Below are 288,358 nucleotides of genomic sequence, written 5' to 3' on the forward strand. Positions count from 1 at the left end.
TCCTAACTTCATTTTTATGCATCAGCCCCTGCCTCCCCACACACACACCCACACCATCTAGACACACTGACTTCTTTGGCTATTCCCTTTTTTTTTTCTTTCTAAAGTGTAGCTATTAGAAAATTTTATTAATTAATGAATTTATTTATTTATTTATTTATTTTTGTTTCAGGTTTTAATTTAAATTATTGTTACTTAACATGTAGTGTAATATTGGTTTTAGGAGTAGAATGTAGTGATTCATCACTTACCTATAACACCCAGGGCTCATCACTACAATATCCCTCCTTAATACCCATTGCCGATTTAGCCTATCCCCCCACCCACCTCTTCTCCAGCAACCATCAGTTTGTTCTCTATAGTTAAGTGTCTCTTATGGTTTGACTGTCTCTCTTTTTTCTCTTCCCCTATGTTCATCTATTTTGTTTCTCATATCCCACATATGAGTGAAATCATATGGTATTTGTCTTTCTCTGACTGACTTGTTTCATTTAGTGTAATACTCTTCAGTTCTATCCACATCATTGCAAATGGCAAAATTTCATTCTTTTTGATGGTTGAGTAATATTCCATTATATATCTGTATCAATATTTATATTGATATCAATATCGATATAGATAGATAGATATAGATTCCACATCTTCTTTATCCATTCATCAGCCAATGGACATTTAGGATCTTTCCATAATTTGGCTATAAACATCAGGGTGCATGTGTCCCTTCAATCAGTATTTTTGTATCCTTTGGGTAAATACCTAGTAGTACAATTGCTGGATGGTAGGGTAGTTATATTTTTAACTTTTTGAGGAGCCTCCATACTGTTTTCCAGAGTGGCTGCAGTTTTCATTCCTACCAACAGTGTAAGAGGGTTCCCCTTTCTCCCCATCCTCACCAAAATATGTTGTTTCCTGAGTGGTTAGTTTAACCATTCTGACAGGTGTGAGGTGATATCTCATTGTAGTTTTGATTTGTATTTCACTGATGATGAGTGATGTTGAGCATCTTTTCATGTGTCTGTTAGCCCTCTGGATGTCTTCTTTGGAAAAATGTCTATTCTTATCTTCAAAGCCATCTCTTTGAAAAGCAACCATCAAGAAAGATAGTGCCCCATCTCCCAGTCTCCCTCTCCCAGGGAGGATAAGAGACTAACTTCCATGTTCTACATTGGAACACCACTTCCTGTCCATGAAGATATGAAAAAGCTTGCTTTCCTTTGGGTAAAGCCAATTAATGGACACCGATTGGATATGATCTCAACAACCCAGCTCTTAAAAATCTCCAGTCCTATGTGGAGTTCAATCTCTCTTCCCCTTTACAATAGTCTTAAATAAAATATTCTTTGCCTACTTAACTTTGTAGGGTACAAGTTTTCTTTAATAACACCAAGCACACTAATAACTTAGGCTCTTGGTATTTATTATTCCCTCTGTCTGGCGTATGTTGATGGTTATATGTCTGCACTACTTGTGTGCTCACTTCCTTCAGACCTTTGTTCAAAATGCTGCCCTGTGAGCTCCCCTACCCTACATAAAATGGTAAATTCTACCCTTCAAATATTCTACACACTTTAATTTGTTTTATCTTTCCCCATAGAATTTATTTTTATATTAACTTATAATTTATTCATTGTCTGTCTGTCTCTCCCCAATACTATAAAAGCTCCATGAAGGCAGGAATTTTTTTCTCTTTTTTCTGGTTTGTTTACTGCTGCTGTATCACTGACATTTTGATAAAGGTATTGAGGAAGTGCTCACGTAAATATTTGTTGCACGAAAAAGCAAAAATGAACTGAGGAATCAATGGCTATCAGTGCCTTTTTGTGTCTTTAGAGGCAAAACCTAAGTTCGAACTTAAATAATTCAGTTATCCAAATCTTGATTAATTCCTAACATAAACAGGCTGAGCACCTTCATTGGTATAGTTTGTGAAATAAATATGTGAATGCATTTCAAATGGAATTTCACTTAGGACACAGACGGATATGAAGTAAAATAAGAAAAGGTGATAATTAAAAATCAGATTCCATTAGAAAAAACACACACTTCGTAGGCTTATCACTTCTCCTTTGCTTTCTCTGAATTTCTGTTTCAACAACTATTGAAGAATCTATAAAATGGAATTTTAGAAGACATAGCATTGAATAAAATATAGTTCCTATTCTAAAAACTTATGTGCCTGGGTAGCTCAGTCAGTTAAGCATCTGACTTCAGCTCAGGTCACGATTTCATAGTTGTGAGTTTGAGCCCTGCCTGAGGCTCTGTGCTGACAGCTCAGAGCCTGGAGCCTGCTTTGGACTCTGTGTCTCCCCCTCTCTCTGCCTTTCCCCCACTTATGCTCTGTCTCTCTCTCTCTCTCAAAAATAAACATTAAAAAATGTGAATAAATAAATATGTTCTAATAGGAAATAAAGCAACTTTGCAATGGAAAATACGAAGAAAGTTAAATAATGATAATTGAACACCTAAAGCAAAGTGGGAATATATTTGAAAAAAAAATTTCTGAACTGCCAATTAACTGGAATATTTGATAGAATATATAACAAGAGTAAAGATCTTTACTGTGCCCCAGCCAGCACTGCACTTATCACCCATCCCTAGGTCCTATAAAATAACACTATACTTCAGAGCAGAGAATAGTGGTCAGCAATCTGTCACCTAATTTGTGAAATGAAAGTCATTCTCCCTTAGCTTAGATCTCTCCAGTATTATTCAAAATAACAATAATAAGAGCTAATACACAGCAATTGCATACCATTTACCAGGTACTATTTAAAATACTTTAGGGACACCTGGGCAGCTCTGTCTGTTAAGCATTCAGGCTTAGGTCATGATCTCCCGTTTTGTGAGTTCAAGCCCCACATGGGGCTCTGTGCTAAAAGCTCGGAGCCTGCTTGGGATTCTCCCTCTCTCTCTGCCCTTCCCCCAGTTGTACTCTCTGTCTGTCTGTCTCTCTCTCTCTCTCAAAAATAAACATTAAAAAAATTTTTTAAATACTTTACTTGGGTCATCTTATTGACTCCTCTCAACTCTAAGGTTGTATTATTAATGTCTTCATTTACATGCCAAGAGTCATATACCAGTAAGTGACAGGATCAGGACAATTACAAAAATCAGGTGAAGACAGTGGATAAATTATCATATAAAAATTGTATAGCTACTAGATAAGAGAATAAATAGTAGTTAGTATACAAAATGCATAATTACCCTGTTTTCCACCAAAGGCCCTAAAATACCTATCTAAAGGGAAATGGATCATTAATATCCATTCACAGCTTGCCAGTGGATTCCCAAGACCCTTAAGAAGATTATTTATGACTCTCTCCTTTTGTAACCTATAATGAACTCATTCAAATCCTGTGGCCAATTTGAAACATTTTGTAGAGACCCTATTGCCAATGGTAGAGCATCTTTTATTTTAAAAAAATAATCCTAACTGCTGGTCTGCAGCTGCAGATTGCAAAACATAAAAATTAAAATATGAATGCTCCAAGACCATTTTGAAACAACAAAGAGGGAAAGTTGCATTAACCTGAATAGAAGGTAAGAACATAGCATCTAGAATCAAAAAGTCTTAGGTTTAAAATGGAACCTGACACTTAGTGGATGTTGACTTGAGCAACTTACTGAACTATTTGGAACTGAGGTTTTCTCATAAAGTAAGAAGGTAAAATTGGTGCATATTTGAAAGAATATTATGAGAATTAAATTCAATAAGACATGTAATTCACTGAGCATATGCCTATCATGGAATGAGTACCCTGTAAGTTACTGTTATTCCTGGCATTATTGCTGCTATTTTTTGCACAATCAACATACAGCACTTCAATAAAATATAATTTTTAGGAGAGATATAAATTATTATTATTTTTGTTAATGTTTATTTATCTTAGAGAGTGCAAGAGGGGGAAGGCAGAGAGAGAAGGGGACAAAGAATCTGAAGCAGGCTCCAGGCTCTGAGGTGTCAGCACAGAGCTGCATGGGGGATTTGAACTCACTGACCACGAGATCATGACCTGAGCCGAAGTAAGATGCTTAACTGACTGAGCCACCCAGGCGCCCCTATAAATTATTATTAACTATAGTATTATAGAATTTATTAGAAGTTAATTTTCAACTTTAGAAAAATATTAAAACTTATTATAATATGCTCTTATTTGGTTTTATTCTTTTTTTGTTTCCTTTTCTGATAGAATGTAATCTCATTGAAGACAGAGATTGAGTCTCCTTCATTTGATTCAACAAATCTTTATTTATTGCCTGCTGTTTGTCAGCCATCATTCTAGGCTCAGAGAAATCAATAATTAACTAAAAAGAAAAATTTCTTACCTTCATAAGCTTATTTTAGGGTAAAAACTGACAATAAACAAATAAGCGTACTGTATATAATATATAAAGGGATGTTCCCAATATCTAAATAGGAACTGGTTCATATAGACACTCAATCTGAATTAAATTCAATTTTATTATTTTAAATAATGTCTTCAGAACATGGAAAATATGTAGAGGGATACTGGAGTGAGCTCTTTCCAGCTAGGAGAGCCCATTGTAAACATTTCTTCCGAATTCTGCGTTCAATGACTTAACTTTTGCAGGTTTAAATTAGTCTATTAGGTGTTTTTATGCTACAAATCCCACCAATGCAACAAATTGCAGATAATTTTCCTGAGAACAAGTTGTTAAACATTTATCAGCAGACCACCTGAACAAGGGTGACCAAGTGTGAAATCTGAACTTTATGTACTTCTGAAAATAAGGAACCCTTAGTATATCACATTAATATGTTAATGTATTTCAGATAATAAAATTTACAAATTAGGTAACAATGTTACTCTGAAGATGATTCAAAAAATATATGCTATATATAAATAGAATTATTTTTTCCCAAAAATAGGACCCATGGAAGAAGCAGGTCATGGATAACCCATAAAATCAACAAACTAACAAATGCTTCCTATTTAATTTTAAATATATCTTTCTGATAAATAATTTGTGTTTTGAATAAGAATTTACTTAGTGTGATGTTAAACATTTTATGTACTTAAAAATATAATAACCTGCTATTTATAAAGGGAATAGAGAAGTTCTGGGTGTCAGAAATCAGCATATTTGAAATTATTTTCCTGTGTAAAAATCATTTAGTAAACTTTATGAAGATCTGTGATGTCCTAGCCCAGGGCTAGAAATTTCCCAGGACCACATGCCTGGGGAGCATAAATTATTAAATCATAATTTTAAAAAGAAAAATGAAAGCACTTTAAATTCTTCTACAATCTGTGACTTATTTTTTTTTAAGTTTTTAAACATTTATTTATTTTTGGGAGGTAGAGAGAGACAGCATGAACCAGGGAGGGGCAGAGAGAGGGAGACACAGAATCCGAAGCAGGCTCTAGGCTCCAAGCTGTCACTACAGAGCCCAATGCGGGGCCAGAACTCACAGACCGTGAGATCATTACCTGAGCTGAAGTCAGACACTCAACTGACTGAGCCACCCAGGCACCCCAAATCTGTGATTTATTTTTTAAATTTTAGTGGTATAACTTATAAAATGTATCTTGTTTTTATGTTTTAGATATATATTCCTATTAAATATTTGATATAGATTTGTTTCTGAATCAAACATTTAAAAAAGGAAAACATTTGTGTATCCTTAGCCACCAGGAGATCTCATAGAAGAGGAATAAGTGAGTCTGAGAATTATCAATCTGTTCTCAAAAACAACTTCAAACTGTATTTCTAGCCTATGCCCCAGCTGAAACATCCAGACCTTATTATATTTAGCTCAATAGTAATAAGCAGTTACCATTTATGAAAAAACACCCCTATCCCAGGAAAAACTCTTGGCACTTCATATATTATCTCTAATGTGCATAACAATCTGTCAGGAAACCCTAATATTACAAATGAGGAAATTTGTATGCAGAGATTAAGTATTTTCTCTTAGGTCAAACAACTAGCAAATGATAAACCCAGGAGCCTAAAAAATGCCCTTTTGGCTCCAAACCTTATGTGAGTTTATTGAACTTATTGGTAATTACCTACTTTTCCTGCTTAATCACTCTTAATTTGTTCTATGGCAGTCTTTTCTCCTGGGGGTTGGAGGTGGAGAGAAAATAAACATCAATTTGGCAATGGGGCAATTATCTCCATAAACACTACCATCCAAAACCAACTCAAACAGATTGAATTGGAACCAAAAGTTCTCCCAGCTTTACTGTGGATGATCTGTTTTGATTAGCTTACAAATGGTACAAATTATCCTTTTGAGTTTATGCCAGGAGCAAAGTAGAAGTTGTGGCTTTTTTTATTTTTTATTTTTTATTTATTTTATATTTATTTATTTATTTATTTTTCTGGCCAAGCAGTTTATACTCCAATTTGTGACAAAATAGTTTTAAGTAAAGAGAAACTCTCTAGCTAGGACTTTCACTTCCAGGTCAAATGACAGCCTCTAGTAAGAGCAGCCAAAAATCATTTTCAAAGGAAAGACTGCCTACAGTAAACTTTTCTTAAAGGTAGCATACATATACCCTAAGATTAGAGTTGAAAACAAGTTATTTGGGTCCCTCAAGTCAACCTAAGAAAAAAGAATTTAGGTAAAAATAGTCGTACTGAGATAAGTTATATGCAATCCAGGAATAATGAATTAAAAAGAGAGATACTATGAAACACACAGCCCCATAAATCATAAATATCAGAGGATTAGTGCCTAATTTCTTATAAATCCAAGCGAGTTAACATATAGTGTAATAATGGTTTCAGGGGTAGAATTTAATGATTCATCACTTACATATAACACCCAGTGCTCATCCCAATGTCTGCCCTCCTTAATGCCCATCACCCATTTAGCCCATCCCCCCACCTAATACCCTGCCAGCAACCCTGAGTTTGTTTTTTGTATTTAAGAGCTTATGGTTTGCCTCCCTTTGTGTTTTTATTTCATTTTTCTTCCCTTTCCCCTATGATCATCTGTTGGGCTTCTTAAATTCCATATGAATGAAGTCAATATGATATTTATCTTTCTCTGACTTATTTTGTTTTGCATAATACATTCTAATTCCATTCATGTTGTTGCAAATGGCAAGATAACATTCTTTTAGGTCACCAAGTAATATTTCATTGTATGTGCATATACCACATCTTTATCTATTCATCTGTCAATGGACATTTGGGCTCTTTCAATAATTGGGCTATTGTTAATAGTGCGTGTGCCCCATATAATCAGCATTATTTTATTCTATGAATAAATACCTAGTAGTGCAATTGCAGAGTCGTAGGGAAGCTCTATTTTTATTTTTGGGGGGATTTCCATGCTGTTTTCCAGAGTGGCTTTACCAGTTTGCATTCAAACCAGCAGTGCAAAAGTATTCCCCTTTCTTTGCATCCTCACCAGCATCTGTTATTTTCCTCCATTGTTAATTTTAGCAGTTCTAACAGGTGTAAGTTGATATCTCATTGTGGTTTCAATTTGTAATTCCCTGATGATGAGTGATTTTGAGCATCTTTTCATGTCTATTAGCCATCTGAATGTCTTTTTTTCAAAACTGTCTGTCCATGTCTTTTGCCCATTGCTTCATTGGATTATTTGGATTTTGGGGGTATTGAGTTTGATAAGTTCTTTATAGATTTTGGACACTAACCATTTATCTGACATGTCATTTGAAAATATCTTCTCCCATTTCGTTGGCTGTCTTTTCATTTTGTGGATTTGTTTCCCTCATTGTGCCGAAGATTTTTATCTTGATGAGGTCCCAATAGTTTGTTTTTGCTTTTGTTTCCCATGACTGAGAGACAGTCTGGTAAGAAGTTGCTGCAGCTGAAGTCAAAGAGGTTGTTGCCTGTTTTCTCCTCTAAGATTTTGATGGCTTCCTGTCTCACATTTAGGTATTTCACCCAATTTGAGTTTACTTTTGTGTGTGGTATAAGAAAGTGGTCCAGGGTCATTCTTGTGCATGTCACTGTCCAGTTTTCCCAACAGCATTTGCTGAAGAGGCTGTCTTTTTTCCACTGGGTATTCTTTCCTGCTTTGTTGAAGATTAGTTGGCCATATGTTTGTAGGTATGTTTCTGGGTTCTGTATTCTGTTCCACTGATCTAAGTGTGTGTTTTTGTGCTAGTACCATACTGTCTTATGATTACAGCTTTATAATATAGATTGATGTCCAGAATTGTAATGTCTCCAGGTTTTTCTTTTTCAACATTACTTTGGCTATTCTGGATCTTTTCTGGTTCCATACAAATTTTAGAATTGTTTGTTCTAGCTCTGTGAAGAATGCTGGTGTCATTTAATAGGGATTGCATTGAATGTGTGGATTGCTTTGGGTAGTGTAGACATTTTAACAGTTGTTCTTCCAATTCATGCACATGGAAGGTTTTTTCATTTCTTTGTGACCTCTTCAGTTATTTCCATAAGTTTTCTATAGTTTTCAGCATACAAATCTTTCACTTCTTTGGTTAAGTTTATTTCTAGGTATTTTATGGTATTTGGTACAATTGTAAATGGTATAAATTCTTTTATTTCTCTTTCTCCTGCTTCATTATTGGTGTATAAAAATGTTACTGACTTCTGTATGTTGCTTTGGTATCCTGTGACTTTGCTGAATTCATGTATCAGTTCTAGAAGTTTTTTGGTGGGGTCTTTCAGGTTTTCCATGTACAGTATCATGTTATCTGTGAAGACTGAAAGTTTGACTGTTTCCTTGCCAATTTGGATTGCTTTTATTTCATTTCGTTGTCTGATTGCTGAGGCTAGGACTTCCGACACTATGTTGAACAACAGTGGGGAGAGTGGACATCCTTATCGTGTTCCTGACCTTAGGGGGAAAGCTCTCAGTTTTTCCCCATTGAAGATGGTATTAGCTGAGGATCTTTCATATATGGCCTTTATGATGTTGAGATATGTTCATTCTACCCTACATTCTTAAGGGTTTGATGCTGTATTTTGTCAAATGCTTTTTCTATTGAGAGGATCATGTGATTCTTATCCTTTCTTTTATTAATGTGATGTATCACATTGATTGATTTGTGGATATTGAACCACCCCTACAGCCCAGTAATAAATCCCTCTTGATCATGGTGAATAATTCTTTTAATGTGTTGTTGGATTGGGTTTGCTAGTATCTTGTTGAGAATTTTTGAAACCATGTTCATCAGGGAAATTGGTCTATAGTTCTCCTTTTTGGTGGGGTCTTTGTCCAGTTTTGGAATCCAGGTGATGCTGGCCTCATGGAATGAGTTTGAAAGTTTTCCTTCCATTTCTATTTTTTTGAACAGCTTCAAAAGAATCTTCTTGGTAGATAGACCCCTTAATTATGATATAATGCCCTTCTTAATCTCTTATTACAGTCTTTGTTTTAAAATATAGTTTGTCTGATATAAATATGGCTTCTCTGGCTTTTTTTGACATTCATTAGCATGATAGATGTTTCTCCATGCTCTTACTTTGAATCTTCAGGTGTCTTTAAGTCTAAAATGAGTCTCTTGTAGGTAGCATATAGATGAGTATTATTTTTTTATCCATTCTGATACCCTATGTCTTTTGATTAGAACATTTAGTCCATTTACATTTAGAGTGAAAGATATGAGTTTAGTGCCATTGTGTTGCCTATGGAGTTGGTGTTTCTGGTGATGTTCTTTGGTCCTTTCTAATCTTTGTTGCTCTTGGTCTTTTTTGTTTTGTTTTGTTTTTTTTCTCCATTCAAAGAGTCCCCCTTAAAATTACTTGCAGGGCTGGTTTAGCAGTCATGAACTCGTTACATTTTATTTGTCTGGGAAACTCTTTATCTCTCCTATTTTGAATGACAGCTTTGGTGGATAAATAATTCTTGGCTGCATATTTTTTCTTATTCATCATGTTGAATATATCCTGTCATTCCTTTCTGGCCTGCCAAGTTTCTGTGGTCATATCTACTGCAAATCTGATCTGTCTTCCCTTGTAAAAGTCCTTGTATGTTTCCTTCTTCCCCTGTAAAAGTCCTTGTTAAGGACTTTTTTCTCTTGCTGCTTTCATGATTCTTTCCTTCTCTGTGTATTTTGTGAGTTTGACTATGATATTTCTTGGTGATGGTCGTTTTTTGTTGAATGTAATGGGTGTTCTCTGTGCTTCTTGGATTTTGATGTCTGTTCTTTCCTCAGATTAGGAAATTTTTCATCTATAATTTGCTCACATAAACTGTCTGTCCTTTTTTTCTCTCTCTTCATCTTCTGGGACTCCTATGATTCAAATGCTATTCTTTTTTAATAAGTCACTGAGTTATTAAAGTCTTGTATCATAATCTTTTGCCTTTGTTCCCCTTTTTTTTCTGCTTCATTATTTTCCATAATTTTATCTTCTATATCACTGATTCACTGCTCTGCTTCATCCATCCTTGCCATCATGGCATCCATTGGAGATTGCACCTCAGTTATACCATTTTTACTTTCACCCTGACTAGATTTAATTCTTTTGTCTCCCCCAGAAAGGGATTCTCTGTGGTCATCTGTGCTTTTTTCAACCCCAGCTAGTATTCTCATAGCTATGGTTTTAAATTCTAAGTCATACATCTTACTTATATCTGTGTTGATTAAATCCCTGACCATCATTTTTTCCTGTTCTTTCTTTCCAGGTGTGAGAAAGCTTTTTATTTTGATGTAGTCCCAATACTTTACTTTTGCTTTTGTTTCCCTTGCCCCTGGAGATATGTCTAGAAAAACATCACCACAACTGATGTGTTCTCTTGTAGAATTTTTATGATTTCATGTCTTACATTTAGATCGTTAATCCATTTTGAGTTTATTTTTGTTTATGGTGTAATAAAATGATCTAGTTTCATTCTTTTGCATGAAGATGTTCAATTTTCCCAACACCATTTACTGAAGAGACTTTTCGTCATGTTCTTGCATCATTTGCCAAAGATTCGTTGATTATATAAGCGTGCGTTTATTTCTGGGGTGTCTATTCTGTTCCATTGATCTATGTGTCTGTTTTTGTGCCAGTACCATGCTGTTTTGATTACTATAGCTTTGTAGTATATCATGAAATCTAGGATTGTGATACTTCCAGTTTTGTTCTTCTTTTACAAGATTGCTTTGGCTACTTATGGTCTTTTGTGGTTCCATACAAATTTTATTTTATGTTATTTTATGTTATTTTATGTTATTTATTTTTTAATGTTTATTTCTTTTTGAGAGAGAGAGAGAGAGAGAGAGAGAGAGGGAGAAACAGAGCACAGGCAGAGTAGGGGTAGATAGAGAAGGAGACACAGAATCCAAAGCAGGCTCCAGGCTCCTAGCTGTCAGTATGGAGACAACACGAGGCTAGAACTCACAAACTGCAAGATCTTGACCTGAGCTGAAGTTGATGCTCAACCGACTAAGCCATCCAGGAGCCTCATTCCCTAAAAACTTTTAAATTATTTGTTCTAATTCTGTAAAAAATACTGTTGGCATTTTGATAGGGATTTCATTAGGTTTTTATATTTCTTTGGGTCTTATGGGCATTTTAACAATATTTGTTCTTCCAATCTATGAGCGTGGAATATCTTTTCTATTTCTTTGTGTCATCTTCAATTTCTGTCATCAATATTTTATAGTTTTTCAGAGTACAGGCCTTTAACTTCTTTCGTTAAGTTATTTCTAGGTATTATATTATTTTTGGTGTAATTATAAGTGGGATTGTCTTCTCAATTTCTCTTTCTGCTACATCATTATTATATATAGAAATGCAATGGATTTCTGTATATTGATTTTGTATCCTGTGACTTTACTGAATTCATTAATCAGTTTTAGTAGTTTTTTGGTGGTGTCTTTAGGGTTTTCTATATATAGCATCATGTCATCTGATAATAGTGAAAGTTTCACTTATTCCTTACCAACTTGGATGTCTTTTATTTACTTTTCTAGTCTGATTGCTCTAGCTAAGACTTCTAATACTATGTTGAATAAGAATGGTGAGAATGGACATTCTTGTCTTGCTTCTGATCTTTGGGGGAAATCTCTCAATTTTTCACATTGATATAATGTTAGTTGGAGGTTTTTCACATATTCCCTTTATTATGTTGATGTATGTATCCTCTAAACATACTTTGTTAAGGGTTTTTATCATGAGTGGATATTGTATTTTATCAAATGTTTTTTCTGCATCTATTGAAATGATCATATGGTTTTTCTTTATCTTGTATATGTAATCTATCACATTGATTGATTTGTGAATATTGAACCACAGTTGTATTCCGAGAATAAATCCTATTTGATTGTGGTGAATGATTTTTTTAGTGTATTGTTGGATTCAATCTGTTAATATTTTGTTGAAAATTTTTGCATCTATATTTGTTAGAGATATTGTCCTGTAGTTGTCCTTTTTTTTTTTTTTTTTTTTTTTGTAGTGTCTTTATCAGAGTAATGCTGGCCTTATAGAATGAATTTGGAACTGTCCATTCCTCTTTTATTTTTTTAAAATAGTTTGAGAATAGGTATTAACTCTTCTTTAAATGGTAGAGTTTAACTGTGAAGTCATCTGATCTTGGAGTTTTGTTTCTTGGGAGTTTTTTGATTACCAATTCAGTTTCATTGTTGGTAATTGGTTTGTTTAAAATTTTTATTTGTTTCTGATTCAGTTTGGGGAGGTTATATGTTTCTAGAAATTTACCCATTTCTTCTAGGTTGTCCAATTTGTTGGCATATAATTTTTCATAATATTCTGTTATAATTCTTTGTAATTCTGTAGTGTTAATTATTTCTCCTCTTTCATTTCTAACTTTGTTTATTTGAGTTCTCTCTCTCTCTCTCTCTCTTTCTCTCTCCTTTGGTGGGTCTCACTAAAGACTTTTTTTTCTTTTCAAAGAACCAGCTCCTGGTTTTATTGATCTGTTATTATTATTATTATTATTATTATCATTATTAATAGTTTCTATTTCATTTATTTCAATTCTAATCTTTATTATGTTCTTCCTTGTACTAGCTTGGGGTTTTGTTTGTTCTTTTTTTCTAGTTCCTTTACTATAAGTTTAGGTTGTTTATTTGATATTTTTCTTACTTCTTGAGGTAGGTCTATATTGCTATAAAACTTATTTTTAGAACAGCTTTTGCTGCATCCCAAAGATTTTGGACTGTTGTGTTTTCATTTTCATTTGTCTCCATTAACTTTTTAATTTTATCTTTAAGTTTTCATTATTTTTGTTCTTAGTGTTTATTTATTATTGAGAGACAGAGACAGATTTTGAGCATGGGAGGGGAAGAGAGGGAGACACAGACTCTGAAGCAGGCTCCAGGCTCCAAGCTGCCAGCACAGAGCCTGACACAGGGCTCGAACCCACCGACTGTGAAATCATGACCTGAGCTGAAGTCCGACACCTATCCGACTGAGCCACCTAGGCGGCCTTATTTTCTCTTTGATTTTTTCGGTTGATTCATTCATTGTTTAGTAACATGTTATTTAGTCTCCATGTATTTGTGTTTTTTCCAGATTTCTTCTTATAGTAAATTTCTAGTTTCATAGCTTTGTGGTCAGAAAAGATGCATGGGATGACTTCAATCTTTTTGAATTTGTTGAGAATTGTTTTGTGGCCTAATATGTGATCTATTCTGAAGAATGTTCCATGTGCACTTGAAAAGAAAGTATATTCTGCTGGTTTAGGATGAAATGTTCCGAACTTATGTGAGATCCATCTGCTACAATGTGTCATTCAAAGCTTCTGTTTCCTTGTTGATTTTCTGTTTGGATGATTTATCCATTGAAGTAAGTGGGGTGCTAAAATCCCCTGTGATTATTGCATTCCCATTGGTTACTTCCTTTGTGCTCATTACTAGCTGCTTTGTGTATTTGGGTGCCTCCATGTTGAGTGCATAAATATTTATGAATTTTATATGTTCTTGTCAGATTGTCCCCCTTATTATTAGTGTCCTTCTTTGCCTCTTGTTACATTCTTTGTTTTAAAGTCTATTTGCTTATATAAGTATTGCTACCCTGACTTTCTTTTCACTTCCATTTGCATGAAAAATGCTTCTCCATCCCTTTCCTTTCAAGCTGCATGTGTCTTTAGATCTGACATGAGTCCCTTGTAGGCAGCAGATAGATTGGTCTTGCTATTTTATCCATTCTGTCACCCTGTGTCTTTTGATTGGAGCATTTAGTCCATTTTCATTCAAAGTAATTATTGATAGTTATGTACTTGTCATCATTTTGTTACTTACTTTATTATTGTTTTGTACTCTGTTCCTTCTTTCGCAGTTTGCTGGCTTACTTTGGTGATACACTTTGATTACTTTCTGTTTATTTTTTGCGTATCTATTACTCATTTTTGATTTGTGGTTACCATTTGATTTGTATACAGTATATTATGCATATAGCAATCTATATTAAGTTGATGGTCACTTAAGTTTGAAACCGTTTTTTTAAAAATTATTTTTAATGTTTTATTTATTTTTGAGAGAGCGAGAGCAAGCGAGCGAGTGAGAGAGAGAGAGAGAGAGAGAAAGAGAGAATGGGAGCAGGGAAGGGGCAGAAAGATGAGGAGACACAGAATCTGAAGAAGGCTCCAGGCTCCAAGCTTTCAGTACAGAGCCCAACACAGGGTTCAAACCCATGAATTATGAGATCATGACTTGAGCCAAAGTTGGACACTCAACCGACTGAGCTACCCAGGTGCCCCAGTTTGGACCCATTCTTTACTCCTCCCTGCATCATGTTTTAGGTTTATTATGTCATACTTTACATCCTTTTATTTTGTGAATTTCTTGGCTGATTTTTACAGATATACTTATTTTTTTTACCTTTTGTGCTTTGTACTTTTTCTTTCTGCTACTTATATTCTTTCCTTTCCACTCTAAGAGTCATATTTAATATTTTCTGTAGGAATGGCTTAGTGGTCATGAATTCCTTTAACTTTTGTTTGTCTGGGAAACTCTTTGTCTCTCCTTCTTTTCTGAATGATAATGTTGATGGATAGGGTATTCTTGGCTGCAGGATTTTTTCTTTACCATTTTGGATATATTATGGCATACCTTCTGGCCTGCAAAGTTTCTTCTGAAAAATCTGCTCATAGTTTTATTGTGGTTTCCTTATATGTAACTGTTACCTTTTCTCTTTCTGCTTTTAAAGTTCTCTGTTACTACTTTTTGCCATTTTAGTTACCATATGTCTTGGTATTTACCTCTTTGTCTTGATTTTGTTGGGGTCTCTCTGTGCCTCTTGGATCTGGATGTCTGTTTCCTTGCCCAGATTTGGTAAGTCTTCAGTTGTTATTTCTTCAAGTAAACTCTCTGCCCCCTTTTCTCTCTCTTATCTTCTGGAATCCCTATAATGTGAATGTTATTATGCTTCATGGTGTAACCAAATTCCCTAAGTCTATTTTTATTTTTTTTTCCTCTCTCCTGTTCAGCTTGATTCTGTTCCATTACTCCATCCTCCAGGTCTTTGATCCATTCTTTTGCTTCCTCTAGTCTATTATTTATTCTATTTAGTGTATTTTTAGTTTAATTTATTGAGTTCTTCACCTCTGATTATTTCCTATTTATGTCTTCTGTCCTTTTGTCAGTGGTCTCACTGAGGTTCTCCACTCTTTCAAGTCCAATGAGTATCTTTATGATCATTACTTCAAATTCTCTATCAGTCATATTACTTACCTCTGTTTCATTTAGCTCTCTGGTGATTTTGTCCTGTAATTTCACCTGGGACATATTCCTCTGTTTTCTCATTTAGTCTAACTCTCTGTGTCTGTTTCTGTGTGTTAGGAAATTCAGCTATGTATCCTGCTTTTGAAAGTAGTGACCTTATGAAGAAGAGGTCCTTGTAGTGCCATGCTGCAATGTCCCATGTTCATCAGAAAGTGGCTGAGCCACTTTTGCCTTCAGTCTAATCATCTGCAATGGTTCTCTTTGCCTATTGTAGCCAGGATTTGGTCCCTGTGTTTTTACTGGTCCAGTCTGGGGATGCCTTGGGCTTGAATTGATTCAGACCATCTGTTTGCCAGAAATGTAACAGCACTGAACAGTAGGGCACTTTCCCTGTGTTGTGCCCTGAGAAGCTTTCATTGTTGGTTAGGGCCTGCAGTCAGACCAGATGTCTGCCCTCAGACCACTGCAAGGGCCACAGTGAGACTGGTGTGTGTAATTATCTTTCTCTCACTCCTGGGCAGGAGTCAGTTGAGAGTGGTGGTCTCCCTGTTGGGGATGCTTGCACATTGCCATGCTTCTGGCTCCACTTTGGATGGGCTCTGGCCAAGGGCATATTGGAGGGGGCAGGTCCACAACATAATAAGAGGTAAGGGCACACTGTTAGCAAGGTATATGTGGGTCTGCTGTGGGAGAGGACCTGAAGCCACTTTAGGAAACTCCTGCCTTGAATGGTTGGAGGGGGTGGATCTTCAGTAGAATATAGAAGTGGGGCTCACTTTTAGCAACTTAGGTGGAGAATGTTTGCCCCATGGTGGTTCCACAGGTGTCAGTGTGCCTAGGCTTGGAGTAGGGGAGGGGGAGGGAAATAGCACCAGTTCTTTGTTCCTGAAAAACTCTCCCAAAAGATTCCTGCCCCTCCAGCACTTTCTGAGATTAGTAAATAAATCTTCCCATATACGACTGGCATTTTTCAAACTGCTGCTTCCATGCTGTATCTTCACTGAGCTGTTTGTTGTGCTATTTCTCTGAGGGTGGGGATTCAGTTTCCTGTCATCTTCCTGGTTCTCTCAAAGTTGAGGCTACTGATTTTTAAAGTTCCAGGTGTTAAGCCCTGCTGATTGTAAAAACTCATGAAATTATGCCCCTGTGGTTTTCAAAGCCAAATGTTATGAGAATTTATCTTCTCTCTGTAGGTTCCTCGTGCCTGGGATACCTGGTGTGGTGTCCGTTTCTTTCTGTTCTTCATGCCTGTGGTTTCCCTCACTTCCATGGATAGTCCTGGAGATCTGATTAGCTCTGGACTATGTTTCCACCCTTTCTACCTTCTTCCAATGTGGTCTCTTCTCTACATTTAGCTGTAGAGAGTCTGTTCTGCCAGTCTTCAGGTCATTTTCAGGGTTATTTACATTGATGTGGGTGTTTTCTAGTTGTATCTATGGAATGAGGTCAGCTTAGGATCCTCCTACCCTGTCATCTTACCCTTTGTGTTCTGAAGTTTTAAGTGGATATGTTTGAAATATTATACAGCTGGATAATATTTACAGCTTATAAAAATACTAATCAATTAGAATTCTCTGCATTTACATTGTGATTGCTGATATGTTTGAATTTATTTTTGCTGATTTATTTTGTGCTTTTTGTAGAACTTCTCTCTCACGTGCGTGCTTTTCACTTTAAAAAATTTTTCTTATTCCCTTTAATTCTCTCCACCAATTAGTCAATAATATGGTTTCTCTTTTCTTGCAGTTATTCTACAAATTTTTAGCATGCATAGTGTCTAAGATTATACCATTTCTTACTCTTTTATACAAGTACAGTATATTTGTATTTGGATTATGATTTGCATGGTGCCTCCTTCAACGTATAAAGTATATTCCACACAATCTTATATGTTCAACTCAGTTGAACATATAAGATTATGTTCTTATATATAAGTTATATGTTCTTATATGTTCAACTCAGTTTCCCTTAAATCTGGTTATAATCTATTCTTATAACCCATTCTTATAACCTATGTATACTTATTGTCTAAGATTTTAGTTCTATCATGATTTTTTTGAACTTACAAATTAGAAAACTTTGTTATTGCCTATACAGTCATCGTTTTATTAAATTAAGCCATAAATTAATGTTCTTTGTTAACAATTCTTTTTGGTCGTCAAGATTATTTTGTAAATCACTTTCCTTCATGAAGAATTTCCTTCAGATGTAAATTTAGTAATTTGGCAAAGATTTCAGTTTTGATTTGTCTAAAAGAGTTTTATTTCTTTCATATTCTTGAAAAGTGGCAGCACATTCTTGTCTAGATTATTATCTTTCAATGCATTGATTTTTTCATTATTGTATGGATCTGCTGATATGTAGAATTCTAATATGGACATAATATTTCTTTTTTTGTTGGCAAATTGTCTTTTCTTTCAATTTGATTTAAGATGTTATTTTTGATATACTACAGTCCCAGGCAGAGGGTACAGATATGAGATTCTTTTTGTTCATTCTCTTTTGACCCAGTGGGCTTACTGTATCTAAGGGTGGTGTTTTTTAGCCATTCTGAAAAATCCAACCATTATCTTGTCTTTCTATAATTTTCTGTATTGTCTTCTCTGAACTCCAATTATGCTTTATCTCTTTACCTTTCGTTTTTCTCTGTTTACCTTTCTTTTATATTTTACATTTTTTAGTCTCTCTGTGATCTATTATGAATAACTTACCTCAAATATATCCTTCAGTTTATACTTTTTTCAGCAATTTCTAATCTCTATCCTTTATTTTTTCCACCTTCTTTTCAATATTTCTGGCCAATATTGATAGCTTTTTGTCATTCTTCATATTTTCAATGCATTATTTTATTTTTTAATTATTAAAAACACTTCTCATATTTTTGGCAGGTCTGATTTAATATATTGTTGCTACAGTTGACCAATGGTTGTTTCTATGTGTTTAATTTTTTAATTAAAAATTTGCATTACTTGGGACTTTTTCTTTGGCAATTCCTCAGTATCTGAATTTAGAGACCAGAAACCAGAAATGATTTACTTTTACTTCATCCAAGTGCCTGGGGCACTTACCAATTTGACAACACTTTGTACTATATTTTGCACTTCAAGTGTATTGGGACATTTTGATAATGTTGATTCAAATCCAATATTCACCTGAAAAAAAAGTTAGGTCTTTAGAAATTTTAAGAGAAGAGGTTATGTATTCACACTGTCTCTGTCTACAAGGTAATTGTTCTTTTTCTAGTTTCCTCTCTGAACATTATCATCTTTAATGCGTCCTGGATTTTTGTGAAGTTTTTCATCCTGTCCCCAACTCTGTTCATGCCTTAGACATTGTTTTTCATTCTCCAGTTGTGGACCATTAAAGTTCAAACTCTGTGGCACCAAGATTCTGCAGATACCCCAAGGCAAACACCAGTTCTCATGCTTTCTTATTCTTCTGGACTCCCCTCTTGTCATTCTGGTTTCTGAGGACATTTTTTTCTTTCCTTACTGCAGACATGCACTGAAAGAGATGTTTTTGTTTTACAGTGTGTTATTTCTAAATGTGGCATATTTTGGTATGTTCTTCCAAAAAGGGATGTTATTCTTTGAATAAATATTTTACCATACTGCTAGAAACTGAGTATTCATGTTTCATTGTTTACAATTAATTATGTTTTCATAGAAGTTACAATTTACTGGGTAGTTACTATGTTGCAGGCACTATACTAAGTTCAATTTATTACCTTATTATTACAATTAATAATGTAATACTAGAGCAAAATAGCATGGAAATACTTGAGAAAATATGACCACTTAAGACATTCTAGTACTGTCTTTAATTATGAAGCTATTCTAAATCTTGGGCTTACTTTGCTTTAGATTCTTAATATTAAAGATTAGAAGAAGGACTAAACAAGATCAAATGACTTTCCCTAATCACTCTTTGGTTAATAGCAAAGAACAATGGTATGCATTACTTTTCACAGAATAGTTTACAGAACTTCTGGTTTTGCCTGAGGCTTTCTTAATATCCACAACAGCTCCACACAACAATAAGCCTCTGAATTACCTAGGCAGTGTAGAATCAAGGAATTAGAAACTATTTAGGAATCACATACTTGTCCAATACATTCCCCACCTGAAATATATTTAAAAAATGTAATTAACACTGACCCTTCTGCTCAGCCTAGCTCCTTCACTGTGAGGACAAATCTCTGGAAAAATCTAGATTCCTGTTACAGTTAATACAGACTTTCTTGTTCTGTCCACAGTTTGCATAAAAGAAACAATTAGTGTTCAGATCCCACCTGCTACATAATTAATAGGAAAATATGAAAAATAGAAACTGTTTCTCTTTGGCATGTGGGTGCTAAGACTATCCCTAATATTTGCTGAGCCTAGAGGAAGAGTAGACATGAAGATTCACATACCATATATTTAAATATTTAAAAATTATAAATCAAGCTGACAAATAACCCTGCACAGTAACTAGAAGACTTGGGTTTGTATTTAGAATTCTAGGAAAATTCAGAGTTCTGCACTAGAAACTAGAAGCATGAAGAACCTCAATCTCCTGGAACAAGGTGCACCTTCTTTTCTTCCTATTCCCTACTGTGTTCCATATACACCTTGTATATGTGTATCTGTATGTGTATATATATATATATATATATATATATATATATGTGTGTGTGTGTGTGTGTATATACACACATATACATATGTATATGTATAGACATGACAACCCACACTTTCCACCTCCGTTAACACCTTGAAAATAGGTTTGCTTCTCCAACTCTTTAATAGGTTCATCCTTTGGAGGAATGTCTTAGGGGAGAGACTCATACAGTCCAAGAAATGGGCTCAAGATGATTTGAACAGTGAAATCTGACTTCTGTGATACTAGAGCATACTCTAGAGGGAGGAGCATGTCTCCATATAGATATGTTTCCATGGCCTGTGGAGTCCTTGCCTAGGATAAGTCTCTCAAAACACAAAAATCTTGGCAATGGTGCTACATTCCTTTGTTAAAATTTGTACTGGTTGAGGCAGGAGAAAGGATTCTCAGAGGTAGGCATTAGAGCATTCATCAAATATTAAGTGACTATTATATTCCAGATGGAAGGGATATAAAGAAGGAAAGAGACTGTTCTTTCCTTATAAACGCTCATTACCTAATAGAAGAAATAAGCTAATCACTATACATAATATAACTGCATAACAGAAAGTAGGTGTGTCCAAGAAAAAAAAGTTCTCTGTAAAACCCGTATTCTCACCAACACCTCTCTGGAGAGCACAAAGAATGTCTCTCCAACCTAAAGTAGAAGGTAACTGCTCCTGCAAAGTTAACAGTTCATCTTTTATCCCATAGTGGTGTCAGAATGGGGTGCAGGCCAATACCTCATGCCATGCTATAAATTGGCACTCCTGCTCATAAAAAGGAATGCTAGCAGCAAGGAAATTTTTGAGAGATCCTGTGACCAGTCAATGCCAAGCTAGATTTTCACTTGAAATATCTGTGAAGCATGCCTTTTCCATATTCCCATAGTACCTATTCTATACCTCTACTTTGGCACACATATTATATAAATCACTCTTTGCATGACACATTAGAAACATTTAGAGGGAAAGACTTGGCTTATTTTTGTATCCATAGCATCTAGCAGATGGCTTAACCTTAGAGGGTGTTCTTTCAACATTTATTGAATGAATTGCTGCTATAGACAGAATATTTGTGTCCCCCCACTTCTTATGTTGAGATCCTAACCACCCCCCCCCCATGTAGTGCCTTTGGGAACCAAAAAGGTCATGAGGGTGGAGCCTTCGTAAATGGAATTAGTATCCTTGAAACAGAGACCTCAGAATGTTCCCTCTTCCCTTCCACCATGAGAGGCCATAGCAAGAAGTCATTTATGACTCAGGAAGTGGACCCGCACCAGACACCAAATCTCCAGTACCTAGATCTTGGACTTCCCAGCCTACAAAATTATGATAAATATGTGTTGTTTAATACCACCTAGTCTATGGTATTTTGTTATAGCAGCCCAAATGAACTAATACAGTTACAGTATGCTCGCATAAAATGAATTGCATTCAGAATATAGTACTGTGAAAAAATAATTTGAGGGGGCACTAGTATTGTTTTATGATATAGCTGTGTTTTCTTCTTGACTTGATTGTCAGAAAACTCAAATGTAATACAATATACATGTTCTGATATTTGCTTTTTCCTTATTTTATGAGGAAAAGACATGGCTATGAACAACATATCGACACCACTATTAAGGGAACACAAAAGGGAGGTAATAGGGAAGAAACCTTGACTATGAGTTTTACTGTCATGACTCCAAAGTTTTTATCACTGGCCCAGAGTGTTCCAGTATGGCTTTAGAGTAAATTGGGCCCTGAGGAAAGGAAGTATAATCAGATATGCAACAGGTCTAGTGGAGTGTAGAGAATAGGCTAGAGTCACAGGCACTCATGGTACCATCCTGCTTCTGCCAATTACAAATGAGCTAACTACTCAGTGTCTAATTTTCTCATTAATGGGGGCAATAATAATCCCTAGCTCATAGTTTATTTTTATGGGATGGAGTACTAATGTTTAAATGAGTTATTTCATGTAGTATAGTGCCTGTGATGTAGTAACAACTATTAGTTTTATTGTGCATAAGAAAGGTAGTTGTGGTAGGCAGAAAAGCTCCCCAAAGATGCCCACACCTGGATCCCTAGAACCTGTGAATATGTTAGAGTATATGGCAAAGGGGAATTAAGGTTGTTAATCATCTGACCTTAAAATAGTGGGATCATCTGGGTTATCCTGGTAGATTGATTTTATGTGTCACTTTGGTTAGGCCACATTACCCAGGTATTTAGTCATACATTATTCTAGATGTTTCTCCAAGGATATTTTTAGATGAGATTTACATTTAAATTGGTGGACTTTGAGTATAACAGATTGCTCTCCATAATATGGATGGGCCTCATCCTGAATAGCACAAAAGGCTGAACTTCTCAAGTAAGAAGGAATTCTCTATCAGACTGTCTTTAAACTCCAGTAAGTCTCCAGTCTGCTGGCCTCCCCCATCAGATTTTAGACTTGCAAAGTCTCAAAAATTGTGTAATTCAAGTCTTTAAAATTATTCTCTCTATATAAATTGTAGATTATAAATTATATATAGATCTCCTCTCTTGATTCTGTTTCTCTGGAGAGCCCTAATGCAGATTTTGGTGCTGAGAGTGGCTCTACAGGAACATAATATTAGAGGTGAGTTTTCTGAGTTGGTTCTGGGAATTCTGAAATTGACTCTCTAATATGATTAGATTTAAAGACACTAATGACTCTAATTTTAGTAGTAAAGAGAGCACTGATCATGCACGGTGTGATATGGCAATAGAAATACAGAAAATATCACCATTGTATACTCACAGCCAAACACGTATGAGAAGCAAGGATCTTGAATTCCTAGCTCACACATCACATAAACAATCTGAAAGCTGCCCTGATAGAAAGACCCCTTTCTCTCATAGACACAGGGCTGGGATTTCTGAAAACAAATCTATAATCTTATCCTGTGAGTGACTGAATTGAAATGCAAATTAAACTCCCAAGCTCACAGGTTATTTACTGTTACAGTGAGGGTATTGATTGGGAAAGAGCATTGTCCTGAAAGTTGGAATGGAGACATGTTGGAAGACCCTCATGAAGCTGAGGACACATTAGCCTCTAAACTCTGATGAGTCTTTGCCAGTAGAATTAGCCTCTCCATTCCTAACAGAAGCAGCCACACCACCCACATCTGAGATTAACTGAGGCAGTTGCCATGTAAACTAATGCTGATTCCCCTGAGGACTGACCCTGACCACTACTCTTTGCTAGTAGACCTATAATTAGACTAAAGTCCCACCAGGCCTCACCAACTATGAGGTAAAAAGTGTGACCCATGGAGACGTTTAATACATTCCAAAAAAACTATTTGAGTTTGCTAATTTATACAAAGAAAAATCCTGGGACTATGTGTGGGAATGGATATTAAAGATGTGGAATAATAGTGAAAGTAGCATGAAGTTGAATTCCAATGAATTTGTTGGTATGGCACACTAAACAGTGGTTCTACTTTTAATGTCACAACTTGGGGAATTATAAAGGGTTCCAACAGTTTGGTTGGTTGGTTGGCTTAAGTATGGGCTAAAAAGGGCCCAGAGTGAGTGAGCTAGAAATGCCATATCTGCCTTGGTTTACTTGTAAAGGAAGGAATTCAAAGGCTTAGAGAGATGGAAATGTTAGAGTTGATTTGTCATTTAAGACCTACCTCCCCATGCTGGGAAGATCCAGGAGACATTGTTATGTGCCCCCCCACAAATTAATATGCTGAAGTGCTTACCACCAGTACCTCAGAAGTTGACCTTCTATGGAAATTGGATCCTTACAGAGGTAATCAAGTTAACATGAGGTCATTAGAGTGGTTTCTAATATGATTCATGTCTTTATAAAAGAGAAAATTTGAATAAATACACACACACACACACACACACACACACACACGGGAGAGTGGTATGAAGAGACACAAGGAGAAGATAGAATCTACAATGCCAATGAGATGGGCCAGGAACAGATTCTCCCTTACACCCGTCAGAAGGAATCAATGCTGCCAACACCTTGATTTATAGCCCCAGAACTACGAGACAATAAATTTCTATTGTTTGAGCCACCACCCGGTTTATGGTGCTGTGTTGTGACAGCCCTAGAAAACTAATATACTAAACATTGAATAAATGTTATTTTATTATTTTTATTACTGATGCATTTTGAAAAGAACAGAATCATAGTATATCCATCAAATTCATTGAAAGCTTTTGTATGTGCCAGAAAAGCAACTGCCTTCTGCTGGCTCCATAAACGTAGGCTTAAATGCATTGCTTTTACGTGTAGGAGTCAGCAGGCATAACTTCTCACTGGCTTAGTACATTTCTGGATGGTCCACTTATCTTTGTTATCCTCTATCCTTATTTGGGGGGCTTGCTGTCTTCTTTCTTGGCTAATAGTTTACTGCATTAAAGTCATGCCTTTTCCCTAAATCACAAATATAAAAACAGGGTTGGTTTATGTCACTATCCACTTGGTCCTCTTAGACAAAGTTTATCGTAACAAAAATGTCCACTTGTTTGGGAATAATGCACATACACATTCAAGAGAATGACATTCAAGTCTTCTTTCAGATTTTTCTCTTTCCTCATCCAGTCTTCAGCATTTTGCATGTAATAAAGGTACACACTGAGAATCTGTATGTTGAGAAAGAACACTTGAACTTCCTTCTTAGAATGCTTCCTTCTTTAGCACTAGATGAAGTTTTAGAAGGACATGAGGATCTGTTAAGTGGAATTATGGATGTTTCCTATCAGCCTCCGTCTAGACAGGCTTTCAACTCTGCTCTCTTGCATCCTGTCTCTCTCACCAAGATATTTTGCTGGCACAGTTTTCATTTCTGTCCACACTATTTGTGAAAACAAAATGACTATACCCCCATGTTTTTGAAAGTGGGTAGACAGAACACCATTAGAAGCTAGAAACTAGGACTTATTACTCCACATGCTGGAATTGTATCTTATAGAATGTTTTAAAATATTTCTAAGCTTAAACTCTGATGACCTCCACAATAAATATTGAACAAGAGTCTACTAATATCCACAAGATGCATGAAAATATCAATACAGGGTGTCCCAAAGTCTTAGAGAAGTTCTGAGCTTTAATAAAACTCAGAAGTATAAATGCTACAAACTTACAAAAACACCCTTTGAAAGGTTAATGACGTATATTGCTCTCATCCTGATCTTTAAATTTGAAGAATAAATTCTTAATTTTAAGTTCTGGTTTTAGTTACTTTGCAGATGAATTTTTTAAGTTAATTAATAATTTATTCTTCTAAACAAGTGCAAAAGAAATGGAAATAAGTTTTCAAGTGATGTCTTTCATTTGTAAGCATTTATATTTCCAGAGTTATTTAAAGCCTTAAAATCTCACTAATACTTTTGAGACATCGCTTCATTAATTCACTTTTTTTTCCTTTAACAAGTCCTTTTCTTTAATATGATTGTATGATTTTTGTTTTCTCAGTAGAAAAATGTTTATTTTTCATTTCTGAATCTAGCCCATCTTGGCAGATAGATTTTGTAGTTGCCAATTAAAAGACATTGTTCAGCACTGCCCTGCCTAAAAAAACAATCTTCTTTTTTCCTTTCTACAACACATCAAAGTGCATTTCTATTGGAATTCCTCTAACATACTCATCACCAAACTGTAACCCTGGGACTTCACTGAATTTGTTTACATTTTATCTGTTACTGTCACTGAGGGCCCAGCTTAAAATCTAAGTAAAGAAAGAAAATGTGAGGTTTCTTCTGTAAAGAATATTGCAAAACAGAGATCAAAGGCACAATTTCACTTCTCAATGTGTGCAATCTAACTTAGTTTATTTACAATTAAAGAATGATTTTAATTGTCAAACTTTTAAATTTTATTAAATGTTTGTGGCAATACATAGAATGAATTCCAGACCTATATAAATACACAGGCAGCTGTTTGTAATTTGCATTTTTATCAGTTTTGAAAGAGCACAATGTACTTCCTGCATCTTATTTTCAGAATTTGCATTTTATCATCTTTGGCTACCCAGTATATAGTATGGAGTACTTGAATATCTCATTCTTTGAATTTTCACTTTTGATTGTAAATCAGATGATATCTGGCACTTTTCTCTTCTCATTTTTCTCTTCTCTCAACCTCCAGATTTACTTGCTCCCATTTCTTCTTGGCTCTAATAATAAAACACAGAAAATCCTTCAATTATTTTCTTGTTCAGCATTCTTCAGGGCACCATCATTCTGCATTTCTTTGGCTAATTACTTACCATAAATCTTAAGGCAAAACAAAAACTAAGCTCATTGTCTTAATTCATAAATTTTCAAAACACCATACAAACTAATTCCATTTCTTTCCAAAGCTTTTGCATTTGGATGGAGGGATGAAAAGGAATGGAAACAATACTACATATAAGGTTGTACCTTGGTACACCCAGAATGAACAGAATGGATGTTCTATCCTACAGAGACAGGCACCTCCAGTCACACCAGCTCTATCCTGATCAGAAAGGACATGCAGCCTCAAGGGAGGGCTGACATCTCTAATCGCCTTTTGCTCCTCTCCTTGGTTCCCACACATTTTTCTCTCCTACTGCATTATCCTCATAGCATCAGACAGCATTTTCCCAAAAGGCTCCTCTCGCCCATTTACACTTCTGTAGCCTTGGCTCTGAGATATTCCTTAGTGGAATAGACTAGTGGCAGCTTGTGCTTTCTGCCTTCTCTCTCCAGCAGCCCATCTGTCCACTGGGAAATGCTGAAATCGCTCCTCTGTGCCCTAGCAGGAAGTGCAGGGGAAGAAACACAAGCTAGTCTTTCTCTAGTCTGAGAATCACAACAACAATTGGAAAGGATAGGAGTTTAGGGGTTATAAATTTCCCAATCAAAAGCTCAGGTAAATAAGAAAACTTTATTTTTATAATTCTATTTAATTTCTTGACTCTATGTCCCCATTCTGCCCGATGTAGAAAACTTATCTAGTCCTTTTCACCTAAACTTAGTCAATTTCAGTGATTTCTTAGTTATTTCACATTTACATTTCAACCACATTTGATTTGAAATTCTTTCTCAGGATTTTTTTCCCTCCCTCCCTCACCTTTCTGCTGCTTATCCTCATTTTTAGGGTTGGAACAGGGGAGAATGTTTGCTTCATTATGACAGCTTGGAAGAGAATATTATTTCAGCAATCTTGGGTCTCCACAAGGCCTGGGTCGTGTGCTGGTGAATGGTGGTCCAGACAACATAGCCTATGGTTTCTCAAACTTTAATGTGCCTCTTAATCACCTGGGGAACTTGTTAATATGCAGATTCTAATCCAGGATGTCTGATATGGAGATACTACATTTCTAACGAATTCCCAGGTGGTATCATTGCTGGTTGCCCTCAGACAATATTTCAATCGCAAGTAACAAGTGGATAATTTGGTTTATAATCCACTCCCTGGCAGAACAATCTTTTGAGATTCTCGTAATAATTTGAGATTGGAGTCCACTCCTCTAATAGGGCCCGACCACAAAGTCATCTTTGATGCTATGCTTCCAGTCCCAGCCAGGAGACTTTGTGTAGCCCTCTGGCCCTCTCCTGGGGAACTCACTTTCACTTGAAACTCACAAGAATACATGATGCCCTCCCAAGCAAACTTGGAGCTTGGGAATCTCTAGAGGCTGTCTCCGGGCCCTGTCTCATGTTAGACACTCCCACCACCAGATGGCATTGATAAATTCTCTCCAAAGCTTTTCTCCCTGGGTTGCATCTGGGACGTACAATGCAGATCCTGTTTATGTTCAGATTCTTATAAACTTCAAAGGGAAATCCATCACTGACTTTCTGCCCCTGAGCCCTGGCATAGCTGGAGGTGACAGGAGAAGAGCAGAAGGGGACTAGTATGTAATAAGTGGCCCCCCACTGTACCTGGTTCCTTGCTGCCTCCCCATACCCTCCTCCTTGCTCTACAGATTGAATGGGAAAAAGTTTCATAAGCTTACATCCCCTGCACATCCCTTTTCCTGTGCCATACACGGATGGTACATGTTTCTTGCTCTGATGTGATCCCTCCACCCCCCCAAATCCTTCTGTAATTCATGTTTAACTACCTAGGATGGGAGAGGAGAAGGCTGCCGGGAAACAAGAGCAGTCACTGGGATAGGGACAGGGGATGAGGAGCATGCCCTTTAATACTCCAAATAATATCGCACTCACAAGGAAACCACAGGAGAAAAAGATGTGGCTCAACAATGTGTAGTTTTATCCAGGATTTTTACCAGCTTTTCACGTCCTTTCCCCCAAAAGTAAATGCAATTACATGTGAAAACGCACAGAAATCTAAGAGAAAATATAGCCGATTAAATAGCGCTACAGCAGAGTTCTCTTGGAGTATAATATGATTTGAAAGATCTGGGCCAAAAAAGAAAAACAATTGACTGCACAGTTGAAGTCAAGAGTTTTGAGAGATACTACTTAAGATCCCAGCTTTTTTTTTTTTTTTTGGAACGTGGACAGTTTCTAACCTGGATATGTTCAGTTTTCATTCTGGGAAGCTCTTGTAAAAGAGTTTATGGATTTCAGATGATTCTGAAAGTTCTAGGCTAATGATTTAGGTAGAAACTCTCTATTTTTTTCTGAAAGATTCAAATTTCTGGAAAGTAACTGCAAGTGTTTTATCCTGTGTGGTTTTCCAAATCTGCTGTGCCAGTCCCAGATCAGCTCGGAGAAGCCACTAAGCTTTTTAGAAAAACAATCACCTGAGGTTGGGTCTGCCTCAAACTTCATCCTGGGGAGGTTCCTAGGATCCCCACACTCTTCCAGAGAGCAGAACACAAGGGGGACACCACAGTCACTCAGAGCATCCTGGCCTGGAAACTTCATCTTAGGTGCCCTGTCAGACTGCATCAGCTAATATTTGTGTATGGTGGATAATAGTAGGGCTTTGATATTTTGTGTTAAGATATGATTTTATATATTCACTTTGCAGTTCAACAAAGAATACATTTTAACACATAATTGCCGCAACTGCTAAGCTTGTATCTAAGGAGAGAGGTTTTTCAGAAGATTTCTGATAACACAAAGGAGAACACAAGAAAAAAAGGAAATTAAATTGCTACTACATGATCTCTACTAAACTCCAATATCATGGAAATTTTCTAAATTTTTCTAAAATATGTTTCCTGACCTTAGAAACTTGTCATTCATTTTTTAGAATTGTATGATACATTAAAATCACTAGTAAATATTTACCTGTATATATCTTTTCAGTTTTTGAATATGTTTTTGAAAAAGGAATCCTTTTTCGCCAGGCTGAACCATTATATGATGTTGACATATATTTATCTGAGAAAAAAAGAAGACCAGAATTAAATATTTTCTTACTTTGAAATCATATTCCAAAAGTGTCTCAAAGTTATAAACATCTCAGAGGTGAAGCTATTCTCTGAGTAATTTATTTTAGCATTTCAAAGCTAAGGCATTAGGAACCCAAGTGAGTTTATTAAGACCATATATGTTATCAATGAACATGGTTATGTCCCTATAATTTGGCTGCCCAATTCTTCAAATGAGGCTCTCCCCATGAGGCTAAGCTAAAGGGGACTGTGATATCTGGATGTGATAAAAATATTTCATTGCCTTGCTTTACCATGATTTTATATACAATTCTGCTAATACTTGTAGAAGAAAGAAAAGATCTAGAAGGCACCGCCAATTCCCTTTACCTTCCATAAAGTGACTCCCATGATGGCAGTGATTTTGCTCTACCGTACTACCAACTCACTGTCCCCAGGAAACCAAAGCCTTTATATACTGACTCGGTCTAGAAATACCTCATTTCCTCTGGCAAGTTTATACCTGAATGATTATCTAACAATGTTCTATTTGTGTTTTTAAGTATTACTATGCAGCTATGATTCTAAAAGCATGGTTCATAATAATACCAGGAATTTCTTTGCTTTTTTTCCTGTGTTGACATTTGCACCAGTAGCCCAAAAGCAATAGTGAACATAACTGTGACCACCTTAACACAGATCTAGACAGCCATCCACTCACAGTAAAATAATAAATTTAATAATAAAACAATAGTAATAAATAAAATTAAGACTGTTTCACCTAAGAATATTCTTATTTTACATATAAACCCATATATCATTTATTTCTAAGACAAATAGAAGGAAAACAATTTAATAAAGCTAACTTTATTTTAAATTATAAAAGTAAGGACCTAAGAGAGACACTGAATTTTTACTTATGTTTCAGAAAGTACACAACATCCAGAACGCCACTAACTAGACTGTGAACACAGGAAAATACAAACACAAAATTAGAGGGAATTAAGTGGCCTTTTGTTAAGTTGAGAAAACTGAAACCCATCTTCAAAAGAGCAAAATTCATCTGAGACAGGAAGAAAAGATATGGTTCCTTCCTCCCTTGTGGCCTTGTACTTACTGACATATACTATGACTTTGCCTATTACATGATGAAATGATTTAGAAGCAATCTGTGCATGGTGGGAGAGATGAGAGGTTGTCAAAAATATTGCAGTTAACCCCCAAACTAACCCTTTCAGAAAGCAATCATGAAGGCTTAAAGAAAAGCCAAGGCACTACCTGAAAGTGGTGACTGAACAATGCGGTTAGTGGAACAAGAAAATGTCAACCATTTGAAAACAATCCTCAAGAGTGAAATAAAGCTTATCCAGGGGGAACAAAGTGTGATGGTGTGAGACAAAACACTAGAGAGGTTCAATGTCTAGTCATCTGCACCCAACACATTTTTTAACATATCCTTCTTTTTAATTTTTTTAATGTTTATTTTTGAGAGAGAGAGGGAGAGAGAAACAGAGTGTGAGTGGGGGAGGGGCCGAAAGAGATGGAGACAGAATCTGAAGCAGGCTCCAGACTCCAAGCTCTCAGCAGAGTCTGACATGGGGCTCAAACCCACGAGACATGGGATCATGACCTGAGCTGAAGTCGGAAGCTTAACTGACTGAGACACCCGGGTGCTCCCTAACATATCCTTTAAACCGTGTGCACTCCTGCTTGTGGAAGAAATCTTCCCACTAGTTCTCTAAGACATCATGGTGGTAGTGATGGCCTGGAAACAGAATACCAGTTGGATAGGGATGAAGATTACTTGGACCATCAGGTGATTCCATGGGATTGCAAACCACGTGCATGAGTAAATCATGTAAGGAAAGAGCCTCACCTGGACAAAGGTTGAGTTTGGGTTCCTTGTTAACATCGACTTTATTGTAGGACCTATTTGTGGGCCTGCTGCGGGGAGGTGCACTCAGTGAGACAGTCCTGATAGCATCTCTCTGAACATGGATATAGGATGCATTCTCAGCACTTCTGTTTTTATTATTGCGATGGTAACTCATTTTATTTTTGGGATTTGGGGCCTGTATTGCTGTAAAAGAAAGCAGGAGGGGAGTGAGGGATAAAACAAGCTGGTTTCATACCCATAAATAACATACTGCATGGTAAATGTTTGCACTATGGAAGACAATGTGTGCTAAGAGAATTAAATCTATAGGATGTGGGTTGACATGTAAAATAACGTGTTGCACAACAGTAATTTGTTTTTCAGGTAGAAATTATTATTTTATATTTAATTTTGTTTCAAATTATAATTTAGAAATATCAAATACAAAGATCCTTTACCTCTCTGCATTCCTTGGCCAGGAAAATTCTTTGGTTCATCATAAATCCATTTTCTTTTCTTCACACCTTTAAAGTGAGGCTTCCTCACTGGCTGGACATCATTCACTTGAAGAAGATACAAATTTTTACAGGTTTTTAAGAGATGCTTTCATCTGAAAATTACTATAGGTGATAATTACATATCTGTGCATACACATGTCAAGCAAGAGAAAAAAAAATAAATGCACTACACTAATATTTTACTTTCTAGAACAAAGTGTGACTTATTTTTTAAAGCACCCCACCCTCAAGAGAAAGGCTATCCTGAAAATTGATTGATGAGAAAACTTTTGATACGTAGCATTCCTCAGAGGAAATGTTTCCTCCCAAAAAGAATTTGTGGATTGTTTAAAAGAATACAAAATTATATTCCAAATATAATTATATATCTTATTATAATGTTATTTTTAAGTAGTTTTAGAATTGTTATTTTGAACATAAATCTACTTCTTAAGAAGGTGGATTAATGTAAAATACTTTTAGTGAATATTACTTTATTCTTTTAAGCTTTAAGAATTTGAGTATAAGGTTAGTTTGGTGAAACAAGACTAAGTAGTCAGAATTGTAAGTGCTAATAGTACTAAATTATTCACTTTTTACTGGCATATTTTTACACTGAAAAATTTATATACAAGCTCAATCTTCTAGGAATTTCTAAGGTACATTTCTCCAGAGACTCTTAAAACAATTTAGTATACAGGCCATTCTTTGTTATTTCTCTGTGTGGAGGTCCTAAACATTCACTATTGAACACAGAAAATGAACATCAAGTTCACTATGTAGATTACATTAGCTCTCTGTAGTGGACTACTAAATCTGTCTTTGCCCTAGCTCTCAAATTCAGCTTAAGCATTAAGTTTGAATTCTGATTCACCACCTCCTCTCCAAATATCATGCTCCACCCTTACCCTCAAGCTCCCATTCCTAAGATTTGAAAGCCATATTTTTAACAAATATCACTAAACTGAGCTTCTTAGGAGTAAACCATCATGTTTCTCAAGCTCCCACTCCTAGGATTTGGAAACCATATTTTTAACAAATGTTACTAAGCTTCTTAGGAGTAAAACCATCATGGTTCCCTTCAATGCCTGGCTGGGATCCAAGAACATTATAGTTTCAGTAAATGAAATAAATGAAAGAAGGAAGGAAGGAAGGAAGGAAGGAAGGAAGGAAGGAAACAGAAAGGAAGATTCATGAGTCTTAATTGTATCAAGAGAAGTAGCTCAGAATACAGAATGGCATGGTAAAGCCAAATCATGAAAAATAATCCAACACATAATAAAAATTTGTCAGTGTATCCCACTATGGGTTAAATTTAAAGGGTGTACTAATGAATCTTCCAAGAAGGTAGTATATCATTAATTTTAATACCTAAATTAAACTAGTGGGTATGTATATAATTTACTAGGACCTACATCACAATTCATTGTCCAAGTTAGTAGAAGAATATTGTTTTTAATTCTTAATCCTGAATAATTTTCAAAACATCCTTTTTTCTTTCATTTTAAAAATTCTATTTCAAATAAGCAAAACAAATCCATGATAAGACAAATATATCTAAGGCCAAAAAGTGATAGAGCTAATGTCTCACTTGAAGAGGGGTCCTCTCTGCACTTCATACTGATATTCTCAGTAGCATTTAATACATGCGTTGTAGGTACTAGTCGGGTAGTTAGGGAACGCTTTGGATGAGGGCTGTCCTTGTTATCTTTTAAAGCAAATTAAAAAAATAAAATATCAATATTAGTAAAAGAAGGTTTCAGTTGGTATTTTACTTTTCAAACATTATATGATGGGTATACCTCTTTAAAATATATATATTAATTTTTACAACACTGAAATTCCCTAACCACTACATTGAGTCCCCAAAATTTGTCACTAACAAAACATTAAATATCTGATATACAGACATTATCTTCAATATATAAATAATATATTTGTGGCAATATTTTTAATAATTTCATAAGAAACAATCAGAAGGTTATCAATTTTAAATCAAATGTGCTGATTTAAAAATAGGTTCCAGAAATAATTTAAGTGGAACAACTTTCGTGTGTTGTATGCTTTGGAGCAGGACTGTCTAACAGAGCCTTATACAACGATGGAAATTTTCTCAGTCTGTACTGTACAAAATGATAGCCACTAGTCATATGTAGATACTGAGCACTTGGAATATGGCTAATGCAACTGAAGAGCTGAATTTTTAAAAATTTCATTTTAGTTTAAATTTAAACAGCCACATGTGAAGAGTGGCAACGGTTATTACTGTAGTTAGAATTTTTTTGTTTTTTGTTTTTTTGATCGATTCAGCAAAAGGTTTCCATCTTTGAGTGAGAAGAAAAGATTTACATATCATTTCCCATAAGAATTATTCGATCACAAGTGCCTTAACCTATTCTTGAAAATGTTTATTTAAGGGTGGGCAAAACAGTAGACGAAATTGTTTAACATTTGGATGCAGAATATGTAAAGCCCTCTAATTACAGGACAGCTAAACTTTTAGTCTGTGACTAAGAGAGCTGCCCAGCAGAGAGGTACTAGCTGGCGGCTTCTAACCATGGTAAGGGGAGTACAAAACTATGAAGTACAAACTATGATTTTATTATACCTCTTGATTATTCACAGACTATAGTTGGTAATAATTACAAAATGAGGAAGTCATAGAAGTCATCATGAAATTAATACTCTTCACAGTGTTCACAAACAAAGCTTTTTAAGAAAATTCAATCACACGGAGTATTTGAAGTTGGAAAAAGAAACTAAAAAGGACTTGGTTTTACCATTTAAAAGAACCAATAACTGTAGATCTAGCAAGACTCCTAGAAATTATGTAGTCCAACAGGCCAATATTTCAGATAAGGAGACTGAAGCTAAAAGAGATGAAGTCTCGTGGTCAAACACTTAGGGACAGACCAGGACTGAAACCTTAGGGCTCTTGACTCAGAATCACTGGATTTAGTGTATATTTTAATTTATGACCTTGCCTCTTATATTCGTTTCAAGTGTCAAGCTTTATATTTACATTTCTCAATCCAAATTATGAACGGATTAAAACTATAGGATGGTTCATTACCTTTAGTATTTGAACATTTTGACACGGTAATTTCTTTCTCTTCAGTTACAGCTTCCTTTTCATCTACTCCAAGGAATATGATCCTCTGTGGAACATAACAGTCACCTCCTATGACAATACCTTACTGTCAGTGGCTATGATGGCAGAAAGTTGTAAAACACTATCTTCCAATACAGGATTATCCTCTACAATATACCTTTGCCAGTTTTGTTTAAACACTTCTTAGTGATACCACCCACATCTCTATATATGTCATATATGTTTAAATTAATATGTGTGCATATATATGTATATGAATATACAGTATATACACTTACATACAGATAATTGTAAAAAAATTCATATAGTCAACAAAATTAATTTTCCTTTAACATATGGAAATCTTTATTTCTACCCTGTACCACCCTTTAGAGGTACTCAGAATAAATATAATTTATCTTCAATATAACATCTTCAGATATACGAAAGCAGTTTTTATGTTCCTTAAAGTTCTTTCATTTTCCAAGATAAACATCCATAATTGTTTTATTTTATTTTTTTTTTTTTTTTAATTTTTTTTTTTTTTTTCAACGTTTATTTATTTTTGGGACAGAGAGAGACAGAGCATGAACGGGGGAGGGACAGAGAGAGAGGGAGACACAGAATCGGAAACAGGCTCCAGGCTCTGAGCCATCAGCCCAGAGCCTGACGCGGGGCTCGAACTCACGGACCGTGAGATCGTGACCTGGCTGAAGTCGGACGCTTAACCGACTGCGCCACCCAGGCGCCCCCCATAATTGTTTTAAATGTTATATACTTAATTTCCAGATTCTTCGCCATACAAGTTACACTTTTGTAACATAAAATATTTGTTTCAAGTAGCCTTTTTTAAAAATGACACACAAATGTGGACTACCCTGTACAGAAATCAGTGGAACTGGTATAAATAATAATTGACATTTATGCAGCATTCTTCTATGTATCAGACACTCCACTGGGTACTTTAAATGACTTATCACATTTAATGATCTTCCTATACTACTCCTAATAATTCAATGTGAGTTTACCTGAGCTATTTGGTAGCAATCACCAATTACTGAATAATTTTTAAACCTTGTGGACAACAAAAAACAGTTATTTTTTTCTTCACAATCTGTATCATGTCGAGTCTTTCCCGACTTGAAGAAAATCTACCATTAATGTCTTGAACTTAAATTCAAGACTATGTTTATCACAGCTTGACTTTACCTTGTTTAAACTTGGCTCATTGATCCAGCATATTAACTTCCAGACATCTGTCAATTTTATAAACATGTCTCATTCATCTAGCCATTCAATTGTTTAAACATAAAATCGTTTATTCTACAAATATTCACAGAGTGCACCTCATGTGTCAGACATTCTACTAATAAGGATTCATATATAGCAATTAATTATATACATTTCCAGGCCTCAAGTGTCTTACCCAAAGCCAACAATAGAAATGTCAAAAATATTTTGAAAAAACAAAATTAGTTATGAGAGAGGAAATTTGACTCATTTATTATATGGTGATATATTCAGAATCAACCAGTTATAAATTAACTCACCTCCATTTTCAAAAGCAGCAATGTCAGTCCTTGGTTTCCTATCCAATGATGCTTTTATCTCACCTTGCCTTTCAGATAGGCTAAATTTTGTTGGAACTGTAAGACCATCCCCTAAAAAATTAAGAAAAAATAAGAAAAAAAAAAAGAAAAAAAATAGAAAATCACCCCAGGAGCCATTAGGTACTTACATAAAATTCATGATGATAGTAAAAAGCCTAAAAGTTAGTGCAATTATTGTTTGCATAGTGATATGATGAACAATAAATTTATAAATATATGAATTTTAAGCATATTTTATAATTATCAAGAAAATAGCAAGCAAGTTTGTTTTCCTATATGTATTAAATGGCAATTTAAAAATTTAAACAATCTAACATTACTATGTATGTATAATATATTTAACTTATTTGCTATGTTCTTCATATAATGAATTTTATAATATTTCTTTTGATTATACCTATTCATCATGAACAAATTGAGTAAAAAGCATTAGAGTCTACCACTGACAAATGGTAATTATACTGTGATAATTAAATAATTCTTAGAATTTTTCTTATACATCTCTAGATAATTTTTTACTAAAATAAGCTATTAAAAGCAGAATAAAGAGAGACATGATAATCTAATGCACCTTGTGATTCTGGATTGGATTCTAAACCAGAAAAAAAAAAAAGTTCATTTTACCATAAAGGACATGGATGGCACAGCGGGTGAAATTTGTTTAAAATTCTGTAAATAATATCAGATCAGTGGTAATATCCTGATTTTGATGGTTATACTAAAGTTATGTAAGAGTTATGCAGGAGCATCATATCTGCAACCTACTCTTACACTAACAGTTTAGAAAAAATAACAATGTATATATTTAGAGAAAGGAAGAGTGAAAATCAAATGTGTAAAACGCTGATATTTGGGAAAATCTGGTGAAGGTTATTCATGAATTAACTGAAATTATTTAAATATAAAAGGCTTTTAAAACCATAATTTAAGGCGAAAGTACATGTAATTATCTTTAATCCCTAATGGTAATATACTGTTTTATATTCATTGCTGACTTGTATTATTGGTTTTGCTTTCTTGTCCAGGTAATCCGGGCAATGTGCCCTTCTCTAGATGTGGTTCTCGCCTATCAGTTAAGTCTTTCCTATCATTTTAACATCTAACATCTAATAGTATGTTGCTGCCACCTACTGCCATATGTTTAAATAGTTTACCACATATGTACTTGACTGGCAGGCATTTTACTCTTTATCCTCTACTTGATCCTGGAGATTTTCCCAATTATATTTTTTACTTTTAGTGAGAGGAGAGGATTCAAATCTCCTACTTCAGCAAAACTTGCCTTTCATCTCATCCTCATGGCAGGAAAACCATATAAACTCGTAACACCCATGGATTTTCTCTGAGTTTCTGGTTTTACATCCAGAAAATAATCTTCTTCTTATCTTGCCTTTGAGGGCAAATTGTTTACCAACACTGAAATCAGATTCACCAAAGCATAAGATCCATGAAAGGTCCAGCCTTGGAATAATCCAGCTGCATTGCCTCTGAAATTGCCTGGTACACATAAGGCACTCATTCAATGCACAAATGTATCCTTGTTCTGCCACTAACGTCATCCTGTGATCTCCCTTTTGTCCTTTTAGGGCTAGGTTGTCCTTTCTATTCACAGAGAAAAATAGCCCCTACTTCACAGGGAGAGTGATTTGCAAAGAAAAAAAAGATGGTAAAAGCAAGATATTTATAGAATTACTGCATCGAGGGTGTAATGCCCCCATGTGTTTATGTAGTCTTTTCATTCTGCACCTCCTCTGGGAAAGCATAATTAATAGCAGCTTTTCATATTAAATTTAGGTCATCTGATAAAAGCATTTCCTTCTCTCTCTCAATTCTGATGTATTATTTATCATTAGCTCTAGTGTACATCTTACTAAATAATTCACAGCCTATCACACCAAGTATCTCTTATACATCACCTTGAAATGCTGCCTTTTCATGCCTTACCTTCTTGCAATTCACTGCCATTTTCCAAAGGCTTTTCTAACTCTTTGTCTGCTGTAGAGGCTATGCTTTTTGATGATGAAATATCTGGAGTATGAAATCTGTAGTATTCACCTAATCTCCCATGAGAAAGCTAGTGGTTAGTATATTTGTCACATCAAACATTAGAAAATCCACAAATGTTTGATTTCTTACCGGATTTATAACACATCTCCTTTATTGCTCTTTTTTCTTCAATTTCTTCAGGAGTCTTTGTCCATAAACTAGATGCATCTATAGGATATATGTACATCTTTTTTAATTAAATTGTCCCAAAGCCAAATGGTATGAAAATATACAAATCAGAATTAAGAATCCCAAATATTGTTCTCACAGGTGGGATTTTTTGGAATTTTTAAAATCAGTAATTTGCATACTAGTAAATGTCTCAAACTGCCGTATTTCACATATTAGAAAAATCAGTGTAAGCAACTGTCCCTATTTAAATGAGGTCTATCTCCCAGACATCATACAACAAAAACTCTCCAATCCAAATGATCATATATAGACGTAGAACAAATTAGAACATAATGAATTTAATATACTTAATAAAATTGAAGCTATTTTCTTACCAAATTCTGCCCTATTTATTACATTATAAACCTCTAACAGTTAAAAAATAAATTAAAAAACATGATAGGGTTTTGAATGTTCATTGTAAATCTGAGAAAAGCCTTACTAACCATTTTGTTCATCTCCTTCCTCCTCTTCTTCCTCAAAGTTAGTTTTTAAAACTAAAGGATGATGAATGGGTCGTGATATATTCTCCTGAGGTTTCAGGGGTTCCTGACTCTGGGTCAGGGGTGGAATTCCTTCCTGAGTTTCTTTCTGTGGTGTGATATCTACAGAGAAAATACAAAATTTCTGTCCTTTTAAGATCTATATTATATACATGTCTAATGATCAACAGTTAACTCCTGATTTATTATGCATTTTGTTAAGAGGTATCTCGTCTTATTTCTGGAAAGGTTATCAAACTAAAAAAGATCAACATTTTGCCTGTAAAGTGCAGAAAATATGCCAATTCATAGATTTTAGATAGGAATTATAACCATGATTTGGTATATCACACTTTTGGTATAAATGCATAGTAATCATAAGTATCACTGTATTCTTATACTATATATGTGAATAAGAATAACTTAACTAATTACAACAAATTAATGAAGGCAGATTCAAATATGGCATAGCTTATAATGGCAGAGTATATACAGCAAAACAGGGATAATCCAATTGTTCTAGTTTTCGGTGGCTGCCTGATTACTTGGAACTGAGAAAGCGTGAAACTTTCACATTCCTCTATTGGCTACACATTGGTCAGACTGTCCAAAGTTCTAGGTCATATTTAAATGTTCTATAACCTTCAAAACTAACAAGCAATTACTAGAAAAAGCTAGTGAATATATGAATCTTCTTTCATCACCAATTCAACCCCCTTCGTTTTCTAAATGAGTAGTTATCAAATTTGGCTAATTACCAGAATCAACTAAAGAAATTATTCAAAACATCTTTTAAGTCTCTGCTTTCTGAACTTCTGATTTATCAGGTCTAGATTAAAGCCTGGAAATCTAATTTTATTTTTTAAAAGTCTCAGGTAATTATGAAATCAGCCAAATTTGGAAACCACTGCCCCAAATGAATGATCATCTAACTAGGGTTCTAGATTATAGAAAGTCTTTAAGTGGGTATGCCATATCCCAATTATTTGAAAGCAAGGAATACAATTCCAGATCCTCAACTTCCATATTTATCTTTCCCCTAAAGTTGGTTTGCCTAAGAACAGGCTTAAATTCACAATATCCTTTCCTCCACTATACAAGATAAAGGCCTACCCTTCACTCATGCCAGAATTTACTATAGCACATGCTCAAAAGAGAAATCCTCCGTTAGTGATAAACCAAACTACCATAAACCCATAGGGCTTTCTCCATGACCTTAATTTATATACATTTCTACTAGGAGAAAATCATGATGTGGTAGGCAAAATAACACTCCCCCCCCCCCAAGATGTCCATGTCCTAATCCCTAGACCTTGTGTATGTATTAAGTTATATGAGAAAGAGGTATTGAGGCTGCCGGTAGAATTAAGACATAATCAGGTGACCTTAAAATTGGCAGATTTTTTGCCCTGAATTATCCAGGTGGGCTCAAAGTAATCAAAAGGATCTTTACAAATGGAAGAGAGATGCAGAGAAAGAGAGCCAGGAAAAGAGATGTGACAATGCAAACTATGTCAAGTGATGCAGTGTCAGAAGGACTTGACTTTCATCGAAGATGGAAGAAGGAGGACATGAACCATGGAATACAGGAGGCCTATAGAAACTGGAAAAGGCAAGGAAAGAGGTTCTCTCCCAGAGTCTTTAGAAGAAATGCTTCCCTGGAGACAGCTTAATTTTAATCAGAAAGTCTTCGTGGAATTTCTAGAGTATAGATCTACAAGATATCAAATGGGTTGTTAAAGCCACTTGGTTGATGGTAATTTGTTACAGCAGTAACAGAAAATGAATACACAAAGTATTAGAAAAAGTGCTACTAGTGTCCGTTTTGGAACATTCTAAATTCAAATGCATGGTAGAGTGTGGCAGCAGTTAAGAATTTTTGTTGAAAAATTCTGCCTCTCCCATTTCTGGACTAATGTTATATAATATATAACTCTTGAGGGGAAAGTCTCTTGACATCAATGGAAGGAAAGCACTGGTAAAAACTCTGAAGGAAAAACATGGCTTTAAATAAAGCTTTTTAGCTATTCTCAATATATATTCCCAAGACTTGTCATTAGCTGCAAAGAAAGCTTCACTGAACATTCTAAACAGTAAATTTTAGAGCCACATTTTTAGAAGCTTCATTGAGATGTAATTCATATACCATACAAGTCACCAATATAAATATACAGTTCAATAGTTTTTAGTATATTTACAGAGTTGTGCAACCATTGCCCTAATTTTAGGACATCACTCCAAAGAAACCTATTCCCATTAGCAGTTACTCTTCATGTCTTTCAAACACCCATACCTCTACACAAGCACTGACATACCTTGTTTCTATGAATTTGCCTATTCTACATATTTCATGTGAGTGGAATCATACAATATGTGGTCTTTTGTATATGACGTCTTCCACTTACCATAGTGTTTTCAAGGTTTAGTCATGCTGTCACCTGTAATAATACTGTATTCCCTTTTTATACAAATAATATTCCACTGTAGACATATACCACAATTTATCCATTCATCTGAAGGTGGATACGTGGGTTATTTCCACTGCTTTGGCTGTTATAATGTAGGTATGAACATTTGTGTACAAGTTTTCATGTGGACATATGTTTTCACATCTCTTGGATATATACCTAGAAGTGGAATCACTGGGAAACATGCTGACTCTGTTTAATATTTTGAGGAGCTGCCAGAATGTTTTCCAAAACAATTGTACCATTTTACATGCCTTCCTGCAATGTATGAAGATTCCAAATTCTTCACATCCTTGTTAACACTTACTATATGTTTTTGATTAAACCATCTTGATGGGTATGAAGTGGTAGCTCATTGTGGTTTCAATTTACATTTATCTAATGGTTGATGATACATGATGAACATCTTCATGAATTTATTGGCCATTTGTAAATCTCTGAGAAATGTCTTCAGATTCCTTGCCCATATTTTTCATAGGATTATGTTTATATTATTGGGTTACAAGAATTCTTTATATATTCTTGATACAAGCCCCTTGTCAGATATAGGATTTGCAGATATTTCTCCCATGCTGTGGGTTGTCTGATCATTTTCTTCATGGTATTCTTTGAAACACAAAAGTTTCTAATTTTGATAAAATCTAATCCATTTCTCATTTGGTTTCTTGCCCTTCTGGTGTCTCTCAGAAGGCTTTGCATAACCTAAGGTTCCTTATAAGAGTTTTATAACATTAGGTCTTTAGGTTTTTTATCTATTTTGAGTTAATTTTTTTGTGTAAGGTGTGAGGAAGAAGTACAAAATAACTTTATGTGGCTATCCAGTTGCCCTAACACCCTTTGTTGAAAATACTCTTTCTCCCCATTGAATGATCTATGTATCCTTGTCAAAAACCAATTGACCTTAGGTTGATTGATATAAAGGTTTATTTCTGGTCTCTCAGTTCTATCCCATTGATCTATATCTATATACCTATTTTTATGCCAGTATCAGGTGGTTTTGATTACTATAGCTTTGTAATAATGTCTAGATTTTGAAATTATTAACACTGAGCTCTATAGCTTTGTTCTTCATTTTCAAGATTGTTTTTGCTCTCTTGGTCCTTTGAATTTTCATATACATTTTAGAATCAGCTTGTCAATTCTTCAAAGTCATTTGGGATTTTGACAAGGGTGACATTGAAACTATAGATCAATTTGAGGAGAATTACTATGATAACAATATAGCCAATGTATGAACATGAGCTATTCTTTCTATTTTTTTAAAGTTTCTTTAATTTCTTGCAACAATATTTTATAGTTTTGAGTGTAATATTTGTACTTCTTGTGCTAAATTAATTCCTAAATATTTTATTCTTTTTGATGCTATTATGTGTAATTGCTTTTTTCCTTTAATTTTTTCCTTTAATTTTCCTTTTTCATTTAATTATGTGTTCCTTGCTAATAAATAGAAACCTAACCAATTATCATATATTAGTCTTTTACCCTGTAACCTTGGTGAATTTATTAGTTCTAATAGTTTTTTAATGATTTCTAGAATTTTTAAAATAAAAGATAATGCCATATGTATAGAGATAAGTTCATTTCTTTTTTTCCCAAGCTAATTGCCTTTTATTTGTTATCATTGCCCAATTCCTCTGGCTTGAATACAAGTGACAAGGATGAACATCCTTGGCTTAAATGTAAATGCCAAGAATGAACGTGATTGTTCTTGATCTTAGGGGAAATGCTTTCAGTCTTTCACCATTAAGTATGATGTTAGTTGGAGATTTTTCATATATCCTTTAGCAGGTTGAGTAAGTACCCTTCTATTCCTAGTTTGGCTAGTGTTTTATTTATTTTTTAGTCACAAAAGAGTTTTGGGTTTTGTTAAATGCACTTTCTTCATTATGATCATGTTTTTTCCTCTTTATTCTATCAATGTGGTGTATTACAGTAATTGATTTTTAAAAGTTAAACCAACCTTGAACTTCTGGGATGAATCTCATTTGGTCATGGAATATAATCCTTTTTTAAATGTTGGTGGATTTCATTTTCTATAATTTTATTAAATATTTTTGTGTCTCTATTCACCAGGAATATTGGTCTGTAATTTACCTGTGATGTCTTAGTCTGGTTTTAAAACAAGAGTAAATACCAGCCTCATAAAATGAGTTGGAAAATAGTCCCCCATCTTCTATATTTTTGGAAGAGTGTGAAGAGTTGGTTATTAATTTTTCTTCAAATTTTTGGTATAATTCAATAGTAAAGCCATATGAACCTGAGTTTTTATTTGTAGGAAGATTTTTAAGTGCTTATTCTATCTCCTTATTATAGGTCTGTTCAGATTTTCAATTTTTATTTTCTGGAGTCAGTTTTGGTAGTTTGTATCTTCCTAGAAAGTTGTCCATTTCATTAGTTGTAAAATAATATTTGTTCATAGTATTCCCTTCTAATCTTTATTATTTCTGTAAGATTGGTAGTATGTCCCCTCTTTCATTTCAGTCTTTAGTCATTTCAGTCTTACTTCTTTTTTTCTCAGTTAGTCTAGCTAGAGTTTCAATTTCCTTGATCTTATCACTGCTTTCATTGATGTTCTCTGTCAGTTTTTTACTCTCTATTTCATTATTTCTGCTTTACTCTGTATTATTTTCTTCCTTCTGTTTGCTTTAGGTTTACTTTGCTCCTTTTTCCAGAGTCTTAAAATGTAAAATCAAGTTATTAATTTGAGATCATATTTTCATTTTTTTACTAAAATTTTTATATTTATTTTTGAGAAAGAGAGAGTGCACACACAAGTAGGGGAGTGGCAGAGAGAGAATAGAATGTGAAGCAGGCTCAGGCTCTGCATTATCAGCGCAGGGCCTCGCGCAGGACTCAAACTCACTAACCATGAGATCATGACCTGAACCAAATAATGTTGGACACTCAACCAACTGAGCCACCCAGGCACCCCTGAGATCATATTGTTAAATGTAGGCATTACAACTGTAACATTTCTTCTACGTACTGCTTTAGGTGCATCTCGTGAGTTTTAGTATGCTGTTTCTTCATTTTCATTCATTTCAAAGCATTGGCTAATTTTCCTTGTAATTTTCTTATAATTTTCCATGTAATTTCTTGGTTGTTTGCAGGTGTGTTGTTTAATTTCTACATATTTGTGAATTTACCATTATTTTTTTCTCCTATTAATTTCTAATTCCATTGTTTGGAGAACAGACATTGTATGATTTCTACAATCTCAAATTTATTGAGCTTTGTTTTATGGCCTAATATATACTTTATCCTGGAGATTGTTCCATTTGCACTTGAGAAATATGCGTATTCTGCTATTGTTGCAAAGAATGTTCTACAGATATATTCAGTTGTGTTGTTTTATAGTTGTTCAAGTCTTCTATTTCCTTGTTGTTTATAATTGTTTGCATAGTACATCTTTTTCATCCTCTCACTTTCAACTTGAGTTTTTGAACCTAAAATGTGTCTCCTGTAGATAACATATAGTTGAATATTTATTTTTAATCTGGCAGTGTCTGCTGTTTTTCTGTATTTTTAACCAATCATATTCAATGCTATTAATGATATATTGGATATTTATCTGTCATTTTACTTCCTGTTTGCTTTTTTATTCCTCTCTTCCTCCACTGCTTTCTTTTGCAGTGAGTGAATATTTTTTAGTGCAATATTTTGATTATTTTTATGATTTTTCCCTATTTTTAAAGGTATCTTCTTGGGAGTTGCTCTAGAGCTTACCATATACTTCCTAACTTACCATAATCACCTGTGTATAAATCACAGATTTATACTATTTAATTTCAGCTAAAACTAATAAGGTTATTCCTATATAGCTCTATTCCTTTTTCCCCTTCCCAATTTGTGCTATTGTTGTTATATTACATCTATATGTGTTACAAACCCAAAAATACATTGTTATAATTATTTACTTTGCTTAAATGTGTATCTTTTAAAAGGTTTTTTATTATTTATTTTTGAGGAATACAGAGAGTGCAATCAGGAGAGGGACAGAGGGAGAGGGAGAATCCCAGGCTAACAGCACAGAGCCTGATGTTGGGCTTGAACTCATGAAACTGGTGAGATCATGACCTGAGCCAAAATCAAGAATCAGATGCTCAACTGACTGAGCTACCCAGGGACCCCTAACTCGGTATCTTTTAAAGGAGCTTCAAGGAAAAGGAAGAGAAAATATATATCTATAGGGTTTGTCATATTAACTTTTTTATTTCTCATTTCTTTTTTATATAATTTTTTTAATGTTTATTTTTTTGAGGGAGAGTGTGTGCAAGCAGGGGAGGGGCAGAGAGAGGGGGAGAAATACAGAATCCCAAACAGGCTCCATGCTGTCAGCACACAGCCTGATGCAGGGCTCAAACTCATGAATCATGAGCTTAAGAGTTGAACGTTTAACCAATTCAGCCACCCAGGTGCCCCTTATTTATAATTTCTGATTCTCTTCATTTATTTCTATGTATTTGAGTTACCACCTGGTATCATTTCCATACTATTAAATAGATTTTCTCCCACCTGCCTCTGTTATGCTCTTATTGACAAATATATTACATTTCTAAATGTTATGGGCTCAAAAATACATTATATACATATGCATATATATTTTTTCTTCTTTTAGTACTTTGTGTCCTTCTACTGCCTTATGGACTACAGTGTGTCTGAATCTTACTGAGGTTATTTTATATGTGACAAATTATGTTTACTTTGTTGTTTTCAAAAATTTGTTTTTGTTTTTGACATTTAACATTTTAACTGCAATGTGTCTGGATGCAGATATCTTTGGGCTTATTCTACTTAGAATTTGTTGAGCTTCTTGAATATGTAGATTAATATTTCTCATTAAATTTGAGGAGTTTTCAACCATTATTTCTGTTCTCTCTCTCTTTTTCAGACTGTATAATCTCTTTAAGTTTCCTGATTGTTCTGTCAGCTAAAATATGTTGAGCCCTTCTAATATTTTTTTTTTCATTTCAATTGTTATACTATGCAACTCTAGAATTTCAATTTCATTTCTATTCATAGTTTGCATCTATTTATTGATATTCTCTATTGAGACATTATCATTATACCTACCTTAATATCTTTAAGCACAATATCTATTTTCTGTAGAATTTTGAAAATATTATAACTGCTTAAATTATATCTACTAACTCTAACATCTTAGCCCTCTCAAGGCATTTTGTTGCCTACATTTTTTTCCTATGTGTGAGTTACACTTTCTTGCATCTTTCCATGTCTTATACATTTTTTATAGTTTTCTTAAAACTGGACAGTTTGGACAATATATTGTAGCAACTCTGGATCTTGATTTCTCAACCCTAGCCCAAGGGTTTGTTGTTGTTTGATTTTTAATATTTTAGTGATTTGGTCAAACTATTTTAGCAAAACCTATTTTCTCCCACTCTATATAGCCCCTGATGTCACTCCTCAGAGGATGTAGCCTTGACATATCCACAGTGATCCGGGAATGACAATGGTTTTATCAGGACTCTCTTTGTCTCTTTCCTTGGTTTCTCTGTTAAGCTATCTACCTCTGTTAGTATCTCTGACAGCTGTCAGACTCCATTCCTTGCTGGTTGATTGCTCTATTATTTTCACTAGTGCACTCAGGCATAATCTGCTTCACCATTCGATTCACTTAAGTTCTGATCCCTTTGCAGAGGTAGTTTTTGAGTCCAGTCTTTCAAGTTTGTTCCAATCCCAGGAGAGTTCTTCTTAACTCTTTCCTTGGTTGTCTTTGGTCAAATCTGGTTTACAGTTTAGCTTGTTGCTCTCATAGAGCTACCAGTCTCTTCATCATTTCTTACCCCCAAACTCGCCATTGTTTTCCAGAGTGTCATAATTATAAACTTTCCCATGCTCTGTTCTGTTCCAGATAAATTCAGATCTCTTTTGGAGAGCCTCAGAGCTCTCTGCTCTTACAGCCTACCTCTCCTGCCTAAGCAAAACCTTAGTGCCACTATTGGGAACAGGGACAGGCACTCACTTCTCTTGGAATGACACCCCTGCTTTATAAGCAGGCACTAGGTAGGGGGATAGCCTCTGATATTTTTGGTTTGTCCCTTCTTGCAATTGGGTAATTTGGGGCTTCTTATTCTAAGCCTGCTACCTCTGTAATAGAACTGCCCCATGAGTGGGGCTGGATAGGAGAAGACCCAGAACTCTCAGCCTGAAAAATAGAGCTCTTTCAACATGAAGCTGTGAGGGAGGGAGTATGAGAAATGGTAGCAGCCTGCTCCTCCTAGGAAGATACCATAGTCCTCAGCAGGGAGCTGGAGGCAGAGTACCCCCTGTGTTCTTGGTTGAATCACCTGGTGTAGAACTTCTGCCACAGTGAACTGAGGAATGGAAAGAGGAGTGGGTGGTGATTTGTTCTTACTGATATTTAACAGATTTCTTGAATAAATAAACTCGCTATATGTCCTTAGGACAATTTCCAGACACTTTACTTTTTGTTTAATATAATTTTCATCAACTATTGTTGCCTTACTAGGGAGTAGATCCATGGAACCCTTTACGATGCATTTTTGAAAGTTACTTTAGAATCACAATTTTTTTTAATTCAGGTGTAATTATTTACAGGGTTGCCAAATTACTCATGATATCTTAGATAAAACCAATGGGTAAGAAATATTTTGAAATGACTTTCTTCTAACTGAGTGTTGTTCCATGAGGTAGTTAAGACCCATTTTATCAAATAATATTATGAATTGTTCTTATTAAAATCAGTCCTCACTTTATTTCAGCTTATAAAATATTAACTATCTCCTAACTCTCTTGGTAGAATTAGAATAACATGCTAGTGCTGGATATTGGCTTTTAGCTATATGCCTTTTTATTTCATAAACAGATGAGAATAATTTTGATCATTATCTCATTAATAGATAATTTTCCAATAAAAGTCTATTTTTATGTGCAAGAATAATTTATCAAAGTGTGCAATGTAATTATGCTGTTTACAAATTATGTATTAATAATAATTGTAATAATAACAACCCTAAAGAAATTTATTTTAAAAATGTGTTAATGATTATGAGGATCCATAGTGTAGAAACTTGCTGTCATAGAAAATAAAACAAAAATTTAGATTTCAATTTATATATACATTTTTATTATACTTAAATTTCATAGGTGCTCAATAAAACTCAAGCATAAAAATATTAGATTTGGATAAAAATGTGAAGGAAGAAAATGAAAATAATAGTTTTAGGAGAAGGAAAGATTTTTTTTTTTAATTTTTGAAGAAATTTTTGAAGTATTTATCACCTTTTGAAAACTGTCAAATATAACACATATCCAGAACAGTGCACAAATCATAAAATGTGTAATGTAACAAACATCACAAAGCCAATGCTTAAGTCAAGAAATAACAGCCCCCTCTGTGTCCTCTCCAGTTCATATCACTTTCCTTCTCCATTACCCACACTAGGTATGTTCATCATGATTTATAATAATCACTTTGTGATTTTTCTTATAGTTTCACTACTAAGTATGTATTTCTAAAAATAAAGTTTAATTTTATAAATGTTCCATTTTATCAATGGAATTCAAGAGTATGCACTCTTTTTTCTGTCTTCCACCACTCAACATTATAACTGTGAGATGTATCCTTGCTTGCATATTTCTTTTATTAATTTTCATTACTGTATGGTATCCATTGAATGAATGTACCACAATCTCTTTATATATCCCACTATTATTGAACATTTATGTTATTTCTAGCCTTCAGGCATTACAAAAAATACTGCTGTGAACATTCTTTTACATATATCTGGATGCACATGGGAATTAATATTTTTAGGATATATGCTCCGAAAGTGGAGTTACTTGGACTAAGTTATGTATAACTTTTCCTCGAGATCATTCTAGACTGTTTCCAAAGTGCTCGTTTCAGTTTATACTAACTACAGTGCCCAAGAATTCCCAGTGCTCTTTGTTTTACCAACAGTTGGTAGATTTAAAATTTTTTGCCAGTACAATGAGTGTAACTTGATATCTCAAAGTGATTTCCTTTTTCATTTCCTTGATTACTAATAAATTGATCACATTTTCATTTGTTGGTTGACATTTGGATTTCCTACTTTTTTCAAAATCTTGTTTATGCTTTCTGCTAATTCTTCTACCACAGTGGTTCTCGGCTGGGGATGATTTTATTCCTTCCCCTAAGGAACATTTGGCAATGGCTGAGTGTACTTTTTGTTGGCATCTCATGGGTATGAGCCAAAAATGCTGCTAATCCCATAATGCATAGCATAGTCCCTACCCCCACGCCCCCAACCTCACCTCACCCCCACCACACCAAAGAACCATCTAGGCCAGAATGTCAATAATGCCTACAGAGAAACCTGTTCCATCAGGTTCTCTGTCTTGATTTTTCTTCAAACAATTGAGTTAAAGTCTTTTATTGAAGTCTTGTAACAACATATGCTGCACATATTTTCTCCCATTCTATGGCTTATCTTTTCATTCTTTTATGGTGTTTTTGGTGAATACAGATTTTAATTTTAATGCATCCAAATTTATTCATCATTTCTTTAATAGCTAATACTTTCTGTGTGTTTATTACCTTCTGAAACCTTTAAAGATTGGCCTTTTACATTTTGGTCTATAATTTACCTAGAATTAATTTTTATGTATGGTGTCAGAGTAGTCCACCCTTAACTCATTAACTGAAAAGATCATCCTTTACCCATTGATCAGCCATGCCACCTGTTACAAATCAAGTATCCATCTCTGCAGGGATCTCCAGCTTCTTATTGTATCCCATTTGTCAGTTTGGTTAGCCCTTGGCTAATACAACACTATTCTAATCTGTATCACTTTATAGGCCTTGAAATATGGTTGAACAAGTGCTATCATTTTGTTGTTCTTCAAGCAGTCCTCACTGTTCTTGGTCTCTTTGCAGTTCTACATAAATTTTAGGACTCGTTTGAATTTTGATTGAGATTACTGTTCTTATATTTTTAAAGTATATGATGAGTATCAAATCATACGGCAATTCAAATGTCATCTGATGTATTTACAAGAGTATATCGATTTTCATTTTTAAATGTCAGTGTTGATAAAATGTTGGACCTTTTGCAACTATTTAAATTTATGATGAGTTTAATAAAAATGTTTTAAGGAATAGTTCATCAAAAATAAAGACCAATGTTCATGATAACCTTGCCATTGAGTGTATTAAAATATACATCAGAAGGAGAAAGTTACAATATAGGAAAAACAGCAATTTTGGTGACAAGAAACTACCCAGTTAAATTATGGAATAAAATAATTCAGGTGAATTAGTTGGTAATCAAGTAATGCAAAAACAAAAAAATTCCATTTAGACAGTTAAATTTTCCCTTTATAGTGGTTAAAACAATGGTGTACTAACAGTTTTGATACATATTAGTATATCTTTGTTGTTTTACAGTAACTTTCCCATGGGATTTGCATTTTAAAGAAGTACTGTAATGTACTTTCCATGAATTTACACAAATAGATCATTTTCATCACCTTGATTTTTCTACCTATAGCATGGTTTCATACCACTAAAATCAATTTTGGTGTGATCAGATCGATTTCATCTAACTCTTTGGAAAAAGACATACTTTTTTAATATCATGTAGTAACATCACTGTTTTTGTAGTCACTCCTTCCCTCATTTTAGGCAAAAGACATTAGTTTTCCTTCAGGGAATCACCTTTTCCCCATCTTCAATTCCTTTAATTTGAATGACAATGACATCCTAGACCCAAGGATTAGCTATTCCCTTGGCCTGAACAATTACCAGGGATGAATATGTTTCCCACATCATTAGATGAGGCTCAATGTTAAGGCTTTAACTTGAAAAAGATTTCTTCCTTCAGAGTTTACTTTGGAATGACAATGGTAATGATGACAATAATGAGTGTTTACTCGTTGCCAGAGATTCTTCTGAACTATTAGGTATTAATTCATTAAATATCTAAACCAACCCCATGATATAGGTATTATTACTATCTCTACTATACAGATGAAGAAACTAGGCCACAGAGATATTAAGCTGCCCAAGGTTATGGTGGGAAGTATGTGGCAAAATGAGATTTTAATCCAGTCTGACTCAGGGTTCTCCATCTTTGGGCTTCTGTGGGCAACTCTAGTATGCAGAGAATGGCAACAAGCCCAGAGCCAAGGGTTGGCAAAGGAAGCCCTAGATACATCTGGGTCTAAGTTCAGCTCTGTCCTTAATCTCTTCAGGTACATGAGCCAATAATTTCCAGTTTTCCCTCAAATCTGATGAAGGTGGGTTTGTCTTTTTAAAATCAGTGGTGTACTGGAGTAGACTCAGATCAGCAAATGAGAACTGATTGTTATTTTGCAAGCTGATAGATGTTACACTGGTAACTTGAAATCATCGATGGTAAGAATATTTGCTCTATGGAAATAAGCAAATTCTGCATTTTGTTTTGTTTTTGTTTTTATTTTTGGCAGAGTGGGGACAGGGAGGAGAATAAGTTTTTAAACATTTAACAGGACATCAGTGCTTTTCAACCAAGAGAATCTCGTTTAGTATATATGATAGACCACTGTGTCATGGCCAGACATTTCAAAAATGAACAACTACTTTCTGTGCTTAATCTATTTTCAAAACAAATTCAATTCCTTTCACTCATATGTCATGCAGGCTGTCATCATAATGCAATATTCCCTGCTATAAATTCCTTCCATAACTAGAACAAAGGCAATACAAAGGCAAAACAGGTAGATTATAAGAATCTTTTGCTTGAATGATTCAGTTATTTTTAGACAAATAAGTTGTTTTTATTCATATTCTTTGGGAATTGGGTACTATCCTTCCCTTTGGTTGAAAGAGTTAAAAAGATGATTATTTTTTTGTATAACCCCCAGAGTAGAGGCTTTTCAATTTTTTTCTTTACTTTTCATAATTCTTTAGGAAAAACCTCATGGAATGATTTGATTAGGGCATTAGAAACATCTGTATAGTTTTTAAAATATATTGATTCATCTTTTTTGCAGTATTCTTGCCAAAAATGTTTAATCTAAATCTAAGTAGGATAAAACAAACAAACAAATTCCCATTTAAAATATATTCTGGGGGTGTCTGGGTGTCTCAGTCGGTTAAACGTCCGACTTCGGCTCAGGTCATGATCTCATGGTTGGTTCGTGAGTTCAAGCCCCACATGGGACTCTCTGCTGTCAGCACAGAGTCTGCTTTGGATCCTCTGTCTCCCTCTCTCTCTGCCCCTCCTTTGCTCACACTCTCTCTCTCTCTCTCTCTCTCAAAAAGAAATAAACATTTAAAATTTTTTAAACAAAAATAAATAAATAAATAAAGGATATTCTGCAAAGCAACCAGCCTGAATTCTTTAAAATGTCAAATGAAAGAAAAAAAATCATGTAGATATTAAAAAGACATGACAACTAATTGCAATAAATGGTGCCTAATTGGATCCTGGATTGAAAAAAACAAAAACAACTATAAGGCTACACTATTCAACACATTGTCCTGGGAACCTGACAGCTTGTTAGAAATACTGACCCAGGTCCCAGCCTAGACACACTGAATCAAACTGCAATTTCATTAGATCTCCAAGTAATTGAATAGTTCTTAAAAAGGGGGATAAATAATTATAGGTACACTATATGCATATAGGTAAATATTATACTTACATATATGTAAGTACAATAGAGGGAAAAGAGTAATTTGACAAAATGTTTATTTGTGTATCTGTTGAAGAGTACATGGATGGCTGTTCATTGAACTATTTTTGCAGCTTCTCTGTTGAAAATGTTTGAAGTGAAATGTTGGAGGAAAAACACACAGTGAAGGCTGGACTCAACACTTAGCAGTTTAATTGGTGGTCTAGGTGGTGACTAGGAAATTTTTTGTTGTCATTGTTGGTTATTATTTTTTTAAGCTCCTCCAGTAATTCTAAATTTTTTAAGTGTTTTATTTATTTTTGAGAGAGAGGGAGACACAGAGTGCGAGTGGTGGAGGAGCAGAGAGAGAGGGAGACAGAATCTGAAGCAGACTCCAGGCTCTGAGCTGTCAGCACAGAGCCCAATGCAGGGTTTGAACCCAGGAACTGTGAGATCATGACCTGAGCTGAAGTCGGACACTTAACCAACTGAGCCACCCAGGCGCCCCTAAACTCCCCCAGTAATTCTAATTGGGAGCTAGAGTTGAGGACCTCTGGATTAGGTGAACACCAGATGGGGTACCTTCACTTCTGGGCTTCAGATGATTAAAGGGAAGAAATTTCACTGATGTGTTGCCACAAATAAATGGAAAAAATAAACTTAGAGAAAGAGGAAACCTTATTTAATGGAAATATACGTAACTCAGAAATGCTAGATGTAGTTCACTGTTTACTGTAAATTAAAAGAAAAAAAGGGAGTTTTCTATTAAAGTAAAGGATCTTAATAGCTTTAAAAGGAACGCTATGGGGTAGGGAAGTGTAGAGTAGAATTAGCCTCTCAAAAGGATGAAGCCGGGTTAGGAAGTCTTGTGGGTGAGTCCACTCAAATGACCAAAAGAACTGGAGCATTCTTGAAATGCCATCTCTGGTTTTCTTGTTGTTGTTTTGTTTTTGTAAGACAGTCTTAGAGTCTAACAGAACCAGGTATCCTGCCTAAGATGTTTAGCTTTCCTAGGCCTCAGTTTCCTCATCTATAATGGGGATGTTGATAGTATCTGTTTAGCAGGTTTTTGTGAAGAGGCATGCAAAGTGCCCAACATAGTGCTGCCACAAGAAAATACTTAATTTTAGAAATTATGCGAAAGCACTGAATATGAGATTTTTCTTGTTTCTCGTCACCTGACTTCATTTTTTTTTAAATCATAATTAAAGTTTCAGTTTACATAATCCTAAAGAACAAATCGGTGGAGGTCTCAAATGCAAAGGTAACTAACAAATGTTAGGCCTAGAGAACTCCTATTTGAATACATGCCTTTATTTTGTTGCACTTTTACAAGGCACTATGGACCAAAGATGAGAACATAAACAGTGTCCAGTCAGGATGAAGAGTCCCCCATCCAACCACAAATTGTTCCAGGCATCACCACTGTGTGGGTTAGGGCATTTACACTACCCATCCCCCTCTTCCCAAAAGAGGAAAGAATGGAGTTGAACACGTTTCTTTTCTTCTTATAACTATTAACAACTGTTCCTCTCCCCAACCCACACACAAAATTAGTCTGTTTTGCCAAGTCAAATATTCAAGTCAAAGTGTTTATTAAACTATTTAAGAACCATATAAATTACAATGGTTTGCCAATGCTTAGAATAAAAAGGTCATGTACACATATAGAATAGGCTAGACTTTCTAATTTATTTTTACATTTATTCATTTTTGAGAGACAGAGAGAGAGCACAAGTGGGGGAGAGGCAGAGAGAGAGGGAGACACAGAATCCAAAGCAGGTTCCAGGCTCTGAATTGTCAGCACAGAGCCTGACGCTGGGCTTGAACTCACAAATTGCAAGATCATGACCCAAACCAAAGTCAGATGCTTAACCAACTGAGCCACCAGGTGCCCCTAAGCTAGACTTTCTACAGTGAGCTGATCTAAAGTTCATTTCAACTGGTCAGATAGTCAGCTGTCCAAGGCACCTCTAAGACACTGACTTAGAAAAAATAAGAATCAAATTATTCTATTCAATTATCTATCGTAGAATAATGTGGCAATTAGCCAAGGAGGTGAGCAGGTGCTTCAGTGTTTGAGCCACTGTGTTTTGAGCAAATTATCCCTTAACTAAACTTAGAGATTTTCTTAAGGGGAAGGGTTTGTCTGAATACGCTCACCTCTGATGTATACCATGGAAGAAAGAGCACATACGTACCATGCTTGCAAAGAAAATATAATATGTACTCAGAAATGCCTAGAAAATTCTTATAATTATAGCAAATATCAACTGAATTATGTTTTCTTAGCATTATGATTTAGTTTATTAGCTATTTGCTTTTAAATTTGAGGATGGTAACCAGAGGGATTAGACCTCTTTTTTAAATGTCTGGTTTAGCAACATTTAAATGAAGTCTCTTTCAAAAGAGTCCAAAACCTTTTTTAATTTGCTAGCAGGTTAAATTTTAAATTGCAAAAAGACTAACTGGCAGTTTTATATTCTCAGACAAAATATGTAGAACTTTTGATAATTGCACTTAGTGCTTAAAGATATACAATGGCAAATCACATATTGAAAAATTGCTTTTGGCAAGCAGCTCATTCTGGAAGAGCACAGCTGGTGACTTAGATAGCATGGCTGTGGCTCCAACCCATGATGGGGTCTCAATTTCTCAAGCAGAAGCCCTAGAAAGTTTTACAGGTTGCACATTTAAATATCTAAATTTGGGGGCACCAGGGTGGCTCAGTCGGTTAAGTGCCCAACTCTTGATTTTGGCTCAGGTCATGACCTCACAGTTCCTGAGATCAAGTGCCATGTGTGCTGGGCAAGGAGCCTGCTTAAGATTCTTTCTCTCCCTCCTCTACCTCTGCCCCTCCCCTGCTTGCGCTAGCTTTCTCTCTCTCTCTCTCTCTCGCTCCTAAAAATAAATATCTAAATTTTCCCTTATTTTAACCTAAGAGACAACACTATACATAAACTCCACAGTGCTATGTGTGAGCCGATACTTACATTTTACTATAAAAAGTTGTCATAATCCCACCCTGAATTTATTAATCATATGCCCTTACTGAAACATAAAAAGGTGGATTGTAATAAAGGTATAACCTTGTAAATTTTGTGTAAGGTGAGAAGATTTATGGTCCTAGTTTGGGTTAATGTGAAACTTGGTAGATCAGTGTTCCTGGAAATACTGTAGGAAAGATTAGGTTTACAGAAAATCAAATTATTCTTATTGAGTTGAAATATTTTTTAAATGAACAGATGATATGGTAGTTCAACACATAACTCAAACAAGTATGTTAATTCCTTAAGTTTGTTAATTCGGTTCTGGAAATTAAATCTTCTTTCCTATAGAACAGAAATGTGTCTGGGCAGAGGGAAAATAGTTGCCTGCTTAACACAAATCCATACTGCTCAGGACATCCTAGGGTGGAATTGGCAACTGTGTGAAGGGTAATATTATGTTCCTTCTTTAAGTGCTTGGGATTCATCCGTGAACAAAATAAAGATTCCTGCTGTTATGGAACTTTCACTCTATAGGGCAGAGTCAGACAAGAAACAATAGACGTAGTAAACAAGGAACTTCTACTGTATCTGAAATGTGTGTGTATCTGTGTGTGTGTGTGTATCTCAAAAAGAATGGAGAGCAAGGCCAGGAATATTGGAAATGTGTAAGGAGGAAGTGATAAGGCTGACTACATTCCAAGAAGAGTGTTTAGATTAGACCTCATTAATAGGTCATTTTTGTGGAAAGCCTTGAAGAGGTAAAGGAATTAGCTATAAAGATATTAACAGAAGAGCATTTCATGCAAAGCCCCTAAAGCAGGGAAAAGCAAGGGAACTAGTGTGGTTGGAGAGAGTGAGCAAGTAAAAGAGTTATGTAAGATAAATTCAGAGTCAACAGGGCATCAAATCAAGTAGGGTCATGTAAGCCTCTGTTAAGGACTCTGCTTTTACTCTGAATTAAATGAAAAGCCACTGGAAGTATGACATCTGAGCATATCACTCTGGCAACTGTGCTTAGAACAGACATAGAAGGACAAGAGTTGAAGAGTTAAGAGGCTGTTGCGATAATTCAGGCATCAGATGATGGTAGTGGCATGGCCCAGGGTGGGAGTAGCAGGAATGATGAGAAAAGGCAGACTCTGGATATGTTAAGAAAGTAATCAGGATTTTTGTATGGATTGGATGTGAGATATGAGATTACCAAGGGAGTAGACAGAAAAGAGAACTAAGGACTATCTCCTAGAACATTCCACATGTAAGAAGTTGAGGAAAAATCAACAAGGGAGAGTGAAAATAGAGCACTATGTACACAAGCGTTAGAAAAAAAATTTTTTTAAGTATAGCATCGCATCAAATATTGCTAATGGTTCAAATTATGTAAAGACTGAGAATTGACCACTGGATTTAACAATTTGTGTAACACTGGTGAAAGGGGCTGAAAAGCCTTTTTTTTACACAGGATTAAGAGACAATGGGAGAGGAAGATCCGATAACAGCAGGAATAGACAACCGTTTTGAGGAGAACTGCTACAAAGGGAAAGAAAAATATGGGTTTGTAGCTTGTGAGAGAATGAATCAAGAGAATGGAGTATTTTTTCTAATAATTAGAGAAATAAATATATACTTGTATGCTGATAGGAATGATCCAATAAAAATGAAAAAAAAATGATATAGAAGACAGAGGAAAGACTTGTTGCATCAGTGTTCTTGAGTAGACCAGAGTGGATAAGATGTAGTTAATAAATGGAAAGATAGCCTTTGGCTAGGCGCTCATCTTTGGTAAGAGTAGGGAAAAGGCAAGTACACATTCTAATAGATGAGTATAGATGGAAATTTGTGGAGGCTATCCTCATTACTTAAAGTTTCTCAGTTCAGTCAGATGTAAGGTCATCACCTAAGGTGGGTGGGGGGATAGGAAGTTTAAGGAAGGAGGAAGGTATGAAACGAAGGTGTAGGAGAATATAGAAGAACTGGGGAAGTATTGTGTGGTATGATTGGCAGTCAGCATTAAGGTCTCATTTGAGGTCTGTGGTCATGAATTTAATTCAATAAGCACACCTACATATTTTACCAAAGCTATGTTCAGCTGTGATAGATTCAGGAACTGAGTAGGTGGCAAGTTGTGTTTATGGTTGCTAAGCAAGTACAGTGAAGGCAGAAAGTAGCAAGAGAGTAGAAGTTGTATGCAAGGGACAGATTACTAGATTGAGGTTCGAGAAGATATCCGGGGGGTAAGGGATTATGAAAAGATGGTACAAACAATGAATTGAAGGTCCCAGTGGACTTGAAGCATTGTTTACCTCAAGATTCTGGAAGGACTGAAATAGAAAACAAGCCATAGGGTGAAATGCATGTAATCGAGATCATGGGGTACGTGGTGGTAATTAGCATTTGGTTATGACTAAGAGAGAGTGACTGAGATGGGGAAGAAAAGATCAGTGGAGGAATTGAGTTCGAGGAACTGAGAGGCTAGGGTGATGTGCATATCATATTTTTATATATTGAAATCACCAAGAATTGACACAGGAGTACAATGTGAGGACAATGAGCCAGGAGTTCAGACTTCTGAAAAACAAGGAGAGACCTGGATGGATGTAAACAGAGGCAAAAAAACAACAACAAAAACCAGCAACACTGTTGGCTGTTAATAATCTGTTGGCATGAAATACAAGCTGGATGGCTTTAGGGAGAAGGGACAGAGAGCAGTTTGAAGTTGGCAGTAAGGACCAAGGAAACCTTCTACCTCACCTCCAGGTCAAATGCTACTTGAGAGCTGGGAGAAAAAAAAACAGCCACCATTTGGCAAAGTGCTGCAGGAGAAGTAGGGTCTGGAGAAGAAAATTATGCTTATGTTAGATATGAAGATGAAGGGAAAGTTCAGAGAGGAAGTTGAGGAAGAATCCTGCTGGTAATGGAAAGTTGGGGAGGCATGGATGCAAGGGACCAAATAAGGATAGACATGAGTCAATTGAGAGATGGGCTTTCTGGTATTCACTGATATTAAATAATAGAAAACATATATATTGGTCTCTATCACCAGTTCCTGGAACAGAGCTCCTAAAATCCTTGTAATTTCATAAATAACAACAGTATGGGGGAGCATCTTTTGTTCTAATATTTGGCTTTTGACACTGCTTCCTGACATAGAACTCAAATCTCAGAAATTTCCTGGGTGATAGGAGAGTCCTTTGCTCTAAAGAGATGACTCTGGGTGGGCTCCTAATACCTTCAGGAAGGGGAGTTGTCACCAGAAAGATCAAGCCATAATTAGAGGCTTAGAACTTTCAGCCCTCTCCTCCCCATCCTCTAGGAAGGGGAGAGGGGCTGGATATTGAGTTAATAATCATGTCTGCACAATAAAAGCCTCCACAAAAATTCCAAAAATATGGGATTAGAAGAGCTTCCAAATTGGTGAACACATCTGCATATGGACAGCACACCCCAATTCCACAATAGAAGTTCCTGTGCTCTGGATCCTTCCAGACCTCACTCTATATACTTCTTCATCTGACTGTTCATCTGTATCCTTTATGATTTCCTATAGTATAAAATAAACTGGTCAACACAAGTAATTAGCTCCCTGAGTTCTGTGAACTATTCTAGCAGATGATGGAAGCTGAGGAGGGAGATCATGGAAACCTCCAATTTGTAGCCCAGTTAGGAGTTTGAGTAGCCTGGGGATCTACTACTTTTGATTGACATCTGAAGTAGTTTTTTGGGTGGGAGAGTCTTTTGGGAGCCCTCAACCCATAGGCTCTGTGTTAACTCCTAGTAGAGTTAGAACTGAATTGTAGGACACCAGATGGTGGTGTACAGTGTTGCTTGGAAAAAAATCATTGATGTGGGAGAAATCCACAACATCTAAAGTGTTGTATGGTAGTGGTATGAGAGCAAATAATAAACACACAGGAGTGTTTTTATTGTTCAAAAATAAACTCAGATAAATGGAAATAAAGGGCAGAATGAAATTGGTCCTGGTGAATTCAAAACAGATAAGGGTTGTGTGTTGAGGGTGTGTGGGAGGGTGTTACGGGTGTATGGCACTCTTGTGCCTATAGAGGAAGGAGGTATGAGAAAGCAGGGTATTAGCAGCCTACGAAACTCACTTATCCCTCTTACAATGAAGGTATAATGCCTAGGCTTTGGTCCCAGTGCATGGATCTGGTCTTGATTCTATTGAGAGAGAGGAAAGCTTACTCTAAGAGTCAGACTCAGTCTTGATACCTGTTGAAGAAATTAAGACTTCCAGAAAAGCCAGAAGTTACCTTTAGCCACCAGATTCTATGTCTAAAAATTAGAGTAAAAAACATGTAATCCCTACAGAATTTAGCTCAGGGCATTTCTAACAATGAGGAGCCCAATAATTGTCAATTGTACCCTTCTTTTGTACAGAGATGCAGTCTGTTTTCCTCTAGTCCTGAAAGAACTGGTTTGAAAAATAGTAATTTTATCATAGACCACTAAGAAGCAGAGTATTAACTATGTAGAAGGAATTTAGTACAACATTCCTGGTGAAATAAAATCATACTCTGTGTAAACCAATGAAGCGAAGTTGATCACTTAGTAGGTACAATAACTTTCACTACAGTAGGTACCCAGTAGTTTCTAGTCATTTGTCCATCCCCCATCCACCTATCTGTACATCCAATTTTACTGAATATCTGTGCTCCAGACACTGCAGAGAGCACTGGTGAGGAAACTAGTTATGATCTCCATCCTTATGATGTTTGCAGTCTAGTGAGGAAGAGAATTGTTGATCAAGGTATTGTATATATGATGACTTCCATGAGGTCAGAGTTTTCCAAAAGAAGGTAGAGGACCTAATTTTTACCATTTTCCAAGGATTATCTGAAGCCAATTTTTCAAATCCTAAAGGACTGATAACCTATAAGCTCATTTCTAAAATGATTCCATTGGCCATAGCAGGAGACTGGTGTAGAGCTATAGCACTAGGGAAACTGACTATCCCAACTCCTTAAGCAAGCTTCTTGCCACTAACTGTTTTGGGGTATCATGTCCTCTGTATCCCCTTCCCAGAACTTATGTTGACATTCACCACAAAGCAGTCTCAGGATCATCTATGTAGATTGAGTTGTGCCACAGCTTTTGCAGCAATGGGATTGCGTTTTCTCCACAACTGAAGCTTAAGAAGAACCACATGTACAGCTGTTCTTTTAGAAGCTGAAGTGTGCAGCCCAGAGCATGCCCCCTTATAAGATAGGTTTCTGTACACTCACAGGGAGCAACAGTGAGGCATGATAGCCAAGCTTGGCTCCAGTTGAAAGATGCTTTGCTGAGACACAATTTCCTTCTGCCTAGTGAGGTCAGTAGTCATTTCACTTTCAGGTGAATCCAGTCCACTTTAGCCGTGCACCGAGAAAGTTTAACTTGCTCTTTGTTCACTTCATCTTGGCAGTTACTTGATGGCTCATTCTAAGCCTTATCTCACGATTCTAGAGTCATCCCAAATTATCCATTGGCTATTAAATCACATTCATTTTGGCATACTTAATTTAATCTGTCATTCTGCACTGCTAATCCAAAACCAGATTATAATATGGTATATGTCCATGTTATTAAAAAAATATACTCACTGCTACTTGGTGGCAAAAATAATCCATTGATATTTCGAGGTTTGCTGTGATAAAAGATACAACTGATCTTCACACAACCAAGAGGTTGAGTTTCCCAGAAGCATGAAATGCTGCAGTTTTGCTAGACAAAGGAGGTGGGGGAAATGTAATGATCAGATGCCATACTCAAAATAAATACAACGTGCTACATGTGACAAAACTATCACGATTACTGATTTAGGATCATGTGTGTTTTCTGGCTTTCAGTGTTTCTAAAGTCTGCTATTTAAAAGATGCAATGGATATTTCTAAAATATAGTCCTCCATTTTTATAAGAATTTAAATTGAGCAACATGCAAAGTGCCTAAAATTAAGTAGTGGAAGAAAGAATCATTTTTTCTCTATTGTGTTGTAAGAGTGTACATTTCAATATTATTGAAAGGAGATTCTTTTAATAAACATGATGATGGTGCGTAATTCTACCTGCATTTCCATGTGTCTAAATCTGCAAAGTGGATCTAAACATTTTCCCTCTCTCCATAATGAGCACACAGTGTCACTGCCAAGGGCCTCTTCACAGTGTCGGAATCGGCACTGGGAACCCTAAAAGAAACAAGTAAACAGTATAGCAAACTCAACATACTGGCGTTAGTGTTCAACAACAGTAGGTTGCTAATTAATTAAAGAAAATATGACTAGATCAAATTAGAATCACAAAAAATACTACAAAACAAAGTCATAGGTCTAAATTTTAGCAAATGTGTTTAATTTTAGTGAGAGACTGATAATATAATGATTAAATAGTACAACATGCCACAAGTCACTGATAAATTGCTACTTTTTGTTATCTGTTAGTCCATATGATTCACTAAGAATAGATATATGAGAGCAGTGATAGTTTTAATCACAATCCAATGACAGAACAATTTAATTTCTCTTTCTGGAAAAAGCCAGCTCTTTGTCTTGTTTTTAAGAAACACTAGTCATATTCTAATTGTGAAGATGATCTCCATTAATCAATCCCTTTATTAGATAATGTTTTCTTAGTCTATGGAGATACTGTTAAGTGTGTTTCTACAGGGGAAGTGAATGGAGCTTAAACTTTATATTATTGTGGAATTTTAGGGAATTACCACATTATGCTACAGTAAATCTCTGTGCTTTATGCCCTTGGTCTACAGAGATAAACAATTGTGCCAATACATATATAAACATCTTTATATACCAACAAAAGCAAGTGTGGATCATTTTAATGGGATGCTATTGCTTTTTTTTTTTTTTTTTGTCTGCATCTTTTACACATAGGTCCACAGTTGGAAAAACTGCAGGCCATTATCTTCTTGACAGAGAGGTATGTCACATACAACAAAAATATTCCATTGAATTCTCTTTTGGCACATGTTCCATGTTTTTTTCTTATCTTTTATTACCCTCTTACTCCTGTCTTCACTATTTCCCCTTTTTAAAAGTGGATTTGTGGATCTCGTAGTATAGGATAGTGGACAGGGGCTAGATAAACCAGTATTTGAACTCTTGGTTCCATTACTTGTCCATAGTTACAAAGTTAATACATTACTCACCCTTTCTGTGCCTCAGTTTCCTTATCTGTATGAAAGGAATAAAATGCCCTCTTCACAGATTGTAAAAATTATATGAGGAAGGTATTGTGGTTGCTATTATTATTGTTATTTAATAATTTAATTATTTAGTAAGAATTTACCACCCATAAATTACTGTGCTAAGTACTTGAGGATACAGCAATAAAACAGACAAAACTCTGCACATATGGAATAGAAATTCTATTATTATTTATCATCTCTATGTTTAATTATAAGGGGACAGGCAATTGAAATGGATTTAATTCTTATGGTCAAAGAGGTTGAACCCATTCAGTTTTCCTAGCAGAGATGAAACACTTTAAATCACATTCATTGTGTCTTTCATTTTGGCATGAACATGAAGCTCCAAGTTTCTACATTTATTTGGTTTCAGTGAGATCCATTAATTCTAATCTCTTAAATATTTTTCCCCTTTAGCCTTAAAAACTTGAATTCATATTTAGCTAATTTGTTTATATTACTTCTTTTCCTTTTTCCACGTTATCATATATTTGCTGTTAAATGTCAACAGGGAAAAATTCAGTAATTGGGTTAATAAATTTCAAATAGGAAATTAATTAGATTTATTAAACAAAGTTTGATAGTAAGGTGAATTTAACTTTTTGAATTTATATGATTGGAATCACACTAACCATAACAATATGATGTATCATACAATGTTTCAATATGTTTCAGTATTAAAAATCTGATGTCTCAATGAGTCATTATATAGGCAAAAGTGAGACATGAAGACAAAAAATCCATAGGCATTTAACAATTGTAAACAAATAATAATTTTAATTTCCTTAGAGAAATTCAATATGTCAAAAATACATGATAAGCTTTTACTTCAGATTGAAAATATGTATAATATTTTGCAGGAAAATAATAAATTTTGACTCAGCAATACAAATTATTGCCTTATCTTCCTTCATTCTACTAAAAAGCTTAAGCATGTGAAGTACCATAAATTGTACAATATTTACCTTTATGCATGTTGAATTAAAAAAGAAATAGCAGTCATTCCCAACTTCTGCCATTTTCAACTCTCTTGCTGCTAATCCAATGTTTTTTAATATAAGAATTGCAGGAATGCAAATATGAGAACTATCAGTGTGTAAGGGGGGAAAATTTCTTTTCCACAGTCTTTCAGGCTATCAGTAGTATTCCTTTAAAACTGACCTCCTGTTGACAGTATATTACACCATAGATAATTCTTAAAGAAATTTAAATTAGAAGATACCTTCTCTAGCTTTGCAGAAATGTTGAATGTGGTTGCTAGTAAGCACACAAACTCAAACTTCCAGAATTTTCCTCATTGTTACCTAATCCATTGTTTGCTCATCATAACTGACCTCACACGTAACTGCAGGCCAGCCTATCTTAGTGAATTCTGTATGGTCTTTCTTTCTCAATTCTAGTATATTAACCAAATAGGCTAGTAAAAATAAAATATTTTGTCTTTTAATGTTCTTATTGAATATGGGACTTAAACTAGTTCCTAATTTCATAGTCAAAAATATTAAGTATTTCACAAGTAAATAGCTGTTTTCTAAATTCTCATTTCTATATATGGTTTAGAAAAAAAAACACATTTTTAAAATATGTAAATATACTATCTATACTCCAAGATAATAAATACAATTATTTAAATATATACTTACTGCTATCCAATGAATTGGGAAAAAATCATTCAGATTGTGTTATTTTAATAGGTACCTGGAAATAAGCTGGACTATTTATTCATCTTGTAGCTATATTCACTCATTTTTCATCCATCATAAAAGGAGGAATAACTTCTTCCTATAGCAGAAAGGTTCCAGAGTGTCTGTAAATTTTGAGAATTGTTGAAGACAAGGTGAAGTACTCTGATTCCCAGAATGAGACTTTTCAATCAGCAGTTAGAGGTCTTTCTTCATCTTAGTTTTTTTACTAAAAGAACTAAAATGTAGCAAAATTTAATAAAATTATTCATAGTAGGTGATGTAGAAGATGCCATAGAGATGACAGTTTAGTAGATCAAAATGTATTTTTAAAATGTAAGGTACTTTGAATTGGAAATTAATAAGATAAAGATATATGGATTCCCATTTTCGTTAAGTAAAACAGACTAATTGGTATGAACTCTCTGAATCTATACTTTAAGGTAAAATCTAAGAAATAAAATAAACTAAAATTTAGAAAAGAGTTGTGTGCCTATAACTATAAATAAGAGAAAAAGTAAAAATAAATGGGTAGTATTTAAGTGAAGAAGTAGAGAATAAAGACTTGGCTAAACCCTTGAAAATATTAGCAAAGATATATATTTTAAAAAAAACCTTAATATCTTGCTTTCTGTTTTGCTCTATTTTCTAACTCTAGAACAACAAAGTATTCATTTTAAGCACCTAAATTACTGAGAGCAGCATCTCTAAGAAATATCTTTCAGTGGTCTTTTCCTCCAGATAAATTCTCTCTCTGCCTATGGGCTTTTAGCTGCATGGATTAATTCCAAATACTGTTACCAAACACCATTATTGCATGATTACATGCAACATCATGGTTAACATAGGGGAAAGGATAAAAAAAAAAAAAGGTTTTTACCTTTTAGGGTTTGTTGGGGACAATTACATTTCCATTAGACACAGCAAAAATAGGTCAAACCATGATGGGAATTTTTGTTTTGTTATTGCAAAGAACAGTAAATAGATCTGTATATTTTGGTAGTCTTTAGCATGGAGCTTTAATTTCTTCTTTTTTTTTTTTTTTTAACAAAACTCTCTTTTTTTTTCTTTTTTTTTTTTTTTTTTTACCCCTTATTCACTTCTTTCCTGATGTGAAATTCACTCTAGTCTTTCAGGAAAAGCTGTGACCATACTCAAGAGGATTTTTACTCCCTGTAATGAAGAGTGATGGGAAATTTGTCTCCACCACTGGGAGTAGGCCTGAAAATTCTGTAAGTATTTTGTGTTGGCCAAGGTAGACTCACATTGAGTGTCTTTCATCTTTGGTGCTTGCTAGAACACTAACACATCAGTCAGAGAAGAAAGTCTTTCTTTCAGTTTGTGATCCAATAATACCACTCTAAGTACAGGGGCTGGTAGTAACTCCTTGCTGGCTCTTCAGGTTTATGAGAATCAGGCAAAGCTGTTGGCTGCTACGCATTAGAATAGGAGCCCCATTTGTAACTGTGAATTGGAACTGTGTCTCTCCCCTAACCTGGGCTCCTCTGTCTCAGCCAAAGGCTTTGCTCCAAGCACTGATAAAATCAAAGCAGTGGAAATAGAGTGTTTCCTGAGGAATGGTTAGCCTTGCTGCCACTATTCAAACAGCAAGTAGAATGTTTTAGAAGATGATCCCTCTCAGAAATGACATAATGTTGGATCTAGAAGATTCTGTGGCAGTTTGGGAAATGGCAGTTGATAGTTGTGAGGGTTATTTAATTGTTGTTCCCTTGAGACCCATGAAACAAGCTGCTTGTTAGGATTCCTCTGGAAGAACAGAAAATCACTGGTGCTTAACTAAGTGTCTGGTCCCAATAGCTCACAGCCAGCATCAGGTGTTCTATTCGCCCCTGTCCCTTATATATATTTGGCCATTTTGTGTTTTCCTAGGAGAAAAAGATAGAAGAGGAAGTAAATACTTTGAAATGGCAAATCTCTTTTCTCTTCCTCTGTGAATCCAGTAATAAAAAAATAGCTCTTTTTTTGGGGGGGGGTGTGGATATTTTATTCTTTGGAAACCCTCTTTTATATATAGATATTTTTTTCCAAGGGCTAAGTCAGGAAAATGCTGGACTCTACGGTTCTTGCCGATAACACAATTATAGAAATGAGACGTGGGTCTTGTCCAAGCACATAAAAATGGCAGTAGTCAAAACTTCACTGGTAAAGACTACTAGCCTCAACAAGACAGAAAGGCTACTATTACTAAATATTTAATATTTTATTCAATCATTAATTTATCACTTACCCTCCAATATTCTTTTAAGCACTAAGTCAAATAAAGCTGTTTTTAGCTCTGCAGCTGACTGACTCCCAACAACTCAAGCCATTTGGATTCTTTTGGAGCTCATACTGAAGATAAATGAGATTCCTATGAAAAAAATTGAGAATGAAATCGGGTTTTGGATTAGTCTAATGCTAAACTTTGCATTCAGGAAAGAACATCAGAACCAATTTCAACCATACTATGCTGCACAATGAGGCGTAATCCAAACTGTATTACTATGAGGGGTGGGTTCCCAGGTGTTTTAATTGTAGCGTTTTCTAGCACTCCTCTTGGGAAATCTGTTTCCATCAGGACTTGAAATGTCTCTGGATATTTCTAAACTTCTATAATGCTTCAATGAGGAACTTATTAAAGAAAACAAGCAATTAGCTTTCACCAGAATGGTGTTAAATCGCCATCTGAAATGATTCTTTACTTATAACTTGATATCATTTAATTTTCATAAATATCATCAGTTATATCAGTTATCATCAGTGTGGTTAAGTACACACAACACAGAAAACGGATCTCGTTCATGGTAACACCGGACCAACGCTCGCGGGAGTGCATACGGAGGTACTTTGGGTTCCGCACTACAAGTCCCAGAAGGCGCCGCGGTCAGGTGGCCGCTTCTACGCGTGCGTCTCCGCCCCACGCTTGGTGTTGGGGGACGTGGGGGCGTTGCCGCCGTGCTTGGGCGCGCAGTGTGCGTGGCTTGAGCACGGCGGCTGTTTGCAGGGGACGCTTTCCTGGCCGGGGTGCTGTTGTTGAAACGAGCTCAGCATTCGCACTGTCTTTTGGGCCTACCATGAGGCGCCTAGGTTCGGTGCAGCGGAAAATGCCATGTGTGTTTGTGACGGAGGTGAAAGAGGAGCCCTCCACCAAAAGGGAGCATCAGGTACCGAGGTGTGCGGCCCCGTGGAGCGGCCGCTCAGGGGCTGCCGGGCGCTATAGAGCCGCCCTGCAGGTCGGGAGCTTTTTTGCAATTTTCGCTGGGGAGGTCTGGGATACGGGTCTCTACTCCCCGAGCTCCAAGTTCTCGTACCTTGTTAGTTGCAAAGGAGGGAATCTACGAGAGAAGTTTTATGATGGGGCGATTCAAACTTGCCGTCTCATGGAAATTGAAATCCCACATCTTAAATAGTGTTCCTTTTCTCAGGTTACCACCTTTTTGGGGAAGACCCTTTAAGATTCGCATAATCACCGCAGTCCAAAGTTTCTACTTTCAAGAATGTGGTGACAAAGTGGAGATTGTAGAAGACTTGCTTTGCCAGTTCTAACCTAGGAACGATGGTGGTGTTGACAACTAGCCTAATTAGGTCACTAAAGATCAGATCTCACGTATTGTTACCAGTAATTACCTGCTTGATTCTAACTAGTGTTCCCAACTCTGGGTGTTTCTCTCAGCACTGGGTTTTACACATCGAGGGACCTTAGTAAGTACTGGTGAATGATTAGTAGCCAGTATCAGGGTAATTCTTTAATATGTAGGAAAGTCCTTGATGGCAGAATCCCCAGATATTGAGTACTTTGAACTCATCATACAAAATTCATCATGTGCGTTTGGCATAGGCTCCCACCCCCCTTTACATCGTTTGCACGTGTTCTTGTTTTGAGACTGCCTTGTTTCTAGTCCCAATTTTTAGGACCTGACGTGTAGTAGGCACTGGGTGAATATTTGTTGAATTAAAGAATGAACCTTGGAACCTTTTTGTGCCAATTTTCCATTCACCTTGACACTTTTTGCCTAATAACATCCTTTTTAGTGCCATTGCTGTTATAGTTCTTAATAGTTTATGCACAGTTTATGGCACTGCCTAATCGTTCTTTATTGCCACCCGGAATGATCATTGTTAGGGTCTTCCCTAGTCAAAACCCTGCAGTTAACTACTAAATGTCTGTAGCAGTTGTTGCCAAACTTGTGTTTTTTTAGTCATAACAAACCAAGTAGTGATTCACTCTAGCTGTGATTCTCAACTTTGTACGTTGGGGGTGGAAGCGTGTAGTTTGTAAAAGGACCCTACACCCGGAAAAATAAGCCCCTGTTCATGTCCCTCTGTAGTTAAGATTAGCTTACGCTATTATTTATAGCATAGTATCCAAATCCTTAACTGTAATTCAAGGCTTCCCATTAATCAGGTCCATTCTACTCTTGAAGTGCCTGTTGGACCTACCATGAGGTGCCTGGGCTCAGTGCAGCAGAAAATGCCATGTGTGTTTGTGACAGACTTGCCTCCTTAAAGGGAAGTCTCTATTTGAATAAAGTCTGTTTCATCCTGTGAACACTCCGGGCACAGTCTTGTCTATTTTTGCTCAGGCTGTGCACTTTGCCTGGATTACTTACGGGATTTTTGAATCAGACCTTCTCTGAAATCTTTGATCATCTTAGTTATCCCAGTGAGTTCTTCCACCCAGAAGTTGTAGAGGATCACTCAGTTGACATTTACTATTACTTTTCAAACATACATGCCTTGTTTTTTCCAGTCACAGTTTAAAGACTTCAATGAGATGGGGAACTTTGTGTACCCTTTGGTATCTTATATTGTCTTTTGGACATGGTGCTAGCAAAGAGTGGTTGAAAATTGATTCTTATGGAAGGAATATTTGGGGACTCATCAAGAGCTCCATCAGAGTAATCTCCTCCGTAGGATCCTTGGTAAATTTGAATACACACAAACACTGCTGTTGGGCCAAACCTCCTCTCTTCTGCTACCACAGGTTAAATTGATATCGTCTGCTACTAATTGCAGAAGTTAGTGATAAATCCCCGATCATTGTTTTATCTTGAAAGTACTGAGTCAGGAACAGAGTGGTGCTAATTTCCTAAGTCTACGTGCCTCTGAAATAGTACTTCCACATACTAGTTTTAAACCTGTACACACCAGTATTGTGCAGTATTTTTCACATGAAAGTTGAATGTTAATTTATACTGTAAAATGGTGGCTTAAGTCTTTCTCAGAAATAAAAATAAGCTACAGATAAAAAGTTGGTAGGAATCGCAGAAACTGTCTTTTCCTCCATTCTTGTTGGTGTTGGCGGCTCTTCCTGACAGTAGGAAAACCGTAAGTTTTGCAATTTACTACTGCTAAAGCTGAAAGAGTCCCATTTGTTTTTCTTCTTAGCATCAATTATAAATTATACCTGACATTGTATTACACATTCTGTTACTATTTTCCCACTCATTCAAATGAAAGTTCTACCAAAGGCAGGTATTCTTTTTTTATTAACCTTTATATTTCCTAGTGTGGAGGACAATGCTTACTTGACCCATAGAAGGCATTTAGCAAATAATTGTCAAATTCTCAAGTGGATGATGGAACAGTCTGTGCTAGGGATACAGTGCTGTATAGGACACGGTTCCTGGTGTCAGCTCATTATGGTGGATAAAGAAACATGAATAATTGCAAATCTGTGTGGGAAAACAGGTATTGCTGTGATAGAAAGGAAGGGGTGATTCATGAGAATTTCACGGGACAAATGTTTTTAAATTGTCTTGCAAGGTAAGCAGGAGATTATACTTCAGAAATAGTGAAATTAAGAACATTTCAGGTGGGAGTATGTGTGAAGGTGTAGAGACTGTTGATCTTAAACCAGTTTTCTTTCTCTCTTTTTTAAGCCATTTAAAGTTTTGGCAACTGAAACTATAAGTCACAAGGCATTAGATGCAGATATATACAGTGCAATTCCAACAGAAAAAGTGGATGGAACATGTTGTTATATTACTAACTATAAAGGTAAAATAAAACTACTACAAATATTATTATTACTATTATTAATGTTTGTTTTTGAGAGAGACAGACAGTGCGAGTTGGGGAGGGGCAAAGAGAGAGGGAGACACAGGATCCGAAGCAGGTTCCAGGCTCTAAGCCCGATGAGGGGCTCAAACCCACGAAACGCGAGATTGTGACCTGAGCCAAAGTTGGACGCTTAACTGACCACGCCACCCACGCACCCCTACAAATATCTTTAATCACTTTACAAACTATATATATCTGAAATGGGGCATTTACCCTTCATAAACCCTTCGCACTCTAACTATAATAGCACAATAATAAAGTCACAAATGTTACACTTATCTTTCTCTTGAGGGAGGAAAAGGTAATTAACATTTAATACTCATTAAAGGCAGACAATGTGATAAATGCTTTATACATGTTATCTCTAATTTGCACAGTAGCCTCTCCATTTCACAGATACGGAAACCGATCTTCAGAGAACTTAAATAATTTGTCCAAGACCATATAATTAATGAATGACTGAATAGGTGATGGAACCTATGTTTAATCCTAAAGCTTGTTCTTACGCCACTGATTCTGCTGCCAACTCCTTAGTTTTTATTACTATTGGCAGTATCTAATTTATTTCAATTTAATGCCTTTTGAGAGCTAGAAACTAAAATAGAAATTGTCAGTTAAGGACAAAAAATGCATTGAAAGGAGAAATGATCTTTGTGATTTCCTGCGGATAGTAAAATGACCTCTTAATTCCAGCAAGACAAACAGAGCAGTTAAATGTAAACTAGACACATTCCTGTTATCAGGAAATCTTTTCTGAAATGCATATTTTTCCATTTTTAATTGTGATTAAAATACACAACACAATTTACTATCTTAACCATTTTAAGTGTACAGTTCATCGTTACGCTACTGTCACCACCATCTATCTGCAGAACTCTTCATCTTGCAAAATTGAAACTCAGTACCCATTAAATAATTCACTGTTCCTCCTCATCTAGTCCTTGACAACCACCATTCTACTTTGTCTCTATGGTTTTGACTGTTCTAGATACCTCATACATCTGGAATCATACAGTATTTGTCTTTTTTTGACAAGCTGATTTCAGTGTTCATCCGCGGTGTAATTCCTGTCAGAATTCCCTTCATTGTTAAGGCTGAGTAACATTTCACTGTGTGTATATACTACATTATGTTTGTATGTACCACATAATTTTATGTGTGTGCCACATAGTTTTATGTATATGGCATTCACCCCTCATTGTACACTTGGGCTGCTTTCACATTTTGGCTGTTATAAACAATGCTGCTGTGAACATGGTGGGCAAATATCTCCTTGAGACCTGCTTTCAATTCTTTTGGGTATATATTCAAAGAAGTGGAATTGCTAGCTCATATAGTAATTCTGTTTTTAATTTTTTGAGGAACTGCCGTACTGTTTTCCATAGTAGCTGCACGATTTATGTTCCTACCCACAGTGCACAAGGGTTGCAGTTTCTCCACATCCTCACCAACACAAATGTTTGTTTGGTAGTAGTAGCCATCTTAATGGGTATGAGTGAAATGAGTTTTTTATATTTAGTAGTAAAAAGAACAAAAGGTCCGTTCAACCAGAAATGACAATATAATTTTAATCTGGTTCTTCATCTTATTTACTGGGATAGTTAATAGGTAATACGTAATGTCTGAAACAAACTATAATCAATAATTTCAAAGTATATTTGAAGAAACTAAAAGATTTTTCAGGCTTTCATATTTACATTAAAAAACTTAAATATGCATCATTATGTATGATGTATACTAGTGGCAGTTAAGCATGAATGGATTATTAAAGAAAACTTACAGGGCAGGACCCCAAATGACAGTGATTGCAAATCCTCAGTTTATTGCAGGTAAAGGGTACACAGCATTATCAAGGGCATGAAAAGTAAGGATGTACATCACAGCAAAGGGTTTGGGAAGACCAGGTGAAAGCACCTATTGGTACCCTCCCCACCGACCCCCCTTTCCATTGCTCCCAGCCCCCAAGGTCCTAATGGGACACACTTTCTCAAATCAGGAACCACTGATGTATGAAGAGAACACACTTCGGTAATGGAATCCAAAATGGAGTCTCAGCTGGGGATTTTTATTGTTTTAACTTATTTATTTTGATAGAGAAGGGAGAGAATCCTAAGCAGGCTCCACACTGTCAGTGCAGAGCCTGAAGTGGGGCTTAAACTGAGATCATGACCTGAGCTGAAGTCAAGAGTTGTACGGTTGGTTAACTGACTGAGCCACTCAGGCACCCCTCAGCTGAGGAATTTTATATTCTGCTGGTCACAGAGGCATCTTCCTGCTAAGTAACCAGCCTCAACCGCAGAGCCCTCCAGGAGTCTTACTAAAACCAGGTAGAAGACTCATTCGTCTCACTGCTGTAAGTAAAGAATGCAGGCACACTGCCTGAAACTTCTTAGGTCCATGATTACAAATCACTAATAATCACTGTTTCATGCCTTGAACCAGGGATCAGAGCCATGCAAAACAGCTCAGCCTAATTACAGATTTTTGGGAACTAACCCTTACAGCACACAGTTACGTTTCAGGAAAAGTGTGAATATGATAATCTGGATATGTTTCCATTTAGTATAGAGGTAGCTTTCTCACAAATTCTAGTTGCTAATAAAATATGGCAGTGGAATGTCCTTATGACAGGGTTACATATTTACTTTTATCTCAGGTTTACCATTCTTCAACCAAAGACTTCAGTCTTACTACATCAGGTACTGCTGGTAAGAATACATCACATACGGTGTCTGTTAGAATACATATTTACCTTTGTTTTCTAGGATTGCTGCTTTTAGGGAAGGTCACCCTACTGTTTATTGAAAAACTTTATACTGAAATGTCTTCCAAGATAAGTTTTATTTTTTGCCTCTTATACTTTTCCCTTTTATTATTAATATTTTTTTTAGGTCAGCCATACCTTTGGGCTCGACTAGATAGAAAACCTAACAAATTAGCTGAGAAAAGATTTAAAAATTTTCTACATTCAAAACAAAACTCAAAAGGTTAGTGAGCCTTTTTCTTTTCTTTTTTTTTTTTTTTTTTCATTTTTTTCTGACTTAAATCTATAGTTTTGGCTTATTTCTTGCTGTGGTATTCTACACATTATATCCTTCTTAAAATTTAAGCACCTAAGAAGAAAATTGTAATTGAGTATCTTTATATGTAAAAGATTGTTATTGAAAAATATTTTAAATTGTTTTCCTAACATTTTTATGACTCTTCATTAGAGTATGTTGATATTATTAAAACATACATATATATATATATATATATATATTATAAAGAGTAACACATTTTGGTTTTGTTATCTAAGAGAGAAGTCCATAATTTTATAAATCAGACACAAATCTCAAAGGATTATCAGTATTTTTAATTATTACGTTAAAATGCCTCTAAGTATTTTATAAGTAGATACATACATTAATCATTATATATCCACTCTTTCATGTATATATTTATATATACATACTTATAGTGTATTAAAAATTTATCATAAATCTACACATACTGGAACACTGGCTACTTTAGAGTTTTATGCACTATTTACTTATGGTGGTGGGTTCAAAATTGAAAATTTAAAGTGCTAGTATACTCTAACCCTGAGAAGTGCAGTTGCATGGTGTTGATGATGGAGAATAATTATGATACCTGAATGGGGTTTACTACCTGTTCCCACGTTGAATTTATTCAGTCTTTTTAATTTTTTTTTTAAAGCATCACCACATATAAAATTATTGAACTATTTTAGAATTTTTTTGGAATGTTGAGGAGGACTTCAAACCTGTTCCAGAGTGCTGGATACCAGCGAAGGAAATAGAACAATTAAATGGGAATCCGATGCCTGATGAAAATGGACACATTCCTGGTATCATGAAAACTTTTCTAAAATGTGCTTTTGTTTTTATTCGTAAAAAGAACAAAAGATCCAGAAATTGCAGAATTTAATTTTAATCTGGTTCTTTATAGTATTTATCTGTATAACACAAAATTTCTGAATCTAATTTATATTAATAATCTATAAAGATGTTTTATATTAAAAATGTCCTCACAGGTTTAGAATCTTCTCTGAGTTAGTTTGCTACCTATAGTTTTTGGGGATGTGAAAATTTTTGCAAAAGTGTGCTGAATGGAAAGATACCCCAGATAAAGGTTTAGTTCAGCAGCTATGTCTTGAGTACCTATAATGTGCAGAGTACTCAGGTTCTAGTAATACAGAAATGAAGATCAGAACCTTGATCTTTTAGACACCAGAGGAAATGCAATATTGGTCTGATTTAAGAACTAAGAGGAAAGCATCCACAGGGTATAGTCAGAGAAAACAGGAAGAACTCTAGATGAGCCTGTGGTGTTTAGAGGAGGCTTCTAAGGGGAGAGGACATCTGTACTGAAGATTAGGAACCAGGAAGTTAGCTGGCAGGAAAGAGAGGTCAGCTTAGGCAAACTCCCATGAAGAGCAGAGATTTGGAGTCTTGGAAGTTTTATGTAATGCTTCTCTGTGGCTGGAATGTTTAGGGTGTATGACCCTGGAGGACATTATAAAAGTTGAGGCTGGAGATGTGGAATGGGCTCAGATCTTAAAGGGGTTTATATTTCATTTAAAGGAGTCTGAAGTTCATCCTGACGTTGATTGTTAAGCAGGGGTGCAGCAGAACTAAATTTAAATTTTTAAAGCAGGATTATGATAAAAGTAGGTTGGGTTTCCCTGGAGACAAATGGACCAGTAAAGATTATTATAGTCACCTGAATGACTACTGAAGGCCAAAGATATGACGGTCACAATGGCATATGTAGCCTAGTGATTGTTTGATAAAGAATTGTCCACAATGAAGGATCCTATTCTGGTAACAGGAGTTAGGAATAGCAATAACGTTCAATACATGTGGAATCAATACATTATTCAGTTTATATTGGAACAGTGCAGTGAATTGTGGAACACTTAATACATGGTCTGTTGTCCTTGAAAATGGAGATAAAGTGGAGAGAAAACTTAAAAAAATAAATAAGGTTCAGTTCTTGAAAAGGTAAATTTTCTGGTAAAGGAATGCTGAGTGCTCTGTACTGAATCACCAAACAGGTTAATTCCTCAACAGAATAAAAAAATAACCTTATTTAAAAAATGATTGTGATTGAGTAGTAAAACTGCTAACATTATCACTGATTAAAAAATGATAATCTGTGTGTGATAAACATCCAAAAAACATTGAGAATGTACAACAAAAGTAAAAATTACCTCACGTCTAAATCCAAAGAACAGCAATGTAGTAATAGTGTTTTCTTTGCCTGATAGGTTGGGTACCAGTGGAGAAAAACAACAAACAGTATTGCTGGCATTCCTCTGTAGTTAATTATGAATTTGAAGTTGCCCTGGTACTGAAGCATCATCCTGATGATCCTGGTCTTTTGGAAATTAGTGCGGTGCCGCTATCAGATCTCCTTGAACAAACACTAGAGCTTATCGGAACAAATATTAATGGAAACCCATATGGTGAGTGAAGACTTTTCCTATTCAGTTACAGTAACTGTCACTTATAAAGAGAACTTCCTGGGTTCAACTTAAAACACACTAAAATGACTAATTAGAGTTAAATAGCTTTTAGAATTATAGCCATTTCTATTTATGTCCACGGAGAAATTTATTCATGACTCTAACCATTAATCCAAAAGGTTGAATTAACTTCTCATTCTTTCCTATGATAACATTATAGAGCTATTTATGAAAGGTAATTATTCAAGTGTAACTTTTTTTTTTTTTAAATTTATGTGAACTGTGTTGAATGAAAATTATGTGTTTTTCATGGCTAGGTAATTAGTTTAGTATTAATAGCTAAGAATAAATTAAAGAATTGACACTGAATAGCATAATGAGCATTAGAATCTGTACTATGACGAATGGAGTCTAAGTCCAGAGGGCACTGGGGAGTACATTGTTGATAGGCAGATGAAGCTGGATTCAAGGACATTAAAGCTGGAATAGGAAAATCCTGTATAGAGATCAGAAGCTGACTGATTGGCAGGTATAAAGAAGTTACAATAGTCTGGGGCGCCTGGGTGGCTCAGTCGGTTAAGCGTCCGACTTCAGCTCAGGTCACGATCTCACGGTCCGTGAGTTCGAGCCCCGCGTCGGGCTCTGGGCTGATGGCTCAGAGCCTGGAGCCTGCTTCTGATTCTGTGTCTCCCTCTCTCTCTGCCCCTCCCCCGTTCATGCTCTGTCTCTGTCTCAAAAAAAAAAAACAAAAAAAAACAAAAAAAAAAAACGTTAAAAAAAAAAAGTTACGATAGTAATTATACAAGTTATCAGAGATCCAGTATGGCTGTTTGGCAGACATTGATAAGTGAACTTGGCTAATGGTATAGAGAAGGGTTTGGCAGACGTCTGTAAAAGTACAGATAATAAATACTTAGGTTCTGTAGGCTATACCTCTGAAACAAGGCCATAAATAGTACTTAAAAGAATGGGTATAACTGTGTTCCACTGAAACTATGAAAACAGGTGTTCGGTTGGATTTGGCCCACAGGTCATAGTTTGCTGACCCCTAGTGTAGAGTATATGAAGGTGAAATTTAGATTTAATGAGGTAAGGTGACACTTGTGAATGAGATCACTTGTGGTATATCTCTCTTCCAGGAAACCAACTAAACTTTTTGGTAAATTTATTCCTAAATGCTTTAAAAGGCTTTTTTATTTGGAGAAGTAAATGTTCTCATTTCTTTTTGAAACCTTTATGTGCCTAATGGAAATTTTTACCATTTAGGGTTAGGAAGCAAGAAGCATCCATTACATCTTCTTATACCACATGGGGCATTTCAAATAAGAAATCTACCAACCTTGAAGCACAATGATCTATTATCCTGGTTTGAAGGTTGCAGAGAGGGTAAAATTGAAGGAATAGTATGGCATTGCAATGATGGCTGTTTAATCAAGGTAATGGCAAAAAATAGCTTGTGGGATTATTTTGTCTTATGTTCCTAAAACAAAGTAGAAGTGGCACGAGAATACTCTGTACAAATTGCAGTTAATTCTAATGTGTTGTAAAGAAATTTAATTTCCTCATCTCACATGCCACCATTCTTTATATGATAAAATAATGTTTCCCAATATGGATTCATTTTCTGGGGCTTTGGTTGTCCTACATGGCCTTCAGAATTAAGCTGATGAAAATGTCTGGAAAAACTGCACATTACATATTCCCTTCTTGTGGATGTTGCACATGAATGCTCTCTGAGATAATCAGCATAGTTTAACTCCGCATTTCCCAAACTTGATTATAGAATTTGAGTTAAAAGTGCCAGGGTGACAGTTAATATTTACAGAATCAATTAGTTTATACTTTGTGCCCTTTCTGTCTCTTGGATTTGTCTACTCGATTTCGGACAGGTTCCTGAAATTAGTAATGTTCAAAACTGGACCTTTGTCATACCAACCCCAACTCCCAGCAATTCAAAACATCAGATAGCATTTTTAACCCCTCTCTCCATTATTTCATACATACAATTATTTCTTAAAGATTCTGATCTATTGAATATATACTTCTCCCCAACCAGTTGGCATTTAATTTTAAGTTAAGCCAAAATTCATGCTTGATTTACTATATCACCCTCCTAAATGTTATCTTTCAGTCTTCTCCCTTTTCTGTCCATTCTTCACAGTAAGTGAAAATGTTACTTTGCTACATAAAACTGCTTAGTGGCATAAAGATTATTCATGATAGGACCCTTGCTTCACTTTCTGGAACTGCTGTACACCCCCAGCTGCCAAACATACCCATACTGTATATGTCCTAACCATACTTAAGTAACTGCAATCAGAGCAAAAAGCACCATTCTACCCCATGATATTTAGAATGCCTCTCCACCCATATTTTTCAATTGGCTAGCTTCTGCACTCAGCAACAGACTCCATTACATTTTTATGGAGCCCCTGATTTTGTTCCTGGCATGTTTCCAGGTGTTGGAAATACAGAGTCAACAAAACAATGTCTGTGCTTTCATGAAGCTCACAGTCTAATGGGGAAGATAGACAGTAACACGTAAATATATAATATGTCAGGAGAAGAACAGCTATGAAAAAAAAAAGGGTAAGAAAGTGGAGCCTTAAATAGTGCCTGGCAGATGGTGGGCACTCAAATATTTGTAAGTGAATGAAGGTAATAAAATCTAAATACCCTTTTTTCTCTTTTTAGGTTCTAAATACCCTTTTTTCTCTTTTTAGGTTCATCGCCATCATCTTGGTTTATGCTGGCCAATTCCAGATACTTACATGAATTCAAAACCTGTTATTATCAACATGAACCTGAACAAGTATGACCATGCCTTTGATACTAAGAGTTTGTTTAATCTTCTTTCAAAAATAGATAATCAGAAATTTGGCAGACTCAGAGATATCATACTTGATGTATAAACTAGAAATGCAATTAAAAAACAGCTTTATTATATTTAAACCTTGAATATTCTGCCATGTGGAGAAGGTAAAAAATCTCAAGGTTCAGTGTCTAATATAGCAATACATCTTCTAGCATTTCAGGAAATGAATTTCCCAGTTGCAAATGTCTATTCAAGATTTTATTTAGAAGCAGCAAATGAATTTTAACCACTAAACTTAAAAAAATGTAATAGTAATCTCCCCACCTTGTACAAAGGTTGGATTCTGTCTACCATTACTGGGTAGTAATTTAAAAACATCAGTTAAACAATTCTGGATCATTAATTTTGAGAATTAAAGAATTTAAAAAACAATTTAATCTTACTAGACACTTAACAAAACATATAGCTGTAACCTCATAACATGTTTATATACATGTACATATATATAAAATTAGTCTTATATAAGTATGTAAGTATATGTAAAAGTACAATTTTAAATGTTAAAATTATTAAAGTTCACCCTCATACTCTTTAAAAAACTTAAATATTATGAATGTACAGAAATTCATCATAGCTCATTTGATAGACATAATTTAAAAATCTAAAAAAATATACTTTTCTAATGTTTAAAATTTCATATTTTAAATTACTAAATTTAAAATTCACTAAATTTTAGTAAATTTCCAATTTAATTTTAAATTGGATATCTAGTAAATTTTACTAAACCTTCCAAGGTACAGGATATGGAGATGGAAATCATGTAGGTCAGAGACTTGATTTCCTGATGGAGTTTTAACTTACAAAGTTAATAAATAAATAAAACTACAGTTATAGGTGGTCCTTAATAAATGGGGAAATTAGCAGGACTTTCCTCTTCATCTTCAGACTGTTCAGAAGCAGCAACAGGACTGCTTAATTCAACTCCAAATTGTTCAGAAAGTTTTTTTAACTTCTCTTCTAAGAGAATATTCTTTTTCACTTCTTCTTTATAATTATACTTCAGATCTTCAATTTCTTCAAAAAATGAAGGATCAAAGTTTTCCAGTTCTTTTTTCAGCTTTTTTATTTCCTCCTAATAGAAACATGATAACTTTAAAAGGTATAGGTAGGAATAAAATACATTTAGGTTTGAACTAAAGAGATGTAATTACAAACATAAAATCCAAAGTAACTTGAATAATCAAATAGAAACTATATAGGCATAAGTATTTTCTTAGGATTCTGTTAATAAGGTATCACTGTACAAGGTTTTAAGTAACAAACTTGTTAACTGGCAAATCAAACTGTTCTGTAAATTATGTCCTAGTCTTTGGAATTTATCAGTTCTTAAATTGTGTGTGTAGGGGGTGGATATTTAATCTTTATCCAAAAGCATATCAGATACTCTCACTGAGGTAATCAAAGACTTGGCTATTCACTACACAAGTTATGTTAAGATTCTTTGGTTTAGGCTTCATTTATATTTTTACAAATACCTATTTTTTTTAATAGTCAACTTCATATATATGTGTGTGTGTGTGTGTGTATATATATTTAGGATTAGGGAAACTCTAGAACTTCTACCTGGATAAGAGGCCTCTGGTAAAGGGACCATTTGAACTTTAGTGACCATTTAGAATAGCCAGTGATTACTAGTTAATTCTCCAATTCATGCTCTCTTGTTCTGTTTATAGATTCTTTAAGAGATAAAGCATAGCAAGTATCTTTCTTTAAAGGAGCTATTCTTGAAAAGAATTTCAAAAGGAAATAAAAGGCACTGTTCCCAGTGTGACCCAAAACTTAAGAAAATATATTAAAATAATGAGCTATATTTGTGAAAATTAAAAAATAAATTTACTCTTTAATACTATTTGTTTTGTCTTTTTTTTTTTTTTTTTTTTTGTAGCTCTTCAGTATTTTTAACATCGATAAATATAATGAACTCTGAAATGTTAAGGTCAAAATATTAAGTATATTATGTAACCCCAGGAGTTTTTAGGACGCATACTTAAAACTCATAGATAGTGTTCATAAAATTTGTTTTTAACAGCTATTTTCACAAAACATTTATAATATTATAATTTGATAAAATTAATTACCTTCAAATACTGCTTTTCTATATCTGAGGTTTTGAGCTGTGTCTCTAAATCGTTTACCTTTTCCGTTAGTTGATCAAGATCTGCCAAAAAAAATTATAAAAATTAGACTCCACTTTTCCCCACTCTGACAAAGGATTTATTTTAGAGAATGTAAGTAGAAAACTTATGAAACCAGAACCTGGAAAAATATGGCATTTTATGACTGGAACACTTTTCAGGATGTGAATACTGTAATGCTACCTCTCAGGTAATTCTGTAGCAGACCAAGAGAAAAGGAATATGCTAGGTATTAAATGTGTAGAATCAGCTTAATTTTTATATGGGAGAAATTATTTTCCAGAGAAAAAATATAGAGCCAGGAAAAATTGTTAGGTACTCAAAGTACAGCAAAAGAGTAAGTAGACTGTTTGTTAGGGAAGGGGCTCCAACCCAAGTTGGGTATTGGCCAAGGCTCCCGATACCCAACAGTACTGGCTGTTCTGTATCGGTAAATGTGTGTACACACATTTACTGTGTAATTACTACGTGAAAAACTTGGTAGGCAGTGTGGATAATACACCCTAAATACCGTGGTTGGAAAACGTTAAGTACACAAATAGAGCACAAAGGCTTTAATTTATTAGATTCTTACCACCCCCCTCACCTGGAGTTAATATATCTCTAATTTTATAATGAGAATCAGTGGACATGTAGGATTTATTTAATTGCCCTCTTTGCTAGAACCATTTTCTTTAAACACTACATAGGTTATATTTTGCAGCCATTGAAGGGTAAAATTTTAAAAGTAATGCTCAAGTTTGAAAATATAATGGGCAGTTGACATTTTCATGAATGAGACAGGAAGCATATTTCTATTAAGGATCATTTGGAATGGTCCCCTAATTATAAGTTGAAGACAGGAAATATTTTCCTCATCCTTTCCTTTGGGAATAGAGTTAGCAGAACCCATATTAATTTGGAAAGCAGAGAAAAATATTTTTCAAAATTTCACTCACCTTTGTAGAAAGTGCTAATGATTTTTTATAGAGTTGGTTCTTAATCACTGGGATGCTATATGTTACAAAGATTAGTAATGAAATAGTGCAGCAAAAGTGATTATTATGTATAGCACTTCCTGAAAGTTAGTTTAATGATATTTGATAGCTTGATAGAAATGGTGAATTCTGTTCTAAAGCATTATACCAATTAATAACAATACTTGACTATTTCATACAACTTTTTCAATATTCTCCCATATATTCTTGTTGCTACTTTGTATTTAAATAGTGCTTTAGGATTGCCAAGACAGTTTTGGTTTGATTTTGAACCTTAACAGTCTTTGAAATATAATAGGTATCCTTATCTATCTTCTTTAAAAAGATGAAGAATATAGGGTTCAGAAATTTCCTCTCAGGAAAGTGAGGTTTAGAGAGAACTAGCCTAATGTCAACAGTATTAACAAGTCTTTGGTACTGTGCTAGTCTAGTACACTAAGCTGGCTGCGATAAGAGATCCTGTTGTGGGGCACCTGGGTGGCTTGTCGGGTAAATGTCCAGCTTCGGCTCAGGTCACGATCCTACAGCTTGTGGGTCTGAGCCCCACACTGGGCTCTGTGCTGACCGCTCAGCCTAGAGCCTGCTTCAGATTCTGTGTCTCCTCTCTCAGCCCTTCTTCCTGCTCATGCTCTTTCTCAAAAATAAATAAACATTAAAAAAAAAATTTAAGAGATCCTGGAGACTGACTTGACTATTTTTAAAATTTTTTTTTTTTTAACGTTTTTTTTTTTTTATTTTTATTTTTGAGACAGAGAGAGACACAGCATGAACTGGGGAGGGGCAGAGAGAGAGGGAGACACAGAATCGGAAGCAGGCTCCAGGCTCTGAGCCATCAGCCCAGAGCCCGACGCAGGGCTCGAACTCACGGACCGTGAGATCGTGACCTGAGCCGAAGTCGGAAGCCCAACCGACTGAGCCACCCAGGCGCCCCTGACTTGACTATTTTTAGTTGCTTCTTGGCAGTAATACAGTTTCTGTCATCAATAGCTGAGAACAGTGAGGGGCTTTGGAGTTTCAGATTTAGGTTTCATCCTACTTCTCTCACTTTCTAGCTGTTGTGACCGTGTTAGCCTCTTTAAGGTAAAGATCACAGGTGAAATGAAGACAATGGTACCCACCACACAGGGTTATCAAAGTTATAAAATCCTTGTTAAAGCACTTAGCATAGTGTCTGGTACAACTCCTACATGATAGCTCATACACAGTAGTAACAAGAATATGTGGTGGAATACTGAAAAAGCTGTATGAAATAATCCAAGATTGTTCAGATACAAATTGGTATAATCCTTTGGAACAGAATTTGCCATTTCCATCAGGCTATCAAATATACATAATGAACAAATGACTCTTGTTTACAGTGATGTTCTAAAAAGTCAACATGAACAATGAATTAGTGAATATTAAACCGTTACTCATAGGGAAAACGTACATACATATACATACTCAGATCTCACATAGATTAAAATTTTAAATCCTGGAAACAACTCATTCTGGTCAATTTTTTTTTTTTAATGTTTATTTTTGAGAGAGAGAGACAGAGTGCTAGTGGGGGAGATGCAGAGAGAGAGGGAGACAAAGAATCCAAAGCAGACACCAGGCTCTTAGCTGTCAAGCACAGAGCCTGATGCGGGGCTCAAACTCACGGACCACAAGATCATGACCTGAGCTGAAGTCGGATGCTCAACTGAGCCACCCAGTGGCTGACTGAGCGCCCCTGGTCAATTCTGTTGTGTTTTAAAAAAAATTGTTCAGAAAAAATTCAGAAGTATCAAGTGATTCTTCTGAGGCTGCCCCACTAGTAAGTGTCAGAATTGGGATTTAAACCGTGTCCAACTGGCTCCAGAACCAGTTTATCACCCTATGCTGTACTGTCTCATACTGTCTCCATAACCTCGTACCGTCTCTCATCTATATGAGAGCTGAAATAAGAATGCAAGAATGCAGAGCTTCATTTTGTTGCATCTCATCTGAAAAACACGGGTCAAAAGTTAAATTTTTCAGTGCTGTGTATCTGCAAAAGCACCAGGAGTACTGGTTTTGGGGGTTACAAGTAAATTTTAGTGAGTGGCTGAATTCACAAATACAGAATCTGAAAATAATGAGGATCAACCATTAATTGTGTGTGTATGTATACATAATGCACATATGCATATATGCATATATGCATATGTGCATTATGTATACATATGCACACAGCAGTAGAATGATTGATCACTTCTGAACAGAAGCATGTAGAAGGCTAGACTTTGTTTTACTTTGTAAAAGGAGAAAAAATATAGGCAATGTTTACTGTATGTAGTTAATTTTAAGTTAATAAGATGACAACTTTTAGAAGATAACGTTCAGAGGGTTTAAAAGGGCCTGTACTTAGAAAATGGAATCAAGAGACCTAGTATTCATTGCTTAGCCTTGTATCATGATTAAATGTTAACACCATATGGAACACAAAGAGAAAAACACTTGAGCACCTGCTACTCAATATTATAAACAACTTAAAGGACTCAATAGGAACATTATTGTTGGAAGAAGCAAAGAGCTCTAAAAACCTGTTCCAGCGATTTGACTTTATACGAAGACAGTCATCAAAAATCTGAATAAATAAAAAAGGCAAACCCTAATTAAAACACTTGGGTTAGCTCACATGCTATAAGTATGTTATAAAATACTTTACCAGATATGGCGCTTTCAGCTCCACTTTGGTCTTTGTTAACTTCTAACTGATGGATTAATTCTGCCTTTTCTTTTTCCAGCTGTCTATTAGCTAATCTAGAACACAATGATTATGTATTAAAACAATAACAAAAACCAGACATTGCTTCATAAAATACAAGTATTATAAACTGTGTGATGTGCATTGCTTATAACTTGCTGATAGTTATAAAGGTAAACATTTATTCATTTACTCTCACTACTGTAATGCTACCATTCTCAAACTGAGGTCAAAATGAAAATTCTTTGTTTTGTAAAGTCTGATCTGATACCATTTTTTTTTTTAATTTTTTTTTTTTTAACGTTTATTTATTTTTGAGACAGAGACAGAGCATGAACGGGGGAGGGTCAGAGAGAGGGAGACACAGAATCTGAAACAGGCTCCAGGCTCTGAGCTGTCAGCACAGAGCCCAACGCGGGGCTCGAACTCACAAACCGCGAGATCATGACCTGAGCTGAGGTCGGCCGCCTAACCCACTGAGCCACCCAGGCACCCCTGATCTGATATCATTTTTAAGAGTTTTCCTGTTGGAGGAACCTCATGGCAGTATTCCACACAGAATCCGGAAAGTAAATAATTTTTTTCATTAATTAATATTTGCCTCTGGGCAAATTAGGATCTGGTTGACCCTGTTTTGTTTTTTTCAGCATCTATTATGTAAAAGAGTAATTGGCATTAGAAGGATGAAATAAGACTGATAAGCCTGTTAGGCATCAAGTTTGAAAAATCCTAATCTCTAGATATAGCAAACCTGGTTACATCAAAAGATTTTTTTCTTAAATGGTAGTCATATGAACAGATAATGTACCTTAGAACTTGAAGCGCCTGTTGAAGGCTCTGCTCTGTCTCAGCACCTTCAGGAACATATTTGAGAATCTCAATCTTTGGGCACAATAAAAAGAGAGCAAAGTTTGATATGGAACTAGAGTTTTAGAACGATACATATTTTCAGTAAAGCATCTTGAATGTGGGGTTTTCCAAAAGCACATATGAGCACTTATCTATGGTGTTCTATTCACTAATCATTCGATAATTACTGAGTACTGCTTGCCCAGGCACTGAGGATATAGTAATGTGCCAGAGGAAGGAAGGACTATCAAGAAGAATAACTCAGGGTAAGAGGATGGAGAGCCATGGAAGGTAGATGAAGGGCTAAGGAAGGTCTGAGGAGCCTCTGTTTTATCAGAGATCTAGGGGGCTATGAAAATATTTCGGTACAGAGGCAAACAAGTGCAAGATCCTAAAGCTTGAGTTTGGCCAATTCAAAGGACTCGAAGGTCAGTGTGAATGAGGGAAAGCAAAGATGAGGCTAGAAAGGAAACCAGATGCCGGACCACATAGGTCCTTATAGGCTATGCAGAGTACTTTAGAATTTTATTCTGGGGTAATGGGGAACCACCAGAAGACTCTGAGGACAGGGTGCTAGGATTTTCTTTATACTTAAACGGCTGACTCTTCAGCCATGTGGAGAAGAGATCAGGAATAGGGACAAAGTGAAACAAGGCAAGAGTGGAAGCAGGGAGGCCAGTTAGGAAATTGTAACAGTTCACATGTGAGAGAATAGCTTAGACTGACAGTGTTGGAGGTGTGGAGACGTCAAATTTGAGATCTATTTTGAAAATAAGAGCTGATGTTATTTAATGAAAAAGATGGGGTGTGAAAGAAGGAATTGATAATCTAAGGTTTTTGGCTTAAACAAATGGTTGAATGGTGGTGCCATTCACTTGAGAGGGGCCTTCTAGGGGAGGAATTGAGTTCCATTAAAAAAAATTTTTTTTAAATGCTTATTTTTGAGAGAGCTTGAGCAGGCGAGGGGCAGGGAGAAGGGGGAACAGAGGATCTGAAGCCGGGCTCTGCGCCGACAGCAGAAGCTCCATGCAGGGCTTGAATTCACGAACTGCAAGACCATGACCTGAGGTGAAGTCAGGCACTTAACCAACTGAGCCACCCAGTTGCCCCAAGAGTTCATTTTTATATACATAAGATAATGCCAAGAAGTGGCTTGAGATGAAATGCATTATTTTCTCGGAAAGAAAAATTACTTGCTTGTTGCTCGAGGTCTTCAGTGTATTTCTTAGCTTTTTGTTCCCTCTCTGTTGCTTGTTTTACAAGCTGTTTAAGATCAGTAAGGTTTTGCGTTTTTTTGGCAATGTCAGTTTCCAGTTCTTTCAGCTTGGTTTCATACATTCTAAAAGTAAAGAAAAAATAGTGTAGACATGGAAATAATTCATTGATTTAAAAGCCAGTTCAAGTCATTGCACTAAAAATAATAGAGTATCTTACACTGCTTCTTCTATTCAAATCTTTTACTGCTGCATATTTACTTAGCATTAGGTGACAACAAGGGATAAGTACCCCTAATTAACAAGCCAATTAAAATAGAGGATTTAGGTGTTTCCCAAGGTTATAAACAAGGATGGAGCCTGTTTGATCACTAGCAAAAAGATTACAATTAGTTTTTTTTTTTTCAGTGACAAACCAAAAATTAGTGCAATTCATCATCACATTATCAAATTCGGTATTACAGGGTAGTCTCAGAAATAAAAATCACAAACTAAGCAGTTCATACATACATTATGTATACCTGCATAGAAGCATACAAAAAAAGGTACCCAGGTAGAGCAAAACCAAAAGGACACTATTGGGAGAGGAAAAATATGCAAAAGCATGGGTGAGAAAATGGTATATGACAATCTGAATAGATCTGTAACCTTTAAAGAAATGACCAATAATTTAAAAAAAATCTAGACTCCAAAAGGAAATTTTAAAACATTGAGCCAAAATGATTTTAAAAACATATCATACCACCCTAAAGGGAGACAATGCTTATAATATTCAAAGTTTCCCACAGAAAAGAAAAAGAATGCTTTGGCAACAAAATCAGGTAAGGACATTACAAGGAACAGAAATTATTATTTCAATACATTCAAATGGTTTTGTTTTTGTTTTTTACATTTATTTATTTTTGAGAGACAGAGCACAAGTTGGGAGGGGCAGAGAGAATGAGACACAGAATCCGAAGCAAGCTCCAGGCTCCGAGCTGTCAGCACAGAGCCCGACGCGGGGCTTGAACTCAATAACTGTGAGATCATGACCTGAGCCAAAGTCAGACGCTTAACCGACTGAGCCACCCAGGCGCCCCTCAAATAGTTTTTGATAAATCTGAGAAACCATGATCAGAAAGGAGTGTTCTTAACCTGACAGACTCCACCGAAGGGATGAAATACCAGAAGCTTACTCCTTCACTTCATTCGATTCTCTGCTCAAGTGCCACCCAATCTTCTCTGATCACCCCATACATAATAGCTGCGGCATCACCTGGCCTGTCTTAGCAGTCAGTATAAGGACTGATGACAACAGATGTCATTGGTCTGTTGAGTAAATAGAACATCTATGAAGATTGCAGCATGGGAGAGATCTAATGTGTCAAGGGTCCCAGAAGAGATCTCTAAACACTTCACTGAGGTGGGTGTATAATCCCAGCTGCAGATCTTAACAAGTTTTTTTTTTTTTTCTTTGGAATTTAGGGAGGTTCTTGAGGTCAAAGATCAGACAGGATTAGCCTTCACTCTGTCAAGTGGATTCTACATAATTTACATAACTTTTTCAGGAGTTTACTGAAGGCCTTACCCAGTGCTCAGTTACCTGTACAGTGCACAGATTAAAAACACACAAATTATGTATAAGGCAAAGTCCTCTTCAATTACGGTTAAATATCACCCCTTTCAAATGCTTATAAACCCTTTTCACATTAATAATCTTTTCTGTAGCTTCACAGAGCCCTTTTCAGAAAAGGAAAGACAGACGACCATCTCTATAGATCAAAAAAACAACAACAAAACTTGAACTCACAGAAGAGTTGTAATTTATTTAAGGCCACAGTGAGAATTCGGTATTCCAAAGTCATGGAAACCACCTGGTTCCACAGGAACCAGACAAAGTCGGCCTTTTAGAGATACATCTAACGTGAAGCAGAGTGTGTGGCATGTAGTATGTACTGAGTATATTATCTGCTTAAAAAATCTCAAAGTAACTCAAAATCCCTTCTGAGTCTACGTGTGATTGTAGAAGGAAATAAAGGACCAACCAAGAAGTCTACTGGATAGAGTCGGTGGTTGAGCACCTCAGCTGGGTTCCAAGCAGACAAAAGAGACCCCTTTTCCCTGATACCTATCACACATTATTTCCTTTTACCCCCTCGCACTAGCCTTCTCACAGAGTTAAGAGAGAACTGGGAAGCAGGGGAGTGGATTCTGAGCGCTCTCAGTACTGTGTTAGGAACCAAGGACCCAGCTCCAACACCCTCAGCCCAGCCCCAGCCCCGGTGTGTCCATATCCTGCCACCCACGTTCATTAAATGTTTGAAGGAAGAAAAAAACACTTTTTTTTTTTTCTGTCCTAGCACTGCCAAAAGTATCCTATTAAAGCAAACAACCAAATAGTTCATCAGGAAAGAACTAAATTAATCAGAGTAGTGTCCTATTCTTTTGAAACAATAAAGGCAGCATTGGAACTGATTAAACTTTGTGCAAATGATAAATTATTTGTTCCTACCTTGTAACAACAATTGATTTCCAGCTCTTGCTGTCAGCACCTTCAAGCTGTGGACCTCTACTTTCTGCCAACTGTAATCTCTTGCCAGTCTCTTCTAGTTGAACTGTCATCTTCTCATTTAATATCTCTAAATTATTCTTAGCTATCCGCAATTTCTCTGCAGCTTCAGTCTCCTATCATTAAAGGCTAATTAGTACATGATGACAAAACAATACTGTTCTCATAGATGCAATATATTCAAAATTACCACCACAAATTAGAAAACAAAAGTAACCTGGAGCTCTAAACGCTGATTAAAATTCTAATAAAAATCCAATGTTTCCTTTACTCTAAAACAGCAGTATGATCATAATAATTAGAACAACAGATGATGTAAACCAGGTTAGAAAAATACATTTGTGGGCACATGGGGTAGCTCAGTCACTTAAGCGTCCAACTCTTGATTTTGGCTCAGGTCACGAGCTCACGATTTGTTAAGATCGAGCCCCACTTTCAGTGCAAAGCCTGCTTGTGATTCTCTCTCCCTCTCTCTCTCTGCCCCTCCTGCACTCATGCACCCGTACTCTTTCTCACAATAAATAAATAAACATTAAAAAAATACATTTGCAAGTATTTTACTCTAGCGGTTGCTTTAAGTTTGTCATTTTTGGTGTGTCTGTGTGGCTCAGTCAGTTAAGCATCGACTCTGGCTCAGGTCATGATCTCGTGTTTTGTGAGTTGAGCCCCAAATCAGGCTCTGGGCTGATGGCTCAGAGCCTGGACCTGCTTCAGATTCTGTGTCTCCCTCGCTCTTGGCTCCTCCCCCACTCGTGCTTTCTCTCTCTCTCTCTCTCTCTCTCTCAAAATAAAACAAAAAACATTAAAAAAATTAAAAACAATAAATTTGTCGTTTTGTTTGGTTACATTTGTCATAGTATTTATAGAATAATGGGATAATGTCTTAACACACTTAAAAGAGGTTTTGTTTTGACGAATATTTGAGAGACCTAGCTATGAGCACAAACTATGTGTAAGTACCATAAATTATTTCCACTAGTAAACATCCATGCAAAGCACACTACCACTATGGCCTCACAATATATTCAGATACTATTGTAACCAGTTTAAAAATCTCAATTTCAGTTTATTCACTGAATCATCCATATAAATAATAACACCTAGTTGTCTGGGGCAAGGAATATATTTCACGACTTAAATAGAAATAGAAAGGGATCTTACTATTTAACATAACCGTTTCATATATTCCTTACTCTATACCAATCATTGTTCTAGGCCATGTACACAAATATTAACTCACTTAAGTCCCACAGGAGTTCTGTGAAAGAGATATTTATGATTCCCAACTTCATAGACGAGGAAATTGAGCATTAGAGGGGGGCTGGTAGCTTGTCCTTGTTTCCACAGCCAGTTAGTAATAGAGCTAGGATTTGACTCCCAGACATGTGGCTTCTACATTATACTGCTTCTTAATTTTTGTATTTTCAATGTTCCTCATAGTGAAAGGATGGCAGCCAAAAAGATACAATTCCTAAGTCTCTGAATATCTACTTTGAATAGACATTCTCATCAAATTTTTCATTCACTTTTTCAAAGATATATTACTTAAGATAAAAAAGTAATTATAATCAGTAAAGAAAGTCATACTTTTTTAAGTTCTTTACGAAGTCTTTCATTTTCCGCAACAATTTTCTCTGTGCCTTTGGTCTTGGATTCATAGTGCATGCTCAACTGACGTCCAAGATGAACTTTAAGTTTTTCTAATTCTGCCTAGTAAAAGATAAATTATACATTATCGGAACAAGGAAATAAAAGACGATCCTATAAACTCGTAAAACTTAATCCATAACAGTTTTAGAGATTATTTTTGATAGAATTAAAGTTTTCCCTTTCATACTGGTCATCTAGAGCAGAGGTTCCCAACCTTGGCTACACATTAGAACGAGCTGATGACTTAAAATCACAACACCTATGGTAGGACCCACCCCAAAAGAATCTAATCAATGTCAGGCTTGGGGGCTTAGGCACCTGCATATTTGAAAATAGACACTAGTGAGTGAGAATGCCAGAGTGAGAACCATTGGTCTTGAAATAATAAAATGCCCAAGTGGAGCTACTCTAATTTCTCTTGGCCTTGTCTCCGACAGGTTTTTCTGTATATGTAAAACAGTTACTGCATCTCTTAAAACCGTTTTAAATAGCAGGAATATATTTAAAAATTTTCTTTAAAACATGGAAATTATGTTGGGGTGCCTGAGTGGCTCAGTCAGCTGGGCGTCTGACTTCGGCTCAGGTCATGATCTCGGGGTCTGTGAATTCAAGCCCCGCGTCGGGCTCTGTGCTGACAGCTCAGAGCCTGGAGCCTGCTTTGGATTCTGGGTCTTCCTCCCTCTCAGCCCCTCTCCTGCTCTCTCTCCCCCACCCCACCCCCCCCGAAGAATGAATAAACATTTAAAAAATTTAAAAGAAAATGGAAATTATAATGGTGAAAACATTCCATGCAAATTATCACATTGAGAAACTTAACAGAAGACCATGGTGGAAGGGAAGTAAAAAAATAGTTACAGAGAGGGAGGGAGGCAAACCATAAGAGACTCTTAAATACAGAGAACAAACGGTTGATGGGAGGGGGAAGAGGGAGAGAGGGGAAAATGGGTGATGAGCACTGAGGAAGGCACTTGTGGGGATAAGCACTGGGTGTTGTGTAAGCGATGAATCATGGGAATCTACCACAAAACAAGAGCACACTGTATACGCTGTATTTTAGCCAACTTGACAATATATTACCTTCAACTTTTCATTTTCCAGCTCAATATTAGCCATTTTTTCACTGGTCAGTACTCCTGATGCTTTTTTCAACTGTTCATTTTCCCTTTGGACTTTTTCAACTACTTTTTTCATTAAACCAATGGTTTTTTCTAGTTCTGGAATTGTCTTTCCACTTCTACCAGCCTACAAAAGAATAAATTAACTTTTTATTCAATCAAATATCTGAAAGAGTATGATATCAAACACCAACAACATAACACACTCATTATTACATTCATTTCTGATTCCTAACATTTGAAGCCAAAACTTGTATTCAATTTATCATTACAATAACTCTATGCAATAGGAATTATAATTCTTACTTTACATACAAGCAAATCAAGACTCAGAGAATATGATATTCCTAGTCATGTAGCTAATGAGTAACAGCTTAAATACTCTAAATTTGATGTCTGTTCCAAATGAATAAAGCTAAGAACCTAAATACTCGATTTAGCTAATGTTCTTTCCAGTATACCAGAATTCTTTTGACATGGGAAAAAAAAAAAAAAAAACCCACAAAAGAAGAGTAGTGTCATTAAAGAGCTCATGAGTTACCAAATTTGAATTGCAGAAGAGAGGTGATTTTCTAACAATGGCCATGATTAAGAAATTCAGTTTCTGTCCAGTATAAATACAAGAGACATCTGCAATTAAAAAAACCTAGTGTAGAGTTATCAACAGAGATAGGTCACCAATTAGGAAGTTCAACTGCTTATGCTTTAAAATAAAATAGTTTAAGAGTTGAGTAAAATAATCTGCTTATTGTTTTTGCATTTTAGTCAGTATTCACACTATATAATGAATAACCTTATAATACATAATTTTAATACATACTATCATAATTAAAAATCAAATTAACCCATTTAAAAAAATTATTAATGTTTGTTTACTTTTGGGAAGAGAGAGAGAGAGAGAGAGAGAGAGAGAGAGAGAGAGCATGAGCAGGGGAGGGGCAGATAGAGGGAGACACAGAATCTGAAGCAGGCTCCAGGCTCTGGGCTGTCAGCACAGAGCCCGACAGGGGGCTCAAACTCATAAATTGTGAGATCATGGCCTGAGTGGAAGTCGGATTCTTAACCAACTGAGCCACCCAGGTACCCCCAGGTTTTTATTTATGAAATGAATGTTGCTGTCAAGCTAGATATTTGTTCTGAATACTTTTTTCTAATAACAACTCAGTATTTTCACCAAATCTGTCACATATTTAATGTTATTACTTGAATAAGTTTTTAAATTGATTGCTTCTATCTGTGCCCCTTGCTAACATGAAAACAACAGGGGTTTAAATCTTTGGCCTGGGCCTCAAAAACAGCATTTATTCATTGTAAAAAATGAATACAAAATAACATTAGAAGAAAAACATATGAATAAAAAAACCTAGGAAACATTTACAGAGCATTATACTAAGAAGTTGCCATGGAAATCATAGAACAAATAGTCACAAAATGTTAGAATTGGACCAAGGAGCAGTGAGTAGTTACCTTAATGAACAGAAGGAAGATTCCTAGAAGTTAAAGGTTTTCAAGGTGTGAAGGGAAATGCAATGAAAAAAGATGATGTGGTGTCCAGTTGAAATAAAATGCTTGTTATATGTGACATGTTACAGCTTGTTAATGTTAAAATACATTAATTTGAAACACAAAGAAAAGCTTAATGATGTTTTACATTGTAGATCTGCAGAATAAAAACCAAGACTACAGGTAAGTAAAGGTATATCACTACTGTTTTGATGAATCCAAACTTTTTTTGTTTTTCATTTCCAGCTTATCACTGCTGAAATCAACACAAATATATGGCATATTCTCACACACTCACCCCTCTAACATGGCCAAGTTTCCGCTCAACTTCTGCTTTTTCTTTCTTAAGAAATTCACACATTTCCTTCAAATCTCTTACTTGATTCTGAAAGATTAAAGCAAACACATAACAGTTTAACATAGCTATAGCCACTGAAAAGGAAAGGAAAACAATTCATTTGAACTATCAATTTCTTCAACTATATAGCCTAATTGAACAAGGTCTCTACAGCAATAAGGACTTTGAACTAAGACATATATTTAAGGGCAGTGATACAAGAATATTTTATACGTAAATTTCAAGAAATATTTTCCACATTACTGCCTTTATATAAATGTAGTTTATTTTTTGTAAATGTTTATTTATTCTGAGAGAGAGTGTATGTGCATGTGCATGCAAGTGGAGGAGAGGCAGAGAGAAAGGGAGAGAAAGAATCCCAAGCAGGCTCCCCGTGGTCAGTGCAGAACCCACGTGGGGCTCAAACTCACAAACCGTGAGATCATGACCTGAGCCAAAATCAAGAGTAGGACACTTAACTGAGCCACCCAGGCACCCTTCCAGTTTTAGAACTCTGATTTTAACCACCCCATAAATGACATATATAGATCCTTATCCAGATGGTAGAGAGAAACAGCTGATCTAATAGTATGGGTTCTAATAATGTAAAAATAAGTGTTCTAGAAGCAGGACATAACTTAATTATATCATTACCAGTGGAATTAACAGACTGCTAATATTCCAGGTTAGAAAACAGAACTGAAACAATTAGCCAGCAAAAAGAAAAAGAGATTCCCATAAATAGGATGAGATTTGGAAAACCAAAGATAAACTTCTTATAAACATCAAAATTCCTAAAAGAGATAATTATCCTAATTTTTTAAGATTAAAGACTTACTTAATTTTTTTAAAGAAATATCCTAATTAAGAGTGATAATTGTTTTTGAAATATACCAACCATCCACTTGGCCTCAGGACTTTGAACTTGCTATTTCTGTTGTCTGGAACTCTCTTTCCAGTATTTGTATGACCCACTTCCTAACCTCCTGCCCTAGCTCTCTGATAAAATATTTTATTAAGAAAGCCTTCCCCTTGGGGCGCCTGGGTGGCGCAGTCGGTTAAGCGTCCGACTTCAGCCGGGTCACGATCTCGCGGTCCGTGAGTTCGAGCCCCGCGTCAGGCTCTGGGCTGATGGCTCGGAGCCTGGAGCCTGTTTCCGATTCTGTGTCTCCCTCTCTCTCTGACCCTCCCCTGTTCATGCTCTGTCTCTCTCTGTCCCAAAAAATAAATAAAAAACGTTGAAAAAAAAATTTTATAAAAAAAAAAGAAAGCCTTCTCCTATTACCCTAATTTAAATAGCAATTCCATACAGTCCCAACCAACCCTCCCCCACCACACACACCTTTCACACCAACCATGCTTTTCTCCTTACCACTTAACATCAACTTAACATCAGCGGACATACTGCATATTACTTATTATCAGCCTTTCCCACTAGAATATAAATTCTATGTGTGCAAGAAATATTTTGATTGCTGTTTCCCAGCACCTAGAAGAGTACCTGACAACAAAGTAGGCTTTCAATAAATAATTGTTACATGAACAAATGTAGAAAACATACCACTACCATAATATTTTATGAATATGAGTTTCTGGCATCTTCATAAACTAATACAAAGAGGGAGAAAAGGTTTTCAGGTATTAGATTTCTTAACTAAAGAACATTAAATTTACCTTTAATCTTGGCAAATCTTTATTTGCTTGTTCAAGCTGAAATTTTAGTTCAATATTTTCAGATGACAGCTTTAAGTTTTCCCTCTGAAGCTCTTGTTCTCTTTGACAGTGTTCATCTGACTCTATTCCTGAAGTCTTCAGGAAAATAAAGTTAGGAATATTTTTAAATTTTAGTAATAAAAGTTATATAGGACATATTGGATAAGAAAACCTAAAATGGTACACTTTCCCTCAAAAAATATGAAAAATTAGAGAACTCTAAAAAAAAATGACCCTAAAGAAGTCAGAATATAAAAATTGCAGGAGAAAAGGTAATACAGTTTAATATAGAAAGCACAGTGAAGGATGTCTTAAAAACATCCACACGTATAATGTCTACATGTATATGCTCTTCTAAGACTAATTTGTGCTAATTTTTCCTGTCCAAAAGTAAAATATGACTATTATTTGTTATGGTTTATATTATGCCCTAAATCCTACCCCACCCCAAAATTCATTCGTTGAAGTCCTAATCCTAGTACCTCAGAATGTGACCTTGTTTGGATATAGGGCTTTTCCAGAGGTACTCAAGTTAGGGTCATTAGGGTTGGCCCTAACCCAGTATGAGTAGTGTTCTTATGAAAAAGGGAAATTTTGATACAGAGATATGCACAGAAAGAAGATAATGTAAAGAGGGCACAACTGGCCATCTACAAGCCAAGGAGAATGGCCTGGAATAGATTCTTCCCTCACAGGTTAAAGGAGTCATCAACCCTGCCAATACCTTGATTTTGGACTCATGGCTTCCAGAACTGTGAGAATAAATTTGTCAGGTCACCAAATCTGTGGTGCTTTGTTACAATAGCCCTAGCAAACTAACACACGAGCCTCCAAAAAGAAGTGCCTTAATTCTTTCCTCTTTCGGAAAGCTCTTCTTCGTTCCTTAAGTGCAAGTAATAACTTCCTCCTCTGATATCCAGTAACACTATATTGCATTTCTTTTGGCACGAATCTACCTTGGGCTATTATTTATGTTCATTCTTCCTTCTCATTCTAAACTACAGGTCATTTGAAAGAGAAATATGTGCTTGATTTCCTTTTTTCTATAAAGGGGGTAGAAAACCACCCACCTCCTATGATTGTTATGAGCATCATATGAAACATTTTGTGCAAGTACTCAGCATAGCTTTAGTTTTTCCTCCCCCATCCCATTCTCTCTCTGTGGTTTGATGGGCTATCAAGTCAATAACTCCAAAGACATTATAGTTTAAAAAATGCAATGTTATACAAATATATCCAAGGCTCTATAATAGCTTTTAAATTAGCAGTAGGTTAAATACTTCATATTCCGATATATTTACCCTTGGGTAATAAAAGCAAAAGAAATTAAAGACATTAAAACATAGAATATAGAAAAGTAAAGAAATTCTAGGCTATTTGATTCTGACCTGAGGGCGCAGAACCCTGGCAGAAACACTGCCTGTGTCCAACCTGACTTGTCTTTGTTCAAAGGAATGTGTGTGCATCTCTTTGTGTGCAAAAGACAGAAATATTTGTTAATGTCTGTACCACAGGAATATGTCCTTGCTTATGCTCATTCTCTGTCAAATAACCCAAGTATCCATTCTGATTCTGCTACTATTAGGCTAACACTAGGCAAAGCATGCCACCTGCAAGGTCCTCAGTTTCTGCATCTTACAAATGAAGGCACAAGATGGGGTAATTTTTAAGGCCTCTTCAGACATGGAAATCTGTAATGAATGCCCTGTCCCTGAGCTCTTCTGTCACCCTCACTTCATCTCTTCTGTCTGTGGTAGCAATTTAACAAGTGATAAACACTTATGGGTACCACTGATTGACAGACATAATATTTGCTAATTATCAACCACAGAAGAGAGTAATTCTATCTGATGATCTCACATGAGGATTTTTTTTTAACACATTCTCCTAAAACATGGACGCAATTATGTAAGTACATACAGATCGTTTTTTCCCCACAATTCTCAAAAAACAAAAAGTATTAGTTGAAATCGTCCAATTTCTGGAAAACAAATTCTAATGAAACTCTGTATTGTGTAAAAGTAATATAAATAAAATTCTTGCATAATGAATTTTATGAGATTTCCAATTCTTTTATGGAAGAGGAATCCTGTTGAAAGGAATACAGTGCTAGAAACCAAATTCTTAGTGGATGGGAGTTAAGAAACACACAGTGGGAGCCTCAATTTTACAGTTACTTATTATCAAGGGAAAAAAGAGAAGCATTATGAACTTGGATAAAGATATGAAATAAGAAGTCACTTTCATCCATGTTTTCCTAACCTTTATTTTTATTTTTTTAAATGTTTATTTATTTTGAGAGAGTGGGGGAGGGGCAGAGAGAGAGGGAGAGAGAGAATCCCAAACAGGCTCCACACTATTAGTGTGGAGCCTGATGCAGGGCTCGATCCCATGAAACATGAGATCATGACCTAAGCAGAAATCAAGAGTCAGATGCTTAACCAACTGAGCCACCCAGGCACCCCCCCCTCCCCATTTTCTCTTAAGGTTTAAATGTTTGTTTTTATTGATGTGTTTAGGACTTAGGTGACTGGCATATCTAGGTGGAAAGGATAAGGGGAAAAAAAAAAGATATATTCTATTTGATTTCAAGTGGAGACAAACATGTCTTAGTCTGTACTGCATTGTAAACTGACCAAAAGTAGTATGTACATGGAGAGATCCTCAACTGTGAAGTTAGACCTGTGTTTAGATCCTGGTTCTGCATCACTAGAGATGATACTCATGCTCCACGCTTCCCATGTAAAACAGAAACAATACTCTGCAAATATGTGAAAATTATACCTCAGCATCGAGCCTAATACAACATAGACAGCAACACATGCAAACTCCCTTTATTCATTATACAAAAGTATGTTATAAAATATGTGGCAAAAAGATGACCAAGTAATGTCACACAGTATCCTAACACATTTTTACTGATATTATTCACTGTAATAAAAGTTTGTGATGAGATTTCAGAGCACCTTGAGTTAGAAATTTCTAAGGCAAAATGCATACCTCTAAAGAGCCTGGTTTTTGTTATCCTGTTACCTAACACTTTTTAAGTGAGTACCAGTGGTAAAACAGTGAGTACTAAAATCAATAAGAAATGCATAACCATTAATTTTTATAGGAACTCGTCAATTAGAGCTTAATACACACTTCATGAATAGTTAATATTTTTTTACAAATCCTACGCAATTGATTTCCGTTTGCACCACATACTGTATACCACTTGCTATAAGAAACAAACACAGGACTGCCATGGACTCAAACCTGGGACACTTCATTTCTTGGCTGGACTGGTACATCGGTTTCAGAATTTGCCTGTGCTTCCTCCTCAGCACTCTCAGTCAGTGCAGCAGCAACTGTGGCACAATCACGGTCTTCTCCGGCAGATCCTTCTGGATCCAGGTGGTGGTCGTGACTCACATCTTCAGCTGTGTGTCCCTTTCCTTTCACATTCTTGCCTAGCTCATTCTCTTCCTTGTTTTCATGTTCCTGTTTATTATTTTCATGATAGTCTTGATTAATTTTCTCAATTTCAGGATCTGGTTCATTTTCAAAATTGGACTTAACATCTGCCATGGTACCATTAGTTGACCTAAACGGACTTGATTTATTTTTTGGTCTTGCCTCAGATTTATTTAACTCCGCAGAATCTACAGTATCTTCTGTTGTGTGTCTTTCTTCATTACTGTAATGCCGTAGAATACTTTTAGGTACCTGATGATGTAAGTTGTTACTGGCATCTATTCCCTTCCCATTTTTAATTCTGAACACCATTATGGGTTTTTTTTTGTTCTTGTGGAAAGTGCTCTTTTTGTGATAAATATTATGCCTATATTTATTAACACTGGTAGCAAGGGTAGAAAGCGTAGTTGTGTCACATAACAGATTCTGCTTGAAGCAGAAGAAAGAGAGGAAACATGAAAAGAAGAAAAAAATAACAAAAATATACACACTATTGCTTTAAGGTAATATACAACAAACAATTTTACATTAATGATTTTTTTATAAAGGAAAACTAGAAATGTATCACACTTTTGAATGGAAACAATGCTGTATTTTTCTAATTTACTTAATTGTATGTTCTTGCCACAGCAAAACTCAAAATAATTAACTTCTTTAAAATCTCTGGAATACAGTTTTATGCAAAGTCTAAGAATCTTAGGTCTACTTATGTAAGAAGGATTAAACAAGTTAATATACATCAGTACCTGGCAAAAATAAAAGTTGGATTTAGTACATTAATATTAATAAGAAGAAGCTTAAGGTTTTGGGCCAGATAAAGGTAAAAGTTTATATCACTTTTACTAAAAACAGAAAAATAAAAAGATGTACACTTACTGAAGGTCTAGAATATGCATCCTTTGAAAACTGTTTTTCTAAAACATGTAGTTTTTCTTGGAGGTATCTATTTTGTAAATGTAAATCTTCTATGACAGAATCTCGAGGAAGAGCTTGACGGGTCCTATGAGAAAAAACAAGAGACTCTTTACTATTCAAACACCAACTTTCCACAGCTTTATTGTATTAAAATACAGAAAACAAAATATATAATGTATTTGTTAACATTGTATTTATTTTAATTTCTATAAAACTTATAAATTTTATAAAAATTAGGACATGACTATTTAGATTATAGTCTATATATATATTACATATATATATTATAGAGGATTCACTGTAGGGCTCTTTTGAATTATGAGTTAACAAGTGTATTTAGATTTATAGAAATACATTAACATCTTTAAAGAACATGCATCTATTTATATAGAATTGTGTAAGATGAATCAAAATACTATTTTTAAAACACTATATAATAATATCATGACATACTTCTCAAAAAGCTCAACAATATAAAAAAGGCTCTTAGTGGTGCCAGATAACAATCTGTTAGTCCAAGTCTCACATGTGTCGCCTAAGGCCCTTCATAATCTGGCCCCACTATACCTATTCAACCTAATTGTCCAGGAGTCCACCTTTAGTAAGGCAAAAAAATCTGCCCTTACCCAACATGAAAGTTTCACCCCTGCCACCATGTCTCTGCTAGGGTTCTGCTTTCTTGGAATGTCCTTCCTCCCTTTAATATCTAGATTTGATTCATAAAATTTAGAAATTCACAGTTGAACTGAGACAGAAGGCCAGTTCAATCTCTTCTATCAAATCTTCTCCAATTATTTCAGCCCATACAGGTTCACATTATTAGAAAAAACAAATTAAACCTCTAAAAGTATTAGGTTTCAAAACGAAAATATTTGATCCTGTGAAAACTGCAAAGGAGAAAAAAAGGGTTTAACATTGTTTTGAACACATGTTTAGATCAAGAAAAACAAAGAAGAGAAGGAGCCACTACTGGGATCAGACAGTAACTACAAAATAGATGTTGCAAGAAAGAATTCTTAATCACTTTTTTCTTCTCCATCAAGGAAAATTCTGAAGGATTTAAGAAACAATGACTTAGAAAAAAAGGGAATCGAATGTAGGCTAGAAACTCATGGGTACTTCTTTAAAGAAGTTCATATTACATTAATACAGACATGATCACAGGCATTAATAAAGAAACACTAATGGTAATTTTTGAAGATCAATGGAGAGGAAAAACATATGATAAATTTAAGAACATGGAAACCAATGTGACAAATTTCATATTAAAAAAAAATTAAGAACAGTAAGTATCCCCATGTCCAAATATAACAGGCAGGTACCACACTTAGAAAATAATCATTAATATGATTCTGGGCTGCTTGTAAGTACTTAGAAGAAGAAGTAACAAATTTTGTAAAACTAATCTAAGTTCATCTAAGAAGAAATGAATAAAGCAGAAAATTACAGTTTTGGGTGTTAAGACATGATTTTATCAGAAGACATAGCTTGGAAAGAGATGATGAAACCAATTTCAAAAGCTTTGCTAAAGAAATGACACTGGGGGCAGGGAGGGGGTCTGGTTCTAGGTAGAGTGGAGTAAACACACCCAATCTTGTCTCTCCCAAATGCATGGAACAGCTATTTGAGAACTCTGAAAAGTAAATATTTTACAGAGTGGAACAGTATACCAGAATCTGAAGTCGCAGCAAACAGCAGCAATTTACCTTTCCATTGCTTCTAGTGTGTCTTGGGCTGAACACAACACTGCTTGAAACCTGAAGGTGAGTGTTAGCACTGAGGGAGGAAGCTCCAGGGAAGCCTTAGAGTTCTAGCTCCAGCAAGGAGAGAGGGCACTTATGATACTCTCCAAGACAAAATCTCACCCCCCCAATATTTTTTTGTTCTCTCTGTTCTCTCGTACTCCAACCCTCAAGCAATCCCATACTACTGGTGGCATAGGCTGCATGGGAACCCACAGGAGTCAAAATATTTAGGAAATTGGTAGAGTTGTGATTACTAAAGGGGTAGACGGGAAGTAGCCCCCTCCCTCCCCATTCCCCTTTCTGCCCTCCTATTGCTTGGCTCCAGACATACACAAAATTGCTAAAGTAAACAGTAGAACAGGGTAACCAGAGCCCCAGATTTCATCTGAAATACGAAAAGGGGAAGCCCTGGGGAAACAGACAGTGTCAGGGAGATGGCAGAAAGGGAGGAACTCAAGAAAGGGATCCTATAATGTCGTTCATGAACTTCTGGCCTCAACGTTGAGCTGTGTGTGTATGAATCTGATCTTACAGTAGCAACGACTCACAGAACTGAACTAATGGATGGAAGGCAGCCCGTATACCAGACTTCCAACAGGGAGGTGCACAGGCAGGACGGAACCAAAGAGACTATAAAGGCTTTGAAAACAAAACTGATATTAGAACCACAGCCCATAGAAAGCAGGTGGGAACTCGGGGCCTGAACCTATCCAAGACTGCCTGCCTGTGAAAACAAAAATACTACATTTTCCATAGAATTTAACCAAGATCCAAAGTTTCACAACATGATATTCAGAAGTTCAAGAATACAATCCAAATTACGTGGCATACAAAGAACCTATCTTAATTCCCACGGGAAAAGAGAACAGAACCCAAGCCTAAATAATACACATTCATTACATCAGTTTTTTTGGGTCAGCCAGTATTTCTTCATTGTAATAGGTCCCACATTTTCACATAACAGCTTACCTCATATATGATATGTCATTTTCTAAGTCAAGATTTCTCTTTTTCAATTCTTCCAACTCTTTTTCTGACTCCAAAGCTCGCACTCCCATAACCTGATCAACAGTAATGCCAGTTGTTTTTAGTTTCCTCTGCAAAGTAAGTTTCTCTTTGTCAGCCCTGTGGGATTCAATATAGCATCATGAAAATATAAAATTCACTGTTTTACTTGTTCAATTTATTAAACTGAAGCTTACTACTAATTAAACAACATCATAAAAAAAACCCAAAAACTAGATCTTGCTGTATTTGCTATGAGCTAACATTTCAAAATTGTAGGAAACTCCGTTTACAAATTGTTAAAATAATTTTAAACACATTTTAAAGAAAATAAAGTGAATCACAGATAATAAATCATAATTAAAACTATGAAATTTCTCAAATATAACATCAAATATGTACTATCAAATACAATAAAACTATGTAACTTCCAGATCAATTAAAGACTTCACAAATAATTAACTAGGGTTAAATTTAAACTCACTTGGCAAAAAGATCCTTCAAAGTATTCAACTGCTTTGTTAGAATATACACTTCCCCCTCTTTCTCTTTTAACTTGTTTCTAATTCCTTCTATTTTGGTTTGCCATTTTTTACCTTCTTCCCACCTAATTAATTCTTCTTTGGCACTCTGTAAACAATAACGAGGGAGAAAATTACCAATATTTTAATTTCAAGATTAATTACAATTTACTGGAACAATGGTAAACCAATACCTCCTAGGGAATATGTGCATACATTCATTTTGCTATATAATGTCTAGAATCTTTAGACATGCCAAGCTACTAACAAAAATGCCCTTCAGTTTAAAGGTTCTGTATTCTATTATTGATGGGTAAAATTCTAGGGAACAGTTTGGACTAATGTCAACAGACTTAAAAGTCTTTAAGTAAAGATTCTAATAAAGATGATCATGACCAATGTAAGCTTCTAACAAAAATATGTATGTACAAATAACCAACCCAATTTTGACCAAAATAGCAATCTCCTAGCATCACAGCCTCTTCAAATCTTATCCAACAGATGGTTATATACTGCTAATCATCTGCCATACCACTCTCGGCATTAAGTGTAGAAGCACTCTCTGATCAGAGAAAAATCAGAGAAAAAGCATTATAGTCTAATTTATGTTGGTTGGGTAGATCAGGGAAGGGGAGCAAAATACAGAAAAAAAGCAAGAAAAAAAATATTTTGTAGTATGTTAGCTGCTGGTAAGTGCTGAGCACGGAAGAGAAATAGTTAATGGCATTAGTAATGCCACTGAATACATTTCCATCAGTTTGCACTTGTAGCTCTGAATTCACCTTAATGCTATAAGTCTATTTCCTTATGTTTTCTAGTGTAGTATGCCAGAGCATCTTCATGTTGAAACATGACAGATGTAGAAACATATTATTTTTGTGAATTATTTTGTTTCTCCTTTATATTTCAATTAGGGCATTTATAATAATATTTAAAGAAAATTTTTTTTGTGTGTTTATTCATTTTTGAAAGACAGAGAGAGACAGAGCACAAGCAGGGGTGGGGCAGAGAGAGAGGGGGACACAGACTCTGAAGCAGCTCCAAGCTCCGAGCTGTCAGCACAGAGCCCGACACAGGGCTCGAACTCACGAACCATGAGATCATGACCTGAGCCGAAGTCAGACGCTTACCCGACTGAGCCACCCAGGCGCCCCTATAATGATATTTTTGAAATTACACATGTAGGTAATTTCTATTAACCATAAATTTCATGTGGATATTATAAAACACTGTTTATTACAAAAGGCAATGTCAGGGCTGAAAGAGTTAAAAGCCATAGTTTAAAGTCAAATGCCCATCTAAGATACATTGCCCTATCAAAACTATCTTCTTTGATACTGGCCAATTTTTTACCTTATTTATTTAATTCAGTTAGCAACTATCCTTTAAAAAAACATAAAAACTTCGGTAAATGTTTAATAATTATTTTTTTTCTGAAATATATACAAGAAATTTTGTGTACTTCCAGGAATGTAAATATTAGCTTGGGCATAATGGTATATAAATAAATAATTCTGCAGCATGGAATTGGGCATTCACCCTCTGATACCAGCCTCTGAAGTAAGACTGAGGGAAACAAGGCTGGAATTATTTAAAAATGAACCACAAGAAAAAAATAACAAAGGCAAACATCACCACAGATCTGTTCTTGACTAGGGGAGAAGAGAAGATGCAGGGAGAAGTTCTTTTGTCATGGTTTGTGTACCAAGAGCCACTTAGGATGGATTTCAGAATAATGTGACTGCATTTAAAATTTTTCATTCATTTAACAAATACTGAGTATCTAATACATGCTAGGGACTAGGGACTGTTGTAGGTGGTGGTTATACAACAACAACCAAATAATGGTAGAATTCTTGCCATTAAAGCTTATAGTCCAAAAGATAAACACATAGGTAAATCTCTAGTATGTCAGATAATAATAAATGCTATGGAGAAAAGTGTAACAGCATAAAAAACACAGGAATGTAAGGCATGGGGGTGTGTTGACAGAGAAAAATGTACAGAAATTTCAGCATGAAATCATTGAGTATAAAAACATCCATAAATTAGAAACGCCCAATACTGTGGAATTTGAAATAATACTCTTGCTAGATTCCTGGATAGAAAATTTAATATTAGTGTTGCTCTATGTGTTGTCCTCTTTTTCTAATTAGTAATAATATAATATCATACAGTGGTATGGACTTGATGGCTTACAAAAGACTTGCATATATTGTCTCATTTGACTGCCAAAATAATCTTGGGAAATTGGCAATGCAAATAGTATCATTTCTATTTTAAGGAGAAATAAACTGAAACAGAGATTAGGAGTCTAGGCAAAGTCACAAGGCTTTCTGACAGGAATCAGGTTAGGAACTGGTATCTGAGGATCAGACCTTCGTCCAAGTGGGGAGGCAGCAAAGAAAGCAAACTGTAAGAATAAGGACATTTTTATCTTGCAATTTTTACCAGAAAAGCTTCAGACAGCAAGTATTGTGGTTCAATGTATATAAATGAAAATATTTTAATAAAAATTATACTAACACTGGTGAATTTTCATAGGACAAAAATTTTTTGGAATATACTCTATTAAGACATTTTATTTTTTTTTTTAACGTTTATTTATTTTTTGAGACAGAGAGAGACAGGGCATGAATGGGGGAGGGTCAGAGAGAGGGAGACACAGAATCTGAAACAGGCTCCGGGCTCTGAGCTGTCAGCACAGGGGCCCGATGCGGGGCTCGAACTCACGGACCGCGAGATCGTGACCTGAGCCGAAGTCGGCGCTCAACCGACTGAGCCACCCAGGCGCCCCTCTATTAAGACATTTTAATCCCATTACTATTTTCTATTCAGTGGCATTAAAATTCCTTAATTTTCTTTTTTATGTCCATGTTATTGAAATTATTTTATAGATATTGAATATTTTCTGCACAAATTTTACAATAAAAATTTTTCCTAACCTTAGCTTCTCCAGGCTACTACTAACACCAATATTTCTCAGGTCTCTATTGATATATTTTCAGTGCTACTAAGTCTTCATTTTATTATTTGTAACAAATTTAATTATATGCACTTTAGCCAATTGAAGGGATTTGGAGGATTGATAATTTCTATCAGTAATATTTATTACAAAATAGTTGACTAGTTAACCTGTTAGAAAATTTTAAGCAACTTTTCTCACATTACAGAATCAATTTATGAGTGGTTTCGTTATTGATTACTACCAATACTGAATTCCAAATCACTTTGTTTACCCTGAACTAACAGTCCATTCTACTGGATGATAAAAAGGACACATTTGGGTCAAGGTAGTAGACTAAAAACGCCCAACTTTCTTTCCCAAAGGTCAAAAGCACCTACCTGCATAAACAACTATATTGGGGAAAAGCTGGATATGTAAGGTGTGAGGGGATTTTAGAGGTACTTTGTCAGGAAGAGGACATAATGATGTTGTAGTCACTTCTGAGCGGGAATTACATTATAGGGGCACCATCGTGGCTCAGTTGGTTAGTGTCTGAATCTTGATTTTGGTTCAGGTCATGATCTAGGGTCACTAAATTTCTAAAGGACAGAAACTCATTTTAGACTTCTCTATATTATTTATATTACGTGTTAGGTCCTCAAATTAATACAGTATTTTTGAGAGAGAGAGAGAGAGAGAGAGAGAGAGAGAGAGAGAGCGTGCGCACGCACAAGCTGGGGAGAGGGGCTGGCGGAGAGACAGAATCTGAAGCAGGCTCCATGCGCATGGAGCCAAATTAGGGCTCAATCCCATGACCCTGGGATCATGACCTGAGCCAAAATCAAGAGTTAGACTCTCAACCAAATGAGCAGCCCAGGAGCCTCTAGCATATATTACCTATTCATCAATTATATAATTTAAGTTAGGCTCTCATTACGTTAAACATATTAATCAGTATGTTTTTTCTTCACATACCTTTTCTTTCATAGGCTTTATTTCTGCCTCATCCACCTTTCTTTCCAGTTGGCTTTCTAGCTTTTTAATTTTCTTTTGGAGTTCTTCAATTAAACTTTGTTTATTATCTAACAGAGATTTTCCCTAAAATATAAGATGTATTTTTACATTTTAGAAGTAAAAAAGTACCAAACAAAATACACAATAAATAGTCCAATTATAGAAACTTTTGAGGCTATAGCTAACCACATTTTCTAAATGCACTACTGACGCACTATGGATGCTTCTGCATTTTAAAGATAGGCTACTCTAAAACAACAAATACAACAGAGGTCACTGAAGGAATTAGCCACATTAATCAAAGTGATCTGAAAGTTGTTTCAGCAAATAGGTGAAATTAAAAAGTGGGAATAAACTACCTACATATTTTAAATAAAAGACATTATCACAATTAAACATAAAATTACCTGTAATCCACTGGTCAGTCTTTTAATTTGCCTTTTCAGTTCATCATTCTCTTGATCAATTCCATCTTTCTCTCTAAGCATTTTATTATAAGCTTTTTGTTTTTTTTGAAGTTCATTGGTTAAGTCATTCAAATTATCAGTTAATGAGTTTTCTCTGTTTTTACTTGTTTTAAGAGCTTCTTTCAACTTTAAAAGATTTTCACTTAAGTCTTCAATTTGTGACTAAAACAAAGAGAGGTTTAATTCATGAATCTTCATCAAGTATCAACAATAAAATATAATACATCTATTACTTATTAAAAAGAAAGTGGATCTAAATTTTTATTGAAACAAATTATTTTTAATAATACTTATTAAAAAAGGTTTAGTTAATGCTTATAAAATTAAAACTTACTAAAAGTAAAGTTTCAATCTGAATTTTTAAGGTCGCAGGGAAAAAAACCCCACTAACTACATATATTTTTCTGTCTTCGTTTCAAATGAACCAAGTCTCTTTTGAGAAAAACAAAACATGAAGAAACAGTCTAAGGCAATTCAGCTTCAGCAAACACCCAGAAACAAAATTTTATCAAATAAGCAAAGGTTTTATTATGGTGGAACTGATTTAAAGGAACAAGGACATATGAATGTACATGGCATTTAAAATGCCAGTATAGGGGCGCCTGGGTGGTGCAGTCGGTTAAGCGTCCGACTTCAGCCAGGTCACGATCTCGCGGTCCGTGAGTTCGAGCCCCGCGTCAGGCTCTGGGCTGATGGCTCGGAGCCTGGAGCCTGTTTCCGATTCTGTGTCTCCCTCTCTCTCTGCCCCTCCCCCGTTCATGCTCTGTCTCTCTCTGTCCCAAAAATAAATAAAAAATGTTGAAAAAAAAATTTAAAAAAAAATAAAAAAAAAAAAAATAAATAAAATGCCAGTATAAAACAAAATCTCTAACTTGTAGTACTAACCCACTTTGTAAAGACAGGACATAAAAGGGTAACTTGCAGTGCTTGACAGTATGTTGAAGCCACCCACTGTTCCCAGCTGTCCCATACAGTAACAGCGATAAAAATACTGGTACTTAGTAGGTTTTGTTGGATAAACTACTACAGGTCAAAATTATTACCAATAACACTAACAAGAAATTTAGCACTATTATAATACAGTTAGAAGAAACATACACTGTCCAGGAGAAGTCAGAAAAGGCTTCAAGAAAAAGGACTTTAAGACTGTTAAGGATTCAGAGAAGATGACATTTCAGGCAAAGAGGTATTGAGGAAGAAATCAACAAAGGGGTATTCCTGTTTATATATTTATTTACTTAATGGGTTTTTACTGTCAACTATACTGATAATCTTGATAGGTACAATGAGAGATTCATTGTACCTATATGTACCTATATGTACTCATTGTACATATAGGTACAATGAGAGAGAAGGACGCCTGTCTGGCTCAGTCAGAAGAGCATGTGACTCTTGATGGTGATCTTGGTCCTGAGGTTTTTTTAAAAAATTTTTACTGTTTACTTATTTTTGAGAGAGAGCGAATGCAAGCAGGGGAGGGCAGAGAGGGAGGGAGACACAGAATCTGAAGTAGGCTCCAGGCTCTGAGATGTTGCACCGAGCCTGACCTGGGACCTGAACTCATGAACTGTGAGATCGTGACCTGAGCCAAAGTCAGACACTTAACTGACTGAGCCACCCAGGTGCCCCTCAGGGTTGTGAGTTTGAGCCCCATGATAGGTAGAGAGATTACTAAAGAAATAAACTTAAAAACAAAGCAAAACAAAAACACCTAAGTAAAATCCAGTCCCTACACAATTTAATGGTGGTGAAGAGCACACACAAGTAAGTCGAGAGTAAATCAAAATTACAAACAAAATAAAACACAATTTTTATATTTTTCACGTTATGCAGAATATACTCTATGAAACTTTATGTAAAGAAATTGAAAAACCATTATGAAATACATGTGTTTTGTAAAAATAATCTTAAATCACCAAATCTAATGCTCTATCATGTTTGAAAACAATAAAATACATAGCCAAAAAAATACATATTTAACTTCAAAAAAGCCTTCAGAGTTACACAGCTCTATGGATTAAATGTCAAGGACTATATAATCTCCATAAACTATTTCAGGGAGAAAAAAAGGAAAGCTAATTAACTCATATTATGAACTAGTAAAAAATTAGAAAAATTTGATGAAGCAAAAGAAATAAAACAAGGAAATCTATATACATATCTCATCAACACAGAAACAAAAATTCTAAGTAAAATCTTCGTTAATTCTATTAGGAAGAAGTAGCTAATAATGGTCTATTTTTGCTAATTTCCAAGATGACCATCAGTGTGAGAACAATGAAGATTCTTATTACTCAAAAATGTATGTTTATCTATCTATCAGTAATTCATTAGAATAAATTCTCTATTCATTATCAAAATTGCTATATATCAAAGTGGATCCTCTTCTAATAGTAATTATAAGGAATTTTGTTATATTAATGAATGTGTTGACATTCACCTTTAGCTCTTTAGTATGTCGATCAACCATTTGTTGAACATTGAGGTTTGCCTCTTTCTGAGAAGTTGCAGAAATAATACGTTCTTCAGCTGCTGCTGTCATTTCTGTCCGGAGTTCCAAAAGTGCTCGACTAAGTGCCTGAATATTATAACATATACACTTTTTTAGAATATTTTATATGAACAACGCATAATACAAAAAAATTAACATGCATCACTTTTAACTATTTTCCTAAAATGCCATGTCTTTACGCAAACATAATTCACAAAGAGTCCAACTTTTTCAAATGAAATTTCTATAATAATTGCACTCAATTCTTTTCAAACTGCATGTGAGTTCAAAATCTTGACACTAATTTTGAGAACCAATATTAAATCAAGCCATTTGTGCTATAAAAGCCGTATGTTTTGTTTTCAGTATACAAGTTTGGTTGTTTATTTATTTATTTTTTAGTGTTTGTTTATTTTTAAGAGCGAGAGAGACAGAGCAGGAGTTGGGGAAAGGCAGAAAGAGAGGGAGACACAGATTCTGAAGCAAGCTCCAGGCTCTGAGCTATTAGCACAAAGCCCAACATGGGGCTTGAACCCACGAACCATGAGATCATGACCTGAGCTGAAGTTGGATGTTTAACTGACTGAGCCACCCAGGTGCCCCCCTTCAATATCCAAGTTTAGATATTTATCTGAATTACTTAGTACAAGTGAAATTAATGGAATTTATATAGACAAGTAAAATGATAGGATTAGAAGAGACTTGAAATTTGCCAATAAATTTCACAAGCTAGCACAGAAATACAGTGGCACCTTCTAAAACAATTGAGTATCTCAAACCTGAGATAAATTTGAAAAATACCTCAGACAATCCGCTGACCAACTGCTTCTCAAAAATCTATTTCTGTGACTTCCTTCTTTAAACTTTCCTCCTCACTGTCATTATCTCCCTCATACTCCCCAAAATTGTTCAATCATTCAAAATATTATTCAAAATAGCCTCAGTAGCATAAAATCCCAGTTAGAAAAGGAGAGAAAATAATGGGATTAAGACTTCCCCTTATTTCCTACAGATAACCCACAAATCAAACTGATGACAACATACAAAGAAACTGGGCTATATCTGTACTTTAAAACCCCACCAAAAGGCGAATATCCTACTTAATAGCATAAGACAAAGCTCATATTTTTTAGTACAACAGATTTATATATATAATCTTTTACAAGTCTTTTCTAAAAGCAATCTATTACCACATATATTCCCTAAATATTGACAATACTCTGTTGTTACTTACTTTTTGTTGTTTCTCTTTCAAGGCTAACTGGCTCTTTAGCCGTTCTACTAGATTTCTCATTGTAGTTGTTGGAGCTCTTGAATTTGCTTCTTTTTGAGCCTGAAGTTCAGATTTTAAACTCTGTGACTCCTTTTGTGACTGGGCCAGAAGACACCTTAAATCCTCTACTTCTGCTTTCACTTTTTTCACTTCATATGCATGGTTTTCTTGGAGCCTAATATAAGCAAACATATGTATTTAATGGTGAGGTTGCTGCAATTAACACTCTGATGGATAGGAATTTTGTAAAGAGCAAATATTGGGTCCTAAGTATCCCTACAACCTAAGTCTTAATTCAAATCAAAACAAGAACAATTCTTTGTTCCACTTAACCCTTAAACTTAACATAAAATAGACTTTTCCTTGTAGTTATTTACTATTTTTGGCAACAACTGCATCAAGTAATTTTGTACCTCTAGACAATATAAGGAACAAAATAGCACTTTAAATACTATGTCTCCTGCAAGATGTAACAAAAACTGAAGTTACTACAAATAATTATCAAATTATGAAAATATGAGGTCTTACTAAAGTAAACACACAGGTCTATAATTTCTTAAGACACATTAAAATACACATATCCATGTGCACACAGAATAAAAGTACAGTTTTAGTTTAAAATGACAATGGTAAAGTACAAAACAACCACTCAAGGATTTCATGTGGCAAAAATTTATATATATACAAGGTATTTCAAAAGATGATTATTTTCTACACTCAGGAATTAGATTCAAAAGCACAAGCAATTTTATACTCCAAAACATGACAGAAACTTACCAAAAATAACATCTCATGTAGAAAATTTAATACAATGGGGGAAATGAGATTGAAAAGATACCAAATACTATTGCTGGTTCTCTTTTTCTTTCAGAGAGTAATTTCTTAAAAGTGGTAGCTTCTTAATAAAGCAAAAGTAGTGTTAATATTGTCAGAGACATCTTGGATAAGTAGGTTAAGAATATAAAATTGTAAGACTTTCAGAGCTGGAATGGAATTATAAAGTCAAGTAGTTCAACTTTCTCATTTTTTTCAGATGAGAAATTGAGGTCCACAGAGACAGCTGTTAGGTAGAGGCTAGACAAGAGCAGTGCTTAAGGAACACCCTGAGGCAGAGTCCCAAGTCCTTGAAAGGGAATGACAGAGGCCTGAAGTGGAGGCAAGGACCACAATTAAAAGAAAAAAAAAAAAAAAAAAAAAAAAAGAACACATTATAAGCCAGAGTTCAACATGGGGGCTTTGTGGCTTCAAGACCCTGGGCCTGATAGATCAAGAGCCACAGGTGCAGAGAACATGCACTCTCCTCTTCCACCTCTGCCCCAGGGTAACCCTTAGACTCACTATAATGCATAGATACCCCTACCTGCCTCTACTCCTCCTCGACCCACCTGCCACATGAAGGTTCTGGTGCAAACGTTACAGGGTCAGACTCCCCCTCCCAAACTGTGGGAGGAGTTTCCCAAATGATGGGGCTTCTCCCAGCCCAGAGAAACCCAATACTATCTAATTCCAAAACAACCTAGGGGCTTATTCCACCTCAGGGAACCTACCCACTCTCCTTTCCCACCTTGGAGTGTACTTTTACTTTAATAAACTGCTTTGTGCTTGCTACTTTCCTTCTGGACGTTTTTATTCTGAGCACTGATCCCCACGTAAATCTTCTCACGGGCAATCCAAGGACCTAGGCTGCCATTCGCACAATGCAGACACTCTCTCATTCCTAACATTCTACAATGATTACAAAATACACTATAAACCTATTTTAGATCTAAAATCTATATTCTGATAAACTGGTTGAACGTTTAAAATCTCTAATAGAGCAAATGAATGCTGTCACTATGATTAATTAAAAAAAATAATTTTTCATTCAACAAATATTGAACCTCTGTTATGTGCTAGAAACTGTTACAGGTGTGTAAACAAAAGTTCCATATTTATATGTTACTTTACAATTTTCAAATTACTTTCACATACAGTATCATTTGGCCTTCATATAGAAGGAGACAAGGTCATTTCTATTTTATAGATGATTAAATGGATGCTTTAATTAAAGAAGTTAAAAATGAGAGTATAGAACAAGAATCATGAGTTGGCTCTTGGGCCAGATTAACTAGATTCAAATCGTGGCTTATCTATCTCCTCCTAAGGCATGTTACTGAGCATTCCTGTGGCCTTGTTCCCTATATGAAAAATGGAGAGAATAATCTATGTCATAATAGTCCTGAGAATAAAATGAGATGAGATAATACACATAAAGGTTTTAGACCATGCATGACACAGCAAATGCTTACATTTATCCTCATTCTATCATTATTACCATTTGCCTGTTTTTATAATACATTCCTAAAACTTACCGCAATTTGGTATTTTCAAATTCTTTGATTTTTAATTCAGTGATTTCTTTTTGTCTCTCTAAATCTTGAGATACTTCTTTTAGTTTGGCTAAAAGTGAGGAGAGAGAATCATCTTGTTCTGCTACTGTCTGTTCCATCTCAGCCAGACGAATAAAATGCTTGTTGGTAGGAACTGGAGTAGGGGACTGTTTTATTAAATCCTAGGAAATATGAATAAATTAGCCATGAGCATGTACAACCCAATGCCATACCTATTCCATAATTTTAATTTGGTTCCTCAAATGATTAAAATATGATTTCTAATTTAAATTTAATGATTTACTAGCCTATGAAGACAAGAAATACAGATCTTATTCTTTGTGGTCCCAATATTGAGCAAAGCATCCACATGTAGTGGACGATCAATAAATGTTGACTGAATTCATTAGCTAAGGCTTAAGAATGCTAAGATATGTTCAGCTCAGGTCGTGACTTCACACGTGTGAGTTTGAGCCCCGCATCAGACACACACTGACAGTGCAGAGCCTGCCTGGGATTTGCTGTCTCTCCCTCTTCACCCCTCCCCTACTCATGTTTGTTTTCTCTCGTTCTCTCTCTCTCTCTCTCTCTCTCTCAAAATAAGTAAACTTAAAAAAAAAAAAAAAAAAGAATGGTAAGATTTCCATGTTAGGAGATGAAAGTTAGGTCAGTTCACATATATAGAAGACAAAGATCAAAGGAAGCAAGTATTAATTGAATTCAGAACATGAAAAGCAGTTACATATTGGTAAACTTACGGTGAACAGAATTGAAAAGAAAGACTGAAGTCAGATCATACAAGGCTTTGAGCACATGGCTAATAAATATAAACATGATTTTGTAGGCAGTGGTGAGCTACTAAAGACGTGGATGTAGGGGGAAAAACGATCAGAGCTGTGATTATTCCAACACACATAGGATGGCTTCTACTCAAAAAAAAAAAAAAAAATCATGAGAGCTAAATTTTCAATTATATGGTCTCAAAAATCAACAAAGAATAGAACAGGGGTGCCTGGGTGGCTCAGCCTGTTAAGCATCTGACTCTTGATTTCAGCTCCAGTCATGATCTCGTGGTTCGTGGGATCAACCCTACATCAGGCTCTGTGCTGACAGTGTGAAGCCTACTTGGGATTCTCTCTCTCCCTCTCTGCCCCTCCGCCTCCACCAAAATAAGTAAAAATTAAAAAAAGAAAAAAAAAAAAAAAAGGATAGAACAAAGTTCCCAGAATCTTACCCAAGCTGTTTGTTTGAATTTATTGAGTGAACTATCAGCCTGTAGTTCTAATTTACGATGAAGAATATGAAGGTCTTCTTCATGTTTCTTAACAATTTCTCTTTGCTCCTGTTTATAGCAAATCAAAATTGTGCCATAAATTCACATTCTAAAGATCTTAAATATCTTATTACCTTTAATCTTCCAAAATCCCTATGAGATAGGGAAGGAACATTACCTGTATGGCGTACATATAAATATATTTACACCAGTATTTATTCCCCTGGTACATATTCATATTGGCAAATCCAGCCTTAAATAATAATTTATTCTTAATATTAGAATAATATGTATCCATCATCTTTTAACTTGTTTCTAGAAAATTTTTTAAATGTTATAGATTTTCCTATCAACATTCTAGCAAATCAGATTTCCACTGACTGCTAACTAGTGTGATAGATTTCATTCTAACTTATTGCCTCAATCTTTACCTATAAACTCCATTGATATTTTTCAAAATCGTAACGGTTTCACCATGACAGCTAGTCCTGGTTTAGTCAGTCATAAGAGAAAAATACACATTTACAAACTGCCAGGTTTACTGACAGAGCTTTAATCCAATCATGTGAAAGTAAAAATTCCTAAATAGAATCACTTGAAAACAAGAAACTACCACTTCAGGGAAGAATAGTATTTGGCATTTGACTAAAAAACATAATAAAGAAAAGAGCAAAGCATAATGTAATAACATACCTCTCTTGCTTTTTCCAGAAGATGTTGGTACTTCTTTAACACTTCTTCCTTTTGGTTTAACCTTGCCTGCATATTTGCAATGGTCTGCTGAGCAATTTTCAGTGTGTGATGTGATTTTGGTTCTACCTCTTTTCTGCCTAGTTCGGCTATAAGCTTTTCACGTTCTGCAGTGGCAGGCAATCGAAGCCTTAGTTCAGTGATGACTTTGTCCCTTGACAGAATATTTTGCTCTGCTAACCGTAAAGCAGATTCTTTTTCTTTTAGCTTCTGCAATGATCAAATCATAATAAAATTATTAAAGTATATATTTTCATTTTAGAATGCTTCATCTGAATTTTGGTCAGATTAATTATAAGCAAAAAAAAAAGGAGTTTCACTTTATTTTTCACATCATACTTATATTAGTGATATACTGATATTAATAAGGTTATATTTCTTATATTTCCATGTGGCAGCACACTTGTCTGCATGCACATTTATTTATAAGATTATAATGTGTTATAAACTTCACTGTTCACTTTATTTAGCTCTTGTAATTTTAGAATGAGAAATGTGTGTGGTGGTAGTAGATTTAGAAAGGAAATGTAATAAATCATTTCTTTTAGTTTGGCCCAATAACTATCAGAGCCCCAGAAAAGTAAGCCATAAAAGTCAGCTGAGTATAAAAAAATTGGAACTTTAGTGGCCTAGGTCAATGAATCACCATTATAAAATCTGTAGCTTATTAAAATAAAATAGGAAAAATGTTTACTCTTCTGTAGGATTAAGGCAGATATTTTAAATCAAATAACTCAGTGGCAATTCACATAAGTGACAAATCCTACAATTACTGAGAAAAACTGTTTCAATTGATTAAAAATGTACTATTTACAATTTTTTTTACCATTTACAAAATTTTTAAATGTATTTACCATTACTATGTTTAGATGCAAACCAAAATGAAAATCATCTTCAGTTTATATTTTCTGTATGATGTAATAAAGAGATTTGATCACATATTAATCAAATTTAAGACCCAGATTAAAGAAATAATTTCTAGCTCTCTTGCAAACCTTTTAACCACCCATAAAAGGAATGAACTGAAACTGATTCAGAGCATACAGCATGCACTTCAAAATAAAACATAAAAATAAACAAGTATGAAAACAATTCTTGATCATATAGAGAAAAGGTAATATATTGCTCATAAAACTACAAGATGCTTTTTGTTTCCTTTCATGTTTACTACTACTCATCAGTGAGTGACAAGTAGTGATGAAATGATTCACATTAACCCTATCTGGTGTTCCTTATAATAATGCTCTTTATTAAGAACATTATACTAGAGTAGAAAAGAAGATTAGAGTTAGCAACAGATTCATGATTCTATGCTTCAGTCCTGTTAAAAAATATTTAGAAAATTCTAGAAACATACCCAATAATACACTAATAAAAATGCAAATTCTTATTACCTCTTCTAGTGATTTACAAGTTGCCCGTGTTTCTAGGATTATTCGAACATTTTCCTTAATTTTTCTTAGAGCAATCTCAAGTTGATTTGGAAGGGGCAAACTAGGGTCTGGCAATGATCCTGTCGCCTCTTCAAACTATTAAGAAATAGCATTTTTGAGAAAAAGCAGTTACATCACTAAGAATAATACTGTTACAACTATAGGACAAAACATGGTTAAACCTCACTTATATTTGAAATAAAAGAAGGCAATATCAATAAAATTTGATTGGACTTTAAAACCACTTCTGTGGGTTAACACTATAGGCCATGCTATAGAGTAGCAAACAGAGTTAATCATTCATACCTTTTGTGCTGCTTTTAGTATTTCATTTTGCTGATGGTCAAACATGTCTAGTTGACGTTCTAGCTCAACTTCTCTTTGATCCCAGGCCATCTGCCTTTCTTCATGAAACTATCAGATACACAGACATTGACCAAGCATATGACAAAAAAGTTTACATACATGTTCTTATTTAATCCTTACAACAACCCTTTGGGGTCACTGTATTCTCATTTTATGGAAAAAGGATGCAAACTCAGAGAGATTAAGTAACTTGCCTTAGATCACAGAGATAGAAAATGTGACGTCAGGATTTCAATCTCTCCATGCATGCATCCATCCATCACATTTAATGACATGAACTATGTGCTAAGCGCTATTCTAGGCAATAAATAAATACGCATGTAACATGTTACAGGATGATGAGTGCTGGAGAAAAATGAACTTAGATAATCCCTAGTTAGGGAATCTTGATGGCAGAATTTACTGTTGTATACTGGGTGGCTAATAAAGGCCTCACTGATGAGGTAAGACACTGGAGCTAAGACCCAGAAGCAATGAAAGCATAAACAATACAAGGATCTGGGCTAAGAACACTTTAAGTGGAGGGAACAACAAATTTTGAGGCAAGCAAGCATGAGCTTAGGGAATTTTGTCTGCCTCTAAAGTATATGTGCTTTATTCTACACCAAGCTGCCTTCTCCTACTCCATCAATGAGAGCCACTAGAGACTCGTAACTGTGAAGAGTCACATAACTAATGTCAAAATAAAAATTAATTACCAAATAAATTTATGTATTATTTCTTTTAAGTTTAAAACTACTATTACAACATAAGTAAATAAATACAAATTTTTGAATGCCTTAGAAAATAAGAAACAGGGGCACCTGGCTGGCTAAGTGGGTTAAGCGTCCAACTCTTGATTTCCATTCAGGTCATGACCTCATGTGAGATCAAACTCTGCGCCAGGCTCTGCGCTGACAGCCCCCTGGAGTCTGCTTGGGATTCTCTCTCTCCCTCTCTCTGCCCCTCCCCCACTCATGCTTGCTCACTTGCTCTCTCAAAATAAATAAATAAGTATTAACAAAAATAAGACAACGAATATGTTATAACAATAACAATGAGAGCTACAATCAATTAAGAGTATAATGCACGGGTGCCTGGGTGGTTCTGTCGGTTAAGCATCTGACCCTTGGTTTCGGCTCAGGTCATGATCTCAAGGTTCACAAAATGGAGCCCCATATCAGGCTCTGGGTTAATAGCCCGGAGTCTGCTTGGGATTCTCTCTCTCTCTCCCCTTCCCCAGCTTGCACACATGCATACCGCACACATTCTCTCTCATAATAAATAAACTTAAAAAAAAAAGAGAATAATGGAATCACTCATACAATATTCTTATGTTTAGTATCTTAGCAACAAGACCACAAAATAAATATAAAATGAAACCTTGTTTTGCTGCACAATTTCTTCCTCCAGACTGCTGATTGTATGCTCATATTCAGAAATTATATTATTCAAATATTTTATTTCTTCTTTATCCTTGACTAATTCTCTATTTAGTTTAAGCTCTTGAAGACGTAGTTCTTCTATTTTCATATGCCAACTGATTACCTAAACATTTATAAATTACATGTACAAATGTAAACACTGTCCATATAATTATTTCTCCATTGATCCTAATAATTTTCATTGAAATTAATACATATTCTTTGAGATAAAAATTATTCTTGGTTCAGCCACACAGCAAAGTTTACTTAGAATTTTCATAGACTTTTATAAAAATATGTGCCATCTTAACATAAAACATTCTTCAAATTATGTGAGAATGGATAATACTAACACTTTCATTTATTATTTTCATATATGTCATTGAAACATTGGTTTTACTTTCAAAAATGGAAATCCTAAATACTTCTAACCTAGAGATTAAAATTAAGTAGCAAGGTAATTACTTTTCATTTAATGCATACCAAATGAAGGTAAAAACAAAATTATATTAAAAAGTAAATGTGGGCCTACTACCTGTAAATAATTTTAAACAGATAATAATTATGAAGGGTAGAATTCAACTGATAACCACTATAATGTTTATGAATAACTAAAATTAGTATTTAGCTAATATATATAAACTTTTCTAGAATGTTTAAAGTTCTTTCATAGTATACAATCTAAGCATTTCTACCAAAATCACAGTTTAGAAGAGTCTCACTTTATTTTTACAATTAGACATTCAAATAGCCAAGCCTTAACTTACAAAACCTAAATGAATAACGTAATTGGAATTTTTGTCTTATACAAAACATTTTTCAGATAGCTATTTATTAAAAACTTAAAATTACTTTGTAACTCTTTTGGAAATACTGAACCAAAAACCAATGTTTTACCTTTTGGGCTCCCCTGGCATCCTTTAAAGTGCTTATTAACTCTTCCAGCCCCTTTAACTTTAATTCCATTTCCATTGCTTTGTTCTCCATATTTCTATGCTCTTGTTGAGAAGTTTTCATTTCTTGCATTATCTTAAGTTTGTCGTTTTGTAATTGAATCATCGTTTTAGAGAACTTTTCCTGCTGTGCTAAGGGTAAAGCTCCACTAAACTGTCGTCGGAGAGACTGAATTGTTTGGCGCAGATGTTTTGCTCTGTTTCTCCCCTCCAGACGGGCATAATAGAGAGCCTGTTCCTTTTCATCAAGTTTCTGCTCTAAGCGCAAATTACAGGCCTCCATTTTCTGCAGTTTAGATGTAACTGATTCCAACTTGCCAAGCGCAGTAGCCTCACTGATTTGAAGAGAGACGACGTGTTGATGCAACTTGGCAATTAGTGCCTTTTCATCAGACTGTGCCTGATATAAAGAGTATATATTTATAAGTTTCAAGTTTTTCTAATGACACTTTTCATGGATTTAAAACCATGACCTACTACATAAAATTTTAAAAAGTATGCTATATGAGATCCTATAAAAATCTAGCCTGGCTTTAGATTACCAAAAACTTGTCAAAGAAAAAACCCCAGAATCAAACATACTTAAAATCTAAATCTAGTATCCAACTAAATAACAGTTGGCATATTACTGTTTTGTTGTTTTTTTTTTTAAACTTCCATATGTAAATATCAATGCCGGGACAACACTAATGTTGACAATTTTTTTAATCTTAAAAAATTTATAATGGGAGAATATGTAAAAAGCTACATATTAATACAAGAGAAAATACAGTTCTGAAAGACTTTCTCCTCAAACCTTAACTTTAATTAGCGACCAGCACAATGTACCTGTAGGTATGTAAATGTTTTTCTGTACCATGAAAGATATTTCAAATTAAAGAGTTTTCTAATCAGGTTACAATGAACAAGTACAGGAGCTTCCATTTGATACAGCCTCTGATTAAAACCATAAAATTATCCAATATCTAATGTGAATTTAGGAAAAAGAAAAAAATCCACTTACAAGAGCCAATACTGTACTTACCTGATAGTCTAACAGTTGCATTCTGACAGATTCTACTTCTTTTTCCCTGGACTGTTGTTGTATATTTAAAATTTCAACTTGTCTTTTGGCAATATCAGAAATCTCTCTCAGTCTAGGAAATGAAAAAACACTTCAGGAACAATTAGGTCCATTTTCTAAGTAAATACTAGTATTTCAGATTTCTAGATTCTTGGAAAAGCCACTAATTTCCAGCATCTCTTCTTGGTGTGACATACTAAAGCAAAATTTCCTAAACCATTTAATGAAATAATTCCATGAGAGTTCTGTCAAAAAAACTCCATTCCCAACATCCCTCCCCGTTGAAAATTCGTAATACATAGTATTGTATGAAATGTTGAAAAGTTCCAAAGTAAAAAATTATCTATCTATACAGCATTTTCCAAATGTATATGGCCATAGGACTAGTCTCCCACACTTTTTTCATAAGATACTTATTACCCTAGTTTCAAAGAGCTAGAATAAGGTTTAAGGTAGGTTTATTTGACATAATTGTACAGATACAGAATACAGTTAAGGATACAGAAATTTAAGATTCCTAGGTTCCCTAGATGGATTAATATATGCTTTAAATTTACAAACTGTCAGAAATGAAAAAAAGAAAGATTATATGCTTACTACAATTACAAAAAATGGGAGAAGCTTGATGGTAAATTATTAAATTTTCTCCAAGACTACTATTATACGATCACACAGGTAAAGCAAAAATTCATTTTACTTTGGGCTAGAATAATTTTAGTGCACTGTGACATATAAATAAGGTTCCCTTATATTGATTATAAATGCTCATTACCAGTTACATAAGTTTTAAAAATTAAAATAAAATGCATAATTGTAAATTAAATTATCTCAAAAGGTGAGGTCTATGAGGTAAGAGGAAGAATACAAAATGGAGTCCTTCATAGTGAAATGGGCTGAAAATGATGGACATTCTCAAAACTATCAATACTCCAAAAAAATGGGTATTACTTTATAATACGCTAATCATAAAACCCTTTTTACAAATTATTTTGTGGTTGACAGATCAACTTATGTTACGGCTCCTATTACGTTTCTACTGAAGTAACACAAAATCACCCATGAGAATGAGTACATAGCATCTATCTCACACACAATATTTACTCCTTAGATATATTTTGTGTTCCAAGTGAATAAACTATTTCCACATGTAAAATAAAAATCACAATGTTACTTTAAGGTTATTAAGTGTAATTATACGAGTTAATATATGTTTAATACTTAGCACAGTATATAGTACTCAAAAAATGTAAACTGAATCAAAATCTGAATTTTTCATTTTACAGCAATCTTATGAAACAAGTAGAAGAGATACTAGTGCTCCCTTAAAAAGGAGAAAAAAACAAGTTTATTTCATTATTTTTTTTAAGTTTATTTATTTTCAGAGAGTGAGAGAGAAATGGGGGGAAGGGGTGAGGGGCAGAGAGAGAGAATCCCAAGCAGGTTCCATGAGGTCAGCACCGAGCTGGATGCAGGGCTCGAACTCACGAACCATGAGATCATGACCTGAGCCGAAACCAAGAGCCAGATGCTTACCGGAATGAGCCACCCAGGCACCCCTTTATTTTTTTTTAATTAAAAATTATCTTATTGCTAAAAAATGCTAACCATCATCTATCCGAGCTTTCAGCTATCCATAATCTTTTTGCTGGTGGAGTGTCTTCCCTAATGACACTGACTGATCAGGGTAGTGGTTGCTTAAATTTGGGGTGGCTATAGCAATTTCTTAATATATTTATTTCATTTACATTTATGTTATGTTGTTTTATTTCAGTATAGTTAAAATACAGTGTTATACTAGTTTCAGGTGTACAATATAGTGATTCAACAATTCCATACGTCACCCAGGGCTCTTCCTGACAAATTCGTTCCTTAATCCCCATCACCTAATTAACCCATCCCCCTACCCACCTCTCCTCTGATAACCATCAGTTTGTTCCCTATAGTTAAGAGTCTGTTTCTTGGTTTGTGTCTCTTCCTCTCTCTTTTTTTTTCCTTTGCTTTGTTTCTTAAATTTCACATATGAGTGAAGTCATATGGTATTTGTCTTTTTCTGACTGATTTATTTCACTTAGCATTGTATTCTCTAGCTCATCCACGTCGTTGTAAATGACAAAATTTCATTCTTTTTTATGGCAGAATAATATTCCTTTATATATATACATATACCTACATATACACACCACTTCTTTATCCATTCATCTATCATGGACACTTGGGCTGCTTCCATAATTCGGCTATTGTAAATAATGCTGCTACAAACATGGAGGTGCATGTATCCTTTGAATTAGTGTTTTTGTTTTGGGGGGTAAATACCTAGTAGTATTTAGGGTAGTTCTGTTTTTAACTTTTTGAGGAACAACCATACTTTTTTCCAGTGGTTGCACCATTTGCATTCCCAACAACCATTTGCAAGAGGGTTCTTTTTTCTCTACATCCTTGCCAATACTTGTTTTTTATGGTTTGATTTTAGTATTCTGACAGGTGTGAGGTGTTTTTTCATTGCAGTTTTGATTTGCATTTCCCTTGATGCTGAGAGGATCTTTTCATGTGTCCATTGGCCATCTAGATATCTTCTTTAGAGAAATGTCTGTTCATTTCTTCTACCCATTTTTAATCAGATTATTTGGGTTTTTTTTGGGTTGAGTTGTATAATTTCTTTATGTATTCTGGATACTATCTTTTTATCAGATATAAGAAACTTAAGTTTAAATAAGTTGAATGACCACCCCACTTCCCTCCAAAAAAATATTAGTATGTGGAAGAACTCGACTGCATAGGGTCTTGATTCCAAATTCAGTGCTTTCTGCAATACTATTCCTGGACTCTGAAAAACATGAATCTTGAAAAGTTATTTCCTCTTCAGTATTATTATTCATGCCTGTTAAAAACTAATCTTGTTAGTACTTAACCTTATTCTTACAAAAAAAATAAAAATAAAAACAACCAGTATCAATTCCACTAAGAATATTACCCCGAACCACTGTAATTAGGTTTCTTAAAAATCAACTAGAGTAGATGCACCTAATGACTAAAAAGTTTGCATGCACTTACTTTGACACTTCAACTTTTAGTTCCATTTCGTTCTTCTCTAATTCTAGAATCCGTTGCCTATCAGCATCACTTACTGTCTTGCTCACACTATCAGCTAGTTCATCTCTTAACATCTGTTCCACCTTCTGTGCTTCCAAATTGATTTTGGTAAGCTAAGAAAAGCAACAAAAATGTTCAGATATATTAGTTTTTGGTGAGATTTTCTTCTCAACTTAGATATTACCACAGTTCTCTTTACTTAGCATTAGTCTAGATAATGAATTGAGTGTGAAATATTAAGAATAGATTGAAGAGGGTAAAGAGTCAGGAACAGATTATAAGAACTCAGGTTATATGTCAACCCACCAAAAGTCATTTATATTAGACAACTCATAGTCTAATATTTGAATCTGATTTTTTAACATTTGTTTGAAACGTAGTTATACTCATTATGCTTGACTTCAATTATATCATCTATAAATAAACATAAATGAGTTAATAAAATCTTAACATATACTTAGTGACTCAGTTAAACAAAATGACAAATATGTTTTGAAAAGTATACTAATTCTCAAGGTAAACATTATAAACGCGCCACTTCATCATTAATTGTTGAATGTTTGCAAACTGTTTTAATTGCCAACCAATTTAATATTTCTGAGCATATCAAAAAAGTCTAAAACTTACTATTAAAATGTAAAGTCCCAAGAGCAGAGATTACTGCCTATTTTATTTCCTGTGATAAAACTAGCCCCCACACAGTGTCTGGCATGTAACAGGCATCAATAAATATTTGTTAAATGAATGGATGGTAGTAGAAGGCAATTATCATAACTAAGCAAATAATATCTTTTTACATTAAATCTAATAATGTAATGCTGATGAAAAATAAGAACTCATTCACAGAAATACCTGTCTTCTTTTTAAACGTTTCAGATTTAAAACACATCTTTTATGAAACACAGCACTATATTAACATTACTTCAGAAATACAAACAAATCTCTTACAATATAAAATGTCTAACATGACTAATTCTTTATGCCAATTACATGATAAAAATTATATCAAACCTCAGCAAATTTGGTTTCCAATTCAAAATTACGTTCTTCCATTTGCTTTAATGAAGTCCTTGCATGTTCATACATTTTTTGAGAATGTTCAGCCCGCTGCCTTTCATTTAATTCTTTCATCTCCAGCATAGTAATTTTTTTTGAAATAGAAACAATTTCACTGTTGGTTATTGATTTCTTTGCCTTATCCATGCTTGATTCATTTCCTATATGCAACAATACTAAGTCAATCACAAGCTGTTATCAAAATTAGATGCCAAATATTTTAGAAACTTTTTTTTTTTTTATTTTTTAACGTTTATTTATTTTTGACAGAGAGGGAGAGAGAAACGGAGTGCAAGCAGGGGAGGGGCAGGGAGAGAGGGAGACACAGAATCCAAAGCAGGCTCCGGGTTCTGAGCTGTCAGCACAGAGACTGATGCAGGGCTCAAACTCACAAACTATGAGATTATAACCTGAGCTGAAGTCAGACGCTTAACTGACTGAGCTACCCAGGCACCCCTGGACACTGTATACAAGGATGCAATAATATGGTTCCACAGAAAACACACGAGCCTTATGAATTATGATAGACCTAGATTCCAGTCTTAGCTCTGTTACTTACTGTTTGGAAACTGCCTATCCCATTTAATCTCTCGGGAACTTATATTCTTCATCAGTCAAATGATAATAAAAGTTAGTCCTTATAGAAATTTAGGAATTTCTACAGGGAATCCAGCACTTATTTAAGAGAGACAGAGTAAAATGAACAGAGAACTTACTACAATTGTATGTAATACTCTTTTTTTTATATTTTAGCTTAAATGATACCTTCTTTCAGGTATCAGTTATATGGAAATCAATTCACTTTTAATTTCTTAAAGAATTAAAAATCACATTTCTAAAAATAGCTTATTTTAGATAATATTAGCCCTAATGTTAGGCTTCACTAAACTACTACATGTCCCAGTTACCAATTTAATAAAACAGCTCTATTTTGTAACAGAAACCTTGAATAACATTAGAGCTCTAAGATCTAGAAAACAAACATACAAAAACACTTTATCCAAAGGAGCAAATTTATTTGAAAATTATAAAGCACAATGCTAGTAAGATAAAATTATTTAAACATCATAAACTAAGATAATCATTTAAAAATGAATATGGAAAACCATTTGAAAAATGAATAAGGAAAATCCTAGCAGGACCCACAAAGATTTTAATATCTGTCATAATATCTGTTAGATATACATGAAGATGTTCATTGAGCACCATAAACAACAGCAAAAATAAGAAGGCCTCGTGATTTAATCACTCAAACAGTAAGATATTACATGGATATTTGTATGTGTAAGAATGATGAATAAAGCAAATATATTAATATCTACTAAATGAATACAGTATATAATGTTCCTTATAATTTAAAGTATATGTATGTTTACTATTAGAGTCATTTACATTTTATTTATTTTATTAAGTTTTTATTTAAATTCCAGTTAGTTAACATACAGTGTAATATTAGTTTTGGGTGTACAGTATAGTGATTCTACACTTTTATACAACACCCAGTGCTCATGTAAACATGTATAAGGGAATACAAAAAAATAATAATAGTAAAGCTATAGGCAATATAAACTCTTTTCAAAATTATTTTGATGTTTTATGGTGACCTTTTAATTTAAATGTATTAAATGGTACATTCCTAATATAACTTTACACATATTACATGCAGTGGAAAACTTCTAAATACTACCACTAAAATATAGGTATTTAAGATTATCACCAGTCTTTATGGTTAAATGGTTCAAAATAGTTAATGTTCTGTCATAATTTTTTAACATATATGAACTAATCTCATCTACTAACTAAACTCATCTACTAACTAAAAACCAAATTTTGGTAGAGATTAGCATAAGATACTATTCATCAACTGTCTGCTAAATTAAACTGTTAGGCAGAGTTCATTTTTATCAAAATACTTCCTTTTCATCTGATATAGAAAAGGAACTATAAATGAATAACGTATTCACTATTAGATTTTCATCATTTTACATTATCAGAGTCATCATACTTACCTAATTTAGTTTCTTGTTCCCAGGCTTGTTCAACAGTGTAAAGTTTTTCCTTGGTAATCTCCAGTTCTTTATTTATAGAGTCCACTTGTTCTTTCAGGGATGCATTTTCACACTCAATAAAACAGAAACATCACTGAGAAACTACATTATAATTCAGACTAATATGATATAAGTGATATTGATTTAACTTTATATAATATCTCCTAAAACTCACAATCCGGTTTTTTTAAACAAAATTAGGAGCTTCCCTACACGTAATATATACACACATACATATACAAACACACGTATACACACACACACATATATAAAGAAAGTATGTTAAAATAATCAAAATATATCCAATATGTGACTTCCGAATATTAGCTTCTGCTATGTTCACTTTGGCCAAGCTGGAATGCTTAGAGTTTCTCACACAGTTACCGAGCATCACTAGCACACCATCATGTCAGGTGCTGTCCTTCATGTCCACGGTGGAAAGAAACAGACAAAATACTGGCCTTCACAGGCCTCACCATTTAGCATCTGTGGTTATCTGTGTGTAGCAGGAGTTGGGGAGGGTATGGAAGGCAGAAGACAGTGAACAGGTAAGCAAACCAAAAACTCTAAGAATGTAAAGATCTAGAAAGAAACAGAGTATGGATCCAGAGCAAAATAAAAGGAACCATATCAAGATAGAAAGGTTAAAGAAGGCTCAAACCCATGTACTGTGAGATCATGACCTGAGCCAAAATCAAGAGCTAGACACTTACCCACCTGAGCCACCCAAGGGCTCAAGGAGCCAGTGTTGACAAGAAGCCAGCCAGAGAGAAGAGCTATGTGTTGATAAACCCTGATGCTCTGATGGAGGACTGAGTTTGGGGCATTAGAGGACTTAAGCACAGACAGCAAAAATAACAGTGACGAGTGGTATAAGATAAACTTGGAGTGATAATAGGGGGTCATACCAGGCAGGGCATGGTATGTCAAGATAAGGAACTAGAATTTAACTTAATATATAATAGGAAATCATTTAAACATCTTAAGGAGGAAGTATTTTTGTTTTTGTTTTTTTTTTTAATTTAATGTTTGTTTATTTTTGAGAAAGAGACTGAGCATGAGCAGGGGAAGGGCAGAGAGGGGGAGAGACAGAATCCAAAGCAGGCTCCAGACTCAGCTGTCAGCAGAGCCCAAAGCAGGGCTTGAACTTACGAACTGCGAGATAATGACCTGAGCTGAAGTCGGATGCTTAGCTGACTGAGCCACCCAGGAGCTTCTTTAAGGAGGACGTTTTAAACAACCATTCTGAATGCAATGTGGAGAATAAATAAAGGGGTAAGCAGAGAAATCAAAATTAAGAAAATATAAAATCCTGATGAGTAGGGTCACAGCAGTGAAGATGGAGAAAAGAGGACACACATATGAATGAATTACATTTGGGAAATAAAAATGACAGGGGAAAGGAATGACAGAAAGTAACTCTAAGGTATCTGCCTTCATGGAGTAGGTAACAGCAGCACCTATTGAAACGGAAACAACTATGAGAGAAACAGACATTCTGGATATGTTAAATTTGAGATCCTCTTGAAACAGGATTTGTAAAATAGATAATCCCATTACAGTACCGAAAAGGCAGACTGGACACAAAAATGTAGGAGTTGGCACATAAATTTAATATGCTCATTTACTCTTTGTTTTAACAAACAGAATACTAACTATATGCCAGGTATTCTAAGCCCTTGAATCATATAAAGAAATTCTGTCCTAGAACTTGTGTTGGGCAGGGGGTAGTTGGAAAAGAAGCCAATACATAATACAATGTTACATAATACATTTTATGAAGAATAACAGGATAATGAGGTTTTATTTATTTTTTTTAAGAGGACGTTATGATAAAAAAGCAAGATAAGGGAATACAATGTGACTTTCTGGTAATGTGCACAATTACAACCCCGTTCTAGATACTGAAAATACATAGGGGAAAAAAAAAAAAAGAGGGCTTAGAGGTTTTAACATCTTTCTACCTTTTTTTCCCTCTTACTTCCAGACTTTCAAGAACTCTGGTCTTGCTCCAGATGCCATTCTTATTCCCCTGCCCTCGGTGGGGTGCCCTGCACCCACACTTTTACCACCCACCTCTAGAATCTTCAATTGACCTCTCCCTATTTGCTCTAAATTTTCTTTCCCTCTACCCTCAAACTTCATTGGCCTGTTTAAAAAAAAAGAAAAAAAAAAACAGTTGATAAAATAAATCCTTCTCTTGATCCTACTTCAACCTGTATCTAATTTCTTTTTACTTCTATCATCAGATTTCTAGTTTTTCTGTTGCCTTATCACCCCCACCCATTCAGTTTTTGCATTTTCTTATCATCCAGTCTCTTTATATTCTGAAAATTGATTTTTACCACTTTTACTCTCAATAAAGTCTACCCTTGGGGCTCCTGGTTGGCTCAGTCAGTTAAGTGGCCAACTCTTGATTTCAGCTCAGGTCATATCTGACAATTGTGAGACTGAACTCTGCATTGGGCTCTTCGCTGAGCATGAAGTCTGGTTGGGCTTCTCTCTCTCTTGCTCTCTCTCAGCCCCTCCCCTGCTCTCGCTCTCTCAAAATAAATAAATTTAAAAAAAAGAAAAAAGGAACTTTACTCTTGAAAGGCATCAACAATTTCCTAATCACCACATCTGATGACCTTTGCACCATGGCTCTACACCATTAATAACTCTCTCGAGGTCAACATTTATTAGTTCTGTGTGCCAAAGAGGAAGTACTAAACACATAAAAGTGAATTAAATAGAATTCCTGATATCAAGAATATATTCCAGTAGGGGATGGAGACATACAAACACTCTTATTATGTGATATAAATAGCAGAAACAGGTACAAGATAGAGAATATAGACAGAGAGACTTTGTTCTATAAAGAAAGATGCTTCAGAAAAAAAGACAGTGTCTGAACAAAGGTTTTTCTTTTTTTAATGTTTATTTATTATTGAGTTTATTACTTTAATGTTTATTATTTATTTAATGTTTATTTGTTATATATAACATTTTTAATGTTTATTTATATTATTTATTATGGGAGAGGCAGAGACAGGAAGAGACACAGAATCCAAAGCAGGCTCCAGGCTCCGAGCTGTCAGCACAGAGCCCAATGTGGGGCTCAAACTCACGAACTGAGATATCATGACCTGAGCCGAAGTCAGATGCTTAACTGACTGAGCCACCCAGGTGCCCCTGAACAAAGTTTTAAACATGAATAGAAATTCACTGAGCACATAAGTGGAGAGCCCTGGGAGGGCTTTCGAGACAAGGAAACAGCAGGTACATAAGAATATATATATGAGAAAAAACACTGTGTCCCAGCAAACTGGTAGTTCAATTTCAAAAACAAATTGTAAAAGTACTTAGAGCACCACAGGAGATGACATGAGGTAAGTGGGGGCTAATCACAAAAGGAATTTGGCTTTTATTCTTTAAGTGGCTGACAGTGATTGATAGGTGTGAAGCAAAGGCGTTGTCCCATGGTCAGATTCATGTTTAGAATGACCATAGTGGTGGAAGTAAGGAGGAGGTAACACAGGAGATAGGGATAGAGTAAGGGCTACCACAATACACATAATAAAGAATAAAACTGGGGGCGCCTGGGTGGCGCAGTCGGTTAAGCGTCCGACTTCAGCCAGGTCACGATCTCACGGTCCGTGAGTTCGAGCCCCGCGTCAGGCTCTGGGCTGATGGCTCGGAGCCTGGAGCCTGTTTCCGATTCTGTGTCTCCCTCTCTCTCTGCCCCTCCCCCGTTCATGCTCTGTCTCTCTCTGTCCCAAAAATAAATAAAAAAAAAAAAAAAAAAAAAAAACGTTAAAAAAAAAAAAAAAAGAATAAAACTGACACATTGTCAATAGGGATAAAAATATACTCAGAATTATAATCGAGATGCGGGAAAGAATATAACACAAACGTATTTTTTTTTTTTAATTTTAAGGAAAGATGAAAAATATTCTTTGGAAAAATAGATAAATAAGTTAAAAATTACTCATTGCTGTTATCTACATAATATATTTCTTACATGGATTTTCTTGGTTTTTTTTTTCTTACATGGATTCTAAAATCATACAGAGGAAGCGTGCAAAGGACATGAAAAATGGGGAAAAATAAATTATTACCACACCTAAATATTCAAAATTTTCTACAAAAATTAACATAATCATCTCCCTTTGGCAAAACAGTAAAAAGTAAACTGATCATGATTATTGCTAGTTAGTATTAATAAATCACTCAGATATTTTTATAGGAGTCATTCAAAGCTATTCAAAATAACATTTGGGTGTTTTATTGAATGTGTCCCTCTAAGCAAGTAAAATCTATGAAGCTAACAAAATCAGACCTCATTCCACTCCTAGGAGAAGATCACAAAAGAGAAGATGTCAAAAGACACAAGCCCCTATTTCTGAAGAGGAAGATGAACAAATCAGGAGCTGGTTTTGCTTGCGTTAAAGGTATGGAGGTCAAGTGGCTAGAAGAGGACGACAAGGGTTCTGGGCCATATCCACAGACTGTTTGAATATGTGATACTTCATCCTATTTTCCTTATCTGTACAGTTAGAAAGGATGGGGATTTCCACAGCTCATCCAGGGTCAGGAAGAGCCATCTCGGCTATATCCATCCCAAGAAACATAAACCAAGGGGTACAAGAAAATAAGTTGCACTGGGATCAGGGGGAAGAGAGAAGGATGGGTACTTAATGACGCCTCCTCTTTCGGTTACAATCATCTGTAACCTGTCTGGTTCATGCTTCTGTTTCTTTTTTAAGTGCCTGGTGTTAAGCGTCTTGATTCAATAAAATTCTGCAAATGGACTAAGGAGGATGAAAGGATGAAGTCATTCCGCACCTACAGATAGCACCCAAGAGGAACAGCTAATATTACAAGGTTCAAGGACTATATACACTTACCTCTAAGTGTTCCAAGTTATTTGTTCTTTGAACAAGCATATTATCTTTTTGCAAGATGTCCCTGTATTTCGCAGTCAGTTCATTGTACTGTTTATTGGCCAATTCTAGCTCAGACAAAGAAACACTATTATCTATAACTTTTTGCAGAGCTGCAATCTTGAAAATGGCCATTTCCTATGTAAACAAAGACACACTGAGTCAAGTTGGTATATTTTTTCCTAGTGAAGTACTAGCCACTTTTCAGAAGGATAAGATAATATAGCTGAAAGCAAAACAGATTTTAGAATCACTGAAGAAAAGATTTCTTATGTATTAAAAATATTACAATAATTATTCATTTCTTTAGTAGAAGAAATAGTACTATTTAGAAATTTTAAATCATAATAAAAATGAAAAAAAAAGGAAATCCTTTCATAACTATCATAGTAAAATGAAATTCAATTTCAGAAAAGCATAATACACAGCAGCAAGAAAATATGTATCACCCAGAATAATACTACTTGGCAATGAGAAAAAATGAAATCCTGCCAGTTGCAGCATCGTGGATGGAACTGGAGGGTATTATGCTAAGTAAAATAAGTCAGGCAGAGAAAGACAGATACCATATGTTTTCACTCATATGTGGAACTTGAAAAACTTAACAGAAGACCATGGGGGAAGGGAAGGGGAAAAAATGGTTACAAACAGAGGGAGGGAGGCAAACTGTAAGAGACTCTTAAATACAGAGAACAAACTAAGGGTTGATGGGGGTGGGGGAGAGGGGAAAATGGGTGATGGGCATTGAGGAAGGCACTTGTTGGGATGAGCACTGGGTGTTGCATGTAAGCGATGAATCAGAGGAATCTACCCTCAAAACCAAGAGCACACTATATACACTGTATGTTAGCCAGTTTGACAATAAATTGTATTAAAAAAAAAAAAAAAAGAATGTACCTCTGGATGGCTTTTCTAAATTTCATAAGCTTAAAAAGAACTTGCTTTTAGTTAGCTGAATGGCAAAATTAGATTTACCACATTACAATTTACCTATTTCTGCTTATTATAGTTACACAGACTAGTTTTGTAATAAAAGAGAAAACCTTTTATTCACATGAAAGAAACAATACTTAGTGAGAAAAATTTTCTCTCAATTAGCTGTCTCTAATAATACCAATGACTTTAGTTACTTGTTTTACATTCTACTCATCAGCTGTACAATTATAAAAATTCACTACTCGAAGACTCTGTATTAACACTACAAAGAAACATCTGAACTTTTCTCTCTAAAGTTGACGAAGTAGTGCAAGGAATAACCAAATTTATAAAGTGAGGAAGATAAAGAACTACAGTTACCATTTCTTGTGAAGGATAGCAATGAGGGAGAAATATTTGTGGTAGTGCTTCATGTCTCATTTTGATAGCTTCTTTTCATTTAAGTAAATATACATAATTCTACCTTACTCTTAGAATCTGATTTCACACATTCTTTGTGTGGGGAGGGGTTTCCTATTTCCCATCTCCTAAAAATATCCAATTTTCAGCTTTCCAATTGTTGTGTACTATCTCCCCAAATCCAGGTCGAATAGTCAGGTTGAACAGAAGAACATTCTAGTTCTTTTTTCCCCTTCTATCTCACACACTCACTATATTTGCAATACTTCAGGAAAGCACAAAAGTAAAAAACAAGTACATTTCTTAAGACTCAAAATGTCCTGGAGCACCTGGGTGGCTCAGTTGGTTCAGCGTCTGACTTCGGCTCAGGTTATCATCTCACAGTTCGTGAGTTCGAGCCCTGCATTGGGCTCTGTGCTGACAGCTCAGAGCCTGGAGCCTGCTTCGGATTCTGTGTCTCCCCCTCTCTTTGCTCCCCCCCCCCCCCTCGCTCACGCACTCTCTCTTTCTCCCTCTCTCAAAATAAACACTAAAAAAATTTTTTAAAAAGACTCAAAATGTCCTTATCACATGTACAAATAAAAACAGCTTTAATTATTCAACAAGTTCCTTTTTGCATCAGGATTCAGCTTTAAGATCATATTGAAAGTAAGTTTGTTAGCATGACAATTTCACTTATTACTATCCTTAAAAGGAACTCAACTTCATTTTAATTTTACTTTGAACGCTTATGTGTTTATATGATCCTATGTAAATTTGGATATGTAAACTGAACATGTACATGCTTAAAATAAACTATATAAGACAAGATGTAAAGCAAGGTGTAGAAGAGTACACACAGCATGCAACTTCTTGTGTCTGTTAATATCTTCGAAAAGAAACATTAAAAAGATGATCAGTTACCTGTAGCAGTTAGGGCAGAATGGAGTCAAAGGTACAGGGACAGAAGTAAGATTTCTCTGACTACATGTTTAAAAGATGCAAATGTTTCATATATTCAAATCAATTTTAAAAAAGAAACTAAAAGTAACTATGAGTTTGAAGACAAATGCAAAACAAATGAGCCTAATTATACATCAAATTTATAGTATAACCTCAAAAGGAGGAGAATTATTTCAAGTTACTGTAGAATATATTACCTTGACTATACATCCTACTGAAAGATATTCTAAGGAAAATAAGAAGTATAAGGAAATTAAAATTTTTTTAGGTTTATTTATTTATTTTGAGAAAGAGACAGAGTGAGCAGGGGAGGGGCTGAGAGAGAGGGAGGGAGAGAATCCCAAGCAGGCTCCTCACTGTCAGCACAGAGCCTGATGTGGGGCCTGCACTCACAAAATCGTGAGATCATGCCCTGAGCCAAAACCAAGAGTTGGATGCTTAACAGACTGAGCCACCCAGGCACCCCAAGAACTATAAAGATATTTTAAACTAATTGCTGTTGTTATTGCTAATACCAATGCAAGATTATCTTCAAATTATTGTGTAAATATTACAGAATAATTATTTTAATATTAATAACAGATTTCCATGTAAGAAAAAAGTAATATGAGTATAAAATCAAATGTTAGTAAAAACTCCATACTATTTCCTAAACCCCACTATGTTAAATCTGAAATGTGGAGATAACAGTATGAACTCATGTTTTAAATATACACATATTTTCCTAACTTGCTCACTGAAAAGGACTAGTAGCAATGACATTTCAAGAGCAATAACACCTAGTGACCAGTTTGGGCCTCTAAATGCCTTTACCACTAAAAATAACCAGAGTTCTTTAGAGAAATGGTTTATTCCAAGTCTGGATTAAAGTATACAATGTAAATCTTGGATATCCTGTTGTGCCAGAAAAGAAACCAACATTTGAGGCTTGGTTCAAAGACTACTGGATACTTGTCAAAAGGAAACAAGAACTAGCTTTAAAGGGCTCCCATTGGCGCCTGGGTGGCTCAGTCGGTTGAGCATCCGACTTCGGCTCAGGTCATGATCTCACAGTTTGTGGGTTCAAGCCCCGCATCAGGCTCTGTGCTGACTGCTTGCTCAGAGCCTGGAGCCTGCTTCAGATTCTGTCTCCTTCTCTCTCTGCCCCTCCCCCGCTCACGCTTTGTCTCACTCTGTTTCTCAAAAATAAATAAAATGTAAAAAAAAAAAAAAATTTAAAGGGCTCCCATTGGCCAAAATGAAGACAAATAATGACTAAGTGTGTTAGTCTGTAATGATACTGAAAGAAGAGAAAGATGGGGAAGTTGGGCAAACAGGTAGAAGAAGCAGAGTATATCAACTCTGATTTCTGAAGACTAGTCATTAAAAGGAGAGGAGGAAGCTTTTGTCTTGCCTTTCTAGTAGGAACTATACTTCAAAATAACCGAATAGGCTGGGCTAATGAAGAAAAGCTCTATATTTTATAAAAGAATATCTGCTAATAAGTGTAGAAAGTATAATATAACTAGAAAAATAATGTTTGCAACTCTAATGAAATAACTGAGTCAGGTAACAACAATCATCAGTGGATGCTAAACCCATTATGAGCACTAACAAAGAATTGGTTATTTGCATGGACCAAAATATCACCAGTTAACTAAATCACTTTATAATAGAGATATATGGCTGTCTCCCCCTTAAGATAATAATCACTCACTAAACACGGGACTACCAGACATTCCATCTCTTGAAGTGATGCAATATAAATAATTACTTCTAAAGTACAAAGCATTACTGATGGAATATTCTTGTCAAAAAACATTTAATCTGACATAAACAAGGCTTCAAAGCTTTTAGTAAATAACAAACAGATGAACAAACAAAATTACAAAAGAAAATAATCATGAATCTTCAACATTTTTCACAAAGAGAAAAAAAAAAACAGGGGAGATTCTATGAATATTGAAGACATGAAAAAAAATAAAGACTTATGAATGTAATACCCAAATACAACACAGGGTCCTTAACTGGATCCTGGGATAATGGAGGAAATGTGAATATGGTCGGGACATTAGATAATGTGAGGCAATTATTGCCAATTTTGTTAGATGTGATAAAGTTTGTGGTTATGTAAACAAAAAAAGGCTTTTTTAGAAATGCACACTAAAATATTTAGGGAAGAAATGTCTACAATTTATTCCTACAAAAAACAGATGAAACAATTATGGCAGAATGTTAATAGATGTTAACTATTAATCCAGGAGATGGCTGTTCATTGTATGATCCTCTCTTCCTCATAACTGAAAGTTTTCATAGAGTAAAAAAAAAAAAAAAATCAGATGTACCTTAAATCGTTGCAAACGTCCAATTTTTTCACCAACTTCAGCTTCCATTGATATCAATTCATTCTTCTGTTTCCCGTTTTCTTTCCTAAGCTGTCGCTCCAATTCTACTAAAGTAGTATATTGTCTTATGAGTGACTTTTCATTCACTTGCAAGACTGTAATTTTTCTACTATATTCTGAAAGTGTTTTTTTCATTTCATCCGAATCCATCTGAAGAGCACTAAGCAAATTCTGCACAAAGACACGTTTACATTACTTAGTGAACGTAGCTATCTTAATTTGTACAATAGTATATATTGATTTTGAAGGGTTTTTACTCACATTATATTCTTTTACTTTTATAGCACCTTGTTGGATTTGATCCTCAAGTTTTTTCTTTTCCTCTTTCATTGTTTCAGATTCTGTTTTCCAGGTCTCCTTTTCACTTAAAATAAAAAATGACAATATAATACACCTAATATTTACAGAAAAAGATAACTTTAAATTATGGAAATTTAAAGTTTTCATGAAATAACAGACATCATAGCTACTGGTATCCGATAACAGAATAACTCAAAATTCCATTCCAAAAGGATTTAGCCTGTAAATTATATTTTTATTAAATAAATGCAGTGTAAAGAAATTATCAAGTTACTTTCATTATTCCATGAATCACAACTCTACAACTGTTACAATATAACAAATGATGATGGATCTTATAAACAATTTATTGAAAACAGAAAATAGGAAAATAATCAACACTCCAAAGTAATTCTGGAAATTAGTTCTCAATTTTCAGACCCTAGTCTTAAGCTTCAGTGTTAATTTAAATACTTGCAAAATATAGAATACAAACATTATTAGAAATCATTTGACTGAAAAGGTGTGTAAGATACTGCTGCCCACCCAAGAGACATTCCAGTCACCAGAAATCCAGTCAGCATAAACAAATTACAGTGACATCGTTCATTCTCTTTGCCACTGAATGGTTTGGACTTGAACATAGGACTCGGACAGCTCATTGGCCCAACTCTGGCTAAAGTGATCTGAGTCAAAATCTGCTCTGCTAGAAGACTTTGGAAAAAATGTTTTATCTAAAAATGAAAAGTCATGTGGAAAAAAAATTGCCTCTTCTTCAGCGGGCATGACTCCATCTTTCTTGAACTCCTGCATCTGTTTTATAAACTATAATAGGAGATAATAACAACCCCTAAACATGACCTACCCTATAATTAGCTTTGGGTTTCTTGTTAGATCACATAATAATTACCCTTCATGTTTAAATCACCTTTGCTCAGGTATTCTAATGACTAATAAGAAAATTTTTCTGTTGATACAGATGAAATAGCAGAGATACGGAGAAATGTAATAGTCTCAATGGATATATATCAATAATGCTGACAGTGATGATGAAGAATGATGCTAACAGCTGACATTTACAAAATATTCATGTGCCAGGACACTTACCAAATGCTCATATCTGAGCATTTCTATGTAACAATTTAATTAAATTTTATAACAACCCTATGAAAAAGGCATTACTATCTCAGAAATTTATAGATAAGGAAACTAAGACATAAAGTAGGAGGAAAGAGGTATGAGGGAAGGGTAAAACAAAATATCTAAGTATTCCCTTACATTAGTTTCATCATTAATAAGAACATACTACAACCAAATTATAAAGTTTTGTTAACATTTATACCTTAGATATTCTTTATATAATAAACTCTGTTGATGACGAATTACTGCAAATTTTCTGTTATAGTCCTCAAGAGAATCTTCTAAATTTTTTAATTTATTTTCTTTATATTCTAGTTCCTAAAAATTGGTTTAGAAATAAGGATTAAAAAAGAATAAGAATATATTTTATATTTGAAAGTATAAATTCATAATCTGACAAGATTACAGAAAAATATATAGAAGAGAATAGTTACCAAATCCATTAGCAGCTCAGATAATTTCTATACTATTTTGAACATCTTAGTTTAAGGCATATGGAATGAGGCAATATGTTTAAAAAGAAGTACTATAAAATTGGTAACATTATTTTTATCATATTTGTTAGTTTCCGTAACCATATAAATTATCAGATACAATGGCTACAAACTTACCTCCAGTCCACTCAGCCTCACAGACCCTTTTGTGAACTTAACTGTTCATGCCTCTATTCAAATGTCCTTTCCAATTATTTCATTTTATAAATGAAGAAAGAGACTTGGGAAGATTAGCTTAACATTAAAAAACTCATCACCACTACACTTGGTAATCATTTCTAAGCATATATAATATGGCAAACTTGGTGTCAGATGCTATATTTACATGCAGATCGAACACCTGAAATCAGGTCATGACTCTAAAGGCTTTGGCTATGTCCATCACTCCTAGGTATGGGAGTCCAAGTACCTGTTTTGCCACTATGAACAGGTTTTCAGAGTCCCAATACGTGCTCCCTAATCTACCACAATACCTCTCATATGTTTTTTTTTCTATAAAGATAAAAAAAAAATGAATTTCATCTCAAGCAACATGACAATACTGTCATTACTTGTTGACAGTGTCCTATACTGCAGGAGAATAAGTTATAAAGAGCTAAGGGGTGCCTGGGTGGCTCAGTTGGTTAAGCATCTGACTCTTGATTTCAGCTCAGATCACGATCTCACAGTTCATGAGTTCGAGCCCCATGTCGGGCTCCTCACTGACAGCATGGAGCCTGCTTGGGATTCTCTCTCTCCTGCTCTCTCTGCCCCTTCTCTACTCCCCGTCTCTCTCAAAATAAATAAACTTAAAAAAAATTTGCTAAAGTTATAAACTTAGAAGTAGTAATATAACGTGCACTATAAAGTAATGTTCTAGTAAGTGGTAAGGTTGTCCCTCCCTGACTTAGATAACACACAAATTCTAATTTTCAAAAAAAGATTAATTTCCAAATACAGAAACAAGTATTTGATAATCAGAACTCAAGTACAGTTACAAATGGATCATCTAGGAGATGGAAACAGTAGTGCTTATAATCAAAAATGTATTTTCATTGATTTCAAATACATTTTTGTAATTATATTTCCTTAAAAATTTTTTAACATTTATTTATTTTTGAGAGACAGAGAGTGCAAGTGTGAGCAGGGGAGGGGCAAAGAGGGAGACAGAGGATCTGAAGCAGGCTCTGTGCTGTGTGCATACAGCCTGATGCAGGGCTTGAACTCAAAAACCATGAGATCATGACCTGAGCTGAAACCAAGAGTTGGACGGTCAATCCAGGCACCCTTATAATTATATTTTTATTGGACATAATGTTATGGGTATTTACACTTCAAATGAAATAACGAAAAGCACCTCTCATTAGGCCATTCACAATGACCACAATATAGACAGCAAAAATGACAAACAGGGCAAGCACTTCCCTTCCTAATTCACTAATGGATTAACTAACACTTTACAAGATAAAGGGAAGAAAAACATTAAAGACAATTGGGTTTAAAACCTTTTTCTTGTAGTTAACACAAAAAAGGAACAATTCTAATCATTTCACCAAAAAGCTCTGTCAAGACTTTATTCACTTGAATTGCTTATCCAACCAACACTAAATAAAAGGTCTCCCCTTAATTATACACTACTACTTTGGCTGCTGCATGTTATTCTACTATCATATATTTCATATGACCTGTATGTGCACAAGATATGTCAACATGCTTCTCATGCAGATGAAGAATAAATTTCTTTTATTTACAAATTCCATTTAATATCAAAATCTATAAAAATATACCTCAATGCTAATATTCTAAGAACTCAAAAGAATGTATGAAGACTAAATTAAAAACATGTTATCAATTACTTTTGTTATTCACATGCAAAATTTTTACTACCTGTAAGATACGTATTAAATATTCATTTTGAGAATTAATAATATTGGCACTAGATGGTGCTATCTCATCAGGTAAGTCTACTCCTTTAAAAACAACATTTGATCCTTCTGATTGCCTTAAAAGAATGGCTTCTTTTTCGAGATGATCTATCTGGAAAGACAGAGTTCAGAAATGAGAAACACATCTCTTACACCCAAAGACAAATTTAAAAGCAGTAACTTATACTTCGTACAGAATTATTTTTAAAAAGGAACTGTATGAATGCCCTACCAGGCATTAATTAAATTATACTTTCAAATTCTATTTAGAAACCCAGGCAGAGACTTAGAATTTTTGTATTCTTTTTTATTATAAAAGTAGTTATTTCCCACTTAATTAAGAAAACTCCAAAAAGGAGTTTTCTTATTGTTGAATTAATTTAAGAGGCATTTTCTCAGTGATTTTAAAAAAATTAAGTTTCATATTAAGCCTATGTTCATAATGCTTAGCATTTTCTATTATTTAAGAAAAGTTTTACCTTTAAATTTGCTTTTGCCAACTGCTGAGAATAATTTATAGCCTCCTTCCGAGATTCCCTGAGCTCCTGTCTTAATTCTTCATTCCTTCCAGTAAGTTGATCAACTTGGGCTTTCAAATGCAGATTTGCATCAAAGATTCCTTCTGCATTCTTTGATTCTATAGCCTAACATATTTAGATTATATTGAAGAAATGTGAAGCAAAATACTGAAATCATCATTTAAAAAATTACCCGTAAATAAAATTCACATTTAAGCATTTTACTGTTCCCACTGCCAGGTATAACGAAATATGCTAAATCCATTTATTTAGGAATCTAAATTTACAAAACTCTAGATTAACTTACATAAGATTTACCAAGCATAGTAATTACCTCATTAAAACAATTAACAAACATTTACCTAATTTTAGTAGAGTGGTAGACTGGAAAAACTGGAAGGGAATAAGAGGACTAGGGTTCAAATCCTAACCAATCTCTTACTAGCTCAGCAGTGAATTAAATTCTTTATACCTTACTTTCCTTATCTCTAAAGAGGTAATGTTAGATCTGTCTGCTTCACAAAGTTTTTATACAGTCAAGATGAGATAACTTATATGCAAATACTTTGAAACTATGCAGCACCCGTAAAGAACGAGCAAAAGAATAAAATAGTTACTACATTTAATTAAATGACTTTTTATTGCTTCCTCTCCACACAGTTGAAGCACAGATGATAAAAATGCAAAGTATGGTAACAGAGTATTATCTAAGGGTGTTGGATAAACAAAAATAACATGTCAAATAGTAAAATATTTTCCAAGAGGCTGCACTGGTCCTAATTCTCCAACAATGGCACACATAAATTTACATATACCCCATACACATCTATACAGTACATACATATAAATATATTTGCATTTTAAAGAAACTAGGGGCGCCTGGGTGGCTGAGTTGGTTAAGCATCTGACTCTTGATTTCGGCTCAGGTCATGATCTCACAATTCAGGATAAATTTGAGATAAATAAACTTAAAAAAATAAAAATAAAAAAATAAACTATACATAACAAAACTGCTAATTGCAAAGTAAAGCTTCACAAAGGAAGGCAGAAGACAAGGAAGGTTAAGATGAGTAAAACCAAGTGCAATCTCCTGCTCAGGAGGGTGATCCAGAGTTTAACTTGCGGCAGTAGTTTTATAAAAGCAAGCCTTTATCCCAAGGAGATCAGAGAAGGCCTTACAGAAATAAGTTAATACTAATTCAAAAGTTATACTAGGAAGACAGAAGTAGGTGCAAGGAGGTATTGTGACAGACGACAAGGTAGTCTAGTTAACTGTCTTGCTGACAAATAGCACCATGTTGTACATGGCCTCTTAGTAAAATGAGGTCAAAATAGATGGTAATTAGAGGCACTGAAGAATATCCTGTGGCTATAGAAAGTGACATAAAGTACATAATGCAGAGATATCTAACATATCACTGATTCTGAAGATTTCTTACAGCAGGTAAGGTCATGTGAATTGCACAGAGGGCATACCAATCAGAAAAAAGAATGACAACCCAGGATAGAAGCAGATGAAATCTCTGGAAGTAGGGGTCCTGAGAAGACCAGAAGCTGCCAACTGAGATAGACGAAATTAGGATTTCCTGGGCTATTTGTTCTGTTTGTATTTGGTTACTAAGTAGAGCTTCCCTCAGAAAACAGTTTGATCTTAGGGGCGCCTGGGTGGCTCACTCAGTTGAGCGTCCAACTCTTGATTTCAGCTCAGGTCACAATCTGGGGGTTTGTGAATTCAAGGTCTGAAATGGACTCTGCACTGGCAGAGGAATTCTGTCCTAATCCCTCTCTCTCTGCCCCTCCCCTGCTCGAACACTTTCATTCTCTCTAAAAATAAGTAAATAAACATTAAAAAGATCATGACCTAAGCTGAAATTAAGAGTTGGACACTTAATCAAATGAAACACCCAGACGCCCCTTAAATATTAAGAATTTAAAATGTGTATTTTATTCAAGTTTATGTAACACTCATTAATACCGTAGAATTCTCCAATCTCTACATAGTAAATATAAATAGTTTATTATTTGATAGCTAACATTCCTGTAGCAATGTGTAAGCACTGGAATATTTAAAATATTCTTACTACATTCTATTATACTTCTAAGTTTGTGGTATAAGGTCCTAAAAGACCCATGCTTAACAAGTTAATACAAAAAACAACTATTTAAAGGTTCTGGAGATAAAACTTGGAAGACAGAACCAATGAAAAGTGAATATTCCTTTTGTGGGGGGGAAGGGGATGGTGTGGGGTGGGCAGGCTTCGTTGTAGTGACCTGTGATCTTTCTGGCTGAGAACACCAGAGATGGAGCCCAAAGTCATAGGAAAGTGAGATGGGAATTCCAGAAAGAAAATAACCAGCCAAAGGGAACTCCAAATTCTGTTTAAAAAGTCTCACAAGGGGCGCCTGGGTGGCGCAGTCGGTTAAGCGTCCGACTTCAGCCAGGTCACGATCTCGCGCGGTCCGTGAGTTCGAGCCCCGCATCAGGCTCTGGGCTGATGGCTCGGAGCCTGGAGCCTGTTTCCGATTCTGTGTCTCCCTCTCTCTCTGCCCCTCCCCCATTCATGCTCTGTCTCTCTCTGTCCCAAAAATAAATAAAAAACGTTGAAAAAAAAAATTAAAAAAAAAAAAAAAAAAAAAAAAAAGTCTCACAAGTCTCAGGCTGATGTTTGAAACAAAAATGGAGATGATAGAGGAAAATATCAGTGACCTTTGACCTTGGCCACAGCAACTTCTTACTCAACAGGTCTCTGGAGGCAAGGGAAGCAAAAGCAAAAATGAACTATTGGGCCTCATCAAGGTAAAAAGCTTCTACACAGCGAAGGAAACAATCAGCAAAACTAAACAGCAACCAACGGAATGGGAGAAGATATTTGCAAATGACATGTCATATAAAAGGTTAGTATCCAAAATCCAAAGAGTTAGTTACCAAACTCAACACCCAAAAACAAATTCTTCACCCCAGTAAAGAAATGGGCAAAAGACATAAAGAGACACTTTTCCAAAGAAGACATCCAGATGGCTAACAGACACATGAAAAAATGTTCAATATCACTCATTAGGGAAATACATATTAAAATCACAATGAGATACCACCTCACACCAGTCAGAATGGCTAAAATTAACAACTCAGGCAATAATAGACGCTGGTGAGGATGCGGAGAAAGAGGATCTCTTTGCACTGCTGGTGGGAATGCAAACAGGTGCAGCCACTCTGCACAACAGTATGCCAGGTTCCTCAAAAAATTAAAAATAGAACTACCCTACAGCCCAGCACTACTAGATATATATCCAAGGGATACAGGTGTGCTGTTTTGAAGGGGCACATGCACCCCAATGTTTATAGCAGCACTACTGACAATAGCCAAAGTATGGAAAGAGCCCAAATGTCCATCGATGGATGAATGGATAAAGAAGATGTGGTGTGTATATATATGTGTGTATGTATGTATATATATACACATATATACATATATATGTGTATATATATACATACATACACACATATATATGTATATATACATACATACATATACACACAATGGAGTATTACTCAGCAATCAAAAAGAATGGAATCTTGCCATTTGCAAACAATGTAGATGGAACTAAAGGGTATTATGCTAAGTGAAATAAGTCAGAGAAAAACAAATACCGTATGACTTCACTAGTGCAATTAAAGATATAAAACAGATGAACATAAGGGAAGGAGGACAAAAATAATATAAAAACAGGGAGAGGGACAAAATATATAAGAGACTCTTAAATACAAAGAACAAACTGAGGGTTGCTGAAGGGGCTGCGGGAGAGGGGGATGGGCTAAATGGGTAAGGGGCATTAAAGAAGACACCTGTTGGAATGAGTACTGGGTGTTATACATAGGGAATGAATCACTGGAATCTACTCCTGAAATCATTTTTGCACTATATGCTAACTAACTGGGATGTAAATTAAAAGTAAATAAGTAAATAAATTTTTAAAAAAAGATACATAGCAATCACCCAATCAGGAGAAGATACATAATTAGAAGAAAAAATGAACAAAGCCTCAAAAACCTATGAGACAATATCAAAAGGTCTAATGTGTCACTGGAGTCCCAGAGACAATGCGGCAGAAAAAATATTGTAGAAATAAAGTGGAAAACTTTCCAATTGTGACAAATGGCATAAGTAAACAGATTCAAGAAGCTCAGCAAACCCCAAACATACACATACATACATAGATGTATGTGCACACTCACATACCTACCCACATACCAAGGCACATTATAGTAAAACTAGTGAAAACCAAATAAAAGAGGAAATTTTCAAAGCAACCTGAGAAAAACCACATGTAACAAACAGGAGAATAATGACTCTAATGACCATAAATATCTCATCATAAACCATGAAGACCGGAGAACAGTGGAACAACATCTTAAAAATACGAAACAACAAAACAAAACTAACATGAAAAAACTTACGTTAACTAGTCTTTCAAGACTAGGAATAATTAGAGATGTTTCCCCTTTAACATCAGGATCTTTCTGCATTTCTTTAATAGCTTGCAATATTTCTTTCATACCTTCTTCCAGTTGCTTATTTTCTTCAACTAATTCTTTTACTAAAAGGACATATTTTTCTCATTCAGTGACTACCTTCTTCACAATTTATGCTATTCTATACAAATAACAAATATTTCATATACAGAAAAAATACCCATTTGGAAATACAAATGTAAATAAATGTAAAAACTTTTTTAACTAAAATCCAATGTGTGAATAGTTGAGTTAAATGATATACCTTATTAAATTACATGCACATATATATAAATATATACATATTTATATTTCATAGTTGAAAGAAAGAAATCATGAACATACTTTGCCTTCACTTTATTAATAATCTTTTAAATTTGTTTTTCTCACTTAACTTTTATTGGACAACAAAAAAACTGACTTATTTGTCATTACAAAAAATCCAGATTAATAACTTTCTCTGACAACGAATAGAGCAAGGCAAACCAAACAGATGAATGAGACAGAAGTCTATGTATTATGGAGACAATAAAGGTTAAAAACAGACTAGAAAACAGAGAATGTATTAAAATCCTTTTAGATCCATGGTTTTCAGTATAGGATAAATAAGTACCGAAAAATAAGAGATAATAGTAACTCACATTTATTCTGAAATTTGGTTATTACTGTTCTACCTCTTTCTAAATCTCTTTCCTTTTCAATTAGTTCTCTTGAAAGAAATTCATTCTGTAAAGAACATAAAGAATAAAATTTATTTATTTATTTTTTTTACAAACTATCCCAATAGTTTATAGTTTCCAAGTTAAGAAAATTTGATCAGCTGAGGTGTAACACACAAGAAACAAGCTATAGAAACCTAGCAGCAGTAATAAAAATAAAATCTGAAAGGTAAAACAGATGGTGATCCCCGCCCCTACAACAAAAGGGAGAAAAATATAATGGAAGTTTTTGTCTTTAGTACCACAATCTACTCTTTTAATGGTCTGTCTTTATACTACCTGTTCTGTCTGGCTTCTATGACGTTCAAGCTCTATTTCTGCATTTCTATTCTGTGCTTCCTTGATCAATAAATCCTGTGCTAGCACTTCATTCTAAAGAAATAATAAATTAGGCAAGTCAATGATTTCATATCAAATTTACTGCATTTTTAGATTTTTTAAAAACGAATGTGTGTGTAAATTAGTGTTACATGCAAACAAAAAATTCTTATTATAATTATTATTTTATAGAACTTTGTTAGAGAAGCCATTAAAAAGGCATTAATAAAAAAATGATCCCAGGAATGTAATTTGGAGGAAAGCTCACCTGAGATCTAAGAAATACTAGTTCTCTCTGTAGCTGTTCTATAAGATTTTCAAGTGGATCTATCTGAGGTGATTTTGATTGTGCAGTAATAGGCACAGGATCTGGAAGATTAACTTCAAGTTCACTTTTCAAAACCTCTGTCTGTAAAGGTACTTCACTCTTTCTTATACCTTCTTTCAAACTGGTATCAGCATATTTTATCTGGGTATGAACCTGTTCATCTTCTGCTGTTGCTACTTGTGATTTTTCCATGTCAGCCCTATTATCATGAATTTGTTCACAAACTATCACAGATTTTTGCCTAAGTGATAACTTCTCCATCAAGTCGGAAGCTGTTGATAGGGCTTGTAAAGATGAACCGTTTTGTGTGAAACTAGTTTTCTCAAGAACCTGATGGCTTCTAGACACATTCTTCATGGAGTTGTCAGAAAGAGTATAAGTAGTCATCTATTTCTTCATGGCTCTTCCTACTAAAGGTAATGACTAATGATTCTAGATTTCTTAAAGATTGTAGACATGGTGCTTTAAAAATCTCCTTTATTGTAATAATTTCTGGAGGTGAATTATTATCTTTTACTTGTATGGATGAAGAATGTTTAGTTAAAGAGACCAAAGGATCCACTTCACTTTCTACACTATGTTGAATTTCAGATAACATTCTTGATAATGATCCTATGGTGACATTCTCTTCTGGCCCATTCTGATATAACTGTGGAATACTGAATGAAGGTCTCCTATGCAGCAGCTCTATTTCATCTGAACTCATAATCTATATTCAGAGTAAATAAGGTCTCATTAATCTTTGGATTAACAGGTTATTTAAATTTTAAAAAGTTTCATTTTATTTTTTATTTAACAACTACAAAAAGATGCAATGTCCAAAATAAAATATGGGAGGCAGAAATGAAAGCACTGATAACATTTTTCTTCGTTCTCTTTGCCATAACAACACTTTATACTGTTTACCTTTAATTGTGTTTCACTTATATTTTTGAGGCTTGCAAAATCAAATTTCCTTTCTCCTACTCTATTTTCTTGAGAAAAGTTTTCAGTTAGGTTTAGGTCCTCAATGGTTAATCCTACACATAAAAGAATTAACAAATTAGAAACATAAAAGAGTTCTCCATTATTCTAATCCTTTAATTCTTAAAAAGTAAAATCAAGTTCTAACTCAAACAAAAGAATTATTTCCAAAATCCTTGATCCACATGTAGCCTATACCACTTTCTAATCTAGCTTATTTCTTTTAATTCTTCTTTTTAAGTTTATTTATTTTGTGAGAGAGTGTGTGCCAGTGGGGAAGGGGCAGAGAGAGAGGCAGAGAGAATCCCAAGCAGTCCCTAAGCTGTCAGTGCAGAGCTCAAGAACTGTGGGACTCTATCTCAAGAGCTGTGTGATCATGACCTGAGCCAAGATCAAGAGTCAGACCCTTAACCAACTCCGCCACCCAGGCACCCCACAGCTCACTTTTAATATTAATAATATGAGAAACTAATATGACTTTTAGCTTCTCTATCATTCTTTACCTATTCTATATTAAAGTGTTTGTTAATAACTACTAAAATAGTTTAATGACATATAAAATAGCTAAGAACCATGAATGAGTAAGCTAGTTAATATGTTAATAAATTATGGAGTTTTTCCTTTTAGAAATTTTTTGATATAGAGACCATGATGCTAAAAAAATCGAAACAAACCAAAACCAAACCAAACCAACCAATGAAAAAACCCTCTGTTATTCAGACACTTGTGGACTTGGGTGAAGTTAAAAAAAAATTCCTTCCCTATGGTCTGAAAAAAAGGCAATGCAATGGCTATTAGAAAACTAAACCAATTATTCTCCTGATACCAAGTAAGATAAAAAAGTTAATTTTTATTCAATAAAACATTACTTAAAAAGAATAATCTGCAAAAAGTTTTCACTGCATTGCTCTTAAGGAAAGGAAAAAATATTAACAGCCACATATATTAATGTAGAAATTACTAAATTCTATCATTATTGATCACAATGTATTGGAATTGCCTAGAAATTAACAGACCAACTGTGAAGTTTTCAAAAGTTGATGATTCTAAAGTTTTCTTTTCACTTATTTTCTGTTTATTTATTTTTCTGTTTTTACCTGTTTCAGATTTAGGATAGAAACCAATGATACTCAAATACTTCTCATCAGGCCATTATTTCATTTCATTTATTAAACTTGTAGAAGACCCATGTTAATATTTCTAAAATACAGAAGATTTCAGCTCCTGACAATTCATTTTCCAATGATTCTTTTAAAGATTTGGAATATATCTGCAAATATAGATTTGGATATACCTGAAGTTGCAGCTCTTTTTCCTCTTTCTTGAGCCATTTGGCGAATTTTTTTTTTCAGATCAAGTCGTTCTTCCTCTAGACTTTCAATCTACAAAGTACAAATTATTAGTATTTCTTTTTAGTTCAACCAGAAAATAACTAACTGACCATCACACTTGCCTCTTTCAAAAGAATCTGGTTTTCAGCTCTGTACTGCTGTTGCTTTAAGCTTTTGCTATTTCTAAATTCAGTTAAATCAATCATTGTCTTCGGTTCAAGGCCTAAAATAGAAAGCAATACAATTAAAACCTTATCAACAATCAAATGAACTATAAAAACTTCATATAGCAATTGGTTATCATCAAGCAAATGATTATCACTTATTTAGCCAGTATCACTAGAGAATGGGGTACTTTTTGTGCAAGAATTTCCAGATATTTGAACTATAACCTTACAAGTCAATATTTTATCACAATTATTAATGGAAATCCTGACAATATATTTCAGGATCAGTCTTCTTCTCCACGTTAGGTTATCATGAAAGTCCTAGAATGTGTTAATTCAGAACAAAAGCTTTGGAATAAAACAGAGTTGCACTCAATTCTCACTGTCAATTATTAACTAAGTTGTAGGAATAATACTGTATTTATTTTTTCAGCTTGTTGTCAAGGGTATAAAAAATTAACCCATATAACATACTTAGTCCAATGCCTGGCACACAGTAGTCATTATTAATATCAATATAAATTACATTATCATTACTAGTCTGATGTCCCCAGCGTGCCTAACTTTCTATTACTGAGTAGACATGAAGATCATCTCAAGCAGTATAAACCAAGATTTGGAGGCTTTCAAATACAGACAATCTGGTGTTTGTGACAGCTGTCCAATTGGCTCAGTCATCTTTAGCGACCTCTAGTTTAAAGTTGGCTGTGATCTGAAGCTGATCAGAAGGCTAACCTGGGGTACTGGCATGATTCTGGGTCGTACTTACATACATTTTACAAATAAATCATCTTTATAAATATTTACTTTTCCTTCCTCTAGAGAATAGTTTTCGCAGATGATCATTTTAACTCTAAGAAAGCATTAACTAGGATTTACCAAGTATAATGAAATCAATATTTCGGTTTTTATTTTCATTTCAAAGTAGCAATTTAGATTGCACTGTCATAATTTAACATTCAAATGAAAAATACTCATTAATGAACTATTTACTGAAATCAATAAACTTCCAAGCCAAATTTACCAATTACTTCTTAGAATCAATAGTAACCTTAAAATACTAGACCAAAGTAAAAATTAAGCAGCATAAATATAAAAGTCAAGTACTTAACCAGTACTTCTAAATGTCCTCATGAATTTACCTGAACAAGAGCACTTTGCAAACTAACATGGGTCATACAGATGGGGGGTGGTTAACTTCTAACGTGTGGTATTAACTTAGTAGACTTTCAGTTTTTAAACAAGCAATTATTAATGAAGAGATCCAGAATGAATAAAACCCTGCTCCAGGTCTGACCACCCACCATCCCAACCCCATTTAATCCTCAACCCCACTTCAATCAGAGCAGCTCCACTTCTGTATTAAATATTTTTAGAGGATTGATTTGGGAAAAGAAAAAAAAAAAACAAACAACACTCACCTATTTTAAAGTAATACTGAATAAACAAGAAGGAAAACAAAAAAATGACTTGACAATTAGGGTTGATCAAACTATGGACTTAAAAGATGACTCACCCACGCGCTCCCTAAGTGCCTCATTTTCATCGAGGAAATCATTGATCTTCAACTCAAGTTTATTGATTTCCTTCGTCAATACTTCAATCTCTCGATCTCTTATTTTAATCTGGTTTTTACAATTCTTTATTTCAATAACAGCATCTTCTAAACCATATATTCCCTGAAAAATATCCAATCTAATTTAAGTATAACATGGTTTATTTGAATAAATTATCAAATTCATGAATTTATTTTCTTATTAAGTCTAAGCGGAAGTACACATATATGTAAGATTTGTGTCATTAAATGCTTTTTATTGTTCTTTCAAAAACCAAATCCAGCAATAATGATGGAAAATGGAACAGCTGAAACTTCCCAGTATAGCATCCTAATAACAAAGTGACTCAGAAAATGACATATAAAACACATAACAAAATGTAGGAAAGGAATAATAAATCAGTGATACTATTAGAATACGTAAGCCATTAAATGCCTGTTTTAGTGGTAATTAGATTTAAAAATACCAAAAGTACAGAGTAAGCACTGTGTGTCGGCACAGTAGGCAGCAAAACTGTCCCTGAAATAACTTTTATCAAATAAACCAATGGTGTCACATCTAGACAAGAAAACTAAACTTGCTGCCTCACCAAAGTTGCTTATCAGAGCAAAATGTTTTGATCAAATGATGAGAAAACAGTTCTCTTGCTGAAAAGTAAATGCTACTCAAAAGTTTGAGTAAGAGAACCTTGAACACAAAGCACTTCTGAAGGCTTTTAAAGGAACACAGTATACAGCATAGAACAGTCTCACTGTAAGTGGCAAGAATATTGTAAGCTCCTTGATGGACAAGATAAAAATACATACCGATTCATAATCTTTTAATCGCTTTAGAGTCTCAACTAGTTCTTTATCCTTTTCCCTAGCATCAGCCTCAGCCAGTTCAGCTGTTCTCTCAGCCTCTTTAGTTTTCTCTTCTAACATTTGAACCTTTGACTGAATTTTCATATAATGAGTCTGTTGGGAAAGAGTTGAAGCACCTACAGGGGGAAAAAAAAAATTCATGAATTAATAGAATTGAATTGACTACTTCTTCCTTTAAATCCTTGATTCCAATACGGGAAGCAGGAAAAGAGTTGTGTCACTAAAGAAAATCCCTTTAATATTAATTTATAATTTTATATCTTTAAAATAAAATTTGTTTTTATTTTCATGATAAAACAAGTTAAAAAGTTCAATAAAATCTTAGCTGAAAGGTTATGGATCATAAAAGACTGTAAAACACTGTTTTCAAAGAATGATCACTGTGGCAAAAACCATGAGCTATCTGTTCCTACTGTTGAACCTTTGTCCACTGCCTTAGAGCTTTGCAATTTTAGTTAGACACACAGCCATTTGAAATACAGACTAAATTTCCCCTTATACCCCAACAGCTAGATGTGGTTGTGTGACTAACGGGATACAAGTAAACAAGCCATATGTGTATTTCAGGAACTGTTTTTAAAGGAGACAACTGAATGCCTCTTTCTTCCTTCCTGCTATCTGGAATATGGTATTAAGTCTGGAACTCAAACACTCAGAACATGAAATGGATACTACACGTTAAGATAGGCAGAACAACAAGTAACACGGCACCTGATACCCTATATTTGAAGAGGTATCATACCAACCCCAAACTAGTTGCTTCAACTTTGTTTACATCATGGAAGAATATATTTCTGTCCTGTTTAAAACACTATTACATTTGATTTTTTTCTGCCACTTGCAGCTAAACTTCATAGCTACAAAATCTCCACCTAGATTTCCTTACCAAACTGTTGCTTGAGGTTGCTTGAGGTAAATATCGTATTCCTATGATCAACACAAATCATTCTTATCCATGAGCACCCACTGATTTGGAGCACATACTTAAAAGTAGGTGGTAATGGATTCGTGTGGGAGATCACGTATGTTTATAAGAAACGAGCCCTCCTCTCTGGAGTAAAAAGCCTAGATGGAGAATGTAACAGAGCCTGACTCCTCCCAGTATCTATTCTTCCTTCTTCCACATGGCTCTCCACAACATATTTACCTGACTAACCTTCAGTGTGTGTCATATGCCTCCTGCCCTGCCTCCTCTACCTTGCAGTTTGGGATATGGATAGGAGGGGAAAGGTCCATCTTGGATGAAACAGATGAGGGCAATACCCTGGACTGCCTAATTCTACATCATTACACAAGGAGAAAAATAAACTTCTGTCTTGATTTTGCTACCATTTACCAAATCTCTATTTCTAATAACTAAACCTAATGCTGGCCAATGAAAACCTCGGTCAATTTACAAATTCACTTCAGGTATACAGTATACATTAGTAGACACACCTTCTGTGACTTTAGGGGTCATATGACTGTGGACTGACTGAAATGTCATTAGATAAGACCTGTTTCTTATTTGATAGCAGAGATCAACTGCCTCTTTTTCTCCTGGTGGCTGGAATATGCAAAACCCATGGTATCAATCACCCTTTTAAAGCAGTTTAAACTACTGTCAAAGTATAATTCTGATAAATACATAATACACACACACATAGAAATAAGTGTAACAAATGGGCTTTGTTGTTGGCTCAACAATCATATTACATTTCCCTAGTCTGTTCACTCTTCCAGATAGCCATTATATACCTTCTCTTTTCTTCTCTCCTCAAACTGCTAACACATCTTCCCCAATCCTAACTTGCCTGAGAAAAGAGAAGCAATCAATACAGTTCCACCTGTTCCCACCATCAGGTCATCTACACAGTTACCTGCTTCTGTATCTACACACTCCACCTTCCTTTCTGTTATTATGGATGAGTTCTCTGTGATCCTAAGACCAACTACCCCCACTGGAACGCTAGCTCCCATCCCAATGTCTTCGCAAGGATATTGCTCCAGAAGTTCTCTCTCTGTCCTGCTTCATCAATGCATCAATTTTTTTTTCTTTAGTGGATCTTTCCTTTAACCTAGAAGCATGATTGTTTCTTCCATTTTAAGAAGAAAAAACACTTTTCCTCATGCAAGTTACTACTCCATTTTTCTCCTTCCCTTCATACAAAGTCTTCAAAAGAGTTTCCATACTGTTTTATTTCATCTCTACCTACTTTCTCTTAAACCAAAAATGACCACTGCTAAATCCACTAGTCAATTTTCAGTGCTCCTCATGACTTATCCGCAGCATTGGATATAGCTCTAAACACGGTTGCTTACTCTCTTCCTTGCTGACTTTCCTCATGTGGTTTTCAGGACTCCACACATTCCTGATTTTCCCCTATCTCTAAGCCTCCTTCGGTTGCTCCCTTTCATCTCCCTAGCCTCTAAGTAAAAGCATCCTCGGGCTCAATCTTTGTTATTTTTCTTAACATTTGTTCCTTTGATGATTTCAGCCAGCTTCCTGACTCCAACTACCATTTTTACACATATGGTTCCCAAATTTATATGTTGAGCCTGAGACTGTTGTCCTCCATCTCGACTTCTATAAATACAAGTGCCTATTTAATACTTTCAGTCGGATGTCTGATAAGCATCTCAAACTTAACATGTCCTATTTAACTAAGTACCTGATCATTTCTGAACCTGCTGGAAACCCAGCCCTAAACAGGTTTGCCTACTTCTGTCCTTAACACCCCTATGGTCTATTGCAGATACAGCATGGATCAAATTATATCATTCCCATCTTCAGAAACTTTCTTTGGTGCTTCTTCTCACTTAAAATAAAAGCCAAAGTCCTTATAGTGAACTGTAAGTCCCCATATGACATGGTCCCTGGTTACCTCTGATTTCATCACCTATTACCCCACTTGCCCACTGGTCCAGCCACAAAGGCTTCTTTGTTGTTCTTCAACATGCTAGGTACACTCCTGCTTCAGTGCCTTTACACTCATTCCCATTGTTTAGGGATATCTGCCTGGATTACTACCTCACTTGGTGTGTTTGTTCAAGTATCTCCTCAATGAGGCTTTTGCCTCACTTTCTAAATTACAACATACAGGGGCACCTGGGTGGATCAGTGTGTTGAGCCTCCAACTCCCAGGGTCATGGGATCGAGCCCCATGTAGTTCTTCACACTGAGACCTCTCCCTCTGTCCCTCTCCCCCACTCACACACTCTCTCTCCCAAAAAAAAACAAAAAACAAAAACAAAAAAACAAAAAAAAACATGTAAAAAAAATTACAACCACAACTCCAACCACCACCACCACCACCATTATTTCACTTACACACATACACACTCCCTAGCTATTTCCCTTTGTGTTTTATTTTTTTATCTTCAGCAACTATGTTAAATCCGTCATGAATTTATCATGAATAGTTTGCATTAATGTGCCCTGGTATAACTATGGCATGTAGTGCTGTGGCAACAGAAGACCATTGATGTTGCATGTGCTTCTACTTAGATGTATTAGGCAAAGCAGTATGACCCAGGGTAGGGAGAATAAGATGAGACATTAAATTGGGTAAGGTTAATTCAAATGTTGATGAGTCAAAGAACTTCTGAAAACTATCTACAATGCTGCTACATGCATCACAATTTTATTCTCTTCTATTCTTTGTTAATTATAAAAAAAGGGGATAAATAAGTATAATTAATTATATCACCATTTTTCATTTCTTCATGTAACTAATCTGGTAATAAATGTTAATGTAATTTTCATCAGGGAAAAATTACTGAAAATATCTCCATCACTTAAAAATTTAAACACTAGCAATATATGTAAAGTAGTAATAACATACTGTATAATTTTTTGAAATTATGATAAAATTCAAAAAGAAAAATCAATAATACATATAATGACAAGACATAATAAAAATACTTGTAAAATTGGATGGTACATAAAATAACTTTATATACTTATTCAACATTGAATTACCTTTGTTTCTTTGAAGCTCATTTTTCAAATCTTCAATAATGAAAGTATTTTTTTCCATTTCTTTTGTATATTGTTCCACTTGCTCAGTGAGCATCTTAATTTGACTATCTCGTTCTTGTATACCCTATAAAATATTTTTCAATAATGAATGTTATTTCTTCATGAATGTTAACCTACATTTTAAAAGTAAGGAAAAAAGTAGGTCTTGTGTTTTTTTCAACAAGACTATAGAATATATTTTTTATGGATCAAAATTATGTCTTCTACTACTTTGTAGACCCTCAACTGCACTACACAGTGTTAGGTACACTGCTGTCACTCTAACACGGATGGATATAATGGCTAACATCCCGGCAAAGGGAGTTCCAGAACTTTCTAACATTAATGGCTTCATAGGACTTTCAGGCTACCATTCCTCATGACCCATCCATTACCATCTTTCACCTTACAGTGCTTCATTCAAAATACTGTCCCTTGCAATTGTTCTTATCCTCCAAATACTACCCAAATTTCCCTCTTTTGGATTATGACCACAGAGCCCAGATGATGAAAGTATAACTGCTACATGAATATATTTGTACCAAAAGAAAAATCTTTTTATTTTTTATTTTATGTATTTTAAAATGTTTATTTATTTTGAGAGAGAAGAGACAGAGAGAGAAAGAGAGATAACATAAGTGGGGGAGGGGCAGAGAGAGAGGGAGACAGAGTGCCAAGCAGGATCTGCACAGTAAGTGCAGAGCCGGACATGGGGCTTGATCCCATGAACCGTGAGATCATGACCTGAGCTGAAATCAAGAGTCAGATGCTCAACCAACCGAGCCACCCAGCTGTCCCAAAAGTAAAATATGTAGCACAAATTACAACCACACTTTTAGCTTTTTTCACATTATACAGGACATTTCAGCACTAACATACGATATGATAAATGTTAATAGAGTATGAAGCTATTTTTAAGTTTATAAAAGTTTTTAAGTTTCTTATTAAATAACTCTCAATCAAAACAATATGGGTATTATCTGCATCAACACAGAAAAACACACAAAATAATTCTATTCCTAACTCTAAACTTAATTCTAATTGTTTCTTGGGACTGGACTTTAAAAGACTTTATTATATACCCAATAGTGCAAGCCACTAAGTTAGACACGTTGACTACTTTAATAAACCAAATTTTGAAAAGGTTTTACCTGTTGTAGAGCCATCACACTACTTTTATCAGCATCAAGCTGGGCATTTTTCAATTTCTCTCTCAGGTTATGTAACATTTGCTGATATTCAATAATTTCATCATCTTTAGAAGACAAAATTAACTAGATATAAACAACATAGGATCTGTTACATAAGAGGAAAATTGACAAATCATTTTTCACTTATGATAAATACTCTTAATATATACCATTAGCATATTTCAAGAAAATACAGGAAATAAAATTCACTTTGAAGTAACAAAGTATCAGCAACTATTTGCGTATCATTGTTCCTTTTGTGTGTATAATCTTAAGTTCAAGTAAGAAATGATTCAAAAATATACATTAAGTTGCTGTTTTAACATTTTAAAAAATTTTTGTTGCTTTAGAAATTCAATCTTTCAACAATCAAAAGCTTCCAAAACCTATCCATGTTATAAATACCTTCATACAACTACAAAAAAGTTTTGCACAATTAATCTTTATGGAGAAAACTTTAAAATGCCACCAAGAGGCATAAAATATTTTGAATTAAGGATGTCTTGTGTTCTTTGCTAGAAGAACCAAATACCAAAATCAACTTATAAATTAGCTTATAAATTTATCACATATCCAATAAAATAAGATTTCTTCTTTTTCTTTTCTTTTCTTTCTTTCTTTTTTTTTTTTTTTAAAGAGAGAGAGAAAGAGATAGAGGGCAGGGAAGGGGGAGAGGGAGAGAGAGAATCCCAAGCAGGTCCCATGCCCAGCCCAAAACCCAACACAGGGCTTGATCTCAGGACTGTGAGATCATGACCTGGGCCGAAATCAAAAGTTGGACACTTAACCAACTGAACCAACCTGACGTCTCTAAAATGCGATTTTTAAGAACTATTTCTAAAATTTATATTAAAAAAAATAAGTTCATAGGAAAGCATGTAAAAGCTGAAAAATGAACAGCTTTTACAAATATTTATACATAACAATAACTAAAACAAAGATACATGGTTAGAAAACATATCAATCAATATAAAGGAGAGAGTCCAAAAATAAATTCAAATTCAACAGAAGTTTCGTATATATTAAAAATAAAACTATTTCAGTAGGGGAAAGATAAAATGTTCAATATATAATGTTTGGATGACTGAGTAGGTCTACTGCATCCATACCTCATTCTTCATGCCAAAATTAATTATACATGCTTCAAAGACTTAAATGTAAAAGATGAAATTAGGAGCCACTAGAAGAAAGTACGAGAAAACAATTTTATACTCAGAACCCTTTCTAATTATGATAAAAAGGCACAAAAAAAATAAACTATATAATATAAAAAGAAATACTTCATAGCAAAAAATACAATAAAGCCTAAAGACAAGTGTCAAACTTGAGGTATATATTTGGATATGTATCACAACTTGTAGCAATTTAACCTGCATATTTGCAAAACAAATACATAAAGAATTAATTATAACACTGTTTCTTTTTTTTTTAATTTATTTATCTTGAGGGAGGGAGACACACACACACACAACATGAATGGGGGAGGGGCAGAGAGAGAAGGAGAGAAAGAATCCCAAGCAGGCTCCTCACTGTCAGTGCAGAGCCTGATGTGGGGCTGGAACTCATGAAACCGTGAGATCATGACCTGAGCTGAAACCAACAGTTGGATTTAACCAACAAAGCCACCCTTGCACCCCTGAAACATTGCTTCTAATATCAAAAACCAGAATCTTGCTAAGTGTCACACAATAGGGAATCAATTAAATAAATAACTTATCTATAAAGAAAAATTACAAAGCAATTAAAAAGAATAAACCAGTACTCTATTTATCATTCTTAAAAGGCATTAAGTGAAAACAAAGTAAACTGCAGTAGAATACTATACTACCATCTCTCCCTCCCAAATTAAAATAATGTAAAAACTTTTTATCCAGGAATGAAAAAACAGAATCAAAGGCCAAATTTGGCCTGCTGCCTGTTTTTATAAAGATTTATTAGGAAACAACCTTGCTCATTCATCTATCTATCTATTGTCTGTGGCTGGTTTCATGTTATAATAGCAGAGTTTAGTTATACCAGAGACCAGATGGTCTAAAATATTTATTCTCTGGACTTTTACAGAAAGTTTACTAATCTCCAATTGACTCTTTGGGCCTCATTTCCACTCCTACTGCTTGTGTTTAAAATATAGGTTATCTGAGCTTCCCAGATAACCAATTCCAAATAGCCAACAAGATTTATATGAACTGTTAAAAACCAATAACTATGGAAATGACAGCTTTTAAAATTAGAATTACTCATTCAGAATAGCTTCAGACTTTTTTCAAAATATATAGTCATCATAACCCTTAGCTTCTGATATGGTAAGGCCAGGGGATCTGGTTGGGGTTGGAGAGTGGGGAGGAGCCTGAAAGGTGTTCTTTGGAAAAAAACTCAGATGATTCTAAAAGATCCCTTTCCTTTCTCCCATTTCCACTGAAAACCAATAGTTTGATTTGACGTGAGAATTAAAAAAACTAAAATTAAACCTGGAACTATAATACATATGCAGAGTAACTATGAGTTATGTTGAAAATTTTTTAATTTTACTTAGAATTATCTATTTTAGAGGACAAATATGTTATGATTTAGACTTAGACTTCTATCAAAAAGTTCAGCTTAAAGTTTAACTCACTGATGGGGAAGAACTCATTTACTAACAAATAAGCTAGAGGATTCCACAAGAGAGAGCACTTAGTGCTCCTGTAACTAGGACATTTGATGTACTTTAAATATTGCCTAATAAAAATGTCATTAACTACCAAAGGCCTTTAAAGAAAACTAAGAAATTGAAATCAAAAATACAAATGCAAAACCCATTATGTCAACTGAAAAAAACACCTTCCATTCTTCTACTTTTGCATTGACAGCAGCCATGACTGGATCATCTTCTTCATTTTTTGCTTTCAGAAGGTCTGTAAGCTCCTGCACCTAAAAGGTAACAATTATTTCAAGAATTGTTGCAAAATAGCACAATATATACATATTTGTTATATATGCATATTTATACATACATTACATATATACATTATACATCCTCATACGTGTATACACGTATACATTACCAATGCACATTCATTATTGGAGCAGTTCTGTAGTTAGAGGCAATATTTAATGGTTTCTGTCTCATTACAAAGGTATAATTATTTGTCATTACTAGAGAACTATATGTTTCAGCATTATTCTATGTTTTACACTAGTTTAATCCATGTAAAAAATGAGCAATGTATTGCTTTTCTAGGATATTTATATTTATTTTAAGGTGTAAAATTTAACTTCATGGCCCACAGGGCTTCTAAGAATCTTTAGTAGAAAATCCCCACATTTATTAGCTTCCCGGATTGCTGTCTACACATTCATTCAGGTATCAACTATATATCCTAAATGGCAAGAATAATGAGGTATACATAAAGGATACCTTGTGTCCCATTAGAGAAACACATATGGACAAATAAATCAGCATGGCAACATATTACAGTATAAGAGAATACATTACAGCATAAGACAAAAATACACATCCTAGAAAGTTAAAGTACTTTTCAGCTTCACACAAATAGTAATGATACAACATGAAGTCTGCACAAATGAGTTAATCTAAGAGCAATTCTTACTTGAAGCCGATAATGATCATTTTCCTTTTTTAATTGGTCCATTATATTATCTGTCTGATGTACAATAGCTTTCATCCTGTTATACTCATCAGTCATCTTTTCCATCTCCTGTACAGACTCTTCTAGATTTTTTCTCATTTCTTGATTCTGAACTTCAATTTTTTCATTAGCTTCTGTTAAAGTCTAATAAAGTTAAAAACGTAATAGTTAACTTAAGAAACTGAAATTTAAACTAAATTAAAGTTAAACAGAGTCTTAACTGTCTGCTGGAGAGCAGAGAATTCTTTCCACTTGATCTACTAGATCCAGAGAATTCTTTCTACTAGGTCTGTAATACCAATTGTTTTTGACCAATTAAATTAAATATAAAGCAAATTCCACCTAAAAAAGTTCAGTTCTTCTTAAGCAATGCCCAAAATAGGCATATAAAATGAATGAATTTGCAACATTTGTAACTTCAAAGATGTAATTTATTTCACGTTTACAAATGCAGTTGAAGATTTCTACTAAAGGATTTAAATGTAGGACCAAACACTAGATTTACATTATAACAAGATTAAAATTTTACAAGAATCATTGCCTTGAAATGACTTCTATTTTACCTGAATTTCATCCAGATATTGGACAAGTTCATAGTTTTTTTTAGACAACTGTGATCGGTAGTCACTGTCTTCTCCTCTTCTTGACAAAAGTGTTTCTTTTTGAGAATCTATTTGTTTCTGATAGTCAACAATATCCTGACGAAGTTGCTCATTCTGGAAGAAGACCAAATACAGTATTTTCTATTAAGAAACTATCCAGAGAAACAAAAATTTCACCCTCTAAATAGGGATCTCAAAACAGATCTTGAAATTCCCAAGGTATCACCACCCTTGAAGTCTCACCTTTTTCTTTAGACGTTTGTTCTCCAGAAAAGAACAGGAAAAATGTAATTAGAAACGAGAAAGGAAATATATAATTAAAAAACAAGCATTAGAAATTAAAACCAAAATGAGAAATTATAGGAGAATGAGATATTATTTTGGATGATCAAAGAAAGCAAGAATACTCATAATCAACCAAAACAAAGAATATTTTGATTATGTTAAAAAGATAAGAACTCCTATAAGGGTAAACAATGCATAAATATTATTTGGCTCAAAAGAGCCAAATAATAAAGAACTTTTAAGATTTCATGAAAAAACAAAACATTTAAAAGAACAGTAGGTAAAAGAAGAGCGGTAAGACAGAAATCCAGTTGTACAGTCAGTTAGCAAACAAAGAATGGCTTATAAAACAAAGCAAAATTTACCCACGTAAAGTAAGAGATGAATACAGTACTTGACGGCTTCAACTCTCATTTTCTATTTCCCTGAGACAAATTCATATCATAAAATCAGCCAGCTTGAAAACATTATTAGAAGAATCCAGTTCTAGTTAGAGTATAAATTTACGAAAACTTTTTTAACAAGTATCTTTGTTGAACTGCCACAACTACTAAAATTTTTTACCAACCTCTCTTCTTAATTTGCTGTTTTCATTCTCTGCCTCCTCATTTCGAAGAGCCAACTAAAATAGCAAAAAAAAAAAAAAAAAAAGATTAATAATAATAAAATTCAGCAGTGATTCAATATAAAACCAGGCTTTCAGCCGATCAATTTAAATTTGAAATCCTCTCTAATGAAGTAGAGAATGATTAACTGTTAAGGATTTCACGTTGATCCAAGACATGAACAATAATCCAAAATTTGTGAAATCTAAGGACTGGGAAAAGTAAAACAGGTTAAGTTTAAAAGCTTCAATAATCAAACTAAAACCAAAACTCTAACCAAAGTTTTGTAGACAGATTATCCACCCCCACTCCTGCCAAAATCTAATAAACAGTAATTTTCTGTCCAAAATCTTTAGCATTTTGCAGTTCTTCTATGTCAGGTCTAGAATATTCTGTGTTCTGTTGAGCATTAAATTACTTAGAAATATAAGGCAGTACAACATAATGGTTAAAAAGAAGCAATCTGAAATCAGACTGGCCCAAGTTTATATTCTTCGTCCACCAATTTCTAGTACAATATGAACAAATCATTTACCATCTCTTAAATTCAATTTTTCCGTTTCATATGTTGATGTAAAAATTAAGTACATTGTATATAAAGTCATCAGCACAATGCTCAGTGCATGAAATAACAAAAAAAATTATGGAGTGTTCCTTCTCCTTATATAGATGATTTCAGTTATGACTCTTTTTGTTTCCCAAAACAAATATTATAACCATTATCATAGATTTTTTTCATCCGTTGTCCAAACCCCAGCCCTCTTATGACCTTTCACTTTTCTGCTTTTGCCTCTTATTCAAGGAAAAAATAAAATATCAGTGGTTTGCAATTATAATACATTTAAAAGTCTATAATAAATAACCAAATCAGTATGTGAACCTTGATGGAACCTTGGATATTGGGTGGAGGACTGTGAAGGGCATTATTAGGCCAATAGAAAAAAATATGTTTATAGACTAGATAGTAGAGTATTGAATAAATATTAAATTTCCTGCATATGGTAATTATATAGTGGTTATTTTGGGGAATACACTTTTTAGGAGAGACATGCTGAAATATTTCAGTGTGAAGTATCATCTTATCTGCAGTCAACTCTTAACTGACGCAGCAAAGAGAAAGAGAGGGAGATATGTGTTTACAAAGATACTGACAGAAGGGCACCTAGGTGGCTCAGTCCATTGGGAGTCTGACTTTGGCTCAGGTCATGATCTCACAGTTTGTGGGTTTGAGCCCCACATCAGGCTCTGTGTTGAGAGCTCAGAGCCTGGAGCCTGCTTTGGATTCTGTGTCTCCCTCTCTCTCCTCCTCCCCTGCTTGTGTTCTGTCTCTGTCTCTCAAAAATAAATAAACGTTCAAAAAAGATTTTTTCTTAAAACAAAGAAACTGACAGGTAAAATAAATGTGGTAAAATTTTGATAATTGGGGAATCTATATGAAGAGTATATGCATGTTTATTTGATAGTTTTCAAAATAAAAAGGTTAGAGAAAGTTTATAACAAAATGCAAAATGTTACACAAATTTGAGGAGTTTACCTACTACTACTACTATCATCATCACCATCATCATCATCCTTATCATCATCATCAGCTAGGAGGTAAGAAACAGTCCCATCGTTTATGAATTGGAAAATTTTAACAAGGACAGAGATGTAAAGAACACTGAAGCATTTAACGCTACTCATGCTCCTTTCTCTTAGTTTGTCAAACATCACATTTTTTATTTTTGTCCTTTCTAAAGTGTTGTTCCTTGAAGCACCTCTTCCTATTCATTAGACATTTCTCAGAGATCGCCTTACAGTCATTTCTATGGTTTCAATATCTATGTCGATAACTCACAAATCATCATCCACACTTTCTTTCATGAATTCCAAATCCATAGATCTCTTTTGTGAATATGCCCACTGGGACCTTGGACTCAACATGTATAAAAGTGAAAACTAATTGCACACCTTCTAAACCCCTCCTGCATCCCTCCTTAGTGGGGCCCCTCTCCTTTCCTCCCTCTCGTCTGACAATCAATCATTCACTACATCCAATTACACCTACCTCTCTAAACTAAGTGTCTCCAGCCCTTAATCCCTTGAGTTATGACTTTAATTAGTCCATCATTGGCACCTGCCTGAATTACCACACCTGTCTCCTTACTATTCCTAATCCCCTTCAATCCACTCTCTCTAAAGATGAATAAATTTCAAAAATATAGATCTCATCATGATATTCTTGGATTCAAAATTCTTCATTGGTTCCTTTTAGGAAAAGGAGCAAATTCCTTAGAAACTGACCTGTGCTGATCTCTCCAGAGGATCACAAATGTTTGAACTAGGAAGGCAGGATAGTATAGTGGTTTAGAACACAGACTCACTGAGTAAGTTTGGATTTAAATCCTGGTCTTACAACTTATTATTTCTGTAATCATGGACAATTACTTAATCTTTCTGTGCCTCAGTTTCCTCATCTATAGCATGGGGAAATGTTACCTATCTTATATGATAAGTATGAAATGAATAACAAATGAGTGCATATAAGGTAACTGGCAATTAGTAAGGATTCTATACTAGCTATTTTACTTATATTTCAGCCAGAATGAGTAACTGTAGTTCCCTGAATTCACCATGCCATCTCTTCCCTCTAGATCTTAGCAAATGCTGTATCTTCAGCCCAGAATGCCATTTCTTTAACCACCAAGGCCATCCCATTCCCTTGCCAGACTAACTCCTACTTCAGTCTTAGTTTACAAATCACTTCCTGAACCTCAAGATTGATTTAGATATCCCACCCCAGAGTATCATCCATGTTACATTTGTTATTGACAATGAATATCAAGAAGCATAATATTATTGCCCTAACTGTCTCTGGCAAGCTGTGAATACTCAATAATAACTGAATGACTGGTTAAGGGCAAAGAAGAAATTGCCAACAACTCATACTCATATTCCATCTCAAAGAATCTAGCAACTAGAATGGTATACAGCCTATGTATTCAAGCTCTCTGTGTATGTACCTATGAATAAAGATAGTAGTCTAAGAAGAATGGACAAGGTAGTTGTGATTCACTAAGGGTATGTGGTATGAATGGCAAAAAAGTTGACTAATACATGGGCTAGACAGAAGAACAATGGTCTAGAAAACCACAAACATCCCAACAAGCAATTCCATTACTGTAGATCATAGGTTAAATCCCTTATGATTATTTTTTTTAACACTTATTTTTGAGACACAAAGACAGAGACAAAGCATGAGTGGGGGAGGGGCAGAGAGAGAATGGGGAGACACAGAATCTGAAGCAGGCTCCAGGTTCTGAGCTGTCAGCACAGAGCTGGATGCGCGGCTCAAACCCACGAACTGTGAGATCATGACCTGAGCCAAAGTTGGATGCTTAACCGACTGAGTCACCCAGGCGCCCCCAAATCCTTTATGATTATTAAGAAAGCCATAGGTCTATTACGTTTTACTGAGTCAACTAAACAGACAATCCTCTAAGAACTTATTTCTAATCTTTAGGCGCCATTAATCCATACTTTTTCCACTACAACAAGTGTATAAATAGCTCACTCTTATATGAATCTTCTAAATTATATAAGAAAATGGATACAGCAAGAATAGGGATGTTTTTCCTTACAAATAAATTTATAACAGATTCTTTTAAATAGCAACATCACCTTATAATCATTGTTGTTTATTTAAAATTTACCACCTTCGGGGCGCCTGGGTGGCTCAGTCGGTTGAGCGGCCGACTTCGGCTCAGGTCATGATCTCGTGGTCCGTGAGTTCGAGCCCCGTGTCGGGCTCTGTGCTGACAGCTCAGAGCCTGGAGCCTGTTTCAGATTCTGTGTCTCCCTCTCTCTGACCCTCCCCTGTTCATGCTCTGTCTCTCCCTCTCTCAAAAATAAATAAAAAACGTTAAAAAATTTTTTTTTTAATTTACCACCTTCTATTTCTAAGAGAACAATGGACAAAATAAGATTCTCAGGATGTAATACACCATTCACTTAAAGGACACAAAGGTAGAGAAAGCTTCTGAGAATCTGGGATGGGACAGTTACCACACTTGGGCAGCAGATTTTGTATAAGTTGACTGACAGGTGAGGCAAATTAGGAAACATGTTGTTTTCCGACAGGAATTTACAAATTCATCTGCCAAAAATTTTGCCCTCAAACTAAATTTAAGTGTACACTGCATGAATTATCTTATAAATAACAAGGAATAACCTAAAAGGTAATGACTATATTTGTATAAATGATGAAATATTATGATTTAAAATATGCATTGATTTACAAAATGTTGGCATTAACACAACTTAAGAACCTTTACTTTTTTATGGATAGCTATTTATTGCATAAAGTTGAGGTACTCTTGAAGACAAGGAATTTGATTTAAAGATGTGATGACAACATGAACAGTGATGTAAAACCGTAGAGATAAGTATACAGTACATCAATTCTCACATAAAACATACTAACTGATACTTACCACTATAAAATGCATAATCAGGTGTTTTTACGTAACTTAAATGGTTAAGATTCATTGAAAAAATGTTCCTTACTTGTTCATTAACTTTCTTCTCTTTCTCCAACTCCTTTTCCATGTCCTCCAATTCTCTATCTTTTTGTTCCAATTGCTTTTCAAGTTGGCGAATTTCATCACGTAAAAACCGAGTGTCACGACCACCTGCAGATTGCTGAGCCATCTTAAATTAAACCAAAACTATAAATCAATCTCATTATAATTGGAGAATCAACAACAAACTGACTTTAAATTTGTATTATAATCAGCACCAGATGTTTAAAATCATGTTAGCTTAAGAACCTGTTTTTAAAACTGTTAATTTGAGCTTTAGTTTGCAGACTGGCAAGCCCTTAAACTTTTTCTGAGCCACCCACAGCTACAAATGGACTGTCAATCATTCAGGCTCTATTATAACCACTGAGCCACAGACCCCAGACTAAACCACACAGGCAGAGAACACAGGCAATGAGCTATGAAGGCTTCTCCTGAGCATCAGAACTCTGAAACCAGGCTACAACTCACCAGGGCCTCCACCCAGTCGCTGACCTCTGTTGCTCTTAACCTGCCCTTTCCCTCAGACTCTCTTTAGACCATTGCTGTCTAACAGGACTTTCTAGGATAATGGAAATGTTCTCTGCACAGTAGAGTACTACAGCCACTACCTACATGTGGCTTTGAGCACTTGAAATGTGGCTACTGCAACTACAGAACTGAATTTTTAATTTTAATTGTAATGAATTTAAGTTTAAATAGCCACTTGCAAATAACCACAAGTGATTAGTGTTACTGTACTAGATTGGCTTAGACTAAGGTCATCTTTAAAATCTTGTGCCAGATTGGGCACCTGGCTGGCTTAGTAAGTAGGGCATTCAACTCTTGATCTCATGGTCATGAGTTCGAGCCTCACATTAGGGGTAGTTTACTTTAAAAAAAAAAAAAAAAAAATCTCATGGCAAATTAAATCCATTTCACTTCATGTTCCTGTTATTTGGACTCATAGTCCAAAACATCCTTTTGTCATCTACCTGTCTCACATTCATCTCTTTACAATACAGTTGTCTTAATCCTATATAATACTTTTCTCACTTTTTTCCTCCTTCAGAAAACCTTCCATTGTGCTCTCAAAAATCAAGATAAATTTTTTATACCCCCAGCCCTTTTACTGAATCATACTCTCCATCTCCCTGCCTTAGGTCCAATTTGGTTCCTTTAATATACTAATTCCTTTGGAAGTCTTTTAATTGGGAGATGCTCATTCTTTCACATCCCATAGACCTTAGGGTCAAGACATGGTGTTGATTTACCTCAACCTGCAACTTCCAGGCTATCCTTCCTCCATCATTTTGTGAAAATTCCAGCTGCTTTGAATTCCACATGATATCCAGTTATCTAATCCCTACCTACTCAGGGTAGTAGCAAACTACTAACTTCCCAACTGTTCCCTCTCAAAATTTATTGAGAATTTTTGGCACATGGCTCCTAGTCTTCCACAAAAAGCCCCACTAAGCAGTTTCCACATCCATATAACTCTCATTCTGGTCTCTCTCTCTCACTTTTTTTTTTTTTTTTTTTTACATGCTTCTTGAATTCACTATAGCCTCCCACTTTCATGCCCACACCAGAACATTGTGCCAGCAGAAACATTCTCTCATGATTCCTAGTATACCTGCCCTCTGACCTCACAGGACCCTCTCTAACCTCTGGACTCCTCTCTAACCTCTCCCACCAATCAAATCTTGATTTCTTTACCCATCAGCTGAGATTTCATAATCACCACATCAACCACTTTCTTACTAGTATCTCCCACTCCCACAGCCCTATCCTTCCATTCCACAGCAGGTACCTGGCTAAACACCAACAGAATGAATCCAACTTCAGAATTAATTTAGTAAGTATTAACTGAGAGTGGCTGATATTCTTCTAGGAGATGGATATACAGTAGGGGATAAAAAATAACTCCTCCCAGTTCACAGTTAATAAATAAAAGAATCAGGATTTGAACTCAAATCATCTGACTCTATATCTCCTAATCTCCACTTCATTCTCCACTATTTTTGAAGCTTAATCTTCCTTAAAATTTGACCATATATCTTCCCCTCTTATTTTTAGCAATCCCTCCAATCTCTCCACTTCCAGGTACTAAACCTACAAACATAAAAGCTTCTATACACATCCATTCTTCCTATTAAAAAGAAGGTCTTTTCTCCCTTTTAAAGGCTAATTTTTGTAGCACATTCCTTCCCACATTCTCAGGAATTTCAATGTCTTGGTTCCTTAACACTACATTCATATTTTGGCTCTTAGCTTTCTCAAAAGCTACTTCTTCTGCCATATCCTTCTGTCACTATTCCTCAAATTCCCATATGCCTCCATGCCAGCTCAGTTATTAGTAATCTTCTGTATAACCCTCTAGTCTGTAAACTTCAGGTTATTTAACGTTTTTATTTTGTTCACAACTGAATGCTCAATTCTTAGAATTTAAGGTATGTAATAAATATATAATATATGTTGAACAATTAATTATGAACACAATATCACTCTTGTGATTTTCCAGACAACAGAAAATTGTAAAAGTATTAATTCAAAGTAATGAAATTAACAATTACACCCTAGGGAAATACAAAAGGACATACCTCCAGTTCATTTTCCAGTTTCATTACTTTAGTTTTTAATTGATTTTCTATTAAAAAAAAAGTTTCAATTAGTCAGATTTATCTCAAAACAAACTTTTACATAAATTTCAATAAAGTAATAAAATTATTTTTAAAGACTCCATCATGATTGTAATAAGGTAACATAAGAGAAAGTAACTTCTATACCTCATCCATAAAACAGGAGTTCTACACATGTCTTTCAAAGTAAGTTGGGAATACACACATTTTATAGAATATGTTAAACGGAGTCCCCTATTGGACACTATGATAAACTTCTTCCAGGGCATTACCGAATTTTGCTTGTTCTTCTCCAGCTTTTTCAACTTCCTCCAAAGCTAGTTCTACTTCTTGAGCTTTCATCTAAACATTTAAAAAGAAAAGTTATTTCAATATGCCTTTACAAAAGCACTGAAAACAAGGACTTTGTTTCATTTGCTTTCCTAGTATTTAATGCCTTCAGTACCTGGGATATGGAGATTTTCAGTAAATGTTTGTTGAATAGATGACTTTCTTATTTAAGGATATGACAGCTTCAAAATATCTTTGATTCCTCTTTTTCTCCTCAATCTCATACGTGGTAATGTAACTTTTCTAATGTTCTAATTTTTCCGTAATGTTTTCTACTATCTTTTCCTATTCCAATTGTCATTATTCTAGTCCAGAATCTTATGTTTAACCTCCTTCACAACGTTCTGTCTAAACAGCTTCAATTCCCTTCATTCTGTCCTTTTAACATACCTAGTTTAGCCTTCCTAAGGAATACTTTTGAATCAATCAATTGTGGCTCAAAAATCCTAACAGCTCCTCATAGGCAATAGCATAAAATACACTTAGACTACTGTAAACTATACCCAACATTTATTTTCGCTACAATTTATTAACTTTCTGCACCTGTCTCCTCAAATGTAAAGAATAAGCACATTTTCTAGTCCCAGTTTTTATTTAGGGTGATTTCTACCTGCAGTATACTCATTGGCCTTTGCCCTTTATGAGGCCTCTCACACCAAAATCTCTCCCCCTCCTAACAAATCCCTACAGAAGTCATTCATAGTTTTCATTCTGACTTCAGAATTATGTTAACATAATTAACAAAGGACCTCCGTATGTTATTTTTAAACACCCCCATCCTGTTTCCCTTATACATTCTTCTAGGAACTTTAGAGCTGAAACTAGCAATGTTTTTCACACTAAAATCCTCAATCCACATTTGAAGCAATCTCATTTTCAGTGATCTTGGTACTTTCATAAAGATTAACTTATTTAAGAACAGTTCCTTAAACGTCCTCTAATAGTCAAAACCATTGTTAAAACCCACAGCATACAAACCTTCATTAGTGATTGAGTAATTCTGAAAAGGTGTATCACATTTTCTTGACTTGCATGTTTTAGCTCACTTATTTCCACCTAAGTAAAGAGAAAGCAACTATTTTATATTTTATAACCCTTAGGCAAAATATGAGAACTCTTCCATTTGTGACATTCATTGATTTCGTGGACAACTTAATCATAGTTGTGCGTGTATGTACACACACAACTATGTATTGTTTATCAGTTAAGCACCTTGGATAAGGAAACCAGTAAATTATCTGCCAATTCTTCTTGACGAGGCAGGTCATCTGGGTCAACTTTTATTATTTCTTTCCAGTTTATATTAGGTGGCATCGTGAAATCTTTCACTGCGCTTTACCTTCTGTAACAAAACAGGTGGGTATTAGCATTTTCAATGTAAACAACATTACTGTTTTTGTAGATTACATCATTATAACTCTAAGATGTTAGCAAAGAGCAATGGCTCCTTAATTGTATGACGGATATACATATATACAGATATATATAGCCTTGATCAAAATTACAGCTGGCACAAACCAGCAGATGCTGCACCAGCTGAATAAACTACAAGTTCCCTTCCTAAGACTCATCTAGATAAGAACTAAGGTTCTGCGTCTCCTCCTCTACGCCCCCCCTTACCACTAGAGGCGCTCGAATATCTAATGGTGCCAAGCGCGGGGCTGCCTGGAAGGCTGAAAATGAATCCTGATTCGGAGAAGCAGGAACTGGGGGTAAAAAGGCTGCGGAAACGGCTGAAATGGGCGCAGGTAGGCCGAGGAAACCAGGGCCGAAGCTAGAAGACAAATGGGTCGCCAACCAAAGACTACGGAGCAGGGAAGCTAGGCTGTTACATACGGGCCCTGAGGCTTAAAGAACCTGCTTGGAAAGAAACTGGCTGCTCCCTCTCACCAAAATCCACCCACCTAACCAAGGATGGCAACCAGCAGCGTCCCCTCATCTGCCGCACGGACCAAGCTTGGTCCCGCCGCTACGCCCGACCGCTCCACAGCGCGCTTCCACCGGGTCTCTGGATCCCGCCAACTGGTCCAGTGCAATCAAGAGCGGCAGCGGCTGCTAGGCGACACCATTCCCCACCCAGCTAAAGACGGAACAAGGCCCCGGATGCGAGGGGAGCCTACATTTCACGACCTTGGGTGATGCTTTGCGTTTAGATTCTCCTGCAAGGTCCCTTGTACTCTCTGTTAAAGACTGGGAGAAGGTGAGGGATGAGGACTCCAAATCCCAGAGTGCAGTTCTGCGTGCAATATTTGTGCATGCTGGGAAATGAAGTCTCTGAGATGTGGAGGTAGGCCGTTCCCGGCGTGCAATGCGGGAGGCTGCGACGGTGCTGGGGTGGTGGGGGAACGACCCGGAGGCGGGAGGCGCAGTGGCTGAGGCGCGTGTGCGCTGGTGACCAGAATTAGATAGACCATGACTGTGCCTTCGGTGGCGTCACTCGCTGGGCCGCTTTTCCTGAGATTTCCCTAAGCCGTCTCCTGGTGGAACTGCTCCCAGGTGAGGTCGGGCTACGGGTCAGCGGCGGGGGAGGAGTTGAGGGGAGCGGTCCCGGCTTAACGAAGCTCGTGCTTTGGGGCGGAAGGACTCGGTCCAGGTCTGAAGAGGTGGGAAGCACCCTTCTCCTTAGGGGTTTGCAAACGTTCCCCGGGTGGTGCCCTCTGTAAGAAGAAAAAGTTTTAGTTTTCTTTGCTCTCAGAATCCATTCAGTATAGTGGAGTGGGGCCGCGCCGCCAAGATCGTGATTTCGGGGTGAGTAAAGAATCGAGAAAAGGACACATTCTTTTCTGTCCGCCTTACCTGTAGCACCGTAGCCTTCGTGGATCGGAGGACCTGAAGGTTGAGGTACTGGCATAGAGTGAAGGCTCCAGAGAGGGGAGTTCAGAATTTGTCCAGGCTACTGCTGGGGTGGAGAGAGAAGGGCCTCAGTATTCACCAGCCCGGAAACTGTCACTTGCTTGGTTACCGAAGATGCCCTTATATGAAAGTGTTCTCAGGTGTTTACAGTTCTTTTGGACAAAGTTTCCCCATCCTGCTGCGCTCAGCCATTCTGAAATATAATACACTAGTAGGTAACTTTCTGAAAAAGCCTTAAACTTGAAATGACATTTTCAACTGTTTGGACCATTGCCTCTTACAGTTATCTTCTTTTTAGGACTTTTTCTTAATTGTAATTGATATATTTTCCTTCTGAAAATATACAGATTTTTTTCCAAACCACGTGTTTGGGTAAAACAAATAGCTCAGTAAAAAATAAAAACATACCGATTTCGTAAGATACAAATCTGATGAATGTCTTTAAAATGTAGGAATGATGATTTTGTTGTATCCTTTACGGAGATTATATGCCACATAAAGTTCATTATCTTTTTCACATGCTTACATTACATCCCCAGAACCTGCGTACCTTGTAACTCTAAGTTTTACCTTTTGACTAGTCTGTTCTTTGTTTCAATGAGTTCGTTTTTGTTTTTTGGTTGTTTTGGTTTTTGTTGTTGTTGTTGCTGTTGTTTTAGATTGCACATGTTAGATCATACGGTATTTGTCTTTTTCCGTCTGACTTATTTCACTTAGCATAATGCTCCCAGGGTCCTTCCATGTTGTCCCAAATTGCAAGATTTCATTCTTTTCATGGCTGAGTAATGTTCCATTGTATGTATATACCACATTTTCTTGATTCATCTGCCAGTGGTCACTTAAGGTATTTCCACGTCTTGGCTATTGTAAATAATTCTGCAATGGATATGGAGGGTATCTGCAATGGATATCTCATCTAGATAGTGGTTTCATTTGCTTCGGATGTATATCCAGAAGTGTAATTGCTTGATAATATGGTAGTTCTGTTTTAAATCGTGAGTGACCTCCTGGCTGTTTTCCATAGAGGCTGCACTGGTTTACATTCCCACCAACAGTGTGCGAGGGTTCTCTCTTCTCCACATCCTTGACCACAGTTGTTATCTTTTGTCTTCATGATGACAGTTAACTGACAGGTGTGCGGTGGTGTCTCAGGGTTTTGATTTGCATTTTCCTGCTGTAGTGATATTGAGCACCTTTTCATGTACCTGTTGGCCATTTGTAAGTCTTTGGAAGAAGTTCTTTTGTTTTTTCGTTTGTTTAAATGTTTATTTTTGATAGAAAGAATGGGAGAGGGGCAAAGAGAAGAAGACAGAGAATCCCAAGCAGGCTCTGCCCTGACAAAAAAAAAAAAAGAAACTCTGGGCTCAAACTCACACACCTGTGAGGTCAAGACCTGAGCTGGAATCAAGAGTTGGACTCTTAACTGACTGAGCCACCCAGGTGCCTATGCCTGTTTTTAAATCAGATTCTTTTGTTTTTTTTGCTGTTGAGCTGTTTAAGTTCCTTACATATTTCAGATACTAATCCTTTATCAGATGTATGATTTGCAGGTATTTTCTCCCATTCCATAAGTTGCCTTTTCATTTTGTTAATAGTTTGGTGTGCAGAAGCTTTTTAATGTTGTCCCACTTGTTTATTTTTCCTTTTTGCTTTTGGTTTCAAATCCAAAAAAAAAAAAAATCATTGTCAAGGTCAGTGTCGAGGAGCTTACCTTTATGTTTACTTCTAGGAGTTTTATAGTTTCGGGTCTTACATTCAAGTCTTTAATCCATTTTGTATTGATTTTTGTGAGTACTGTAAGATTATGCACTTTCATTCTTTCACATGTGGCTCTCCAGTTTTCCCAACACCAGTTATTAGACTCTACTTTCTTCCTTACGTATTTTTGGTCCTTTGTTCATTTCTGGGCTATCTTGTTCCATTAATCTATATATTTTATGGAAATGCCATAACTATACAAATGCCAATACTATAACTTTGTCACACTATCTCACTTACTCTTCATCACAGTCCAGTGGAGTAGGTGCCTATATTGTCCTCATTTTCCAACTAAGTTAAAAAACTTAAGCTTGGAGAAGTTAAGTACTGTGCTTAAATAGTGTGATATTGGGCATGGATCTTTCTGGCTGGAGAACATTCTCTTGACTGCCATACTACCTCCTCAGGCATGCTGGGACCAGTATCTGTGGAGTGCTTCTTCTTCAGTCTTGCTGTCTGTAGTAAATATCACATTCTAATGATGTAACTTTGTTTACTCAAGAATTTGAATTACGTTTTTCATGTTCAGTTTTTAACTCATAATTTAGCAAGGAAGAGATGAGATCTAATCATGTGCTTAAAACTGCATATTTATTTTCGTGGAATCTGATTTTTCTGTAGCACCTTGTTTTTTTTCTTGTTTTTCATTCATTATCACTATTCTGTATATTCATTTACTAGTTTCGTTTGTCTGTTTTCATCTTTACTACCCTTAGTTCCCCTCATCCTCTTGTTCACATTTATATTGCCAGCATCTCAAGGTACCTGGTCTAATGGTAAATTTTATTTTCACTTTTCAGAAGTGAAAATAAATTCAGAGAACCTAAGTAATTTCCTAATAGTTAATGAATCCAAGACTGTTACCCAGATCTCAATTACAGTCCTGACAAAATGCAAAATCTTGCTTAAATTTCATTTTTTTTTACTCTAACAGTATTTTTGAGCTTGTACACTGTCCTAGCATTGACTTATAACCTCCTTAGGAGCTTTCCAGGTGTAATCCGAAACTGGCTTCTGAACATGGAGGGCAGAGAGACAAAGGGGAAGGCCATTCCAGGTTGGAAGGTGGCAGCTTCACTAAGTAAAGGGTACTTACCTATGAGGCTTGTCTTGCATAGTGGAAAGACTAATGAACCCCTGCACTCACCCAATCTGAAAAGTTTATATAGAGAGGCCTTAATTGGGTTCAGTCAAGTATATTGTGCAGGTGTTCTCAACACCATATCATTATCTCAAGGCTATGTCCTTGCAGTAGCCTTTGGGATAGCAAAGCTTGCATGAAAAGCAAACAACCCACATTCCAACTGGAGGGGACAGATCACTTGGGCCCAATTTATAGATCAGCTGGCAGTCACATTTGTTTTTTGTTTTTTTTAAGTTTATTTTGGTGTGCAGGTGGGGAAAAGGCAGAGGGGGAGAAAAAGAGAATCCCGAGCTGACTCTGTGCTGTCAGCACAGAGCCCTATGCGGGGCTCAATCCCACAAACATGACCTGAGCCAAAATCAAAAATCGGAGGTTTAACCAACTGGCCCACTCAGGCCCCCCTGTCAGTCACATCTTTTCAATGACCTTCCCCAACAGCTAGACAAGGGCGATACAACAGGAAACAAGTTTGCTATGGTCTAGGTTCTTATGCATTATAGTATGTACGTAGCTGTGAATCAAATTTAACTCAAGTTCTACTTCAGTCACTCTAATTTTGAGGAAAATCACTAAAACTGTTATTTTTTTTATCATATTTTCTGCATCAGTCAGTTTTTACCAAGAGAAGAGTGATACCAAGAGATGTGATAATTTTATAAATGTCCCTGCTACAGGAATACTTGCCTGGACCTGCCTTCTGTCTTCTCTCTGGTTTTATGAGCAGTTTTATTTAATCAAAATCATTTCACAAAAAAGACTTTCCCTTTTGTAATTGCTACCTCTGTTCCCTGTATCAGTCAACTAATTTTGTTCAGATGTTATTTCCATTCCCTTTTTTGCTGCTTTATCAAGAAAACGAATGGTAGGTTATTTTCCAGCATCTATAATAAAGCATAACCATGAGAACTTTAGTATCCACTGTGTATAAAATATTTCATTTAGTCTGTTCTAGTAGAGAAGACTCAGTGTGCAGCAAGCTGACGCTTGTCTCTTGACATGAGACTGGAAAGATTAGGAAGAGTCAGAGTAAATACTTCATAAACTTTGCAGGCCAAAGTTTTATACACTTTAAAATAGTCATAAAATATAGATTATTCTTATTGAAGAAGATCATGAAATTATTGAACTGAGAGAACTCTACTTTCCAGGTTAAATAGTCACAAATTCATATAAAATTTTCCTGTAGGTTTATTTTTTCCACAGTTGTACTACTGGATTTTTAGAAAAAGGGGTACATGGTAACAAACACCTATGAGAATCTCATCTTTGATATAATGGTCAAGTAAGCATTTTTGCTTTCCTTTCTTTATGTTTAACAAGCATGTAAGGTACTATCATCTCTAGGTAAAGAAAGAGAAGCATTGAACCCCCTCTCCATGTCACAGGGCTTCTCATTTGCAGTGAGCTTGAGCTTGGAGCAGAAGACAATCCCTAAAGTTAAATCAAGTTGAGGGTTTTGATTATTATGTTGGCATTGAGCACGTCAATTACTGAATGGAACTGTTTGCAACTTAATGTGATTGTATAACTCTTAATTACCTAACTATATTTAGAAATCCTGGGAACTGTCCAAGTTTTTAAAAGTAACATTTTATAACCTTATGTTTTGTAAACCTTTAAATTCAACCTAAAAGTCTTATTATGTTTGTAAACTTACACGCCCCCCCCCCACCCCCTTTTTTATATAACTCAAATTGAAAGGACTAAATGCATAAGCTACATTTAAAACTTGGTTAAATTGCCTTAATTTAAAATTTCATTTATAATTTTAATGTATTTTTATTATTTTTTTAATGTTTATTTTTGAGAGAGGGCATGAGCATGGGAGGGGCAGAGAGAGAGGGGGAGACAGAATTTGAAGCAGGCTCTGTGCTGAGAGCAGAGAGCCAGATAGGAGGCTCAAACTCAGGAACCCGTGAGATCATGACCTGAGCCGAAGTCGGATGCTTAACCAACTGAGCCTAATTTTTATTCAAGGATTCAAGACACCTGACTTAAAAAGCAAAATTTTCTCAATACTTAAAACAATTTGTATACACCTAATAAATTAAACTTAAAACTATAGCAACTCCCAAGTCCTTACAAAAATTCCAATATATTTGCAAACTTGGCTAAATTAGTATACTTTTCAGCTAAAAAGCCTAAATCCACAAACTGCATGGCCAATAATTTAATATTATGTATATTTTACATATCATTGTGTCATATAAAATTGCATTTTAAATTCTTTTTGAAGCTAATATATCAAGAGTCTACAGTGTATAAGATTCTTCTGAACAATATAAGTACTCTAATAATCAAATACATGTTAATTCCCAAATATAACTGTGAAGTAGTAAAACCACAGGTTTAATTTACTCCTATTTCCTCTATTTATTTTAATTTTTCCTGTGGTGAGAATGTTTAACCAAATAGTTTAACAGCAGTTTGGGGTAAGAACTCCAAGTGTCACCAGGTCAGGGACCTGACATTATTTATGGGAGAGAGGTTTCTGACCGATACACAAGACCTGATTTTCATCTATCCCATGGTGGATGTTCTGAGTTGTTTTGTTTTCCTAAATTTCAATTACACACACACACACACACACACACACACTGTAAGAGTAACATGGTTCTCACCCATTCGGTGCTCTGTTTATATCTTCTTGGGAGTGTTGTTCAAGAACTTTCTGACCTATTCTAGTATGAAGTGGTTAGTTGACTTGCTTGCATGGTTGTCATTCTGGGTATTTCTTTTTTTGCTTTGTTTTGTTTAGTTTTTGTTTTCTTCTGGGTATTTCTTTTGTTGCTATCTTGCATTGGATCCCGTCTCCTGATTTCCCTCTCTCTGTTTCTTAGTATACTCCCTAATTTTACTGGTATACATCTTCTATTAGTTTCCTGAAAAGAGGAGACAGAGGTAATGTTTTTAAGACCTTGAATGTCTTAAAATATTTTTATTCTAGTTTCTTAGTTGGGTAATTTGTGTTTATTAACATAGAATTTTAGGTTGGAAATTATTATCCCTCAGAAACTTGAAGCATTACTCCCTTTTTCTTCTGCATCTAGCTTCCAGTACTAGTGAAAGAAAAAAAAAAGATTTGTTTGGATTCATAATCTTTGGTATGGAACCTGTTTTCTTTGTGGAAACTTTTAGAGTCCTTTTTGTTTGTTTCCAGAGTTGTAATATTTTATAAGATTCTATACCAGTTTGTAAAAAAGAGCTGGAGTGTCTCAAAATGTATATAGACAGACTTCTGGTTAACCCTCATTTTCAGTTTGCTACCTTTCTTCTGACTTGTGTCTTCTGTGTCAGACACCTTGTATTTCACCTATTTCAGAGAGGAAGTCTCTGATCTTCTCCTCTGCTATAGAAGAGGTCACTTGCCTGTACCCAATGGGAAAGGGGTCTAAATTCTAACAAATCCATATGTTCCAACCTATTTCTTGAGATCTTGTCACCAGTTTTGAGATTGATGCTGGCAGGGATGCAAAAAACTTTTTAAGTTTTCCACCTTAAGCTTTAGATTCACTTTCCTGAGCTCTGTTAGGTTACTTGCTAAATTTTGTTTTTCCAGCTTCCAAAACTTGCTATGATTGCCCCTCCAGTGGTGTTTATCCTTGGGAATTTATACCCCCCTTTCTTTTCTCTTTTAATACTTTGTCATTTTAGTGTGTAGTTGAGAATGAGTGAGGCAAATAATGCCTGGTCAGTCTCCAATCTTTAAACAAGTGCTATCAGCTTTTTCTATGATAATAAGGTATAAGGTCTTACTCTTTAGAGATGATAAATCACTTGTGTACTCAAGATAAACCCTTAGATAATTTTTCTTTTAGTTAAAACTATCCTTCAAAAGGTACAGCTAATTTCTTTTGGTGATTGGTAGCATTGGATTTTGCATTTCTTTAAGTGTAATATATTCTAAGGTTTTCCTATCCAATTCTAAAGGCACTTTAATAGGCTTGTGTGTGTATCTTTATATAAACTTACGTCTGATTTTAAATCTCTCTCTGCCCTCCCTACTGTATTCTTCCTCTCTACATCTAGGCCAGATGTATATCAGGCCTTAGATCTTCTGGCTCTGTGAGTGATGTATTTTTTCTTCTTGCTGCTATAACAAATTATCACAAACATGCTGGCTTAAAGTAACAAAAATTCTATTTATTTATTTTTTTACTGTTTATTTATTCTTGAGAAGAGAGAGCATGAGCAAGGGAGGGTCAGAAAGTGGGAGACACTGAATCCCAAGCGGGCTCCAAGCTGTCAGCACAGAGTACGATGCAGCGCTCAAACTCAGAAACCGGGAGATTATGACCTAAGCTGAAGTCAGACGCATAATGGACTGAGCCACACAGGCGCCCCAACAAATTTATTTTATAACTAAGGACATGCAAAATGGGTTTCACTAGACTAAAATTGAAATGTCAATAGGGCTGTGGTCCCTTTAGAATCTAATGAAGAAAGTGGTTTTTTTGCCTTTCCACCTTCTAGAGGCTGCCATCATTCCTTGCCTTATGGCCCTAGCCTGCTGTCACATCACTCTCATCTCTGCTTTTCTGACTCTTCTGCCTGCCTTTTGTAAGGTTTCGTGTCATTGAATTGGCCCACCAGATAATTAAGGATATAATCTCTTCATCGCAAAACCCTCCATGTAATCACAACTTGTAAAGTCTCTTTTGCCATGTAAGGTAACATATTCACAGGATCAGGGGATTTGGATGTGGACAGTTTGGGAGGGGGGCATAGTTCTATCTTCCACAAGTGATGAGCCTAAAATGATCCTAATGATACTACTCAAGCTAAAAAAGTAGATCATCAGCTTGTTTTTCAAGAGTACCCTTATTTTAATTATAGGGCTGATTCTTCAGTATCATCCAGTTATTATAGTGCCTTTTACTCTAAACCATTCTCTCACTGAATCCTTTATTTAAAAAAAAAAAAAATTATTTTGAGAGAGCACCAATGAGAAGGGGCAGAGGGGGTGGGAGAGAATTGCAAGCAAGCTCTGTGCTGTCAGTGCAGAGCCAGACACGGGGCTCCATCCTTTGCATCCATGAGATACGTGACTTGAGCTGAAATCAAGAGCTGGATGCTTAACCGACTGAGCCACCCAGGTACCCCTCACTGAATCCTCTCTAAAACAATGACTTAATTATGAATTTTCATGTGTGAAGCCCATTCCCTATATTAAAACCATTTGTGGTAAAAAGAAAAAGAAACACTATTTAGAACTGGGTTTTAAGCTTATATGGGCCAGATAACATAAATCAATCAAACAAGTCAGGGTTAAAGACAAGACGATACTTAAATGGCTAGTATACAGCTAGCTTAGGCTTAGAATTCCTATAGAGACATTTAAGACAGATATGTTTAAAAGGTTTTAACCAAACCAAGGCTGTGGGCTGCAAGTTTGGACACCTGATTTAGGTAATAGTTGATCTTCTAGTATATTAAGTATTAAAATAGAAGTTTCAAGATACATTTCAGAAAATCCATGTTCAATGTTTTTTCAAATATTTGTTTTCCCACAAAAATTTACTGTTCTTCCCACTAAGATTTATTTACTACTCCTTGAGTAGACCATACTAGTTTTTTTTTAAGTTTTTTGTATGTATATCTGTTTCCCTGAGTAATCTGACCTGTGACGACTTATAAGGAATTCACTATCTAGTTAGCTAGAGATATAAATCCAGAGATTAAGTAAGTGGTGTGATTGTAGTAGAGGTTTGAAATTCATGAAGCAGCAATTAATTTTAAGTTAGAAATTTGAAGAGTGAGCAGCTAATGCTTTTTAGAGGTGGATGATATTTGAGCTGAGCTTTGAAATATTCTCAAGGAGAATTAGCATTCGCTATTTTACTTATCCTTCTACTAAAATTTTACTTACTTGAAAAAAATGATGCTTATTTTATTTTCATGATTTTTCCCTCCTAGATTTTATCCACAAGTGCTTGTGGAAAAGATGGCTGATATTAACCTCAAAGAAGTAACCTTAATAGTAGGTGTGGTTACTGCCTGCTATTGGAACAGCCTCTTTTGTGGTTTTGTTTTTGATGATGTTTCAGCAATACTGGATAATAAAGACCTGCATCCATCTACACCTTTAAAAACTTTATTTCAGAATGACTTCTGGGGAACCCCTATGTCTGAGGTAAGTAGTTATTTATTGCTTATATGTATCTCAGATTTTAAATAATTCTAGTAGTTTATTACTCGTAATTCTCTATCGACATTGGCATCATAGCATTTATGAATTTGTTTCCCAAAAATTTGTATGTTAGATAGGAAGTTGAAGATGTGGTTATCGTCTTTAAAGCAGTACATGGTTCTTTCCTTAGTTGTATACCTTGGTTTAATCTTTTTAAAAATAATATATGTGTGTGAAAACCAAACATATTAGGATACGAGTAAGTGTAAACAAATCTATTTCTTGCTAATTTTCTCTTTTTCCATGATTCAGGCCAAAGAGATGACCACTTTGGATATATTTAACCATCTGAAAATATGTGACTTCAGTATAAATAGATTAGACTTTTTTTTTGAGAGTGATAGTGCATGTGTGCACTCACGTGATCATGAGTTTAGGAAGGGCAGAGAGAGAGAGAATCCCAAGCAGGCTTTAAATATGGAAGTCTCTCAAGGGTGGGGGTGAAGTCTGTCATTCCTTTAGTGACAGCACATAAGTATTTTTTCTTGTTAAAAAGCAGACTTTATTTTCTTAAACCTTCCTGTTCTCACCTAATTCTAGCCTTTAAAAAAAATACATATTTGATAATGAGTAAAAAATAATGGTTCTATAATAAGATACATTATTTTCTAGTCAGTTTATTTCCTTCTACCTTTTATCCCCAGAGACCCTTAGAACTACGTGTCCATTCCTACAACTTAAGCTAGTATCTGTTGTGATATTAATCATGGCATTGAGATTTTAAACTGAAAGGTTAGCTGGCTAGATTAAAGGTCTCATGAAAGTTATCATACCTTCGTGTCAATATGATTTCCTCAGCTTTACAAATACAATATTTGATTTTGTTCAAAGCACCTATAAGTGGGCACACTAAGAAAATACTCATAATAATAAACTCAGACAAAATGAATGAACAAATTAGAATAACAATATATGGTGGAGATTGGTGCTTCCTCCTGTTTTCAGATGGGCATCTTCTTTTCCTGTTGGGAAACATGCCACTAGGGAAAAATTGTTCTGAATAGTATTTAGGTATTATATGTTTTCTTGACAAGCCTGGAATTAGCACAAAGATCTAATGGTTGATGTCATTAAGTACTGATAGGCTAGAGGCCTGTGTGCAGATCACCAAACATTTATATAAGGATTTTTGTGCCAGTATAGAGCTTAAAGACACATTTTGGGCTTAGAACATTCTCGTGAACTGTATGAATACTGGCACATTAGGGATCTTTAGACTCCTTTTGGCTTCTCAGTGTTTAGATCATCTCTTTTATAAACCCATTCTTTAGATAGTAATACTCTGTTTTTGAATGGTTCGGTGGATTATAAATCCGGCTGCATATTACAGTTGCCTGGGGCACTTAAAATGTTACCAAGGCTCTACTCAAACTTGTTAGTTACAGTTAGCTCAGAATGGGATGTAACCATCAATATTTTTGTCTTGTTCTTTTTGTGTGTGTTCGCTTTTTTATTGTAGGATTTTGGGGGGATAGAGGATTGGGTGTTTCTTAAGTTATCCAAGTGATTCTCTGGTGCAGCCATGGTTGAAAACCACTGAGCTGTAATGAGCCACTCTTGTCTGGCATTTGGCCTACAATATATCTATCTTAAGGTAATGTTTGCAAATAATCCCATTGCACTAGATATTGCCTCAACTATATGGAGATTCACATTAGCAGGGAACTGTCAGCTAATTCACTCATTATATTCATGCCTATGTTTCTATTGCCACCTAATAATATGAGTAATTAAATTTTCTTTTAATATACCTGAATTTAATAATGATCTATATTATTTTGTTTGTAATATAGCTGTTTTACTGTACTTTCGAAGAGTAAACCTGTTATCTACTATGCTAATGATTATTTGTCATAGCAGAGTCTCAGATTACTAATGAATTGTGTAAATACAGTAAAATACTGGTTTGTGAGCATAATTTGTTCTGGAAACATGCTTGTAATCCAAAGCACTTATATGTCAAAGCAAATTTCCCCATAAGAAATAATGGAAACTCAGATTTGAGTTTTACAAATACAATATTTGTAAACTCAGATGATTTGTTCCACAACCCAAAAATATTCATATAAAAATGATTACAATACTGTAATGTCGTAGACTCTGGGCCTAGAGTTCTTTCTTGTCTAGCAAGAAAGCGAGATGCAGGATTAAAATGCAAAAGATGGCTAATGTCCGGGAGAAGACAAGAGCCCCTGATTAAGGGTCCTTGCTCCTTTCTTATTAGGATCAGAAGGCTTACAAACATGGTGATGAACGTGCAGAAAGAGAGAATGAAACTGTAAACATTAACTCATGGACTCATGGGAAAGGGGATCTTGAAGATATGCAGGGTTAGGGGTTTGGGTTAATACAAAACAAAAAATCCTGGTGCCCAGAGGAAGGTTGTTTACAGCAGACCTCAGGCACCACCTGTTTACCTAAACTTGTCTGGGGACAAGAAAGGTGGAACATGTAACCTCAGAGTCAACTAGGAACCTTTCTTTTGTTAATTAGCTCTGCTCTGGGCAGCTTTGCCCTGCAGTGGTCTATAGCCCTATTTACCTGTTTACCTAATTTGGTCCTTCTGCAAAAGCAGCTTTCTGCTATAATACTAAGTTGGGGAGTTGGGGGGGGGTGGGGGAGGGGGCGGGTGGTATCTTCCCTGAATACCAACCTTATTTACCTCATATACTTTTATATTGGGGCATTGGCCCACCCTCTCTATACTTACTTACCTAATCTTGTTTACCCAAATTTGGGTGTGAGTATCCTATGGCTTTTTAATTCTTTATGCCTTGTTAACCCATCAGTGCAGGCTCAGGGAATTCCTAAGCTTATTCCATTACCACACTGCAATATAATATAAAATTAAGAAAATACAAAATATAAAGAAAAATTAATCTGCACTTACCTTTGAAAACTTTAGTGGCTGGTGTGAGGGAGACGAGAGAAGAGTGTTATTGTGTAGGACAACTTTCACCATCACTAACGGAATCACTGCTATCTATAGACTCCATGGAATCTTCCTCTTTTTGTGCAACTTAAACAAAGAACCTATCCACTGGCACTTGCTTTTGCCTCCTTTTGAGGATTTTGTGGAAATGTGACATTGCATTGCCATTAAATAGATTCATCACTCACACTGCCACAGCCTTATTTGGGTGGTACATTTCTATAAAATTTTGCACCGTTTCCACATTTTACACTTCTCCCTAATCTCATTTGAAGTGAGGGATTCCTCTACCTTTTTCTCCTCCTCTCCAGATGAGATGCAGATGTAGACTTCCATAAAATCTTGCAATTTCGGCCACTTGCATGCCTTGTTTGTACTGCTCAATGATTTCCTTCTTAACATCCACCATGATCATCTCCTTCTCACTGCCTTTCTTTTCAACCTTTTTCTGCATGGGGGCCATCATATACGCTTGCAGAGATACTACAATACAGTATTGATAAATTCTTGTCATATTTAATGAAACTGGCAGTAAGACAGCAGAGGAAAGAGTCTATATCTGAAGGCAGTCTGACGTAAAATGAAACAAAGCATTCCTTAGCTTACTCTTGTATGGAAAAGTGAAGTACGTACATAGGTAGTTTGAAGTGACAAACAAGACACTAGTGCCAGTTGTGGGCACCCTCCAGAGTTCTGAAACCACCGATTTCTGCCACAGCCTGAGATCAAGCATGTGACCATGGGAGATGGTCACCCACAATTCCACAGCCAGAGAGAGAGAGAGAGAGAGAGAGCGCCTTGTCTCAGTTGTGATCATGTGACTTTGTTTCACATACTACTATTGTAAGATATTACTCATTTATCAAGTTAAAATTTATTAGAAATATTTCCTTGTTTTGTGGAACACTTAGAACGAGTTACTTTTGCAATCCAAGATTTACTATAATTAGTTATGTTAATAATTAATTTTTTAATTGGCCATTACCTATGGCTCTCTAATAGACCTAACAAAAAAAATCATATATATTGCAATTAAAAATAACCTGTTCCCCTTGCATTTTCAGACTTTATCCATTCAGCTGGCGAACATGTCCCATTGGAACTATGGTAACATTTTAGGCTCTCAAAAGGTTTCTAGAACCTTTTTTTTGCTATTGGATACAAATCATGTCAGTTCAGTATAGTGCCTTAAAAATAATTTTGTCTGCCTGAGCTAAAGCCAATGATATACAGAAAATAAGCAGCAAAGAACATTCTAAGTAGACAACACTCATGGTGTGTGTGTAGTCAGTATAGAGATATTAAAATGTTCCTATTTTCAAAGGAGAAATATTTGTTCCTTGTGGTTCCTAACATTCCCTAGTAGGGATGAAAAGCTTACAAGTATAATACCAGGGTCCCAGCAAGATATGGTAAGAGGTAAGAGAGCAAAGAAGCTGAATTTGAATACCCTTACATACAATTTTTATTTATTTATTTTTTTTAATAGATGAAATTTATTATCAAATTGGTTTTTATTGTCAAATTGGTTTCCGTACAACACTCAGTGCTCATCCCAAAAGGTGCCCTCCTCAATACCCATTACCCACCCTCCCCCCCCTCCCATCCCCCATCAACCCTGTTTGTTCTCAGATTTTTTTTTTTTTTTAAGGTTTTATTTATTTTTGAGACAGAGAGAGACAGAGCATGAACGGGGGAGGGGCAGAGAGAGAGGGAGACACAGAATCGGAAGCAGGCTCCAGGTTCTGAGCCATCAGCCCAGAGCCCGACACGGGGCTCGAACTCACGGACCGCGAGATCATGACCTGAGCTGAAGTCTGATGCTTAACCGACTGAGCCACCCAGGCGCCCCAGTTTGTTCTCAGATTTTAGGAGTCTCTTATGCTTTGGCTCTCTCCCACTCTAACCACTTGTTGGTTTTTTTTTTTCCTTCCCCTCCCCCATGGGTTTCTGTAAAGTTTCTCAGGATCCACATAAGAGTGAAAACATATGATATCTGTCTTTCTCTGTATGGCTTACTTCACTTAGCATCACACTCTCCAGTTCCATCCACGTTGCTACAAAGGGCCATATTTCGTTCTTTCTCATTGCCACATAGTATTCCATTGTGTATATAAACCACAATTTCTTTATCCATTCATCAGTTGATGGACATTGAGGCTCTTTCCATAATTTGGCTATTGTTGAGAGTGCTGCTATAAACATTGGGGTACAAGTGCCCCTATGCATCAGTACTCTTGTATCCCTTGGGTAAATTTCTAGCAGTGCTACTGCTGGGCCATAGGGTAGGTCTATTTTTAATTTTTTGAGGAACCTCCACACTGTTTTCCAGAGTGGCTGCACCAATTTGCATTCCCACCAACAGTGCAAGAGGGTTCCCGTTTCTCCACATCCTCTCCAGCATCTATGGTCTCCTGATTTGTTCATTTTGGCCACTCTGACTGGCGTGAGGTGATATCTGAGTGTGGTTTTGATTTGTATTTCCCTAATAAGGAGCGATGTTGAGCATCTTTTCATGTGCCTGTTGGCCATCTGGATGTCTTCTTTAGAGAAGTGTCTATTCATGTTTTCTGCCCATTTCTTCACTGGGTTATTTGTTTTTCAGGTGCGGAGTTTGGTGAGCTCTTTATAGATTTTGGATACTAGCCCTTTGTCCGATATGTCATTTGCAAATATCTTTTCCCATTCCATTGGTTGCCTTTTAGTTTTGTTGGTTGTTTCCTTTGCTGTGCAGAAGCTTTTTATCTTCATAAGGTCCCAGTAGTTCATTTTTGCTTTTAATTCCCTTGCCTTTGGGGATGTGTCAAGTAAGAAATTGCTACGACTGAGGTCAGAGAGGTCTTTTCCTGCTTTCTCCTCTATGGTTTTGATGGTTTCCTGTCTCACATTCAGGTCCTTTATCCATTTTGAGTTTATTTTTGTGAATGGTGTGAGAAAGTGGTCTAGTTTCAACCTTCTGCATGTTGCTGTCCAGTTCTCCCAGCACCATTTGTTAAAGAGATTGTCTTTTTTCCATTGGATGTTCTTTCCTGCTTTGTCAAAGATGAGTTGGCCATACATTTGTGGGTCTAGTACTGGGGTTTCTATTCTATTCCATTGGTCTATGTGTCTGTTTTTGTGCCAATACCATGCTGTCGTGATGATTACAGCTTTGTAGTAGAGGCTAAAGTCTGGGATTGTGATGCCTCCTCCTTTGGTCTTCTTCAAAATTACTTTGGCTATTCGGGGCCTTTTGTGGTTCCACATGAATTTTAGGATTGCTTGTTCTAGCTTTGAGAAGAATGCTGGTGCAATTTTGATTGGGATTGCATTGAATGTGTAGATAGCTTTGGGTAGTATTGACATTTTGACAATATTTATTCTTCCAATCCATGAGCACGGAATGTTTTTCCATTTCTTTATATTTTCTTCAGTTTCCTTCATAAGCTTTCTATAGTTTTCAGCATACAGATTATGTACATCTTTGGTTAGATTAATTCCTAGGTATTTTATGCTTCTTGGTGCAATTGTGAATGGGATCAGTTGCTTTATTTGTCTTTCTGTTGCTTCATTATTAATGTATAAGAATGCAACTGATTTCTGTACCTTGATTTTGTATCCTGCAACTTTGCTAAATTCATGTATCAGTTCTAGCAGACTTTTGGTGGAGTCTATCGATCTTCCATGTATAATATCCTGTCATCTGCAAAAAGTGAAAGCTTGACTTCATCTTTGCCAATTTTGATGTCTTTGATTTCCTTTTGTTGTCTGATTGTTGACGCTAGAACTTCCTGCACTATGTTAAACAACAGCGGTGAGAGTGGACATCCCTGTCGTGTTCCTGATCTCAGGGAAAAAGCTCTCAGTTTTTCCCCATTGAGGATGATGTTAGCTGTGGGCTTTTCATAAATGGCTTTCATGATCTTTAAGTATGTTCCTTCTATCCCGACTTTCTCGAGGGTTTTTATTAAGAAAGTTTGCTGAATTTTGTCAAATGCCTTTTCTGCATCGATTGACAGGATCATATGGTTCTTATCTTTTCTTTTACTAATGTGATGTATCACGTTGATCGATTTGCGAATGTTGCACCAGCCCTGCATCCCAGGAATGAATCCCACTTGATCATGGTGAATAATTCTTTTTATATGTTGTTGAATTCGATTTGCTAGTATGTTACTGAGAATTTTTGCATCCATATTCATCAGGGATATTGGCCTGTAGTCTCCTTTTTTACTGGGTCTCTGTCTGGTTTAGGAATCAAAGTAATACTAGCTTCATAGAATGAGTCTGGAAGTTTTCCTTCCCTTTCTATTTTTTAGAATAGCTTGAGAAGGATAGGTATTATCTCTGCTTTAAATGTATGGTAGAACTCCCCTGGGAAGCCATCTGGTCCTGGACTCTTATCGGTTGGGAGATTTTTGATAACCAATTGAATTTCTTCGCTGCTTTCTGTTTCCTCCTGATTGAGTTTTGGAAGTGTGTGGGTGTTTAGGAATTTGTCCATTTCTTCCAGGTTGTCCAGTTTGTTGGCATATAATTTTTCATAGTATTCCCTGATAATTGTTTGTATCTCTGAGGGATTGGTTGTAATAATTCCATTTTCATTCATGATTTTATCTATTTGGGCCATCTCCCTTTTCTTTTTGAGAAGCCTGGCTAGAGGTTTATCAATTTTGTTTATTTTTCTAAAAAACCAAATCCTGGTTTCATTGATCTGCTCTACAGCTTTTTTAGGTTCTATATTGTGTATTTCTGCTCTGATCTTTATTAGTTCTCTTCTTCTGCTGGGTTTGGGGTGTCTTTGCTGTTCTGCTTCTATTTCCTTTAGGTGTGCTGTTAGATTTTGTATTTGGGATTTTTCTTGTTTCTTGAGATAGGCCTGGATTGCAATGTATTTTCCTCTCAGGACTGCCTTCCCTGCATCCCAAAGCATTTGGATTGTTGTATTTTCATTTTCATTTCCATATATTTTTTAATTTCTTCTCTAATTGCTTGGTTGACCCATTCATTCTTTAGTAGTGTGTTCTTTAATCTCCATGCTTTTGGAGGTTTTCCAGACTCTTTCCTGTGGTTGATTTCAAGCTTCATAGCATTGTGGTCTGAAAGTATGAATGGTATGATCTCATTTCTTGTATACTTATGAAGGGCTGTTTTGTGACCCAGTATGTGATCTATCTTGGAGAATGTTCCATGTGCACTGGAGAAGAAAGTATATTCTCTTGCTTTGGGATGCAGAGTTCTAAATATATCTGTCAAGTCCATCTGATCCAATGTATCATTCAGGGCCCTTGTTTCTTTATTGATCGTGTGTCTAGATGATCTATTCATTTCTGTAAGTGGAGTGTTAAAGTCCCCTGCAATTACCGCATTCTATCAATAAGGTTGTTTATGTTTGTGAGTAATTGTTTATATATTTGGGGGCTCCTGTATTCGGTGCATAGACATTTATAATTGTTAGCTCTCCCTGAGGGATAGATCCTGTAATTATTATATAATACCCTCCTTCATCTCTTGTTACAGCCTTTAATTTAAAGTCTAGTTTGTCTAATACAAGTATGGCTACTCCAGCTTTCTTTTGACTTCCAGTAGCATGATTAATAGTTCTCCATCCCCTCTCATATATCTATGTAGAAATAAGATTGGTCTTGTTTTTTTATCCATTCTGATACCCTATGTCTTTTGGTTGGCACATTTAGTCCATTTACATTCAGTGTTATTATAGAAAGATATGGGTTTAGAGTCATTGTGATGTCCATAGGTTTCATGCTTGTAGCGATGTCTCTGGTACTTTGTCTCACAGGATCCCCCTTAGGATCTCTTGTAGGGCTGGTTTAGTGGTGACTAATTCCTTCAGTTTTTGTTTGTTTGGGAAGACCTTTATCTCTCATTCTATTCTAAATGACAGACTTACTGGATAAAGGATTCTCGGCTGCATATTTTTTCTGTTCATCACATTGAAGATCTCCTGCCATTCCTTTCTGGCCTGCCAAGTTTCAGCAGAGAGATCGGTCACGAGTCTTATAGGTCTCCCTTTATATGTTAGAGCATGTTTATCCCTAGCTGGTTTCAGAATTTTCTCTTTATCCTTGTATTTTGCCAGTTTCACTGTGATGTGTCGTGCAGAAGATTGATTCAAGTTACGTCTGAAGGGAGTTCTCTTTGCCTCTTGGATTTCAGTGCCTTTTTCCTTCCCCAGATCAGGGAAGTTCTCGGCTATGATTTCTTCAAGTACACCTTCAGTACCTTTCCCTCTTTCTTCCTTCTCTGGAATACCAATTATGCGTAGATTATTTCTCTTTAGTGCATCACTTAGTTCTCTAATTTTCCCCTCATACTCCTGGATTTTTTTATCTCTCTGTTTCTCAGCTTCCTCTTTTTCCATAATTTTATCTTCTAGTTCACCTATTCTCTCCTCTGCCTCTTCAGTCCGAGCCGTGGTCATCTCCATTTTATTTTGCAGTTCATTAATAGCATTTTTTAGCTCCTCCTGACTGTTCCTTAGTCCCTTGATCTCTGTAGCAATAGATTCTCTGCTGTCCTGTATACTGTTTTCAAGCCCAGCGATCAATTTTATGACTGTTATTCTAAATTCACTTTCTGTTACATTGTTTAAATCCTTTTTGATCAGTTCATTAGCAGTCGTTATTTCCTGGAGGTTCTTTTGAGGGGAATTCTTCCATTTCGTCATTTTGGATAGTCCCTGGAGTGGTGCGGGACTGCAGGGCACTTCCCCTGTGCTGTCTTGAATAACTTGTGTTGGTGGGCAGGGCCACAGTCAGACCTGATGTCTGCCCCCAGCCCACTGCTGGGGCCACAGTCAGACTGGTATGTACCTTCTCTTCCCCTTTCCTAGGGGTGGGATTCACTGTGGGGTGGCTTGGTCCATCTGGGCTACTTGCATACTGTGAGGCATGTGGTGCTGAGGATCTGGCATATTAGCTGGGGTGAATAGGTTAGGTGCACAGGGGCAGGAGGGGCAGTCTCAGCTCGCTTCTCCTTAGGTGATCCACTTCAGGAGGGGCCCTGTGGCAGGGGGAGGGAGTCAGACCCGCTGCCGGAGGGATGGATCTGCAGAAGCACAGCATTGGGTGTTACACAGTGCAAGCAAGTTACCTGGCGGGAACTGGTTCCCTTTGGGATTTTGGCTGGGGGATGGGCGAGGGAGATGGCGCTGGCAAGCGCTTTTGTTCCCTGCCAAGCTGAGCTTTGTCGCCAGGGGCTCAACAACTCTCCTTCCTGTTTTCCTCCAGCCTTCCCGCTTTCCAAGCAGAGCTGTTAACTTACAACCTTCCAGATGTCAAGTCCCTCTTGCTGTCAGAACACACTCCGTCTGGCTCCTCCGCTTTTGCCAGCCAGACTTGGGGCCTCTGCTTGGCCGGCGGGCTGCCCCTCTGCCCCAGCTGCCTCCCGCCAGTCCGTGTAGCACGCACTGCCTCGCCGCCCTTCCTACCCTCTTCCGTGGGCCTCTCGTCTGCGCTTGGCTCCAGAGAATCCGTTCTGCTAGTGTTCTGGCGGTTTTCTGGGTTATTTAGGCAGGTATAGGTGGAATCTATCTAAGTGATCAGCAGGACACGGTGAGCCCAGTGTCCTCCTACACCTCCATCTTCCCGAGCTAAAATTTTTAAAAATAGCTAGGGTAATATTTTATGTGGTTTTGACCTGTGTTTTATTCTTAAATCGGCTTTAATTTTGTCTTACAGTAAAACTTTTCTGGTTAAGTGAACCTTACAGTTTGTAAAGAAATTCAGCAAAAACTAAGAAAGTTTTTGCTTTTGTATTATCCTCTGTGTAGTATTTAGTGAGTTTTTGGCTTAATATATTCAGGTGTATACATTACAAAGGTATTTTTCATAAAACAACTAGACAGTATCATTTTGAGACTTCACCGTTTAAACTGTGCTGGTAAACATTTAATTCTTATATTTACTTTTGAAGAGCTATCCAGCAGTTATATAAATGCTGGTATTGGTATAGATGGGGATATAGGCTTTGGAAGGAATCTTTTGGTCTAATTTGATCAGTGCTATTATTATATTTTTATTTTATTTTATATTTTTATTTTTAGGGAGCACACAAGAGTGGGGGGAGGGACAGAGTGGGGCAGAGAAAGAGAACCTTAGGCGGGCTCCACCCCTCAGTGCAGAGCCTGATGCAGGACTTGATCCCACAACTCTGGTATCATGACCTGAGCTGAAATCAGGAGTCGGACACTCAACCAACTGAGCTACCCAGGTGCCCCTATTTTTCTCTTTTTTTAATTTGTGTGTTAAAGAGGAGTTAAAAGTCAAATGTTCTCCCTCTGCTGTTGATTCTTCATTATATTTAGGAGAGGAAATTGCCTTGTTTTGGGACTAAGGAAATAGGAAAACACAGCTTATAAAGCTGTATTTTATGTTTGTGTTATCCTTGGAGCATTCACTTCATTATTTTATTGCTAGTTTCAACAGTAAATGCAGCAATTAGTTTGTGTGCCCTGAAGGACCATGGTACTTTAATGATGATGATTGTTTTTTTCCTTTCAGGAGAGAAGCCACAAGTCTTACCGTCCCTTAACAGTATTGACATTTCGCTTAAATTATCTGTTTAGTGAGCTGAAACCAATGTCATATCATCTCCTAAATATGATTTTTCATGCTGTGGTTAGTGTGATATTTCTTAAAGTCTGCAAACTTTTTCTGGACAACAGGAGTAGTGTCATTGCTTCTTTACTTTTTGCAGTGCACCCAATACACACAGAAGCAGTAAGTAAAACTGTGAATCAATTTTTTTCTTTTTTTTTTTTTTTTTTATCAGAGCCTACATAATGATTATAATGGTATATGTTTTTAAGAAAAAATTTAACTGTGGCTTTAAATCAAATATTTGAAGATTTTTAAATTAGTGTAAGTCTTAACTTTCTAGGCTACATAAAATTTTTAAATTTAAAACAAGTTTTGAAACAAGCATTTATTATTTAAGGGTATAAGGTATACTTGCTCAAGATTAGTAATGTAAAATATAAATGAATATAGGTCTTTTTTGCTAATTTTTTTATGAATATAGATTTAAAATATTTGTCAACTTGGCATTGTGTTTCAAAGGATAGGAAATATTTAGTAAGGCAAATTTAAGTAAAGGATGAAAATATATCAAAATATATGTAAACATAAACACATCCTAACAAATGATGATACCCAGTACTTTCATGTTGTCTCTTGCCATGTGTTTCAAAATTGTTAGCTGTCTCTGCTGTTGCCAATGTGTCTGTCAGCCAGTACCTCCTAAGACATAAACTATAACTTTATTTTTCTTGAAAACCGTGAAACCCCAAAACTGTGCACAACAGAGCAAAGAGGACTCTGTTCAATTGCTTTGTTATGAGCTTTTGGTTGTAAGCAAAAATGTGTATGTTTAAACTCCAAGTGTTTGAATGTGTGTGTGTGTATTAGAAGGGGTGTGTGTCTCTCACTGTCTTGAACCTTTTTATGTCTAATTGAACAGATATTTTTCCATATGTTTATAAAAATGATAGGTTGTTTTAAATTCTACAGTGAATTCAGAGTACTTTTTTTTTCTTTTTTTAATTTTTTATTTATTTAAGAAAAATTTTTTAAGTGTTTGTTTATTTTTGAGACAGAGCATGAGCCAGGGAGGGGCAGAGAGAGAGGGAGACACAGCATCCGAAGCAGGCTCCAGGCTTAGAGCTGTCAACACAGAGCCCGATGCGGGTCTTGAACTCATAGGCCATGAGATCATGACCTGAGCCAAAGTTGATGCTTAACCAACTGAACCACCCAGGTGTCACAAGAGTACTTTGTTTTTAAGTTTATTTATTTTGAGAGAGAGTATGAGTGGGACAAAGGCAGAGAGAGAATCCCAAGCAGGCTGCACACTGTCAGCAGAGATCATGACCTGAGCTGAAATCAGGGGTCGATGCTTAACTGACTGAGCCCCCTAGGCACCCCCAAACTTTTTATATACTGGCCTCTTTTTTTTCTTTTTTTTAAGTTTATTTGTTTTGAGAGGGAGAGAGAGAATCCCACACATGCTCTATGCTGACAGCAGAGATCATGACCTGAGCTGAAATCAGGAGTTAACGCTTAATTGATTCAGGCACTCAGGCATACTTCAGAGGAAGAGGTTTGAGGGTTTTATATTTAATTTTGTAGAATTTAAAAGGACTTTTTAAAGTTCATTGTCTTTAGTTTATAAGTTTATTTTGAGATAGACCTTACTGAATTTATGATGTTTTTATATTTTAAGAACACTTGTATTTTAAGAAAATATGTAAGGTCTTAGGTTTTTTGTCTTTTTTAATTAAGACCTACTCTAGATATTGTACTAATATTATATAAGATGTTACTGTTGATGGAAGCTGGGTAAACCGTACACAGGACTTCTCTGTATCTATTTTTGCAACTCCCTGTGGGTCTGCAATTATTTCAAAATAGTGATGATAACAGAACTATTGTAGAGTCACTGGAAAATTTATTTTTATGGAAGATACACAGATTCACCACACGAGGGCACTCAAAGCATGTCTAAGAAACTGAAATATGCTTGAAAAATTATGGCAATTTAATTTCTAAAGTGCTGTTCCTATTATATATGGTAGTTAAATTTTCAAGAGGCTCTTCATTAATACGAACTCCTCTCCCTTTCCCTTTTTAGGTAACCGGTGTTGTAGGAAGAGCAGAACTTTTGTCATCTATCTTTTTTCTAGCTGCATTTTTGTCATATACCAAATCAAAAGGACCAGATAATTCCATAGGTAAGTGTCTAACATTTAATTTTTTTTCTATAGATATAAAACTTGCTAAGTAATTTTTATTTACTCTATTTGTTATAAAATATATGTCACACTTGGGTTTATATATTATACTATTTCAGCACGTATGGACATACGAACATGATATGCAACATTGTCAATAGTAAAAATTATTTTTGTATGCAGTTTATATTTTATCATGACTAACAGATTCTGTATTTAATTTAACATAAAAAATTTACCCTAGAGTATAGGAGTTTTAGAGTCATTCCTAGTTCCATCTGTTGTTACCTATCAAAGATACAAGTACTAATACTTCAGTTGTCTTTCTATAATAACACCTGTGAAGGCCATGCATTGTATTGTTTAGATAAAGTTGAAAGCCTATTAGAATATAACTTTTATTAGGTGTTGATCATAGTTCAGCTATTTATGGAGTCTCTACCATGTGGCCCACCCTGGAAAATGCTTTGTACACATTAGCTCATTAATCCTAGTTATGCCAGGTATTATCAGAAAACAAGTTCCAGGCAATAAAAATGATTTTTTAGTTGTGTGAACAGTAGACCTGAAAGAGGTTTTACATAACAGTAACCTGTATTTGGTTGATCTAACCTTTAATTTTTTTTTCCCTACATCATTGGAGAATTTTCTCACTATAAACCCAAAGTACTGATGATAAGGGGCCTAATTTTACATTAACGGAAACTAAGTTTCAACAAATAAGTGATTTAGCCAAACACCTTTAGTGTTGTCTTAGATTTGTAATATAGGTAGGTTTCTATCTCCATTTCCTGGAATGGAGTTCCTGGTATACAGTAGGTGTTCAGTATATACTTGTTGAGCAAATGACCAAGTCAGTGATTAAATTATAATTAAAAAAAGTGCTGAACCTGCTTTGGACCTCTCTCTGTCCTCTTAACTCCCATAGTCCTATTCCACATTACATAATTTTATACTTGAGACCATAAACAGATTTGTCATCATCTTTTGTATTCACTATTTAATGTACGTGTCCTTGCAAAGGTTTCCAATTTGTAATTATTTGATCACTTTAAATTCTAGATTATTCATGACCCACACCCATTTTGAAAGCATGATCCACCTCAGGGCCTTTGCTTCTTTCTGTTACTTTGGGTTTCTGCTCAGATGCCATTAGCAGCACCACTCATCTTCCCATTCCTTTCTATTTCCCTTCACCTTCTGTTTTTCTTTATTAACACTTAGATCATCAGTTAACAAATAAATCTTGTTTATATGACTATTATCTTTCTCCTCCACAAAATGTAGTAGATACTTAAAATAACTATTTGAATATGTGATTGCTAAAGGTTTGTATCTTTATACATGTAAAATTCAGTTTAGAAACCTATATTTTGAAATTGGAATGAATTTTAATGATTGAAATGGATTCTGTATTTATACATGTATATTTTTAAGTGTTGTTAGTGTATCTAGCAGGGGGACTTGTTTTGGGCAAAATTACACGTGGTTAACTTTAACCCCAGAGATCTATTTATAAAATCAAAGTATGTGTTCATACAGTAATGTAATCACCAAAAGTTGAAGAACTGAAGCGACTGGTTTCAATAAACCTTTTGCCTTTATTAGAGCTGTTAGTTGCTGAGATTGAATCCAGCATTACAGAATGCAGCTGTTTGCTTTCTGTCTTGGAGTGGAATTACAAACTAGGGAGAAGCTCTGAATTTAATGTCAGAAGAACCAAGTTAAAGTCCTGATTTCTTTATTGTGCATGACTGTTTTTTGGACCTCTAAAATTCTTTCTTCTTAAAAATGCACATGATTACATCTTCCCTTATATCACAGTAGAGTGATTTTGAGACTCAAATAATATATGCTAAACTGGTTATACAAGCCATTTGATATATTGTTTTAAATATCTTTTCAAGGCCGTTATTTCCCACTAATTTTTATTATATTCATACCCTTCCATTCATACTATTCTCTGTATCATTCATTTGCTAATAAGCTTATTCCCTCCTCCTCTCTATGCATGCATACCTCTTCCCCAGTTTTTCTATGTATATATCTTCAAGGTTCAACTTTAGGTTCAGCTTGTTTTGTAAATAATCATCTATTGATTTCTTTCCTGTATGAATTTCTTACAGAATTTAGCATTATGTTTCATTCCTTGGTATAATGTACTTTTGTATTGATGGTTTTGATCTGACTGGAATATGAGATTTTTTTTTTTTTTTTTTTTTTTTGAGGAAAGGAATACTGTTTTACTGGGTATCTCCAATAGTGTTTGAAGGTTTTTTGAGTTGTTTTTCTTACAGTAATTTTAATCAGTAGAGTATTTTAAAGTTGAAAACAATTTCAAAAATAAATGAATTTCTGTAGTAAGCCCAAGAACAAAAGAAGATATATCAAACTCATGAATTATTTTTCTATTTATACTTGGATTTAAGTCAATTATTTGAGATTTTGCTCTGATTAATGTTCTTAATAAATAAACCTGAGGTCACACAATTATACTGCAATATGCTTTTTTAACTTGAAAAGAATCAGAGGTCATATTTTACGGAAATTTTAAGGAAAACTTAAGCTCAGAAAACTTGTTCAAAGTCATAAAGCAAATTAGTAGATATGGAATTATTCTCAAAATTCATTCTTCTTGAATCAAATTATTACTAAACTAGTTGATATTGCTTAAAGTTGATGAAGTAGGTTTTCTATTTAAGTAGAACTTATGAATATTCTATTGATAGTATTTTTAAGTATATATATATATGTACATATATATGTGTGTGTATATATATCCTGAGAGAGAGTGCAAGAAGGGGAGGGGCAGAGAGAGAGAGGAACACTACCAGCACAGCCCAATGCAGGGCTCGAACCCACAAAGCCGTGAGATCATGACCTGAGCTGAAACCAAGAGTTTGACACTTAACTGACTGAGCCACCCAGGTGCCCTCTAATGCAGATTTTTTAAAAGAATAGTATTAATTTAAATTCTATTTATCTGTTTCAGTTTTTATACTCTTTAAAATAAGAATGTTATTCTACTTTGCTTAGTAGTTTTCAGTTTGAAGTTTTTAATAAATGACAGATATAATAAAACATATAGATGTCTGTGTAATAATTTAAAGACTTTGCCTTCATTTCACATACATGGTTCATTAATCACAACACTCCAGCCTTTAAGCTTCCCTTCTCCAATTTGGCCACCCTACTTTGTTTTAAAAATTAGTATTTCAGGGCGCCTGGGTGGCTAAGTCGGTTAAATATTTGACTCTTGATTTCAGCTCAGGTCATGATCTCAGGGTTCCTGAAATTGAGCCCAGCTTTGGGCTCTGTGCTGACAGCAGGGAGCCTGCTTGGGATTCTCTACCCCCCCCCACCCCTCCCTGTGTGCGTGCATGCATGCGTGCATGCTGTCTCTCTCTCTCAAACTAAATAAACTTTTTAAAAACATTTCATTAGATAATTTTCCTCTCTACAAAAATTTTTTAGTTTAAGTTATACATTTCGATGTTTTGTTTTGGGTATATAAAATCACAACATTTAAATACATTTTGAAATATGAAGTATAGGTTAATGGGAAATAACACAAATGTGAATATAGAATCATGAGTTTTTTAGTAATGTCCAACAGTTGTATAACTTAAAATATTCATTTATGATACTATAAAATTGTTTTGTGTAGTTTATATTTTTCTGTTCTTAAATTGCAGTATGGACTCCAATTGCTTTGACAGTGGTTTTAGTTGCTGTTGCAACATTGTGTAAAGAACAAGGAATAACAGTTGTGGGAATTTGCTGTGTGTATGAAGTATTTATTGCCCAGGGGGTAAGGAGAAATACAATTTTTATTGTTATCTTTTATCCTATTTGAATTTGATGATAATAAACTTGGTTTCTAAATGTGTCATTATAAATTATTCTCTTTACCAATAATGTTACCAAAAATTTGCAAGAAACTGGCATATTTTGTCCTCGTATCCACTGAAAATTACTTAACATTTTATAACTCCTTCAGTTTTTTAAGACTGTTGTTTCAGTTTCAATAATGGAATCATTAGGTAATTTGGAAATGTACACAGTAATACCGTCCAATATGATTCATTATTGGGTAAGATTATTGGATTCAGTTTTATTCCTTATCAGTTCCACACATTGCTCCATACTGATTTTATAATTACAGTCAATTTATATCTAATCTTGCATTTTGAATGTATTGCATTGTTGAAAACGTTGTAGTATATTGTTATTTAAAACTTTTTTTTTCCTATTGCAGTATACTTTGCCATTATTATGTACTACTGCCGGACAGTTTTTCCGTGGGAAGAGTAATATTCCATTTTCTATGCTGCAGACACTAATAAAACTCATTGTTTTGATGTTCAGTACCCTATTACTTGTTGTGATTAGAGTCCAGGTCATTCAGTCCCAACTTCCAGTATTCACCAGGTATGGAAATTCTGATTCTTTTTTTTGTTTTTGTTTTGTTTTGTTTTGTTTTCATTCTTTCTTTAACTCTTGATGTTCAGTGATTATAATAGAAGTGTTTGATTTACATTGAGTTTTTTTTTTTCTTTTTTCATGTTTATTTATTTACTTTGAGAGAGAGTAAAAACAGAGCACAAGCAAGGGAGGAGCAGAGAGAGAGGGTGAGAGAATTCCAAGCAGGCTCCACGCTGTCAGCACAGAGCCCGATGCGGGACTCGATCTCATGAATCGTGAGATCACGACCTGAGCTGAAATTAAGAGTTGGCTGCTAAATGACTAAGCCACCCAGGTGCCCCTACATTGAAGTTTTTTTTAACAGCTTTTTGTATAATTAATATTTTTTTAAAACCTGCATATATTTATAATGTACAAATTAGTAAATTTTGACATATTGAGTACACTCATGAAACCAACGAATGAAAATGATTTTAACCTAATGAAACTTTAACCTATTTTAACTTAATTGGTTATTAAGTGATGTCTTATATAGTTTAAGTGATTTTTGTCTACTTGTTCTATTATAAAGTAGAGGATGTTGAAATCTTTGACTATAATTGTAGATTGGTCTATTTCTTGTAGTTTTTACTTCATGTGTTTTAAAGCTCTATTTTCAAGTGGTTAACATCTAGGATTATAATGTCTTGATGAATTAATCCCTTTACCTTTATTAATGAGTTTCTTTATCCTTAGTAATAATCTTTACTCAGAAATTCACTTTATATATCTTTTGTTAGAGTTACATGGTTTATCTTTTTCCATCTTTTTACTTTTTATCAATATCTTTTTTTTTTTTTTATTTTGAGAGAGCAGGGAGAGAGAGAGAGGGAGAAAGAAAATTCCAAGCAAGCTTTGAACTGTCAGCACAGAGCCCAGGGCAGGTCTCAATCCCACAAACCATGAGATCATGACCTGAGCTGAAATCAAGAGTCGAACACTTAACCAACTGAGCCATCCAGGCACTACTATCAGTATCTTTGAAGTTGGTATCTTACAGGCTGCATATAATTGGGTCTTCCTTTTTTGTTTGATCAGATAATCTGTTTTTTAAATGAGGTGTTTCAGCTATTTACATTTAATGTGATTTTCGTATTGTACCATTTTTGTTTGTGACTAAAGGACTTTATCATTTCTTGACCTGTAGGTCTGTTGATGCCAAATTGTTTTAGCTTTTGTATATAAAAATATCTTTATTTTACCTTTGTTTTTGAAAAATATTTTCCCTGAGTTTAGAATTCCACACTGACTGTTTTGCATTCAGCACTCTAAAAATGTTGCTCTACTATTTTCTAGCTTGCATTGTTTTTACTGGGAGAACCTCTGTCATCTTTATTTTTGTGCTTCTGCATATAGTGTGTCTTTTTCTCTATGCCTGCTTTTATTATTTTCTCCTCACCATTGTTTCTCTTTTTATTTTATTTTTTAAATTGAGACATAACTGATATATAACACTATATGAATTTTAGGTATACAGTGTCATGATTTAGTATATGCGTATTGAGAAATTATCACAATAAATTTACTTAACATCCATCACCATACATAATTACAGAAAATGTTTTTCTTGTGATGAAAACTTTTACGATCTACTTTCTTTGCAGCTTTCAAATATGTAATATGGTATTATTACCTGTAGTCCCCATGCTGCATATTACTGCTGTAGGACATACTTATTATATAACAAAATTTGGGTGAAGGTGGTCAAATGATACAAACTTCTGGTTACGCTTACTTTTATTTTCATGTGTACTGTGCTTAGGTTAACTGAGTTTAGAATCTATATGTTTTAGTATGTAAATTTTGGAAATGTTTTAGCCATTACTCATTGAAATTTGTTTCTATTCTTCTAGGACCCCAATTACATGTAAATTAGGCCTTTTGAAGTTGTCACACTAATGCTCTGTTTATTCCCCTCCCAGAACTATTTTCTCCGTTTTCATTTTGGTAGTTTCTTCTGCTTTGCATTCAAGTTCACTGGTCTTTTTTATGCAATGTCGAGTCTCCCTTTAATTTTTTCTAGTTCTTTTTCATTTCAGACATTGTTTTCATCTCTAGAAATTCTGTTTAAGCCTTTTTTCTATGTTTCATGTCTTTACATGTTCTAGTACTTTAATGTCTTCATCTACTAATTTTCTTGTGTGTGTCCTTTCTTAGTTTAGATTGAATAATTTTTCTCCTCATAGATTATATGTTTCTACTTTTTCACATGCCCAGTAATTTTTTAGTAGATGCCATATGTGAGTTTTACTTTAATATATTCCTATAAATATTTTAGAGCTTTATTTTGGGATGCATTTAAGTTATTTGAGAGATGTTTCATCTTCTAGTCTTGCTCTTAAGCTTTGTTATATGAGACCACAGCAGCATTTATGATAGAGGTAATTTTCTTCCACTACTGATTCTGTCTGATAGACTGTGACTTATGAGGGCTTTTATTCTGGCTGCTGAGGAACTATTCCTAGCTCTGTATGGCATTTGAGAATTTTTATCTAATTCGTTTGAGAGGTAGTTTCCTATTTCTATTATTTTTCCTGCTGCTGTAACAAATTAGCAGAAACTGGGTAGCTTAAAGCAGCAGAAATTTATTCTCTTACAGTGATGGAGGCCACAGTCCAAACTGTGTCAGGCATAGTTGGTTCCTTCTGAAGACTCTCAGGAAGAAGTCTGTTCCATGCCTCTTTCCTAGTAGCTTCTAGTGGTTGCTAGCAGTCTTTGGCATTCCTTGGTGTGTTGCTGTATCACTGCAGTGATTATACATTTGATTTAAGGCTCACCCTAATCCAGTGTGACTTCATCCTAACTTGACTAATTACATTGGCAAAGAACCTATTTCCAAATAAGGAAAAAAATCTGAGGTTCTGGATAGACATGAATGTTTCAGAGACATGGTTCAACCCACTACACTGACCTTGAGTATTTCCATATATATATATATATGCTGATCGGTTCTGATCAGTACTACAAACTGGAAGGAGACCCTCTACAGATCTGAGTTCTCTTTCTCAGCAGCTTTCTTCTCTCTGGTATTCTCCCCCACTGACTCTATCGACCTGGGCTCCTAGGGATCCCAGTTCCATCTTCACAACTCAGGGATACTCCTAGGCTCCACTGGGTTCTCCCTCAATGCTCCACAGACTAAGAACTGTATCCAAGTATTGAACTTTCCAGGTAGGGTTTCCCTCATTTGTTTTCCTTCTCTTGGGTATCATCGTCTTTCTTTGCCTGATACCCAACTGTGTTATGTCTTGTCCAGTTCTTCTCTCCTTTAAGACTAGAAGCAAAAAGGGGCGCCTGGGCGGCTCAGTCAGTTGGGTGTCCGACTTCAGCTCAGGTCATGATCTCACCGTCCGTGAGTTTGAGCCCCACATCAGGCTTTCTGCTGATAGCTCAGAGCCTGGAGCCTGCTTTGGATTCTGTGTCTTGTTCTCTCCCTGCCCCTCCCCCCACTAGCACTCTGTGTCTCTCTCAAAAATAAAATAAAAACATAAAAAAAAATTAAAAAAAAAAAAAGACTAGAAGCAAAAGTTATACTGAATTTAACAGTCTACATATCTTGTTTTCCTGCTCTAACATTTAGCATTTCCCATTTCACCTTTTTCAGGGTAAAATTTATAATGAAATTTATAGGGGCACCTGGGTGACTCTGTCGGTTAAGCATCTAATTCTCAATTTCGACTCAGGTCATGATCTCATGGTTTGTGAGATTGAATCCTGCATTGGGGCTCTGCCCTAACATTGCAGAACCTACTTGGGATATTCATTCTCTCTCTCTCTCTCTCTCTCTCTCTCTCTCTCTCTGCCCCTCCCCAACTCACACTGTCTCTCAAAAAAATAAAAAAGTTAAAAAAAAATAAAATGAAATTTGTACTAGTTTCTTATCCAATTTTATTTAAGTAACTAACGTTACATGCAAGATCTTTTTTAACAGATGGCCAAAATGTTGTTCAGGTGCTATCCATGATAATGCATTGCTGGCCCAGGCTAGAATAAAATTTTATTCAGATAATTCTCTTACATTAAACACTTTCTTTTTAACATTTCCACGCAATATTCCTTTCAGTAGCATTTTTTTCTTTGAAGAATAATTACTTTCTAATTTCATGAATTTTTACTTCTGAGTCTAGCTGTGCTAAACTGAACCAACTTATTTAAATAGTAAAATATGGAAAAGAGATTAAACTGTAAATAATATTTTATATTTCCTTCTTTACCCTCATATTCAGTGTTACTGTTTTTATTCCTTTTAGAGACTTTGCATCAACTGTTTTTATCTCCATTTCTGTAGTATGATAATGTGGTTTATATGTATTAATGTATTTTGTGTACATGTGGATTGCTATATGGATTATATTACATATAAATATATATTTTCCAAATATAAGCATTTAAAAGTATGTGTATATATAAATTTCTTGTATTAAATTATCAGTGAAGTTGACTATAATATGGTTTCACATGCTTTGCCACATGTTCTTTTTCTATAGTACAGTTATTAAATCAGCTATTCTAAATAAACTATTAATTATAAAACTGAACTTCAAATAGTGGATTATAGGAAAAAAGACAGCCTTGTGTTTAGTTCTGTTCGTTATTTGATAATTCAAGCCTTGACTCAAGATTTGTTATTTTTCATATATGTAGACATTCAAATATGAAAGTTTTAAAAATGATGTTATTTGTTTAAATAGTATTTACTGTTTCCCAGCCATTTGAATTTTTAAGAAGACCAAGTCAAATAAATGGTAGAGGTTGATTTTTTTTATTAACTCATTCATTATAAAATGAGAAATTGGGTTTTTAAAGACTAATATTAACAAAACCAATAAAATTTTGAATGTAGCCTAAAGAAATGAGTATCTGAAGCCATTCATTTGAAATATACTTAAAAAATGATTTGACTATGGTTTGACTTAGTTTGCAAGAAGCAGACTGAATTAATGAAACATACATGTAATATATCATGGCCTGGACAAATATAAAATAGGATATAAGCAAACTGTAAGAGACTCTTAACTATAGAGAACAAACTGAAGGTTGATGGAGGGAGGTGGGTGGGGGATGGGCTAAATGGGTGATGGGCATTAAGGAGGGCACTTGGGATAGCACTTATATATATAAATTATATATGTTATATATAAGTTATATATAAGTGATGAATCACTAAATTCTACACAGAAACCACATATGTTTTACCATGTATGTTAACTAGAATTTAAATAAAAACTTGGAAAAAAAGTATAAGCTTATGTTAGTATATAGTAGGAGAAAAAGTAGAACACAAATAAAATGTTACATAGGGAAATACAGCTACTATTCTATACTGGAAACTTGGTTTCAGCTTCCTAAAAGTCTAAGCAAAGAGGAAAAGCTCATAGGTGATAGTTTTTTCTGTCCATGACAAAAGAAAACCTTTCTTTCTAGGAAGCATAATTTTTATTAGCATTTAGTGCTGAAAGAAGCATCTCATGCAGAAGAAAATATTGGTTAGTGTTCTCAGAAGCACTCGTACAGCACCTACAACGAGTCTATTAAAATTGTCTTTTTACTTTTAATCAGGTTATAATTTAATGAAAGCACTTCTGCAGGGTACACATGTCTGATCTAGTTGCCCTTCCAACCATTCTTCATAGATTCTCAACTAGATATTTCATAAGGGTTGGACATTTTGAACTTCAGTGAGGACTGAGGTATTCATAAAAAATACTTTGTCATTTTAAGTGAGATTACATATGAAATACTGCTTTTTTGGTATTTTATTTATATGTTACATATTAATTTTGTGTTTGAAACGTGTTTTAGATTAAATAACTTTTTTTTAAATCTTTTTACAGATTTGATAACCCAGCTGCTGTAAGCCCAACTCCTACAAGGCAGCTAACTTTTAACTACCTCCTTCCCTTGAATGCTTGGCTTCTATTAAATCCTTCGGAACTGTGCTGTGATTGGACCATGGGAACAATACCACTTATAGAATCATTTCTAGATATTCGAAATCTTGCCACATTTATTTTCTTTTGCTTTTTGGGGGCTTTGGGGGTATTCAGTCTCAGATACCCTGGTGATTCCTCCAAGACTGTTTTAATGGTAAGAAAACTTTCTTAATTTTTCAATTGATACAACATTCAGTTGATTTAAAGACCACCTTTAATTTGTCAAAGCATCTTCTTAGAAACAGTATTTTTGTTTATTCAACATCACCCTAATTTATTAATTTATTTTAGGTTTTATATATATATATATATATATATATATATATATATATATATATACACACATATATGTATATCAGAATTTCATATGCAGGCATATATATTCAGCATGTAAAATAAAAACTGGTTATAAATTTCCCTATTTGGTAGGAACTCTGAAATCATGAAGCATCCCTTTTGGCATCATTATCTTCTACTTCTTTATCCAAGTAGATTATACACTTTTTTTGAGGAAATGGATCATATTATATACTTTGTTTTCTTGACACAGAGAAGAATGTCATGTAAGGTAGACAGCTAGAAACATATTAGCTCTTTAGTTCTCATTAGTAAGACTTAATTATTCTGTGAGTTATTTTTTACTATGTTCAGAGGACTCTGATTATGTACAAAGTCTTCTTATTCAGGGATGTATTTCTTTGTAATTTTCTTACTTTGCTGTCACTTCTAACAGTTTTGTTTTCCTTTAAATTATTGAAGACAATAATAATCTTTAACATTTTCTTGAGCATTTGCTACATGCCAGAAAGTGTTTTTAATACTTTACAAATACATCATACCTGGCTGCAGTCACTAGATTAATTTAGTCATTCACTAAGTTTTTTGTTGTGATCTGTGTACCAGGCAGCATTTTAGGCACTGAGGATATGATAAATACAAGGCCCCGATTACCAGGGAATTGGCATTTTGGAAAAATTTGAAGCTAATCTCTGATATATAGAGACAATTGAAAGAATATAGGGTTTGGGAGAAAGATCATATTTACTATTATTTTTTGATCTGTTGAGTTTGATCCTAGTGGGGAATTTGAATAGCACCTGGTGCCTGGAGTTCAGAGTCGCCTAAGCTACACATAAAAAATTGATTGCAGTATTGGCATAGAGATAGTAATTGAAACCAGGATATGATTAGGAAAGTTTATGGCGATTTTAGAGGTTTCTCACCTGGGGTTTTGTCACTGTTCTCAAAGATAGTAATCAGCTATTACCATTGTAGATGCATGGAATAGAAGATAATTCATACACATAATTAATGCCTTGGAGTATTTGGTCTTAATTCTTCCTCAGTAGATAGTTGAAGGGTCTAGATAGAGTGAAAAGAAAAGAAACCTACAAGTAGGTCTTTAAAAAACTTCTATATTTGGGGGTGCCTAGGTGCCTTAGTTGGTTAAGCATCTGACTCTGGATCTCAATACAGATTTTGTTCTCAGGATCCTGAGTTCAAGCCCCACGCTGTGCTCCACACTGAGTGCAGAGCCTGCTTAAAATAAGTCAGAGAAAGATCTATGATTTCACTTATATGTAGAATTTGAGGACCTTAACAGATGAACATAGGAGGAGGGAAGGAAAAATAAGATGAAAACAGAGAGGGTGGCAAACCATAAGAGACTCTTAAATACAGAGAACAAACTGAAGGTTGGTGAGGAGTGTGTTAAATGGGTGACAGGCATTAAGGAGGGCACTTTTCGAGATGAGCACAGGGTGTCAGATGTAAGAGATGAATCACCAGGTTCTACTCCTGAAGCCATGACCACACTGTATATTAACTTGAGAAAATAATAAAAATAAAATAAAATAAATTAAAAAAAAAAAAAAGACCTTCTGTATTTAGATACTGTGTAGAAGAGAATGAACCTAAGTAGGAGCTAGACCAAGTGGACAGAAGGTAAGTAAATGTTTTAAGGAAGATGGAATGGTTATCACTAACAGATGCTGTGAAGCAGAAAAGTGAGATCAGTCATATTTTACCTCTTTTGGTGTATTAGTTACTTAAATGAAATTTATTTCTGTGGAAAAATTTGATTAGGAGATGAGGACGTGAAGATTGCTAGTGTAGATAACCAACCCATAGGGTAACTCAACTTTGAATATCTCAAAGGATGAGCAAACTTGAATATATTACTAGCTAAGTGAGAGAATACTATGCCGACTTCAAGTATCACAGACTGATCTCATGTAGAGCTTGGAGGAAGCATGAAGATCTAGATTTGGTGTACCTTCAGAAGTAGGAGAATCACTTTGATTGGAGTACTCAGTTGGCTGACTTTTAGAAGCAGGGGATGTCAATAATGGGTTGATTTGCAAAAACATACTCATTGATTTGAACTGTTGATTAAGTGGGGTTAAAACGAGCTACTTCATACCCCCACTATAAAAGTGCTTTCATAAGAGTGTGGGAACTTGATTTACACCTGAAGTACATAATGAATGGTAACGTAAATATATGTTGTCAAAGGACATGTTTAAGATTGGGGAGACAAGGGCATATTTAAATATGGATAGGAACGATACAGTTGATTAGAAAGTGGCTGAGTAAATGAAGGGATGGCTAATTGTGAGATTTGTGCGGAGCAAGGGCCATGTAGATACAGCTCAGGTTTGGCCTGAGACAGATGGAGATGCCTCTTATATCTCAGAATGGATGGAAATACATGTGAATGTGGATGTTGGTTGGTATAGGAGCAGGGAATTGAAGGAATTCTTGTTTTATGAGTGTAGTTTTCTCTGTATGTTTGGAAGTATAGTCACCTGCTGAAAATGTCATGGATCAGAAGTTTGAGTAAAGTAATCAAGATTTAAAATCTAGGAGAGTGGGAATGAGCCTACCAAAGAAACCTAGAAATTCTGAGCAGTCTTAAGAATCATTTTGAAGTTGACCATGAATTTTTGATGATACTAATCTGTTCTGCTTTGGGACTGTCTCTAGTAGTGCTTTGTTGCTCAGGTAAATACAAAGCAGATATATGGTAGAACACATCCAAAGCTGAGGTTCTGCTAAAAGAAAGGAAAAATAAGGAAGGTTGGGTGAATTTAAAATTTGGGCAAATAAAGTAATGATTTATGTAATGTAAGCTGAATAAAAAATAAAAAGAGGATCGTGCCAGTGAAGTAAGCATAGATTTACATAAATTTTATTTTATGTGTACAAAAGAACAATTGTGACCTTAAGTACTGCCTTAAGAGAGTACTAAACAGGTTATTTTTTATGGTGATATTTTCTGAAGATCTATGGAAGGGACTGAGTAGATCAGAGGAGTACCTGCCAAGTACCAGATACCATGATAAGCACTTACTAAATAAAATGCCATATGTATCAACAATATAAGCAGTTATTAATCCCTTTTTATGAAGAAACACTGATTGGCAAGATGATTGAGTGGTTTACCTTATTATGTTACATAAGAAATAAGAAGTGAAAGAGATTTGTCCAAACTCTGTGAGCTTTCCACTACCGCCTTTTCTTTTTTGTTGTTGTTGTTTTTTTAATGTTATTTTTGACAGAGTGCAAGTGGGGGAGGGGCAGAGAGAGAGACACAGAATCAAAAGCAGACTCCAGGCTCTGGGCTGTCAGCACAGAGCCCGACATGGGGCTCGAACCAACAAACCATGAAATCATCACCTGAGCTGAAGTCAGATACTTAACCATCTGAGCCAGCAAGGCACTCCTAACACCTGTTGTTTTAAAGAGAGTTTTATATTACTGAAGAAGGAACTTATGGTAGCCATAGTTACCTAGGTTAGCATATACCAGTAGAGAACATATTAGAACTTTTCATTAAGTTAATTAGAGGCATTCCTTATCTAGGAACCGGTAGGTTTTTTGTGAGATTGTTTTTTGTGTATGCAGCTTATGCATCATAACCAATGCATCTTTGAATGAATTTAACACTTTTAATTCTTTTAAATAAAATTGCTATAAGGAAGCCATGAATTATTAAAAAAAATGTTTGCTTGTTTGTTTTTAGAAAAGGACTACATATTTTGGAATGTCTCTTTTGCAGCTAGCTGGTTATTTTTATCAACCACTCTTGGGAAATGGAAAGTGAATTATGTACTCTGAATGTTTTACCTTTTTGATCAAAAAGAAAACACTAAAATTTTAGATCTATAAATTAGCATGATACTGAGCAATTTGGTAGTGCTTTAGAGTTATTTCCTCATTACAAGTCATTAATTTGTGATGGAGAAATACACATCTCTGTATCTATATTTTACTAATAAAATATAATAAAGGAAAAACAATCTTTCCTCTCAAACTGTTAGAAGACTCAAACTTCTGAAGCTCAAGGAACAATTTGCAGTTATTCAGTTAGATACTATAAAACAAATTAGGGTAACAAATTGTGGAAGCAGATATCCATAGAAACAGGTGTCTTAATAACAACCAACTTCTTTCACAAGTTATTTGTGTGCTAGCTGTTTGTATCCTATCTTTTTAATGGCTTTATAATCTAGCAACCTTATGTTAACTCATTTTCAAAATGGCAAAAACAAATTAAGCATTTTTATGATGTTTTATGTCAATGTACAGTGTTAGAATTTTAGAAATTCTTGTAGAATAAAGGACTACTATTTAATGGGGCAGTTTTATTTTTGTGTATATACTAAGCCACTGTTAAATGTATATGATCCATCAGAATGTTATGCAAGTAATGCTGGGGTACAGAAGTAGTAGTCTACTGTCTTGTCTGAAGTATACCTTATGTCATTTCCTCAATTTCCAATATTTGAATAGTTACAGTAGTAAAATTATAAAAACTTGTATGATTGGTTTTCTTTTGTTAAAACCTGTTAACATCTTTCAGTTTATTTTTACCACACGTACTTTAGTTGGATGTATAAAAATTGTCTTATTTATATATATTCCCCCCAAGTTTTTTTTATTTAATTGGATGATCTCTGGTTATAAATTCTAGCTTGATCTCACTTTGGTGACATAATCCTGATGTCTGTTATTACTATCCCTAAATTGCCTTCCTTATGTTTAAACTAGTATTGTTTAGAGTATTATTAAAAATGGTCCACCAGTGCAGTGAACCATTCAAATTAATGGTCATTTATCATTCAAGTTAAATGATAAAATATTTGGATTTTGCTATTGAATGTCCACATATTTTTTAAATAAAATGTCTTATTTTTCTTTGTAGGCACTTTGTCTAATGGCATTACCATTTATTCCTGCATCAAACCTTTTCTTCCCAGTGGGATTTGTTGTTGCTGAGCGAGTATTATATGTTCCTAGCATGGGGTTCTGTATTTTGGTAGCCCATGGATGGCAGAAAATATCAAACAAAAGGTGAATTAAAATGTTAGTTCATTTAATGCTTACAAACTATAGAATTAAGTGTGATACATTTAAGTATTTAAAGTGTTTAGTTTTATAAGTCATATTTTTATACCTTTTTATTTTCCATCTTGATCGTTTCCTCATATTTCTGTAATTGAAGTTAAGAAAGCTCCATGGCACCCACCTCACCCTATGTTCTTTCTCTTATTTATATAATTTTGTTGTAAGCCTGAAACCTAACACACTTTGAGTTAGACCCAAATGAAAACAAGGATATTATTGAGACTAAAGTTACAAATTACCATTGCCACTTCCACATGCAGTGAACTAAGATATAGGCTTCTTATTTAAGTGAGTCATGTTGATTTAATATATGTAAAATGCATATAGTAAGCAGTCTGTAATTTGATATCACTATCTTCATCATAACTACCATGTCCTAGAGGCCTCAAACTAACAATTAAGGAACAGAATATTCACATTGTATATATGCAAGAAATGGTCACCGACTCTGCTTTCTCACTTTCTAGTCATCCTTCAACACACAGAATTCTGACTTCTCTCTATATCATTGCGTTCTAGTAACTAAATCCAGTCAGTGCTTGTATTTAAAATTTATTTCCTGGGCATCTGTAAAAAGTGTCTCTCCTAATTCTCTTCCATGTCTCTTCATCTCCGTTCAGACTCTTCTCAGATTCTTATTGCTGTAACTGCTCTTTAAATATTTATTTCTCAGAGTTTTATTCACAGCCATTTTTGTCACAATGTATATTCTCTTTGGATGATCTCATCCATGTCTACGATTTTTGCTAACATCTACCAAGCCTTTTCTCTTAACTTCTACCCATTTATCCAGTTATAATTACTACCAGTTTTTGAGTGCTTCCCAGGTGCCAAGAGCCATGATAGACCTTTTAGATTTGTTTTCTCATTTAATCTAACTTTCCTTAACTCTGGTGTGCACATTTGAAAATTGAAGCTCATACAAGTTACTGAACCAGATTACCTCAAGATCACACAGCTAGTAAAGAGTAGACTCTTGATTCACATTTACATCTCACTGCCTTCAGTGTCCATTTTCTTTCTGATCCATGCACTCTTATCCTGATTAAGTGGATCTGTCAAAATGAAAGAAGTTAAACTGTGTTACTGAGACAAAAAAATAGACTCAGAGAACATTAGTAATGAATGTGATCATAGGGATTATTGAAGTGTAACCTTTTTATACATGAGGAATTGTTTCCCAAATAATTAGCCTAAAGCTATATAAGCTATATTGTATCTATTATATAAAGAGTTAGTTTTACTATGACTTGTCATAAATAACTCTAGCTTTAGAATGTAAAAATATTCAAAGAATGTCATGATAATCTGTGGTATAGATGCAGTCTGGGTAAGCCAAAATTTTTTAAAATACAGCCAATGATAAAATAGACCCTTGATGAACACAATTAAGAATGTTCAAGTTGTAAGTAAAAGCCCCAAAAAGAAAGTCATACTTAAAAATTGGTTTATCGGGTTTTTTGTCATTAAACTTAAGCAGACTTTTTGAAATAGAGACCAATAGTGGAATATTTAATATAATTTAAGACTGAAGTAGAAGGCAGTGTGCATAATATTTAATTTTTTGGTGTTGCTTTTGAAGTTGGATGATTGTTAGAAGGATCCTCATTCCTTAAAATAAACTCAAACATGATATTTGGGGATATTTAACATATTTCTTACCTCTATTGTAAAAGGTAAAATGCTTCTGGTGATATAGATAATGTTGTTTTTGTTCTGCTTTTTTCTTTTAAACAGTGTATTAAAAAAGTTATCCTGGGTTTGTCTGTCTATGGTGATATTCACTCATGCCTTAAAAACACTCCACAGAAATTGGGATTGGGAGTCTGAATATACATTGTTTATGTCAGCCTTGAAGGTAAAGTATTACCCAGAATGACAGGAAAGTATGTCATTAATGATTTCTTATAGTCATGTTTAAGATGTTTTTACATTTCATTAGACATTTAACTGTCAATTTTAAGTACTTCACCAAAAGATTAATAAAAATTTGTTCTTTATATAATATATACCATAACCATGGCTCTGAATAGTACTTAGTTGTATGTCTACAGCATATATGAATAATTTTCGAAATACTATATAGTTGTTAGAAGCTCAAATGATAATAGAATGTTTAAAAATACTGTAGGGGAGCCTAGGTGGCCCAGTTGGTTAAGCATTGGACTTCGGCTCTGGTCATGATCTCACAGCTTATGAGTTCGAGCCCTGCATCAGGCTCTGTGCTGATAGCTCAAAGCCTGGAGCCTGCTTCGGATTCTATGTCTCCCTCTTTACCTCTCCCCTGCTCAGGCTCTATCTCTCTTTCTCAAATATAAATAAACATTAAAAAAAAAAAAATTTAAGAATACTATATATAGTTCACTAGTTCTAAAGGTGCACTTTTTCTTTTTTCTTTTTTTTTATTTTTACCTTTTAACATCTCTAAAATCAGAATAAATCTTAGAGTGAGAGGCATCTTAACAATTAGTGGCTTATTTTTTCCTTTTTTCTTTTTTTTTTTTTAATTTTTTTTTTAAACGTTTATTTATTTTTGAGCGAGACAGAGCAGGAGCAGGGGAGGGGCAGGGAGAGAGGGAGACACAGAATCCAAAGCAGGCTCCAGGCTCTGAGCTGTCAGCACAGAGCCTGACGCAGGGCTTGAACTCACCAGCCGTGAGATCATTCCCTGAGCCAAAGTCGGATGCTTAACCCACTGAGCCACCCAGGCGCCCTTAGTGGCTTATTTTTTTCTTAATGGTGAGTCTTAGAAATGATGGCATCTTAGTTTCAATGAAATAAAATACATAACAAAAATGGCACCTTACTATGTGGAAGATAACCGGTGGTTACAGTATGGTAGTTAAGATACGCACTGGCAGGAAGGAGTGATAAAGCATTTCTGTAGAATGGACAACATCTAGGAATAAGGTCTTTTTAAAAATCATAAAATTTGGTTTCTGTAAAAGTTAAAACCAATGATTTTGTTTTTCAGGTGCTTCTCTTCAAATCTGTAAATTCTTAAATTCTTTTTGGCTATTTCTGTACTCCCCATTGCCTGGCTTTACTAGAATACTGCTTCATTCCAGTAGTCAATGTCATTTCTTGATTTGACATCAGTTTAAGATCACATGACTATCATTTAGTCTCAGTAGCTCCACTCTTTCCTCTAGCTCAGAAGTTTATAAATAGAAGAGACCTCATTACCATTCCTCTTAATCTGCACTCCTAAAATACCAGTGGAGCCCCATAATTTTCAAGATTTTGCTTATCCTTACTCCTAGGACAATCTCAAAACCACAGTCCTAGTCACTGAAGCTAGTTCCTTGGCCAGCTACCATCCTCTTCCTGCAGGAACACCATGCCCATCAGTGAACTCTGAAAGCACAGATCAACTTAGAACTTTAATCCCAGGGCTCCCATTACCATAATAGACCACATAAACAGCTTTATACTAAGCCTAAAAAATAAATAGTGAAGTGTTAAATATATTCTCATGTTCAAATACCTTCTCTTCCAAAAGAATATAAATAGAGCAGCTTTCAAACAACATTGTAGCTTGTTTTTTGGTTTTCTTTTTAGTAAGGTCTGTGTCCAATGTGGGACTTGAATTCATGGCCCTGAGATTAAGAGTCACATTCTCTACTGACTGAGTCAGCCAGCACTCCAAGCTGCTTTGATCAAATAAAAGTTTTAGTAAAATTCTAATATATAAAACAGATGAAATCAGACTGCTATGGTTTTAGTATGTTGATGTTAAAAGGAAGGAGAGTAAATTTGGTGAAGCCGTGTTCATTTTGCTTATTTCTCCTCTCCAGGGACACCTCTGTCAAACACTCCATTTCTAATAATATACCAAACAAATATCTGTGTTGATTGGAGATACATATATTTATATATAGATATAGATCCACAAGTTTTTCTTTTTTGGGAGAAAGTCTCAATCACTTTTCAAGTTTTATTGAGGTATAATTGACATATAACTTTGTATTAGTTTAAGGTGTACAATGTAATTTATGGATATATTACAAAATAATTACTGCAACAAGTTAACATCTGTCACATATTTACAGTTTTTCTCTTTTGATGAGAATTTTGAAGGTCTACTCTCAGAAACTTTCAAATATACAACATTGTTAACTATAATCACCATGCTATACCTTGCATCCATAGAACTTATTTATCTTGTAACTGAAAGTTTGTATCTTTGACCACCTTCACCCATTCGTGGATATCTCTGTAGAATACTCCATTCCTAATGGTATACCAGATAAATATCTGTGTTAATTGGAGTTGTATTTTCTTAATTGTAACTAATTTCTATCTATGCTTATGTATTTAAGGTAAATAAAAATAATGCCAAATTATGGAATAATGTGGGTCATGCTCTGGAAAATGAAAAGAACTTTGAGAGAGCTTTGAAATACTTCTTACAGGCTACTCATGTTCAGCCAGGTAAGCATTATTAATTAATAAAACTATTTGGATAGCTTGTTTTTAAAACTTGAATTATATTTGGGAAAATAAAAGTAAGAGGTTTGTTCATTCCAGGTGACTTGAAAACTATAGTGCTCGATGCTGTCTTATTTTGAGTTGGATTATATGTTAGAGCTACTTAGACATTTAAGGAATTTATTTTGATATAGCAGAGTTGTTGGGTGGTACTGATAATCCATTTGGTGAAGTATAGCTTTGCCAGGTACAAGTACTCGGTGTTAAAATAATTTTTCCCTTCATTGTCAGTTGTCACTCTTTGCCTTTCTTGAGATAATTGCTGATACTTCCATTAGTATGACTTCTCTACAATATTCTCAAAATTGCTGTTTCTAATTAGCCATGGGCTAAGAAAATAGGTAAACCAGTTTATTTGGGATTCTTTCTCTTCCTCTCTTTGCCCCTCCCCTCTATGTACGTAAAGTACTTGAAAAAGTACATAAAGTTAGAAACATTGAATTTGGTATTTAGAGGCATCCTAGCTTTTTCTTTGTTTTTTAGTTGTGTTCTTCATAGATTTGATAGATGAAATGGCATATATGGAGGGATATCAAGAGTCCTTTTTTGTCAGTGTTACACATACACAGATAGATTCATAAGACTGGAGATAAGGGATATTGGGACTAGAGGTAAAAATTTGGGGTAACAAGTATCTAGATATTTAAAACCTTGGAACAGTTGAGCACATAAATAGGGATTCATAACATTTTAAAATTACTTTAAAAAAATAAATAAAACATTGAGTCTGAAGGCTTTTCTTGCTTAACCAGAGTAAGATTATAAATTATGCAGTGGTCTGAGAAGGTGACACACATGTTGTGTTAAACGAAGAATTGTGGTTTTTTTGTTTTGATGGTTACCAGTGTTTAAAAAAAAAAATTTCAATTCACAAAGATAAAATTTTTACAAATGGAATTGCAGTTTCCATAAACATCTTTACAAGACAAGGATAGATTTTTGTCAAGGAACACCAGAATTCTGTAAGGTTTGTTTTGATTTCATTTTTATCTAAATCCAAATCTTTGAAATTATTCATGCGAGAAAAAAATCATGGACCTGTAGTTCAACTTTGATGTTGTCAATATGGAAATGTTTAAAGAGTATTTATGAGTTTTCAGGTGTTTTTAAGTTTATCTCTTTAGATGAATTGACAGATAATTTTGTAGATAGGAAATACTGGAAAGCAACATAGATGCCAGGGCCACCAGTGTGAGATTGCTTAGCTTCATTGTTGGTGGAAAAGGAATTATTAGGTACAAAGTTGCCTAGTACTTGTCAGTTCTCATTTACATTGAATTAAAGATAGACTGCTAGATTCATGCTATTGTTGGTTTGGATAGTATACTCATAATAGCAAGACTGTCTGTTGAAATCCTATAGCTTTTTAAAAGTCATTTAAATGTCATTGCTTTTTATATCTTGTCTTCTTTTCCAACCCTTTTTGTTTTCAAATTTAAATTTACTTTACTCTAGTAATGGTTATTTCCTTCTCTGAAATCTTAAAACTCTGTTAACTTATAAGAAACTGCTTAGAAATTTTGTCTTTCATTTTATTAGCTTTGTTGTAGGATATCTAATTGCTACCTTAGTTCTTTGAGAAAGTAGGGCTGCCTTACTCTAGTGTCTGAAGTCTGCGTTGATGACAATATCTCCTTGCCATAATTTTAAGAACCTGATTTCTGTGGGTATTAATTTGCCTTGTCTTTCACCCAAGTAGGTAACCTCTTTCTTTTCTTTTATTAAAAAAATTTTTTTTTAATGTTTATTTTTGATACAGAAGGTAGAGTGTGAAAGGGGTAAGTGCAGAGAGAGAGAGGGAGACCACAGAATCTGAAGCAGACTCCAGGCTCTGAGCTGTCAGTACAGAACCCAATGTGGGGTTTGAATCCATGAGCCATGAGATTATGACTTGAGCCAAAGTCAGACGCTTAACCGACTGAGCCACCCAGGCGCCCCAACATATTTTCTTTCTACGATTGGAGCTGATGTCAATAACATTGTAAATACTTCACTGAATTTTGTTTATCTAAACTACCAGTTTCTTTGTTCTTTCCTTAAATTCTCACTTTATAATTAATTTTTTTCAGGTTCTTAGTAACTTAGTTTTTCTAAGTAACTTTCTGATCTCCATAATAAATGGTATAGATTTGAGGAGCCTGAGTGGCCCAGTCAGTTAAGCATCTGACTTCAGCTCAGGTCATGATCTCATGGTCCATTAGTTCCAGCCCTGCTTCGGGCTCTGTGCTGATAGCTCAGAGCCTGGGGCCTGCTTTGGATTCTGCGTCTCCCTCTTTCTCTGCCCCTCCCCTGCTCAGGCTCTTTCTCTCTCTCTCTCTCTCAAAAAATAAATATTATAAAAAAAAAGAATTAAAAAAATAAAAACTTTAAAAAATTAAAAATACATAAAAATAAATGATATAGATTTATTTGAAATTAAAAAAAAAATGAGCTATATAAGAGCAAATACTACCTACTCTATTTTTATATGCTCTTGGTAATGCAGTGAATTTCAACCTTGGTTCTACATCAGAACCTCCTTTGAAACCTTATAAAAACATTTTCCCAGATCATGTTTCTATAGATTCTATTTTGATAGAGTGAGGTGGTGCTGAGGTTATGTGACTTTTTGAAAGTACATAGGTATCCTAATTTGCAGCCAGGACTGGGAATGGTTTGCCTAAGCAATTTTTTTTCTTTTTTTTTTATTTCCCTCTTGACCTCTCTCCTGAAACCCCTTAAGACTCATTGGGGCGCCTGGGTGGCTCAGTCGGTTGAGTGCCCGACTTCAGCTCAGGTCATGATCTCACCGTTTGAGAGTTCAAGCCCTGCGTCGGGCTCTGTGCTGACAGCTCAGAGCCCGGAGCCTGCTTGGGATTCTGTGTCTCCCTCTCTCTCTGACCCTCCCCTGTTCATGCTCTGTCTCAAAAATAAATAAACATTAATTTTTTTTTTTTTTTTAAAGACTCAGCAGTACATCAAAAAACAAAAAATCAGCCCTTTCCTCCCAATCTTGTCCCTTACTTCTTTAACCAAACCTGTGCTGCATGTGACATTTTCTGTGCAGTGTGCACAATTACCAGCCTGAAACATAATGTACCAAGATTTTAGGACTGTTTACTATCATCCTAAGAGAATGACTAAGATATATATGCTTGGCCCCTATGTGTCCTAGGAGGTGCAGGCAGAAAACTGTCCAGCAGGCAAAATCATTGGTGTCATAGGCAAGTAGAAATCATAATGTGAAACCTTGTCATGTCTGCGAGAGATTCATTCAATAACATTTGTCTGATTTAAGATCTTCTCTCTTCTATCTTTATTCCAAACCTTTGAAATATTTACTGGGAAATGTGTCCTAAAAGTAGTATGCAGTGGGCCCTAATATCTTTCTTATTTAAATAACATATTTTTTGTTTCCCTGAAAAAATTTGCTGTGGGTTTGATTCTCCATACCAGAAAATCAGATAAAAGTTTCTGACATACTGATAGTAACACAGCCTTTTAAAAAGTTATAAATATGTTATGTAGGATGGGCTGCTGCATCTTAAGTGGTACTGGAGAATCCTAATATTTTATTATACTTGCATTCTGACCACATTCAGAAAAATTTTAAAAAACAAAATTGCAGAGTTTTTTCACAGTCTCATTGCCCCATCCCACCATGCATGTATATTTGTTAGGTATAACACTCGAAATAATTCTAGGAATCATGATCTTTTTCACTTGTAGATCTTTTTACTTTTAGAGTTGAACCATACATTTTGAGTGAATTCCAGAGCTATGCATCAAGGAAATGGAAACAAGCCTTAGTATAGTATAGTAAAATCTGAAGAGAAATGATACAGATTTCTTTATTACCTCTATATCTCCCCTTTCATGTCATATATGCAGTTTCTGTCCTTAGAGTACTTTATGACATAATTTTCTAGTATAGCATCGATCACTCTGTGTTAGAAGAACTTTAAGGAGGATGCAGGACCTGTTGCTTGCTTTTGTATTTTTTTGCCTAGTGTTTTGTTGCTAGAAACTTTGGGTTTACATTGAATACTATTTAGTATATTTGCCAACAAATGATTTTTTTTTTAATTTTAGATGATATTGGTGCTCACATGAATGTAGGAAGAACTTATAAAAATTTAAATAGAACCAAAGAAGCTGAAGAATCTTACATGATGGCTAAGTCCCTGATGCCCCAAGTAAGTTGTCATAATTTATTTCTATTGTGTCATATCTACTAGATGTCCATATTGAATAGAATTACCTAGATTATCTTTTCTTCAATTTGTTGATACAAATGTAAAGTGTCCAATAAACCATTTATTACTACAAGTTTTTATTTAAAGTCTAATTAACATATAGTGTGATAATAGTTTCAGGTGTACAATATAGTAATTCAACACTTTCATACAAGTGCACTCTTTAATCCCCATTCCCTGTTTCACCCATCTCCCCGCCAATCTTCCCTCTGGTAACCATCAGTTCTCTATATTTAGGAGTTTGTTTCTTGTTTTACCTCTCTTTCTCCTTTGCTTGCTTGTTTCTTAAATTCCACATGAGTGAAATCATATAGTATTTGTCTTTCTCTGACTTAACTTATTTTGCTGAGCACAGTACTACAAGTTTTATAAAGGATTATATTTACTTTTCTAGCTCACTTAATTAAAAAAAAATTTCTAGGAGAGCTTGGGTGGCTCAGTTGGTTAAGCATCCAACTCTTGAGTTCGGCTCAGGTCGTGATCTCACAGTTGGTGAGTTCGAGCCCCGCATTGGACTCTGTGCCTGATAGTGTAGAACCTGCTTTCCGCCCCTTCCACATGCTCGTGTGCATACACTCGCTCTCAAAAATAAATAAATAAATTTTAAAAAGGCAAAGATTAAACTTATGTTTGTAAAAAATTTTATAAAGTTATGAATTTTAGATATTCTTGATTACAAGTTATCAATGAGTTAAGTAACTTTAAGTGAAGAGATTTTTATATAGTACATTAAGCACTAAATGCAACATTATTCCTATCAAAAGATAAATGAATAAGAAACTAATAAAATGAGGGGATATACCTCTGTTGCTGTATTGTGTTCAGTTGTAACAATGACACATGCAGAAAATTCACTGGATATTATAATATAGCATGAAAGTTGGAAAGTCAGATCCTGTCTTTCATCAGAAAAGATGGTTTGCAGGGCACCTGGGTGGCTCAGTTGGTTAAGTGTCGGACTTTGGCTCAGGTCATGATCTTGCGGTTTATGAGTGAGTTCAAGCCCCATGTCAGGCTCTATGCTGACAGTTCAGAGCCTAGAGCCTGCTATGGATGCTGTGTCTCCCTCCGTCACTGCCCTTCCCCCACTGTTGCATGCTCTCTCTCTTTCTGTCTTTCTCTTTCTCTCTCTCTCAAAAATAAACATTACAAAAAAACTGCACTACAGTCTTCTCAATGGTAGTATATATTAATATTACATTAATAATTATAATATTAAAATAACTAGATATAGTTTGGTAAATGTTTCAAAAACAGTTGGACCACATGATCTTAAGCATTGTTTCAGTCCTAAGATTCTAAAGTTATATTGTGTTCAATATAGACTTTTTTCAGATATAATTTTTTACTTTCATTGAAAATTTGGGTCTATATATCTTTTATAATCTTTACTTAACCTGAAAAATCAGTTAACAAGGGAATTTTATTTCCTAATTCTACCAAATGAGGCTTTAGTATAACTCTTAACAAATTAACCACCCTGTCACAACCAGGAAGTACTTTGCTGACAACATGGAAGCTGACATGCTGTAACAAATACACTAGACTGAGAGGAAAGAGACCCGAGTTCTTTCTATTCCTTGTCTGATACAAATATGCTAACAGACCTTAGTCTCAAAAGTTTAGATTTAGTTAGGATTTTATAAAATGATGCATGTGAATAAAAAGCTAACAATATTCCATTGAGCTGGCATGAGTGAAAAAATATTATCTCCTTTAATACCACAAAATATTAATTATTTTATTAACATTTTATAAATACTGTAGGTACTTTCACGTTTTTATGACTTATTTCAGTATAGCAATACAAACTGGTACCATAACCTTTTTATGTCATATATATTTGAAGTAAGCTACTAAGAATACTTATTTTTTATTTTTATGTGGTACTGAAACATCCAGTTATGTTTTTCTGAACAGATTATTCCTGGTAAAAAATATGCAGCCAGAATTGCCCCTAACCACCTAAACGTTTATATTAATCTGGCCAATCTGATCAGAGCAAATGAGTCCCGGCTGGAAGAAGCAGATCAGCTGTACCGACAAGCAATAAGCATGAGACCTGACTTCAAGCAGGCTTATATTAGCAGGTATTTGTAGTTCACTTTTAAGTTGTATTACAGAGAATTGAAGCTGTATCTGCATGTACATTTTGACTGTCTGAACTAAATTGCCTTTTTTTTTCTTTTAGTAATCTTATTTGTGACCAAGAACATAGAAACATACCCTAGTTTAGACTTACAATCAAATTTAATTGATTTGATTTGAAATTGACTGTCACTTGTAGTAGCAAACTAAGGTTTTATACGGAAGAAAGAGTAGAAGCTTCTTGTTAGTTTCATTTACTTCTTATTGTCACATTCTTTTTTACTTAAAGCACTTGAAACTTGTATTTTCTAATAATTACTTCTAATATCCAACTCTCAAGAGCTTTCTTAAATACTGACAACTGATTGGTTATTATGCCTTTTATTTATCACAAAGAAACTTTTTAGTTGTCAGTACAAAAACTTTTGGCCGCACATGTTAGAGAGAACTTAATATATTTTACCATGTAAGGATTATCATTTGTATTATACTTGAGTAAAATTGTGTATTAAACTCTGCTTCATCCGCTGGCCCAGAAACCTAATCATAATTTTTAACATTGTTCTTATGGGGAAAATGCATTCAGAATTTCATTAGTTTTTGAGATAAAAATCTGTTCATAAGTTGGGAAGCTGTCTTTGTTCAGTTTTATCCAGTAGTTGTTGAAATTAGCTAAGTTTAGTGGGGTTGCATATATAAATAAAATCTGTCATGTGTTAATCTATGAAGAATTATTCAACAATCTGCATTAAAAAATAACATCTTGGACAGATGCTCTTTCCAGAAGTTGCTTTAATTGAGAATATTAGTCATTCATTTGATTTCATTCCTATGCTTATACTTAAAGGACATAATGGTATCATAATAAAAGTATTCTCATATTACTGCCTAAATTTATTTGCACATATGTGCTTAAACAAAATGACTTTTTAAAGCTCTAACAGATAATAGATCCGTATTAGAAGGATTTGTAAAATGGTTTTCAAACTGTGATCTTCTGTTCCACATGTGTTCCTCAAAGGTACCTGCAGGTGGCACTAGTGCCCTCCTACCCTGACTACTAGTCAGCTTTTTTAAAAACTCTTTTTGTTGTTTTGGGGAGTTTTTTCTTTCGTTTTAACGAATGGCCATTTTATAAGAATACATTGTAGAATACTAAATTAATATAAGAAGGGGCAAAATTTTCATTCTGCTCTTTATAAACGAGACTTCTAACATAGATTTGAATACTGGAATTTCCCCATCACTCCCATATTTATTTTCCTTCTTCAAATGCTATTATTTGGTCCCCTGAAAACTTAATCTCCCATTCTTGTCGCTGCCAATTTTATGATGTAGTCTGGTCTGCCTTCTTTCAAGATACAATTAAAGAATATATTTTCTCTGTTCCCCTTTCTTGGATACCTCCCCGCATCTTACCCTTTAAAGTCAGGTATGCTGTTTCTTTCTTTAATTATACTTGAAAACCTAACAAACCAAATTTGCTAAACTAATGAGTTCAGGTTTGAGGACATTTTCAGATATTTTTGGTAGAAAACTTTAAAAGCCTGGGTTAAAAGGAAAAAGGAAAGCTGTGAATACGTGGAAAAAGTTGAAACTTACAAAAAATAGTATCTACACATTGACATGGTAATGTTGTAAGTAAAGCTTGTGTTTGATTTTTCCACAGAGGAGAATTGCTTTTAAAAATGAATAAACCTCTTAAGGCAAAAGAAGCATATCTTAAAGCACTAGAGCTGGACAGAAATAATGCAGATCTTTGGTACAACTTGGCGATTGTTCATATTGAACTTAAAGAACCAAATGAAGCCCTAAAAAATTTTAATCGTGCTTTAGAATTAAATCCAAAGCATAAGCTAGCATTATTCAATTCTGCTATATTAATGCAAGAATCAGGTATGTTTTCTTAAAATAGTTCTATATTTAAACACATTATAGTTTGAAGTATAATGAAATCTGAACTTAAATTACATTATGAGTAGCAAACGTTTTATGAATAGTTTATATCAAAACTGCAGATAAATATAAGAATATTTAAAATACTTAAAGTTTTCAAGTAATATGCCTTAACACAATTATTAGTTCTTTGGGTATGTGTTAAGACTTAATATTCAAGCAGTCTAGTAAGCAGTGCCTTTTTAATCTATTTTGTCAATTTTATGCACAGAAATATATAATTTCTTACTCCTAAATATACCATCCAAATAATCAGAACTTGCAAAAATTCTTATATAATTATTTCTAGGGAGACGAGCATTATATTTCTATTTATTTTAGAAAAAAAACAGAACAATGTATTTTACCTTGATTTGTAAGAGCAAGTACTTTTGGTATCATTTTATATCTAGTTTTATTTTGTGACGTATTATTGTAATTTACAATTTTTTGTAATTTAACAAAACTAAATCATTCGTGACAGTAAATTAGGATCTTTGATACATGGGTACTTTAGTACTACAACAAAAGGCAGTATTTATAATTTATAATCTTAATTTTTAATTTGGAAAAAATTTGTACATTTAGATTTTTGTAGTTAAATCTTACTTTTTAAAAACTTTTACAAAAAATGAAAGAATCATAAAATCATAGTATTTGAGTTAAAGAGGGTATTTGAATTTACTTTTGCCATTGTTCTATTTAGTATATTAGAGTAAGGACCAAATAGATCTAATAACTACCCCAAATGTCATATGGCTAGTTTAGTAAAACTAGTTCAAGATAAGAACTTAAGCTGACTGATTTATTTTACAATGTTTTTTATTCATCTTACTGTCAAATAAAAGTATAGAGGAAGATATTTATGCCTGGTATTCAAAACATAAATTTAGAGAAAAGCTAATGTTTTTGTAAAGTTAGCTAACCTTGGCAATCATGAAAAATGCCCAGTATTCAACACAAGATTGCACCCTAAGATTTGTAGTTGTGGAACTTGAAGTTTTTCTATTTATTTGCAATAGAAATTATCTCAAATATTTGCATCCTAATTTATATTTAAATTTATAAGCTTTAGATTTAATGGTATATTTTTACCTTTGAAAATCTTTAAAAAATTGAAGTAATTAAAAATCTGATTTTGTAAGACTGAAACATTCTGCTTATCCAGTAGTAGTTACTATTTGCTGAGCTGTTTTACATATATCCCATGTAATGCCTAGAAAATTCAGCAGGCTAACCCAGAGAAGTTATTTGTTTAATGTATAAAGTCATAGTGTTAATAGAGTCAAGATTAGAATACATGTCATTTTTGGCAAATCCCAGGCCTCTTCCCCCTAATTGCGTTTTCTTCCTCTGCTACTACCAGTTAGATTGTTAACTAAGGAGATATGTCATCCCTTCTGATTTTTGAGGCACTCTTTCTGCTTTAAAGGAAAAGAAGTGGGCTATCATTTCAGTGTTTCAAACACAACTGTCTTTCCTGGGAAAACTTTGGGTTTTTTTCATTCCACTTTTTGATGTAGGTACAGAAATTAGTTGTTTTGATGCTGTCTTTTTGTAATCTTAACTAGATAAATACTGAAAGTGGCTTTTGTTCCTCAGGCTTATTAATTCATTTGTTAACAATATGTATTTTTTCTTTAAAAAAATTATTCTTAGGTGAGGTTAAACTTAGACCTGAAGCTAGAAAACGCCTTCTTAGCTACATAAATGAAGAGCCACAAGATGCTAATGGTTATTTCAATTTGGGAATGCTTGCCATGGATGACAAAAAGGACAGTGAAGCAGAGATGTGGATGAAGAAAGCCATAAAATTACAAGCCGATTTTAGAAGTGCTTTATTTAATCTGGCTCTCCTGTATTCTCAGACTGCAAAGGAATTAATGGCTTTGCCAATTTTGGAAGAGTTACTCAGATACTATCCTGACCATATCAAGGGTCTCATTTTAAAGGGAGACATTCTGATGAATCAAAAGAAAGATATACTTGGAGCAAAAAAATGTTTTGAAAAAATTTTGGAGATGGATCCAAACAATGTGCAAGGAAAACACAATCTTTGTGTTGTTTATTTTGAAGAGAAGGACTTACTAAAAGCTGAAAGATGCCTGGTTGAAACATTGGCATTAGCACCACATGAAGAATATATTCAACGCCATTTGAATATAGTCAGGGATAAAATATCCTCATCTAGTTTTGCAGAACAGCCAGTATCCCCAGCTGGTAAGACTTCAGGTGTAGAAGGAGACAAAATTCCAACTGAAAATGTAAAAGAAGTAAGAAGTGAACCCAGACCTACACAGATCATAAAACCAAGTGATAATAAAAGTCAGTCTAAGTCCAACAAACTATTGGGAAAAAGTGCAGACAAAGAGACCCCCCATAAAACAACAAAAGAAATCAAAGAAATTGAGAAAAAAAGAGTTGCTGCTTTAAAAAGACTAGAAGAGATTGAACGTATTTTAAATGGTGAATAGCATTATTTATCATGTGACAATGTCTTCAAAGAACTTCAGTCTATCTTATGTGATTGTTTATACTGGGAGCTTTGAAAAAACAACAAGTGTACATGTGACAGTCTATCATGAGCTGCCTCTACATAGGATCAAAATACGATTTTCATTAAATACCTGTGTTACCCCAGGGTATGTATTGTATAAGATATGACAGTAGTTCTGAGTTTTGGCAAATATAGCAGAAATACTAAATTACAGTTGGCAAATTTATATCTTTTATGTAGAAGAATCTACCTGCAGAGTAATCTTGACTACTCTCAAAAATAATCTAAAGCCTGAATGATAAACCCTTGGGGGCAGATTCAACATATGCTAGTTTATTCTATGAATTTGCATTTATTAGTTGACTTCATTACCTTCTGTTACCTTTGGAATCTGACTATGGATTGAAAACACTTAATGAACACATTCTTTTTTCTTTGGTAACTTCTGTTTAACAAAGGAACTTGGCACCACAAAAGAATACTGGCTTCTTTTAGGTTATGTTCTTTGGTTGATTTTTAGAAGGACTGCCAGGTAAAACTTTTTAAAATAAGTCCTATGACATGTTAGTTTAAGAATGTATTTTTCATAATTGTGTGCTTGTCCTTAACTTTACTCTGAAATGCAATTTTTAATCAGGTAAAGTTTTAAATACACACACACATTTCTAATGGTGCTCATATATACTGTATTTTTATTTTTTTACATACTGAGAGTTTCACAGCATGAACCCCACATAAATCATAGCTATCTTTGATTTTTTACTCCCCAAACTGTTCAGGTTTATTAGAGTCTAGTCAGATTGAAAAAGTTCCAATAATTATAACTTCATTTAAACTTTTGAGTTAAAACATAGTAAGATTCTCTTTCATCTTAGTGTTCTCTCTCTAGTGTTATTTGAATTTTAATTGTTCCAAAAACATAATCATTCTTAGATACTTTAAACAACTAAATTGAGTTCTTTATTTAACTGAAGGCAAAACAATGTGACAAAGTTTTATTTTTAAACACTAAGTTCTTGATATCTTCCTATGGTGTATATTTTTATTAAATATTTATTTTGACTACTGAGCTTTCATAAAAAATTTAAAACTGTTTTAATTCCATCAACTATGGAAAACAAATTGCTGTTGCATTTTCCTATATATGCATATATTACAGTTTAAACAAAATTTCATCGTCTTTGGCATACTTTCCAGCTATAAAAGGTAGTTAGCCTCATATAGGATTAATAGTTAATTTTAGCAAATTTAAACCTGAAAACTGTTAGGTTGAAGAGTAGATATAAATCAAATTTATTAATTTATATCTGATTTTTTGAGTTAAAATACATTTCAAATGAGTTTTACAGTATCGAGTAAAGTTGGTTTTAATTTAAAATGTTAAAGCTCAAGCTATCATCCTGAGATAGTAACTGATTTCTAATTATGTAGAATTTAAAAAACTGTATTTCTGTTCCTCTGAGATAACTAAATTGTTTCAAAAATCATTACTGTAAGTTTTTATAAAGAAATATTTTCTAAATAGGTCACAAGAAACATAGTCTACATTAAAGACCCACTCTTACTAGCTTCCCTGAGGTTGTGTCATAGATTATTTTTTAGGCAATTTAAATCAAGCACTGACACCAATCATAGTTCATTTTTGATTTAGGAGATTCTATTCAGGATTTAAAGCAATACCCAGTTTCAGTTTTTAAATTATGGATTTGTGACTCCAGGTATAAGATGGAGAATACCTCATATACTATGACTTGAAAAACAAAATCTATGTTAATCTTATGTTCTCTCCACGTATCTTGAGAAAAAGTTTCTGAGTTTGATCTCTTCTGTTATAGTATCAAACAAAGATAATTCAGAAAAGTAAAGAGAATCTTTCATGACAGCAGATTATAATAAGAGCTTTGAGTAATATTTTAATAAAATTGTATAACTATTGAAAAGATAAAAAATATATTGTTATCCAATGATTTTTATAGAAAAAAAGAATTTCCTCCTTATTTGCACTTAGAACAATGCCTATCATGTAGGAAGTGCTCATGTATTTGAGTTTTAAATAATTTATTTAAGTCAAATCCACCCTGAGTAATTAATGATTTTTCCAAATTAATGTTTCAACCCTCACTTCATATTAGAATCATTTGGAGGGCTCTTAAATATGAATCCCACCCCACAACAATTTAATCTGAATTTCTTAGGGGGCCATGCTTCTATTTTTCTTAAAGTTCTCAGGTTCTAATTTGTAGTCAGGGTTAATGACCACTGCTCAAAATTAGTTCAGGAAATTCTAAATTAGTTCAAGAAAATCCTCTTTATCTCTTCTGTGTTAACTTTTTAATTTAGTAACATAACCCGGTTAAGTTTTGATGTTTTAATAATTATGCTCTTCTGATAACTAGTATTTATTTCATCTTAAGTACCGTCAAGCTTGCTTATGTGTAAGGTGATTATTCTCTTTAAACTCATAGTAGAAATTTTATTGAAGCTGTTCAAGTGAAAAAAGGTAATAGATTTTTTCCCACCTCTTTGGAACTGCCTTTATAGGGATATGGATGGTTAGGGGCATTTTAGTACAGGTCACTAACCTATGGTTCATAGTTGTAGGCATCTGTATGTTTGGAAAAGAAAGCTTATCATAGGTCTGTGTGCTGGTAAAGCGATGTAGTTTTAGTTCTCACTGTTTTACAAAAGAATATATTCTCCCAGGAGTTCTAGGAAAGCTTTGACAATCCCGAAGGGGCAGTTAGGTTACTTTTTCACTGCTCAGAAGAAAGAATTACATTTTTCTCCTATTGCTCCTATGGTATTTCCTTGTTAACATTCAGAATTGGGAGGTTTATCTTGTAACTATACCAGTAAGTGATTTCATGAAGCTCATGACTTGGAGGATAAAACAAATATGTTTGCAATTTTGTGTTTACGTTTATGTAAATATTTAGTATGTGAATTACACAATTCTAATAAAACCTCATGCGTTTTCATTACATCTAATTTGAGCTCTCCACTTCATGTTGCAGAATACTTCTTTGAAGATGCTTTAATGAGAACTATTATGAAAATATATAGATTTGTATGTCAGTTTCTACTTCAGAAATCCATATATTTGTCATATTTATTTTTTTAAAAACTTCCTAATTGTTTGCATGACTAAATGATATTTAAAATGAACCCCCCAAAATATCTGGTACCTTTGTCCAAAATTTTGTCTCTTGGAAGCTATCAGCCATCCATGTTAAGGGTTTATAAGAAAATAGTTTAATATTATATGCATTTTATATTATGGTGGTGTCTGTGTGTACCATATTTCTAAATATTCAGTATAAAATGCTTTTTAAAACCTTCACCTGAATTGCCTTTTAGTGTTCAAATGAGAAGTACAGTAGTGTATCAACAGATTTCTGCCCCACAAAGACAGAAGAGCTGGTGGGTAGTTTTTATTAGCAGTGATATGAGAAAGACGTGTTAAATTGCTTCAAGAACAGTGATACATTTTCAACCCTTAGTGACAGAAACTAAAGAAAATGAGACAAATTCAAATATGGATTTTTATACACATAAGTAGAAGTCAGTGTGGTGAAATAATTAGGAGTCTGAGTTATGGATCTGCCTGGATTCAAATCTTGGTACCACCCTTACTAATATAACTTAAAGGAATGTTTAACCTATATGTCCTTGGTTTACATTTATATAGGTTTAATATGTATATATCCTATTGTATAAACTGGCAGGTATTTTTGTAACTATAAATAATGCATGCTCAGCCATGTACATTGTAAATAGTCTTTACCAAACATGTTTGATAAGGACCATAATTAACATCACGTAGTAAATTGTGTTAAAGAAAAGCCATGATTTATTTGATGTAATTGGCTTAATTTTTTTTCACGTAGTATCAACATGAATCTGTTTACAGCTGTAACCAACCAGTAGTACTGATCTATCCATCCAGTGTTGTCTTTATTTTATTTGATTGTGGCTTGATAATATTTTATTAGATTGGGAAAACTAAAGAAACAATGGTTTTAGTTTTGCTAAAGACTGGCCTTATTAATGAACAGCTTTCCTAACAAGTGATTATTGACTTTTAGCGGGTGTTAACATCTGTTTCATAACATGGCAGTATGTTTATATGTCAGAAGTTTTATGACATTTCTAAGTTGATTTGTTGAAATAAATTCAGCAAGTGGAAAAATCTATATATTTATATTAAAAATATTAATATATTTAAATTGTTTAGGATAGTTCGTGGTATAGTAAATGATAGATGTTAATCATTAATGTAATCATAAGGCTTAGGTATGTAGTAAATAATAGATGTTAATCATTAATGTAATCACAGGCTTAGGCTTGCATTTGATACATATGATTTGCTTTATGTGTTAGCAGAGATAATGTTAATGATGGTTGTGTAGCAAACAGATTATTAGATATTTAATGCTGGTTCCTTAGCTAGCTAAGGAACTTGTTCTTTGCTGTTCACTGCTTTTAGGAAGATAGCATAAGATAAAATCTTTCCTAAAAGTCTCTGAAGACTTAATCTCAGGCAAATTCATGTTCTTTGGAACCCACTTTATTCAAAGTAACATTTCTGTGACTCTGCCAATGGATAGCATAATTCCCGTCAAGTCGTGTTTTTATTGTATAGGAACCTGATGCCTTCAGTTTTTACCTTAAGCAAAATACTTCTCACCAAACCATTCTAGTTTTCCCTTTCTTAAAGACTTCAGTGGTTAAACTCCATTGTCCTTATTCCTTCCTTCCCCCATGGATTTAGTTTCTGATATTAGGAAAGTCATCTGATTAATCCATGTTAAACTACAAATGATAGGTCTTGTTAGTCATCTTAACAGTAAATCAAATGAACTTCTTTCTTTATAAAGTTGCAGGCAATACAGTGGGAGTTATTTGAGGGATATGGAGTTTCTCCACCATTCCGCCTATCTAAGCAAGGAATTGCGAAAGACCACAGAAAATCTTTGTAACTGCAAGAAGGCCACTTATGACCAGAATCCTGTTTTTGATGGGCACTGGCAGGCCAGGTAACTGCCTTTTGGGAGTGGAATCAGAGTAATCAAACTGTCAGCAGAATTGGACTTATGCTCAATAGTGACATCTGTAAAACTAATTCCTGAGTAGTGAATATACAGATCTTACTTGATTTATGATGGGGTTACATACTAATAAACCCGTTGAAGTTGAAAATATTGTAAGTTGAAAATGTTCTTAATACATCTAACTTAGTGAACATCATAGCTTAGCCTATGTTAAATGTTCTCAGAACAATTACATTAGCCTACAATTGGGCAAAATCATTAGACACAAAGCCTGTTTTATAATAAAGTGTTGAATGTCTCATGAAACTATTGAATACTGTACTGAAAGTGAAAAACAATGGTTGTATGGGTATAGAACAGTTGTCAGTGTATTGATTATCTCATGGCTGGCTGATCCTGCCCACCACCATACTAGAGAGTATCATACTGGGTATCACTAGCCCAGGACAGGATCAAAATTCAAACTGAAATACAGTTTCTACTGAATGTATATCTCTTACACCATCATAAAGGCAAAAAATCATAAGTCAAACCATTGTAAATTGGGAACCTTTTGTAGTGTGTACATTTTTAATACATGATCTCTTTATATGACACCGCAATTTCCCTTGGTGATGGATCTGCAGTGTCATTTGCAAGCTTTTTAATTTATTCCTGTACCTTAAGTACCAATGTTCTCTCTTCTACCCTTTTTATTTCCCTGTTTCCTTTGAGCAGTGGTTTCAGCTTTATAGGATTCCAAACCTCCAGCCTAGAGTTTCTCTAAACTTCAGGACCATGAACCCAGTGATCTATTAAACATCACATCCAGAGGTGTTCATTCCTCCCATCCTCTCTTCCAAACCCCATGCCTATTGGATAAGTTTAAGAAAGAGAAACTAAAAGAAAAAGTATATCCAGTTTAAAGCAGGGAAGGAGGAGGTAGGGGAGAAACCAAAAGAACATGAGAGCTTACTAATGGTTTATTTACTCAAAAACAGTGGCAAAGTTTAAGACATCATTAAACATGATTATGGGGCTTAGGTTAAAAACAAATACTACAAATATATGAACAATTTGTAACTTTTAATCCATCAGAAGAAAACTCACCGTAGCCCGATGGAATTTAGTAATGGGGCCAGGGCAAATGAAAGTGCAGTACAAAAAAAGATGCTAAGATATAAAGGACTAATGTAGCAGTAATTCAAATGAATGTAAAATAAGTTAAACCTAACAAAAAATAAGCTGTTAGAGCTCTCTCTTGTTTTCATTATATTCAGCTAAGTTTTATATAATTACATTGAGTTATAGATACAAGGTCCAACATGTTGTCCCTGAAACGCTTTTATATAGAAGCAAAAGTATGAGAAAAAGCCTACCAGTAAATATGAATCAAAGCAAGCCAGGGTAACAATTTTAATACATGACAAAACAAAATTCAAGGCCAGAAGAGAAGATGAATGATGCATACTAGTAAAAGGAACAATGTAACAAGACATGTCCATCATAAACACATACATCAACAATATAATCTAAAAATAACAGCGAGTAATAGTACAGGGAAATAAATCAGAAATTGTAACTAGAGATTTTAAGGAGTAATAGTACAGGGAAATCAGAAATTGTAACTAGAGATTTTAACAAAATCCTCTGAGAAACTAAGGGGTCAAGCAGAGAAAAAAATAACTGGATAAAGATCTAAATAACCTTGACCTATTAAATTTATATAGAATTTCACTTGACACAATGCATTATTTCCTAGCACATAAGGAATCTTTACAAAACCACACTATGTATCAGACCATAAAGGAAACCTCAGTAAATTCCAAGACCGTGCTCTTTAATCATAATGCAAATGTTCACAGTAGCTTTATTCATGGTAACAAAACTGGAGACAGCCCAAATGCTCATCAGATAAATGGATAAACAAAGCGCAATCTATTCAAATGAAACACTCTTCAGCAATTAAAAAAAAAAAAAAATTGTATCTCTGAGCAAAAAGAAGCCATATACAAGAGTACATCATATATGATTGCATTTATATGCAATTCCAGAGCGGACTATTTGTAAATTTCTAGTACTAAAGTATGGGTCAGGAGCGAAGGAAGCCAAAGGAATTTTTTAGGGTGATACAAATATTCATGACCCAGCAATTCTACTCTGAGGTGTACTGACAAAAATATACCTACACATGCTCTACAAGATACAAGAATAATCTTAGGATTAACTGTGCAAGCTCCAACCTTGAAATAACCAAAATACTCATGAAAACCAGACAAGATATTTATGATATAGTCAAACGATGAAATGCTATGAATATATAATGAATATGCATGAATCACTGCTACATGAAGCAACATGGATGGGTCTCGCAAATATAATACTGGATAAAGCCAAACACAAAAGATACTACTATTACAATTCTATTAATATGAAACTCAAAACTGGCACGATGAATTTGTGCTGTTACAAGTCAGAATAGTGGTTCTGTTAGGAAGGGAAATAGAATGTTTATTGGAAAGGAATGTGAAGTGGGCATTGATGTTCTGGTCTGCTTCTTGGTCTGAGGGATATTTGCACAGATATGTTCAATTTTTGGCAATTCATGATATATGCTTTTTTCCAGATGTATAATAAACCTCAAAAAGAAGTGTAATATTAAAAGATGTGTTAAAAATATGGAAAAATACAATAAAAATTTAGGTGAACCATTTATAAAAGAATTCTACAATCAGTTTAGTAATATCAAATACAGAGAATGACTGGAAGAATGTACCATAGAATATTTTTAAAACAGTTTTATTGAGATAATTGACATACAGTGAACTGTTCATATCTAAAGTGTACAATTGGTTAAATTTGACACTTATATACACCTGTGAAACCATCACCATAATCATGATAGTGAACATATACACTTCTCAAAGTTTCTCATGCCCTGAGTAGTCCCTCCAGTCCCACTATTCCTTTCCAGCCCTGTCCCTAAAACAATTGATCTGCTTTATGCCTCTGTAGATTAGTTTACCTTTTCTACAGTTATATATAAGGGCATCATACATTATTTGTCTGGCTTTCCACTCTTGCAATGGACTGAATGTTTGTGCCCCACCTACAGATTCATATGTTGAAGTCTGAACCCCTAATATAATCAGAGATGGAGCACTTGGGAGGTAATTAGGTTTAGATAAGTTCATAACAGTGGGGATGGGATGGGATTAGTGTTTTTATAAGAAGAGGAAGAGAGATCAGAGTTCTGTCTTCCCACTTGATGAGAACACAGCAAGACGGCAGCCATCTGCATGGCAAGGAGAGAGTTTTCACTGGACGTGAGTACCTGCTGGCTCTTTGTTGTCAGCCTCCAGAACTATCAGTAATAAATATCTGTTGTTTAAGCCACCAGGTCTGTGGCATTTTGTTATAGCAACCCAAGCTAAGACACACTCAAAAAAAATTTTAGACGCATTCATCAATAGTTTATTACCAAGTAATATTCCATTATGTGGATATGCTATAGTCTTTATCCATTCATCAGTTGACTGGTCCAGTGGTTTTTATTTTCTCCTGTAGGCATTATATATTTTTCAAATACAAATTAAAAAAAAAAAGTTTTAATTCTGTTATTTACACATTTTCTGACTGTCGATATTCAATGTCCTCCACTTCTGCAAATGGCCATTTGGGGATTTAGTCCTTCCTCATAATGAGCCCATATGTTTTTGGAGGTGTAGAGGCCGGAGCATATGACTCAGACTTGTCATTAAGCACTTGGTATTAATCCATCTATTATGATTCATTTAGGAATGAGAATGTAACCAGATCAAAGCCAATGAAATGACCCTTGATTTTGCTAACACCAATGACTTGAGAGAAAATGAGAGTTTAAAATTGTGACAACCATCTCACCACATGGAGAGATCTTATGTGAGAATACAGCTAGGACAAAGTAGTTGATTATAGAGACAAAAAGTTAGGTCACAGTGGATATTGTTAGAAACCTGGTCTAACTACATTTGGAAAGGCAATAAAGTAAACCAAAGTGGAAGAATCTTGAGCCATACTTGGTTGTGCCAGCTTTTGAGCAGGAACTATACTGTGTATGTTGTCTGGCCAAGCTCATGAGGTCCCATGGTGGGCAGTGCAGGTCTCTCAATCCCAGACTTGAAAAGAATTTTAATTAAGCATAAGCAAAATAACTGGTTAAATTGTCCACTCTGTGTCTTGTGCTGAACAAGACTACAGGACAAGGGAACTTGTTTTGAAAAATTCAGCAAAATAGAGTCATTAGTAAGGTCAAACCAGAACGAGGAAGTTTTAAGCTGGATCTGTTCCATCTGAAAACAAATCAGAGAATATTGTTTTGTATGATGGTCCTTTACCTGCAGTCTGAAATCTGAGATAGCTGCAAGTATATTGACAGGGTTGGAAAAGCCAAGTTCTCTGCCCCAGGCTACTGTTGACTCAAGCAAAATCAGAGGTGGGACAATTTAGCAAGAATGGTAGTTGAGAAGAGATTCTAGTATCTCCGACTTCTCACACATATTTCCATTTAAGCAGTCATGGCCCAAGAAGGGGATAAATTACTCCCATTGGGAATATGCAGTCCAGGGGCACAGATACAAAACAAAACACATTCAGCCCAGGCCTAATGTCATTAGCAGTGCATTGTGGCTGTATTAGTTTCTTAGGGCTGCTATAACAGAGTACCAACTTGCACCAAAATACAAACTTGGATGGCTTAAAACAGAAATTTATTGTTTCACAGTTCTGGAGGCTAAAGTCTAAAATCAAGGTGTTAGCAGTGTTGGTTCCTTCTGGAGGCATTGAAGGAGAATCTGTTCCATGACTTCTTCATAGCTTCTGACTATTGTCAACAATTCTTACATTCTTTGGTTTGTAGATGTATCACTTGAATCTGCCTCCATTCACATGGCATTCTCTCTGTATCTATGTGTCTTCCTTTAAGGGCACCAGTAATACTGGATTTAGGGCCCACTCTAGTATGATCCCATCTTAACTAATTATATCTGCAATGACCCTGGTTGCAGATAAGGTCACATTCTGAGGTACCAAGAGTTAGGACTTCAACATATTTTTTAGGAGCACATAATTAAAGCCAAATAGTGGTCATAGTCAATTTCTAGAAGACAGGAAATTGAAGGGTGATTTTTCAGATTTAAACACTGATTCTTCATATCTCTGTTTACTACCCCATGCTATAGAGTGAATGAAAATAGATTAAAATTATATCAAGAGTTTAAATAAATTTTACTATTAGAGAAGTCTCATTCTTTACAAACAAGAGGCTAGGGTTGTCTCAAACCTGAAAATCATCCTCAGGCTCCAGAACTTGAGGTTAAACAAAGAACACTGATAAAGAATTACGTTACTCATCTCAGTTATGGTCATGGAAAACAATTGTGTTAACTCACTAGATTGAATTATCAAAACACACCCACTAAAATCATAGATCTCACTTTACATCAAACTTTATTAATATTTCAAAGGTTACAGACACCAGATACAGGCAAAATCTATAAATGTCAGGTTTTTCTACAGTAAGAAAAATAGATGGATCAGAAATATCCTATATTGTAGTTAGGGAATCCCTATGTGCAAGAAGATCTGGTGGACATAATTCTTTCCCCCCATTATCCCCACTAGTAAGTGGTTTATTAACCTGTCATTAATCATTTCCTTCTCAACAATGCAATAAAGATCCTTCTAGAGAGCACAGGACAACTAGATTTGTTGACCAAGGAACCACATTTCACTACTGAGTTGAAGTGTCTTTGCCTTCTCTATGTGCAAGATATGATGAGTTATGTAGCAGCAACTGCTGTATGTTGTATCTCTTCCCCAATGTCAGATTAGCAAGGAAAGGTGTATTGGATGTTTTGGTATTCATTAAACATATTATATAGCATTAGTTCTGTGGGCTGAGAGGAGTTAGAGATGGGTCTGAAAAGACTGTGCACTGAGAAGATATTTTGTACTTAACAGATATATGCAGTAAGTGAATGAGACTTGTTACTGCTTTGGGAAAGGTGAGGATATTGTGTTTTCTGTGGGACATAGCATAAGTTTTTTTATGTAGATAGAGATATTTTAAAAGATGATTGGATGAAAAGATGGGGTAGACAAATAAGTGAACATTTATTTCCTCGGTTGTCTATTTGCTGTCAAACATCAAGTCACCCTATTTCTGGTACCACCATTTGGAGATTCATTCAGGGATGTTCTACTGGATAGGAATTGAGAGAAATAAACATATTCCATCCCCTTGGATATGGCCATTTGTAGCCAAGTTCAGGAGTTTGTATGTGACATAATAAAAATTAGTAACATGCTGGAACTTCCCAAAATCTCTCATTCTTTTTCCATTAGATTTGATTGAGGAACAATCCAAGTCTAGAGTTAGAACAGCTAGCTCAAACATAGGTGACACATAGTGTTACATTATTTTCAGGTGTACAACATAGTGATTCAACAACTCTCTACATTATCCTATGTCCACCACAAGTGTAGTTACCATGTGTCATACTATACAATATTAGTACAGTACCATTGACTACATTTCTTATGCTGTACCTGTACATTTATCCCTGTGACTTATTCTTTCCATAATTGGAAGCCTAAATTTCCCATTCCCCTTTACCCATCAAATAATTGATTTTTCAGATACATGAAGCAATTACTTTCCCTTTGTTCTTAAACGCTTCTTAATCCCTTTTAGATTGGGTTTCCTGTCACATGAAATTATAAAAAAATCTGATACATAATTTTTAAGCATTTAAATTTTCAATGCTTCATAATCCAAGAAAAAATTTTTTCAAAGCAACGTTTTTCTCTGGAGTCAGTCTGACATTAATGAAAGACAGATTGGAACTGATAAAATTGCACAACAGTGGGGACTATGAGGACTTTTTTTTCACATTTTCTGGATTTTGTATCCTTTTGAAAAATTTGCAAGAAATAAGTCTGACTAATGTGCTTTTAAAACTCCTACATTATCCTTCTGGCTTAGCTCCTACCTCTCTCGTCCTCAACTGTTTCACTTCCTGTCAGCCAGTCTTCTTACTGAGCTCCCTCTTCAAGGCCCTTGTACTTCTCATTCTTTGTCTAGAACACTTCTTTCTTCTTTCTTCTTCTTTCTCCTTTCTTCCTTCTTCTTTCTCCTCCTTCTACTCCTCCTCCTCCTTCTTCTTCTTCCTAGTTTATTTTTTTTTAATTTGTTTACTTTAAATTCTAGTTAGTCGACGTACAGTGTAGTCTTGGCTTCAGGAGTAGAACCCAGTGATTCATTTCTTACATATGATACCCAGTTCTCATCCTGAAAAAGTGCCCTCCTTAATGCCCATCACCCATTTAACCCTAACTACCTCTCCTCCAACAACCCTCAGTTTGTTCTCTGTATTTAAGAGTCTCTTATGGTTTGCCTCCTTCTCTGTTTTTATCTTATTTGTCCATCCCTTCCCCTATCTATGTTTATCTGTTGAGTTTTTAAAATTTCCACATATGAATGAAATTGTATGATATCTTTCTCTGACTGACTTATGTCGCTTAGCATAATACTCTCCAGTTCCATCCACATTGTTGCAAATGGCAAGCTTTCATTCTGTTTGGTCACCAATATTCCATTGTATGTATGTATGTATGTATGTATGTATGTATGTATGTATGTACATATGTATATATATATATATATATATATATATATATATATATCTCACATCTTCTTTATTCATCAGTCAATGGACATTTGGGCTCTTTTCATAATTGGGCTATTGTTGATAGTGCTGCTATAAACATCGGGTGCATGTGCCCCTTTGAATCAGCATTTTTGTAGCTTTTGAATAAATTCCTAGTGCAATTGCTGGGTCATAGAACACTCCTCTTTCAGGTAGCCATATAGGTTCCTAAATCCTTTAGATTTCTTCTCAAAATTGAACACCAAATGCAATGAGAAAGAAAGCATAAGGGTAAAGAGCTGAGAAAAAGGTAACAATTGATTATAGCTCAGAACATTGATAATAAATAGAAAAACCAATCCTTGAAAGAGAATTATTAAAAATTTTAAAGAGCAACTGAAGTAATTACCATGGAGGTCTTGTCTTCAAGTCCACTGTTTAGGGCACAGCTTTCCTAGAATGGATGTACCTAATGTCAGCACATACAAGGGTAATTGAAGCAGGTTGTGCAGGTCTCAGGGAGTGGAGTAAAGGGTATGATTCTGTAAAATATGTTTTTTTTTAAATAGTTGCCTGTGTTGTGTTTTCTTCTTTTTGATGTGTTTTCTTTTGATATTTATTTTTCCTTAGTTATCTCTCTTCATAGATGGCTCATATATGGGATCATATCTAGGAGCAACTTCTCAGAAGGTCTTTGAAAATCTCGAATAGTCAAGTATGGCCAAGGTGTAGCTCAGAGGATGGAGTCTGTGAGGTAGACATTTTACTCATGACCTTAATGAATGGTTGAAATTATGAGAAATTGAAATGTAGCCTGAATTTCCATGGAGGGGCAAGTGGGAAGGGAGCAGGTAGTCTCTATTCATGTCTTCAAACAGAAAAAGGCAAAGAAGCCCTTGATATTCACACAAAGTTCAGGAGTAAGACATGGGATGGGCAACTGAGAACACTGAACCTTACCAAGGAAGAACAGATTCAAGTAACCCATTACATACTCATTCTTTCATATGTCTATTGGGTAGAATGACAGGTAGCATGGTATATATTTTTATATTATTTCTTTCTCTCATCAAGCATGCAATTTAATTCAAGTTGTTTCAGTGTGACTAGTATGAAATTCCAGTGTACTGCAAACATGCAACAGTAAGTTGAATGTGTCCCCTCTGCACCGAAGACTCACTTTTCAGCACAATGCCACAGCACTCTTGTATGATGCAGTGGGGCTTGCTCTTTATCCACTATGTCATTTAATCCTTAGAACATCCCTATTATGGAAGTAGGCCTTAATTCCATTTTATAGGTGAAAGACACAAAGTTTAGAGAACTGGCACTTTCCCAAATGTGCATCTATACAGTGAAAAATTTTTGTAAAAGTAGCAGGTTAGATATAATTAAAGAAGTTCATGAATCAGCTGAGAGTCTTTTCCAGTTAGTTATGAGTTCCCTGGTATAGTGATTGTGGTAAGCTGAATAATGGCCTTCAAAAGATGTCCATATCCTAATCTTGGGACTCTGTAAATATGTTACCTCAAATGGCAAAGTGCTCTTACAGATGTGATTAAATTAAGGATGTTTTGATAAAAATTTATTCTTAGATTATCTGGGCGGACCCAATGTAATCAGAAGGGTCCTTGGAGCACCTGGATGGCTCAGTCAGTTGGGCATCAGACTCCCGGTTTTGGCTTAGGTCATGATCTCACAGTCTGTGGGTTTGAGCCCCACATCAGTCTCTGCAAGGGCAGTGTGGAGCTTGCTTGGGGTTCTCACTCTCTGCCCCTCTCTCACTCTCTCTCTCAAAAATAAATAAACTTTAATTTTTTTTTTTTTAAAAAGCAGCAGAAGGGAAATTAACAATGGAAGCAGAGGTTGTGATGTGCTTTGGAATTGGGGGGGGGGGGTGGGGCGCTGGGGAGGGAAGAGCCATGGCCATCTCTGGGCAGATCAACCTCTGAAACACTTCAATAATGGGAATTTAAAAGTTGCAGGACTGTATAAACTTTCCCCTTTTGCCTTTTTATTTCTTGATTCTTGTCTCTTCTTGTAGGGTCTATGTTCTTGGATAACATCCTAAAATTATGTTTTTCCTCATAGGCAAGTTATGTATAAACTCTTGTTGATAAATTAAAACACCTTTAGCCATTAGCTACTTCAGCATAAATAAAAAGATTGGATTATGATGGTTCATTTTAATGAGTCAGTAGGTAAAATCACTTAAAGCAGCTCAGTTTGTTCTAGTGGCTGAATAAGCAATGTTTCTTGGCTATTGCTGTAGTTAGATTACCAGCTTGAACTAATGAGCAGTTTTAAGAATAAGAAATTTGAGAAGTTATTTGGCTGGGGTATGCAAAAACAAGATCATGCTAGGGCTTGTTAAAAGTCCCTCCGTGACAAACTCAAAGATACACAATATTATTAACTGTATCTTGGCAGCTCATTTTCTTCTTTTATAAACAGTCAAAAAAGCAGCTCTGGTTTATTTAATTTCAAGAAAAGAAGAATTGGAACCATTTAGCCTGCTTAATATCAAAACCCTCCTGACCCAGAGAAAAATCAGGAGTAATTTCACAGAATACTTTATTTTACTTAACATCGTCCCATATACAAACTCTGACTACAAATGAAATAGAATTTTTTTTACAACACTAATACGAATTTTATAAGATTCATTTCTTCTATTATTTCTCTCAATGCTCTTTCTCTGATATCCTTTTTTTCTACCACCCTATAGAGATTTCCAGGAATTAATCCCTTGTTCTTTGCTCTTTTCCCTTAAAATTCATCTTCTTCAGAAGGTACCCCATCCTCATGTTATGACTTGCCAATTTTGTATGGATTGATTGCTAAATGTGTAAGTTCCAAACTCCTGGTGATTGTATGTAGACCAATCATGCTCATAGCAAATGCTAACCTGTTATCTTTCTTTCCAGAAAATGATACCTTTTAAAAATATATTCATGCACCCATGCTCCATTATATCATTACCTATATATCTCTCATGTGGGTGTTTTACCAGGACCTCTAGACTTCATAAAAGTGGTCAAGCTCAGGTCATTTCTTGAACTACTCACCGTGTGTGTCTAAACTTTTCATCATTTCACTTCAGCTATTCTTTTAGGGCCCTGGAGAATCGAGCTACTGGACAGGTAAATTTTGAAAGCAATCAATACCATGAGAAAATAATGAGAATTACAATTTTAGAAGATTGCTCTGACAGTAGTGTAGACAATGGGTGTTTGGAACATGAACTAAAAGGTTAGTGTAATTCTTCAGTGAAGTGAGAAAGAGGGAGGAGAGGAAAATGTGGGTCATAATTACATGTTAGGATCTAATAATGATTTTCTATGTTATCTCTTCCACAGAACAATCATATTTAAAATGACCCAGAAATGAAGAAAAAAGGAGAAAGAAAGGAAAATACTTACATTGACATGCATGCAACTTGGTGTGTAGAATTCAATAAATATTTTCTGGATAGATGAATAGCTGACAGGTCAGATAAATGGCAAAAATTTAAGTCATCTTGAAGGACTGGTAGGGGACATATTTTTTCTCTGAAAGTGGCTTTCTCAGCACATCTCCATTTGCACTGTGCACCTGGCAACCCTATTTATTTCTGGATATGGATTCCTATCTATTCTCTTCCCTGACTAATCACATTTTATTCCTGTCATTCTTCTATGTCATTTTAATATTGTGTGCTCCTTGATAATTGTCATGTAGTAATTCCCTGTTGACTCGCAGGGAGTAAACTCTTTAATGTCAGGGACCAGATTTTCTGAAATATCTCACAGTACCTAACAGAATGTTCTGCACAGCAGAGATCTAAACATGCTTGGTGCCTTATTCTGAGTACTGATTACATACATTAACAAATAGCATGTTATTATAGAAAATATCCAGATTATTCTCTGCTATAGGAATTTGATTTTGAGTATGTTAGGTTGTTTTGTCTTATCTATTCTGTTTTTATGTTAAATTCACCACATTTCTCACTTTAGAGGAAAATTGCCTTTACTTTCCAGGAAGCAAACATTCCCAAAAGATGAATCATTTATTCCTTTGTTTTCCATGACACCGTCTCTTCTTATGATGTAAATTTCCAGATGTTAGTGTATTTTCTTCAACTTGTGCTTGTGAATCTTGATATTTGGTTTTATTCATACACAAAAGACCTGGAATTGAAATATATTTAGAACATGTCACAAACAGCTTTATAAGTCACTTCTTCAAGCCTTGATAAGAATATTTGATCACTTGGGACATAGCTATGACTAGTATAGACTTTGAGACATAGTAAGAAATTAATTTGATAGCTCCTTTGTGACAAGAGATATTGTATATTATTTTTAAAATTTACATAAGATTTCTTCTTTGGTATTATGAAAGCACTTTCTTTTGCACTTTTAATATTTTCCAGTTTTATTTTTTTAATTTTTTAAAAATTTATTTATTTTTGAGAGAGACGAGAGACAGTGTGAGCAGGGGAAGGGCAGAAAGAGAGAGGGAAAGAGAAAATCCCAAGCAGGCTTTGCACTGTCAGCACAGAGCCTGATACAGGGCTTGATCTCACAAGCTGTGAGATCATGATCTGAGCTGAAACCAAGAGTCATAAGTTTAACTGACTGAGCCACCCAGATGCCCCTTAATATTTTCCAGTTTTATTGAGATTTAATTGAGATGTAGCATTGTATTAGTTTAAGGTGCACAATGTAACAATTTGATATAAATATATATTGTGAAAGATTACCACAATAAGTTTAGTTAACATCCATCATTTCATATCATTACAAAGCTTTTTTTTCTTCTGATAAGAACTTTTACGACCTACTCTTTTAGCAAGTTTCAAATGTGTAATACAGTATTAACTACAGTCCATATCCTGTACATTACATCCCCAAAACTTGTCTTATAACTGGAAGTTTCTTTTGAATTTTAAAATTTACTTGTGATTAAGATAGCTGTTTGCATTCTTGTGAGTAAAAACTTCATGTACAAAGTTTATTAACTCCTAGACTTGTCATATGAAATATTGAAAAATTTTAATTACTTATTCTCTCTATTATAGAAAATATTTTATTAAGATAATTTCTATTTTAACACAGTTGAAACACTAAGGAAATGCTTAGATTATAAAATTTACTGAAGTTTGTGTGTTAGTTTTCTATGGCTGCCATAGCAAGTCACTACCAACTTAGGGATATAAAACAACAGAAATTTATTATCTTATAGTTCTGTGGGTCAGAAGTCAGATGCATAATCTCACTGGGCTATAAACAAGGTATTGGCCAGCTCTGAGTGCCTTCCTGGAAGTTCTAGGGAAGAATTCATTTCTCTGCCTTTTTCAGGTTTTAGAGGCCACCTGCATTCTTTGTCTTGTTCTCCCTGTCCTCTGTCTCCAAAGCCAGAAATAGACCAAGTCCTTCTCATGCTGATTCTCACTGATCCTTTTGTCTGTTGCATCTCTCTCTCTCCGATCACAGCCAGGAAGGGTTTTCCACTGTGATGGACTAGTGTGATTAGATTGGGACCCAAACTCTATCAGACACCAGCATAATTTCCACATGTGAAAAATTTTAAATTATAACTTAGCGTACTAAAAAGTTCCTGCCTTCAGTCTGAATCAGGCATCAAGAAGATAGTAAATTCAGCCTGAAACCAGATCCCTTTTCTTGAAGTCCTTAAAGGCTCTCTTATCTGTAACTGCCTTTTAATCATTTTCTCCTTGAAAATAACTGAGAAGACAATGTATGTTATTAAAGATAATGAGGTAGAAAATTTGGAATAAATAAAAGAGTGTTTCTCTATGCCCAGAGGAAATGTTCAGGCTATAAATGTTGTTATTAGTTGAAGGTGTTAAAAGAATAAGAATGGGTAAATTAAACTTAAAATGTGTTTATATGTGCATGTAGTATTATTTATTTAGGTAGAGTTTTATGCATATGTGGAGCTTCTATCTTTTCCTTCCACTGAAATTTTCAATATAAATTATTTGACAAATTATTCCAAAATTGATTCTGTCTGTAGCCATGCTCAACTTAGAACAGAAAAAAGAAAAAAAAAAGGCTTTAAACAAGAGAATTACTTTAGTAACTCCATAATGGTATCAATGGAGAGACAGACAGACAGAGAAGGAGGTAGATAGATACATATATAGATATGTTAGAGGCTGGGTTAAGGGAAATTTGCCTGGCTTGGAAAATGATTGAAAAGTGGTTTTAATATTTATAATTTTCCTTAAGCAGTTCAAATTTCAGATTTAGACCTTAATCTGAAGTTTGATTTTAATAAAGGACCAACACATGCATTTTTCCAGGTTTTCTTTGCAAGATTTGATATCCTTGGGTACTTCAAACAAATACCAAAACATGATACTGCACATTTGATCCCTGGTCAACAACTCTGGTGGAAGTTTGCCTGTGGTTGTGAAGATAGACATATGCTAAAATCCCAAAGAAGACCACAGGGAAGCAGAGAATAGAGTCAGTGGAAGAAGCCAGGTGAAGTGTCTGTTCATAACCTTCAACCCTTTGTGACACTCAGAGGTTTAGCTCAGCTGTAAATTTTACTCCTTTTTCCTGGAATAGATCGAATCCTTTCAACATCCACGGGAGAGCTCAGTGGATAGCTTTGAGCAACCACCACTTGTAGAAATGTCTTTACAATGTGGAAGGCAGGTAGAGTAGAATGGGAATAGGTGGTTTCAAAGATGAAACTTTAGATTCTGGTTCTTCTTTATGTTTCTTTCTGCATCCCTCTTCTGCTGGTGCCTTTTCAACTTGCTCACTCATACTTTATACAATATAATATGCTCATACTCTATATGATGTATTTACTATATATACTATTTAAATCCTATATAAAAACAGTAAAAAATAATAGTGTTATGAAATTAGAACTCTTCAGGAGTACAAAATATTATGATGGGTAGCCAAATTTATGTAATAACTATCAAAGAGCACCATGTTTGTGTGAGGTATTAGATTAAGCACTTAATATTACCTACTTTAATCCTCATGAAAACCTTATCATAGACATTAGCTGTCTTCACTTTACAAAGGAGGAAGCCAAAGCAACTTTTTCTAGGTGACAGCTAATAAATGGCAGGTCCCAAATTGAATCCAGGTTTACTTAACACTAAAGTCTTTTCTTTTACACATTAATGACTGTGGTACCATTTAATAATTAAACTCCCCATACCACACTATCCCAAGTTTCACTTCCAGGTCAATTAGAACACTTCCTAAGTTCTCATTTTTTTGTCACTATAGTCCTTCAATTTTACTCTTTGGTCTGAAAATTTTAGTTCAAAATCATTTGATGTGAGCAAACTTTTGTTTTGTCTTTTCCTGAGAAAAAGAGAGAGAAGAAAATTTTTAGTTAAATATTATAGAGGAACTCATGTTTGCCCTTTTTCTTTCAAAACTGTTGTAAATGAATAACAATGTATAAACTAGAAGGGGCAAAAGGGTGGGAGATGATGTTATATAACGGATGTCAACAAATTTTTGAAGTGGGAAAGCCAATGAACGAATTAGTAACTGATGTAAGCAAAGAAGAAAAAATGGAAATCTAAGTTTTTATAGACAAAGATGTCAAATGACACAAGAGGATAAGCATCACAGAACCATAAACATTCATGAATCAGAAGCATTAGGTACCATAGAGGGCAGAAAGATTGTTTGAAAGTCTGTTAGGCATCTTAATTCCATCCTTTTGCCAGTATCTACCTTCCTGCATGCTGGTAGTATAAAAGAAATTTGTTCTCTGGAGAAATTGAGTCAGCCTGGCACTAGCCTTAGAGACATATACTGAAGACTTGATTAATTGAAAGTATATGGAGGGAACTAGGAGACCCTAGCCGTCCTCTCATATTCAGCTTTGAGAATACTGATAGCTAAGCCTATGCCATCCATCAAATGCATTCCTTAGTTAAAGATTGGAGCAGTGCTTTCTGAAGAAACAAACCAGTCTAAAAGGAAAATCCTACAGCTTCTATAATTTGAGGGTTCTAAAGCAAGAATCTGTGTCCCCTTTCAGTCACCACACAGTCTCAACCCCCCAATCCACACATCTAACCTCTGAACATACACTGTCCAGTCAGCATTTTAGTGCCCCATTCTTAAATATGAATAAATAGCCAAGGAGGAAAACACATGGTTTTCTATGACCCTTAGTACATAAATATTATGTGTATATATTTAAAAATGTGGTCATGCATGGCATTTATTTTATCACAGTCTCAAAGAAAACAAAATTATAAAGCATACCTGCTTCAGATACCGAATGCCTGCCTAAAAGTTCATTATCTATCACATTTTCCACTCTTTCAAAGAATTGCTTCCTATACTTTCCTCCACTAACCACTACCCACTATCAAGTTGACTCTTCTCTTGATGAGTACAATAAATATTTATTATTAAATTTCACCTACAAACCATGTATATTTATTTTCAGATTATTATAGTTTAGTTATATAAGTAATTATTTGCTCAATTGATATATTTTTCTGTGAAAATCATTTGGGTATTATTTTGCGTTGGGAAAGAAATACAATATATTTTTCCCCCTTAAAACTGATGGAATTATTCTTTTTCTAAACAACTTTTGAGTTAGCAATGGGTTCTCAGAAATAAACTAAAACTGTTAATTGAGGGATACGTGTAATATAATACTTATAATATTATAAAGACATTTTCAGGTACCTAAGATCATTCCTCTCCCCAAAAAACTCTTTCAGGAAACTGGTATGTTCCAGAAAATAATGAGGATGAAAACAAAGAAGTGTGTGCTTCAAGAAACAAGTGTTCCAACCTAGGAAGGGTGAAAGGGATTCCCAGATGAGGTTGGAAAGAAAGTCCTAGAATTACTATGGAGGAGCCCTGGTTAGCATCTGATTTCAATTAGATGCAGTCTCTACTGCTGGTCTGTAGGGAGTGTTACTCAGAAAATGATGCCTCTTGTCCTAACCAGATTTTGATGGCATTCCCTAGCTGACTTGATTCCTGGCTAGCTACAGACCCACAAGGTTCTTCCATGTCCTCCAACTCTCAAACCTTAATCTCTGCCAGAGATCATTGTGCTGCTCCCAGTAAGCCCCATAGCTGATCTCTCTATTCTCAACATTCATTCATATCATTTAAGTCTAGAAAGCAGCTTGGCAAAGTTAAGCCCTAAGGCCCCTCTCTCCTATCTCATAGAACATCAAGGAAGTATGGCCAAGCCACAAGAGCATCACATAAGGTGAGCTCTTTCTGCATCTTAAATAGGAAATTGGGGAACAGTCACTCTCCTCCCACGTTACCTTCACTTTTCTAAACCACATTTTCCTCTCTCTGAAAGTAAATTGGGATGGGGGGTGGAGGTTGTCATACACTCACTTCATGCTTCTTTTTCTTGCTTGTCCCTTCCCATTCTCTCCTGGGACCAGAAAATGGGCTTTTTGTTTGTTTTCCTTTCCCTTCATAGCATCTCCTTTCTGCCACAGAGAAGCAAGCTTGGCTACTTTTCTGTCATGGGTTAAGAAGTATCTCTGTGGGACAGGAGAGCTCTGTGAGCTAGGTCCTTCAAGCCCTTGATATTTTAATGGAGAAAATGATGTAATCTGGAAAGTTTTCCCTCTTGCTCTCTTAACTGTAATCTTGTTTCTTGGTTACACAGAGCTCTAGTTTGCATATTAGTGGCTGAATCCGACCTCTTCACGTCTTGTATTTCTCTAGTAAGAAGTTCTTATCTCCTTCCTGTTAAACAGATATTTCAAGCTAACTTGGACAAAGAAAGGAAAAGAGAAAAACACATCAATAATTAAAAAGTTATTAGATTTGTATAAAATCTTTTTCTTCAAGATTCTATTGTAACACACACACATACACAGAGAAAACACATATTCTGAGAAACGGTTAAACTTTTCCCTGCTTATATGGTATGGATTTTTTTTAAGTCTTTAGGTTGTTTTTGCCAGCCAGCAACATAAACATTTTAAAGAATAAAATAAGGATAAGGTAAGGTTATATGAAAAAAGAATAAACATAAGAGATTTTGAAGTACTATTTTATTTTGTAGTTTGTTTATGTAACATATAAGGAGAAAAATATAATAGCTTGAGTAAAACAAATCCAATGTATATGTGAGAGGGTACTTGCCTGACTTAATCAGTTAGGAATGAAGCACTTTGGGACATCAGTTATGTAGTTTGCCTGTCCAAGTTATCCTGTGTTATACTGTGAGGTTAATAAGTGTTTAGATGACCAGATTTGATTATATATATATATACTATTATTATAATAATAACAACAACAGCTACTATTAACTGAGTATTCTGTGCCAGACATTTTATATATATATATATAATTAACTTCTTTAACATTTCTTTTTTTTTAAACATCTCTAGGTAAGTAGGTATTCTTATCTCCATTTTTAAATGAGGAACTTATGACTCAAAGATGTTATATTATAGCACAAATTTCCATTGTTAGTGCAGGTCCTGGTATTGAATTTAAGCCCTCTTTTCTTGGATAAACTCCAGAGACTGTGCTATTCCTTTTATATGCTAGAAAAACCCCTGTGGTATCCTGGGAATACTGCCTTTTCTTCCTCTACTAACACTCACACTCTCACCATCATTAATATGCCCATGTTTCTGAAAATACGTCAAAATTCTGAAGGTAACTTAATCAAATACACTAACTATAGTTTACCAGTATTGACTCAAGGATTGTAACTGAGAAAAAAATAAACAGTTACCCAAAAAAGGTGAAATCCAGGTTAGGCAGCATAGTGTTGGGTCAAGGTTCCAGGGCAAGGCTGGAAGAGGAGTTTTAGAAATAAATTGATAAGCCTCAGTGTTACATGATGCTCATGATTCCACAGCTAGGAAGCAGATAATGCAATTGCTGCCATGGCAATGATGTGAATGTGGCCTCTCCTCTTTATTTCCTCCTCCCAGTCACCATATATTCAAGGCTGTGGCAGATGGAAAAAATTTACTGGAGATTTGGGAATCACGGGAGAAAGGTCATCAACTAACACTTAAATTATGTAACATTAAGTAAAAGAAGCCCCTGTTTTAAAAAATCTTTGCTATTAAACTACCCTATAAGACTTCTTTAAAAAAAATTTTTTTTAACGTTTATTTATTTTTGAGAGACAGAGACAGAGCACAAGTGGGGGAGGAGCAGAGGTAGAAAGAGACACAGAACCCTAAGCAAGCTCCAGGCTCCAGGCTCTGAGCTGTCAGCACAGAGCCCGATGCAGGCTCTAACTCACAAACCGTGAGATCATGACCTGAGCCAAAGTCGGACGCTTAACCGACTGAGCCACCCAGGCACCCCAAAACTACTCTATAACACTTCTAAATGTGGTCTTCTTACAGGCAATAGCCTGGACTCTCCATTTTTTCCTTCTTTCTTTTTCCTCACCTTTTTTTCCTCATCCCTCCCACTAGGAGTGTAGAAATGTGCCATTCACTCCATCCTATTCCAATATCTTCTCATTCTATCATGTAGAGAAATCCACTCTTTTCAGACTCTTCTAAATCCAGCACTCTGCAGCCATATCCAGAGTTCACATGGATGCAGCTGGAAAAAGGGCACCAATGCTAGCAAATCTTCACACTCCTTTGATCACATATCACTCAGAGAAAAATAATTTTGTATACAGTCCCAATATATAGCAATTCATTTATAAATTATATACACATACTACTGTCAATTCGTATTTTAAATCTGAATGTGTTTTATTTCTTTCTGTATGAATGCTACATAATAAATAGAGGTAAGTGAATATTTTCTTCCCATTCCCCAATGGATTGCTTTGCACAACTACTGGAATGGGATCATCTCATTTTGCAGACTATTGTTCTACCATAATTTTAGCAACAGAGAGGACCAGGAGGGATCTATGATTACCTTTCTTTAAAAAAAAAAAAAAAAAAAAGCCTTTTCACAAAAGGAATGTATTCCTTTTATCTAGAAAAAAAATACTTGTAGCAAATGGTAAATAATTGGTAGAAAAGAATATAAGAAAAGCTAGTTTTCTTTTGATACTTACTAGAATGATACTCTTAGCAAGAGGATTTATTTATTCTCTTGAAAATATTTAGGGGATTAATGCACTATGTTATTAAGGGGAAATATGATAGTCTTTTCATGAATGAGAAAATACTGATTTTTGCCTGTTTTGCTTAGCTTGATACTCAAATATATGTTCTGTTTCTCATTATTTATCCTTATATAAAAATAGTTGGCTGTGAAGGATATTTGCTCCAGCTATTCCCAAAAATAACTTGATATGGATACACAGTTTTATTTTGTTCTTCACAAAGATATCTAAACATGAGTCTGGGTCAGAGTCTATTTTAACCCGAATAAAGGCTTAATTCACTAAAAGTTATCTTTAAAATACTGATTCCAAAATTAAAATAACAGTAACACAAACCCCTGCAATTTGGAATATGGTATACATCTCTTTTCTATACATTACCAATAATTTAATTTTTAAATCTATAGATGATAGTTAGAAAGGTAGATAAATTCAAATAACCTGTCAATTCATTCAGTTAGTTTGCTTCAAAATTATCTTACCCTCATCAATTGGTTGTTTTGAGTTCATTAAATCATCTTGTTAATTTTATGGACACACAATCAGAATCTTCAACAGATAATCTGAGACAAATGCTTATTCTGAAGCCACAGGACAAAATTCATAGAGATTGTTTTTAGCAAGAACATACCCTCAGACATATTGGAAATAATTTCTGAGCTATGTTAAAATACTGACATTAAATATTAAATGACAGTTTTTAAACAAGTCACTATTTCCCACTATATTCAAGAACTATATTAAAATGTTGAAAACCTCTTATGGATGCTCAATAGAGAAATAATTTTTTTCAAGTAAAATCATTATTTGTCAAAAAGATAAAACTATAATATTTTTTAGAGCCTAAACACATTAGAGAAAAAAGAGTCTTTTGCAATCAATGTACATCTGTTCACCACATGTGTGCTTTAGTCAAATTATATTTGTAAAATATGTATTTTTTAATGTTTATTTTTGAGAGAGAGAGAGAGAGTAAGCACAAACAGGGGAGGGACAGGGAAAGAGAGAGAGGGAGAGAGGTGGGGGATGGGGGGGAAGCGGGAATCCCAAGCAGGCTCCTCACTGTTAGCATAGAGCCCCAAAGTGATGTGGAGCATGATCCCATGAACTGTGAGATGATGACCAGTGCTGAAATCAAGAGCTGGATGCTTAACTGACTGAGTCACCCAGGCACCCCCTTGCAAAATATGTTTTTAAATAATGACTTTAAAAGAAAGAGTTTTTTAAATGTGCCACAATACAAGAAAAGATTTGGTTAATATCCTAGCCAACTTCATGTAAGTCAGTGTTTTCTCAACCTTGATCGTCAACTAGAATTATCTGGGGGGCTTTTTAAAAAAATACTGATGTCCAGAAGCTATCATAGAGCAATTAAATCATAATCTCTGAGGGTGGTTCCTGGACTTTGTTGTTTTGTTAATGATTCTCATGAACACTTAGAGTTAAGAATGTCTAATCTAAATGAGTAATTGTAGCTGTTATAATAATAACCACCCCCATCTGTGAAGTGTTCCTCTCTGTGTCAAATATCAAGCTAGGTGTTTAACCTACATCATGCAGTTTAATTTCTAGAGTAAAAGCGCTTTTACTTTACATATAAGAAAACATACCAAACCCACCATAGTCAGTAGCAATGCCAAGACTCAGATCCCACACTCTCTCTCTGAAACACCATCTCTCTACACTTTGCTCCAAGACACCAAAACAAGGGTTAAACAGACAACACTTGGATCAGTCAGAAGTCAGGCAAAGGAAAAATATTTACTTTGATTTTTATAGAAATTCTGGGCAAGAACCACAAAAGAAAGAAAAAATGGATTGGAATTCTTCTGAAATGTTTTCAAGGCAGCCCTCAGTTTAGGATGTGGCAGGCAGAATAATGGCACCCAAATATGTCCACATCCCAATCCCCAGAACCTGTGAAAATGCTACTTTACACGGTAAAAGGGATTTGCAGATGTGATAAAGTTAATGATTTTGAGATAAAGGATTATCCTGTATTATCCAAGTGGGCCCAAAATAATCACAAGGGTCCTTATAAGAGAAAGGCAGGAGGGTCAGAGTCAGAGAAGGTGATGAGACCATGGACAAAGTCAGAGTGATACAGGGACATGAGACAAGGAATTCAGATAGTCTTTAGAAACTAGAAAAGGGAAAGTAATCAATTCTCCCTGAGGGCCCCCAGAAGGAATGCAGACCTGCCAACACATTTTGAACTTCTTATGTCCAGAATTGTAAGACAATAAGTATATGTTATTTAAAGCCTCTAACGTGTGGCAATTGTTACAGCAGCAATGGGAAACTAATACAGAAGATATTGTATGTGCTATGTAAAGTCACAGGATTATGTAAAACTCCATCCAGTGTGACAGTTTAGAATAGTTCACAGAGTTATCTTAGTGTTGTTGAAAAAGAGAAGCCACAACTCACAGATTGCATTAATTGGCCCAATATTTGCAAAGCAGAGGAAGGGAGAGAAATCACATGAAAATTCAGAGGTCTGCCACATCATTGAAATTTCAAGCCCAATGGTTTGGAACCAATGAACATATCCCCTCAAAGATTGTTGTGCCTGTACCACCTAGCACTAAATGGGGCTCGATGCTACATAGCCATTATGGATTTGGGAGACAATGTGCACCTTATTTGAATGTCTTAATTGAAACCATTTACTGAGTAACCCATGAGGGTCCTGATGTTGAGTAAGGACCAGAGCAAGAGAAGTCTGTGCAGCAAGTTAAGGCATCAAATACAGGTTGCTCTGCTAATTGGGCCTCATGACTTAGCAGATCCAATGATACTCAGAGCATCTATGGCAAATATTGATGTACTGTGGAGTTGCTTGCAAGCACCAATAGGAGAATATCAGACCTCCAGAACTTTGGAGTAAACCTTTGCCTTTTTCTGCAGATTATTATTCCTCCTTTGAGAAATATATCCTAACTTCCTATTGGGTCCTGGTAGAGACTGAATGCCTAGCCATGGAACATCAAGTGACCATGTGACCTGAGCTTTCCATCTCAAACTGGGTGTTTCTGACCTGCCATTAAGTTGGACACGTACAACAGCACTCTGTCATCAAATGGAAATAGTATATATAGGCTCAGGCTCCTTTGACACTGACTCCAGCTGCTGCATTGTCTCATTGCTTTCAGTACACACCTGTGATCTTATGGAGAGCTCCTTATGACCAGTCAGTTGAGGAGGAAAAAAAAAGCCTGGTTTATAGATGGTTATACACAATTTGCTAGCACCAACCATAGCTGCACTGCTGTAACATGACAACCTCACTCAGGGGTGGTCTGGAGGAAGAGAGTGAATATAAATCACTCTAGTAGGCAGAACATTGAGTGGGACATTTTAGTGTCTACCTTGTCTAGAAAAAAAAGATGATCAGAAGAATGAATCTACATTGACTTATGGGAAATTGCTAGTGGTTTGGTTTTATGACCAGGGACTTAGGAAGAACAGGACTGAAAGTGTAGTGGCAAGGAGGTTTGGAAAAATGCATATGGATGAACTTCTCAAGCTTGACATCTAGTGTGAAAATAATTGTCTCGTGAGTCCTCACTAAATGGCATCTACTATAGAGAACTCTTTCAACAATTAAGTGTACCAAAAGACATGTTCTCCAAAATGTCAAATATCTCTTTCTCCATCTAGTACTTGTTCAGTGAACTCATAGGTAGACTGGCCATGGTGACAGGATAGAAGCTATACATGGGCTCAGCAATCTGAACTTCCTCTTACCAATGCTGATCTGGCTACAGTTTCTCATTAGTTTCTACCTATAAACAGCCAACAAAATAACCATGCTGTTGACATACCCATATCTATATGTATAGTAAAGGATATCAGTCCTTTAGTACATATAAGTTTAATAAATATTTTTTCATACTCTATTACTTGCCTATTGTCTTAATGGTGTCTTTTAATGAGTAAATTTTTATTTTAATGAATTCTATTATTTTTTGTTTTGTTATTTAATGTCTTCTCTTATCTGAGAAAACTTTGGCTACCCCCCCAGGTCACAATGGTTTTTCTATATTTCATTTAAAAATTTTCATGATGTTAATTTTGTATTACATCTGTGATCCATATCAAATTAGTTTTGTGTGTGGTATGTGTATGGCCAGAGTTTATTGTTTTCATGTGAACATTTATTTCAGCACCATTTGCCAAAAGGCTTTTGTTTCTCATTAGATTGTTTTGGAGCCTTTATCAAAAACCAAAAAACTAAGTGTAAGTCCATTTCTGAGCTCCCTATTCTGTTCTATTGATCTATTTGTTGATCTGTATGCCAGACCCACACTGATTGGTTATTATAGTTTTATATCAAGTCTTGAAATCAGGTAATATAAGTTCTCCAACCTTAGTCTTCTTTTTCATGACTATGTAGAATATTCTGGGTTCTAACATTTCCAGATACATTTTAAAATTAGCTTGTTAGTTTCTATATATTAAAAAAAAAAGCCCTCTGGAATTGAGATTAGGACTGATGCTATCTTTGTTGTCTTGCTGGTGAATGAGGAGTGCCCTAGTTTTCCTAATAGGAGTAATTATTTAATTACTGAACATTACAGGATTTTGTTAAATTAGACTTCCATGCTAATTCAGTCATCCTTTCATGTGCTGAGGACATGACACTGGCACTGACAGTGTTGTCTTCTGTGTGTGGCCTGGACTGAAAATATCAGTATAATCCTAAAAAAATTCTTGTCTTCTGTACCTAGCCAAAAATTTCATAGTTGAATCTAAATCAACACCAGTAAAAACACTACAAGGAGGATACACACAATGGTAAGTGTACTAGAAACAAATGGCTATAAACACAAAACAGGAAAGCCATGTACTGATCAGTCTAATGATTACCATGTGCTCATGACAATTGACATTTTCCTGTAAGTAAGCTAAGTTTTTGAAAGCAACTTCACTTGGGATACTTCAGAGTAAACCCACATCAGTAGAAGAATTCAGGACACCCTGTTGTCAGTCAGACACTAATCACATTATTTTATTCTTACAAGGGTTATAAAGATGAATTCCTTTAAAAATTCAATCAGAAGCCTTTTAAAACCTTTTATCAGGCACCCAGAAGAACTTGATCTATCACACAATGTTCTTCAGTAGCTGCTTAGAGTTTTTTGCTTCTTAATAGTTGAATTGTCTCTGGATGGATCATATAGACTTTAAATAAAATGTAGTTTAAAAACGTGATCCAGACATATGATCTATCTGATAATACATTTCATAATATATGTCCATAGCTGTATAAAGGCATCAAATTCTGAGACTTGCTTAAAGAGTTCTTAACAGAAGGGAAGTCTAAGTCAGTAGGTCTTTTGTCTTTTGGCTGAACATAATCCACAGAGAATTTTGAAAATGAAGATGCACATGGAATATACCAAACCCATATTTAATATGTGACCACTCGGTTTTAGGCACTGTATTAAGCACTGGGGATAAACATACTAATAAAATGCTGTCCTTAGATAATTTCACAGCTAGTGGGAAAGGAATACGTAACAACAACCAACTCTAATAACAAATTATGACAGAGTTAAATACAAAGTGTTCTAGGAGCCTATATGGAGAACAGTGAGTCCTGCTGGAGAAAGTATCCCTATTTGCAGATAGAGGTCAAAGACAGCTTCACTAAAGAGATGGTATTTGAAATAGAACTTAAAGAAGTTAATAGTCATGGCTAGTAAATCTGAAATTGGAAGAAAACAAAACATGCCTTAAGTCTAGAATAAATTTTAAGATGCATTAAGTTCCCAGTTCCAATACTGAGTTAGTTAATATTTTATTAAAGTGCCTTTTTAAATCTATATTCTGAATCTGTATCTTTTAGGATTACATTAAGTGGTCATTTTTATTGCTACTTTTATTCCTTATAGTTTTGGTTAGGAAACCAAGAATGCTCTCATTGACAATGGAGGTACATAAACATTTCAGCTCACTGGCAATAAAAATTGTCGTAAAGAGTTTTCTCCTACCTGCCAACTAGTAGCAAGGTCTATGACATGGTTGATGCAGGAGCTCTTTGCACATCTCAGTGGGAATCAGTTATATAGTATAGAATATAGCACTATTCTCTCTCTGATGGCTGTGCTTCCTTAGCCATTCAGGACTCTGAATATTAGCAATTATCTTGTATTTATTGGATTAGATCGTTGCCTTTAATAAAAGCTTAAAGAGTTATTTTACTTGGGGCTTTACAAAGATAATGTAGGAATATATTGAAAATAACTAAATATATACTAAGACTTGACAAAATAATGCATTACCATGCAATTACCTTAAGAATAACTATAAATACAGCCTGCTGTCAAGAATGCAGTTCTTAGGAAACTAAACTGAATTACCTGCTGAAACCCTTGGGATATGTGGCCAAGGAAAATCTCTAAAGATATTATACCAGTACTATTTGATTTTTTTCTTTTTATTTAATCGTTAAATTCATTTCTCCCTCTTTTAAGTCTGTGTCGATTCTCATCTGAATTGAAATGGCCACTTCCCTTGTATCAGGGAGGGGTATCAGGGCTTTAAAATCAATTGCCCAACTTGTACCCTAATGTTTATAGCAGCACTTTCAACAATAGCCAAATTATGGAAAGAGCCTCAATGTCCAGCAACTGATGAATGGATAAAGACATTATGGTTTATATACACAATGGAATACTACTTGGCAATGAGAAAGAATGAAATATGGCCTTTTGTAGCAACGTGGATGGAACTGGAGAGTGTGATGCTAAGTGAAATAAGTCATACAGAGAAAGACAGATACCATATGTTTTCACTCTTATGTGGATCCTGAGAAATTTAAGACCATGGGGAGGGGAAGGAAAAAAAGTTTAGAGAGGGAGGGAGCCAAACCATAAGATACTATTAAAAACTGAGAATAAACTGAGGGTTGATGGGGGGTGGGAGGGAGGGGAGGGTGGGTGATGGGCATTGAGGAGGGCACCTGTTGGGATGAGCACTGGGTGTTGTATGGAAACCAATTTGAGGATAAATTTCATGAAAAAAATAAAATAAAAAAAAGAAAAAAAAAGAAAATAAACTTCATATTAAAATAATAAATAAATAAATAAATAAATAAATAAAATAAAAATAAAAGCTACCAATTGCAAAAAAAATAAAATAAAAATAAAATCAATTGCCCAGTACTGTCAATGTTCCCATGCAGAATTGTTCAGCATTTCATCATTTGTTGCTCAACATTATTTATCTCAGAGATAGGAATGAATATAGAATTTAAGACTGTCTCCTTTTTGTAAAATCTTTCTGTAAAATCAGCTTTTTATTGCCCAAGAATTTCTTTTGATTAGGTTATCTGTCTTTTTTTCCCTCTAGTTGGCTCAACATTGCCGTGACTAAAATTTTCTCAAATGCTACATTTCCCGTAATCTTATTCTTTTCAGTAAAAATTATTTCCCACACTGTCATTACTCTAGCTTCAGAGTGGCTAATGATATGAAGTGGATGCTAATCTATACACAGTGAGATTTCCATACTGGATTGGGGCTTTTTATGGGAAGAAAGAAGAATCAGAATTCTCTTTATCCTTGTGATTTACCTTCCTAGCAGAATGTTATGATTGGATTGGCAATTTTTTCTTGGGAAAGACTTCTGTGATAGGGGACTAATATTTCTTATAGGATTACAAAACAATCTGGGGGCCCACATAGAATCAAGGGAAAAAGGATCAAGGGAGGGTAGATTAGCTGTGTATTAAACTTTAAGGAATAGATATAAAAGTGAGAAAGATTTTTGATGTTTATGACTTTTCCAGCCAAACTCATTATAGCAGAGATTTTTGGAAATAATGCTAGCAAGGAATAATGTACACACTTTTTGCTGAAGTGTAGCTAGTGTCATATAGCTCAGCCATCTTTAGTGGCAAGCCACCCAGTAGGGTATAGATGCAGTGTGGGAATGGAGCTTTAATATCTTGGAAACTTCACTAACAAAGGCAATTACTTCAATAGAGAAAGTGAAGTTGGCTGCTTAACTGACTAAGCCTCCCAGGTGCCCCTCGTTGTGATTTGCTGACAGCTTAGAGCCTGGGGCCTGCTTTGGTTTCTGTGTCTCCCTCTCTCTCTCTTCCCCTCCCTGCTCACGCTCTGTATCTCTCTCCTTCAAAAATAAATAAACATTAAAAAAAATTTTAAAAACCCACAATGAGCTATAACCTCATACTTGTCAGAATGGCTAAAATCAAATCCATAAGAAACAAGTGTTGGTGAGGCTGTGGAGAAAAAGGAACCTTTGTGCACTGTTGGGGGAAATGCAAACTGGTGCAGACACTATGGAAAATAGTACTGAAGTTCCTCAAAAAATTAAAACTTACCATATGATCCAGTAATTCCACTACTGGGTATTTACCTAAAGAATATGAAAAAACTAATTCAAAAAGATGTATACAACCCTATATTTATATATTTAGGCATCATTTAAAATAGCCTAATTATGGAAGCAGCCCAAGTGTCCATCAGTAGATGAATGAATAAAGATGTGGTATAGGGGCTCCTGGGTTGCTCAGTGGATTAGGCATCCTACTTCGGCTCAGGTCATGATCTTGCTTCCGAATCTGTGTCTCCCACTCTCTCTGCTCCTCCCCTGCTCAGGCTCTGTCTATCTCTCTCTTAAAAAATAAACAAACATTAAAAAAAATAGAGAAAGTGAAATGTAACACAGGATCTGAAAGAAATGATCCCTTGTCAGCATGTCTGTACAAATCCTCTCTTCTTCCACCTCCACCCTCCCCCAATCACTTTTATAGACGATGAATACATTGTCTATATTCATTGAGAATACTCTCAATATAGGAAATACTTTTTAGGACAAGCTAAATGGCTCCTATCTCTATCTCTATTTTACTGGCACCCTTTTTTAAGGGCTTTGTAAATCTATTAGCACATTTCAGAGCTATCATCGTTAAGAAACAGACCAAGTTACTAACATCTTCTGAAGACACACTCCAGTATAAATGAAGAAATTTTAAGATTCACAAACATAATGAGTATGTCTTCCATATTTTAGTAGTTAATACAATTTTTATTACTTAATTCAATGCCTGTTGAATATATGAGTGAATGAATGAAAAGAGCTTAGCGACTTGGACTTCATATACATGAACAAAATGGCACAGCAGTGCTTTAAAAAAATGACATTTAAGCTTATATTTCCTAATCATTTTACTAAAAGACAGTTCTCTTGACTCCAGAGGTTCCTACCAGTTTGATTCTAATTTAGAAATGGAGTGTTCTTAGTACATCTGGTTGGCTCAGGTTAAGCGTCCAACTTTGGCTCAGATCATGATGTCATGGCTTGTGAGTTAGAGCCTTTCATTGGGCTGTCTGCTGTCAGTGTGCTGCCTGCTTCAGATCCTCTGTCTCCCTCTCTCTCTGACATTCCCCTGCATGCTTTCTCTTCTTCTCTAAAAATAAATAAACATTAAAAAAAGAAATAAATGGAGAAATCTCTCTTTTTGATGCCACTAGCTGCCTTACCTGCAAGTTTGGAGGTAGTCTGACAAAAATCAGAAGAATGGAATCCAGTCTTCCACTGGAGATTTAAAATTACTGAATACTGTTATTAGAATAATATTTTCTTTTCAATCAAGTGCTTAGTGAACTAGTTTATCACTTAGGTAAAAACTCCATTTAGCTTACTAACAGTCAACAAAGGATGTTGGGTTACATTGTGTGGAAGGTGTTGTGAGGGGTGTGTGCAGAGCTAAGAGCAAGGACTCAGGTCTCCCAGGAAAGCACAGTCACTGACACTCTCATCTATGGAGTAAAAATCATTTCAAAGTTGGAAAACATTTGAGGATGTAATTCCTTATTTTACAGATGAGGAAGCTGAAAGATAAAGCAGTTTAAGAGGTCCTATTTTGTCTAGCACAGAGGAAAAGAGAACACAGCCTTGTGGACCTTGTGGATTTTCAATGGCTAGACGAGGTAGAGATTGAAGTATTCCTGATTTAGGCTTTAGGTTAAATAATCAAAGTGAAATAAATAAGGGAAGTATTCTTTTAACTAATTCTGTTGGTGTTATTTTACCTTACTTTTCAGTTCTGAGGAAGGGAAGCATAAAAACCTTGACTTTTATTCATCTTGCTCAGTGGCAATGTTCAGAGAAATGTGGCTTTTTTTTTTTTTTTTTTTTGCCATGATTCTGGTAAACTTGGTTATTTTTGTACGACCATCTGCCCCTTAGTTAGATTATTAAGGATATTCTTAACTTTTATCTTTTCAATGGAAAAACAGAGAATAAAAAAAAAAGAAGCACTGAAATGCTTTTCTGTGTGATAACTAAGTGGGTGGAAGGAGAAAGAGGAGGGGAGGGAACACAAAGGGACATGCCTTAAATATTACTGAATTATAAGATAAAAATTGGGGAGTTAACTTTTACAAAGTTTAATGCTACTTAAAGAACATAGTACTCCTAAACTTTTTCTGTCAAATCTTCTAAACTATGGATAGAATTCCTGTGATTTGCCTCTAATAATATTGTACTATTTATTTTTATTGATATATGTAATGCTAGTCTGATTTAGAAAAAAAAATACTTGTTTACTACTAATAATTACCTAGTGATATCCTACCACAAAAGCAATATATGTTCAAAAGAGAATGTAGACACTACAGACAAGAAGAGACAGAGAAAATAAAAATTACATGCAATTCCACCATCTAAAGATATTTCTCTCATAAGTTAGTGTAGATGATTGCTGTTAAAAATGATGTTCAAGAGGTCTGTGTAACAATTTCTCGATGAGTTTAAAAACATTTGAAAATGTTCATGAAATGTGAAGTGAAAATAATCAGAATTTAAAAACACAGTTCTGGATCAAGTAGGCAAGTAGGCATCCCAGTCAGCAAAAACCCCAAGGGGAGCCTAGACCTCCACCCTTACCTGGGAGTATAACAAAGACTCTCAACTTCTTCACCAGAGTGTTATCAGAGAAGGTTGAGTAGGGAGCTAGGACTTTCACTCTTGCCTGGTGATAAGCAGGCCTTTTACCATATGGTTTCAGTAGAGGCCACATGAAGATTCTGGATTTTTATTGCCACCCACCCATATTAAACACCCTCCTTCTTTCCACTACTGTGAGAGGAGACAAAGCAAAAAGCCAGAACATTCATCATGATCTAGTGGTAAGAAGCCCTCCTCCAACTGCAGTGTCAGTGGAGGTCATGCAGGAAGCATAGGATTTTTTTTTTTTATCATATCCTGCACATTTTATGTATTATGTTCTGAGACTATGAACCTCATTGAAATACCTGTTTTAGCAGACCGCCTCTGACATATAGGGATGAAAGTCTTGGTGGTTTGTTCAACCTTCTTTGACATCCTAACAGGGAGGAAAACCTTGTTATAGCCAAAAGCAGAAGTGGTATTTCATGTTCTCCGTGAAGTATCTGATGACACCACACTGCCTGGAAGAGGAAAAAGCACCCCCCAAAGCAAAAACCAGGAAATCTCAACTTGTATGAGAAAAGATAATTAATAGATGATAACACTGAAATGACACCAATGTTGAGATTAACTGATAAAGATTTCAGAGCAGCCATCATAAAAATACTTCAGCACCATTTATGATCAAGTTTGAAACATGAAAAATTAGAAAATCTCAAAAAATAGAAGATATCAAATAGAAAATTTAAAACTGAAATGTAGTAACCAAAAAAACAAAACAAAACAAAACAAAACTCAATGAATTGGCTCAATAGCAGAAAGAAGTGGACAGAGGACAGAATAAGTGGACTAGAAGATACTACAGTAAAAATTACCCAGTCTGAGCAACAGAGAGAAAATAGACTGAAAAATAAAAACAAAAACCTAGAGACCTGAAGGACTATAATAAAAGGTCTAGAATTGGAGTCCAAAAAAAAAAAATAAAATAAATAAATAAATAAAATTGGAGTCCAGAAGGAGAGTAGAAATAGTATGGGGCTGAAAAGTATTTAAAGAAGTAATGGCTGAAAATGTCTCAAATTCAGAAAAAAACATAACCTTCAAATTCAAGAAACTAAGTGAATCCTAAGCAGGCTAAACCCAAAGAAAGTTGCACAGATGTGTCTTAGCCTTAATTATAATAAACATTCTCCTTTTGTTGGTTGTTTTTAGCAGATTATTTTTAACTTTGACTAAGTTATGGTCCCTACACAAGTAGAAATTATGCAGCTATTCTTGTGGATTAAATATGGACCCAAATTTCTCATTCTCTCCATTGAGGGGTGGAGTTTATTTTACTTCCCCTTAATTAAAGTCCTGTGACTGCTTATCACATGAAATGCAATGGAGGCAACATTGTGCTAATTCCATGTCTAGCTGTTAAAAGGAATAGCAGTTTCTGTTTCCTGTCTCTTGGAATGCTCACTGTAGGGACATTCTCTCTCAGAACAAAGCCACCATGCTGTGAGAAACCCAAGACCCTTGGAGAGGCCAGAGCACCTGACAATCTGCATCAATTGTCAGCCATATGAGTGAGCTCTCTTGGACAAATTCCAACCCAAATGAGCCCCCAAATCACTGCAGCCCCAGCCAACATGATATAGTAAACCAGAACTGCCCAGCTGAGCCTGGTCAACCACAGAATAATGAGATATAATAAAGTAGTTTTTTTTAAGCCATAAGCTTTGAGTTCCTTTGTTATGCAGTAGCAGATAACTGACAAAACTAATAAAAACTGCTAGAAATAAAAATAAATAAAAATAAAAACTTTTAGAAAGTAAAAACTATTAAAAAATAGACTGATGATGTAGGAAAATGTTGATTTTAACATTAAAACAGATGCAAAAAGAGACAAAGTGTGATCTATGTTGTTTAAAAACTTGTGGTATGGCACAAAAACAGACACATAGACCAATGGAATAGAATAGAAACCCCAGAACTAGACCCACAAACGTATGGTCAACTAATCTTTGGCAAAGCAGGAAAGAGCATCCAGTGGAAAAAAGACAGTCTCTTTAACAAATGGTGCTGGGAGAACTGGACAGCAACATGCAGAAGGTTGAAACTAGACCACTTTCTCACACCATTCACAAAAATAAACTCAAAATGGATAAAGGACCTGAATGTGAGACAGGAAACCATCAAAACCCTAGAGGAGAAAGCAGGAAAAGACCTCTCTGACCTCAGCCGTAGCAATCTCTTATTCGACACATCCCCAAAGGCAAGGGAATTAAAAGCAAAAATGAATTACTGGGACCTTATGAAGCTAAAAAGCTTCTGCACAGCAAGGGAAACAACCAACAAAACTAAAAGGCAGCCAACGGAATGGGAAAAGATATTTGCAAATGACATATCAGACAAAGGGCTAGTATCCAAAATCTATAAAGAACTCACCAAACTCCGCACCCAAAAAACAAATAACCCAGTGAAGAAATGGGCAGAAAACATGAATAGACACTTCTCTAAAGAAGACATCCAGATGGCCAACAGGCACATGAAAAGATGCTCAACGTCACTCCTTATCAGGGAAATACAAACCAAAACCACACTCAGATATCACCTCACGCCAGTCAGAGTGGCCAAAATGAACAAATCAGGAGACCATAGATGCTGGAGAGGATGTGGAGAAACGGGAACCCTCTTGCACTGTTGGTGGGAATGCAAACTGGTGCAGCCACTCTGGAAAACAGTGTGGAGGTTCCTCAGAAAATTAAAAATAGACCTACCCTATGACCCAGCAATAGCACTGCTAGGAATTTACCCAAGGGATACAGGAGAACTGATGCATAGGGGCACTTGTACCCCAATGTTTATAGCAGCACTCTCAACAATAGCCAAATTATGGAAAGAGCCTCAATTCCATCAACTGATGAATGGATAAAGAAATTGTGGTTTATATACACAATGGCGTACTACATGGCAATGAGAAAGAACGAAATATGGCCCTTTGTAGCAACGTGGATGGAACTGGAGAGTGTGATGCTAAGTGAAATAAGCCATACAGAGAAAGACAGATACCATATGTTTTCACTTTTATGTGGATCCTGAGAAACTTAACAGAAACCCACGGGGGAGGGGAAGGAAAAAAAAAAAAAGAGGTTAGAGTGGGAGAGAGCCAAAGCATAAGAGACTCTTAAAAACTGAGAATAAACTGAGGGTTGATGGGGGGTGGGAGCAAGGGTAGGGTGGGTGATGGGTATTGAGGAAGGCACCTTTTGGGATGAGCACTGGGTGTTGTATGGAAACAAATTTGACAATAAATTTCATATATTGAAAAAAAACACAAAAAACTTGTGGTAAAAACAATTTCAGTTAGTACTTCATTTATATGATGATATATGATATGTGACCATGATTATGATATAATCATCTTGATCTTTTATAATTGTATGACTATAAGGAAATATGTATATGTACACATGTATAGATAAACATAAAAATCTATATAAATATATATTTATATGTTATATATTACATATATATTTTTACATATACATTCATATATAAACATATATTTATTATATAATCATCTTAGCCTTTCATAATTTTATGACTAGAAGGAAATACAATGTTACCAGTAGTTGAATAACTAATTTTCCTAAATCTCTATATTTTTTACAATTAGCAGGCAATCCTAGTTGTAAAAGAAAACACTCAGTATTTACTCTATCATTAACAACAGACAGAATAAATCTGGTGCACGGAAAACAAGGCAGTATATATACAATAATAATTACATCTCAGTTTGGAAGAGAAATTCAGAGTAGTAGATCATACTCTGTTATAATATGACTTAGACAAATAAAAATTATTGTAAGAGTTAACCCATTTGTAAGAAACATCAGTTCTAATTTAGCTTTGCTCTGATAACCAAGTAATTATTTAGAGTGTCAGTAGGTCAATAAGCATTGCCTCTTCGTAGCAGGTCATATTTGTGATTTTAATTTATGATCAAATGACTTCTGTTTTAAGGTTATTTTTAGAAGCAGTTGTTTTAAATAAAAGTATTTTGTAATGTATTATCGATCTGATATACCAATTAGAATTTCTAACAGATATATACATCATAGAAAGATATGAAAGAGAACTTTGTTAACCTCTATCTAGTTAACCTCTTAATTTAGAGAGAGACAAAGGTAAGCTAAGGAACTGATCAGATCTATAATGCAAAAGTGTAAAGAGAGTAGCAGACAGAGTAAATTTGGTAATCCAAGTTGGATCATGAGACATTATCCAGACTTCCTGAGGTTTTGAAGTGGTGGTGGGGTGGGGGTGAGTAGGGACCAGATGCAGATAATCCCACCAAGGAGGAGTTTCAGTTACAGGCAAAGTTAAGCTCTGAGAAGTTGCAATATATGTAGTTTTGCTTATAGTAAATCATCATTTGGAAAACCAATTTGTATAAATTTGGAGGAGAATTTTGAATGTTATGTTATGTTATACAACATGCCCAAATTAAGTGGGTGGCATTTTAGAAAGTGAGTACTCTAATTTTTTTTCACAAATCCCACATTAACTTCCTGAATTCTCCAAGGATTTTTATAGGATTAAAATAAAATTTGTTAGTTCTCTACTATAAGGCAACCATATTAAAGCACATTATTCTGCTGGAGAGTGATATTCTGCCCCTCAAGAGCAATCTCTATTAGGGAAGACAAACAATAATTCATTCATTTGTTCAAATAATTTTTATTGAGCACATTATTACTCCAGTCACTTAAATATGTTCTGAGATACACCAGTAAATAAAATAAAGTATCTGCTCTCATGGAAATTATTAAAGAGAGGAAAAATAATAAGCATACAAATAAATACATAATAAAATACATAATATTAGGTAGTGGAAGTGCTATAAACAAAAATAAGTTAAGGTAATGGGACTATTTTATTTTTAATTTTTTAAGTATATTTTTTTTATTTTGAGAGAGACAAGGGAGGGCCATAGAGAAAGGGAGAGAGAATCCCAAGCAGAGAGAGAGAGAGAGAGACGGGGCTCAATCCCACAAACCATGAGATCATAACCTGCGTGGAAATCAAGAGCTGGATGCTTAACTGATTGAACCACCCAGGCACGCTGGAAATGGGACTATTTTAAATAGAATGATCTGGGAAAACCTTTCTGAGAAGATTATATCTGAACAAAAACCCAAATTAAGTGAGAAACATAAATACATAAATACAAATTTATTTTATAATATTGGAATACAAGGAAAGTGAAGGATATGCAAGTGACATCATCATTTATTTCACACATCAATATTTCCAAAAATTTATATTCTCTAGCCAACCTCAGTAACTTATTCTAGTGCCAATCCTTTCTCAATTAGAGAAAATCTTCCTTTAAGTAAGTTTTTCATGTAAGATGAACTTCTTTATATTTACTAATGAATGTATACCTTGCTTAATGAGATATTTATGTTATTCACTATTTAATTATAAATCAATATAGTCTTAGTGATATAAAAATTAGGCAATAGAAATGCTGCCACTGGGGTGCCTGGGTAGCTCAGTCCGGTTAAGCATCTGACTTGATTTTGGCTCAGGTCATGATCTCATGGTTGTGAGATGGAGCCCTGCATCAGGCTCTGCACTGGGCATGGGGCCTGCTTAAGATTCTCTCTCTTTGGGATTCCTCAGTGACTCAGGAATGTCCAGCTCTTGGTTTAGGCCCAGGTCATGATATCATGGTTCATATGATCAAGCCCCCCATCAGGCACCATGCTGACAGCACAGAGCCTGCTTCGGATTCTCTCTCTCCGTCTCTCTCTGCCCCTCCCCTACTTGTGCTCTGTCTGTTAAAAAAAAAAAAAAAAGACAACAAAAAATGCTATTACTGATATTCAACTAATTCTATAAAATAAAGGCATACCATAATTTATAAATGATACAAATAGAAACTGTTTATGATAAAAATTATTACTTTTTACTTTTTCATGTTTCTTTTTAATTTTTGACTTTAAAAATAAAAATAGTAGTACTAGAATAATTAAAAATTTTCTAAGTAAAATTAACATTCCTAAACTGCTTTCCTAGAGGGTACTTCAAACATATAAGAGGAAACATACAAGATTTTCATGTTTCTTTGAATATTTTCTAAGAAATTAGATACTCTTGTCCATACATCTTATTCTATACCCCAGTTAAGGGTATATTTAAAATCCTCAAGACAAAAACTGTGGTGTGTCATCCATTTTTTGTCTGTCACCTTTCAATCAGTGTTTAGTTTGCATTAAAAACATTTTTTCTCGAGGGAAGATGGCGGCGTAGGAGGACGCTGGGCTCACCGCGCATCCTGCTGATCACTTAGATTCCACCTACACCTGCCTAAATAACCCAGAAAACCGCCAGAGGATTAGCAGAACGGAGTCTCCGGAGCCAAGCGCAGACGAGAGGCCCACGGAAGAGGGTAGGAAGGGCGGCGAGGCGGTGCGCGCTCCACGGACTGGCGGGAGGGAGCCGGGGCGGAGGGGCGGCTCGCCGGCCAAGCAGAGCCCCCGAGTCTGGCTGGCAAAAGCGGAGGGGCCAGACGGACTGTGTTCCAACAGCAAGCGCGACTTAGCGTCTGGGAGGTCATAAGTTAACAGCTCTGCTCGGAAAGCGGGAAGGCTGGAGGACAAAGGGAGGGAGAGCTGCTGAGCCCCCGGACGGCAGAGCTCAGTTTGGTGGGGAACAAAGGCGCTCGCCAGCGCCATCTCCCCCGCCCATCCCCCAGCCAAAATCCCAAAGGGAACCAGTTCCTGCCAGGGAACTTGCTCGATAGGAACAAACACCCAACTCTGTGCTTCTGCAGAGCCAAACCTCCGGCAGCGGATCTGACTCCCTCCCGCTGCCACAGGGCCCCTCCTGAAGTGGATCATCTAAGGAGAAGCGAGCTAAGCCTGCCCCTTCTGCCCCCGTGCACCTTGCCTACCCACCCCAGCTAATACGCCAGATCCCCAGCACCACAAGCCTGGCAGTGTGCAAGTAACCAAGCTGGGCCACGCCAACCCACAGGGAATCCTGCCCCTAGGGGAGGGGAAGAGAAGGCACACACCAGTCTGACTGTGGCCCCAGCGGTGGGCTGGGGGCAGACATCAGGTCTGACTGCGGCCCCGCCCACCAACTCCAGTTATACACCACAGCACAGGGGAAGTGCCCTGCAGGTCCTCACCACTCCAGGGATTATCCAAAATGACCAAACGGAAGAATTCCCCTCAGAAGAATCTCCAGGAAATAACAACAGCTAATAAACTGATCAAAAAGGATTTAAATTATATAACAGAAAGTGAATTTAGAATAATAGTCATAAAATTAATCGCTGGGCTTGAAAACAGTATACAGGACAGCAGAGACTCTCTTGCCACAGAGATCAAGGGACTAAGGAACAGTCACGAGGAGGTGAAAAACGCTTTAAACGAAATGCAAAACAAAATGGAAACGACGACAGCTCGGATTGAAGAGGCAGAGGAGAGAATAGGTGAACTAGAAGATAAAGTTATGGAAAAAGGGGAAGCTGAGAGAAAGATAAAAAAATCCAGGAGTATGAGGGAAAAATTAGAGAACTAAGTGATACACTAAAAAGAAATAATATACGCATAATTGGTATCCCAGAGGAGGAAGAGAGAGGGAAAGGTGCTGAAGGGGTACTTGAAGAAATTATAGCTGAGAACTTCCCTGAACTGGGGAAGGAAAAAGACATGGAAATCCAAGAGGCACAGAGAACTCCCTTCAGACGTAACTTGAATCGATCTTCTGCACGACATATCACAGTGAAACTGGCAAAATACAAGGATAAAGAGAAAATTCTGAAAGCAGCAAGGGATAAACGTGCCCTCACATATAAAGGGAGACCTATAAGACTCGTGACTGATCTCTCTTTTGAAACTTGGCAGGCCAGAAAGGCTTGGCACGATATCTTCAGTGTGCTAAACAGAAAAAATATGCAGCCGAGAATCCTTTATCCAGCAAGTCTGTCATTTAGAATAGAAGGAGAGATAAAGGTCTTCCCAAACAAACAAAAACTGAAGGAATTTGTCACCACTAAACCAGCCCTACAAGAGATCCTAAGGGGGATCCTGTGAGACAAAGTACCAGAGACATCACTACAAGCATAAAACATACAGACATCACAATGACTCTAAACCCATATCTTTCTATAATAACACTGAATGTAAATGGATTAAATGCGCCAACCAAAAGACATAGGGTATCAGAATGGATAAAAAAACAAGACCCATCTATTTGCTGTCTACAAGAGACTCATTTTAGATCTGAGGACACCTTTAGATTGAGAGTGAGGGGATGGAGAACTATTTATCATGCTCCTGGAAGCCAAAAGAAAGCTGGAGTAGCCATACTTATATCAGACAAACTAGACTTTAAATTAAAGGCTGTGACAAGAGATGAAGAAGGGCATTATATAATAATTACAGGGTCTATCCATCAGGAAGAGCTAACAATTATAAATGTCTATGCGCCGAATACCAAAGCCCCCAGATATATAAAATAATTACTCATAAACATAAGCAACCTTATTGATAAGAATGTGGTCATTGCAGGGGACTTTAACATCCCACTTACAGAAATGGATAGATCATCTAGACACACAGTCAATAAAGAAACAAGGGCCCTGAATGATACATTGGATCAGATGGACTTGACAGATATATTTAGAACTCTGCATCCCAAAGCAACAGAATATACTTTCTTCTCGAGTGCACATGGAACATTCTCCAAGATAGATCATATACTGGGTCACAAAACAGCCCTTCATAAGTTTACAAGAATTGAAATTATACCATGCATACTTTCAGACCACAATGCTATGAAGCTTGAAATCAACCACAGGAAAAAGTCTGGAAAACCTCCAAAAACATGGAGGTTAAAGAACACCCTACTAACAAATGAGTGGGTCAACCAGGCAATTAGAGAAGAAATTAAAAAATATATGGGAACAAACGAAAATGAAAATACAACAATCCAAACGCTTTGGGATGCAGCGAAGGCAGTCCTGAGAGGAAAATACATTGCAATCCAGGCCTATCTCAAGAAACAAGAAAAATCCCAAATACAAAATCTAACAGCACACCTAAAGGAAATAGAAGCAGAACAGCAAAGGCAGCCTAAACCCAGCAGAAGAAGAGAAATAATAAAGATCAGAGCAGAAATAAACAATATAGAATCTAAAAAAACTGTGGAGCAGATCAATGAAACCAAGAGTTGTTTTTTTGAAAAAATAAACAAAATTGACAAACCTCTAGCCAGGCTTCTCAAAAAGAAAAGGGAGATGACCCAAATAGATAAAATCATGAATGAAAATGGAATTATTACAACCAATCCCTCAGAGATACAAACAATTATCAGGGAATACTATGAAAAATTATATGCCAACAAATTGGACAACCTGGAAGAAATGGACAAATTCCTGAGCGCCCACACTCTTCCAAAACTCAATCAGGAGGAAATAGAAAGCTTGAACAGACCCATAGCCAGCGAAGAAATTGAATCGGTTATCAAAAATCTCCCAACAAATAAGAGTCCAGGACCAGATGGCTTCCCAGGGGAGTTCTACCAGACGTTTAAAGCAGAGATAATACCTATCCTTCTCCAGCTATTCCAAGAAATAGAAAGGGAAGGAAAACTTCCAGACTCATTCTATGAAGCTAGTATTACTTTGATTCCTAAACCAGTCAGAGACCCAGTAAAAAAAGAGAACTACAAGCCAATATCCCTGATGAATATGGATGCAAAAATTCTCAGTAACATACTAGCAAATCGAATTCAACAACATATAAAAAGAATTATTCACCATGATCAAGTGGGATTCATTCCTGGGATGCAGGGCTGGTGCAACATTCGCAAATCGATCAACGTGATACATCACATTAACAAAAAAAAAGAGAAGAACCATATGATCCTGTCAATCGATGCAGAAAAGGCCTTTGACAAAATCCAGCACCCTTTCTTAATAAAAACCCTTGAGAAAGTCGGGATAGAAGGAACATACTTAAAGATCATAAAAGCCATTTATGAAAAGCCCACAGCTAACATCATCCTCAACGGGGAAAAACTGAGAGCTTTTTCCCTGAGATCAGGAACACGACAGGGATGCCCACTCTCACCGCTGTTGTTTAACATAGTGCTGGAAGTTCTAGCATCAGCAATCAGACAACAAAAGGAAATCAAAGGCATCAAAATTGGCAAAGATGAAGTCAAGCTTTCGCTTTTTGCAGATGACATGATATTATACATGGAAAATCCGATAGACTCCACCAAAAGTCTGCTAGAACTGATACATGAATTCAGCAAAGTTGCAGGATACAAAATCAATGTACAGAAATCAGTCACATTCTTATACACTAACAATGAAGCAACAGAAAGACAAATAAAGAAACTGATCCCATTCACAATTGCACCAAGAAGCATAAAATACCTAGGAATAAATCTAACCAAAGATGTTAAAGATCTGTATGCTGAAAACTATAGAAAGCTTATGAAGGAAATTGAAGAAGATATACAGAAATGGAAAGACATTCCCTGCTCATGGATTGGAAGAATAAATATTGTCAAAATGTCAATACTACCCAAAGCTATCTACACATTCAGTGCAATCCCAATCAAAATTGCACCAGCATTCTTCTCGAAACTAGAACAAGCAATCCTAAAATTCATATGGAACCACAAAAGGCCCCGAATAGCCAAAGTAATTTTGAAGAAGACCAAAGCAGGAGGCATCACAATCCCAGACTTTAGCCTCTACTACAAAGCTGTAATCATCAAGACAGCATGGTATTGGCATAAAAACAGACACATAGACCAATGGAATAGAAACCCCAGAACTAGACCCACAAACGTATGGCCAACTCATCTTTGACAAAGCAGGAAAGAACATCCAATGGAAAAAAGACAGTCTCTTTAACAAATGGTGCTGGGAGAATTGGACAGCAACATGCAGAAGGTTGAAACTAGACCACTTTCTCACACCATTCACAAAAATAAACTCAAAATGGATAAAGGACCTGAATGTGAGACAGGAAACCATCAAAACCCTAGAGGAGAAAGCAGGAAAAGACCTCTCTGACCTCAGCCGTAGCAATCTCTTACTCGGCACATCCCCAAAGGCAAGGGAATTAAAAGCAAAAATGAATTACTGGGACCTTATGAAGATAAAAATCTTCTGCACAGCAAGGGAAACAACCAACAAAACTAAAAGGCAGCCAACGGAATGGGAAAAGATATTTGCAAATGACATATCAGACAAAGGGCTAGTATCCAAAATCTATAAAGAGCTCACCAAACTCCACACCCGAAAAACAAATAACCCAGTGAAGAAATTGGCAGAAAACATGAATAGACACTTCTCTAAAGAAGACATCCAGATGGCCAACAGGCACATGAAAAGATGCTCAACGTCACTCCTTATCAGGGAAATACAAATCAAAACCACACCTAGATATCATCTCACGCCAGTCAGAGTGGCCAAAATGAACAAATCAGGAGACCATAGATGCTGGAGAGGATGTGGAGAAACGGGAACCCTCTTGCACTGTTGGTGGGAATGCAAATTGGTGCAGCCACTCTGGAAAGCAGTGTGGAGGTTCCTCAGAAAATTAAAAATAGACCTACCCTATGACCCAGCAATAGCACTGCTAGGAATTTATTCAAGGGATACAGGAGCACTGATGCATAGGGGCACTTGTACCCCAATGTTTATAGCAGCACTCTCAACAATAGCCAAATTATGGAAAGAGCCTAAATGTCCATCAACTGATGAATGGATAAAGAAATTGTGGTTTATATACACAATGGCGTACTACATGGCAATGAGAAAAAATGAAATATGGCCCTTTGTAGCAACGTGGATGGAACTGGAGAGTGTGATGCTAAGTGAAATAAGCCATACAGAGAAAGACAGATACCATATGGTTTCACTCTTATGTGGATCCTGAGAAACGTAACAGAAATCCACGGGGGAGGGGAAGGAAAAAAAAAAAAAGAGGTTAGAGTGAGAGAGAGCCAAAGCATAAGAGACTCTTAAAAACTGAGAACAAACTGAGGGTTGATGGGGGGTGGGAGCAAGGGTAGGGTGGGTGATGGGTATTGAGGAGGGCACCTTTTGGGATGAGCACTGGGTGTTGTATGGAAACCAATTTGACAGTAAATTTCATATATTAAAAAATAAAAAATATAAAATAAAATAAAATAAAAAATGTTCAAAAAATAAACCAAACATTTCTTTCTCTAAGTTTGTTTGAGACAACTCTCCACATTTTGTTGGTTTTCCTGGGCCATTTTTCCAACGGAATTCTTTTTCTTAATACATAATTAAAGTAAGTATTTTCAAGTGTTTTTGAAAGCAAATATACTTGCTGATATAATTTATTGAAACTCTGTGAATTAAAATGTTCTCCAAAACAATTGTTTCCTGTCAGAGTTTTAAACAAATTTCTCCAAAAATCCCAGACAGTAGGCCAACAAAATGTCAAAACAAATTTTAACTTTGATCATATGGGTAAACTATTCAAATTCATGTGACTCAACCTAAGTGTGCCAAATAAAATAAAAATCATTGAAAAATGAAATTTTCTGATTTTCCTTTTTAAAAATAGTTTACAGAAGATGTTTCCAACTATACTTTTTCTATTACTTATGGAAGAAAATGAGATTCTTGCCACATCATTTTTTTCTTTTCTTTTTTATTGCTTTATGGACATAATTGACCATTAATTTTCTATTTCATAAAAGAGATATGGTATACGTTAGCATTTGAGGGCTGATATATCAAAAGTGTGAGAAAATTCAGTGCAAGTGACTTCATCATGAAACTTTTTTAGTTAGAAAATAATATAAACTTGGAAAGAAGCTCTAGAAATCCTGTTTGATTTTTCCTACTGTCTTATACCAGGTGAACTTATATTGGACTGAGAAAATGAAGTAATCCATCGTCATCATCAACCTTTTGTTGAGGACTTACTTTGTTCCAGAACTTGATATCACAGCATCATTTTATTTCATCATTTAATCCCCTCAAGCAACCTTAAGGTAGGATGCTGTTATTATTCCAGTCCCCTGGAGGCTCCAAGAGATTAAATTTCCAGTTCTTAAGGGGAAGAGCTAAGTGCATCTATTGACAACATAGGTTTGAAGTCAGGAGCTCTAATTAGAATAATTTATAACCAATATGTTTTTTTGTCCCTGTTATCCCACTGCTTATTGTCATTGAATTATATGTATTTTTTCTCCTTAAATCCAACATGATTGAATTTATCATGTCAACCAGACTTAGTTTTAGCTTTGGATTGTCTTGTTTTGTTTCCTTTCTGACTCCAAAATTTTCAGGATTCAGCATTTAATTTTTTTGTGTGTTTGTTTAAGATAATTTTTATTTTTAGTTGAAAATGGACTCATCCAACAAACTCTTATCCAACACATTTATAATTTGGTCTTTAATATTCAGGCTGCTGAGGAGGACTAGTGAACCACTTCTAATTTTTTATCTTTCTTTCTCTTTCTTTCTTTCTTTCTTTCTTTCTTTCTTTCTTTCTTTCTTTCTTTCTTCTTTCTATTTCTTATTGGTCTCTGAAGTAGAACTCAGTGATTCATCACTTACATATAACACCCAGTGCTCATCACAACAAGTGCCCTCCTTAATGCCCATCACCCATTTAGTCCATCCCCCTCTCCCCTCCAGCAACCCTTGGTTAGTTCTATATAGTTAAAAATTTATGATTTGCCTCCCTCTCTGTTTTTATCTTATTTCCCCAGTATTCAACTATTTTGTTTCTTAAATTCCACATATGAGTGAAATCATGTGGTATTTGTCTTCCTCTGACAGATGTATTTCACTTAGCATAAAATACTCTAGTTCCATCCATGTAGTTGCAAATGGCAAGAGGTCATTCTTTTTGATGGCTGAGTAATATTCCACAGTATTGTTTGTTTGTATGTATGTATGTATGTATGTATGTATGTATGTATGTATGTATATCACATCTTCTTTAACCATTCATCTATTGATGGACATTTGGGCTCTTTCCATACTTTGGCTGTTGTTGATAACACTGCTATAAACAGTGGGTGCATGTGTCCCTTCAAAACAGCACCCCTGCATCCTTTGGATAAATACCTGGTAGTGCAATTGCTGGGTCGTAGGGTTCTATTTTTAACTTTTTGAGGAATCTCCATACTGTTTTCCGGAGTGGTTGCATCAGTTTGCATTACCACCAACAGTGTAAAAGGATTCCTCTTTTTCCACATCCTCGCCAAAATCTGTTGTTTACTGAGTTGTTAATTTTAGCAATTCTGGCAGGTGAGAGGTGTCTCCTCATGGTTTTGATTTGTTATTTCCATGATGATGAGTGATGTTGAGCATCTTATCATGTGTCTTGTATATCTTTGTATATCTTCTTTAGAGAAATGTTTGTCCATGTCTTCTGCCCATTTCTTAACTGGATTATTTATTCTTTGGGTTTTGAATTTGATAAGTTCCTCAGTGATTTTGGATACTAGCCCTTTATCTGATATGTCATTTATAAATATCTTCTCCCATTCTGTTGGTTGCCTTTTAGTTTTGTTGATTGTTTCCTTCACTGTGCAGAAGCTTTTTATCTTGATGTGTCCCAATAATTCATTTTTGCTTTTGCTTGCCTTGTTTATGGTGACGTGTCTAGTCAGAAGTTGCTACAGCTGAGGTCAAAGAGGTTGCTGTCTGTGTTCTTCTCTAGAATTTTGATGTTGTCTCATATATGTCTTTCATCCATTTTGAATTTATTTTTGTATATGGTGTAACAAAATGGTCCAGTTTCATTTTTATGAATGTTGCTGCCCAGTTTTCCCAACACCATTTGTTGAAGAGACCGTCTTTTTTCCATTAGATATTCTTTCCTGTTTTGTCGAAGATGAGGTGAGCATACACTTGTGGGTTCATTTCTGGGTTTTCTATTCTGTTCTATTAATCTATGTGTGTGTTCTTGTGCCTGTAGAATACTGTGTTGATCACTATAGCTTTGGAATATAGCTTGAAGTTTGGAATGGTGATACCTCCCTCTTTGCTTTGCTTTTTCAAGATTTCTTTGGCTATTCAGGGTCTTTTGTGGTTCCATACAAATTTTAGGATTGTTTGTTCCAGCTCTGTAAAAAATGCTGGTATTATTTTGATGGGGATTGCATTGAATGTGTAGCTTGCTTTGGATAGTATAGATATTTTAACAATATTTCCTCTTCCAATCCATGAGCATGGAATGTTTTTCCATTTCTTTGTGTTATCTTCAACTTATTTCATAAGTATTCTATAGTTTTCAGAATGCATATCTTTTACCTCTTTAGTTAGGTTTATTCCTAGGTGTCTTATTATTTTTGGTGCAGTTGTAAATGGAATTGATTCCTTGATTCTCTTTCTGCTACATCATTATAGGTATATAGAAATGCAACAGATTTTGATACACTGATTTTGTATCCTGCATCTGTGTTGAATTCATGTATCAACATGAGTTCTAGCATTTTTTTGATGGAGTCTTTCCGGTATTCTACATAGAGTATCTTGTCTTCTGCAAAGAGTGAAAATTTGATTTCTTCCTTGCTGATTTGGATGCCTTTTATTTCTTTTTGTTGTCTGATTGCTGAGGTTAGGACTTCTAGTACTATGTTCAACAATAGTGGTAAGAGTAGATATCCCTGTTGTGTTCCTGACCTTAGGGGAAGAGCTGAGTTTTTCCCCATTGAGGTTTATGTTAGCTGTGGTTCTTTGTATGTGACCTTTATGATGTTAGGTGAGGGTCTTTCATATATGATCTTTATTATATTGAGGTATGTTCCTTCTATCCCTACTTTCTTGAGGGTTTTCATCAAGAGAGGATGCTGTATTCTTTCAAACACATTTTTTTTTGCATTTATTGAGAGGATAATATGGTTCTTATCCTTTATTTTATTAATGTGGTATATCATGTTAATTGATTTGCAGATATTGAACCACACCTACAGACCAGGAATAAATCCCACTTGTGAATGATTATTTTAATGTACTTTTGGATTAAATTTGCTAGAATCTTTTTGAGAATTTTTGCATTGCTGTTCATCAGGGATATTGGTCAGTAATTCTCCTTTTTAATAGGGTCTTTATCTGGTTTTGGAATTCAGGTAATGTTGGCCTTGTAGAATGAATTTGGAAATTTTTCTTCCATCTCTCTTTTTTTGGAATAGTTGAGAATAACAAGTATTACCCTATATTTGGTAGAATTCCCCTGGGAAGCATCCAGACTTGCATTCATGTTTGTTGGGAGATTTTTGATTACTGATTCAATTTCTTTGCTGGTTATGGGTCTGTTCAAGTTTTCTGTATCTTCCCGCTTCAGTTTTGATAGTTTATATGTTTCTAGGAATTTATACATTTCTTCCAGATTGTGCAATTTTTTGGCATGTAATTGCTAATGGTAGTCTCTTATAATTATTTGTATTTCTATGGTGTTGGTTGTGATCTCTCCTCTTTCATTTGAGATTTTATTTATCTTGTTATTTTCTCTTTTCATTTTGATAACTCTGGCTAGAGGTTTATCAATATTTTTTTTTAATTCTTTCAATGAACCATCTCCTAGTTTTGTTGATATGTTCTACTGTTTTTTTTCTATATCATATATTTCTGCTCTAATCTTTATTATTTTCCTTCTTCTGCTGGTTATAGGCTTTATTTCATTCTCTTTTCCAACTCCTTTGGATGTAAGGTTAGGTGGTACATTTGAGACTTTTCTTGCTTCTTGAAGAAAGCCTGAATTGCTATATACTCCCCTTTTACGACCACCTTTGCAGTGTCCCAAAGGTTTTGGACTGTCATGTTTTCATTTTAATCAACTTTCATGTATTTTTTATTTTTTATTTCTTCTTTAATTTCCTGGTTATCCCATTCATTCCTTAGTAGCATGTTATTTAGCCTCCATGTATTTGTGGTCTTTCCAAATTTTTTCTTGTGGTTGACTTTAGATTTCATAGTGTTGTGGTCTAAAAATATGCTTGCTATGATCTCAATCCTTTTGTACTGGTTGAAGCCTGATTTGTGACCCAGTGTGTGATATATTTTGGAGAATGTTCCATGTGCACACAAAAAGAATGTGTATTTGCTGCTTTAGGATGAAATGCTCTGAATATATCTGTTAAGTCCATCTGGTCCAATGTGTCATTCAAAACCATTTTTTTCCTTATTGATCTTCTGCTCAGATGATGTATCCATTGTTGTAAGTGGGGTGTTAAAGTCCCCTACCATTGTTGTTGTATTATCAATGAGTATCTTTAAGCTTATTAAATGATTTATATACTTGGCTGCTCTCAATTTGGAGGCATAAATATTTATAATTGTTATATCTTCTTGTTGGATAGGCCCCTTTTTGTTTTATTGCCCTCCTTCATCTCTTATTATAGTCTTTCACATAAAATCTAGTTAGTCTGATATAAGTATGGTTACTATAGCTTTCTTTTAATGTCCTTAGCCTGATAAATGGTTCTTCATCCCATCACTTTCTATCTGGAGGTGTCTTTGGGTCTAAAATGAGTTATGTAAGCAGCATATCAATGGTCTTGTGTGTGTGTGTGTGTGTGTGTGTGTGTGTGTGTGTTTACCCATTCTGATACCCTGTGTATTTCGATTGGAGCATTTAGTCCACTGACATTCAGAATAATTATTGACAGATATGAATTTAGTGCCATTGTATTACCTGTGAGGTCACTGTTCCTGTAGATAATCTCTGTTCCTTTCTTGTCTTTGTTGCTTTTGGTCTCTCTTTCCCACTCAAAGGGCCCCTTTAATAAATTTCTTGTAGAGTTGGTTTAGTGTTCATGAGCTTCTTTAATTTTTGCTAGTCTTGGAAACTATCTCTCCTTCTATTCTGAACAGCAGCCTTGCTGGATAAAATATTGTTGGCTGCATATTTTTTCCATTTTTCTTGTTGAATATATCATGCCATTCTCTTCTGACTTGCAAAGTTTCTGTGGAAAGGTCTACTGCTAACCTTATGTGTATAGCCTTGTAGGTTAAGAACTTTTTGTCCCTAGCCGCTTTCAGAATTCTCTCTTTATTTTGTATTTTGCAAGTTTCACTATGATATGTTTTGGGGTTGACCTGTTTTTATTGATTTTGAGGGGAGTTCTCTGTGCCTCTTGGACTTGAATGTTTGCTTCCTCCCTCAGATTAGGGAAGTTCTCAGATATAATTTGTTCAAAAAAACCTACTGCCCCTTCTTCCTGCTCTTCTTTTGGGACTCCTATGATATGGATATTATTGTGCTCTGTGGAATTACTGAGTGCCTTAAGTCCACATTTGTAATATAATAGTTTTCTTTCCCTCTCCTCTTAAGCTGCATTATTTTTCATAATTTTATCTTCTGTGTCATCTATTCATTCCTCTGCATCTTTCATCATCGTTGTGATTACATGCAGTCAGTTTTGCATCTCATTTAGAGCACTTTTTATTTCTGCCTGACTAATTTTTAGGTTTGTTGTCTCTGTAGCAAAAGTTTCTCTGGTGTCTTCTATGCTTCTTTCATGCCCAGGTAGTATTCTTATGACTGTTGTTCTAAATTCTTGTTCATATATATTGCTTATATCTGTTTTGAATAAATCCCTGATTGTGATTTCTTCTTGACCATTCTTTTGGGGCACATTCCTCCATCTTGTCATTTTGTCTAGGTTTCTGTCTTTTGTGTGTTATGAAAGCTTATTATGTTTTTCCTGCTCCTGAGAGTAACGCTATATCAAAATGGGTCATACACTCTCCAGGACATGGCACTTTAAGAAGTGTTTCTGGTGTATGCTGTGAACACGCTCCTGTTGTGTTTTGGCTGCTCTTTCCCACAAGTCAGTCATCTGCAGAGCCTTTCTGGCTTGAAATAGTAAGTTTTTGGACCTTTAACTTGGTGTGTTTTGATCTGTTTGTTAAAATAAACCTGATTAAAATAAAAAAACACGCTGATCCAAAAACAAGAAAAGAATAAGGCACAAAAACAAACAAAGGAGGGGCACCTGGGTGGCTCAGTTGGTTGAGCGACCCACTTCGGCTCAGGTCATGATCTCACAGTTTGTGAGTTTGAGGGCTGTGCCGGGCTCTGTGCTGACAGCTCTGAGCCTGGAGCCTGCTTTGGATTCTGTGTCTCCCTCTCTCTCTTCCCCTCCCCCACTCATGCTCTGTCTCTCTCTGTCTCAGAAATAAACGTTAAAAAAAATTTTTAAAAAAAGGAAAACAATAAGCCCAATTCCAATGAAAAAGAAAGAAAATAAAGAAGAAGAAGCTTAGTCCTATTTCAGCCATAACTGAAGCTGACATTTTGAAGCACTCTATGATCAGTAGACTTGGTACATGCAGTGGGGCCTGTGCTGGTCTTCTGGGTGAGAGGCCCACTGGGCTGATTCACAGTCAGTCCTGCCATAGTAAAGATGCACCTACAGGGCACAGGGGTGTGGGGTTTGGTATAAGTGGCCCCAGGCTCCACTGGGGGCTCTGTGTTGCTCACTGAAATCTGACCATGCTGGTGAGTTGGAGGTGGGGGAGTTAGAGGTGGTAAATGGCGTCACCCCACTCTCTCCTCCCTGGAGAAGGGAGTTCAGCCTGCAGCTGTTCAGGGAGTCCTCAAAGAAAAGCAAACAATCTCCCTTCCTGTATCCCAGGCTTATGTCAGATTCCTGCCCTCATTCTGTCTGTGCCTGGGCATTTGGCATTCCTGGAACCACAGTTCTCCTGTATTTTATCTCTGGTGCGCAGCAGGGATTCAAAATTCCAACAAATCATAAAAGACCTGGCATGGTGTAGACCCCATCTCCTCTCCTCTGGAGGAGAGCCTCATAGCACTGTGCCTAATACTGTTCTATCCCAGAAAAGCAGCTGCACAGCTGCAGCTTAAGGTGACACACAGCAAAAAACCATGACCACTTTATCAGCCTTCAGTACGTGCCTCTGTCCCCTGCTGTTACAGCCGCTCAAATGTGCCCAACAGGTGTTTTGCCCTTTGACAGGTAATATACCTTCTTCCAAATGTACTCCAAGAAGGGGAACATTCTCTCCCAGTGCAACCCAGGGGATCTCTAACCATGCTGTCTGCTCCTAGTCCTCTGCTTCTTCTCCCCTGGAGCAGCATTGTCCCTGATTCCAGTGAATGCCACACATTTCTAAAACCTCAGAATTTGAGCTCCACTGTAGGTGAAAACTTGCAATAGTCGGTTCCTCTCGATTTCCCAGTCAGTGGTTTTGAGGAAGTGTTTTTCTTGCATGAACTTGACTCACAGTTTTCTCTCCCCCTCTCTCTTTCTCTCTCTTCTCTCCACAGAAAAGGCTCCCTTCCGTCTGTGGCACTTTGGTTTTTCTCTCCCCCAGTTTTTGTCTCTGCACCTGGTACCTGCCATGTTCTCTCTCTCTCATTATGCATGCAGATTATTCTCTTAATCCTCAGATTGATTTCCTAGATGTTCATAATGATGTGATGTTGATTTAGCTGTGTTTGAGAGATGAGGTAAGTCCAGGTTCCTGCTTCTACTTCTCCATCTTGACTCCAAAAAGTAAATTTTTACATTTCTTAAACACTTTTTCTTTTATATGACTTCAGAAATTCTAGAGATTTTCTACTAATTGAATGTAATTTTATTTATCTTATATAACATTTAACTAAAATTTAGCTTAAGCACATTTAGGAATATTTACCAAAAAGAGTAATTTTGAGAATAAATGATAGCAATTATTTTTAAAACACATGAAAAACCAAGTTTTTCTAAACCTAAAGAGGAGCTTTAATGCAGCCTACCAACCCTGTACATCCCACAGGTCACATTTTTTTCTCTCCTAATTCTTTATCTCTTCTAACTCAAACTTTTAGAGAGAATACGCTGTACCTACTCTTTTTACTATGCCTTTATTTTCTTTTGCTACTAACCAATTGCTATATACTTCAGTTTTGACACACTGAAACTTCTCATCACCAACAAACTTTAACAGCCAAATCTAGGGGGAACATTTTTGTTTTTCTGTTAATGTCTTTTACTTCTTCTTTTTTGATCTTTAACATTGTTAAGCACCTAAATCCTTGAAAGACCCCATTTTCTTGAAGCCTGTGATATCATTCTTTCCTGGGCTTTCTTTTATGTAGATTGTTTGTCTCCTCATGGTCTTTTCATATTTTACTTATGAAATATGAGTGTTTCACATACCAGCATCCTGAGCTTTTATTATTTTCCCTTTTTGTATACTCTCCTTCAGATAACTCACTCATATCCATGTATTTTATTAATGTGTATGAGGCAATAACTTCCAACTCTGTATCTTTAACTCAGATTTAATTACTGAGCTTCAAAGTATTAGTATAGACCTCTCACTTAGAAAAATTTCAAAACAGAATTTAGCTTTTCTTCCAGATCTTCTCTTCTTCTGAATCTGTTTTGATGAGATGTCTAAATATATCTACTCTTCAACACAAATACCTGGGATTTTTCATAGTGCACTTATTCAACATATTCAAACAAGTTTCCATGTTTTGTTATTCATCTTTAATATCTTTCCCAATTGTTCCAAAGTCCTCCATTATTACTACTACTGCATAAACACTTTCTTAAACCAGTAGAAAAAGAATTGAAAGCCAAATGGCATATGGAAGCCTATATGTAACAGATAAAAGCACATTTGTTCTGTTCAAGCAGAAGTGGAAGACTCAAAGTGCTATTCGTTTTATATCCATTTTACCTCCTGTTGGGACTTTTGCAATACTTCCTTTGAGGTTTAGTAGAAGTGCATTTAAAATACTGCCTTCATTTTGCTAAGTGAAGGAAGCTAGACCCCAAAAAGGTGTCAACTGTATGATTCCTTTATATGGCATTCTGGAAGAAGACAACTGTAGGAATGGGTAACAGATCATTAGTTGCTGAAGATTAGGAAAGAAAGGAGGAAATGGCTATATAGGAGCCATACAGTGGCATTTTTAAGGTGATGGAACTGTTCTGCATGGTATTGCTGTAGTGGATATGTTTTCTCACTGTCAAAAAAGGAATTTACAAATAAGCCAGTAGGGGGAAGACTAGAACGAACCTTGTGGTACTGGGTTGGCGTTGGAGATAATAGCATAAACTCGTATTTACTATATTATACATACAGATAGATACAGAGGTAAACATTTTTATGTGTGCATAGTCATTAGTATACACACACATATTTCCTAGTTATGTCTGCTGAAAAGGCCTATAAGCAATGATGTCTTTTTTGCAGTGAGTTTACCTAGTGCCCAGATCTTGGTTTGTCAATATAGTTATCCAATAAAAGGAATCTGGGCTCCTTAGAGAAATGGTTGATCCCCGGGCTGGTCATGGAAAATGTAAAATTAGTGTAAAGCATTGTGTGATACTAGAAAGTAAGGGAATGTTCAGAGAGAGAGAGATGCATAGATGGAGATATATCAAAAGAACAAAGGAGCCTACTTAAAAAAGTTTCCAACAACCAGTGCTATAACAATTTGAACAAAGTAATAATATTATTGAATTATACACTCCTCCAATATATAAATCTATACTGATATAAGTGAATGATTGAATGAATGAATGAATTGAGGAGAGGGAAGAGATGTGTCTTCCTTTTTGAAGATTTTCAGCTAACGGACATAGAAGAAATGAGGGAAATAGAAAATCACTATTAGAACATCACAGTAATACTTGCTGTAGACATGGTCTACTGATGACTGTTATACTTGGTGGGCAGACTTTAAGGAGAAACAAGATATTTGCATAGACTCAAATGATTAAGGGATATTACAAAAATTTTCAGTTGTCTGTGAATGGGTTTCTTAAGAATGTTTTCCATGAGCAAGTATAGAATTAGTGTTATTTGTACTTACATCTAGCTTTATACCTATAGTTCCTTGATTGTGACTTGTACTATATAGACCACAGGATATTAGGGTTTCTTATACAATAGTGAAAAATTAAAAAACAACATAAATTAATAATAGAGTTTCATCGTGTTTTATTTGTATATAAATGTACAAGCCATTAAAAAACACATTTTTTGCCAAAACTAATGATACTGGGAATTATTATTATAAAATAAGTATGTAAAATCAAAACACAAAATGTATATGTACTATTAACACAATTTTATTTTTTAAAATATGTATATAAACAAATAGAAAAAAGATGAGGAAGAAATATATCAACAGGTTAATAGTGTTTATCTTGAGCAGTGGAGTTGCAGGTAATTTTTTTCTTCTTTTTTATACTTTCCTCCAACAAACATTTGTATTTCCAGAAAAAAATAAATAGCAATAAAACAAAGGTAACTTCCATGGTTGATGTCCAAATCCTTCCTCATGTGGATCCATATTAGGCTGTCCTGGGTGCCAACCATTCCTGGCACTGGGAGTGGGTACCAAAGGGCCAAAACAAAGGAGAGCCATCGTATCAGAAATAGCCTAGCATGGGAAGTGTCACAGCACAGGGTTGAGTACAAGTAAAAGAATTAGTAAGGATAATTAATAGCCAAAAGTGAGGGAAATTGAATGTAGACACCCAAATCCAAAAAGTAAAATATATAGTTTCAGTTTAGAGCCAGATAGAAAAAAAAGGATGAGAATAGAAGTCAGTTAAGAAGGAATTGAAGAATTCCCAAAAAGGACCTGGGGCTCATTTTCATTTTCATTTCTGGCCTTCAAGAGGTCCAGCTGACTTGATTGCATAGTGTTAAAGTAGCAAGGAGAGAGAAAAATATTATTTAAAAATATCCCATTTCAAAATTTTAGGATGTTTAATGTGCTTTGAGAAACACCGTGTTTCTAGTCTTTTTCTTTCTGCCACATTATCATCTGTGCAACTCATGATGGTCTCGTTCAAGTTTGACTTTCTCTCTGAAATCTTTTTCAGTCCTCCAATCAGATGTGATTTATTTTTTCCTTTAAAGTCCTGCAGGTTTTATTTATATTGTTTGTAAAGAATACAAATTTGTAAGCACAGTGAAATAGCAAACGGGTCTTTCAGGTTTGAAAACTCACAGAAGCCTAGGTTGACATATATTATGACCCCTTATGTGACACATTGTATGTAACTTTTAGTGAACTAAATGATGAAGTGCTACAACCATACACATATTTATTAAGAGAAAAATGATAAGGAAATTTGTCACCCACTACAAATATACTCCTCTTGGAAGCTATATTTTATCTTAGTAGCTAATACTTACACATACCTGCTAGGTACTTTCCTGCTTGCTTTTGAGTCATAAATTATTCTTTAAAAGCTGGCATAGTTCCCAATGTCAGAGTTTACACATTAAATGATAATCTATAACATTTCTTTTACCTAGCCTGGTAAGATTTAAGTTAGGCCTCCAAGACACTGACATTTTCCAGTTAATCATGTTACATTAATGCTGTTAAGATTAAGACAGAAGAGGAAAAGAAAGAAATGGGAAAGCCTGTCATACTTTCATTTTAAAGAAATATAGATACCAACAATTTATTATCATTGCAAATACTTTTCACATTATACAAAATTTCAAATTAATGAAATTATTTCAATATTTCTGATTCCTAAACTTTTTTCTTCTGCAATATGATCGTCTTCTTATGAAGCTATTGTTATTTATGACTATGTTGTACTGCCTCTAATAATCTGCAAATTGACTTTCTTTTCTTATTGATTTATGATCAACTCATGACATACTCTGAAGTAAACTTTTGACATCTCACAAAACAAGGCTGTAGCTCTTCTTATAACTTCTTACTTGACTTCTCCATTAGGGACCCCCACAGATGCCTTAAGCTCAAAAACCAAAATCATTGTGTTCACCCATTCTCTCCCTTCTTTGGTAGAGATTTTCTTCTAGCATCTGGGGTCATCTGGTTCTCTATCCCTAACCTCCCACATCCAACCAAACACCAGTTCTTCTCAGAGCAAACAGACATAGAAATTACAAATAGGATACAAATTACTAGGATTTTAGGTGGTAAATACATAGTACCCCTATTCTTTGGTCAGTGCAGAACCAATTGAGAAACAGTGTCAGAAAGCAGAAATTATAATATTGCCTAAAATTACTGCTAAATGCTTGAAGTCAGTCGTAGAGGAGTTAAATGACTAGAAAGTCATGGTAGCCCCTCTTTCCTCTCATACTTCCATCTGTGTCTTAAGAAAGTTCTGTAGGTAAATTTAGTGTTCAAAAATGAACTTAAGCTTTCTGTTCCCACCGGTCCAGTAGAAAGAGGAGAAAAGATATTGAAATCCTCAGAGATAGCAGATGATTGACATAAAATGTAAACCAATGACTTTCAGCCACAGCAGAACCTACTGTCTTCTGCATGTAGAGGAGCATTTGAGGAGTGTAGCAAGAGGCCAGGAGTTCATGTTAGGGAGTCCCAACTGCTGGAAACAGGAGAAAAGGCAAATATG

General features: G+C 35.2%; 4 protein-coding genes across 24 annotated transcripts; 2 read left to right on the top strand and 2 right to left on the bottom strand.

The window, feature by feature from the left end:
- Window positions 1-26,147: 26,147 nt before the first annotated feature.
- CB4H12orf50 (chromosome B4 C12orf50 homolog) lies at window positions 26,148-68,271 on the bottom strand. 11 transcript variants are annotated; one of them, XM_042947314.1, is made up of 15 exons: window positions 68,095-68,271; window positions 67,505-67,627; window positions 65,273-65,356; window positions 62,439-62,558; window positions 61,977-62,097; window positions 39,264-39,422; window positions 38,737-38,814; window positions 38,545-38,655; window positions 36,541-36,651; window positions 34,973-35,080; window positions 33,491-33,607; window positions 31,861-31,965; window positions 31,403-31,606; window positions 29,444-29,536; window positions 26,148-26,385 (listed from the first exon to the last, which is right to left on the bottom strand). In XM_042947314.1, exons 4-15 carry the CDS (start codon window positions 62,448-62,450, stop codon window positions 26,360-26,362), a joined length of 1,245 nt encoding a protein of 414 aa, XP_042803248.1. In that variant the 5' UTR covers window positions 62,451-62,558; window positions 65,273-65,356; window positions 67,505-67,627; window positions 68,095-68,271; the 3' UTR covers window positions 26,148-26,359. The 11 variants fall into 11 exon arrangements, with proteins under 11 accessions (XP_042803248.1, XP_042803244.1, XP_042803246.1 ...); XM_042947310.1 differs by having other exon boundaries at window positions 65,273-65,381; XM_042947312.1 differs by having other exon boundaries at window positions 65,273-65,381; window positions 68,035-68,206.
- Window positions 64,918-81,464, top strand: CB4H12orf29 (chromosome B4 C12orf29 homolog). Of its 7 annotated transcripts, none has more exons than XM_042947322.1 (8): window positions 64,918-64,948; window positions 66,385-66,488; window positions 71,139-71,256; window positions 74,211-74,306; window positions 75,053-75,169; window positions 76,592-76,789; window positions 78,056-78,225; window positions 79,513-80,204. In XM_042947322.1, exons 2-8 carry the CDS (start codon window positions 66,435-66,437, stop codon window positions 79,699-79,701), a joined length of 942 nt encoding a protein of 313 aa, XP_042803256.1. In that variant the 5' UTR covers window positions 64,918-64,948; window positions 66,385-66,434; the 3' UTR covers window positions 79,702-80,204. The 7 variants fall into 7 exon arrangements, with proteins under 7 accessions (XP_042803256.1, XP_042803253.1, XP_042803258.1 ...); XM_042947320.1 differs by lacking the exons at window positions 64,918-64,948; window positions 66,385-66,488 and adding exons at window positions 68,313-68,489; window positions 81,338-81,464 and having other exon boundaries at window positions 79,513-79,601; XM_042947319.1 differs by lacking the exons at window positions 64,918-64,948; window positions 66,385-66,488 and adding an exon at window positions 68,206-68,420.
- Window positions 80,215-172,664, bottom strand: CEP290 (centrosomal protein 290). Of its 2 annotated transcripts, XM_042947303.1 has the most exons (53): window positions 172,455-172,664; window positions 171,763-171,892; window positions 171,529-171,606; window positions 170,493-170,562; window positions 170,182-170,228; window positions 167,586-167,729; window positions 163,004-163,057; window positions 162,112-162,264; window positions 161,510-161,692; window positions 160,740-160,829; window positions 157,881-158,003; window positions 156,691-156,814; window positions 152,673-152,845; window positions 151,827-151,989; window positions 150,266-150,366; window positions 150,107-150,194; window positions 148,756-148,868; window positions 147,126-147,210; window positions 146,431-146,570; window positions 141,936-142,100; window positions 141,419-141,568; window positions 139,261-139,376; window positions 137,901-138,003; window positions 137,580-137,810; window positions 132,943-133,116; window positions 128,015-128,126; window positions 125,961-126,166; window positions 124,911-125,062; window positions 121,821-121,932; window positions 120,741-121,196; window positions 119,803-119,967; window positions 118,381-118,488; window positions 118,036-118,170; window positions 116,585-116,851; window positions 115,853-115,960; window positions 114,601-114,800; window positions 112,211-112,424; window positions 110,926-111,063; window positions 108,426-108,647; window positions 107,980-108,102; window positions 104,021-104,166; window positions 103,501-103,656; window positions 100,748-100,871; window positions 96,377-96,511; window positions 94,664-94,750; window positions 92,825-92,989; window positions 91,685-91,807; window positions 90,041-90,213; window positions 87,533-87,674; window positions 86,295-86,368; window positions 85,448-85,542; window positions 81,743-81,822; window positions 80,215-80,736 (listed from the first exon to the last, which is right to left on the bottom strand). In XM_042947303.1, the coding sequence occupies exons 2-53, from the start codon at window positions 171,862-171,864 to the stop codon at window positions 80,506-80,508; spliced, it is 7,419 nt and encodes a 2,472-aa protein (XP_042803237.1). In that variant the 5' UTR covers window positions 171,865-171,892; window positions 172,455-172,664; the 3' UTR covers window positions 80,215-80,505. The 2 variants fall into 2 exon arrangements, with proteins under 2 accessions (XP_042803237.1, XP_042803238.1); XM_042947304.1 differs by lacking the exons at window positions 160,740-160,829; window positions 161,510-161,692; window positions 162,112-162,264; ... (5 more) ...; window positions 171,763-171,892; window positions 172,455-172,664 and adding exons at window positions 147,483-147,575; window positions 159,029-159,134.
- A 28-nt stretch (window positions 172,665-172,692) lies between these two features.
- On the top strand, window positions 172,693-234,912 carry TMTC3 (transmembrane O-mannosyltransferase targeting cadherins 3). Of its 4 annotated transcripts, none has more exons than XR_006204981.1 (15): window positions 172,693-172,837; window positions 182,222-182,438; window positions 193,929-194,147; window positions 196,057-196,156; window positions 199,852-199,967; window positions 200,415-200,587; window positions 206,455-206,707; window positions 211,760-211,908; window positions 213,700-213,820; window positions 216,285-216,396; window positions 220,525-220,628; window positions 222,609-222,778; window positions 224,446-224,672; window positions 226,371-227,353; window positions 232,086-234,912. XR_006204981.1 is itself a non-coding variant. In XM_042947305.1 (14 exons), exons 1-14 carry the CDS (start codon window positions 172,758-172,760, stop codon window positions 227,183-227,185), a joined length of 2,856 nt encoding a protein of 951 aa, XP_042803239.1. In that variant the 5' UTR covers window positions 172,693-172,757; the 3' UTR covers window positions 227,186-227,416. The 4 variants fall into 4 exon arrangements, 1 of the variants encoding a protein (XP_042803239.1); XR_006204982.1 differs by lacking the exon at window positions 172,693-172,837 and adding an exon at window positions 172,859-173,046; XR_006204984.1 differs by lacking the exon at window positions 172,693-172,837 and adding an exon at window positions 180,683-180,970.
- Window positions 234,913-288,358: the final 53,446 nt, after the last annotated feature.

The sequence above is a fragment of the Panthera leo genome, chromosome B4, assembly GCF_018350215.1.
Source record: "Panthera leo isolate Ple1 chromosome B4, P.leo_Ple1_pat1.1, whole genome shotgun sequence".
In the NCBI taxonomy this organism is placed as follows: Eukaryota; Metazoa; Chordata; class Mammalia; order Carnivora; family Felidae; genus Panthera; species Panthera leo.

Bases quoted from the DNA above. Each gene is read 5' to 3' on its own strand.
- CB4H12orf50 (XM_042947306.1), bottom strand. From the start codon at position 64,593: ATGGCAGAAGTTGGGAATGACTGCTATTTCTTTTTTAATTCAACATGC. The intron at 39,423-61,976 runs GTGAGTATATTT...TTTTCTCTGTAG, and splicing joins ATTTTTGCCACCAAGTAGCA to ATATCACACCACAGAAAGAA. The intron at 33,608-34,972 runs GTAATGAACCAT...TTGCTTTAAAAG, and splicing joins AAAATGTTCAAATACTAAAG to ATAACAAGGACAGCCCTCAT.
- CB4H12orf29 (XM_042947318.1), top strand. From the start codon at position 68,331: ATGAGGCGCCTAGGTTCGGTGCAGCGGAAAATGCCATGTGTGTTTGTG. The intron at 71,257-74,210 runs GTAAAATAAAAC...TATTTTTTTTAG, and splicing joins TTATATTACTAACTATAAAG to GTCAGCCATACCTTTGGGCT. The intron at 76,790-78,055 runs GTGAGTGAAGAC...TTTACCATTTAG, and splicing joins TATTAATGGAAACCCATATG to GGTTAGGAAGCAAGAAGCAT.
- CEP290 (XM_042947303.1), bottom strand. From the start codon at position 171,864: ATGCCACCTAATATAAACTGGAAAGAAATAATAAAAGTTGACCCAGAT. The intron at 138,004-139,260 runs GTATAAATGTTA...TTTTATTTTAAG, and splicing joins TTATATAAAGAATATCTAAG to TGAAAAGGAGACCTGGAAAA. The intron at 100,872-103,500 runs GTAAGCTGTTAT...TTTTTCTCATAG, and splicing joins AATGACATATCATATATGAG to GACCCGTCAAGCTCTTCCTC.
- TMTC3 (XM_042947305.1), top strand. From the start codon at position 172,758: ATGAGGACTCCAAATCCCAGAGTGCAGTTCTGCGTGCAATATTTGTGC. The intron at 200,588-206,454 runs GTATGGAAATTC...ATCTTTTTACAG, and splicing joins CAACTTCCAGTATTCACCAG to ATTTGATAACCCAGCTGCTG. The intron at 222,779-224,445 runs GTATTTGTAGTT...ATTTTTCCACAG, and splicing joins AAGCAGGCTTATATTAGCAG to AGGAGAATTGCTTTTAAAAA.